This window comes from Meles meles, chromosome 11, assembly GCF_922984935.1.
Source record: "Meles meles chromosome 11, mMelMel3.1 paternal haplotype, whole genome shotgun sequence".
NCBI lineage: Eukaryota > Metazoa > Chordata > Mammalia > Carnivora > Mustelidae > Meles > Meles meles.
In genome coordinates this window covers 51,970,924-52,259,281 of record NC_060076.1, presented here as the reverse complement: position 1 = coordinate 52,259,281, position 288,358 = coordinate 51,970,924, and the positions used below count along the sequence as shown (strand labels likewise).

Genomic DNA, 288,358 nt, shown 5'->3' with positions numbered 1-288,358 from the left:
ATATTCCATTGTATAGGTACACCACATCTTCTTTAACCATTCTTCCATTGGTGGACCCTTGGGCTGCTTCCATATCTTGGCTATGTAAATAATGTGGCAATAAACCTAGGGGTGTATGTCTCTCTTTGAATTAGTGTTTTTGTATTCTCTGGGTAAATACACAGTAGTAGGATTGCTGGATTGTAGGGTAGTTCTATTTTTAAATTTTGAGGAACCTCCCTACCTTTTCCACAATGGCTGCACCAGTTAAGGAACACTTTGCAAAATATATATTTGTACAATATATTCATATTACTGGAAGGAAACACAAGAATCTGAGTAAGATTAGTTATCTCAGGAGAGAGGACTAAGGGGTCTTTGCTAAGAGACAAGACTTGGTTGTTACAATGATATCTTTTTTTTTTAAGATTTTATTTATTTATTTGACAAACAGAGATCACAAGTAGGCAGAGAGGCAGACAGAGAGAGAGAGGGAAGCAGGCTCCCTGCCAAGCAGAGAGCCCGATGCAGGGCTTGATCCCAGGACCCTGAGACCATGACCTGAGCTGAAGGCAGAGGCTTAACACACTGAGCCACCCAGGCGCCCCTACAATGATATCTTTTTATGCTGTTTCAATGTTCCCATAAACCTATATTTATCTTTCCATTTAAAGACAGTATTAAAAACTCTCTTAAACCATACCTGAAGCAAAGACAAAGAAAGTGGAAGTGGCAAATTACCTGGAAAGTAACTACAATGAGAACATTTTTCATCAAAAACCTATGGGATGGGGCGCGTGGGTGACTCAGTTGGTTAAGTGACTGCCTTCAGCTCAGGTCATGATCCTGAGTCCTGGAATCAAGCCCCGCATCAGGCTCCCCATTCAGCAGGAAGCCTGCTTCTCCCTCTCCCACTCCCCTTCTTGTGTTCCCTCTCTCGCTGTCTCTCTCTCTCTCTCTGTCAAATAAAATCTTAAAAAAAAAAAACACCCTATAGGACACAATTCAAGTTGTATTCAATTGAAAATGAATAACTCAAAAGGGGAAATGAAAATCTGGAGGTGGATAATGGGGATGGTAGCATAAGCTTTGTGAATGTACTAATTAGAGTCAAATTGTGGCCCTGTTTGACCACAGACATATGCCCAGGCTTCAGAAGTAAAGAGGTATTTCACAGAATAGCTACAGTTTCTAGCTAAAATAATATCATCAAGAATTGAAAAAACAGGGGTTTCTGGGTGGCTCAGATGTTTAAACGTCTGCCTTTGGCTCAGGTCGTGATCCTGGGATTCTGGAATTGAGCCCGATGTCAGGCTCCCAGCTCAGCAGGGAGTTCTGCTTCTCCCTCTCCCACTGCTTCTCTCCATGCTTGTTCTCTCTCTCTGTCTCTGTCTCTGTCTCTGTCTCTGTATTTCTCTCAAATGAATAAAAAAATATCTTAAAAAAAAAAAGAATTGGGAAAACAAACACATGCCTGGAAATCAATCTTGAGGGTGCTGAACAGAATATAAGGCTGGATACAGAAGAGTTCATTGATATGGGACACTGTCCTGTAACTCATCACTTAACATTCTGCCAAGGACACCTGAGATTGGTCTTAATATATTGTTGTATAAATAGAATATATATTGCTGTATAAATGGAATAATTCCTTGAATCTCAGGGGGAAAATACCCTTTTTAAATTAGGTGGAGGTGCCATAATTACTCTAGTAATTAAGGAATGGGTCAGACAGTTCAGAGTGAGCATACGAGACTCTATTTATATCACCAGCTGATTATGGTGCCCAGGAGGGCCTGGAGGACACTCTGCTGGAACAATAAGAATTCTCTAGGGAGGGGGTCACTAAGAACCTTAAGCAGCTCAGTGGTGACTGTCTCTTGTAGGCTGGGCTTGCAGCGATGGAAATGAGCTCCCTAGTGACAATTAAGATGAGAGGATCCCGAAATATCAGAAGCCAAGTGACAGCTTCCAAGACAATGAGAGGCAAGATGGATGTACTTGCCATACTGACAAACCAGAATGGAAGTGGAGGCCTTAATCCTCTAGGACCAGTAGTGAAGGCTGGCAGACCACAGTGTTCCTAAGGGTGGAATAGATGAATGGGTAGTCAAGTAGGTAGTTTTTGATCTATATAATCTAAAAAGGTCACAGGTGGGAGACGACTGATGTCATCTGTTGCAATAAAAAAAAAAAATTACAATTCCTCACACTGTTTCCAGACTTGAACCTATTCTCGGGCCTAGAGTGCATTGGCTGAAGACTTTGTTACAGAAGAACCAGGCCAACAACTGATGTGTACTGCAGGGATTTTCCCAGTTCTTTACCCCAAAGGGACCTACAGTTGCAGAGTAATTGTCTACTGTGAAAAAGGGAATACTCTTTTTTTGGATGTAGGATCTGACACTGGTCCCAGGGACCCCACTAACATGACCCCTGATTAAAGTGGATCAATCACACAGAGATCAGGTACTAAGTGGAGTTCTGGTCCAAGTCTGTGCCACAGTAGGTTCTGTGGGCCCAGGCATCTACTCTGTGGTAATTTTCCTCATTCCATTGAGGATATTATCAAAATAGATATAATTTTCAGCTGACAGAATCATGAGACTAGTTTCCTGAAATGTTATGAAAGCATCGTAATGATAGGAATGACCAAGTGAGGGCCTCTGAAATTGCCTCTTGCCTGAGCCAAGATAGCAAAGCAGAAACAGTATTGCATCTTGGATATAATAGAAGAAACTAGGCCAATCTTAAAGACTTGGAAGCTGCCAAGATGGCCAACAACCATGATTCCACTCAGCTCACCAGTCTTGACCTTGTAAAAATCCTAAAAGTTGGTGGTGGAATGTACAACTTAACTAAGTTGGAAGCTCCAGTTACAGTTCCTATACTGAACTGATGTCTTTATAAGACTGGTCAAGCAGAGCCCTAGGCAGCTCTTGATATGACAAGCTAATTCTTCTCAATCCTATTGGGAAAGAAGACCAGAGCAGTAGGCAAATACACCTTTATTTGGAACAGACAGAAAAAGGCATTCATGATTTTGCCCAGAGTTGTATATCTCCCATTCTTTCTCATATTTTTATTTTGGTCTTAATATATTGCTGGAATAATAGTCTACAGGAATCCTGACTGGACACTCTGCCAAATATCACCTGGTCTGCCACGTTAATGAGATCAGGTGGATTGGACTGGATAAGCAGGAAGGGGCAAGTACTCTGAATGCCAGACACACACACTCCAGAGGATGGAAATCAATCCCACAAAGACTTGAAGGGCTATTGCACCAGTAAAAATTTTAGATAATCTAATGGTTTGAGGATTTCCAGAACATACCCTCAAAGATGCAGAAGAAGTTCTTGCAATTTGTCCCATGTACACAAAAGCACCACACTAGGTAGGCTGTTTCAGATTTTGGAGATAGCGTATGTCTCACGTAGGAATTTTTTTTTTAAAAGAAGGATTATTTTATTTTATTTCTTTTTAGCACAATAGTATTCATTGTTTTTTCACCACAGCCAGTGCTCCATGCAGTACGTGCCCTCCCTATTACCCGCCACCTGGTTCCCCCAACCTCCCACCCCCCGCCCCTTCAAAACCCTCAGGTTGTTTTTCAGAGTCCATAGTCTCTCATGGTTCATCTCCCCTTCCAATTTCCCTCAACTCCCTTCTCCTCTCCATCTCCCCATGTCCTCCGTGTTATTTCTTATGCTCCACAAATAAGTGAAACCATATGATAATTGACTCTCTCTGCTTGACTTATTTCACTTAGCATAATCTCTTCCAGCCCCATCCATGTTGCTACAAAAGTTGGGTATTCATCCTTTCTGATGGAGGCATAATACTCCATCGTGTATATGGACCACATCTTCCTTATCCATTCATCTGTTGAAGGGCATCTTGGTTCTTTCCACAGTTTGGTGACCGTGGCCATTGCTGCTATAAACATTGGGGTACAGATGGCTCTTCTTTTCACTACATCTGTATCTTTGGGGTAAATACCCAGCAGTGCAATTGCAGGGTCATAGGGAAGCTCTATTCTTAATTTCTTGAGGAATCTCCACACTGTTCTCCAAAGTGGCTGCACCAACTTGCATTCCCACCAACAGTGTAAGAGGGTTCCCCTTTCTCCACATCCTCTCCAACACATGTTGTTTCCTGTCTTGCTAATTTTGGCCATTCTAACTCAAAATGGATTAAAGACCTCAACGTGAGACAGGAATCCATCAGAATCCTAGAGGAGAACATGGGTAGTAACCTCTTCGATATCAGCCACAGCAACTTCTTTCAAAATATGTCTCCAAGGGCAAAGGACACAAAAGCAAAAATGAACTTTTGGGACTTCATCAAGATCAAAAGCTTCTGCACAGCAAAGGAAACAGTCAACAAAACAAAAAGGCAACCCACGGAATGGGAGAAGATATTTGCAAATGACAGTACAGACAAAAGGTTGATATCCAGGATCTATAAAGAACTCCTCAAACTCAACACACACAAAACAGATAATCATATCAAAAATGGGGAGAAGATATGAACAGACACTTCTCCAATGAAGACATACAAATGGCTATCAGATACATGAAAAAATGTTCATCAGGGAGATTCAAATTAAAACCACATTGAGATACCACCTTACACCAGTTAGAATGGCCAAAATTAGGAATATTTTTCTAATCTGTTTATGGGGTGACTCAGAAGGTCTTGGAGAAAGGGAGGAGTGTGACAGATTCAGACTGGTATAAGCAATACTCCCTTCGGACCAGTGACCCAGGATATCTCATAGTGCTGGAGGTATCTGTGGTAAATAAGAGTGCTGAGAGGATTTTCTGACAAGCCCCCATAGAAGAATTACAGCACAGACCCCCAGATTTCTGGAGAAAGACTACACTGTATGTAAAAAGCAGCTTCAGGCAGACTACAGACATGATTCATCAAGGCTATGTAACTGAACAGAGCTTTCTCTAATTTGGGTATCGTCAGTCCCAGCAAGTTATATGTTAGGGTAGGATCTCATTTCACAGTAGAATCACACGTCCTTGAAGGCAAATTCATCAGTTTTTCTGGGCAATTTGACTGTTTTGTAGGTATCACAAAAGAGCAAATTAACTGTTCATTGAGTTTTCCAAACTGTGGTCCTATCCCATTTAGTTGAGTGAAATTAAATGTTTTGATGTAGCTGTTGTATGCAAATAATTCCTTAAAACTAGTCTTCCCATTTTCTGTTGTTTTTACCTTTCTCAAAAATCTCTTCCCTACCTTAAAAAATTATATATTTTTAAAATCCTCCTATATATCTTGTTAAATCCTGTTATATCCTCCTGTTAAAAAGCATTGTTCCTTACATGTTGGTTTTAATCTGTCTCTATCTTGAAATTATTTTATGTGTCATGTGATTAGGGACCTATTGTTTTTCCAAATTAAGAGTAAGTTTTTCCATCCTTTAGCATTTCCTTTTCCCCAATAATATGAAGAATTCCCTTCCTAGTATACTAATTTCTCAAGTATACATAGTTCTGTTTATGGATTCTCTATAATGTGCAATTGACTTCCTGTACTAATAGCTCTCTGTTTAATTATTGTGGTTTTACATTACTTCTTGATATGTGGTATGATATTATCTCCTCTAGTGTTCATTTGTTTGTGTGCATTGTATTTTTGGAAGCCTATTATTGTGCAGTTTCTCTTCCAAATAAAATTTTAATTGAAATGTTTATTGAGATAATTATAGATTCCAATGCAATTGTAAGAAACAAAACAGAGAAGAACTCTATGTACATTTTACCCAGTTTCCTCTAAGTAGCAACATTTTAGAAAGCATAATATATAACATCAAAACAGGGAAATTGATATTGATACAATACACTGATCTAATTCAGATCTCCCCAGCCAGTTTTACTTGTCTTCATTTATGTATTAATGTGTGTTCAGTTCCATACAATTTCATCACATGCGTAAGTTCGTGTATCCACCACCACACTCAAGACAGTGAGTAGTTCCCAGGCAATTATCTCTCATGCTGCCTTTAAAAAAAAAATAAAGATATTATTTATTTATTTATCTATTTAAGAGAGAGCACAAGCAGGAGAAGGGGCAGAGGGTGAGAGAGAGAGTGAAGCAGACTCCCTGCTCCATCCCAGGACCCTGGGATCATGACCTGAGCCCAATGCATATGCTTAACCAACTGAGCCACCAGGTGCCTCTTTTCAAAAAATTAAGTAAACTCGGAGTCAAGATGGCAGAGAAGTAGCAGGCTGAGACTACACCAGGTAGCAGGAGATCAGCTCGATAGCTTATCTAAACATTGCAAACACCTACAAATCCAACGGGAGAGCAAAGAGAAGAAGAACAGCAACTCTAGAAACAGAAAATCAACCACTTTCTGAAAGGTAGGACTGGCGGAGAAGTGAATCTAAAACGACGGGAAGATAGACCACGGGGGGAGGGGCCGGCTCCTGGCAAGTGGCGGAGCAACAGAGCACAAAATCAGGACTTTTAAAAGTCTGTTCCACTGAGGGACATTGCTCCAGAGGCTAAACCGGGGTGAAGCCCACGCAGGGTCAGCGTGCCCCAGGTCCCGCAGGGTCACAGAAGGATCGGGGGTGTCGTAGTGTGGCAGAGCTCGCAGGCGTTAGAACAGAGAAGCTGGCTACAGAGACAGAGCCGAGGACTGAACTCTCAGCTCGGGGTTACCTTGAACTGGTCGCGGGCTGGGTGAGCTCAGAGTGCTGCTGGAGGCTGGGGATACGGGACTGATTGGGTGCTGTCCTCTGGGGGCACACTAGGAGTGGGACCCCGGGCTCTCGGCTCCTCCAGGCCAGAGACTGGGAGGCCGCCATTTTCATTCCCGTCCTCTGGAACTCTACGGAAAGTGTTCAGGGAACAGAAGCTCCCAAAAGCGAACCCCAGAGGCTTACTTAGTCCGGCCCCCGGTAAGGGTGGTGCAATTCCGCCTCGGGCAAAGACACTTGAGAGTCACTACAACAGGCCCCTCCCCCAGAAGATCAACAAAATATCCAGCCAGGATGAAGTTCATCTATCAAGGAAAGCAGGTTCAATGCCTAGGACAGCAGCAGAATTCCAGAGGAGGAGAAAGCAAAGCACGGAACTCATGGCTTTCTCCCCATGATTCTTTAGTCTTGCAGTTAATTCAATTTTTTTTCAATTTCTTTCTTTCTTTTTTCTTCTTCTGCTAAATTTTTTTAAACTTTTACCCTTTTCTTTTTTAATGTTTTTTGACTAGTTTATCTAAAATATATATTTTTCTTTCTTTTTATATTTTTTCTTTATTTGTTTTATTTTTTAAATTTTTTCTTTTTTTTCTGAACCTCTTTTCATCCCCTTTCTCCCCCCCACAATTTGGGGTCTCTTCTGATTTGGTTACAGCGCATTTTTCTGGGGTCTTTGCCACCCTTTTAGTATTTTATTTGATCCTTCATATCTTCTTATCTGGACAAAATGACAAGGCGGAAAAAATTACCACAAACAAGAACAAGAGGCAGTACCAAAGGCTAGGGACCTAATCAACATGGACATTGGTAATATGTCAGATCAAGAGTTCAGAATGACGATTCTGAACGTTCTAGCTGGGCTCAGAAAAGGCATGGAAGATATTAGAGAAACCCTCTCTGGAGATACAAAAGCCCTTTCTGGAGAAATTAAAGAACTAAAATCTAACCAAGTTGAAATCAAAAAAGCTATTAATGAGGTGCAATCAAAAATGGAGGCTCTCACTGCTAGGATAAGTGAGGCAGAAGAAAGAATTAGTAATATAGAATACCAAATGACAGAATAAAGAAGCTGAGCAAAAGAGGGACAAACAGCTACTGGACCATGAGGGGGGAATTCGAGAGATAAGTGACACCATAAGACGAAACAACATTAGAATAATTGGGATTCCAGAAGAAGAAGAAACAGAGAGGGGAGCAGAAGGTCTATTGGAGAGAAGTATTGGAGAGAATTTCCCTAATATGGCAAAGGGAACAAGCATCAAAATCCAGGAGGTGCAGAGAACCCCCCTCAAAGTCAACAAGAATAGGTCCACACCCCGTCACCTAATAGTAAAATTTACAAGTCTTAGTGACAAAGAGAAAATCGTGAAAGCAGCCCGAGAAAAGAAGTCTGTAACATACAATGGTAAAAATATTAGATTGGCAGCAGACTTATCCACAGAGACCTGGCAGGCCAGAAAGAGCAGGCATGACATATTCAGAGCACTAAACGAGAAAAACATGCAGCCAAGAATACTCTATCCAGCTAGGCTATCACTGAAAATAGAAGGAGAGATCAAAAGCTTCCAGGACAAACAAAAACTGAAAGAATTTGCAAACACCAAACCAGCTCTCCAGGAAATATTGAAAGGGGTCCTCTAAGCAAAGAGAGAGCCTAAAAGTAGTAGATCAGAAAGGTACAGAGACAATATACAGTAACAGTCACCTTACAGGCTAATAATGGCACTAAATTCATATCTCTCAATAGTTACCCTGAATGTTAATGGGCTAAATGCCCCAATCAGAAGACACAGGGTATCAGAATGGATAAAAAAACCAAAACCCATCTGTATGTTGCCCACAAGAAACTCATTTTAGACACGAAGACACCTCCAGATTTAAAGTGAGGGGGTGGAAAACAATTTACCATGCTAATGGGCATCAGAAGAAAGCTGGGGTGGCAATCCTTCTATCAGATCAATTAGATTTCAAGCCAAAGACTATAATAAGATATGAGGAAGGACACTATATCCTACTCAAAGGGTCTGTCCAACAAGAAGATCTAACAATTTTAAATATCTATGCCCCTAACGTGGGAGCAGCCAACTATATCAACCAAATAATAACAAAATCAAAGAAACACATCAATAATAATACAATAATAGTAGGGGACTTTAACACTCCCCTCACTGAAATGGACAGATCATCCAAGCAAAAGATCAACAAGGAAATAAAGGCCTTAAATGACACACTGGACCAGATGGACATCACAGATCTATTCAGAACATTTCATCCCAAAGCAACAGAATACACATTCTTCTCTAGTGCACATGGAACCTTCTCCAGAATAGATCACATCCTGGGTCACAAATCAGGTCTCAACCGGTATCAAAAGATTAGGATCATTCCCTGCATATTTTCAGACCACAATGCTCTGAAGCTAGAACTCAATCACAAGAGGAAAGCTGGAAAGAACCCAAATACATGGAGACTAAACAGCATCCTTCTAAAGAATGAATGGGTCAACCAGGAAATTAAAGAAGAATTGAAAAAATTCATGGAAACAAATGATAATGAAAACACAACAGTTCAAAATCTGTGGGACACAGCAAATGCAGTCCTGAGAGGAAAATATATAATGGTACAAGCCTTTCTCTAGAAACAAGAAAGGTCTCAAGTACACAAACTAACCCTACACCTAAAGGAGCTGGAGAAAGAACAAGAAAGAAACCCTAAACCCAGCAGGAGAAGAGAAATCATAAAGATCAGAGCAGAAATCAATGAAATAGAAACCAAAAAAAAAAAAAAAAAAAAAGAAAGAAAGAAAAAAAATCAATGAAACTAGGAGCTTGTTCTTTGAAAGAATCAATAAAATTGATAAACCCCTGGCCAAACTTATCAAAAAGAAAAAAGAAAGGACCCAAATAAATAAAATCATGAATGAAAGAGGAGAGATCACAACTAACACCAACGAAATACAGACAATTGTAAGAACATATTATGAGCAACTCTACGCCAACAAATTTGACAATCTGGAAGAAATGGATGCATTCCTAGAGACATATAAACTACCACAACTGAACCAGGAATCAATAGAAAACCTGAACAGGCCCATAACCAGTAAGGAGATTGAAACAGTCATCAAAAATCTCCAAACAAACAAAAGCCCAGGGCCAGACGGCTTCCCAGGGGAATTCTACCAAACATTTAAAGAAGAACTAATTCCTATTCTCCTGAAACTGTTCCAAAAAATAGAAATGGAAGGAAAACTTCCGAACTCATTTTATGAGGCCAGCATCACCTTGATCCCCAAATCAGACAAGGATCCCACCAAAAAAGAGAACTACAGACCAATATCCTTGATGAACACAGATGCAAAAATTCTCGCCAAAATACTAGCCAATAGGATTCAACAGTACATATAATTAAAAGGATTATTCACGGGGCACCTGGGTGGCTCAGTGGGTTAAGCCACTGCCTTTGGCTCAGGTCATGATCTCAGGGTCCTGAGATCGAGTCCGGCATCGGGCTCTCTGCTCGGCAGGGAGCCTGCTTCCCTTTCTCTCTCTCTGCCTGCCTCTCTGTCTGCTTGTGATCTCTCTCTGTCAAATAATAAATAAAATAAATAATAAATAATAAATAAATAAATAAAATAAATAGATAAATAAATAAATAAATAAAATCTTAAAAAAAAAAAAAGGATTATTCACCACGATCAAGTGGGATTTATTCCAGGGCTGCAAGGTTCGTTCAACATCCGCAAATCAATCAGTGTGATAGAACACATTAATAAAAGAAAGGACAAGAACCATATGATACTCTCAATAGATACTGAAAAAGCATTTGACAAAGTACAGCATCCATTCCTGATCAAAACTCTTCACAGTGTAGGGATAGAGGGCACATACCTCAATATTATCAAAGCCATCTATGAAAAACCCACCGCAAATATCATCCTCAATAGAGAAAAACTGAAAGCTTTTCCATTAAGGTCAGGAACATGGCAGGGATTATCACCACTGCTATTCAACATAGTACTAGAAGTCCTAACCTCAGCAATCAGACAACAAAAAGAAATTAAAGGCATCCAAATTGGCAAAGTAGAAGCCAAACTATCACTCTTTACTGATGATATGATACTATATGTGGAAAACCCAAAAGACTCCACTCCAAAACTGCTAGAACTTGTACAGGAATTCAGTAAAGTGTCACGATATAAAATCAATGCACAGAAATCAGTTGCATTTCTGTACACCAACAACAAGACAGAAGAAAGAAATTAAGGAGTCAATCCCATTTACAATTGCACCCAAAACTATAAGATACCTAGGAATAAACCTAACCAAAGAGGCTAAGAATCTATATGCAGAAAACTATAAAGTACTCATGAAAGAACTTGAGGAAGACACAAAGAAATGGAAAAATGTTCCATGCTCCTGGATTGGAAGAATAAATATTGTGAAAATGTCTATGCTACCTAAAGCAATCTACACATTTAATGCAATCCCTATCAAAATACCATCCATTTTTTTTCAAAGAAATGGAACAAATAATCCTCAAATTTATATGGAACCAGAAAAGACCTTGAATAGCAAAAGGAATATTGAAAAAGAAAGCCAAAGTTGGTGGCATCACAATTCCAGACTTCGAGCTCTATTACAAAGCTGTCATCATCAAGACAGCATGGTACTGGCACAAATACAGACACATAGGTCAATGGAACAGAATAGAGAGCCCAGAAATAGACCCTCAACTCTGTGGTCAACTAATCTTCGACAAAGCAGGAAAGAATGTCCAATGGAAAAAAGACAGCCTCTTCAATAAATGGTGCTGGGAAAATTGGACAGTCACATGCAGTAAAATGAAACTAGACCATTTCCTTATACCACAAACGAAAATAGACTCAAAATGGATGAAGGACCTCAATGTGAGAAAGGAATCCATCAAAATCCTTGTGGAGAACACAGGCAGCAACCTCTTCGACCTCAGCCACAGCAACATCTTCCTAGGAACATCGGCAAAGGAAAGGGAAGCAAAGGCAAAAATGAACTATTGGGATTTCATCAAGATCAAAATCTCTTGCACAGCAAAGGAAACAGTTCACAAAACCAAAAGACAACTGACAGAATGGGAGAAGATATTTGCAAACAACATATCAGATAAAGGGCTAGTATCCAAAATCAATAAGGAACTTAGCAAACTCAACACCCAAAGAACAAACAATCGAATCAAGAAATGGGCAGAGGACATGAACAGATATTTCTGCAAAGAAGACATCCAGATGGCCAACAGACACATGAAAAAGTGCTCCACGTCACTCGGTATCAGGGAAATACAAATCAAAACCACAATGAGATATCACCTCACACCAGTCAGAATGGCTAAAATTAACAAGTCAGGAAATGACAGATGCTGGCGAGGATGCGGAGAAAGGGGAACCCTCCTACACTGTTGGTGGAAATGCAAGCTGGTGCAACCACTCTGGAAAACAGCATGGAGGTTCCTCAAAATGTTGAAAATAGAACTACCCTATGACCCAGCAATTGCACTACTGGGCATTTACCCTAAAGACACAAACGCAGTGATCCGAAGGGGCACGTGTACCTGAATGTTTATAGCAGCAATGTCTACAATAGCCAAACTATGGAAAGAACCTAGATGTCCATCAACAGATGAATGGATAAAGAAGAAGTGGTATATATACACAATGGAATACTATGCAGCCATCAAAAGAAATGAAATCTTGCCATTTGCGATGACGTGGATGGAACTAGAGGGTATCATGCTTAGTGAAATAAGTCAATCGGACAAAGACAACTATCATATGCTCTCCCTCATATGAGGACGTGGAGATGCAACATGGGGGGTTAGGGGGATAGGAGAAGAATAAATGAAACAAGATGGGATTGGGAGGGAGACAAACCATAAGTGACTCTTAATTTCACAAAACAAACTGGGGGTTGCTGGGGGGAGGGGGGGTTGGGAGTGGGGGAGGGGGGGTTGGGAGTGGGGGAGGGGGTTATGGACATTGGGGAGGGTATGTGCTATGGTGAGTGCTGTGAAGTGTGTAAACCTGGTGATTCACAGACCTGTACCCCTGGGGATAAAAATACATGTTTATTAAAAAAAAAAAAAAAAAAAGAAAGGATGAATACCCAACTTCTGTAGCAACATGGACGGGACTGGAAGTGATTATGCTGAGTGAAATAAGTCAAACAGAGAGAGTCATGTATCATATGGTTTCACTTATTTGTGGAGCATAACAAATGACATGGAGGACATTGGGAGATGGAGAGGAGAAGGAAGTTGAGGGAAACTGGAAGGGGAGGCGAACCATAAGAGACTATGGACTCTGAAAAACAACCTGAGGGTTTTGAAGGGGCGGGGGGTGGGAGGTTGGGGGAACCAGGTGGTGGGTAATAGGGAGGGCACGTATTGCCTGGAGCACTGGATGTGGTGCAAAAACAATTAATACTGTTACACTGAAAAAATAAATAAATAAAAATTAAAAAAAAAATTAAGTAAACTCTACCCCCAACATGGAGCTTGAACTCATGACCCCCAAGATCAAAAGTCACATGCTTTACTGGTCAAGCCAGCCAGGCACCTCTGGTGCTGCCTTTTTGTAAGCATACTACTTCCCTGGTCCCCCATTGTAGCTGTTAACTGCCTTCTGTTTCTAAAATGCTGTCATTTTGAAGTGCTATATCAAGGGAATTATTACAGTATGTAACTTTTGGAATTGGAATTTGTAACTTTCTTCACTCATAATAATGCCCTGTATATTTATTCAATGTCTATGTTTCAATAATTTGTTGCTCTTTATTGCTGAGTAATATACCACAACCTGAAAGTACAGAAGTCTGTTAAAAGTATTCAGCTAGCAAAAACAGCTGGAGCTACAAAAGCTAGAAACAGAAGGAAAACTTCCAGACTCTTTTTATGAAGCCAGCATTACCCTGATCTCCAATCCAGGCAAAGACTGCACTAAAAAGGAGAATTTCAGACCAATATCCCTGATGAATATGGATGCCAAGATCCTTGACAAGATCCTAGCTAATAAGATCTGACAGTATATTAAAAAGATTATCCATCATTACCAGGTGGGATATATCCCTGGGATGCAAGTGTGGTTCAATATTTGCAAATCAATCAATGTGATAGAACAAATCAGTAAGGAAGAGAGAAGAACCGCATGGTCCTCTCAGTTGATGCAGAAAAAGCAATTGACAAGATAGAGCATCCTTCCTGATTAAAATGCTTCAAAGTATAGGGATAGAGGTAACGTTCCTCAACTTCATAAAATTTATCTATGAAAACCCACAACGAATATCATTCTCAATGGGGAAAAGCTGACAGCCTTCCCTTTGATATCAGAAACATGACAAGGATGCCCACTCTCACCACTCTTGTTCAACATATTACTAGAAGTGCTAGCAACAGAAGTCAGACAACAAAAAGAAATAAAAGGTATTCAAATTGGCAATAAAGAAGTCAAACTCCTTCTTTGCAGATGACATGATACTTTTTTTTCTTATTATCTTTTTAAAAAAAATTTTTTTATTAATTTTTTATTTTTTTATAAACATATAATGTATTTTTATCCCCAGGGGTACAGGTCTGTGAATCGCCAGGTTTACACACTTCACAGCACTCACCATAGCACATACCCTCCCCAATGATTAAGAGTCACTTATGGTTTGTCTCCCTCCCAATCCCATCTTGTTTCATTTATTCTTCTCCTACCCCCCAAACCCCCATGCTGCATCTCCACGTCCTCATATCAGGGAGAGCATATGATAGTTGCCTTTCTCCGATTGATTTATTTCACTAGGCATGATACCCTCTAGTTCCATCCACGTCGTCGCAAATGGCAAGATTTCATTTCTTTTGATGGCTGCATAGTATTCCATTGTGTATATATATACCACATCTTCTTTATCCATTCATCTGTTGATGGACATTTAGGTTCTTTCCATAGTTTGGCTATTGTAGACATTGCTGCTATAAACATTCAGGTGCACATGCCCCTTTGGATCACTACGTTTGTATCTTTTTTTTTTTTTAATTTGTTTATTTTCAGCATAACAGTGTTCATTGTTTTTGCACCACACCCAGTGCTCCATGCAGTATGTGCCCTCCCTATTACCCACCACCTGGTCTCTCAACTTCCCACCCCCCACCCCTTCAAAACCCTCTGGTTGTTTTTCAGAGTCCATAGTCTCTCATGGTTCATCTCCCCTTCCAGTTTCCCTCAACTCCCTTCTCCTCTCCATTTCCCCATGTCCTCTGTGTTGCTACAAAAGTTGGGTATTCATCCTTTCTGATGGAGGCATAATACTCCATTGTGTATATGGACCACATCTTCCTTATCCATTCATCTGTTGAAGGGCATCTTGGTTCTTTCCACAGTTTGGCGACCGTGGCCATTGCTGCAATAAACATTGGGGTACAGATGGCTCTTCTTTTCACTACATCTGTATCTTTGGGGTAAATACCCAGCAGTGCAATTGCAGGGTCATAGGGAAGCTCTATTCTTAATTTCTTGAGGAATCTCCACACTGTTCTCCAAGGTGGCTGTACCAACTTGCATTCCCACCAACAGTGTAAGAGGGTTCCCCTTTCTCCACATCCTCTCCAACACACGTTGGATACTCTTGCTAATTTTGGCCATTCTAACTGGTGTCAGGTGGTATCTCAATGTGGTTTTAATTTGAATTTAATTTGAATCTCCCTGATGGCTAGTGATGATGAACATTCTTTCATGTGTCTGATAGCCATTTGTATGTCTTCATTGGAGAAGTGTCTGTTCATATCTTCTCCCCATTTTTTGATATGATTATCTGTTTTGTGTGTGTTGAGTTTGAGGAGTTCTTTATAGATCCTGGATATCAACCTTTTGTCTGTACTGTCATTTGCAAATATCTTCTCCCATTCCGTGGGTTGCCTCTTTGTTTTGTTGACTGTTTCCTTTGCTGTGCAGAAGCTTTTGATCTTGATGAAGTCCCAAAAGTTCATTTTCGCTTTTGTTTCCTTGGCCTTTGGAGACATATCTTGAAAGAAGTTGCTGTGGCTGATATCGAAGAGGTTACTGCCTATGTTCTCCTCTAGGATTCTGATGGATTCCTGTCTCACCTTGCGGTCTTTTATCCATTTCAAGTTTATCTTTGTGTACGGTGTAAGAGAATGGTCGAGTTTCATTCTTCTACATATCGCTGTCCAGTTTTCCCAGCACCATTTATTGAAGAGACTGTCTTTTTTCCATTGTATATTTTTTCCTGTTTTGTCGAAGATTATTTGACCATAGAGTTGAGGGTCCATATCTGGGCTCTCCACTCTGTTCCACTGGTCTATGTGTCTGTTTTTATGCCAGTACCATGCTGTCTTGGTGATCACAGCTTTGTAGTAAAGCTTGAAATCAGGTAACGTGATGCCACCAGTTTTGTTTTTGTTTTTCAACATTTCCTTAGCAAAACGGGGTCTCTTCTGATTCCATACAAATTTTAGGATTATTTGCTCCAGCTCCTTGAAAAATACCGGTGGAATTTTGATCGGAATGGCATTAAAAGTATAGATTGCTCTAGGCAGTATAGACATTTTAACAATGTTTATTCTTCCAATCCAAGAGTATGGAATGGTCTTCCATCTTTTTGTGTCTTCTTCAATTTCTTTCGTGAGTGTTCTGTAGTTCCTCGAGTACAGGTCCTTTACCTCTTTCGTTAGGTTTATTCCCAGATACCTTATGATTCTTGGTGCTATAGTAAATGGAATCGATTCTCTAATTCCCCTTTCTGTGTTTTCATTGTTAGTGTATAAGAAAGCCACTGATTTCTGTACATTGACTTTGTGTCCTGCCACGTTACTGAATTGGTGTATGAGTTCTAGTAGTTTAGGGGTGGAGTCATTGGGGTTTTCCATATAAAGAATCATGTCATCTGCGAAGAGAGAGAGTTTGACTTCTTCCTTGCCAATTTGGATACCTTTTATTTCTCTTTGTTGTCTGATTGCCGTTGCTAGGAATTCTAATACTATGTTGAACAAGAGTGGTGAGAGTGGGCATCCTTGTCGGGTTCCTGATCTCAACGGGAAGGCTGCAAGCTTTTTCCCATTGAGGATGATATTTGCTGTGGGTCTTTCATAGATAGATTTTATGAAGTTCAGGAATGTTCCCTCTATCCCTATACTTTGAAGCGTTTTCATCAGGAACGGATGCTGGATTTTGTCAAATGCTTTTTCTGCATCAATTGAGAGGACCATGTGGTTCTTCTCTCTTCTCTTATTGATGTGTTCTATCACACTGATTGATTTGCGAATGTTGAACCAACCTTGCAACCCAGGGATGAATCCCACCTGGTCATGGTGGATAATCTTTTGAATGTGCTGCTGGATCCTGTTTGCTAGGATCTTGTTGAGAATCTTTGCATCCATATTCATCAGTGATATTGGTCTGAAATTCTCCTTTTTGGTAGGGTCTTTGCCTGGTTTGGGGATCAGGGTAATGTTGCCTTCATAAAAAGAGTCTGGAAGTCCTTCTGCTTCAATTTTTTGGAACAGCTTCCGGAGAATTGGTGTTATTTCTTCTTTGAAAGTTTGGTAGAATTCCCCAGGGAATCCGTCAGGTCCTGGGCTCTTGTTTTTTGGGAGGTTTTTGATCACTGCTTCAATCTCGTTACTAGATATCGGTCTATTCAGGTTGTCAATTTCTTCCTGGTTCAATTTTGGGAGTTTGTAGTTTTCCAGGAATGCATCCACTTCATCTAGGTTGCTTAGCTTATTGGCATATAACTGTTGGTAATAATTTCTGATGATTGTTTCTATTTCCTTGGTGTTAGTTGTGATCTCTCCCTTTTCATTCATAATTTGATTAATTTGGGCTTTCTCTCTTTTCTTTTGGATTAGTGTGGCCAATGGTTTATCGATCTTATTGATTCTTTCAAAAAACCAGCTTCTAGTTTCATTGATGCGTTCTACTGTATCTCTCGTTTCTACCTCTTTGATCTCTGCTCTAATCTTGATTATTTCCCTTCTTGCATGTGGAGTTGGTTTGATTTGTTGTTGATTCTCCAGTTCTTTAAGGTGTAGAGACAGCTGGTGTATTCTGGACTTTTCAATGTTTTTGAGGGAGGCTTGGATGGCTATGTATTTCCCCCTTAGAACCGCCTTTGCTGTATCCCATAGGTTTTGGACTGAAGTGTCTTCATTCTCATTGGTTTCCATGAATTGTTTAAGTTCATCTTTGATCTCCTGGTTGATCCAAGCATTCTTAAGCAAGGTGGTCTTTAGCTTCCAGGTGTTTGAGTTCCTTCTGAACTTTTCCTTGTGATTGAGTTCCAGTTTCAAAGCATTGTGATCGGAGAATATGCAGGGAATAATGTCAGTCTTTTGGTATCGGTTGAGTCCTGCTTTGTGACCCAGTATGTGGTCTATTCTGGAGAAGGTTCCATGTGTACTTGAGAAGAATGAGTATTCTGTTGTTTTAGGGTGGAATGTTCTGTATATGTCTATAAGGTCCATCTGGTCCAATGTTTCATTCAATGCTCTTATTTCTTTATTAATTTTCTGCTTCAATGATCTGTCTATTTCTGAGAGAGGCATATTAAGATCTCCTACTATTATTGTATTCATATCAATATGACTCTTTATCTTGATTAATAGTTTTCTTATGTAATTGGGTGCTCCCATATTGGGGGCGTAGATATTTACAATTGTTAGATCATCGTCGTGGATAGTCCCTTTAAGAATTATTTAGTGTCCTTCTGTATCTCTGACTACAGTCTTTAGTTTGAAATCTAATTTATCTGATATGAGAATCGCTACCCCGGCCTTCTTTTGAGGCCCATTGGCATGAAAGATGCTTCTCCATCCCTTCAATTTTAATCTGGGTGTATCCTTGGGTTCAAAATGGGTCTCTTGTAGACAACATATGGATGGGTCCTGTCATTTTATCCAATCTGCAACCCTGTGTCGTTTTATGGGTGCATTTAGGCCATTCACATTGAGAGTGATTATTGAGAGATAGGTTTTTATTGACATTGTGTTACCTTTGAAGTCTTTCTGTCTGTAGATTGTTTCTATATTTCTGTTCAATGATATTCTTAGGATTTTTTCTCTTTTATAGGACCCCGCCTTAATATTTCCTGCAGTGTCGGCTTGGTGGTTGCATAGTCTTTTAAGCCTTGCCGGTCTTGGAAACTCTTTATCTCTCCATCCATTTTGAATGTCAGCCTTGCTGGATAGAGTATTCTTGGCTGCATGTTCTTCTCATTTAATACTCTGAATATATTTTGCCAGCCCTTCCTGGCTTGCCAGGTCTCTGTGGACAGGTCTGACATTATTCTAATGGCTTTCCTCTGTATGTAAGGAGCTTCTTTGTCCTAGCTGCTTTTAAGAGGGTCTGTCTTGAAACATGATTCCTCATTTTAACTATAAGGTGTCGCAGGGACTTTTGAGAATCTAAAATCTTGGGGGGAAATCTCTCTGCCTCTAGTACATGAACATTGTTTCCATTCGTGAGATTGGGAAAATTTTCATAGACAACTTCTTCCACTATATCTTCTAGACTTCTTTCTTTTTCCTCCCCTTCAGGGATTCCAATAATTCTGACGTTGGAACGTTTCATGCATCATTGATTTCCCTGATTCTGTTTTCGTGGCTTCTGAGCTGTTTGTTCCAGGCTTCCTCCTGATTCTTTCTCTCTATCTGTTTGTCCTCCAGATCACTAATTCTATCTTCTGTCTCAGTTACCCTAGCTTTTAGAGAATTTAGATTAGATTGGAACTCATTGAGAGCATTTTGAACATCATCCCTGATGGCTTTCAGTTCTGCCCTAATCAATTCTATTTGGTCATCCATGGCTTTCTCCAACCTAGCTATTGCCTGGATAATTGTTAGCCTGAATTCCTTTTCCGACATATTGTCTATGTCGATAGCCATTAGCTCTGTTGCAGAAGGTCCATCCTCTGTATTTTTCTTCTATTGGGTATTCCTCCACCTAGTCATTTTGGTGAGAGATGACTGAACAGATGCAGCTGGATTTATCGATTGTGGTGCAGTCAAGGTGCACCCTGGAACGCTTCTGTGCAATCAGGATTCCCCACCCAAATGAGAGAAAAAAGAAAAGAAAAAGAAATAGAGAAGAAAAAAGAAAAGAAAAAAGGAAAAAAAGAGAGAGAGAGAGAGACAGGAAAAAAAAGGGAAGATAAAAGAGAAGGCTCAGCCCAAATGGGCCACAAGGTAAGATTTATGAAGTATACAAACCAGAAGAGACAAACAAAAAGACTGATAAAAGTATATGACAAGAGAAAAAAATATATACATATAAGCAAAAAAGGGGAAGAACCTCATCAGAGAGAACCCCAAGTATAAGATTTATATACTATCAGGACAAACACAAATTCACAGAAACACTGGCAGAAGGAAAAATTGGGAGAGTGGTTATAAATTCTCAGTGTGGGCGAGGAAGGTTATTTTGATTCTTCCTGGATGTATCTTGATGTTTTTGTTAAGGGACTCAACTTTCCTAAGTTACAGGGGTATTAAAAACTGGTTTGCCTATAGGGGTAGCATTGATTGGGGGAAGGGGATTACCTTGAAGTTTAACTCTATATGTATATTAGAAAATAAAAATTAAAAAAGAATGAACTAGACTAAACTAAATTAAAATTAACAAAAATTAAAAAAATAGAAAAGCAAAAGAAAAACACGGGTGTATGTATCAAAAAGTTCGGGTTAGAAGGTTATTAAGGAATTTGATGTACTGGACATCTCAGTGTGATGGTAAATAGGTTAAAAAATTATCTGTATGTATTAAAAAAAAAAAGAACCAGAATATTGGTAAAGAGTTAAAAATAAAAGTTGTATTTATGAAGTAGTGGTGGTTGTTCTCTTGTAGTCTTCTTTTTTTTTTTTTTCTTCCTTCCTGGTTGGTTTTCTGGGCGAGGGGCCTGCCATGTGGGTTTTCAGACAATGATGTTCCCTGAGTTGGGTCCTCCTGCTCCCCTCAAGGGGGTGGGCTCTGAGGAAACTGTTTTTTTCAGGCTTTTGTTCTCTGGGGATTTTTATGTTCTTTCATCTGTTTTCTCTTGCCTTGACAGCTTTTGATGGTTTTTGGAGTTTTAGAGAGCAAACTTCACCCCGACCTCCCTCTCAGAGAGAAGCCTCAGAATGCTCTGCAGAGCTGCTGGCAGAGTCGGTTCTGAGTCACAGTCCCTGGGGATGCAGGAGCTCCTCGTTGTACCCAATACCAGGGCAGCAGCGGCTGTCTGGGTAGCTCCAGACCACCAGAGAGGTTCCAAGCAGAGATCGCACACTGAAATTTTCCTGCTGTCCCGGGCTGGGAATGTCTGGTTTTTCCGGATGCCAGAGCTCCAGGCTATCACTTATGAGCACCTCTCCCAGGGGAGGGTGTGGGACGTGCACATTTCAGGATTGCTGTCTGGCCAGGCTCCCAGCCCCTCACAGGAGCCAGACCCCACTCGTTCTCAGGCGCGCTGGCGGCTCGGGCACACTGGCGGCTCAGGGACTGGGAACTGATTTCTCCGCCGCACTCTCTCTGGCTCAGCGCCAGGGGAGGCTGTCCTGGGTCCGGGGACTTAGTCCCCTGTCCCTAACTGCCCCAATTTCCACAATTTCCCCCGTGTTCCTTTGCTCATTTTTTTTTTTTTTGAGTGCTTTCAACCAGACTCCAAGTTAATGCTGGTCCCCCAGATGCAGGGCACTCTCATATTGGGATATTACTTTCCAATCGGTCACCTCTGGTGGCTCCCTCCCCCTTTTGTTTATCTTCCGATATCAGTCCGACATTCCCACTCAGCTTTACCTGCCCACTGGCATCTTCTGCTCCTGTAGAGATCCAGAAGTGTATAATTCTGATCTCAGGCTGATTTCATAGGTGATCAGAGTTCTTTGGTAGGTAATCAGCTCACTTTAGGGTACAGGTTGAAACGGCGCCTCCTCCTACTTCCCCACCATCTTGACTCCCCCCAACTATGTTTGTATCTTTAGGGTAAATACCCAGTAGTGCAATTGCTGGGTCATAGGGTAGGTCTATTTTCAACATTTTGAGGAATCTCCATGCTGTTTTCCAGAGTGGTTGCACCAGCTTGCATTCCCACCAACAGTGTAGGAGGGTTCCCCTTTCTCCGCATCCTCGCCAGCAAACAGATGACATGATACTTTATGTGGAAAAACCCAAAAGACTCCACCCCTGAACTACTAGAACTCATACAGAAATTCAGTAATGGGGCAGGATACAAAATCAGTGTACAGAAATCAGTTGCTTTCTTATACACTAACAATGAAAATTAGAAATGGAAATTGGAGAATTGATTCCATTTACTATAGCACCAAGAACCATAAGATACCTGGGAACAAACCTAACCAAAGAGGTAAAGGATCTGTACTTGAGGAACTACAGAACACTCATGAAAGACATTGAAGAAGACACAAAAAGATGGAAGACCATTCCATGCTCTTGGATTGGAAGAATAAACATTGTTAAAATGTCTATACTGCCTAGAGCAATCTATACTTTCAGTGCCATCCCAATGAAAATTCCACCAGCATTTTTCAAAGAGCTAGAACAAACAATCTTAAAATTTGTATGGAACCAGAAGAGACCCCAAATTGCTAAGGAAATGTTGAAATAGAAAAAACTGGGCGCATCACGTTGCCTGATTTTAAACTTTACTGCAAAGCTGTGATCACCAAGACAGCATGGTATTGGCACAAAAACAGACACATAGACCAGTGGAACAGAGTAGAGAGCCCAGATATGGACCCTCAACAAAGCAGGAAAAAGTATACAGTGGAAAAAAGACAGTCTCTTCAGTAAATGGTGCTGGGAAAATTGGACAGCTATGTATAGAAGAATTAAACTTGACCATTCTCTTACCCCATATGCAAAGATAAACTTGAAATGGGTAAAAGATCTCAACATGGGCAGGAATCTATCAAAATCCTAGAGGAGAATATAAGCAGTAACCTCCTCGACATCGGCCACAGCAACTTCTTTCATGACATGTTACAAAAGGCAAAGGAAACAAAAGTGAAAATGAACTTTTGGGACTTCATCAAGATCCAAAGTTTCTGCACAGCAAAGAAAACAGTCAACAAAACAAAAAGGCAACCCACAGAATGGGAGAAGATATTCACAAGTGACACTACAGACAAAGGGTTGATATCCAAGATCTATAAAGAACTCCTCAAACTCAACACACACAAAACAGATAATCATATCAAAAAATGGGCAGAAGACATGAACAGATACTTCTCCAAAGAAGACATACAGATGGCTAATAGACACATGAGAAAATGTTCATCATTAGCCATCAGGGAAGTCAACTCAAAACCACATTGAGATATGACCTTACATCAGTTAGAATGGCCAAAATCATCAAGACAATAAACAAGTGTTGGAGAGGATGTGGAGAAAGGGGAACCCTTTTACATTGTTGGTGAGAATGCAAGTTGGTGCAGCCACTTTGGAAAACAGTGTGGAGATTCCTTAAGAAATTAAAAATAGGGCTCCCGGGGGCACCTGGGTGGCTCAGTGGAAGCCTCTGCCTTCGGCTCAGTTCATGATCCCAGGGTGGCCTCGGTGGCTCAGTGAGTTAAAGCCTCTGCCTTCAGCTCAGGTCATGATCCCACGGTCCTGGGATCGAGCCCCACATCGGGTTCTCTGCTCAGCAGGGAGCCTGCTTCCCTTCCTCTCTCTCTGCCTGCCTCTCTGCCTACTTGTGATCTCTGTCTGTCAAATAAATAAATAAAATCTAAAAAAAAAATAGGGTTACTGTATGACCCTTCAATTGTACTACTGGGTATTTACACCAAAGATACAGATGTAGTGAAAAGAAGGGCAACCTGTACCCCAGTGTTCACAGCAGCAATGGCCACAGTCACCAAACTGTGGAAAGAGCCAAGATGCTCTTCAACAGACGAATGGTAAAGAAGATATGGTCCATATATGCAATGGAGTATTATGCCTCCATCAGAAAGCATGAATACCCAACTTTTGTATCAATGTGGATGGGACTGGAAGAGATTATGCTGAGTGAAATAAGTCAAGCAGAGAGAGTCAATTATCATATGGTTTCACTTACTTGTGGAGCATAAGGAGTAAGATGGAGGACATGGGGAGATGGAGAGGAGAAGTGAGCTGGGGTTGGGGGAAATCAGAGGGAGAGTAACTGTAAGAGACTGTGGACTCTGAAAAACAAACTGAGGGTTTTGGAGGGGAGAGGGGTGGGGGTTGGGTGACTCTGGTGGTGGGTATTAGGAGGGTACATATTGCATGGAGCACTGGGTGTGGTGCATAAACAATAAATTTTAGAACAATGAAAAAATTAATTTAATTTAATTTAAAAAAAAAGAATACAGCTAGATCAATTCCAGTTTGGGACTATTACAGATAAAGCTACTAGGAACATTCATGTACAGGTTCTTGTGTAAACAAATTTCCATTCCTCTAGAATAAATGACCAAGTGTCTAATCTTTGGTTAGTATGGGAATTAGGTATATAAGCTTTTAAGAGATTGACAAACTGGGGTGCCTGTGTGGCTCCGTCAGTTAAATGCCAGACTCTTGATTGTGGTTCAGATCATGATCTCAGGCTTCTGAGATGGAGCCCCACCTTGGGCTCTGCGGTCAGGTGGGAATCTGCTTGTCTCTCTCTCCCTCTCCCTCTGCCCCTCTCACTCGTGCATGCATTCCCTTGCTCGCTCTCTCTTGCTCAAATAAATCAATCTTTTTTTAAAAAAGATTTTATTTATTTGACAGAGATCATAAGTAGGCAGAGAGGCAGGCAGAGAGAGTGAGAGGGAAGCAGGCTCCCTGCTGAGCAGAGAGCCCGATGCGGGACTCGATCCCAGGACCCTGAGATCATGACCTGAGCTGAAGGCAGTGGCTTAAACCACTGAGCCACCCAGGCGCCCCTCAAATAAATCAATCTTAGAAAAGAAATTAACAAACTGTTTTCCAGACAGGCTGTATCATTTCACACTCTCATCAGCAATATATAAGTGATTTCTCAGAGCAAAATCTTTTATATTTGAAGGAGTCCGATTTATCAATTTTTCTTATGCTTCATGCTTTGGATGGCAATTCTAACAAATCTTTAAATAGCTCTAGGTCCCCCCAATTTTTCCCCCATTTTTTAAAAATAGTTTTATGTTGTATCTTTAAGTCTGTGACTCTTTTGCAGGTAATTTAAAAAAAAAATTTTTTTTAATTTTTTAATTTTTTTAAAAAATTTATTTGACAGAGAGAGATCTCAAGTAGGCAGAGAGGCAGACAGAGAGAGAGGAAGGGAAGCAGGCTCCCTGTTGAGCAGAGAGCCTGATGTGGGGCTCAATCCCAGGACCCTGGGATCATGACCTGAGATGAAGGCAGAGGCTTTAACCCACTGAGCCACCCAGGCTTATTCTTAATATTTTTTAGAGAGAGGGAGAGAGGCGAGAGAGGAGCAAAGGGGAGGGAGGGAGAGAATCCCAAGCAGGCTCCACACCCAGAGTGGATCCTCTACGCTGGGCTTGATTTCACCACCCTGAAGTCATGACTTAAGCTGACATCAAGAGTTGGATGCCTAACAGACTGAGCCATCTGAGTGTACATTTTGCAGTTAATTTTTGTGTACAGTATGAAGTTTGAGTCAAGTTTCACTTTATTTTTTGCCTGGGGATGTTCAATTGCTCCATACCATTTGCTAAAAAGGCTATCATTTTTTAGTTGTTTCTGCAATTTTGTCAAAAACTAGTTGAGCACAGCAGCACCTGGGTGACTCAGTTAAGCATCTGCCTTCAGCTCAGGCCCTGATCTGAGGGTCCTGGGATTGAGCCCCACTTTAAGCTCCCTGCTCAGCCAGGAGTCTGTGTCTCCCTCTGCCCCTGCCTGTCTCTCCATCTTGTGCTCTCTCTCTCTCTGAAATAAATAAAACATTTTAAAAAATTTGTTGAGCATATTTGCACAGGTCTACTTCTGAATTCTCTATTCTGTTCCACTGATCTATGTGTCTATCCCTCTGCCAATACTATACCATGTTGATAACTCTAGCTACATATTAAGTTTAATATCATGTAGAATGGTTTCTTCCATTTTATTTTCTTAATCAAGATTAATTTGGCTATTTTTATGTTTGTGAGACTTTCTGTATAATTTCAGAATAACTTTGTTGAGATTTTCATAGGAATTACATGCAGGCTCTACAACAATTTGGAAAGGAATTATATCTTTAGTGTGTTAAGATTTATAATCCATTACAACGTATGTCTCTTCATTTATTTAGATCTTTGATTTCTTCTTTTGTCAGAATTTCATAATAATCAAATCCTACACGTGTTTTGTTAAATGTATACCTAGGTGTTTTGTTTTCTTTGAAGAAACTGAAATGGTATTGTATTTTAAATTTTGGTTTCCATGTGTTTATAATTAGTACATGGGAACATGATTGGTTTTGGTGTGTTGATCTTGTGTCCTGTAACCTTGCTGAATTCACTTATTAGTTCTTGGAGTGTTTCTTTTTGTTTTTTGTTTGTTTTTTTCATTTTTGTTTTTGTTTTTGTTTTGGTAGATGCCTTCAAATAGTCTACATGGACAATCATGCCATTTGTAAATAGAGATGGTTTTATTTCTTCTTTTCTAACAGGTATGTCTTTTATTTCCTTTTCTTACCTTATTGCACTGGCTAGAATTTCTAATACTATATTGAACAAGAGTTGTCTGAGTGAATGGACATTCCTGCTTTGTTCCTCATCTTAGGGAGAAAGCATTACATCTTTCACCATTAAATGTGGTGATAGCTGTAGGTTTTGGGTAGGCTTTCTTTATCAAGTTGGGGAATTTTTCCTCTTATCTTGGTGAAAATTTTTATATGAGTAAGTACTGGATTTGTTAAAGGCTACAGAGGGGAAGTGGCATCATCTGACATGATCATATAATTTTTCTTTTTAATTTGCTGACATGATGAGCTATACTGATTAATTTTCAAATACTTAAACAGTCTTACATACCTGAAATAAATCCCACTATGGTCATAATATATAATTCTTTTTACACATTATTGGATTTAGCTTGATAATATTTTGTTGAAGATTATTGTGTCTATGTTCATGAGAGATACTGGTTATTGTAATTTTCTCATTTTGTACCATTTTTGTCTGCTTTTGGTGTTGGAGTAATAGTGGCCTCATAGAATTCAGAAGTGCCCCCCCTTCTCTTTTCTGGAAGAAATTTTGTAAAATTGATGCTAATTCTTTAAATATTTGATAATTTTCTCCAGTGAAACCATCTGGGTCTGGGGATTTATTTTCTGGGAGCTTTGAAGTTATGAAGTCAATTTCTTCAATGGCTATTCAGATTATATATATCATCTTCATTGAATTTGGAGAGTTTCTGGGTCATGAGGAGTGAATTTATTTCTTCTAAGTTGTTGATTTGTGAATATAAAACTACTTATATTATTCCTTTATTACCATTTCAATGGCTGTAGGATCTGTAGTGCTATTCCCTACTTCATTTGTTTTTATTAAAGATTTTATTTGTTTATTTGAGAGGCAGTGAGAGAGAGCATGAGAGGGGAGAAGGTCAGAGGGAGAAGTAGACTTCCCGAGGAGCTGGGATCCTGATGTGGGACTCAATCCCAGGATTCCAGGATCATGACCTGAGCCAAAGGCAGTTGTTTAACCAACTGAGCCACCCAAGTGCTCCCCCCACTTCATTTTTTTATATTGGTGGTTTGTCTTCCTTTGATTTTTGCCATCTTACTGGAGGTATATCAATTTTATTGAAAATTTTAAAGAGTCAGTTTTTTGTTTTGTTCTCTTATTCTCTTATATTCAATTTCATTGACTTCTGCTCTGTTTCTTCCTTCCTTCTTTTGGTTTTGAGTTTATTTTGCTCTTTTTTTAGTCTCTTGAGGTAGACATTTAGTGCTATTAATCTTCCTCCTAGTACAGTTTTATTGACATTATATGTTGTATTTTCTTTTTATTCAGTTCTACATATTTTTAAATTTCTTTTGGGACTTTCTGTTTGACCCAAGGATTATTTAGAAGTGTGTGGTATAATTTTCATGGGTTTAGACATTTTCCCATTGTCTTTCTGTTACGGATTGCTAGCTTGATTCCATTATGACCACAGAACACAGTCTGTACTATTTCCAATCTTTTAAATTTATTGAGATTTGTTTTATGGCTAAAGATAGGGACTGTTTTCACTAATGTTCGATGTGCAGTTGAGACAAAAATGTGTATTACGTTGTTTGGCAGAATGTTCTATAAATATCAACTGGAACCTATTGGTTGATTGTGCTGTGTAGAGCTCATGTATCCTTGCTGATTTTTTTTTCCCAGTAGTGTTATTGGTAGCTGAGAAAGGGGTGTTGAAGTCCCTAATTATAACTTCAGATTCCCCCCAGAGAACAAGTTTTAATCCCTTAGGGAGAATATTTCCCCCAATGATCTAAAAAAGAACTTGGGGAAGACTTATGTATCCATGTTCCAGCTGTTCCTCTGGTCTCTGATAGGATTATAGTTCTCCATCCACTCTGAAACTAAGTGAGAAAACATGATTTGATTTAAACACTAGAGTGTGAAAGGAAGTGCCATGTGTCTCTTCCAGCTGGAAGCTCTAAGAGTGAGTGCACGAGTCTCTAGCTCTCTTCCTTCTGCTCCTCTAATTCTGGAAACACATGGTGCTTGGTCTCCAGTAACCAGGATGCCTGAGTGAGAACAACGGGCAGGACTTCTCTCAAAGCTCACAGTGTGCCACATTTGTTAGTGAGAAAGAAACTGCTGCTATGAAAAGCCACTGAGATTTGGTGGGGGTGGGGGCAGGGTGTTTGTTACTATGACAAAACCTACCTCATCCTGACTAATACAGTACTGGTTGGGGAAAAATGTCATAGGCATAAAATTAACTCTTCTCATCGTAATTTAAGTTTAACCTAGTCCTCACAAGGAAAAACTCCCATAAATCTTTAAAGCATAATTACAATACAACCTTTCCAAGTTTGTTGCTTAATATTTACCTCCTTACTTGTCTTATTACATATTAATTTTAAAAGGTATATAAAACAAAAGTTCACTACTCTAGAACTCTAAGTTATAAATTTAATTTAAACATAGACCAACATGGAGGTATGTTTGGGAGGAAGGGAGACCTGCCAGCATTCTCTGAAGGCTCAATACTTTTCTCCACTTTTTTCTTGGCAGGCATATGGTAATGGATATTGGATTTCATCACCAGTGAAAAAAAAAATTATGTGTTTATTGGATTCATGTGACCTTTTCCTCCAACAATCTTAGGACACTGAACTTTTAGCACATCCATTCCTTAAGTAATTTTAACATGCAGAGAAGATGAGAAGGTCAGACAATTACAAGAAGTCAGCTAGCCAATGTCAGTGGAATGCATTAAGTGTCAGTAGAGTTCCTATTTCAGATATTAAAAAACAGGACATAAGGCTACAGTGTAGCAGGGGTGAGGCAAGAGGCATGTTGGGAAATATGCTAAAGAATCCCAGGGAATCGGGCAGGGCTTTCAGCCCTCTCTGAGAGGATAGGGAAGAATCAAAGAGCCATGTTTTCTAAAATAAAAATTTAGGATTTTTATCAATAAACCTACCTAATACAGTATCTTTACTTGCATTCAAATGCTTCTGTTTCTTGTATGAGTTCAGCCATTTGTAAAAGTAGTTAAGTCTTTTCCATCTGCTCCATTAATGAGTATTGTTTTTTTCCTTTCACTGAACAAACTTTTTACAGGACATTGTGAAGTTTCTTCTCCTTTTTCTTCTTCTTCTTCTTCTTCTTTATTTTTTTTTTATTTTATTTTTTTGGTCTAATTTTCTATCCTGACCACCACTGACACAACTTTTAGTAATGAAAATGGGTTCAATCCAGAAAACAACCACTAGCAGTATTGCAGGAGTAAAGGGATTTACTATAACAAATAGGGCTTCCGTACATGTGGGACAGCTGAGGGAGGGAGGCCCTGGATACTTCAGGGAAAGATCAGAGAAATAGTACACTAAGGACTTCAGCCTGAGGATCTGGGGCAGGGCAGGGAGCTATTGTCAGCACAAAGCCCAAGAAGCCATCACCCCCAGCCACCATGTCCTGAGAAGGATGGCTTAGCTTTCTAAACCCCATGCGAGTTCCTCCCGGGGCAGAAATCTAACCCTGAACTAAACAGAGCATTCTGGGTAACACGGTGGCCAACTGTGGAAAGGAGACGGTCCTGTTGAGATGTCCAGAGCACCCACCAAGTGCACAATGAAAAAAAAAGAACTCTTTATTGAAAATAAGGCTTGCTTATTTTTTTTTTAAAGATTTTATTACTTATTTGAGAGAAGGGGAGGGGAGCACACAGGAAGAATGAGAGGAAGAAGCAGACTTCCCGCTGGCCACTGAGCAGGGAGCCCTATGTGGGATTCGATCCCAGGATCCCGGGATAATGGGGTGCTGGCTAGTGGTAGGATAAAATCAAGAGCTGAGTTTAGTACATTTTTCTTTTGTGAAGAACAAAAGAGCAGCTGATATGTTTATAATTTCTCCTGAAATTATTTCCATTAGATTTCAGAAGTGTGTTTGCAACAAAGAAAAGCCCTGATTTTCATGGTCAGGGCAGCCCCCTGGCCTTAAGGCCTTGGTGATCGAGGCCAGACAATGGCAGTTGTCTGTTTTGAGCCATCTATTGTGTAATAAGTTAATTAAAGCTGCCCTCTTCTTCTGGTTCTAAAGCATAATTTGGGTCTGAAGCATGAGAAAGTCCGTGGACTGTTATTTGCCCTAGAACTGAAAACTTGGCTTGCCATCCAAGTTTAGAAAATGAATACATGAGCCTTCAAACTATTTATCTACAAATAATATAGGGAGAGAGGCCCAAGACAGTTGTCAAAACGAAGTTTAAAACAAGCAGAAAGAAAAATTGCAAGTTTTGATTAAAGATTCTGCCAGTATTTTGGTTTGAGGGTCCCCGAAGACAGAAAAGAGGCTCCTTGTGGTCTAGAGCAGTGGGGAGAGGGAGGAGAAATGGGACACGAAGAACAGTAGGGAAGCTGTGGTGGAGAGGAGACGGCCAAGATGCTGCTAGAATGATCTGAGCTGTAAGTGAACCAGGAGAACAGCCCTGTGACTAGGTTCTGTAACTGAGCAGAACAGAAATTCGGTTTAGCTCATTCTAGGAATGAGGACAAGCAGAAGGCTTTTTCACTTGCATAATTCCTTCCCCCATGCCCCAGTTCACTCTTGAGTACGTCTGGGTGGATAATACTTGTTTAACTTAATAACCTAGCTTTTAGTCATTTTCTTATAGAGAAACCTCCTCCTCGAACAAAACCTAAACAGCATCTCTATGTGGCTTATTTCCCATTTAGGAGCCCCCTTTTCTCTCAGATGATGTGGAACTCTACTATCACCAGGTGGTAACTCACAACTTTGCAGGTGAGAGAAAGCCGAAGAAAGTCGGTTCCTTTCAAGCAGCACTGTAACCACAGTTATCTTTGACAGTAGAGCCAGAACTTCCGGGACAAAATGTATTTCAGATTTGGGCCTGCTTACACAAGTTCTGGAAGAATGATACTGATAGTTTCTTCCAAGTGTTAAAAATTGCAAATGTAGATTCACTGTACGTATAGCTCAAGATTTTATTTTCCTCTTTAAAATGCCTGTCAGGGGCGCCTGGGTGGCTCAGTGGGTTAAGCCGCTGCCTTCGGCTCAGGTCATGATCTCGGGGTCCTGGGATCGAGTCCCGCGTCGGCCTCTCTGCTCAGCGGCGAGCCTGCTTCCCTCTCTCTCTGCCTGCCTCTCTGTCTACTTGTGATCTCTCTCTGTCAAATAAAAAAAAAAAAAAATGCCTGTCAGTATGGAGAAAGCTGACTAGAACTCTGTCCATAGGACTTTCATCGTTATCACAACGTTGAATTGTGACCTGTCCGCTCAAAGAGGATTTAGCTTACAGTGAGAGGCCGACAGCCCCCGCCCCTCAGCACAGTTTCTACTCTACTTTGCTGTAATAGGGCTTCAGTTCCGGTCTCCTATGACATAGAAGAACAAGAACTGTCTCCCAGGGACGTTGTAAGGGTTCAAGGACATAACATGTGAAAATGAGTTGGGTGGTGCCTGTCACATGGTAGATGCGATTTTTTAAACATTTATTTATTTTTATTATGTTCAGTTAGCCTCTGTATAGTACAGCATTAGTTTTTGATTTAGTGTCCGATGACTCATGATTATGTGTAATATCCAATGCTCATTACAACATGTGCCCTCAATACCCATCACCCATATTATCCCATCCCCCCCCCCACCCTCCTCCCCTCTGAAACCCTCAGTTTGTTTCCCAGAGTCCAGAGTTTCTCTTGGTTCGTCCCCCTCTCTGATTTCTCCCTCTTTAGCTTTTCCTCCCTTCCCCCTGTGGTCCTCCGTGTTGTTCCTTATGTTTCACCTATGAGGTAGACGCCATTTAAATGAAAGTTGGCCTTCATAGGTGCAATTTAGGTAACAGCAGTAGGGATGGCTGCCATTTGCTGAGCATGGACTGGATGTTGTACTTACTCGTTTCATCCCTAAAACAGCCCTATAAGGAAAATGAGGCTCTTGTACTAACTTGCCCCTGATCCCACATTCAGTATGTGAGAGCACTGAATATCCAAGCTCTGGACTTGCACACTTTTACTGGCATGCCATCCTGGCCTTGATTCTTCAAGCCAGATATGAAATCCCATCATAGGTTCTGCAGCCTTGGAATTACTTGAGGGGCTGGACGCCTATGGGGGAAGAAATCCTGGGATTTCCTTGCGTTTGGTTTTTGAAGCTAGAGTGCGACACTGGTAAACCCTGAAGGTTCAGGCTGACTGGGAAGGGCAGGCTTGGGGGGCACACACTGAAAGTGGTCTGCCTTTCTCCGGAGGCACAGGGGTCGTGAGGTCATAGTATTTGTACGATACACATGAGAATACACAAATATGAAAACATTTTAAAAAGTTAATCTTGGGGCACCTGGGTGGCTCAGTGTCTCAGGGTCCTGGGATCGAGCCCCACATTGAGCTCTCTAGGAAGCCTGCTTCCCCCCTCTTTCTGCCTGCCTCTTTGCCTTCCTGTGATCTCTCTCTCTGTCAAATAAATAAATAAAATCTTTTTTAAAAAATTAATCTTATTCTGAGACTTGATGCCCAGACACATATCTGACTGGCTCTTGTCTCCCTAGATTTTCCTTTCACTTGACATCCTGGACAAAATCCTCTTTTGGTTCCTGACCATTTCTCCAAGTCCCAAAAAAATCCTGGTCCCATCTTCCAAAGTCTTCATACTGTCTGTCCATCCGTCTGTCCTTCCTTCTTGGGACATTTTGCTTAGTATCCTTGAGACTTCCAGAGCTTTTACACTTATATCTTAGGAATTGAATAGATGGTATGTTTTTATTTCTTAAGAGGGATCCCATAAGGAAGCTTGGACCTATGGCAGAGCCCTCGACTAAAGCTTGCATTAAGGAGCACTCAGCAACTGACTGTGTCCCTCCATTACAGGGTTGATGCCCCTGCAGGTACACAGAAACTTCTAGGTCAAAGATCACAAAGAACAGTTTTCCTCTTGAAAAGATCTCTTTATTCTTTCTTATGTCAAGTGTATGAAATGTTTCCCAAAATGAAAAAGGTTAAAGAAGTTGTTGTTTGTAAATGGACTTTCTGTATATGACTGATACCAGTTGATCGTACCTTGATATTTTGTATTAGTCAACACTCTCCAGAGAATCAGAACTAATAGAGAGAGAGAGAAGGAGAGAGAGAGAGAGAGAGAGAGAGAGAGAGTGTGTGTGTGTGTGTGTGTGTGTGTGTTCTGTTCAGATCCTCCATTACTGGCACAAGGCTCACCCACATCAAGGAGGACAATCTGCTTTCCTCAACCTACTGATCCAAATGTTGATCTCACCCAGAAAGCCCCTCACAGACACACCTGGAATAATGTTTGGCCAAACACGTGGGTACTTTGTGGCTCAATTAAGTTGACATAAAATTAACCATCACAATATTCCATAACCGTACACATTTAATCTGATTAAACTTCATTTGCAGCTTCTATGAAGGCTCTTAAGAGCATAGCTATTAGTTATAAATTTTAAAACCCTGTTTTTTTTATTGATTCTGATTCAGTTCTCTATCAAAACATCCTTGGCTGTGTACTTTGGGCTCTTTTCAAGGTTTGGGTCATAGACATTTCAAAGAGAGGAAAAACAGCCCTGATATCTGGGAGCTAATAAGGTCTTCTAGGCCTTATTGTGCCTATGAGCTGGATTGGCATTTTTCTATTAAACATGAACAGGCTCTCAGAATGTCAAAATCAGACCACTCTACAATCATCATGAATCAAGGCAAAAACAACAAAACCACTTTCTGGTTGTGTTTGAGAACAGAGAAAAGCATGAACTCTGTCTAAACCATAAAATGGCCAAACTATCTCCCTGTCCTGGCTAATATGAATGATTGCTTCTTTCTTAACAATTATAGATTAAGCCTAACTCTAGCCTTCCCTCTTTCTAGATAAGGCTTATTCAGAGACTCAGCCATAGAATTACCCCCATTTCCTGACAGTACTGAATCTAAAGCCACTTCCTTAAACTTTCCTCAAACCCTGTAAGTTCTTTCTGACATTTCTTCCTAAGTTGCTCCATGGTTCCCTATGTTATGTGTTGCTGCAATGAGTAATAATCCAACACATTCCATTATAGGTAGTCCTTGGTTGAAGGGCATTAACAAATTTGGAACTCTGCTGAGATTCAGCTGAACCTTCCCGGCATTTCTCCCATCATGTATATTCTCCCTCTCAGCAACCCGTAGTCATCCAATTTGTTCAGCAACATTTAGATTGCTGGTGGTCTTTGGCTGGAGGACATTGGCCAAAGCATGGTTTAATCAATGATGACTGTTAACATGTTGAAAGAGGCAAGCTTTTAATTTATGTTTTCTGAGAGTAATCCATGATTTTTTACTTATTAATTCGGTTTAAAAAAAAAAAATCACTCCAAACAGTCATTTTCATTTTATATGGTATAGATTCTCCCCAAAGACTGTTTCTCAAGTTGACCTCAAGAGGGCAGGCTTGAATAAAAGATATTTCCATTTCTAAATTCTGGGCTTCTGAAAAGTTCTCTTTGAAGTTAAAGTTACAAATGATCTTTTTCTTACCTCATATTGACTCTTTTTTTTCTTTTAATTTGTTTATTTTCAGCATAACAGTGTTCATTGTTTTTGCACCACACCCAGTGCTCCATGCAGTACGTGCCCTCCCTATTACCCACCACCTGGTTCCTCAACCTCCCACCACCGCCCCCCCCCACCCCTTCAAAACCCTCTGATTGTTTTTCAGAGTCCATAGTCTCTCATGGTTCATCTCCTCATATTGACTCTTAAAAAAATTCTGGCTTTGTTTCTTCTGTCTTTATTTTTTTCATTATTTCCTTAGGGCCTTGAGATTTTACTCTAGTTTTTTCTCAAGATAGCAAAGCCAGTTGTGAGAATCTAGAAGCCTCTTAAAATGGAGAAAAATGGAAAAAGAGATACATTTAGGCAAATATTGTAGTAGGATGGGACCAGGGAGTCGCATTCTGTGCTGCCCCTATGAGAAGGCTTAATTATTATCAGTAAGACCTTAATTCTAAGAAGCCTTAGAATATTAGGTCTAAGTTACTATCCTGTCTACGGTGATTTTTACACTGAATTTTTGGAATGAATTTATTCACTGTCCTAGTATGCCACAAAAGAGTGGAGACTAATGTAGGAATCCCAACCAGTGGTTTCATAAAATAGTATCTAAAATTCTCCCCAAAGAAGTAAAACAACGTTTTGATTCAATTTGGTCTTTAAAAATATATACTGTTTTCTCCCTTCTCCTAAGGTGACATAGCATGATAGTGAAGTACATAGGTTAGCCAGCCAAACTCAAGTTCACTGTCTGTGTGACCATGTGTGTGTTATTTAACCTCTCTGAATCTCCTCTGTAAAATGAGAATACTCACAGGGTTGATGGGAAATTCAAATCAGATCATGAATGCAAAGCACCTAGCACAGCTGAATAAATGACAGGTTTTATCATTATTTTGAGGGAAGGAGGAAGGGGGTGAGGTGAGTCGTGTTGCAAAAAACACTATGAATTGTAACAACTCCAACAAGATGAAAAAAAATGCACTGTTTTTTAAAAAATTTGTGATCAGAAGAAGACTTAGGTTTTGGCATTGACTCTTCTAATGACTTGTGAAATATGAAGCAAATTGTCTGATGACTAGAACTCACTTTCCTCACCTGTATCTGTGACCACAAATGTGGATCAAATATGAGGAAGCCTTTTCTGAATGTTCTGTTCTGCATAAGATGCCTCAGACCCTTTGATGATTCTGGGGCTAGGATGAGGGGGAAAACCCCAATAATTGGTCTGGTTGAGATCCCCATCAGCCTAACAGAATAAGGGCTTGGAAATATTAAAATTAATTTAGAACAAATATAATTATTTATACATGTGATAAATGCCAATGGCCACTCATTCATGCACACAGATGAATTTTATAGTCAGTCTACCGCCTTGTGGGCTTTCAAGGAGTAAAGAATTGGCCTGTCGAGTGTATTTGCTGACTCTGCATAGCTGAAGGAACAGGTGCAGACAAGGGAGATAATTCTAAACCTAATGTGGACATCTGGGCAGCAACTGGTAACAAAGATTTGATGTCAGAGTCATGGGAATTTAAGGAAATACCCAGATTTCACTGAGATCATCTGTTATTTTTATTTGAAGTAGGTGCTGGTAGTGAATACAGTTCACTTTCTGCTCTCACCAGACTTCTCAAAAGAGGTACTAAGTGGGGACCAATTGATGGGCTGGAGAGTACCTGTCTCTGTCTTCAGGGCAGAAAATGCTATTAGCCTAGAGTCATGGAACCAAAGGAGGAAGACAATTAGTCCTTTATTATAGAAAGCTGCCTGAGAAGTTTCAACTAGGAATTACTAGGATACTTTTTCTTTCTGAAATATTGTCAATTTTGGAGTCTTTAACAAGGTGTAATATTTACAGCAACCCCTTGAGTTACCCAGGTGTGTTTTGTTCTGTTTTTGTTTTTTGTTTTTTCTCTTCCTTGATTTGTAGACTCGCAATTCTGAATACTAAATTATCAACTCAGGAGGACAGTGAGAATTCATTGGACATTGACCAAAGCAAACCTCTTCGTCAAAATTATACTACAAGTCAGGAAGTCACCAGGAGTGCGGTTCTTTCCCAAGAAAATATATGTACCAATAACGGCAGTGGACACTGGGGGGCAGTAATACACAGCATGTGCGACTTGTTTTCTTGAACCGTACTAATTAAATCAAGTTAATTAAACGTTGGTTTTCTAAGTCTCCACTCTCGGAAGGAACTTCTCCAATACTTTCTGTTGTTCAAGAGATATACAGATATATGTGATCCAAAGCGTTGTTCATTTGGACCTTAAGTCAATCAGAGGATCTGATTCAGTTTGAGAATTCAGTTTTCACTTTGACAATTGATGGGACCTTCCAAATTACGTTGCCTTTTTACCTCTTAGAATCCAAATTAGGACAGCCTTTTTTTTTTTTTTTTTAATTGTCTTGTCTCATATTCATGGTAGAATCACCAAGAACTGTCCTTAACTACTTATCTCCGTGTTCCTAAATAAAAACATTCCCGTTTGAGAGGAGTGAGACACCCTGTGCCTGAGCAAGCTTGGGGTGGATTCTAGGCCAGCCTTGAGGGGCGGAGCTAAAGAGAGCTTGGGGGCGTGGCGCAGGGGGGAGGAGCTTTGCTCTGCAACTGCCTGAGGGCTGTTGTCTCCTTGAGACAGGGGCTGCAAAGGTACCCTGGGGAGGAACTTTGAGGTTATCTGGAGCTGCCTGTGGTTTAAGAACCACAAACCCAGAGCCTGCCTTCCTAGGCGCCTGGACAAGGTGCATGGTCCAGCTGAGCCCATTGCAGCGTTGGCTGGAGGATGGACAGTGGCATCTCCCCTCCGGTTTTGCTGTGCCTGAGAAGACCTGGGGCTTTTTCCGGGTTTCTACAATGCCCTGGCCATCTGCCCCTGGCTCAGCTCTTCTAACTCTAGGCACACGAGGCAAGGAAGATCACTAAAAATCAGTCAGAAATAGGGGAATACCAAGGTCTCAAGCCTTTGGAAAGCTACCTGGAATCTTTGTGCAGAGTGCAGAAGAAAAAGAAATCCTCACTATCTAAGATCCTGCTTGGAAATAAGTATATAAACTGAAATTTTCTCATGGAAAACAGCTATTGGTTAGTTAACTGTTTATAGTGCTTTCAGCGCGTGGGGAGTGTCTGGCACTGTTCAAACGTATTTAGTCTTTATAAGGCTCCTATAGGGTAAAGGGTCATGATTATTTTATAGATAGGGACCCGGGGTATAGAAATGTTAAATGACCCAGTCAGGACATATTAACTATTAAGTATCAGAGCAGGGATTTGAACACAAATGGCCTGGTACCAGAAGCTCTACTATTAACCATTATGCTATCACACTCTCAGAATGAAAAATGCAGTTCCCTGCTGTGAATGGAAAAAAAAAAAAAACAACTCTCATTTTAAATTTTAGTAACAAGTTATTTATTTATTTATTTATTAAGATTTTATTTATTTATTTGACAGAGAGAGATCACAAGTAGACAGAGAGGCAGGCAGAGAGAGAGAGAGGGAAGCAGGCTCCCTGCTGAGCAGAGAGCCCGATGCGGGACTCCATCCCAGGACCCTGAGATCATGACCTGAGCCGAAGGCAGCGGCTTAACCCACTGAGCCACCCAGGTGCCCAGTAACAAATTATTTAAATGCATATATCATAAATTATCAGAGTAAAAAAATACTGGTTTACAATTAATTATTTAACTATTTTTTTTTTAAATTTATAATGGGATTTTGCCTTTGATTGTTTTAATTCTACCCCCTGGATAGAGAAACTTAAAAGAAAAAAAAAATTCCCAAAACCTTTCATATGCCTCTACTAGAAATCAAACATCTGAGAAAAATCACATCTTTTTGTTATCTTTTTAGCATTTGGGATATTTCGCATGTGATCTAAACCAAGAAAAGGTATTCTAGAAGTGCTTACTGGCTGCTTCAATATTGTTGAATGTTATCTTGCTTTAGTAAATATTCATTATGGGTGAGAGGTACATCTATCAGAAATACTTGTACTATATATCATCATAGGAAAGTAATTTTATGAATTTTTTTAAGATACAGAAGAATTTACAAACTAAAATATATTTTAAACATTAATGTCTTTTTACAAAATCTCTGACAAGTTTCTTGGTAGGTTAGTGCACCTAAGAGAAAAAGAAGCAGTAATGCAATTATTAAATTGCATTAGTAACAAATTCAGGATTCTTTTGTTTTTACGATGTTATTTATTTGAGAGAGAGAGTGTGAGAGAGAACGAGAGGGGAAAGGAGGGAGGTCAGAGGGAGAAGTAGACTCCCTGCTGAGCTTACCTCCATCCTGAGACTCTGGGATCCTGACCCTAGTGAAGGCAGACATTTAACCAACTGAGCCATCCAGGCACCCCCACAAATTCAGGATTCTTAAGGGAAAAGAGCTAATACTATGTACCAGGCAATGTGCTAGGCACCTTCATAATTACCAGATTATAGCCTTCCAGAAACTCTAAGAGGCTAGTTTATTATTTCCATTTTACCGATGAAGAAACAGAGGAGGGTGAGGGAGATCAGGTAACAGACATTCCAACTCCTCAGCATTTGAATGTGTCTAATTGCAAACTCTACACCTTCTGTCAATCAAGAAATCAAGGAACGGAATTTGTCCTCGGTAGTTCATAACCGAAAGTGTTTATTTTGTCTCTTTATGCAGAAAGGCGCCTGCTTGCTGGCCTCATGGTGTGATTGTCCTGACCTTTTCCTCATGGTTGTGAGATGCAAGGAGAGAAGGGGAAGATGGATGTAGGCAACACTCGCACCCCAAATCCGAAAGCTTAGCTAGGAACCCCATCACTGACATCCACTTACATCGCGTTGGCCAGAACCGGGCTTGGGGGGCGGGGAGGATGGTGAGGAGTCAGATAAGCCAGTGAACTGTGTCTACACAATGGTGTCGTGATATTTGGTGGTAGGTTCCTGTGCACTGTGTCTGAGTCATGGGAGTTCAACGACTGAGCGGAGCTTGAGCTTATCTGGGAGTGCGGGCTGGGTTGGAACAGCTGAGTTGTCAAATGCGCCAGGCTTCCTGGTTGCCCTTGATCCTGCCAAGATAGCTCCATCCAGGTGCCCCATAGGACAAACTGGTCATTGCTGCCACGGCTTGCCCGCGTTTCCCAACAAGCTCCTGTGTGTAGCACAAGGCTCTAGGGCGGTGGGTGCTTTTTGGGTGACTGGTTTTCAAGTGGCCACAGAAAGAGCATCAGTAAGAAGTCAAAAGACCTGGAATCTAGGCCAGCTTTGCCACCCACGGAGAGATCTGGATTAAGCCCCTGAGGCCCTAAGAGCCATTATTTTGTTATCTGTCCAGGCAGGTGATAATTTTCTTGCCTATTGGTTGAGATTGTAGAGTGTGCCATAAGCGCTCTGATTATCTCCAAGGTCTTTTTTTTTTTTTAAGATTTTATTTATTTATTTGGCAGAGAGAGATCATAAGTAGGCAGAGAGGCAGGCAGAGAGAGTGAGAGGGAAGCAGGCTCCCTGCCGAGCAGAAAGCCTGATGTGGGACTTGATCCCAGGACCCTGAGATCATGACCTGAGCTGAAGGCAGCGGCTTAAACCACTGAGCCACCCAGGCGCCCTATCTCCAAGGTCTTATATGAAATAGGAAGCTGTTGCTGTTCCTGGCTGCAGAAGGGTCCTCTGGCTCCAAAGACTGTTGGGACACATCTTAGACCCTGAGGCTGTAAGGTCCCAGAGGGATCTTTTTGTCTCCCAGATCAGCCTGATACTGCGCTTAGTAGGGACTAAGTAAATGTTCATTCAATGAGCGGCTAAGTGGGTGAATGACTAGATGGAAAAAAAGGGCATGAAAGATCATCTTGCAACAACTGAATTCTGGCCTTGGCTCTGCCTTCATCCTGGCATATCTAGTATGATCTCTGATAGCCAGAGATCACTGCCTGGGTGTCCCAAGTTACTCCCAAGTCATGGTAGTTCTCTTCTTCCTCACAGAACTGGGGACTCTTCCTATTCTTGTGGACATCCCTCTCCTCCAACCATTCAGCCTGAAATTTGTCTCTTTCTCAATGTCCTACCCTTTGAAAGGTCTTTGTATGCTCCTTCTGGGAGGCTTGGGCATGAGGTATGCCTGAGGCACCACACCATTCTACAAAGAGCTGTACCTCATGAACAGACTTGATCTTCTTTCAGGAAGTATGGCTGACCAGGTGGGCAACCTTATTTCTGTTCCTGGGAGGATTTAGTCAGGATGTGGCTCTGAGGCAGAGATTGGCTAGATGTTCTCAGATAGTTCCATCCCATCATAGATGGCCCACCCACCTGACTTTGATGTTTTATAACCAACTGCCAGCAGCATGGAAGGTTTTTGTTTCCTGAACTAAAGAGCTGGTGGGTTAGGCAATGATAGCTCATTTTTAAATAAAGCACCAGAAAATTATGCACTTAGGTTGGATTGGAATTCTTTTTCACTTTTGTTATCCGTTTGCTTCTGTCTAATCCCTTCTAAAATAACATCTTAATATACAATTTCCATACTATTTAATTCCACCATTTATTTATTAGATTTATTTATTTATTTGATAGACAGAGAGCTCACATGAGCCAGGAGAGAAGCAGTGAATCTCAGGTAGACTTCCGGCTGAATGCAGAGCCTGATGTAAGACTTGATCTCACAACCCTGAGATGATAACCTGAGCCAAAACCAAGAATTAGCTGCTCATCCAACTGAGCACCCAGGTGCCTCTCAATTCCACCATTTAAAATGGACAATTTGGTGGCTGTTAGTATATTCACAGTTATGTAACTATCACTACAATCAATTTTAGGTTATTTTAACTACTCCCCCTTTAATAAAACTCTTACCCATTAGCAGTCCCTCACCTTCTCACCCCCATTTTGCTCCTCCTATCTCACCAACCACCAATCCTAGGAAAACACTAATCTACTTTCTGTCTCTGTAGATTTGTCTATTCTTAACATTTCATATAAAAGAATTCCTATAACATGTGGTCTTTTGTGACAGTATTCTTTTACTTGGCATGTTTTCAAGGTTCATCTATGTTGTAGCAAGTATTAGCAATTCATTCCTTTTTATTACTGACATCAGGTTTTACTTATCCATTCATCAGTTGGAGGACATTTGGGTTGTATCTATTTTTTTTTTTTGTCATTATGAATAATGCCACAGTGAACATTCATGTACAAGTTAGATGTGGACAAATGTTTTCATTTATCTTGAGTAGATACCTAAGAGCAAAAGTGCTGTGTCATATGACAAGTCGATGTTGAACCCTTTGATAAACTACAAGACTGTTTGGCAAAGCAGACAGGCCCTTGTAGAGTCCTTTTTAACTTGGTGACATTATTAGCATCCTAACAGAGATGGCATCCAAAGTGAGAGTGCAAAGAGGCTTGGATTTAGATGTGTCAAAAGAACACAGTATTTTGTATTTTTAAGTCCTGTGCATCTGTGGACTTATAACTTGTGTCTGAGTCACTGTCAGGAAATCTTCCAGGAGAAAGGATTACATTGTGCTATCTAGCTTGTCCACGGTGAGGGGTGAGATGCCCAGTTATATATCCTTGTATTGAAAAGCACTGTCACCACAATGTGATCTTGAGCCCGTGTCTTTTTCTGTCCCCTGCCCACCTCGAGCTCCTTGTTAGGAGAGGCAGGGACAGGGAGCCTCAGTCCTTCCCAATCATTCTTGCCCTGGAACCAGTACTGAGTGTAGCCTTATGTTCATGGATTTTTTCCATAGTGAGTAGCTATGGAAGAAAATTATGTCACGGAGACAACAGCATGGTCTCTCCACAGAATGAGGGGGGAGGGAGAGAGAGAGAGAGAGAGAGCCTTCCTGTAGTGGGAATAGGGCATTACCCCATAGTGGTTAAGGTGGGAGAAGAAAAATCCATTTTCGTGACTTTAAGATTTTAGAGTGTATGTTCTATAATTCTGAATATATAAACTATAAATGCCAGACTCTGCATTTAGTGATGTGGGCTTACTTTCATAATTTAAAAAATGGAAAGAGAAGAAAGAAAGAGATATCTCTGTCACTGTCAGTCTGAGCTTACCCTTTATTCGCACTCTATAGATCTCACCTCCAGGCCTACTGAAATTAGATGAATTTCTTATTTTAGCAAAGGGGAGACTTCTCTAATGGATCTGAACATCTTCTTAAAGTAGTATCAGCAACCCTTCCCTCTCTGTTTCATCTTTCTTTTTTTTTTTTTAAAGATTTTATTTATTTGAAAGAGAGAGAGAGCAAGACTGAAAGAGAGAGAGAGAGCACGAGTTGCAGGGGTGGGGGAGAGTGGCAGAGGGAGTGGGAGAAGCAGACTTCCTGTGAAGCAGAGAGCCCAACATGGGGTTCGATCCCAGGACCCAGTGATCATGACTCAAGCTGAAGGCAGATGCTTAACCAACTGAGCCATCCAGGTGCCCCTCTTTCCTTCCTTCTTTTCTTTCCTTCCTGGAATGAGAGAGAGCATAAGTGGGGCGGGGGGGGGGCAGGGGGGAAAAGCAGACTCCCTGTGGAGCAGGGAGCCAGATGTGGGGCTCAATCCCAGGACACAATGATCACAACCTAAGCCGAAGGCAGATGCTTAATGACTGAGCCACCCAGATACCCACTCTCTGTTTCTTCCTCTTTTTTTTTTTTTAAAGATTTTATGTATTTATTTAACAGAGAGTAAGAGATCACAAGTAGGCAGAGAGGCAGGTAGAGAGAGAGAGGGAAGCAGGCTCCCTGCTGAGCAGAAAGCCCAATGTGGGGCTCAATCCCAGGACCCTGGGATCATGACCTGAGCCAAAGGCAGAGGCTATAACCCACTGAGCCACCCAGGCACCCCTCTCTGTTTCTTCTTATGAAGAACTGGGAGTCAATAGATAGGTTTAGCTTTCTAAACATACAGATTGTTTAAACAAACATACCGATTGCTAGGAGTAGGCGTACAGCATCTAGGGAAATGGAAACCCAGAGAAGCAAGAGCATGTTGTTCAGTCTCTTGGTCAGTATAGGTCCCAGGACCATGCCAAGAGTACGCCCATCTCAGACCAGTGCCACCCCCCACCCATGAACTGCACAGCCGCTGGCTGCTCTGGTCCTCTTACCTCTGTGGAGGGGGGGCAGCAAGGACACACCACTAGCGAGGGAGTGCACCAGTTCCCAGCCTTTTGAGCTGAGTACCGCGTGGGGATCAGTGGTAGATATTTATAGTACGGGTTGTGGGGGTAGGAATTATAGGCTCTGACAACTGACCCTTCAACTTTGGGGGCTGCCACTAGCACACACAATAGCTTTGTGTGAACAAGAAGAACTCAGCATTCCTTAGGGTGGGTAAAACCCTGGGCCAGGGCTTGAGAGCCCTGCACGAGCTTATTTCAGCTGCACTGTGCTTTTGCCCAGAGCTCTCATGCAGGACCCCACCCACACATCCATACAGGACACTCGCATTAGTCTTCAAGGAAGCTTCCTTTTCTCATCAGTAAAAGGGGGACAGTATCAGCAGTGAGCCTTCTCTAATAAGAGTCTCTGGCGACTGGGTAAGACCCTGTTGGTGAAAGTGCTTCATAAACAAGAAAGGATCACCACAGGGTAATTATAAATGTTTGTGCATGTGTGCTCACATACAGCCACACACATGCACACACACACACACACACACACACACGGCTTTGGCTATCTGCGAGTATCAAGAATGGTATGTTCTGCAAGTCCTATCGCCTAGTAAATGGGCCTTTGTAACCAGTGAAATGCCCCTGGATTTTAATATCAGAGAGATTCCAAGTAGGTATCTCAGCAAACGGTAAAGAACAAAGTAAGATGTATCTCCTAACTCTGTGTTTCTCAGACCTGGCTGCATATTAGAATCATCTGGAGGATTAGAACAATACAGATTCCCAGGACTCACCCCTAGAGGGTAAGTATTGGGGTAGATAGAGGCAATCATGGGTAGTCTTTAAAACTCTGGAGTCAGGGTTAAGAAAATTGGGTCTATACCCGCTTTTCACTAGTCATCTTGATTCCTGGTTCCCTCCCAAGCTCTGGGAGGCCAGGCAGTGTTGCCATCCTCAGCCAGGCTCAAGCTTCCCCTGATGCTGCTTGAAGCCCTGTGCTCTGCTCGGCCACACTGTGACTAAGGTGCCGTTACATCGCACTTAGACCTATAATTATATAGGGGACAAGGAGCCATTTTGGATTGTAGCCCTCCTTATTTGAAGGGACCATTTAAGGGAATACTGGTTTGCTAGAACCATAACCCAGTGCCACAGGTGGGTGGCTAAAACAACGGAAGTTTATTTTCTTCTAGCCTGGAAGCTGGAAGTCTGAGATCAAGGTGTCAGGAGGGTTGGTTTCCTGAGAGGCCTGTGTCCTTGGCTGGCAGATGGCTGCTCTCTTACTGCCCCTTCACATGCTTGTCTCTCTACGCATGCACACCCCTGGTGTCTCTTTCTCTGTGTCCCAAAGGTCCTCTTATCAGGACACCAATCGGGTTGGATTAGGGCCCACCTCAAGGCCTCATTTTAACTTAATTATCCCATAAAGGTCCTGTCTCCAAATATAGTCACAGAGGTACTGGGGGTTAGGGTTCAACTTGTGAATTTGGGGGGACATAATTCAGCTTATAACAGTGACCTGAATAAAGAAATAGGCTGGTATCTGAGGGACAGGGGATCTCTATACTGGTCTCCTGTGGAATGCCAGCCTCTGATGGGACCAAAAAGGGGGTGTGCTCAGGGACCTCCTAAAAGTCTGATAAGCCATCAACGTCTTTGGGGCAGGGGGTGGGGCTAATGTTTCTTTTGGAATTAATCTCCTTTTATTTAGAAGTCTTCCATGTCCTCTTTTTAAAGTTGTAATGGTTGGAAATTTTAACTGGCAAAAGATAAAGAGTCAACTCTTAGCATCAATAGCAGAGAAAATGGGTTCAAACATGAAGATGAGAAAAAAAAAATCAAAACAGAACTTGGAGATGAGGAGCTGACGCCTATCCATTTGCAGTGAGGGTGAGCAGCCTCCTGCCTATGGGAGCTCTCATTCCTGGGTGAACTCAGTGAACTAACGACGGGAGGATACCCTGAGAGCAGGACTCACCTGGTTGCCCCCAGGCAGGTTCTCCAACGTTCTCGGAAGAGCTCCGGAGCTCACCGCCTAGGGCCAGCTGACAGTCTGGGCTTCAAATACCACAACAGTGACACCACTGGCAGGATGGGGGCCGTTGTGGGAGAGAGGGCTTTGGGGGCCAGGTCTCAACTTGGCGGGGGGCTCCCCCTCTTGAGAGCCCAGAAAGAAGCCACCGGGCAGCAAGCTGGTCTTGCTGCTCACTCTCTGCGTGGCCTCAGGCAAGTTGCTGTCCCCCTCTGTGCCTCAGTCTCCTCCTCTGTAAAATGCAGGTAATAATACTGCCTGACGGAATTGTTAGGAGGGTAATCATCATGCTTAGCACATAGGAAATGCTCCGTGGATATTTAGTATTACTTTGGTCATGAATATCCAAAATGTTTGACAATAACTGCACTCTGGTTCAGGAGTGTGGCGAAAATCCTTTAAAATCCTTTATGAGTAGGGCTGATGTCATTGAGCACACAGTATCTGTAATAGAGAGCAGAAGTTCACCTTTCTCATTTAGCTAAGACACTCAGAGAAAAGCATTCGCTGGAGTTGGGGGTTGTGATGGCCAGTGTAACCCCAGTTGTCTGTCATAATAGCTAAGAACTACCTGTCCAGGCAGGGCTTAGGGTAAGCAAAGACACATGGGGAGACACTTCAGTCAGATAAGGAAGATCATTCCCCACCCAGGTGAGAGGCTCTAACACCTGGACTGGAGAGTCAGCCCGATAGATTCTTCAGCGTGACTAGAGTCACATGACTTGCCTATCCACTGAGCAACTGTAGGGCTTTTCATCATTCTGTCTCTAAATCTTTATGGAGTACCTTCTATCCTCCAGGCCGTATGCTGGGGAGGGGATGGTGAGCCCTAACCAGGTATGGCCTTGACCCTCATGGAACAGAAGGGTCCATCCTTGGACCCTTCACCCCAAGTGAGGCAAGAAATAGGAGACTTCTCCACCTCCTTCCCTTTCCAATCACTTTGAACCCCAGGGAAATGTCTTTTTTTTTTTTTTTTTTTTTTAAATGCCCCAGGCCTTTGACTTTGTTTGTCTTTAAATACATTGGAACAAAATTTCTATTGTGGAAGAAAAGATAAGGAAACTTCATAGGATATTGAAACTAAAACCCTCAAAAGAAGTTGTTCTCAGCAGACTTTCCTTCCCTGGAACGCTTGGAGTTTGCTCCCCACTAGTCCTCTCTTCTCTGCGACCCTGCTGTTCCCACAGTTCTCTTTGTTCCTCTCCTCGCTCATCATCCTCATCTGCTTTTTCTCCAACTTGAGTGTGCGAAGCATCTGGGAGGAATGGAGGACAAACAAATGTATTCCAATTCAATATCCCACATTAACAAAACCAAATACTCAGAGCACCAAGCCCTCCCTGGCTCTCTGTATTTCTGCCTTACTTTCCTATTCTCATCCGTAATCAAATTTTCAAGAGTTGCCCGCATTTTTTAAGCAGTCACTCAATCAGTGAGAAACCTATTTCAGACTGACTTTTACCTCCCTTATGTCCACCCACTGCGTTTGCTAAAGGCATCAATTACTTCCAGGTAGTCAACTGAGGTCACATTGTAAAAAATGGTATTTTTCCTTTAAAGTGTGATGATCTATGGGTTGAATGTTTGTGTCTCCCCCCCATCCCCAAATTCATATGTGGAGTGCCAATTCTCAGTGTAATGGTGTTAGGAGGTGGGGGCCTTTGGGAGTGATTAGGTCATGAGGGTGGGGCCCTCATGAATGGGATTAGTGCCCTTATAAAAGGGACTCCAGGGCACTCTCTAGCTCCTTCTGCCATGTTGGGATATAGTGAGAAGATGGCGCTCCCTGAACCAGGAAGAGGGTTCTTGCCAGACACGGAATTTGCCAGCACCTTGCTCTCAGACTCCTAGACTCCAGAACTATGAGGAAAAGGTGTTTGTTTTGACGTTGCCTAATCTGTGGTATTTTCATTACGGCAACCCATACTGGCTTAGACAAATGAACACACAGAGAAGTATAAAATGCATCTGTGTAAAGCTTGGTGACGTTTTTGAAAGTGATCACATCCAATTTATCATCCCTGAGGCTGAGAAACAGTATATTTTCAACACTTGAGAATCCTCCTTATGTCCCTCCCTAAGGCCACAGCTGTTCTGATCCATCAAAAGATGATTGCCTACTTTGGAGTTTGATATGAGAATATCTAAATTTTCAATGAGAATAATATAGTGTGTGTTTTTGTGTGCGTGTTTGGCTTCTTAGTCTCAACATTATGTTTGTGAGATTCAAATATTTGTGAAACTGAGGTATGAATATTTATCCTATTCTTGATAAATTGGGTTGTTTTCCAGTTCGGGCTATTGTCAATTGCTGTTGGTCTAAATGTCCTTGTCTAGGTTTTTAATGTACATATGTTTGTGGGTTTTTAAAAAAAGATGTTTATTTATTTGTCAGAGAGAGAGCACAAGCAGGGGGAACAGCAGGCAGAGGGAGAAGCAGGCTCCCCGTTGGGCAGGGAGCTCAATGCGGGACTCGATCTCAGGACACTGGGATCATAACCTGAGCTGAAGGCAGACACTTAACGACTGAGCCACCCAGGTGTCCCTTAATGTATGTTTCTCTGTTAGTTATACACTGCAGGGTAGAACTGATGGGCTATAAGTGGACTTTACCACCGGCCAGTAGCACCTCTAATAAAATGTTGAATAAATATAGTGGTAGCAGTAATTCTTGTTGCATTCTTGATCTCAAGAGAGATAATTTCAAGATATCCCCATCAAGAATGATATTTGTTCCATAAGTTCTATAGGTATATTTTTTCAGATTAACAAGTTGCTTCCTAGTCATAGTTTGTGAATAATTTCTTAGCATAGAATATTAAACTCTATTTTCTCTGCATTCATTGAAGTGATTGTATGGACCTTACTCTCATGAGACAGGCTTCCCATCTCCCCTTCTCTTTCAACACATCCTTTCCGTCAGTACCTGGGCCCCATTCATGACTTGTAGGGTTACAGGGCTGATGGCCATTGGGAACAAGTTGAGGTAGAAGGTGTGACTTGAAAGTTCCTCCCATAATTATCCAGGGGAGGAGGGGAAAGAAGAAAACAAGATTCAGAAAGCAAAGCTAAGAATAGACAGAATGGGCTAATAGTCGAGTCCAGAGAAAAGACAACACAGGGGATGAGGAAATACAATGAGCTGTGTTAGGACTGAGGAAAAGACATTTGAAATTTAATCTGTCAGTGCCAGACAGCTATGTAGATTACCTTTGTACACGGGCCTTATCTTGTCCCAGGCGTGGATTATTTAGAGAGCCCTGACAAGCCACACAGTCCCACACCCAGGATCTGCCTTTGTCAGGGTAAAATCTGGTATCTCACATTATCTTCCCTTTTCCCAAGGCCTTAATGCTGTCTAACCCTTCTTGTCTTACCCTTCTTTCCTAGTTGGTTGCTAGTGACTTATTATTAAATAAAATACAGTCTCTACTCTTAAAGTGCTAAAATTCTGATGGGTAGGGGCACCTGGGTGGCTCAGTCAGTTAAGCGCCTGCCTTCGGCTTGGGTCATGATCTCAGGGTCCTGGGATCAAGCCCCACATCAGGCTCTCTGCTCAGCGAAGAGTCAGCTTCTCCTTCTCCCTCTGCCACTGACCCCGGCTTATGCTCTTTCTCTCTGTGTCAAGTAAATAAATAAAATTCTGATGGGTAGAGGAAGTCTATAAACAGATGATGTCAAACTATTTATGTTAATTAGGGAAGTCCAGACCACAGTGGGGGAGGTTCCGGTACATGTGGCAGGGCAACTGAGATATTTTGGAAAAGGGGGCTTTCCTGTGGTTTTCCCACACGGACACGCACCCTTACCGTAGCACAGAAACACCAGCAAACTTTTCTTTCACACAAGACGTACACAATTAGCCTAATGAAGAATGTGTTCATATGCAGCCCAGGTATTAACATTGTCCTTGGCAAGCAAAGCAGACCTTGGGTTTTTTTCGAAACACTTCATCTGTTAAGCATCAACAAAATACAGCTGAGGTTGCAATGTGTCAGCAAAGACATCCAGGAGGAAGTTGTCAGTGGTCGTTCAGTGCAGCAGCTTGGAGAACCATTCAGGTTCAGCATTCCAAGTGTGCAGGACAGGAAGAAGGCAACAAATTATTGGAGAACCACTTACTAATACATTCTAGAAGTCCCAATTCAGATAACTAGAATTCTGGAAACTTCTCTGTGCATCCATTCCCATCGGCTCTTGTCCAGTTTTTTGTTTTTGTTTTTTTAAAGGATCTCTCTGGTGTTTCTCAAATGTCTTGTTGCCCATGAATCACCTGGTGCTGGTTCAAGTGAGCATTCCTGGGCCCTGCTCACAGGAACTTACGCACGAGACTCTGGGATTGGGCCCAGATACCTGTGGCATCCTTGCAGGGATTCTAGAATCAGACAGTCTGTGTACCACACCATCAGAAAAGCTGCCTTAAAGCCTTCCCAGCAATCAAACCCCTGTATGAGGGGCCACACTCCTAGCTGTTTCCAAAGGAAGGGGTCTGGAAGTAGTTTTTCTTTCTCCTCCTACATTCAATCTGTCACCCCCTTCTGCTGCTCTGTTCTCACATTTTCTTTATGTGTGTACCCTCTTCTCAAGCTCGTCATCCTGAATCCTTCCAAGTGCGTGGCTTCTATGAGAGCCACGACTCCAGTTAAGTCAGTGCCCCCCCCCACCCCAGGCATACGTCTGGGGGTGCAGCTGAATAATTGGGGCAACAGTCTTCCTTGTATCTCAGTTACTGCCTCACTCCAGCTCCAGTCTTGCCAGTGTGACGACCAAAGGCTGAGTCTGACAGAGGGTTTTTAAAAAAATTCTTTAATTTTAAAATTTTTAAAAATGTTCTTGTCAATACTTAAAAATGGGGGAAATTTCCCACAAAATTCCAGATTTCTGGCTATTCTTGGAATATCAGAAGGCCATTTTCCCCTACAGGGAACCATCACCAGGGACTGAGGAGAGCCTGCGCTCTTGAGACACACAACCGAGGTACCTGTATTTTAAAGATAAGGAATCTCAAGAGGCAGGACGCTGGCGCTCAAAGGCCCTCTCCTTAATATTGGTTCATCATTTTGTATTTTTTCTTTTCTTTTTTTTAAAGATTATTTATTTATTTGATAGAGAGAGATAGGGAACTCAAGCAGGGGAAGAAGCAGGCAGAGGGAGAAGCAGACTCCCTGCTGAGCAAGGAGTCCAAGGCGGGACTTGATCCCAAGACCCTGGAATCATGAGGGAGCTAAAGGCAGAGGCTTAACTGACTAAGTCACACATCCCACTTTTGCATTTTTTTCTTAAAGAGGGCTCCGTAATTGTTTCCGTTTTAGATTCCATGAACCCTGGATCCGCCCCAGTTGCTCTGCTCTCTGTACTTCCCACACTGCGGCTTGATTACCATTTATTATCAGACTTGCCAGTAGCCTTTCTTATGTAGAGAAATGTTTTTCTTTTTTTTTTTTTTAAGATTTTATTTATTTATTTGATAGACAGAGGTCACAAGTAGGCGGAGAAGTAGGCAGAGAGAGGAGGAAGCAGGCTTCCCACTGAGCAGAGAACCCGATGCAGGGCTGGATCCCAGGACCCTGGGATCATGACCTGAGCCGAAGGCAGAGGCTTTAACCCACTGAGCCACCCAGGTGCCCCGAGAAATGTTTTTCTGAACTCGTGGGTCTCTAAAAATAAAAGATAATCGGAGAGGGTCTTGTCCTTCAGGAAGAGAGGGAAAGCGCCTATCTGCTCATAGATGTGACTGGGCCTGCCTCCTGGGTTCTGATTTCGTGGACCCAGGTTGCACGTGGATCTTGTTCTGCAGCAATGTCTTCACAATTCCATTTAGTTGGAACATCTTTGTACACAGTCCTTGAGCTGGCTTTCTTCCCCATTTCTGCAAAAACACATTTAAATCCCATCCATTTAATCTTCATTTAGAGGTAGATGCTAAGAATCCCCATGTTGGGGAAAGAAAAATAAAAGTGATGTCTGCCTGCAGAAAGAGAACATACATCTTCCTCTTTTCCAATGGAATGTCCTGGGGGAAAGGACTGAATCGTCTCCGTCTTTTTTTACCACAAGCGTTTGCACGCACGGCTAAACGCTTTCTGAGAACTCCGTAAATGTTCACTGACACTGATGATAAAACACGAGGGAAGAGATTAATGCCTACGCTCCCCCAACTACCTCTTAAGATATGATTTGTCTGTGTTGGTCCCTGCGTGGAACAGATCTTTGTATCCCTAGTGTTAGACCTCTGTGGAAATGCAAACGCGGTTGTTGTCACTGGGAGGGCCTAATTAGCCAGAGCGATTCCATCTCGGATTAGAAAGCCATTTTGTTGTTTATGAAGTAAAATATGGTCGACCAGTCCCTGATAACAGAGCCCAAATACAAGGGCGGGTCAGGTCAGGTGGAGATAACAGAGCCCGAATGCAAGGATGAGTCAGGCCAGGTGGAGACATCCAATCACTATCTGCCTCAAGAATGTGGGCCCTGCCTTTTGGGCACCTTTTGGGTGCCAATTCTGACCAAGATGATAGGCTAGTTCAAATAGCTACTGTAGGGTGAATTGTAATTCAGTTGGCCACCCTGTGTGACCTAGCATGACTTGGCAACTTTCTCTGTGTGTTACAATCTCATTGGCCACCTGTGTGTGGGGCCAGGCTCCACCCTATGGCCTTTGCTCTATAAAAGTTAGTCTGTGAGGCTGGGAGGGGTCGCTCTGTCTGTAAGAGGCTGCCCGGACCAGTCGGTTTGATTCTCGATGCTTGGTGCCAAATAAAGCTTTGCTTGACCTTCGCTTTGTATCAGTCTCCCTCCTTTGATCATGGACCCCATCAGTCACAACCTGAGGCAACAGGGGGAGGTCAGTCATCGTGTTGCTCTCTTCCAAGATACTGTGTGCTTTGTTTCCTTACTTCCTGTGTCGTTCATAATATTGTTTTAAAGCCTCGTTTTTGACTCTTGAGATTGGGAAGGGTTTGGTGATGTTTTCTACGAATGTATTTATTACGCTGCGACAACCTTGTCTCTCTGCTCCTCCGCAGCAACGGAGGCGAATCTCGTCCAGTGTAGACGCCAGTCAGGGAGTCTTCCCACGCGATTTCTTGGAAGCTTATTTTCACACTCTGCATTTGCACACGGACTGGTAGTTGTCTCCTCTTTTTAGAGAACATCTTCTTAAAAGGAAACACCTGTCTGGAGTTGCAGAAGTAAGTACATTAAGAAATAAATACATCCAAACAAAAGGGCATTTCATTGCAGGTGGTTATTTGCCAGCTCTATTCTCTATTTTTTCCTGGCTGAGAATGAGGTAGGGGATGTTCTTACTCTGAGTCGGATCCGTTAACTTTTTTTTTTTTTTAAACAAAAGAGTGGGTTGAGAGCCAGTGTCCACCAGGCTAATGTGGACACATTAAGGGATTGATTATTTTAATGATAGTATTAATGGTAGTAAGCTTAATCATTCAATCCCATTGTAGTTACGTTGTGCCTACATCAATGTCAATCCAATGTCTTTTTTAAAAAAAATTCTAAATCTTTAATGTTGTCTCTAGGTGCTATTAACACACACACTTCCTGACTCTTCTTCAGTAGTGAAGAAACTGATTTATCCATTAAGAAAACTGCTTCATGAATAAAATTATTCTGTAGAGAACTTAAATTCTTTTTCAGTCCTATAGTCAATGACATTTTATTTTTTTTTAAACTTTGCTTTGAATCTGACTTCCTCTTGCATTATGCAAGAGAAAAGCACTTCTTTCTTTGTGAAGTGACCATTTTGGTGACCACCAGTAAATCTTAGAACCTTATTTGTATTCAATCACTGAATTACTTAAAAACAGCCTGGGGCATTTGATTCCAGTGATGATGCACAAAAAAATTGGGTCAAACATTTGCTAAAGCAAGCTCAACTAGTATTACTGAACAAAATTTTTTTTAAAATCCAAGTATAATTAATATGCAGTGCTATATTGGTTTCATGTGTCCAATATAATGATTCAATAATTCTATACATTACACAGTGCTCATCATGATAAATTGATCAAGATATTTTTATGAATCCTCCTCAAGGTGATGGAGACTCAAGGCAATGAAAAATTGCCAAACTATAATCCTGGGAAATGATGGAAATCTGGAGAGGTGAACATGGTTTTGGGAGCTGCTTTTCCTTGGGGAGCTTTGCAAATTTTAGAAAAGGTGGCTAATAGGCTGAGAGCTAAGTAATACTTTTTAAAGCTTCCAAAGCTGAGGAAGACGAAGGCTGAAGGCTTGCCAGAGTGATGGTCGTGGGTAAATCCATGTTTTGGGTTGATGTTTAGAAGGTCACCACCTAGAAATAGGGACAAAAAGGGATCAGCCTGGTGCCCTCAGGAAATGCAGTCAGTTTGGAATCATCCCTAGTCCTGAAATTGGGCCAAGATGATTCTAGAATGTTATGCCTTTGAATGTCTGAAGGAATCAAATAAAAATCCTGGGAAGGATATTACGAGAAAGGAAAATGATAGGCCAGTTACTCTTAGGAAAAAGGATGCAAAAATCCAAAATAAAATATTAGTAAATCTAATCCATCAATACGCAGAAAATATATACACAATATGACCAAGTTGTTTGTTTCCCAGGAATGGAAGTTTATTTAGATATTTGAAAATCAGTCACCTCAGAATAAAGGAAAAAATGATTGTTTCAATAGATGTTAGTCAAAATATTTTGATAGAATTCAATCATGTTCATAATAAACTCTTAACAAACTGGCAAAAGATGGGAATTTTAAAAATAGAATAAAAGTTACCGGGGTGCCTGAGTGGCTCCGTGGGTTAAATCCTCTGCCTTAGACTCAGGTCATGATCTCAGGGCCCTGGGATCAAGCCCTGCCTTGTCTGGCTCTCTGCTCAGCAGGGAGCCTGCTTTCCTTCCTCTCTCTCTGCCTACCTCTCTGCCTGCTTGTGATCTCTGTCTGTCAAATGAATAAATAAAAAAAATCTTAAGGGGCGCCTGGGTGGCTCAGTGGGTTAAAGCCTCTGCTTTCAGCTCGGGTCATGATCCCAGGGTCCTGGGATGGAGCCCCACGTCGGGCTCTCTGCCCAACAGGGAGCCTGCTTGCCTCCTCTCTCTCTACCTGCCTCTCTGTCTACTTGTGAGCTCTCTCTGTCAAATAAATAAATAAAATCTTTAAAAAAAATCTTAAAAAAAGTTACCTACAAAGTAAGAATAAGAAAATATAATACTTCATGAGGAAATATTACAAATTTTCCCCTAAGATTAGGGGAAAAAAAAGGATGCCTCCACTTACCATCACCAATTCACTGAATGTTCTGGTCAAGGCAGTTAAATCAAGAAAAAGAAATAAAACATTGGAAAGGGAGAAGTAACCACCAGTTACACACTGTATGTTTGCATTCTTGAAGAAAATCCAAAAGAATCTTTAGGTAAATTATTATAATTAATAAATAAATGTATTAAGGTCATTGAATAAAAGCTCAGTACACAGAAAGTCAATTATATTTTTATATACTAGCTCAAACAACTAAAAAATGAAAATTAGAGCACATGGCTACTGAAAGACAAACAAAAATGAAGCACAGAAAGACAAAAGTAAGAAAAATATGAAGAAAATAAAATACATAGAGAATACAGTGAAAAGTTCTAAGATACTAGTAAGTGTGGTTCCCGAAAGAATGTCATAGAAGGAATAATTGAAGACGTAATGACTAAGAAATTTATAACACTGGTGAAAATATCAAGGCACAGATTAGGAAGTCCTACAAACTATAAATATGATAAATAAAAGGAACTTCTTACCTATGCTCATCGCAGTTAAACTGCTGAAAAGAAATGACAAAGAGAAAAATCTTAAAAGCAGCCAGGGGTGGGGATGATGAAGATATATTACCTTACATTACACAAATTAGACTGTGGGCTGACTTTATATAAGAAATAAAGGGAGCCAGAGGAAAATGAAAAACTGTAATAAAGTAGTGAAAGAAGATAACTGCCAACTTAAAATTCTATTTTCATCCTTAGAGAATGTAAGTGAAATGAACATTTTCGGATGAACAAAACATAGAGAATTTATCACCACTATACCTAATCATAAGAAAATTCCAAAGGATATTTTTTAGGCAGAATAAAAATGTTCCCAGATGGAGGGCAGGAGAAGCAGGGAGAAAGGAAGAGCAATAGAGAGGGACTTTATGAATAAATCTGAATGAATACCAGCTGTATAAAACAATAATAAAAATGTCTTCTAGACCTAAGTCTGGAGGCTGGTAGATGGCATTGAAGTATTCTAGTTGTTGCTTTGTCCAAGAGGAAGGCAATAGTGCTGATGAATATTGCATGCTAGTAAGTCAAGAAAGCATGTTTTAAACTTACAGGTAACCATTAAAAAGAATAGTAAAAAGGCTTATAACCTTGAAACTTATAGGCAAAAATGTAATAACAAATACCAAGTCAATTGAATCGAGTTAAGAAAATCAGAAAAGAGGAAGATAAAGCAGGTGGAACAAATAGAGGACATAGAGTAAAATTATAGTTTTAAACCAGATACAACAGAAATTACATACATGTAAATAGACTGTGATCAAATTAAGATAAAAGAAATTTCAGACTAGATTAAAAATATATAAGCTTTATAAAAGATACACCCAAAACATGAGATGACAAAAAGGTTGAAGTTCAAAGACTAACCAGAAGAAAGCTAATGTAGAATAGTCATTTTTTCTATTTTAATATCAGATAAAGCATTTTTCATTTAAAAAAGCATTAAAGAATTTAAAATAAAGGACATAATTAATGGAATAAAGGATTTTACTCATAAGAAGTATATAATAAAGCTAAATTATATGCCCCTAATAATATAGCCTTAAATAAAGTGCTAAAGAAATAGATATTCATATTCATAATAGGAAGTTTTAATACAACATTTTCAGTTATTGGTAAGGGAGACAAAAATCAAAAAGGACGCAGAAGATTTAGCAGCCTAGTTAGCAAACAACTAGTAGACATACACGGAGGATGTATGTATGTATGTAGCAGAATGTACAATAATTTTCAAAACCACATAGCACATTTACAAAAATTGACTGTATTCTGAAACCTGACGTAGATGAACAATTTCAAAAGACTCCAATGAAACAAAGTCTGTTTTGAGTCTGCCATGGAATTAAGCTAGAAATCAATTATAAAGAGAGATTTATAAAATGGTGCCATACATTTCTAAATCACCCATGGGTCAAGGCAGAAATTATAACAGGAATTAGAAAATAGTTTGGACAGAATAATTAGTACATATTGAAATCTGTGGGATACAGTTAAAACCATACTTAAAGGGAAATTTGTAATTCTGTAAATGAGGATAGCTGGATATCAAAGAGCTAGCCATTTACGACATGAAGTTAGAAAACAATTACCACCTTAAAATAGAAGGAAGGAAAGAATAAGGATAAGATTAAATAAAATTAATGTAATAGAACAAATCAATAAGCCAAAAATTGTTTCTTTGGAGAAACTCTGGAAAACTACTGCTCAGATTAAGGGGGAAAAAAAAGAGGGGGGTGAGAGAGAAAAGATGACCAAAACCAATGTCAGGAATGAAGAAAGCAACATCATTACAGAATTTACTGGGGCACCTGGGTGGCTCAGTCGGTTGGGCCGCTGCCTTTGGCTCTGGTCATGACCTCTGGTGTCTTGGAATCAAGACCCCATGGGGCTTCCTGCTTAGCAGGGAGCCTTCTTCTGCCTCTCCACTCCTGCTTGTGCTCTCTCTCTCTCTGTCAAATAAATAAATAAAATCTTAAAAAGAAATCTTATCAACATTAAATATATGGAATATAGGGACCCACATGATGTCAGTATATTTAAATATGTAGATAAAATTGGGGCACCTGGGTGGCTCAGTGGGTTAAAGCCTCTGCCTTCAGCTCAGGTCATGATCCCAGGGTCCTGGGATCGAGCCCTGCATCGAGCCCCGCATCGGGCTCTCTGCTCAGCAGGGAGCCTGCTTCCCCTCCTCTCTCTCTGCCTGTCTCTCTGCCTACTTGTGATCTCTGTCTGTCAAATAAATAAATGAAATGTTTAAAAAAAAATTGGGGCACCTGGGTGGCTCAGTTAAGCATCTGACTCTTGATTTTTAGCTCAGTCATGATCTTAGGGTCATGATTTCATGGTCATGAGATCAAGCCCCGTTTTGGGCTCCATACCGAGTGCAGAGTGTGCTTGTCCCTCTCCCTCCCCGCACTTGCATTCTCTCTCTCTCTCAAAAGATAAATAAATAAAATTTTTATAAAAATGGAGATGAAATTTACAAATTCTGAAGAAAACAGTAAATCTGATATAAAAGAAATCGTTCTGTAAATATTGGATATACCAACTCTATCATTTAAAACTTCCCAGAAAGGGGGGCACCTGGGTGGCTCAGTGGGTTGAGCCACTGCCTTCGGCTCAGGTCATGATCTCAGGGTCCTGGGATCGAGCCCCACATCGGGCTCTCTCTCAGCAGAGAGCCTGCTTCCTTTCCTCTCTCTCTGCCTGCCTCTCTTGTGATTTCTCTCTGTCAAATAAATAAATAAAATCTTTAAAAAAAACAAAAAAACAAAAAAAAAAAAACAAAAAAACCCAAAACTTCCCAGAAGGAAAACTTTGGGCCTTGTGACCCTAGTATGATTCCACCAATCATTTAAGAAAGAATGATCACTAATATTATATAAACTCTTTCAGAGGTGAGGACAAAGGGGAACATACTGAACATCATTTATGATAGTAGTGTAACCCTGATACCCATACCTGACAAGGACACTATGAAAAAGGACAGTTTCAGGCCAATCTAATTTTTGAACAAAGACAAATAGACTAATGGAACAGAGAAAAATTACCTGTGACATACACAACTGACAAAAGGATTGATTCTAGAACATATTAAGATTGTCTGTAAATCAATAAAAATAAGACAATCCATCATGGGCAATAGATCTAGACAATATTTCATGAAAGAGAATATTCCAGTGACCAATAAAAATATAAAAAGATGCTCACAACTTCATTAATAATACAGGGAATGCAAATTAAAATCATGAGATGCCCCTATGTATTGACCAGGACAGCTAGTTAAAAGGATTAACCATAGTAAGTTCCAGTGAGGATGTGGAACAGAGGAAGCTATCAAATGCCACTGGTAAATGCATAAATTGGTACAACCATTTGGTAAAACGATCTGGCATTATTTAATAAAATTGAGCATACCCTATGTGTATGAGCAATTCTACTGTGATTGAACAATTCTATTTCTGGGCAAATACTCAACAGGTATGTTTGTACAGGAGTGCCAGGAGCGCCACAGACAAGAATGTTCTCAGTGGCATTAGGCATAATAGCTCTAAACTGAAAGCAGCCCAAATGTTCAGAAAAGAAAAATAAATTACTACTGGAGAATCATCTATAACAGGGACCAAGGAATGTGGGCTGGAAAAAGATGACATCTGGAAATGGTCCCTGCTATGGCCTAGACAAACTTGGGTGGGGGGGAATCGAATCCGTATGGAGAGGATGGCTCAGTCCACATCAGCAACTGTCTGCTCTTCGCAAAAGCCTATCTTTAAGAAAGGTCAAGTGAAAATCTCCTAAAGGACATATGGGGCTACCCAACTTGACCTTCCTCAGATTCTAATCTTCATCATCCAAAGCACAAGAGAGCTTCATTCTTGTACTTTATCTGTTTAGCCCCTGAAAACATTGCATTTTCCAGTTGCTTCGTGTCCTGGACATTGGTCTGGAAGTCAAGCCTGTGTTCTGGGGCAGAAGCAAAGTTGGTGGAAGAAGAGCCCTCAGAGACACACAGAGCTAGACACACATTGTTGACGTAGGTTTGAATTCTTCCTCTTCTTTCCAAATTGCAACCTTGGGCAAAATTATTGGCTCTGTTCAAATTGCCGTGTCCTCTTCCATAAAATGGGCCTAAGAATCCCTACAGCATACAGGTGTATGAAGCTTCAATGAGGTAATGTCTATAAAATGTCATACACAGAAAGATGCTCAAATGGTAGCTATTAATATTTTATGTTGATTGATTCTTACTAGCTGCTGCTTTAGAATGTGTGTTTTGACCTTGACTCATACCTTGCCCTGCCTTCCTACTGGCTGCCCTAAGAACGCTGAGAGTGGCTGGGCATGAGAAGTTGGACTCTTCCCCCACTAAGCTGATATGGGAAGGCATTCGTGTATATCGCCTGAAGGCAGGCTGATTTCAATGGACAGGAGCTAGAAGGGGAAGAGAGACAAGAAGAGGGCAGGAAGGGTACCCAGACTAAAAGAATGATATGAACCTCCTGACTCTCTTTTGGAAACTGGACTCTACATTAAATCATGTTGAGTGCTTATAGCCTTCCTGGACCTTGCTAGCTTGTGGGGATTTTCTTTGCTGGCTTTTTTCCATCCTCTTTAAGGGGAGTTCTGTCTGCACTTGCTCAGTTCCTAGGTCTCTATGCTCAGGTACTGGGAATCCACAAACTGGATTCTGGGAATGACAAAAGAATAGGGGAGAGGGAAAAGAACCACGAAAGGAGACAGCAGGCTGGGTGTTGAGAATTTTATTTGGAGATGAGAACTGGAGAGGGAATGGGGTTGGGAGGAAGCAATCCAGGACCATTTCAGAGAACATTGTGAGTGGGAGAGCTAATCCTATAACCACAAAATGGCAAATCCAGGACTTAGACCCAGTTGTGTATCCTTCACCAGTTTTCTTTAGAGCTTTTTTATTACCTCTAAACGAAACCCTTCTCTTTAGCCATCAGTCCCAATTCCTCTATCTGCCTCCCACCTCCAGCCCAAGGAAACCAGTAATCCACTCTGTCTCCAAACAGTTGCTTGTGTCTTTTGATAATGGCCATACTAGTGGGTTTGAAGTGTTATTATATTATTGATTTGCATTTTCCCAGTGGCTAATTGCCCGAGTTTCTATTTAAGTAAGATGCTTTTTGGATATAAAGTTAAGGGTACAATTTATAAGTTAGTAAGTTGACATAAGGAAGTGTATAGGACATTTGTTTCACAATGTCTTCATCAAAGTAAATAATATTTAAAAAATCTTGGCCAATGTAGTGAAATTGGAATTATTTTAATACCATTTCTTGTGAAACTGTTTTTTTTTAATTTTTAAAAAAGATTTTATTTATTTATTTGACAAAGAGAGAGAGATCACAAGCAGGCAGAGAGGCAGGCAGAGAGAGAGGGGGAAGCAGGCTCCCTGCTGAGCAGAGAGCCCGATGCGGGGCTCGATCTCAGGACCCTGAGATCATGATCTGAGCTGAAGGCAGAGCCACCAAGGTGCCCCAGAAACTGTTTTTTTTTTTTTTTTCATACACACAAGGATTCTTTATATAACTTCAGTGAGCTCACATTCTTTGTACATTTTCCTTTTGGGTCTTGGGTTTGTTTTGGAAATGTTTCTTTTTTTTTTTTTTTTTTTTTTTTTAAGATTTCATTTATTTACTTGACAGAGAGAGATACAAGCAGGCAGAGAGGCTGAGAGGGAAGCAGGCTCCCCGCCGAGCAGAGAGCCCGACGCGGGACCCGATCCCAGGACCCCGAGATCACGACCCGAGCCGAAGGCAGCGGCCCAAACCACTGAGCCACCCAGGCGCCCTTAAATAGCTAACATTCATCTTGAATAGTTTATGCCAGATAAAGAGTTTTTAAATAACTTGTCTCTATAAAGTATGGTGAGATAAATTAATCTTTTAGCATCCTTGTAATAACCAACCAGAATGATCATTTTCAAAGTATTAAAAGAGGTTTGAAAAGTTTTGAAAGTTCATATTTGGTTGTTTACATAATACAAAATATTAGACAAATGGAAGCTAAATGACAGAGAATGATTTGATTACGGGAGACATATCAATGCCTCTCCCTGAATCTAACTGAAAATTTGATGATTGTTTATGTTCAATGGAATGGAAGAAATTAGAAGTGATAATTATTTGGGGGTTGATCTTCTCATTTAGCTTCTTCAGCATTTTAATTGAATTCGTGAAAATATCTGGAGCTTTAAAATATTGTCCAGTGTAGCTCTCTCAATGTTTACTTGTGCTTAAAAGACTTTCAAGATAAAATATAGATCTGAATCCTCCATCATTTTTTGGCTATCACAATTCCTTTTTATTTATTTATTTATTTGAGAGAGAGGAGAGAGAATGAGAGGGAGGGAGAGGCAGAGGGAGAGGGAGACAAGCAGACTCCCAGCTAAGCAGGGAGCCCAGTGTGGGGCTCCATCCCAGGACCCTGAGATCATGACCCGAGCCTAAACCAAGAGTTGGATACTGAACAGGTTGAGCCACCCAAATGCCCCTTGGCTAGCACAATTCTTTTTTTTTTTTTTTTAATTATGTTCAATTAGCCAACATATAGTACATTACTAGTTTTTGATGTAGTGTTCAGTGATTCATTAATTGCATTTAATTGCCAGTGCTCATCACCACATGAGCCCTCTTAATGCCAGCACCTTGATACCCCATCCCTCCACCTTCTTAAACAGACATCGCTGAAGTACAAGGTGCACCTCTGGCTAAGAGAGCTTCCAGAAGGCCGGTAAGCTAGCAGGTACTGAGTCACAAACTCCATCTCCCTTCCTGTTTGGTTAATGCCTAAAGGTCTGAGTTGCCCGTAAGTGGACGACAAACAGCTCCAGATTTTGGGGGGCAGAGGGGGGACATCTGTGAGAACAAAAGGCTTATTCAGAACTCCAGCGTGGTTCTGAATTTATAGTCTTCTAAATTTAGAATTCCTGCCTCTAGGTCTGAAGAGTCTCCCCTGCTACCTGGCTTGGTTGTTTTACACACTACAGCCAGAAAGAGCACAGAGCCATGTGGGATGGATGATGGATATTATGTCCTCTTTAAGCTCTGTCTTTAAATAGGTAGATATTAATCCAAGGGAAAGGAGGAAACTGTTGTGTTTACGTGTACCAGATATGGAATGGGAAAGAAGGGTCCAAAAAATACCTTGTTGTTGTTTGGAAACATCACTGTGTTGGGGACACACTCTGTGAGGGGAGTAAGGGAGCCCACTCCGTGAGTTCCTCTGCCAGTGGCATTACATGAGGAAATCTGCCAAGTTCCCCTGTTCCTGCCACAGGGGAAGGGAAGAATGCTGAGGATGGAGGAGTGTTTTCACGATGATTCCTGAGTCGGGGGGGGGGGGGTCCCTCCACACTGTGGAAATCCTGACCCTCCAGTACCTCACAATGTGTCTTTACTTAGAAATAGGTTTGTTGCAGATGCAATGAGCTCAATTAAATGAGACCCTACAGGAATAGAGTGGGAGCGTAACAATATGACTGGTGTCCTTATCAGGGCAAAATTTCGACACAGACTCACACAGTCTGGAAAACACTGTGGGAGGCATGAACCACTAGAGGCCAAGGATTGCTGGCTGTCACCAGCAGTCGATGGTGGTCCCAGAGCAGATTCTCCCTCCCAGCCCTCAGGAGGACCAAACCCTGCTGACTCCTTGAGTCAGGCTGCCAAGCCTCTAGAACTGAGAAAGAGTAGATTTCTGTTGTTTCAAGCTACCCACTTGGGAGTCATTTGTTATAGCAGCCCTAGCAAACTTGTAAAGGCCCCAAATCTCTACCAAACTGCTTAATAACTTTGCCTCCATTGTTTTCCTTATAGAATCGAAGTGAAAATAACCTGCCCATTGGGAGGACGCAATGCGCTTCTAAAAGGGGAAATTTCTGGGTGGTTGTCCGTGCCTCCTGGCCTAAGGGGAATTCCCAAGACTCCCAGCCCTCTCCACACTCCCACTGCAGCTGGAGGGAAGCCAGCGCTCCACCTGGAGCATGGCAACAACCGGGAGGGCTGGTTAACCAGAGAGGCTCAACCAGCAGGTCAGAGATAGGGTGTTGATAAATTGCTGATCCAACAAATTCTCAGGCGTTGCTGCTAGTTGGGAGGCTACATTTTGGGGAAGATCTGCAGGGGGGAAAAGTAATAGGGGCACCCTCAGAAGAAGTCTTGAGAGGGTGGGGGCTTTGTGTCATGTGCAGATGACCGTAGGTTGTACTATCATAAATGTCCTTCCCGCATGCTGGAACACCTGAAAGTCCTGTCATGTCTTACTGGTTTTAGGTTCTTTTCTCATTTTCATTCTGCATTTGAAAGTTTTTTTCTTCTGTGTCTGGGCTCGGGCTTTAATGTTCACCTGTTGTTCTATCCTGAGATGCCCTGAGTGATGAGATTTGAGACGGACTGAAAGTTAATTTTAGGATACTTGTCTCACCCTACCCTCACCCCCATGAAGACTTTTCATCAGGATTCCTCTCTTCCTTGGGTTCCTAACACATGTCCACCTAAAAGAAGAGGTAAACCGAGGCAAGCTCAAAATTGTCAAAGAGATGAATTATTCAGAAATAGGAGAGGAATTACAATTCCCAACCCATAGACTGTAGCCAATTACAGGCAAGTCCGTTGAGGGTTTGGGATAGGCTGCATTTATGGACAGAGGATGTAAAGATGGGTGAGTTCAGTTAGTCTATCAAAATAAAAAACAAATGGAGACTAGCTCTGAAAAATTCTCCAACCAGACAAAACCAAGCCAGGCATGCAGGGAAAATTCAATTCATCCAGTTTTGTGAGACCAGACTGCCCTGGGTGATTGCTTGTTCATGCCTCTGGAAACCATAAACAAAACTTCCCAAGGTCGATACGAGGCAATTCCCCAAGCAACTCCCTACCATTTCAGAACATTCCAACATGATCAATTTTCCATAAATCAGACTTTTATGGGAAATCAGTCTCTCAGTCCTTAAATTTTCTTTCCCTAACACATGGATGAGATTTTCCATTTTATATCCTCTGGTTCCATTTTTAAGGTTTTTTTTTTTGTTGTTGTTGTTTTTTTTTAAGATTTTGTTTATTTATTTGACACAGAGAGAGACTACAAGTAGGCAAAGAGGCAGGCAGAGGGACCGGGGGCAGGAAGCAGGCTCCCTGCCCAGCAGAGAGCCTGATGTGGGGGCTCTCTCCATCCCAGGACCCTGACCTGAGCCTAAGGCAGAGCTTAACCCACTGAGCCACCCAGGCGCCCCCCTCTGCTCCATTTTAGATTGAAATTCTCTCACACACATTTTCTTTTTTATTGTGTGCGTACTCACACGTTCATCAGGCTTCACGGGCTGGCCATGAAGCCGCCTTCTTGTTGATATATGGGACCCACCTCATGTTTAGTGGGGCGCACGGAACCAGGCCATCCCTGTTCCTCAGAAACACATTAATTTTTTTTTCGTCTTACCAAATTTCCCAAAACTTCTCTACCCAGTCATCATTCATTCATTCATTTGCTCATTCATTCACTCATGAAATGCCCTGTGGAGAGCCTCATATATGCTAGGCCCTCAGTAATATGCTGGACACGCAGTGGTGCCCAGTCCAGACAGAGATGCCCTCCTGGGGTTTGCAGATTAGTGTGGGAAGGGAGGAGACAGACACAAAGATCACACAAATACGTGCAAATCACAGCCATATGAGGTGTGTCTGAGGAGAGGGGTACTTAGTTCTAAAGATCTGGGCCTGCTGGGAGGTCAGGGAAGTCTTTTCATTTGATATCTGAATGATGTGCACTCCTGGGACAGAGAAGAGTGCATGCAAAGAACTGGTCAGAGGCAGGAACATACAGGGCACTGACTTGGAGCACAGAGAATGAGGGTATCAGGGTACTGCAAGGGCTGCTGGGGAACCCAGGCTGGACAAGTGGTGAAATAGCCAGATGGGGTGAGGCTCTCAATGCTGTGTGCTCACAGTCCGAGGATATGGCCATCAGGCATCTCCCTCGCTTCCACTGCTGCCAGAACTTCCCCTCCTCATTGATCATGGCTTCATGCCTCCACACTTTCCCACCACTACTTTATCTAGGGGAGGAGACCTCGTCTCTTACCAGCTGACTTCTCCATTTGGCCTTTCTTCCCTTCCTCCTGCATCCTTCAGTGACAGGGCTCAGTGAGTCTTTAAATGCCCATGATGACTCATCAGCCATTTAAGTGGCTCCTTCCCCTTTTTTCTTGGATGTATCTGGATCTCCCTGGCCAAAAAAAAAAAAAAAAAAAAGGGCTAATCAGGGGCACCTGGGTAGCTCAGTCATTAAGCGTCTGCCTTTGGCTCAGGTCCTGATCCCAGGGTCCTGGGTTCGAGCCCTGCATCGGCCTCCCCACTGGGGCTTCTCCTTCTCCCTCTGCCTGCTGCTGTCTGTACTTGTGCTCTCTGTCTCTCTCACTTTAATAAATAAATAAAATCTTTAAAAAAATTTGATCAGATACCTTGCTGTCCCTTGACCTAATAACAGATTCTTCCTTCATCTCAAGATTTCTCATGGTAGATATGTGTGTGTAGCGGGGGCAAGGGGACAGAAGGAGTGCAAGGGGACATCTGTCTTTGGTCCTCCCATGACCTCTCTACAGTCAGTTCTGCATTGACAGAGCAAAGAGTTTCCTTACTATTACTTGTGTTCAGTGATCTTATGCTTGGGGGCTGTGATGGGATTTCCTCCCCTGTGTAGTTCACCTTCAGAATTAAGGACACCTTAAAAGTTGCTGCTAACAACCCCTTCCACCATTTAACTCAACTCTATTTACAGGAAACTAAAAACATATTCAAGATCTTTGTTCTAAGGAATTCCATGTTTGGCAAACTTTCTGTGAATGGATCTTGAGAGAAAATCAGTATTCTTGAGGTGGTGGTGTTTTACTGTTAACTTAAATGTTTGAAATGAAATGGTGCTTTCTATCTGACCTGTCACTGAGGTCAAGTTTACATGTGTGGGCTGGAGACAATATAAGTTGTGCACATTTAATAAAATCACCAACAAGTTTTTATTTTTTTTTTTATTTTTTTTTTTAAAGATTTTATTTATTTATTTGACAGAGAGAGATCACAAGTAGGCAGAGAGGCATGCAGAGACAGAGAGAGAGAGGGAAGCAGGCTCCCTGCTGGGCAGAGAGCCCGATGCGGGACTCGATCCCAGGACCCCGAGATCATGACCTGAGCCGAAGGCAGCGGCTTAAACCACTGAGCCACCCAGGCGCCCCACCAACAAGTTTTTAAAAGGCCAAAAAAAAAAAAAGTCTCCAAAGGTAGATGATTTACTTAAATGTGTAAATTATCTATCCTTTTTAAAGTATACTTTTGTCTTATTAAGATATATATAATACAATAAATACTAAATAATAGAAAATATATTAAAAATAGAAAGAATACGTTTTCTCATATGCAAAGCTGATGCTGACAGAACTTTGGAAGCCTGTACTCCGAGTTCTTCATATTTTTAAAATTTACTTCTAAAGTTTTTTATTTATTTATCTGATGGAGAAAGAGAGAGCATAAGCAGAAGGAGCAGCAGGCAGAGGGAGAGGGAGAAGCAGGCTCCCCGCTGAGCAGAGAGCCTGATGCGGGACTCGATCCCAGGACCCCGGGATCATGACCTGAGCCGAAAGCAGAAGCTTAATCGACTGAACCACTCAGGCATCCTGTTCTTCATATTTTTGATACGTGTTTGCTGAATGAAATTAATGTATTCTTGAGATGACAGAGTGGGACGGATCCTGTGACTAAGGAGCAGCTTTTGTCCGCATGGTCAACCAGCTACTAAAATAGCACCTCGCCTCTTTAACACAAACCTTTAACTGGCTGACTACCCAGATCCCACGTTCAGGGTTAACGGCATGCCTTGGGGATCTCTAATGCTAATATCCATCCAGGGAGAGAAAAAAAAAAAGCCAATGGTAAGGATGCCCTCACAATGTGCACTTAATTAAGGTTGTTCTCATTCAGGAGTGGGCACTGCTGTCTCAGAGTCTAGTTGCTTGGCATTTATTTACCAGCATTTAGTTGCCAGTTCCCAAGGGCCCAAGAGGTTCAGGCCCTGGCACAATCCTGACACATACTGTCAGGGAAACCGAAGGTCTGATTTGTAAATCAGAATGTCAATGTCTTACAGGGAGAATTGACACTTGTTAAAGGACTAAATTCCTTGCCACTCAATCTGCCCACTCTTGTCGGAGAAGGAAGGCCAATGCAGAGCTTAGCAGGAACTGCAGTTGCTTAATTGCTGTGTTTGAGTTGCTAGATCTGAACAAGAAATGGAACTGGATCAGAATATTATTATAGGGCTTTGGGGGGAGTGGGGAGGGGATAGATCACTTAGGGTAGCAATAGCGGCTGAATGAACAAAGGGGCATTTATGGGAAGGCCTTCAGGGACTCTCAGAATTGACAGCAACCTGGAGATGCAGGCTGGGATACAGCAGGGGGGTAGCAATGATAACCACCGGACAGTGCACAGATGGAGAGAAGTTCAGCCAGTTCCAGGCTTCTTGGCATTCCACTGGATCTAGTTTTTAAAATTTCATCAGGCTTTCAGAATTTCATTGGCTCATATCTAGTGGATGGCTAGCTTATCTGCTGAGTTGTAAAAACAAAGATAAGACCCTGTATTCAATGACTTAGGAATCTTATATTTCAATCCCTATAATTCATGTTAGACCAAGTTCATGCAGAGGCACACAGTTATTCCGGATTCCACCAATGAAGAGAGGCCGTCCTTCATGGACAATGAAGGTGTCCAAAGTTTGGGGAGAGGCTTCAAAGGACTGACACTGGACTTGGCAGAATTTTTCGAGGGAAATTGGAAGCATTTCCAGCTGGGATGTAAATGACAAAAAAGGGGGCCCAGTGGAAGAAAGGAAGGTGAGTCATCTACCTGATAAATCCCCTCCTCCTTTTCTTAAGTTGGGTTAACAGGGTTTAGCCAAATGAAGGTTTCGCAGGGAGAGGCCCCTGTGCTTTGAAGAGGGCTAAGGAAAGGGGGCCGGGGCGGTGGGGGGGGGGGAAGGGGGGTGGAGAAAGGCCTTTGCATTCCACCTCCAAGAGACCAAAAAAAGAAGAGCGAGAGAGAGACAGTGCTTCTTTCCGTCCATTGATGTAGTGTGGGTGTAGGTGACAAACTGGGAAGCCAGGCCATGAAGGTGCCCTCTCTTGATTTCCCAGCTCCAGGAAAGGGCTTGTTAGTCCCAGCTAGGCTGATGGGGGGGCGGGTGCGTAATGCTACTGGCAGCCTCCAAAGGCCCAAAATCTTACGCTAAGTGCTATTCACACCAAGACAGCTGTCCAGTTCCTGCACAATCCATGCTGTTCCACAGGGTTTTCCCATGAAGTCTCTTGAACATCAGACCCGACGTGGCAAGGATACAGCATTGGTGACAGTGATACAGTGTTCTATTTTTCATTCTTATCAGTATTTATTAACACTGACTGGAGGCTCTGCCCTGAATTAAGGCTGGAGGCTGGAGTTGAAAAGTGACTGATGGACGAGGAAGTCACTTCTTTTCATTGCTTCTGTTTTCTCATCTGTAAAATAAAACAGGGCAGGATTTAATGCCTTTGATTTGTTATGCGCGTTGCACTCAGTGAGCTTACACATAAAATCAGGAGCAGTTTGCCCTTGTGTGGGCGGGACGGGAGGTGTCAGGGGCTGAAGAGAAAAAGAGGAGAGCTTTGGCTTATGCCTTGCCATCTTGGAAGGAGGGGCCCGCTGTAAGGCGCCTGGGATGCAGCAGCTCTGTGCAAACTAGAGGTCTGGTATTTGCCAGAAGCTTTGGCATAATGCAAGGAGAAGTAGTGCATAAATGATGTGATGGAATTATTGCTGACCATGAACTTCCTGTCCAATTAGTGAGGTGCTGTGGGGGTTTCATTTAATTGGACCTTTCCCGAGCCATCTAGGTTTATTTACCATTTTACATTGATTTGATCTCAGGGGAGGAGAGGGCAGCGGGTTGAATGATAGCAACCTTTTATGAAACAAAGTTCTTCCTTGTTGACCTTTGATTCCCCCTTTCCCTGCATTGTGCTTCTGCCTTTCTCTGGAAAGCCTGTCTCGCAGCTTCTTTGCAACCAAAGAGGGCACTCACGTTTGAGATTTTCCAATGTCTGGAGCATTCATCCCTCTGCATTCAAGCCACAGCAAATGTCTGGAATTACTCTACTGAAAGCTCCTTCCAAGATACCGTCCATATGCATCTTGGTATCTCCCCGTACCCTCCCCCAGTGCCTCCCCCCCATGCTGCCTGCTAGTAGGAGGAGCTCAACCAGTTTCTTTCAAAGGTAACATCTCAAAGGTCTTTATAGGCATACACTGTGGCTTCAACAGAAATAGTGGATTTATACAAGATCCAGGGGCTACCTGGCAGAATTAACCACAGCTTCAAAAGGATTTAAAGTCTTTTCTGCCAAGGTAGTTCCTTTGATATACAGCAGGAAAAGCGTTCTAAGCTGGTGGATGAAGGACCAGGGAAAGAGAGAGAGTTGTTTTCATTTAATTTGGTGTGTTTCAGGTAAGTATCCAGAGCCCTGAGGAGATTCTTCACACCCGCCACAGTTGAAGACAGGAACTCCTGAGCCCTAGGCCCCTTTGCTTTGGAGAGTGGTTGCTTTCTCTCTCAAGAACTTCGCCAAGGCCCAGTCTTCTATGAAAATGTTCCATTGTTCAGATCAGGGAGCACACAGGAAAAATGAGCTGTAAAATGCTTTTTTTTTTTTTATCATACAAGGAATGAGAAATCATTTTAAAACTTGGGAGGAGACAAAAGTTCATTTCTAGTGTCTCTGCTCTAGCGCCCTGGTTTTCGGTGTGATTCCCCAGAGTGGAGGGGAGCTTGTTAGAAATTAGCGAACGGGTAACTAGGAATGTGGGAATTTGTGCTTTCACAAGTCCTCCAGGGGATTCTGATCTGCGTTGAAGTTCGAGAACTGCTCCACCAGCACAACCATTAGCATTTTATGCATTCTTTTCATGAGTGTGTGTGTGTGTGTGTGTGTGTGTGTGTCTGTGTGCAGGCGCGCATGTGTGGTGGGGGCAGGCAGGCTTCACTGAACTGGTAGAGCACAAAAGCAGTCATTGTAACAAACCCCAAGTTTCTCTTATCTAAAACCCCACCTCCATATGTAGGAAGTGCAAACAATTGTAGAATTTCCTAAAGTCAAGAATCTGGGAATCCCCATGGTGGGCCTTGTAGGTGTGAGTAAATGTGCTGCCTGACAGGGCCTCAGTAAAGTCACCTTAAAGGTTTTCCTGAACTCTGATGCATCAGGAGTCCCACCTCTTTTTTGGCAGGACTTTTGTCTTTTCCTGTCTGATGTCTGTCTGGCATTCTGTTAGAATCTCGTAGGCATCCCCAGAGCTTACTCTTCAGCCTCTCTAGCTGGTAAGAAATATGCAGGTGAAGAGGCTTGGGTAAGTATGGTCCCTCTGTGGAGCCACCATCTCCCCCATTGTCCATCCCCCCCCCCCCATTGTCAGGCTTGGGGTGAGTCTGCTCACTGCTTCTGTGAGACTTCCCAAACTTCAGTTAGGCTTTTTGTAAGAATGAAACAGGCAACTTACTTCATGGACATTTAATGACAAAAAATTAAATATACGTCAGCCATGGAGTCTGGGGTAGCAGGGAGCAGGGGTTGTGGAAGTAATGAAAGGTATTGCCAGCACTCCTATTCTGCCGTGGGTTCTCTTATTCATCCACTTATCCTGGCTTGTCACTCTGCCTTCTCCTCACAGCTTCCGTCCCCGTGTGGGGACAGCCTTATAAGTTCTTTCTTTATGGGCTTCTCAGTCCAAGAAAAACCAGGAGAAGTGGCTAATCACCAAGAACACAGAAGCCATGCGGTGCTGCTCTCCTACAAATTAATCTAATTGCATCAGTATTTGGCTTTAGCCGAGCCTATATATACATTGTTACTTATGTAGTACTTTCATGATTTAGTATGCTTTTTCATACATAATGCTTAGATTGAAAATCCTAAAACCACTATCGTAAGTGAATGCCGAGTTCATATTCCGGCTTTTCCGTATGTGTAATCAGAGGATTAAAATGCTATTACTGTAGTAAAATCGCACATTCAATTCTATTTACCTGGCCAGCTTTAAGGTTTAAAATTTCTTCTTCTTCTTAAATCGTCATGAGGCCAAATAAAATAAAATTATAAAATATAAATTTAAAGGAAAAAATAAAAAAGAGTGCGCGTTGTTGGTTTTCCCTAACGTTGTGGAGGCTTAAGAGATACTGAAACCAGGAACCAGGGCAGAAAATGTTTTCTGTGACCAAGTGGGCGCAAGGCGAGAAGGAGCTATGACTTATTCATTACCCCAGACAAAACGCCTCCTTTCCAGGCTGCAGAGAGGCCAGGCTCAAAGGGCCGACGGGCCAGCTTCAGGCAGTGCCACTGCGGCTACCTGGAAGCCCAGCGAGTCACCTGAGCTGTGCCCATGCCTGGGCTGCCAAGCTGCAGCGACCTGTCCGCAGTCCGCGGGGGCACAAACCGCACTGCCGGGGCGAGGGAACGCCCTTGGCGCTCCAAGCGGGCGGCGGGTCCACGCGGGCGCCGCTGAGCCTGACCTCCGCGGTAGGTGCACAGGTAGCGCTTGCCGCAGCACCTGGCCCGCCGGCCCCGCGCTCGGGGCGGGGCGTCCCGCGTCCCCTTTAAGAGGCCGCATCACCCGCCCCTGACGTCAGGGTGTCTCTCCGCACGAGCCCGCGTCCCGCGCCGCTCCGCGCCCCCGCGCCCACAGCCCCGGCGGCGCCAAGACTAGCGGCGGCCCGGCGAGCGCGCCGCCCTGCTCGGCCCTCCTGTCCGGCTCCGCCGCCGCCTCTTTCCGACACCCGCACCCGCAGCCGCAGCCGCCCGCCCGTCCCCCCGCACCATGTCGGTGGCCGGGCTCAAGAAGCAATTCCACAAAGCCACTCAGGTAAGGCGCCTGACAGGTGCGCCGCGGGGCGGTCCCGGACGGAGCCGCGAGGGGCGCGCTCGCAGCCTGCGGCCGGCGGGGAGCGCGGGGACCCCGGCCTGTGCCCAGCTCGCCGTCGCCGCGCTCCGCGTCGCCCGCCCCGCCCGCCGCGGCTGCGGCGGCGCGGGGCGTCCGGGGGCTGGGAGCCCGCCCTCCGTCCCCCACCCCGGGCTGGGTGAGGCGCTGCGGACGCCCGCGAGTCCCTGGCGTCCTGCCTTGTCGCCCCGCGCGCCGTCCCCGCACCGCCCCCGCACCGCCCCGGGTGGGAGCGACTGGGAGGGGACCGCGACTGCACTGTCGCCCCGGCGTGCAGGTGCCCCAGCGGCGCGGCGGGAGATTATGTAAAGTCGTCTCTTACCCGGTGACCTTGCGGTGTTGGTGGCCCCAGCTGTCCCGGGATGTGCTGGCATGAGCGGTGGCCCGCACTGGGGGTGACTGCGGTGATGTCCGCGGTCTGCGCTCTTCCACTGTGGTTTCTGAATCTCTCCTTCCATGTTGTCCCCAGGCTCCAGAGCAGTGGGAGGATGGGGCGTCCTTCTGGGAACCTCATGCATTAACTTTTCCTTGGAGAACTTGGGGGTGAAACTCCTTTGAGACCGAAGCTTGACCGTCAGTTCCTGTGTCTTTAAGCATTTCCCATGGGATTTATAACCTTAACATCAAATCATTTATTTCTAAGTATTATTTTTAGTGAGTCTTTTACAGCTAGAATGTGCCCATATTTCTCCGTGGGGTTAATAAGCTGTGATTACAACTTACTTAATTCAGATTCTAATACTCGAAATCTCCTTGGTCTCTGTTGAAGAATTTTACGTAGGGAAAGATAAATGCATACTTGTAATGTGACCTATTTCTTAAGTAATGAGGATGGCTACTATTTTTTTTTTTTTTTTTTTACCCTTCTGAAACATTTCTAGTTCAGGGGAACTTTAGCTAAGGACTTTGTTGATTTCATTAACTATTTCTCATCATTTAGCTTTAAATATTGTTTTTCATAGATGAGTCTTCATTAATAGTGAGTTTTCTCATAACTTCTCAGAAGTAGTGAGGTGTTCCCCAGGCTACCACAGTAACAACCCTATTTTAAACCACATTCGGAAGAGGTGAGGGTTATGTTTTACAGAATCTTGGATAAGTTAGGGGGACAGATGCACCATGAAATTTATCTCACATACATGAACATGTTATCTGTATCACCATAGACTTGCTTTGTAGAATCAGTTTATTTGTTAGTTTGGGAGATTCAGAAAACTAAGATGATTTCAGGAAAAATATGCACTAATGTAATTATTTTTGCTTTTTCACTTGGGTCTTTCTGAGTCCTCTAGAACAGACGTTTGTAAATATATTTGTAAAAATATTGTTGGTATAACATGGAAGGCCTCTAATAACTTGATAGTTTGAATTCCTTCAGGTTTATAGTACCAGCACATGTACTGCCATAAATTCTCAGGCAGGACTCCTTTGAAGTCACTGACCTTTTTAATTTCAGGTACCTTTCACTTCTCTAAAGCAGACCTCAGCACTAAATTTACCAACACCACATCCCTTCTTCACTTTGATTCTGAAGACTTCGTTTGCAAATCCTGGTGCCCCAAAAGGCAGTTACGAACCTTGGCAAAGGATAAAGCTTGACCCCACCTCTGCTGTCAGTGATGTTGAGCAAGTTACTTAACTTTTGAATGTGTCCTTGCTAAATGGGGTTAATATCCATTTCCTAGAATTGATGTGAGTATAAATGAGTTTGTAGAACACACATAGAAACTGTTCAATAAATGCTATTAATGTTAAGGATAATTTCACTAGTATAAAATACTGTCCCTTATATTAGTAATGATGACACATGAGGAAATTATGGAAGCTAGACTTTTTAGTTTTGCTACCCTAACAAAAACAAATCAGATGGCTACATTTCAGCCAAATCCTGAAGTTGTATGTAACAATGAAGTTTAGAATTGAATCTAGAAACTAGAATTGTGGTATGAAAGGACTTCTTAGATTGTTGGAGGAGGTCTGCTTGTGACAAGATTAGTATTTATCACACCTGATTCGAATGCAGAATCACTGAGTCATTTTCTTTTTACTGAGAAGCCTTTCATTTTAGAAGTGAAATAACACACAATATCTTAACCATAACTTAATGGAGCATAATCTTAGAAAGTCCCAGGCAAAGGTTATACTTCCCATGAATGTATGTGTATTTGAAGGGTGTGTAAAGCCAGTCCTAATGTTTGCCTGTGACAGGTATTAGAGGACATAGCCATGTCTATTTTTTTAAGCCATTTTCCCATTCCCAGCTCCATGAACCTGATCTTATCTATAAAGTAAGCTTTGCACCTAGAATTGTTTCCTTTTGAGAACAGATATGCTAGATTATATGGTCAACGTTCTTAAATGGAAGGCCCCTCTTCAGGTAAACATTTATTTCTGTGAAATTGAGTGTTTTGCCTAGGATAGTTCAGAATGGTATTTGTATTGATAAAGCACTATACCTTTGGTGTTTGCCCACTAATTTGAAATCTCGGATGAGATGTTCAGGACTGTTCTCTTGGTTTAGAACTGATTATTTCTACCTTGTTGCTGACAGTTATTTTTAACATCTTTGATATTTGGAGGTGAAAAAAAATGCTTTTGCTAAGGATAAATTATTAGAGTGGAAAGGTCTTTCAGCTTGAGAATATATGAACAGAGTAAAAAATTGATCTTCATTTTACTTTAATAAACCTTGTTACTTTATTGCTTATAGATATAATTTATTAGGCAATTGCAATAAATAGGGTACTCTTTTTTACTGTAAAGTCGGGCAAATGAACATGTATTATTCTACTTTTAGTGAATTTTACTCACATTGAGGTTTCATTTTGGCATGAATAATGTCAAGTTTTTTCACTTGGTTTAAACTGGCAGCATATCAGTTAAAAATAGCTGTCTGGTTCCAATTATCATGCCGTTTTTATAAAATCAATACTTTTTTTTTTTTTTTTTACTTTATCAAGCATTTATAGTGAACATACCTTGCTTTATAGTAATAGGGGAAAGTTTGTTACAGAGTAAAATTTATTAGGTCATTGTGTTAGTTCTTTAGAGCTGCTGTAACAAGGTATCAATTTGACTGCCTTAAACAACAGAAATGTATTGTCTCACCCTTTTGGAGTCTTGATGAAGGTGACAGAAATGCCGTGTTCCCTCTGAAGGCCCAAGGCAGGAGTCTGTGTCAGGCTTCCTTCCTAACTTCTGGTAGTTTGTTGGCAATCTTTGGCTTTTCTTGGTTTCTTTACACATCACATTGATCTCTGTTTTCCAGTTGGCATGGTTTTCTCTCTGTGTCCAAATTTCTTTCCACTTTCTTGAAGGACTAGCCGTATTGGATTGAAGGCCCACCCTACACCAGTATGATCTCATCTTAGCTCAAGTAATTACACGGGCAATGACCCTATTTCCAAATAAGGTCACATTCTGAGGTATTGGGGATTATGATTTAAATATATGAAGTGTTTGGAAGCGGAGGGAATATAGTACAACCCATTAATAGCCATTATTTGCATGAAAGGATTCACTACGGTGTTTTTCTAAATATTGTCTTTAACATTAAAAGGACAATTCAGTCTATAAATAATAACTTTATTTTACATTGAATGAGATATGCTTTCTTCCTTTCAATGAGTTTGGTTAGGATATATACCTATTATAGACTATATATCTTCTATTTTTTCTTTCTATCAAGATTTATTTATTTTAGAGCTCGCACAAATAGTGGGGAGGGCCAGAGGGAGAGAATCTTCAAGAAGACTCCCCACTCACTGTGGAGCCTGACATGGGGCTTAATTCCTTCACCAATCAGATCATGACCTGAACTGAAACCAAGAGTGGTGCGCTTAACCAACTGACCCATCCCGGTGCCCCTTTCTGTTTTTTTAATGATATAACTCCTATTTGGTTAGGCTCTGTGTTATGATACAGTCTGGTGCATGATTATTGTCCCACTTAGATTCATCAACTGGAAAATTTTAATTACATTGGTATTTTAAGCCTTTCTGTTTAATTTTTTCACGCTTTCTTCACATTTAAAATGCTGTATTTTATATAGGTGCTTTGCTCTGGAGAATGTTGCATAAATCTGTTTATGCATTTATTGATTTGATGAGACTTCAAACTTGTTAAGATATTTAATTGCATATTTAATATATAATTTTTAATATATTTAATATATATCTTATATGTTAGTTTTAATATATATTTAATTAAATATATAATTAGCTATAACTTTGTCAGTGGTTGTCAGTGCCTTAACTGCCTGTGTTAAGCAGTAAAGTCTCTGCCGCCTTCAAACTCTCAAGTAGGACTTACTGGTTGACACAGGGTTTCTATACCTGCACTCTTCATCAGGTTCTTAGTCTCATGCCCATAATAGCCTGCAGAGGGCCTGTGTATTCTCTAAAGTTATATGCCCCTTTTTGTATGTGCATTTTTTTCCTAGGGAGAGGGCTTTTAGCCTATCATCAACTTCTTAAAGGACTTCCTAATTCTTATCCCACCCTTTCCTCCACCAAAGTAAAAATGCTTTGTAATAAATTGACCCTGTCATGAGGAGAGAATGGGGGCAGTTCTTACAATAACAGTCACTGCATCCATTCTATTACTGGTCTTTAGAATACCTGTTCAAAATGCAGTCTTCTCTGAACTAATTTTAGGGGCAATCAAATGTAAAAAAAACCTTTCCAGAGGATTGAATGAGATAATGTCTGTGAGAGCTTGCATAATAAGGATAACTTGAACCATGTTAAAAAAAAAAAAGCAGTCAATGAGCTCTAACTTACTGATACACTTGGCAGATGGACATGTGGTAGGACTTGAAATGAAAGTGGCTGCTGAAAGTAATTTCCCTTGAGAATGAGATTCTTCTTGGTCAAGTTTTTGTTGTTGACACAGTTACATTTTTTTGCAAGCCTTTTTCCACACAGTGATTCTTTAATGTTTTTGTCTTTTTTTTTTTTTAAGATTTATTTGTTTACTTGAGAGAGAGAAAGCACACGAGTGTGTGCCTGTGTGCATGCGAAGGGGTGGGACAGAGGGAGAGAGAGAATCCCCAAGCAGACTCCTCACTGAGCTCAGAGCCCAACCTTGGGCTCCATCCCAGAACCCCAAGATCAGGACTTGAGCCAAAATCGAGAGCTGGCCACTTAAACGACTGAGCCACCCAAGTGCTCCATTCTTTAATGTTTTAAATTGAATTTATGTGAGTTTTGGTTTCAGTCTACTTGAAAAATTTTTGGGTACCTCCCAGATTAATTAGAAATACCCTTGACTTGGTTGGGGAAAATAGTTAATGTTTTAAGGAGAAATATCATGTGGGAGGTAGGGACTTAATGTTGGGGCATGAGGTTGGGGACTTAAGCTTGCAAAGCAGAGTCCATTGTGCCAAGCATGTTGTGCTGCGTTCATACTCCCAGGGCTTCACGCCACCCCAAGGCTTTCACTGGAGTCGGTACCTTGAGGAAGTGAGAGAGGAAGGAAGGACTCCTTGAGAAGTGAATAAGGAGAATTGGGGGAGGTGGAGTTTAAGAACAGCTCCAGAGTTTAAAGGAGTGGGGCTTTCCTTCGGAAGTTAGGGCCAGGTGGGCAAGATTCTGGAGGATAAGAAATCAGAAGATTTCCTTGACTTCTCTTTTTTTCCTTTCTATTCTTTTGATCCTTTGTACCCTTGTTTTGTTCTGTGTGTGACGCCAAGAGAGGACACAGGAGAGGCTCAGGATAATGAAGTTTATTAAACTCACAGGTTTTAGGGAGACAGAATTCCTCTATACTGAGGGGGCCACATAGGAGGAGGGCCAAGGGAGTGGACTCAGTCAACCAGGTGGGGAGCAAAGAGAGAGTGTGAAGACCAGTGGGGTAAGTGGTTTTATTGGAGTCAGGGTAGAGTACAGAAGAGAAGGTAGAGGGGATTTCCTTGGTGCATTTGAATGTTACTAGGTCTTAGGGGCAGGCAGAGAAAGGAACTTGTGTTGAGGCCCACCTTATCACAGTGGTAGACTTGGTCACCTGGGCGGGTTGCTCACAGCTTGTGTATGTGGGGATGTTAGGGCAGCAAGAAACAAAATATGAACAATTATAATTTTACAGGACAACGTTTCTCAGGTTTATTTTCTTTTTTGGTTTAGATTTTCTTTATTGCCCTAATCCCTTTGGAGTTCAAATGTTTAAAAGTGATTTATGTAGTATATAATGGATAATGAAGACTAAGAAGAGAGCTATAGTTGTACCTATTAAAATGTCATGCTTGTACGGCCCTGTCAAGTATTCTTGCAGACTAGCGATAAAATATTTTCAAATGACACTAAATCATCAGCAGAGTCTGATGCTTCAGGAAATAAATTTACTTTTTAGGAAGATTTTACATTTAGTACAACTTCTAAATTTGGGTATGATAGTCTGGTTGCTTTGCTCTCACCTCCTTCTCCCCAGCCCCAGGTCAGATTATATATGATATGGATGACTGTGGAGGAGCTTTCTATAATTTGTGAGAACCGCTCACTCCTAGGAGGTTTACTTAGATGCTCAGGTCTCTGGAGGACCACTAGGCAGTGTTTTGTGGCCTCTTCTGAATAATGATATCTGAAAGAAATATACATGTCCTTCTTATAATTCAAACTGAACTTTCCCCATAGATCTTAACTGGAGCAGTTCCAGTTAGAAACTGGAACAGCTAAGAAATATCTCAGTATCAAAGCACAATACTTGCTGGGCACATGTGGCTAGTCTGCTGTGCTTTTTAATGTTCAGGAAATATCGTCCATAGCGAACACTCCCATTTGGGGAGGGGGAGAATGGCGTCCTGGCAGGTATTGTCCATATGGTGAGATCACATGGCTAAGCATTGTGAATCCCCAACCCCTAGAGTAGAGGGAGTTCCTTGGTTTTACCCTGGTTCTGCAGTCAGGAAGAACTCTTTTGTTCTTTCTTCTGTCTGGCCAAATCTAAAGAGGGTGCCAAGGAGTGTGGCCTCTGTGGGAGTGGCAGAGCTTCTTTAGTGGGCTTCCTTTTTATTTCATATTTGTGGGTGGTTTTACAGTTACAGGCTTTTCAGTACTCCCCCAGCTCATGGCTGATTTGGGCCATAGAATTCCTGCAGAAACTTAGGAGACTTCTCATCTGTTTTCCTCTTGTCAGTCCCATCTGCTGGTTACCACAATGGAATGTTTTTGGTTTCCATTGATCCAATAGATCTTTTTTCTATGTTTTTTCATCCGCTGAATTTGGTCATGTTCATCTGAACTTTGCAAGAGTGCCTTGTGCTTTGGTTTAACCAAGAAGTCTTAAGGGATGTGTATTGCTCAGAGCTCTTTTTGTTTTGTTTTTTACTCATTTGCTTCAGGGATCCAGGATGACTGGCGTTGGCAGGGGGCCAGTGTCCTTCCATCTTTAACCACGGTTTTCAACATAGCCAAAGGGAGAGACTATGTTGGAAGGAGCATGGGAGATCCTCTGGGCCAGGGTGGAAGGGGAGTGTGGTAGGCAGGCTGCCAAGATCCTCAGTGACCTTCCCTCGTGTATTGTCACCTCCTCTTTGAGTGCGAGTCATCCTTTCATTTTGTAAAGATGTCCCTCCTGAAATTGTGACTGTAGTATGGGAAAAGGGAGAATATCCTAGGATTAATCCAATCACCTGAACCCATTAAAAGCAGAACATTTTCTCTGGCTGATAGTGGAAGGGGAAGTCCACAAGATTGGGAGCAGGAGAAGGACGCCAGACGTGCTGTTGCCGTTAAAGGTGGAGCCCCATGTGAGAAGGAATATACTCAACCTCCAGGAGTAGAGAGCAGCTTTTATTTATTTATTTAATTTAATTTAATTTTATAAAAGATTTTATTTATTTGCCAGAGAGAGAGAGTGAAAGAAAGCATAAGCAGGGGGAGCGCAGGCATAGGGAGAAGCAGACTCCCCACTGAGCAGGATCCCAATGCGGGACTTGATCTCAAGACTCTGGGATCATGACCTGAGCCAAAGGGAGACGCTTAACACCCTGAGCCATCCAGAAGCCCCAAGATAGCAACCAGCAAGGAAACAGAGACCTTAGACCCACAGTCTTAAGGAACTGGATTCTGCCAGCAGCCTGAATTCTTTCCCAATGTCTGGGGATAGGAGCCTGATCTTACTGTCACCTTGATTTTGGCCTTGTGAGACCCTGAGAGGAGAACCCAATGATGCTGGCCCCGACTTTTGACCTGTAGAACTATGAGCTAATAAATGGCTATAGTTTTTAAGCTGCTAAGTGTGTAATAATTTGTTATGCAACAACAGAAAGTTAATAGGAAAAAACAGTCACTCCTGTTTATGTTCAGTTTTCTGGAACTTATAACATAGCCAAACTCTGGAACCCCTAAGTGCAAGCAAGGAGGGAATGAGGCTGGGAACTGTAGTCAAACTGTGTACCCAGAATGTAGAAGTGAGTGTTGGTAAAAAGCTAGAAGGCTTTGCTGTCTCTTGTGCCTATAATACACTTGTTTGTGTGTGTGTGTGTATACACATATACATATACAAAACACACACACAATTTAAGTATGATTTTCTGAATCAACTTATTACATAAGTTTCAGTGTTTCATATGCATTTTAAAATACATTTTATATTTAATAGATTTCCCCCCTTCAGTGTTTATAGGTTTTTTGATATGTAGATGTTTTCCTCTGATGAAACACATGCTTCCTTTTTGTTTCCTCATCAATTGTAAACAGTGAGGCTGTTAACTACTTTCTGAGTAGCCCCTTAGCCTGGTAGTACAGTGACAGCTTCACTGACCTTGGAGTGGAGAGATTGTGGAACATGGAGGAGCTTTTGGAATTATTAGTCTCCATCAAAGCATCAGGGATTTTTTAGTGAGAGTAGAGAAGTTGGCTGTTCATCCTACATCTGTTTCTGTGCTTGAGGAAGGCCTGTGGCGACAGACACAAATGAAATGCCCTTATTGAGTATGGGCATATGAAACAGCTCCATGGTAATGAGAAGCTGTTCGTTAAGTGATTGAGGATTGCAGGTGCATGTGGCACACTTTGTGTTCTTTGTCTGTGGTATGTTATTTCCATGCTATTGGACATGGTTTGCAGATCCCTAGCCCTGAATGATTTTCTCAGTGCAGCTGGTGGACAGTGCCAGGCGTGTTTTAGAAAGGATGAGGTCTGGCACCTTCAGATGTCCTGTAAGGATGTGGTGTCAGTTGAGTAGCTTGGCTAGGGAGAGAATAGTCAGGCTTGCTCTTGTGATGAAGTAACCTGAAGGTGAAGCATCTTGTTGGAATTGATTACAGAGTGGGTACAGCTCTCACCCCCATTCTCTGCATTTGCTGCCTCCTGAAGTGACCCTGGTGTACTGCTTTGAGTGAATGCTGCATATGGTGGCTTGTTGGACACATTTTTTGTTATTTATTGAACTGCTTAAGTGGCTACTTCTAGGCAAGACCTACAAACCCAACTCTGCTTGCTGTGGCTTTCCTCCATCCTGTTTGTAGACTGACTAACGTAAGTTCTTTCTGGAGATACTCCTCACTAATACCGTCACCAGGATTTTATTCATGAAAGGTGATATCCTATTATCTAGGGATTCTGCTCTGCTTCTTATGTTCAGCCTTGCACCTGAATTGTGTCTCTTGTTCCCCTTTAGATTAAGTTTAACAAACATAATTGTTTTTCATGAAGCTCTTTCCTGGTCATCTCATCCACCACTCTCTGTTCATCTTCAGTCTCTTTGAAACTCACAAATCCAAAATCTTCATTTTCAACCGTTTTTGGTCATTACCTTCACCTTAAACCCAATCCAGATTTTTCAGAGAGATACCACAGTGCTCGTCATTCATCTCTTCTCTAAATTTCTGTATGTAGACATGGACATCAGCTTTTTCCTATCTGCAACAGAAGCAGGGAAAGCTTGTCATTATTTACAAAAGTTACATGATCACAAAATACTTGAACGATTTAGTTGCATTTTATTCATTCTTTACAAGCTCTTTCAACATTTTATGTCTCACATGTACACACTTAAAGAATTTTGATCCATTTTTACCATAAACTTCCTTACGTCAAGGATGTGTCTCAAACAGCTTATCATAAGATCGATCAGTACCTTTGTCTAAATTTGGTGATTGTTACTCTACTTTTATGAGGCAATGAATTATGCTGATATCTTGTGGTATGTGTTGGTTTGCCTTTTATAATCTAAATTCTTGGTGTCTGATGTCACTGTGTCTGCTGGTTGCTGCCATGAATTATTCCAGTGAATTTAGGCAGTCAACTTTTGTAGACTCTTTTATTATGGTTAGGGTGAAGTAATTTGTCCCCCAAATTTGTTACTCAGTTTTATCTTCATGAATTTTGGGCATCTATAGTCATCTTTACATTATTGACTTTACTTTAAAAATGAATCATTGTATCAATTTCATAAATAGAAAAACCACTATCACTTTTCATAAATAGAACTATAGGAGTTATCATACAAAAAATGTTAAACCCTAGATACTTTTGCTGGAGTAAATCTGTGAGCCTGAAGTTTATTCTGCTTTTACTAAAAAAAAAAAAAAAAAGATTAACACAGATAAGACAAGCAGCACGTATCCTAACAGTACACTGAGACTTTGTCCCTCGCTAAGTCAGAATAAATGAAAAAAGAATAAAGTGAATTGAGGGAGTGAGAGTTATTAAGGATATAAGTCTGTACCAACTGTATTGTTCAAAACATGCCCCCTCCCGCAATTTGACTATTTAAGAGGTTGGCTATTTTTGCCTATCAAGGAGTTTTCTGCCCATGACAGAGGATTTGATTATGGATTCTAAAAAGTCACTTGCTTAGAGCAGCACTGAGTCACCTGTTCTGTGCCTAATGCTCGGAAGGGAGGCAGAGGTGCTTCAAGAGAAGATCTTGAAATCCTTTAGGAAATGGTGAAAGGCCACTCACTGTGAAGCTGTATAGAACGTGGTCAGCTGGAGCCCAGGCTTGAAAGCTCAGAGACTTCAGATCTTACTATTTTCCCATTCTAAGGACCCATGAGACCTCAGACAAGTCACCGGTCACTTGATGGCAACTTGTAGCCATTGCTGAGTTCCACAGCTGAGGTAATTTGGTCTTGAGCATGAGTTTAGTTCTGACATTTTATGCTTTGGTCTTGTTCTTTGATTCATTATCTAAGTGTCTCTAACACTTCTAACATTTCTAAAGAGAAAATCCAATGTTGCTCCTCTGCTTAAAATTCTTCAGTGACTTCTTATGGCTTCTAGCGCAAAACGTGAGTACGATTAAGGAGTGTGGAGTATGACTTGACCCCTGTTAACCAGTCTAGTCTCTTTGCTCACAGCTCTGTGTGTGCTTAGCTTTTACAGCTTTGTTCCACACAAGCTTCTCTTGCTTTTGAGCCTTTAGACCATGCTGACTCTTCTTAGAAATCCCTTTTCCTTCTTTTCCACTTTGTGCTTGACTAATCGCTACTCCTCGTTAAGAGTCTCAGCTTGCCGTTCCCTCGGAGATTTGTCTTTGCCTCCTTTGGTGTGGCTCACACGACCTTCCATGTGTAGTAAAAATTGCCCATTATACTTCTTTCAAGTGTAGTGCTTGGCTGTTGCACTGCAAGCACCTCTTATTTTCTTGTTGGTATCCCCCAGGGTGGATATAGAGAAGGGGACTCTGTCTTTGCTGTTCTTCACTGTGTCCCCAATGCCTGGGGTACCATAGTGAGCATTCAGATTGTTTTTTGTTTTCTATTTATCCGTGCTTATATGTATTTTAGAAGGGGTTATCCTATGCATCTATTTTTCATCTGCTTATTTCTGCTTTAAAATGCATCATATATTTTTAAGAGTTAATTTAAAAGTTAAATTAAGACATATTCTCATAAAATTGTAGGTTTAAAATAAACTTTCCTAACTGTAAATATGGCTAGCATGGCTAGGTAATACTTTAACTCATCAACTACTTATACATAGCAGCCCTAAGAGGTTGCCATGTTATTATTCCCATTTTATAGATGAGAAAACTGAAGCTCAGAGAGGGGAAGTTACCCAATGTTATAAAGCTTCAGTGGCAGAGCCAGGATTTAATCTAGACCAGCTGGTTTCAGAGCCAGTAATTGCCAGTAATTCCCAACTCTGAGTCCTATTCCAGTCTTACGTGTCAAACTAAGGAATATCTAAAAGCACTGAGTAAACAGTAAGATAAATACCTTAGTAGAAAAATTAGAAAACAACATGGAAAGGCAATACATGAGAGAATTACAGGTAGCCAGGATAAAAACATAAAAATCAAAGAGGCAACCCATGAAATAAGAGAAGATATTTGCAAATGACCACTATAGACAAAAGGCTGATATCCAAGATCTATAAAGAACTCCTCAAATTCAACACCCCCCAAAAAACAGATAATCACGTCAAAAAAATGGGCAGAAGACATGAACAGACAGTTCTCCAAAGAAGACATACAAATGGCTAACAGATACATGAAAAAATGTTCATCATCATTAGCCATCAGGGAAATTCAATCAAAACCACTTTGAAATACGACCTTACACCAGTTAGAGTGGCAAAAATTAATAAGACATCTGTTACACTGTTGGTGGGAATGCAAGTTGGTGCAGCCACTTTGGAAAACAGTGTGGAGATTCCTTAACAACTTAAAAATAGAGCTGTCTTATGACCCTGCAATTGCACTACTGGGTATTTACACCAAGGATACAGATGCAGTGAAAAGAAGGGCCATCTGTACCCCAGTGTTCATAGCAGCAATGGCCATAGTTGCCAAACTGTGGAAAGAGCCAAGATGCCCTTCAACAGACGAATGGATAAAGAAGATATGGTCCATATATATAATGGAATATTATGCCTCCATCAGAAAGGATGGATACCCAACTTTTGTATCAACACGGATGGGACTGGAAGAGATTATGCTGAGTGCAATAAGTCAAGCATAGAAAGTCAATTATCATATGGTTTCACTTACTTGTGGAGCATTAGGAATAACATGGAGAACATTAGGAGAAGGAAGGAAAAGTCAATTGGGGAAGTCAGAGGGGGAGACGAACCATGAGAGACTGTGGACTCTGAAAAACAAACTGAGGGTTTTGAGGGAGGAGGGTGGGGGGTTGGATGAGTTTGGTGGGTATTATGGAGGGCATGGATTGCGTGGAGCACTAGGTGTGGTACATAAACAATGAATCTTGGAACACTGAAAAAATTAAGTTAAAAATCATGGAAATCAAATAGCAACATGTGACATTTTTCATTGTTTAGATCATCGTGGATGAAAAGGATGGTAACATTCTGAGTTGCCCAGGGTGTGAGAACAGGCATTCTCACTTGCTGGGGAGTGTAAACACTTCAGGGGATCAACAGGTCTCTTCTTTGTAACTCTTGTTTTAGAAATCTATCTAGAGAAAATAAATGCTTAAACATGCAAAACGTGATACACAGTTCTTCGCTTTGATAATTATCATAGTAAAAAATTGGGAAACAATGTAAATGTCAGGTGATACGAACTGGGAAAGTAAATCATGGTGTGTCTGTATTATGGAGTATCTAATGCCATTTTATCTATGGGACAGTATTTATTACTGAAGGAATGTTCATGATTATTGCTAAGTGGAAGAAACAGGCCATAAAATGAGTTTGTAATATGCCTGATACTGGAAAAGAAGAGCTAAAATCATAGCTTAAATATGCTGAGAACTATATACCAGGCACTGTGCTATGTTGCTATATTTGTGTTTCTACATTTCCTTCCTCACCTTTTTAAGTTATTATGTTTATCACTAAATTTTCTTTCTACTCCATTATCTTTACTGCTTATTCTCATCCCCACTTCCTCAGGTTAAAAGGAAAATATGGAATAGAAGAAACTTTAAGATATCAGAGAATGGGAATAAGCCCAGTTTCCAGCCAGTTCTGAAAGTATAAGCCAAGGTGTGTTTGCTCCATGAGGCATTTAGCTTGGAAGTATTAACATGCCTATCTTTCTCTTCAGAGAGCCATGAGTTAATTGTGCTGCCTGGGTTTCTTCTGAATGCATGGCTGCTTTTCTTGTTTCTCTAAGAAGTGTAGGAATCTCATAAATAAGAATGTTGCTAATGACTTTGCTGGCATTTGTTTTAAATAAAGCTACTCTCTCCTCACCCAGATCCCTAGTCTTATCCTTAGGAAAGAGTGTGTCATGGCTTTGTATTTTGCATAAAGAAGGGCGGTAGGTCATGTATACTATAGTATTGCCGAGTATTTCGGCAAGATATTCTCAGTAATTTGGTGCAAGATGTTCAGTCTCATTCTCCAGCCCTTACATACCAGAAGTCTCCTGTCAGTTCTTAGCTTCTTGGGAAAAGGCCTGTAGACAATACCATGCCAGCAAAGAAGAACGAGGTGAGGTGGAGACACCCTAAGAGGATAGGAGACATTCTGAGTGATACCCTTTGAACTTGGATGCAGAACTCTGCTACCAGCCTCTGGTGGGCTTCTTTTTTGAGGACAGAAAATGCGAAGTTTAAGAATCCATGAAGTTTAAGAATCCTTCCTTCCACCCTGGACAAAACAGAACAGAATGGAATGACCACAACCATGAAGCACAGTCTCAGTAGTGAGATGGGCAGGTCACTTTCAGCTTCTTCCCAGAGACGACACATCTGGCAAGATCAACGGGAGCACCGAGGGTGGCTGCTGGTTGGGCACAAGTGTGCCTTTATGGATGGTCTGGCTTTCTCTGGGGCCTGGCACTCTTTAATAGCTTTGATGAAAAGTGCTTCAAGCGCTGAGACAAATAGGCTGTGAAGTCATTTCTGGAGTAAAGCTTGTTTTTCCAGTCTCTGCAGAATCTCTTCAGATTTCTGGAGCCAACACTAACTTGGAAGTTGAGAAACGGAGTCGAAGACTGTCTCAAGAAATTTGTTTTCTTGCCTAGTGATCTGACAGAAGCCTATGCTAAACTGATGTTTCTATCTGCAAAACTTCAGGTTTGGTCCCCTGAAGTTTTTATAGATTTCAGCATTTAAAAAGATGACCATATAAGAGTGATTTTTGAGGTAAGGTCGAGGTAACATAATGGAACTCTGTTACCTGTGCATTTCTGTACTGTGTCCTCACGTGCCTCTCTTAAGAGTAGACGAGTTTTGCAGAAAACTTGTCTCATAATTGGGCATTACTGGTGGCAGATGAGGTGTGTTTCTGATGTATAAATTTTAAAATGCAGGTTATTAAAATGGGTTTAAGAAGCTACTCAATAAATTATTTTGATTTAAAAACTCTCTTAATACAAGATTTTTTTTTTTTTTTTTTTAAGTATGCTCCATGCCTAGCCTGGAGCCCCACCCGGAGCTTAAACTCATGATCTTGAGATCAAGGCAGAGCTGAGGTCAAGATCAGACCCTCAGACATCAGGTGTCCCCAAGATAGATTCTTTTTTGTCATCAGTGCATTAGTCTCCTCTTGCTCCTGAGTGGCCTGTTGGAACCATGAAGTCCTAAGTTACAGAGCACCGAGGGGCTGGAAAAGGGTGTGAACCTCTACTTCTGTAGACTCGATGACTTCACTTTTGCTGTATCATCACTTTGAAGATGCTCAGCCTTTGCCTCCTGCTTCATTTGGTGGTGGTTCTGACCCAGCCTAGCATCTCTGCACGTGACGTGGTTCCCCAGCCTGGCTGTACATCTCACTGGGTTTCTGCGATGGAGACTCTGAATTAGATTTGAGGAGGGCCACACACATTACTTAAAAAGAAGCCCAAACAACTCCTCAGCTTTAGAGACTGCTATCCAAAGAGTCTTCTATGAAATATTCTATTAGGTAGAACACGAGGCGAGGGGAGAGAATCATACCAAGCCCATGTAAGTTTGCAAAGTATTGGGTCAGACAAACGTAAGCATGTTTCTGTGCTTCAGGACTTTCCAGAGCCTGAACATCATCAAATGTTTAGAATTCTTGAAGCAGGGTATGGTTATGTAGTTTCCCAAACTTAATTGATTAGTGCAGTCTCCGCCTATCCCCCTACTTCTTTCTTTTTCTTCCCCCTTCATGCATCCTCAACAAAAAAATTAAAAAAAGGTTTGTTCTATATTACTTGTATATCAAATAAATAATAGTTTTCTTTTATAAGTTCTTAAAGTTTGATTTTGATATGTGTTTCTCTATAGCACTACTTCTATTTTGAAAGAAGCATTAAGGTCTTTTGAATACTTTCTCCTGCCAAATAAAAGTTTTTTATTCATTATGTTAAATAATTAGATCATTATGATTTGACTCTTTAAAAAATTAACTATATGTATTAATATATTATTATATTAATATACTAACATAAATTCTATCTTAAGCTGTATGTTATGGCTCCATGACCTATTTATTTTATAACTGAAAGTTTGTACCTTTTGACTTCTCTTACCTGTTTTGCCTGTCTCCCACTTCTGACAACTACCAGTCTATTCTGTGTTTCAGTGAGCTTGGTTTTTTGCTTTTGTTCCAGATTCCACATGTAAGTGAGTCATATGGTATTTGTCTTTCTCTGACTTACTTCATTTAGCATAATGCCCTCAGTCTGTCCATGTTGTTGCAAATGGCAAAATTTCAGTCTTTTTTATGGCTGAGTAATATTCTGGCGTGCGCGTGTGTGTGTGTGTGTGTGTGTGTGTGTGTGTGTGTGTGTGTATGCATGCCACATTTTCTTTATCTGTTGATGGAAACTTAGGTTGTTTCCATATCTTGACCATTATAAATAATGCCGCAATGAACGTGGGGGTACATAGGCCTTTTTGAGTTAGTGTTTTTATTTCTTCATATGCCAAAGTGGAATTGCTGAATTATATGGTGTTCTGTTTTTAACATTTTGAGGAACCTTCATATTGTTTTCCACAGTGGCCACAGCAGTTTGCCTTTGCAAAACCAGTAGTGCAGGGGTGCCTGGGTGGCTCAGTGGTTAAGCCGCTGCCTTCGGCTCAGGTCATGATCTCAGGGTCCTGGGATCCAGCCCCGCGTCGGGCTCTCTGTTCAGCAGGGAGCCTGCTTCCTTCCCCTCTCTCTGCCTGCCTCTCTGCCTACTTGTGATCTCTCTCTCTCTGTCAAATAAATAAATAAATAAATCTTAAAAAAAAAACAAAAACCAGTAGTGCATGAGGATTCCCCTTTCTCCACACCTTTGCCTTCATTTATTTCTTGTCTTATTTGATAATAGCCATTTTGACAGTTGTGAGGTGATACCTCACTTGGCTTTGATTTGCATTTCCCTTATAGTTAACGATGCTGAACCATCTTTTCATGTATCTCTGTTGGCCCTCTGTGTATCTACTCTGGGAAAATAATTGATTTGACTCTGTAAGTAGTAACTACTTAGATAATAGCTTCACTAATGTTCATCTCAAACTGGAAACTCAACAGTAACTTTTCCTTCTTTGTTGTTGAATGTGGAGTGACACCTTAGCATTTTATAGCGTGGACGTGCATTAACATCTCTTCATGGAGAAGGCATATCGATGCTGACCACTTAACGTATGGGAAAATGGAGGCTTAGTAACTTGTGTGGTGTGGTGTTTCTGCAGCAGTGATGGTGATTATCACAAGACTCTCTCTGGCTAAGCCACTGCTCGAGGTTCCATTGTGCTGGTTGCAGCTGGGAGGAGCAGTGCAAGGACATCGGAGGGACTTTGGATGACATTTCCCAAATGCTTCAAGCAGCAATGGATATAGATGGCCTTCCCCGGCCTAAAATACCATTAAAAATACAGAACCCAATTCCCTTCTCTCACTAGAAAGAACTTCAAGATATGCAAGAAGTAAGTATTCAGAGGTTGCCTTTTAGTAACTTTGGGGAAAAAAGCTTTACGATGTATTATTACTACTTCTTTATTAGAGAGTAATTAACAGTGATGTTATTGAGTTACAAATAGGTCAGTGCAAAGCCTTTAGTCACTGTGCCTTGTAATATTGTTTATAGAGTTGATGTATCTAATACGTGGGATCTTTGTTTTCACTGTTGTTAGTTAATGTGCCCTGCTCCTGTGCGGGGAATAGGCTCTATTCTAATTTATACTCTCATTTTGACTTTCTGGTTTCCCTAATTATAATGACTCATTTCTACTCGGTACAGTCTCATATTTTGTATTGAGGTTATTGGTCATGTAGAAGTTTCCGAGGCTAATCTATCCCTGTGAAATATTAGAACTTGTCATGTTGGTTTTTGGAATGGCTTGGGAGTTCCCCAGGCAGTCCCTGGCTTACCACCACCAGCACCCACCCTAGTCTAACCTCTGACCATCTGTCTCCTATCATTCCCTCCGGCCTCCTCTCAGGTCACATTTTAGCCAGCACGATTTTTTCAAGACCTAAATATATCCTTGCTGCCTCTGTATATTGAAAATTTTCATTGGCTTCTGGTTGCAAAGACCATAAGTGAGCCTCAAGGGCCTACCTGAGCTGACCCTTCCTTCCCCAACCTGACCCAGTGCCAGTTTTCCCCCTCACGCTGTGCTCTAGGCATCCATGTGTCTTACAAATAGTAGGCTTTACATCGATTACCTGCCAGGCACTGTGCTATGTTCTGAGTGCAGAGAGGGGAATAAAATACTCATTCCCTGTCCTCATGGAACTGGCAGTGTAGTCATAAGACAGACCAGTAATCATGAAAATATATAGTTAGACATTGTTACAAGAGCAACATGGAAATAATAGGGTCGTGTCTGACATTGTGCTGTGGAGAAAGATGACATCTTCAGCATGTAGAAAGGTTTAGAGTTGTTTATTAGGTACAACCCTGGAAGCTCTTACCAGCAGAGACCATTCCAAATGTGAGAAAGGTACTGTTATTTGCACATAAAAAAGAACCTTTGATGGCTTTACAGGAACTTGCATATTTTAATTCGGAGAGGAGAGTCTTGAGGATAAAGAACTCCTTCTTGGATTTCACTGAAGCTATTTATCTTGGGACATCTCCAGTTTGAATAGTTTCTGTTGAAAGAAGATGATTGTGTGATGGTTTATATCCTTATCTTTTTTTTATCAAAGGTCTTGTGTCTGGTGTTTTAGAAGTGGGTGGTCATGGAGTGTCTCCCTGAGGATGCGAATTTAAACTGAGAAGTTGAAGGTGAGAAGAAACCAGTGCTTTGCGAATTTATTAGCTAAGGGTGCGGTGTGCAGGAGCATGCTGGGAAGAGGCAGACTTAGGCTTCTGTGGTCAGGCCCCTGTGGCAGGATTGCATGCCCACTCTCCCAGTACCTTGGGGCTAGTTCACACCTACTCCTCCTTTAGCCTTTAATTCAAATGCTACCTTTTGGAAGCCCTTTCTCTAATCTGCTAGATTGGATGAGGTTCCCCTTAATCCATTTCCTGTTGTTTTTTGCTGTGCATTAATTTTGTGGCCATTTGATTAAATATTTATCTCCTTCACTGATCTCGAAATTCCTGAAGGCAGGGATCAACTTTCTCTTTGCTTACTTTTGGGGATGATGATAAGGATAAGTAACATACATATGGTGCTTATCATTTAGCTTAGCCCCATAAAAAATCCTGTGGTGTGGGTACTCTTATACCATGAGGAAACTAAGACACCAAGAGGTTAAGTGCCTTATCTAAAGTAGCAATAGGCTTTAGTTACTGGTGGAGGCAGAATTTGACAGTGGCAGTGGCAGTCCGTCCTTTGAATCCTGGAGTAGATTTTAAATCCATCCCTTAATAATTCATTTATTCCGTCAAGAGAACAGAATAGAAGATCTAGTAATAACTAGCACAGCTATTTTGTGGTAATTTGGTTTATGGTAAAGACAGCATTTCAAATCAGTGGAAAGAAGAAGGGATTATTCATAAATAATGTTTGGATAGTTATCTATCCATTTGGAAAATAAACAGGATCCTTTTATTACACTTTATACTCAAATAAATTGTAGGTGGTTAGAAATGTATGAAGGTAAAAGAATGTAAGTAGTGAAAGGAAAATATGGATTCTCTTGAGGCAGAGAAACACTTTCTGAACATGATAGGTAAGCTGCACAGACTGTAGAATAAAGTGGGGTGATTTTTGCTACACAAAAGTAGCGAGCTTCTGAGTAGGAAAAGCATCCTAAATACGATTTGAAATGACCAGTGGGCTTAAGACGTGCAGTGCACAACTATAAAATAATATGGACCAAACCCAGCTTGGGCAAGGATGTGGTACCAAGGATTACTGTCATGTCCTGCAGGTTCTTTGTTTCTGGAAGGCATTTAGGCAACTTGTGTCAAAGTATAGATTCCCTTGGATTAAGGCACTTCTCGGAATTTATCGCAAGCAGGAAAATGGGAGACCTGTGCAAAGACAGATGTTCACAGTCCGTCACTGTGTTAGTGGTGCAGGCACATAGTGGAGTTCTCTGTGGAGAGTAAAAATGCTGCAGCTGTTCACATGGGCACCTTGCCTTTGATATACTCAGGGCCATGTGGCGCATGAACCTGTATGTGAAATTGTGGGCATGACCTGTTCTGAACATGTGACTGGATGTACGTTCAGTACAAGGTTCACAGTGTTATTAGTTATCTCTAGATGTGGGCTTTTGAAAGTTTTTTTTTTCTTTAATTTTGTGGGTGTTGTTTCTTTAAAACATATCTTTTGATAATAAGAAAACTATTCAGAAAATGAGAATAATTATCTAAGACTGTGTATCTTTTAATTTTTTTCTGTTCTCAACAGTTTTCTAGCTTATGAAATGAAAAAGGAAGACATTTTCTTATCTCTTCATAAGTTTTTAAGTTATTATAACACTTGTTTTTTGGCTCCTATAAATGCTATTCCCATAGTTGGCCTTCCTAGACACTGTGTTAGAAATGTGTGAAATATTCAGGGTATTGAGCAGAAAGTCAAACACAAAGAAGGAAATGGGGTTCAGAAGCGTTTTCATTAAAGTTGCATGAATACTGGAGTTTATTCTACAATACAAGCCTTCCTGGAAAAACTGGATCAATGTTTAATAGAAACACTGCCTTTTAGGCATCACTATTCTTAAAGTCTTCTGTTTTTAATTAAATGTCCTATGTTTTTTAACCTTGCAAGATAAAGGAAGGCAACAGAGGGAAAAACAAAACAAAACAAAACATCCACATCAAAGACAGGAGTTTAAGGTTGAAGGGAGAATTTTAAATAACCTCCCTATACATACTCTCTCGCTCTCTTATTCTCTCTCTCATTCCCTCTCCCTCTTCCTTGGGAGATGATATTAAACAGTACAGCTGGTTCAGATTATGATCTTTTCTCAGTCACATCTTCAGAGAACAGTTTAATAAAGCATTAATTATGTAGCAGCTCCCCAAACACTGTAGACCTGGATAATCTAGCTGAGTAATGTTGCTAAGGACATACCTATAGAATGCTATTTCTATCCTATTGTAAGGTATCCATTTTTAGTTACTAGGGGTATGCTGATTTCTCAACTACAAGCAGCATTTGATATTCAACACTGTATCTGGTTTAATGAGTGTTACCACTATTTTGGATTTTGAAGGCAATGGACTGTAAAGATAGGTTTCATGATATTCCACAGTGTAGGGACACATTTGGAATTAAAAAAAAAAAAAATCTCTACCCATTGTCCTAGGTGAGGGATTGTTGGAAAGCAGAGGGAAGAAAGAGATAAATTGTCTATGTCATACGAATTTAAGGGTCGGGGTTTAGGATACAGAGATTTTAACACATTGTTGAAGTGGCAATAGATAGCATATTTCTATAAATTTTGTTTATTTTGTTTGTTTGCATGCATGCTTTTTCTCCAGCTTTATCATACCACCTGGCATCTTCAGCGGATGACACAGGCCCAGGTGGGGATGGGGATGGATGTGTTTGTCATGCACACGTTTGTCTCCTTTCGGTTGTTGAAGCTCATGTGATATCATATTCTTTACGCCGAACCAGTCTGTTACCAAAGGACATTTAGCAAAGTGGGTAAAAGGTGGAAAAACTAAATGCCGGGCTTAATGTTCAGAGGCTATTTTTAGACTTAGAAACAGCTTGCTGCTTTTTATGAAATGGTCAAGTATAATTAATGGTTCATGTTTTCCTCTTTGTTCATGTTTTTCTTTAAAAGATGAAATGCTGGTTTTAATTCTGTGTGTGTGTGTGTGTGTGTGTATTTGGTTCTCTAGTTCTAGAAATGTGGTTATTTTGTCTATTGACTATATGGATAATATTTCCTTTTATCCTTTCTAAAACATCTTTCTTAGTTGTTACAGAAATCAAATCTTCACATAAACTTCAGAGAAGTTGAAGTTATATATTAAACCATGATAGCAGTTAAATAATTTTTTAATTGCTAGAAATAAAGGAAACCAGTGAGTGGTTAATTGCCATTGGTAATTTTCAGGTCCTCTTGAATGCTTAAACAGAGCCAGAAGTAATTTTTCTTTTTTAGATCAGTTTGAGTGGTACAGGTTATTTGACCACTTACTGAGTCCTCCCCTCAAAACTTGGGATATGGCCTTTGGGGGAGTGAGTCTCACTGCAGGGAATTATCTGTCTGTATTGGATTTGATTCTGTCAAATAGTTACAATTAATTCTAGTTCTAGTAGTTACAAAAGAGAAATGGCCTAGCTTGTGAGTCACGAATTGTTATTTTTGGGCTGGAGATCTTACAGATCATTTCATGCAAGGGAAACTGGGACCTCACCATTTTAAGTACCCCGCAGAAAGCCTTCTGGTTTAACTTGAGGTAACCCAGTTATTCCTTCCAAGACTCTCTACTGACCTTTGAAAACCAAATTGGCATTCTTTATATAAAGTGTTGAAAAATGATGAGCTATATTTTTGGATGGTATGACTTAAAAGAGGAAGAGACTGCAGACATCCTTGACATTCTCCTCCAAACTCAGGCAGGATGCTCTTGGCACCCCAGCACCCTTCCTCAAGATCAGGCTTGCCAGAGACAGAAGTGATCTTAACTCATGAGATCGTGACTTGGAATGGGGGTTTGGACTCCCATGGTTTTAGTGAAGTTGCTTGCACTAATCTTTGTATTTGTCCTTAGTGCACTATCTCAATAAACTGGGTCTGTCCTGCTGCTCTTCTGCCTTAAGGTGTGGCTTCTTATATACTATTTCAGCCCACTAGTTCTGTTAGAAATATTCCTCTATCTCTATGGCCCTGCTTCTTCCAAGATGCCGCATCACATGCAGGAACATTTCTTTTCTTTAGCTCACTGACCTCAAAACCCAGTCGGGACACGTCAGTTTGATGGTTATTCGCAGCTCTTTTGTTTTCCTTCAGGAGTCCATGGTAGGTCTCAGTTGCAGTCAGTTTTATTGGCCAGATTATGATGGAGCATAGAAAACTATCTCTGATTTGGTACATTTTAGCCAAAACATTTTTGTATGGCTTTAGCTTTTCTCTTACCAAGTGTTTTGTAGTATATACTGTTCTTGAGGCAGGGAGCTGCCTCCTTCCTTTCACCCTTGCCTCCCGGGGATTGGCAGGCCTGGTGACTTGAAAAGGTGGATCTTGCATTCCAGGTGAGACTTGACCCCTCATATGGGGAGGGACCTGGTCCCATAGAGATCTAGAAGTATAAAAAACAAATATTATTGATTTGTGAAAGAAGAATTAGTATAATGGTAACAAGATTGTCATATTTTCCTCTTTATTCCTTCTTTTTTTTTTTTTTTTTTTTTAAATAGAATGGGGACAGGTAGGAAACATGTGAACCAGAATGAAACAATTTCTTTTTCTTTTTTTTCTTTCTTTTTTAAAAAAGATTTTATTTATTTGACAGAAAGAAACACAGTGAGAGAGAGAGAGCATAGCAGGGGGAGTGGGAGAGGGAAGAAGCAGGCTTCCAGCCAGGCAGGGAGCCTGATGTGGGGCTCCATCTGAGGACCCTGGGATCATGACCTGAGGCAAAGGCAGACATTTAAGGACTGAGCTACCCAGGCGCCCCTGAAACAATTTCTTGTTAGAATAACAAATGACTTCTATTGCTGAATCATTTGTCTGTTTGAACTAATTGCAGGGTGATTAAAAGAAATCCTACAGTTATTCTAAAAACTAATGTGCTGTCAAGAACACTCCACCTTAAATCCCCTGCAAAGTGTATTCAGATCTTTCTCATTATGATACTTTTTTGGGAGATTATTTTCTTTAGGCAGCATGTGTTCATTTTATTCTTCCATCGTAGGCAGAGAGCCATGTTTGCCATGAGAGCCTGGGCCACATGAGGGAGCAGTGTCGTGGTGTCTGATTTCCAGGACATGGTACTCAGTGTCTGGGCCTGTGCTTGGAGAGCTGGGCTCAGTCAGGAAGGTGGAGAGTTCTGATTGCTTATGAGAAATCTCCTGATATGTTAAGTATTTTTAACATAAATTGAATGCATTTTGTCTCCTTAAAAACCCAGTTTATATACCCATGCTAATAGCAGTGTAGCCACAGTAGGGAAAGGGTGGAAGGAGGCTATGTATCCATCAACAGATGAATGGATGAACAAATCTGTGGCCTATCCCTACAGTGGAATATTATTTGGTCTTAATAGGAAGATTCCTGTCATATGCTACACAGTTAACTTCATTAACATTATGCTAAGTGAAACAGCCAGTTACAAAGACAATTACTGTTTGATCCCACTCATAGGAGGTACCTGGACTGGTCTAATTCATTGAAGCCAAAGGTAGAATGGTGGTTGCCAGGCTAGGGGAAAGGGGAGTGGAAAGTTAGTGTTCAGTGGGTACGGAATGGTGGAGACGCATGGTGATGATGATTATACAACACTGGGAGGGTACTTAATGCCACTGAATGCTTCTCTTAAAATGGTCAGTGTGGAAAATTTAACGTTATGTATATTTTATCACAGTTAACAACAACAGCAACCCAGAATGAAACACCCTGTTTTTTTTTTGGTGGGGGGCTTCTGGCCACAGTGGGATGTGTTTCTCCTGGTCCTGTAATTGGTACCGGGCATGACACAGCGAGCAGAACTCTGGGTCGGAAGGGACCCTACAAGTCATCTGCTCTGGCACTTGTGTTCGGGAGGTGAGAAGCCAGGTCCCCAGGGAGGTGATTTGCCCACTTCGTTGGTGGCTGTAGTGTGCGTGCATGTGTGTGTGTGCGCGCGCATTTGGTTGTCTAGGTTCATAGAAGTGTGGTTATTTTGTCTAATGACTATATGGATAGTATTTTATCCCTTCTAAAACATCTTTTTTTAAATTCTTTTTTAAAAATTTAATTTAATTTGCTTTGATTTTCAGTGTTCAGTGACGGCCTCTGGCTCCCTCAGTCTTTGGTGGAGGCTGGGTAGGGAACAGTAAGAAGTAGGACGTAGAGTCATACTGCCTGGGTTCTGCTCTTGTACCCAGATTCACAGAGGGTTAAATTCTCCAATCCTGTTTCTGAGTCTATAAAATGGGAATCATACCAGTATTCCTTGAGGGTGTTATGTGAATTAATTGAGTTGACCCCTATTAGGCACTTAGTTTAGTGTTCTTGTACAAAAATAAGTAACAGATGAGTGTTAGCGGTTGATCACTATTGTCTTGTTCTTGTATTGTTGTTTTGTTGTTGCTATTACCAGCTTCTGCTGCAAGAAGGATGGGGGACAGAGGCCTTGGGAATGAGGCTCAGTGGTAATCACCTGTTGGCTCCCTCTTTTTAGCCAAACTGCTGTCCGTGTTAACCAGTGTGAAACAGGGGGATGAAATGCTCATCTTGCTGCGGTGATTGTGAAGGGAGGGACTGACCGCATGCTTGGCTAATGCTAGTAATCTCATCAGTCTTCGTGCTGAGGGCAGGTCACTGCAGGCAGGATCCCTGGGCTTTGTCAGGTCATGGTCTTCAAGGGCGTGCTAAGAGCAGACATGCTAATCTCTGATCTCTGGCTGAGGGTGCAGGTGTGTTCTCTTGGGTCCGCTTTCCAGGCCCTCTTGAGGGAAGGTCTCCTGACTCCTTTGGGTCAGTCGTCCCCAGAAATGGTCAGCCTGCAGGTGGAGTTTGGCTGAGTTTGAAGCATGGAAGGAGGTATTAGTGTCATTGTGCAAGTACTTATGTTTCTGACCCTGGATGAAAAGCATCCCCTCACTACTGACTCATGTCTTTTTAGCTCTTTTTTTTACTTATCAGTTCTACCAGCTTGTGGGGGAAGACTTCATCCAGATTTGAGATTACCAAGGAGGTCATTTGTGCTCAGGGAAGATTTCTTCAACAAATGAGTATTGAGCATCTGTGTGCCTAGTAGGGGGTAGGTGGCTGGAGATGGAAGGGAATTAAGCGACCTTGCCCTGGGGTAGTTCAGCAGTCTGTGGTCAGCCTACAGTCCTAGCTCTTGAGAACTGCGAAAGAACCAGGCAGAGATGATTTTCTTAGGCCAGGCAGCTCCTGGGTGAGGAGGACTAGAGCCGGTGTTGCAGTCGTAGCATGTGTTATTTCAATGTGTGCGTGTTTGTGTTGAGTGTATGTGTAAGTGTTCACACATAAGTGAAATATATATGATAGACTGCTTGTCAAAAAATGCATGACATGCTATCTGTCATAGTCTGTGACATCCCTAAAGAACCTCTCAGTATTGCTTACCTCCAAACTGGGTGAATCCAGAGTGACTTGAAACCTGGTGCCAGAATGGGCAGAGGACACGGCTTCTGTCTGGGTCTGTGCATACCCACCCATATCAGGCCCCGGGCACTGAGTAGACTTGGAGTTTCATCAAAGTCAAAAAATAATTTTATCTGCTCTAGAAGGGAGGAGTTAAGATGGCAGAGAAGTAGCAGCCTGAGACTACATCAGGTAACAGGAGATCAGCTCGATAGCTTATCTAAACATTGCAAACACCTACAAATCCAACGGGAGAGCGAAGAGAAGAAGAACAGCAACTCTAGAAACAGAAAATCAACCACTTTCTGAAAGAACCTGTTTTTATCCCCTTTCTCCCCCCCACAATTTGGGGTCTCTTCTGATTTGGTTACAGCGCATTTTTCCGGGGTCTTTGCCACCCTTTTAGTAGTTTATTTGCTCCTTCATACCCTCTTATCTGGACAAAATGACAAGGCGGAAAAAATCACCACAAACAAAAGAACAAGACACAGTACCAAAGGCTAGGGACCTAATCAACACAGACATTGGTAATATGTCAGATCAAGAGTTCAGAATGACGATTCTGAACATTCTAGCCGGGCTCGAAAAAGGCATGGAAGATATTAGAGAAACCCTCTCTGGAGATATTAAAGCCCTTTCTGGAGAAATTAAAGAACTAAAATCTAACCAAGTTGAAATCAAAAAAGCTATTAATGAGGTGCAATCAAAAATGGAGGCTCTCACTGCTAGGATAAATGAGGCAGAAGAAAGAATTAGTGATATCGAAGACCAAATGACAGAGAATAAAGAAGCCGAGCAAAAGAGGGACAAACAGCTACTGGACCATGAGGGGAGAATTCGAGAGATAAGTGACACCATAAGACGAAACAACATTAGAATAATTGGGATTCCAGAAGAAGAAGAAACAGAGAGGGGAGCAGAAGGTCTATTGGAGAGAATCATTGGAGAGAATTTCCCTAATATGGCAAAGGGAACAAGCATTAAAATCCAGGAGATGCAGAGAACCCCCCTCAAAGTCAACAAGAATAGGTCCACACCCCGTCACCTAATAGTAAAATTTACAAGTCTTAGTGACAAAGAGAAAATCCTGAAAGCAGCCCGAGAAAAGAAGTCTGTAACATACAATGGTAAAAATATTAGATTGGCGGCAGACTTATCCACAGAGACCTGGCAGGCCAGAAAGAGCTGGCATGATATATTCAGAGCACTAAACGAGAAAAACATGCAGCCAAGAATACTCTATCCAGCTAGGCTATCTTTGAAAATAGAAGGAGAGATAAAAAGCTTCCAGGACAAACAAAAACTGAAAGAATTTGCAAACACCAAACCAGCTCTACAGGAAATATTGAAAGGGGTCCTCTAAGCAAAGAGAGAGCCTAAAAGTAGTAGATCAGAAAGGTACAGAGACAATATACAGTAACAGTCACCTTACAGGCTAATAATGGCACTAAATTCATATCTCTCAATAGTTACCCTGAATGTTAATGGGCTAAATGCCCCAATCAGAAGACACAGGGTATCAGAATGGATAAAAAAACAAAACCCTTCAGTATGTTGCCTACAAGAAACTCATTTTAGACACGAAGACACCTCCAGATTTAAAGTGAGGGGGTGGAAAACAATTTACCATGCTAATGGGCATCAGAAGAAAGCTGGGGTGGCAATCCTTATATCAGATCAATTAGATTTTAAGCCAAAGACTATAATAAGAGATGAGGAAGGACACTATATCCTACTCAAAGGGTCTGTCCAACAAGAAGATCTAACAATTTTAAATATCTATGCCCCTAACGTGGGAGCAGCCAACTATATCAACCAATTAATAACAAAATCAAAGAAACACATCAATAATAATACAATAATAGTAGGGGACTTGAACACTCCCCTCACTGAAATGGACAGATCATCCAAGCAAAAGATCAACAAGGAAATAAAGGCCTTAAATGACACACTGGACCAGATGGACATCACAGATCTATTCAGAACATTTCATCCCAAAGCAACAGAATACACATTCTTCTCTAGTGCACATGGAACCTTCTCCAGAATAGATCACATCCTGGGTCACAAATCAGGTCTCAACCGGTATCAAAAGATTAGGATTATTCCCTGCATATTTTCAGACCACAATGCTCTGAAGCTAGAACTCAATCACAAGAGGAAAGCTGGAAAGAACCCAAATACATGGAGACTAAACAGCATCCTTCTAAAGAATGAATGGGCTAACCAGGAAATTAAAGAAGAATTGAAAAAATTCATGGAAACAAATGATAATGAAAACACAACAGTTCAAAATCTGTGGGACACAGCAAAGGCAGTCCTGAGAGGAAAATATATAGCGGTACAAGGCTTTCTCAAGAAACAAGAAAGGTCCCAAGTACACAACCTAACCCTACGCGTAAAGGAGCTGGAGAAAGAACAAGAAAGAAACCCTAAACCCAGCAGGAGAAGAGAAATCATAAAGATCAGAGCAGAAATCAATGAAATAGAAACCAAAAAAAACAATAGAAAAAATCAATGAAACTAGGAGCTTGTTCTTTGAAAGAATCAATAAGATTGATAAACCCCTGGCCAGACTCATCAAAAAGAAAAGAGAAAGGACCCAAATAAATAAAATCATGAATGAAAGAGGAGAGATCACAACTAACACCAAAGAAATACAGACAATTATAAGAACATACTATGAGCAACTCTACGCCAACAAATTGGACAATCTGGAAGAAATGGATGCATTCCTAGAGACATATAAACTACCACAACTGAACCAGGAAGAAATAGAAAACCTGAACAGGCCCATAACCAGTAAGGAGATTGAAACAGTCATCAAAAATCTCCAAAGAAACAAAAGCCCAGGGCCAGACGGCTTCCCAGGGGAATTCTACCAAACATTTAAAGAAGAACTCATTCCTATTCTCCTGAAACTGTTCCAAAAAATAGAAATGGAAGGAAAACTTCCAAACTCATTTTATGAGGCCAGCATCACCTTGATCCCCAAACCAGACAAGGATCCCACCAAAAAAGAGAACTACAGACCAATATCCTTGATGAACACAGACGCAAAAATTCTCGCCAAAATACTAGCCAATAGGATTCAACAGTACATTAAAAGGATTATTCACCACGATCAAGTGGGATTTATTCCAGGGCTGCAGGGTTGGTTCAACATCCGCAAATCAATCAATGTGATAGAACACATTAACAAAAGAAAGAACAAGAACCATATGATACTCTCAATAGATGCTGAAAAAGCATTTGACAAAGTACAGCATCCCTTCCTGATCAAAACTCTTCAAAATGTGGGGATAGAGGGCACATACCTCAATATTATCAAAGCCATCTATGAAAAACCCACTGCAAATATCATTCTCAATGGAGAAAAACTGAAAGCTTTTCCATTAAGGTCAGGAACACGGCAGGGATGTCCATTATCACCACTGCTATTCAACATAGTATTAGAAGTCCTAGCCTCAGCAATCAGACAACAAAAAGAAATTAAAGGCATCCAAATTGGTAAAGAAGAAGTCAAACTATCACTCTTCGCAGATGATATGATACTATATGTGGAAAACCCAAAAGACTCCACTCCAAAACTGCTAGAACTTGTACAGGAATTCAGTAAAGTGTCACGATATAAAATCAATGCACAGAAATCAGTTGCATTTCTGTACACCAACAACAAGACAGAAGAAAGAGAAATTAAGGAGTCAATCCCATTCACAATTGTACCCAAAACTATAAGATACCTAGGAATAAACCTAACCAAAGAGACTAAGAATCTATACACAGAAAATTATAAAGTACTCATGAAAGAACTTGAGGAAGACACAAAAAAATGGAAAAATGTTCCATGCTCCTGGATTGGAAGAATAAATATTGTGAAAATGTCTATGCTACCTAAAGCAATCTACACATTTAATGCAATCCCTATCAAAATACCATCCATTTTTTTCAAAGAAATGGAACAAATAATCCTCAAATTTATATGGAACCAGAAAAGACCTCGAATAGCCAAAGGAATATTGAAGAACAAAGCCAAAGTTGGTGGCATCACAATTCCGGACTTCAAGCTCTATTACAAAGCTGTCATCATCAAGACAGCATGGTACTGGCACAAAAACAGACACATAGATCAGTGGAACAGAATAGAGAGCCCAGAAATCGACCCTCAACTCTATGGTCAACTAATCTTCGACAAAGCAGGAAAGAATGTCCAATGGAAAAAAGACAGCCTCTTCAATAAATGGTGCTAGGAAAATTGGACAGCCACATGCAGAAAAATGAAATTGGACCACTTCCTTACACCACACACGAAAATAGATTCCAAATGGATGAAGGACCTCAATGTGAGAAAGGAATCCATCAAAATCCTTGAGGAGAATGCAGGCAGCAACCTCTTCGACCTCAGCCGTAGCAACATCTTCCTAGGAACATCGGCAAAGGAAAGGGAAGCAAAGGCAAAAATGAACTATTGGGATTTCATCAAGATCAAAATCTCTTGCACAGCAAAGGAAACAGTTAACAAAACCAAAAGACAACTGACAGAATGGGAGAAGATATTTGCAAACGACATATCAGATAAAGGGCTAGTATCCAAAATCTATAAGGAACTTAGCAAACTCAACACCCAAAGAACAAACAGTCCAATCAAGAAATGGGCAGAGGACATGAACAGACATTTCTGCAAAGAAGACATCCAGATGGCCAACAGACACATGAAAAAGTGCTCCACGTCACTCGGCATCAGGGAAATACAAATCAAAACCACAATGAGATATCACCTCACACCAGTCAGAATGGCTAAAATTAACAAGTCAGGAAATGACAGATGCTGGAGAGGATGTGGAGAAAGGGGAACCCTCCTCCACTGTTGGTGGGAATGCAAGCTGGTGCAACCACTCTGGAAAACAACATGGAGGTTCCTCAAAATGTTGAAAATAGAACTACCCTATGACCCAGCAATTGCACTACTGGGTATTTACCCTAAAGATACAAACATAGTGATCCGAAGGGGCACGTGTACCCGAATGTTTATAGCAGCAATGTCTACAATAGCCAGACTATGGAAAGAACCTAGATGTCCATCAACAGATGAATGGATAAAGAAGAGGTGGTATATATACACAATGGAATACTATGCAGCCATCAAAAGAAATGAAATCTTGCCATTTGCGACGACGTGGATGGAACTAGAGCGTATCATGCTTAGTGAAATAAGTCAATCGGAGAAAGACAACTATCATATGATCTCCCTGATATGAGGACATGGAGAAGCAACATGGGGGGGTAGGGGGATAGGAGAAGAATAAATGAAACAAGATGGGATTGGGAGGGAGACAAACCATAAATGACTCTTAATCTCACAAAACAAACTGGGGGTTCCTGGGGGGAGGTGTGATTGGGAGAGGGGGAGCGGGCTATGGACATTGGGGAGGGGAGGCGAACCATAAGAGACTATGGACTCTGAAAAACAATCTGAGGGTTTTGAAGGGTCAGGGGTGGGAGGTTGGGGCAACCTGAGGGTTTTGAAGGGTCAAGGGTGGGAGGTTGGGGGAACAGGTGGTGGGTAATGGGGAGGGCACGTTTTGCATGGAGCACTGGGTGTTGTGCAAAAAGAATGAATACTGTTACGCTGAAAAAATAAATAAAATGGAAAAAAAAATTTTATCTGCTCTAAAGTTTCGACTCTTGACTCCATGATTGCTTTCACTAATGGCTTATTCTTTTTTCAAGTAGTCTGATCCAGTGGTTCTCAGCCCTCACTGCTGAGTTAGCATATCTTTGGTGAACTTAAAAAAAAAAAAAAATTCATACCCCATGCCTCTCCAGACTAGATGAAGGAGAAGCTTCCCAAATGATATCAACACGCAGCCTGAGCTGAGCACCATTAGCCCATCCTTTGCTTAAATAGCATCCGTTCTCCCTTTGGATTGATGTGAACTATGATAGTCTTCTTGGCTTAATGGCCCATCGCTGTAGCAGTTGGGCTTCTTCTTGTTAGCCATCCCGAGAGGTTTGAACTAGTAGACAAAAAGCTAAAATCAGTTTAGGAAGTTTATTATCAGATTTAATTGATGTCTTTGGTGAAACGATAGCTCAGTATTCTCCCAGGGTCTGTGCCACTGGACATTTTCTCTCGGACATTTTCCTTTTTCTCCATGAGGTAGGTAAAGGAGGGTTCAGTGTTAGGTGTTCTGTGTCCCATGGTGCTGATAACTACCACCACACGTGAATAAAATCGTGAAGTTCAAAGTGTGTCTTGAATAGCTTCACTTCTTACCTGGACAGCTCATTTCTGGCAGTGAAATGGCCGTTCAGAGCTGGAGCATCAGCAGCCATGACCTTCCCTGAGTTCCTGTGAGAGGTGGAAGCACCCCCGCCCCAAACAGTGCTCCCAGAGGTGTGTGCTCCCTAGCTGATGCCCTTTTGTCCTCATCCTTGTGTAGGGGCTACTACGGGGTAAGGGAAGTTGTGGCTCCTGGCAAACGGCTATTTTACTGGGCTTCTTTAAAACTCATTGAACTGAACTGTGAAGTCAAATAAATCCTATTAAGGCCCCTCACAGAGTATTTTTTGTATAGGCTCTCTATTCACAGTCCATATATTTACATCGTATTAGAGAATGTGCAGGTAGCTATTTGACTTGTTTCTTCAGAATTGGAACGGCTGAAACTTCAGCTTGCTCTGAGAGCTTGCCTCTTGTGATTGTGTTTGTGTCCGTCCCCAGCAGAATTGCCTCTCTTGAGATTACGTGAAAAATAAATTTGTGTAACTTGGTCCCATCACAAGCTGATCCTGCAGAGTCATGGATTAAACACAGGTCATTTAATACTATATTGAATACTTTTTGTCCCAAACACTTGGGCTCAGTGCTGGATATATTGATGATATGAATTTTTTTTTACCCTGAAGAAATTAAGGATTTTTCTTTCCCTTGAGCCCATCTGTTGAATTTAAAATGGAATCCTTGTGTTTGCTGGCCTGACTTGCACTTGTAGGTAAACAGCTGAAGAAGTTAGGTATTTAGAAATATATATATTATATATACATATCATATATATATATAGAAGAAGAAGATGTATAAATATATATATAATATATAAAATACATATATTTGGATTTGAAATTTGGAAGCAGCCCTCTTCATGGTCAAACCTTATTGTAGAAACTGGCAAAGGACACTTTGATAAACAGGTTTGACTCTCCCCCACCCAGATAGGCTGGAAGCAACAAGTATTTTCATTTTGAGTCATACTTTCTCAAGTGAGGTGACAATCTGTTGATGGGTGAAGCACAGTGATATTTTAAGCTGCTTTGACATTCCCTAGGAAAGCATGTCAGGAACAGAGCCCTGATGTTTGAGAGTTCGACATGCTTTCGTGATTCTTCACTGTTTCTCCTGACATAGGCATTTCAAGGAAGCAGATAAAATTATTCCAGGTTCCAGGCAAAGGAGCTGTCATCTGGATTTGAGGTTGAAATTAGGTTGAAAACGAATTGTTCTCAGTTGCATACAAACAGAAATGCAATTTATCTCAGCCTTTTTAGTGCTGCTAGTCATGTAAGACACCTAAAGTTCCTATGGAGGTGGCCTCCTTGCTCTTAATTCATCGTAATGTAAAAAATGACGAATTTTTAGTAATGCAGCTCTTTTTGGTGGATGGTGATCTACGAGACCCACTGACACATAAAGATGCTCTGCTCTTCCACTGTCTTCATCCATGCAGCTCCGCTGCTTCGGCGTCGCCCTGCTGGGGCCCTGGGGGAGCGGAGCTGAAGAAGGCACCATCCTGGCCCTGAGTGGGCTTCCATCTGTCAAGTGCTCGGCATTACTGAGCGTTTCATGAACAATCATCTCCACGGGCCTGTGATGTTAGGGGTGGCACCCCCATGTACACACACACCAGCAGAAGTGCAGAGAGGTAAGAGCTTCCTCAAGATCACAGTCTCTAAGAAGGAGAATTAGGATCCGAACCCAGGCTGTCCAGTCTGAGCATCAAGTAGTTTAGATCAAAGTTTTCTGGGATTTTGTGAGGGAGGGTTGAGACCGAAGTGAAGGCGCAAAGATGTTTAGCCTTGTGTTAAAGCACTTCCACTGAGGCACTCTTTTTGGGTCATGGTCTTTACCCATAACAGTCTGACAGGTATGAAGGTGGCAAATCAAATGCCCGAGGAAGCCAGGCAGGCAGAGGAGTGAAGTCTGCAGGGGCACAGGGGCGAGCTGGGGAGACCCCCTATGGGGCAGCCTCTGCAGCAGTAGCCCTAGGAAGGTGAGCCCAGCATGGCTGATCTTGAGTAGGGCAATTGATTAAAGGTTTAAAAAACATCCCTTGGTCTTGAAAATAGGTCTTTGGGTTGTATCAAGTTTGTAAGTCTCTAATGTGCAACCCCGGGCATGTACTTAAAAGCATTTGGAGGAGAATTATTAAGCATGTGGAAAAAATAGCTACAGATCCTGTTACAGAACTCTGGCTGAGCTCTGTAAGGCTGCCCCCCCGAGAAGGGCATGCACACCCCTGCTTGGGCTGCCCTTGGTGGGTGGGAGACTCCTAGAAACCACAGCAACGACCGCCGCAAGATGGGCTACACCAGCGCTTCTCCCTGAGGCATTTTGCTATTTCTGGACATGCCGGGCTCCTAACAACCATACTTTGTGAGGCAGGGGACTGCACAAGTGTTTATTTGTAATTAGGGTGGAACCCTTGGTACTACTAAATTGGATTTTTTTTTTTTATACTGTTTTTGTCTATTTCTCTATGTAAGTTACCTTTGCCTTCTTTTTTGTGCAAAAAGAATGAATACTGTTACGCTGAAAAAAATAAATAAAATGAGAACTGTATATCTAGCAAACACTGCCCTTTAAAAAAAAAAAATTGGATTTTTTTTAAGTTGATGGCTCTGTTATACTATTACCTGTATGCTGTTTTTTAGGGAGGGGGGGAAAGGGAGAGGGAAAGAGAGAATCTTAAGCAGGTTCCATGCCCAGTGTGGAGCCTGACCCAGGCTCCATCTCAAAACCTGAGATCATGACTTGACCCAAAATTAAGAGTCAGATGCTTAACCCACTGAGCCACCCAGGCGCCAATTAAAATTGTCTGCACTTCTAATTCCACAGGTGTGGATTTGGTATGAGGCCCCACCTTATTCTCACTGTGCAACTGTGGGAAAGTTCTACCTTTTCAAAATTCAGCTTCCTCAGGTATTGAAAGGATTCAGTGTCTAAATGCCCATAAGGGGTTGGCATATGGCAAATGGTAGTTTCCTTTCTTTTCACCCTTTTAATTGATTTCTTGATTAATAGAAGTAACAAAAGAATTTTCTGATCAATACTGTGTGTGAGCACAGGGCTTTAATTCTGTTTCCAGTATGTTCTGGCCAACACGTACCTGCCAGGGCATTAGAGGAATAAAAGACGGGAGTTAAAGACTTCTTCTTCTTCTCAAGGAGTTTGATTTACGCTGAGAGACACATAAAAGCGTTTGTTTGACTGTGGGATTAGTTTAAGTGGTTAATGTATTTGGAATAGCTATGGTGACTTTAACAGGGGTGAAAGCAACCTGAAATGGGAACTGAGAACTTTGGGGAAACCTTCACACTGTTCAAGCGTATACTTTAGGAACTGGGGTGTAAGCATTGTGATGGTTGAATAATGTCTGGATTTTGTCAGCAGGTGGCAGGGGTTTGAGCAGTGGGAGGGTAGGTCAGGGAGAGGAGGATAAATGTCACATGAAGTTTTTAAGCAAGGCCATTCTAGAGTAAATTTTCTAAAGTTTTGTTTTAAGTTCTCTTCTATAAAATAGCTTGCTGACTCAGAGGTAGAATTGTGATAAAAATAGGGTGGTGCCTTCTCAAAAGGAGGCCTTCTCTTACGTTACACAAACCCTTTTTCAAATGAATACATTATAGGGGCACCTGGGTGGCTCAGTTGTTAAGTAAGTATCTGCCTTCAGCTCAGGTCGTGACCCCAGGGTCATGGAATCGAGCCCCACATCAGGCTCCCTGTCAGGTGGGAAGCCTGCTTCTTCCTCTCCCACTCCCCTGCTTGTGTTCCCTCTCTTGCTCTCTCTATCTCTCTCTGTGTGTCAAATAAATAAATAAAATCTTTAAACAAACAAAAAACCAGTTCCTTAAAAAAACCATTATAATTCGTTACCTTTTTCTTTAGGTTGTGGGCTCCTTGGACTGAAGTTAATATAGTTGAAAAATTACTGTGTGAATAGAGAGAGGATGTAAATAATACCAGTGTACTAAATAAGGCTTTCATTTCTTTGCAGTAAAGATTATTTTCTTAAATTGGCAATTAACTGTTTTTCCTGTTTCCCTGACTGTGCTTGTTCATTATGACAAATATCATTTCATAAAAAATGAAAACAACTTTTAAATTAGTTTGTGGTGCTCACAGTGTAGACCTTATATAATTAATATAACCTTGCAAATAGAAGATATGCTTTATCAGTCTTATTTCATAAAGTTTGATTATTTTGTTGTAAGGAAATGCACAAGTAGAGTAACTCCATATGATTTTGACTGTCTTATAATAACTAAGTGAATAGCTTTTTAAAATCTTCTAAACTTGTTTTTGAAGCTGTTTTTAGAGAAATAGATAATAAATTCTGTATTTCTTGAATATTTTCATTATTATGAAAGTAACTTCTGAAGTTAATTTTTATGGTATAAGTATGGGTTCATGATATATATAGTATATTTTGGTTTCTTTTTGCTTTTGGTTGGAATTGTTCATGAAAACTAAAATATATTCTATGGCAAAATAAGCTTTCTCTTATCCTCTGGACACTACAATTTAATAGAAAAGAAAGCTCATTTAGAACTCTGCTGACTCAGGTTCCTTCTGGCTAGAGCATAATCAGGGACCTTGATGTTCAGGTCATCGCAGTCATATATGTGAGATGTGTGTGCAGTGAGTTTGGGACATCATATCTGAGACTCCATGACCACTAACCAGAGCTCCCTGTTATGAAGCTCAAGATCTCATTCTGACATTCTCATAGGAAGCTGGTGGATCCCTAAGACATGCCTGAAGCACTTACTGTCTCTCAGAACATGTCGAGTTAACCTTGACCACTGAAGTCTTCCTTCTCTAGGAACTGGCCATGCCATCACTAAACCGTATTAGACGAGGATGAGAAGGGGGCCTTGCCTTGACTTCTCTCTGCCCACAGAAGGAGTAGCGGGAATTGCCAGCTCCCTGGATCTTGTCTTCTCTCTGTGGTTCTGTGACTGGTAGGACAGGGAGGAAAAGCCCTTCCTGGGATACTCTTGTGGCTGGACTTGTGACAGTAGCTTTTGCCAGTGCTTTAGGATATGTCAGGGGTCCATATATGTGGTATAATATCTGTAGGGTGTGAAGGACACAAAACCCCTTTAGCCTTACCAGACCTGGGAACTTGCCATAAATGCAGAATCTCAGGCTCCACCCCAGACAAAGGAATCCTAATTTGCACTTCAATAAGGCCTTCAGGTGATGTTTCTGTATACCAAGTTTGGGAAGCACCAGCCCTAGAATACAGAGGATAAGAGATCCTACAGTTGAAAATAAGGTCGGGGTATGTGTGCATGTGTATGTCTGAGGATGCATTTCATTTTGTGTATGTAAATGCGTGTGTGTTCATTTCATTGTATTTTTGTAAAAATAACAGATTTTGAAATATAGTTCACAAACCATATAATTTACTCATTTCAAGTATACAATGGGGGACACGTGGGTGGCTCATTCAGTTAAGTATCTGCCTTTGGATCAGGTCATGATCTCAGTGTCCTGGGAGTAAGTCTAGCATGAGGCTCCCTGCTCAGTGGTTGAGTCTGCTTCCTCCTCTCTCTCTGGCCCTCCCCCTGCTCTTGTTCTCTCTTTTTCTCTCTGTGTCAAATAAATAAATCTTAAAAAAATAAAGTTTACAATGGAATGGTTTTTAGTATATTCACAAGACTTGTACAACCATGAACATAGTCAATTTCAGTACATTTTTGTCACCCCAAAGAGAAAACCTATACGCACTAGCACACACTGACCATTCCTCCCAAAGCCTACCCCTTTTCCTGAAAGTCCCTGGCAATTACTCATGCACTTCAGCCTTTATGGACTGGATTTGCCTCTTCTCTACCTTTCGTATATGAAAGAAATCTTGCAATATGTGGTCTTGTGTGTCTGAATTCTCTCAGCATAATGTATTCAAGCTCCATCCATGTTGTGGCATGTATCAGTACTTCTGTTGTTGTGATTTTATCCACCTTAAGTTTTACTCTGAGCAGGAGTAAAGAGATGCTGCCTTTTTTCTTATCCTTGATGAGGTTAAGACAGTCTTGTCGTTGTAGGGTTAGAGTTGACCAGAGTGACTTCTTAGTGGAACCATTGCTTTTCTAAAGTCACAAGTTCTAGGATCTGAGAACTATGTGACAGTGAAATACTAGGAGCATTGTTACATGCTTTCAATTGAAGAAATAAGATATTAGTGTTTTTCCATTTTCCTTCCAAGTGAAGTTTTAATTCCTTAATTTTCAACAGCTATTTCCATAAAAGCAGTGGTATGCCATCCATGCTCTGCTGAAAACTATGCTTGTCTTTACAAAATATCCAGCTGATGTTGGTGAAAATTAAAATGACAAAATATTGTGTTCAGATAAATAGCAACAATGGCTATATTCTTGGCAAGAAACCACACGATTGTCCCTCCCCCAAGCTGTCTGTTCCCTTTCGTTCTGAATGTTTGGAAATTTTCAGCGTCCCGGAGGAAGACAGCATTTTTTCCTTTGTTGTCTGTGCTAAGCTCTGAAAATTTTATTTGTCAAATAGAGGACAAATTTGTTTTCCTTTAAATATCTCAAGACCTTTTAAGGAATCTGTCATACAAAATATCTTACCAATTTGGGGAAAATCTTTGCTTGACTCTTGGGTCTTCCAACGATCATTTCATAATGCACTCAGAGTGTGGTGACCAGGAAAAGAATGGCAGAAAAATGTTTTTATATCTATAGAGAAGTTTTAGCATTTCACTGCCCTGTTGATTGTTGATCCAGCATTTGGAAATGCTTATTTTGGTTTTTAGCAACATGAAAAGCTTTCCCTTTCCTTCTTCTCTCCTCCCTAAGCTCATGTTACTGCCACTAAATAACCAGTGTCGTATTTGGCTGGCTGCCTGGTAAACCAAATGACTGACAACAATACTGGAGATCTTGTGTGGTCACTTTCTAAAGGGTTTTGTGCTTCTTTTATACTCTTGTCTCCCTCTCCTTCTTTGGTGGGTAGACTCAATTATTCGGCTCTGTTTGAGAAGGCTCTGGGCAAAATGCCACTCATCTATCTTTTCAACTTTTGGAGAAACGCTTTCTTAACAGATTTCTTTGGGATATAAGTTTCTTTCTTTAAACTGACTACTCCTTTTCTAAGTACTCTAAAATGCTGATCGTTCTCAGCAAATCACAAATATGCAGGTATTTTTCAGTGACTTGACAAAGTTGCTGTGGTGTGTATGTACATTTTTGTATAAAAGGCTGCGAGTGCATGGTTTCCAAGAAGAGAAAAAAGATGAAAACCCTTGCCCCCTTTTGACTTGGAAATTAACAGGACCACATTAGCCAGATCCCTCTGTTGGGGGAAATAGGAAAGATTGGATAGATTCCTATGTCAAGGAAATTGACTTGGCTGGATTTCAGGTAGCAGGATGGGCTGGCCCACTAAAGATCTGTGTCAGTATCTTTAGTGGCTCTGGAATTGGGACAGGGTAACTATTTTTTGTAGTAGGTCAAGCTCTAGGGAAAAAGGACAGGAAACCAACATTCAGTGTATCTATCGGAATCTATGTATCAAGGAGTGTTGTATAAACACTATACATGTTCTTGTATAAAAACAACCCTGTGAGCTATGTATTGCTATTTTTCTATTATTATTATCATCACCATCACTTTTTTATGAATAGGGAAACTGAGGCCCAGAGAAGTTAAGTTTGTTTAAGTTCTGTGCCTGGGCAGTGGGTGATAGAGGTTGCTGCCTCCAAAGCTAGTGTCTTTCTCTCCCCGGTGAGATTCGTCTTTGCTCTTCTCTGCTCATGCTCTTTATTTTATTTATTTATGTATTTATTTGTTTTTAAAGATTTTTATTTATTTATTTGACAGACAGAGATCACAAGTAGGCAGAGAGGCAGGCAGAGAGAGAGGAGGAAGCAGGCTCCCTGGTGAGCAGAGAGCCCTATGCGGGACTCAATCCCAGGACCCTGGGATCATGACCTGAGCCGAAGGCAGAGGTTTTAACCCACTGAGCCACCCAGGTGCCCCTGCTCGTGCTCTTTAAAAGGTATAGTTATGATGATCACAGGTTGATGAAAAAACAACCAGATATGGGACAAAAATACAAGATCCCTTAACAAATTCAAATTTTTCTACACCCACATCACTACACAGTAGCATTTCAAGGTATAGGAGCAGTCTTCCCTGACCTCCAGGGACTAGTGGTGCCAAGTTGCCCATGACATACCTTGATTAGGGAGAGTATCCCATCAGATTCATCTGAGAATGCCCTCCTCTCCCTGCTGCGAAGGTCCTTTGTTGCTGTGGCCCTTTCTAACTCCTCTAGCTGTGTGGTGCCTGCTCACAGTTCTATGTGACTGGTAGTGACGCTCCTGAGTGTCTCTTGCCCAATTTGGAGAATCAAAGGTTGACATCCTGATGAGCACCGTCCTGTGGGCGGAGGCATTGGATCTGCCCAACGTCTGTTTTGCAAGCAGTGTTTTCTGATGCCTTTTAGCAGTTCTCAAACCATGTAATTTATCAGCTAGATTTTCTATGAATAAATTGGGCCTTAAAAAAAAAAAAAACCTGTGTAAGCTTTCTGTCTGTAGCATTTCCCCTTACATCACCTTGGTTTTTTTATTCCTCCTGTGAATACATGCTCATTGTGAACAATTTAGAACAAAAGTTACATGGAAAAAGGCCACTACCCCGTTATGAAGAGACCCTTATTAAAATAATTCTATATTTCTTTTCTATGGAAAATTTTAATGCTAATCTTGTAGTCAGTCAGTCAAATAACATTGTAATCTTTTCAATTAGTTGACATTTTACTCTAGTAGTTCAAAAAATAGTTCTCCCCAATTTTGCTTTCTTCAGTGCTTGGTACGTTGTAGTCCTGTGAATAAGAAGGTTAAAACTTATGCTCAGTGGCAGGACCCCAGGGAGAATCAGGATTATGAGGCGATCCGCATTCTGCCTTCTGCAGTTCTCTCTCATTAATGCGGCAGTGGAGAGCTACCTACCCATTATTCTATTTATCCCACATCTATTTTAATGTTTTGAGGAAAATTCATTTACTAAGCTGTTGTGTATATACCTGTATCACACAGAGGATGAAGGTCTTAGGTTCCTAGAAAAAATATAAACTAGGAAGCTTTAGGGTTTTTAAAAAAAGAAATACAACATTGGCAAAGAGGCTTGATAGCTTTCTGTGATATCCACAATGAATCAGTGACCCATTTTTCAGGAAGGTGGCAGCTGCCTTTTGTTCCATTGGAGGGGAAACATATATGGGTACAACTTCAACTGTAGCTAATTGGTTGTAGTGATGCTTTTTAAAAATTGAAATCAACAAGGAGAAATCTGCCCGAATGACTTCTCTGTGCTCTAGACTAATAAAAGAAGCTGGTTTTTTGTTTGTTTGTTTCTTATTGTGGAGGTGTGTTTTTATTTTTGCTAAGTGATGGAGGGAGGGAAGAGCCTGAGGGTCTGGGAGTTCAAGGAGACTACAAATGGAGAGCAAAGCAAATAGGTAGATTTTGATTATATATGAAATCATGAGGGGGAGAATAAAATATTGTTACTGTTCATCAGAATTATTTTTCCCATTTAGAAAACAAACTATCACTTTCAGCATCATATCACTGAGACAGTAAGCTCCTTGTATTGCCTCTTCATTAATAGAGCTTGCTGTTTTATTAGATTATTGCATATTTAATTTTTGTTCTAAAGAGACTGGTAAAACTAGTTCATGTACTTATTTTTTACTTTAATTTTCTTTCTAAAAATTAAGCATAGTGTAAAAGGTTAGATACTGTTGTATCTATTCTGTTCCGCCTGGCTGGTCTTCAGCAGAGGCAAACAGTGTTATGTTATCCCGTGTTTCCATCCAAAGATAGTCCATGCATATGTTGGCAAATGTGTATGTTTTCTTCCCCTCCCTTCCTTCCTTTCTTATACAAATGCTGGCATGCAAAATATAATACTCTGTATCTGTTTATTTTTACTTCATGTACCTTGTAGATTACTCTGTATCAGTACATTGAGAGTTCCCTCATTGTTTCATGGTTGGGTAATAATCTATTCTATTATTATGCCATAATTTACTTAACCACTGCACCACTGGCAGATGTTTAAGATGTTACAGTTTGCTGTTTTATACAATGCTGCAGCTTATAAAATTGGGTACATAGGTAGATTTGTTTAGAAAGAAGTAGAAACTAAGAGCTGAAAGATGGTTTTAAGATTGTCCCTGGATGTTAGATCTCTGTCATTGTTTCACAACCAGTGCTCCTTGGAACACTCGTCAGGAAGGCCGATGTTATTGGAGCAGAAAGAAAACAGGATTTAATAGCCAAATAAGCTAGGGAAATGTGGTATTTCCTTTTTTCTCTTGGAGTTTCATAAAAGAATTAGCATATTAAAGTTTTAAAATACTTATGTGGTTCTAACAAGAGCAACAGAAAACCATCAAAGATAATTTTTCAGACTTATTTGAGCATCACATATTTCAAGATGCTTATTAACATGTGTCAAGACAGTTTGAGGGAAAAACCAGTTTGGGGAATGTCGACCTATGTGATTCCTCCCTGTCTTCCAGTTTACACAGATAGCAAAAACTAGCTAAACATTTTTTTTTTTCAGCTGACAAATTGCTTGCCTTTGGAGTCCCATTTCTTGACACCTGTAGCTTGCTTACCTGTCTGATCCTAATGCTTAATGTGAGAAATGCTTTGTTTGGAAAGTTGTATGTCAGGACCTTCTTGTGTTGGGTAGCATGAAGGCAGGTGGCATCAGATATTCTGGTTGGACCCGGTGTGATCTGAAGCTGGGAGTAGTGAGACCATGTACTTGGGGACAAAAGCAAGAAGCTCATTTTGTCTGGGGCTTGGGGTTTAGTAGGAGATAGAGGAGAGTGGTCAGGCTTTATAAAGTAAGCAGCATTCTAGCAGAAGTTACAATTGGGAGTTCTGGTGTGGAATATAGAGTGGAAAGCCATACATATTCTTTTGATCTAGTGTACTGGCTCTTAGCCAGGTTCTCCACAATCTCCCTCCCATCCAGGGACATTTGACAGTGTCTAGAGATGTTTTTGGTTATCATGATCGGAAAGGTGCTATTTGCATTTGGTAGAGATAAAGGATACTGCTAAACATTCCACGGTTATATAGGGCAAAACATTGAGAATTATGCAGTCCAAAATGTCAGCAACATTCCATTGATAAACCTGCTCTGGTGGGATCCTGCCAGAGTTGGGGACTTAGTAAATTATCAGCATTTCTTCGTCCAAACATCTGAAGTGGCATAAAATGACCATGTATCATTTTGGACTGCTGCTGCTGTGATGCTCGTGTTTGCTATTGTAGATTCAGGACTCCTTATTCACAGTTCTGCAGTTTAAAAAGCTCTGGAACGGGGAAGTTAATTCATAATTTATCGCTAAAACCTTACCTGCTTTGACTCCCCTGATGAGGGTTCCAGGGAGTCTTGATTTACTTCATTTTGTGTGAATGTGTTTGTAGGCTGTTAGCCCAGATCTGGCTTGAGGTTTTATATAGAATTGTGGTGCAGTGTATTATCTTTCTAAAATGTGAGAAATTCTGTATTTGAAAACATTTTGAGCCACAAGCTTCCATATAAGGGATTGTGAATTTATATATTAAACTAAATTTTTGCCTAATTTGGTTTCTTTTAAGAAATTAGTTATTTAGTGATATTTACTGATTTTTTACTCCAAAAATGATACAGGATCACTGTGAAGAATTTGATGAGTACAAAAGGAAAGATATTAACAGCCATCTGTGCAGTGCCTGCAGTGTGTCCGGAGCTGTTCTCTGTGCTTTACACGTATTAACTGAGTCCATTTTCAGAATTCTCTTGTTCTTACAACTGAGGAAACTGTGACAGAGTGACTTGCCCAAGATCCCATATCTAGTAAATATCAGAGCTGAGCTTTAAATTCTGGTACAAAAAGGAAAATCATCTATCATCTCAACAGCTAGAGAGGTTAATTTCTTAAACAGTTAAGGGAGTAGTTGAGTGAACTGTAATTTACTTAAATGATTTTCTGTTGTTGGACATTTGGCCTGTTTCCAGTTTTTCACAATAGAACATTGGCATGAACACATTTGTGTATAAATATTTGTCCATATCTCTGATTGTTTCTTTAGGGAATATTTCTAAAGGGAATTGCTTAGTCAGAGTGCATAATTTCTTATGAATTCTTCATATACGTTGCAAAACATGCCAGTTTTATACTCCCACCAGCACTGCACCCGCATCAGCACTGAATGTTAACATTTCTTCCCCTGACTTCTGATTCTGAGATGTGGTATCTTGGTGTTTTCTGAGATGAGACAGATGGATGGACAGTTTTTCTATTTGTCACGATACTAGGGTTAAAAAAAAAAAATCCCAGGAAGACACCCAAATTAAGTAAAAACAACTGATTTTTAAAACTTCATATTTTATTTTATTTTATTTTTAATTAACATATAATGTGTCACATTATAACATAACATATAATGTAACATATAATGTTTCAGGGGTATAGGTCTGTGATTCATCAGTCTTACACAATCCACAGCACTCACCATAGCACGTGCCCTCCCCAGTGTCCATCCCCCAGCCACCCCATCCCTCCCCACTCACCCCATAACAACCCTCAGTTTGTTTCCTGAGATTAAGAGTCTCTTATGGTTTGTCTTCCTCTCTGGTTTCATCTTGTAAAGCTTTACATTTTAAAAAATTAGATTCTGTAGCCGGTTTCTTTTCAGATTGATCCATACAGTTAAATTGAGGCTCCATTTTAAGTTATCATGAAGAGTTGGCAGAAATAAGAATGTCCAGCATTGGGGACGTTCAGGTCAGAATCTTATTGGCATGTGATCATTGTCTGACTGAAATGGCCTTTGAATAAATACTTACACAGTACTTATCATGTGCCACACACTGTACTTTGTGTTGATGATACAGCAAGGAATATGTTTATAATAAAAATAATAGCAGAAGCTGGTGGCTTCTCAGGTGTCAGGCACTGTTCTGATACACTGCTTAGTGTATTAACTCGCTCACAGGAAGCCTGTAAGGTCAGGACTATTATTATGTCCAGGCGACTGATAACACTGAACTGAAGCACAGGGAGCATAAATCACGTGGTTATAGACATACAGCTACTAAGTGGCAGAATCAGGTTCTGAACCCAGGCAAAGCCTGACTATTCTGGTTGAGAGGCAGACATTAGGGGACTGGTGCAGGAATGGGTATGATAGAAAATACTGACTTTGGCTGGCAATCCAGGAATGGAGTTACAGAGAAATGGAAAGATCAGACAGGTTTTTTTAAAGATGGAATTCATCAGATTGGATGTGAAGAAGGGGAACTAGTGTAGGCTTTCTGGCCTGAGTAACTTGTTTGAAGGTGATACCATCTGTTGGGTGGGGAAGATCAGGGAAGAGAAAGGAGCATGTCTTTGAGGAAAGCAGAGATGATTTTAGTTTTGGATTGGTTAGCTCAGAGGGATCTGAAAGATGGAGATGCCAATGGAGATGTCATTATATCTGAAATAGTTACGAGTTACTAGCTTGGAATTTGTCTTGGTAGTTTATGAGAAAATTATTTTCTTTAAATATTTGCAGTGTGTAACTTATGAGAAGGTTTTGCAGCTTTTAAAGATATTGACAAAGTGTCATTTGATGGCTGTGGTTTTCATATATCAAACACGTAAAAATTTGTGTCATTTTACTACCCTTTTAAACACTTATATTATTGCCTATAAGTAACTTTATAATGTTGTTTTACTATTTCCATAATCAACAATGTGAATGAGTAGATTATTACCATTTTTCTTTATTGTAGATAATTTTACAGCAGATGCCTTTGTGCATAAAACACTTCCAGCACCTGGGATTATTTCTTTGGAGGTAGATTAGAACTAGAATTATTGGATCTTAGTACCTATTGCAGAATTACTTTTTTTGCTAATTTATGTTCACCAAATAAGTGCAAGACTTACCTCTTACTCAGCCTGTGAGTTGAATGATCTTTGTGACACCATTATTCACTCTCTACTTTTTTATAACATATTCTGTAATTACAATCATATGATAGCTTTGTATACTGTATCTTCATTTCACTTTGATCAGTACCTGATTGGCACAGAATATTGCCAAGTATTTTTACAAAACTAATCAGATAAGAATGTGGAAATCGTGATCACTGTTCTTTAACTCTGTCTGAAGTGTTGATGCCAGGGTACTTAAAATCGCTCAAGATTCAGTCTGCCAGGGTCTGGGCTAATGACAGCAGAAATACCTGGAATTATATAAAAGATGCCTCTTCTTCGATGTGCATTTTTCCTGTCTCTGTGTGAAAAGTGGCAGAGATTTAAAGCTATTATGTGTGTAACTCAGGACAGTTCTTTGGTTATTTGGGGCAAAATTAGAATGTCTTTTAGACTAGAATTACGCCAGTGATTTTGTCAGTTTTTGACTTTGTTTTCTACTTTTTCCCTGTAAAAATTTTACTCTCCAACTTTTAATTTCTAGTTTTTCCTCCTTGGGTTTTTACAGCCAGTGTCCATATTCTGTGTAATTTTCTCAGAGTTACTAATTCCTGCCTCCAGAGTCATGGTCTCTGTTGTTTTTTGATTATTCCCAAAAGAAATTTTGGGAAAACTAGGATCAAGCTATTTGTCATTCTGGAATTTTCTGCATTCATAAACTGGTCTTTTTCTTGTGACCTTTTAATAGGAATTTGCATTATGAGTTGTTATGAAAGGTTATTACTTAGGGATTACATATTAATCTGGTTACTTGCCAGAGTGACACATTAAAAAAAAAAAGTTTGTCCACCCATCTGGTTCTTCCCATATCCTCCCAAAGCATCATCAACCAGGAGAATTATAATATGCAAATAAGCCATCTGCAATGTCCAAATGGGAGGATAGTTTTAATTCTTTGTCAGAGTTCTGCCAGGGGCTGAGTAGTAATTTCAGTAGCTTTCTTAAGATGGAGAGGATCTCTTAAAAGGTACCTTGGTTAAGAATGTTCCCATAATAATAGGGACATTTGGAATTGGTTGCCCAGGTCAATTAATCAGTAGAAAATTTCCTGTTTCCAGATTCAGCCTCTAACTGTGGGATGTCTGTGTTCCATCATAGATGTCCTCAACTTTTTTTGTTTTAAATCCCTCTACAAAGAAGAAAAAAGTTAATATCAACTAAAAAAATATGAGAGAATATTAATTTGGATTGAATAATACTTGTGGGCCTGTCTTGTTCCCTGAGAAAATAGGTATCCATGGTGTCCTGATTTTCAAAATGAGGAAAGTAAGAGACAGCAGTGGTGGGCCAAAAATGATGGATCCTGAGCCTGACCTGTAGGTCCCTCATTTATCAGGGTATGTGCTTAGGACATTGAGGACAGACTGAAAGTTGTGACATCTGTTGCAGCAGGGTTGTGTTTTTGGTTGTTGTTTTTTTTTTTTTTAATTTTCCTTTGTAGCTTATTTATTTTAATGAAGTACATATTTTTCAGAAGCATTCCTGATAGACAATAATCAAAAGTATTTGTTGTTGTTGCTGGTTTTTTGTTTTTGTTTTTGTTTGTTTTTACCAATATATGAGGTATCATTTGGCTGTTTTGCTGTAGTTTTTGAGGACTGCACTTGCTATCATGTTGCAGAGTAAAAGTACACCTACACTTTTCTCAGTTCTTCCTTTCTCTTGAGGTTTGGATGACCATTCTTCTTTACCTGCTATTGTTTGGAAGCATGAACCAAAGCATTGGTTCTTTTCTTTCTTTTTTTCCCCCCTTCTATTTTAGTGGGCCCCTTACTGGCAAGTAAGAGTGAGGAATAAGAGGTTGGTGTCTGGGTGTTGCTTTTATCCGGCCTCAAGCTATGCCAGAATGTCCCCAGATCTAGAAGCTCTGTCATGTCAGTGTAGAGTAGTGTTTGAAGAACTAGTGGGAATCGGGTGTAGCAGTCTAGTAAGTAGAGTGGTTGGTAATACGGACTTAAGTGGTGGTGTGTCCATATGTAGTTCAAACCTGAGATGTGAATGAGATTTTATATAAGCTAATGTATAGACTGAGAACTTGAGACCCACCGATTTTAGGGGATTAATTCAAAACTTGCCTGGGAGGGAGAAATGAGAGAGGAAGTAGGTTATCATGAAAGTAATGATGTTCTGGAAATTAGGACATGGCAGTGTTTCAAGAGGAATGTAATCAGGTAATGTGGGCACATGTGTTTTTGTTTGTTTTTACTTTTTTTTTTTTTGGAAATACTTTAAAACTTACAGGGAAAAAAAAAGTACAAAGAATGCCTGTGTACCCTTTACCAAGATTTACCTGCTGTTAAAATTTAACCCTATTTGCTTTATTATTTGCTATATACAAACACACACACTTTTTCTGAGTCATTTTGAGGATATGTTATGTACATCACAGTCTTTTACCTCTAAATACCTAAATATTAATTTCTTAAGAATTGAGATAGTCTCTTAGGTAGCCACAGTGCAGTTATCAACCCAAGTAAATTTAACATTGATAAAATTTTTAAAAATCACCTTTAGGGGCACCTGGGTGGCTCAGTGGGTTAAGCCTTTGCCTTCAGCTTGGGTCATGATCTCGGGGTCCTGGGATCAAGCCCCGGGTCGGGCTCTCTGCTCTGCAGGGAACCTGGTTCCCCCTCTCTCTCTGCCTGCTTCTCTGCCTACTTGTGATCTCTCTCTGTCAAATAAATAAAGAAAGAAAAGAAGAAAGAAAGAATCCTTCACAAAGAATCCTATGGTTTGTGGGATCAAGACAATCAGGAGAAATTAAAAAAAAATCACCTTCAATATTTGTATTCTAACTTGGCCAGTTAACTCAGTGAATCTTTTATAGTATTTTCCCCTTCCAGTATAAGATGTAGTCTAGGCTCAGGTATTTTCTTTTATTTCACCCATTGGCTTTCTTTAGTCTGAAAGTCTTCTACAACCTTGTTTTATTTTTTACAGTATTGACAATTTTTTTTAAAAAGATTTCTTTTATTTACTTGACAGACAGAAATCACAAATAGGCAGAGAGGCAAGCAGAGAGAGAGAGAAGCGGAAGCAGGCTCCCTGTGGAGCAGACAGCCCGAGGCGGGGCAGCCCGATGCGGGGCAGCCCGATGCGGGGCAGCCCGGTGCAGAGCTCGATCCCAGGACTCTGGGATCACGACCTGAGCTGAAGGCAGAGACTTTAACCCACTGAGCCACCCAGGCGCCCAAGTATTGACAATTTTTAAGAATACATCCTTCTCCCTTAAAAACAAAATAGAATGATTTATGGTTGTTTGATGTTTCCACATGATCCCGTTCTCTGTCAAACACAACATCCTTCCCAGGATGTCACATTTAAAGCAATTAATGTCCATTGGTGGTGATAACTTTGATCACGTCAAGGTGGTGTCCTGTTTCTTGAATGTAAAAGTACTATTTTCTTCTTAATCTCTTGCAGCTAGTAAGCAATCTGTGAGAACACAATGTAAGATTGTGCAAATATCCCGCTTCTCATCAAAATGGATGCAAAAATTTAGCATCCATTGGTGACGTCTGTCAGATCCACTGTTTACTGATAGGTGCCCAGTCATGAGTTTTGAACTCACTACTTCCATGTTTACCAGTCATCCTTCAGCATTCTTCTGTAAGCAAGAACCCTCTCTTCATTCCTGTCTGTTATTGCTAAGGGATTGTTATGAAATCCTGTTTTCCAATGGATTTTAAGTCACTACTGAACTCAACTATTTTGATGCTCGAATTGTCACAGAGTTGGCCAGTGGAAGCCCCTTCGAGCTGGCTCATGTCCATGTTGTATTTCCCCATGATTTTATTACTTTCTGTCATAATGAGATATTCCAGGCTCATCTCATACCTACTCTGACTCAGCCCTGGATTCAGCCATTTCTTGGAGGAGCTCAGTTCCCTTTGGTGGTGAAAGGTTATAGTCTTTACAGGTGCATATTTTCAGTGATCCTTTCTACTTTATGAAATATTGGGCCCAGACTTAGAAAACTGTCGATTTCTTGGTTGGTGAATTTCAGATCAGGTAGAAATGTTGGGTAATGAGGAAGGGCAGTTTTGGTCTGCAGTTGTTAAATGAAGAATATGTATTCAGAGCATGCCCGAGATGAAGATTGTTCTTGTATTCATTTGTAATCCTTGGCTACAGCTAGCCTGACAGATGGTGGTGTCCTTTTCCCTCAAGCCATACTTTTGTTGGGAGGGGTCTGGCCTGCATTTAATGAACATGAATATTCTGGTCCTCTCTCACGCCTGGATTTTTAATTCTGTGGTCAAGCTTGGTAGGTTCTCCCTTAATATTAGATTATTGCATGTGAATGGGCAGGTGGAGGAGGGGAGGAAGGGAGTGTGTTCTAGCTTCCTCACGGAACCAGCCTGAAGATGCCATTCAGTCTAGGTCTGTTGTTGGCCACATCCTTGTCTGGGAGCCCCACCTTGAATATTGTGTGGGATAAGGGGAATCACAACTGCAGGGCTGTGGTTCCTTGTTTTCACAAGCCACCTTTCTTCACTGTGGTTTCTGACATTTTCATACTGTGTGGGACCATTTAAGAAATTTTCCTACATGCCCTGTGCACAGTGGCCTGCTTGGTAATGGGGGAGAGATTAATGCTGTTTCATAGGCGAGGAAGCTGGGCAAAGACAGCAGCTTTCCAAAGGGGAGATAGCTAGTCAAATGACAGAACCAGGACTTCAACCCAGTGTTTCTGCCTCTCAATTCCATGCCCCTTCACCTTGGTCATGGAAATTCAAAGACTGAGGAAGGTATGGAAGTCCTCTAGAAGTGACCTAGGTTTGGAACTTGGTTCTTAATCAGTTTCCTGTGTGGGGGTTCACATATCAAGGGTATTTTTCTGTGTGAGAAGAGAAGCTGAGGTCACTGTGTAACCTCATGGAAAACCAGACCTAGGAGTATGTCCAAACCCCAGGGTTACCCAAAGGTAATTAGGGAAAACTGTACAAATCAGTCTCACTGTTTTCTGGTTGATGAAGCAGAGCAGAAAAGCTGTTCTTTTCTCCTTGTCTTTGTTTTGGACTTTATCACCTAACCTCCCTTATCTGATCTGATGAGTCTCTTGCTGGGGTGAGAGAGGGATCCTCTTATTTTTCTGGTTGTGGTTCACAGGAGGAGGCTCTGGCCACAGCACACAGCAGATGGAGCCTGCAGGAGGCCATATTTGTATGCCTCGGCAGGTGCAGGTCTGGGATAGGTTCTGACCTCTATCTGGCACCTGTTCCTTTTATTGCCTCCATATGTCAGGAGAATCTCACCTCATATGAGTATTTCCAATTTCCTCTGGTGTGAGGCCAGGTTTGGAGGCACCAGCAGTGATGTTGAGGGGACCTTTGTGAGGGGTAGTTGAGGAGTTGGCTTGAGGTTGGAGAACAATATACACCTGCCTCTTCTAGAAGCTTCACTGGGCCCGAGGCATCTTCAGAAAAGCCATAGTTGGGCTGCATCTTTTATATTTCCTGCTTCAGTTTTTTTGTTATTTTTGTTACAGACTTCATGTGCTTGGATGTTTAAAATGGGGTGATATTTTTGTTGTTGTAGCTGTTGTTTTGAACAATAAAGCAGTGGTAATCCAGTACAGTTACTTCAAGACATATCAGCAATCCTTCACCAATAAATTGAAGGCCATTAAGTCAGTAGTTCTTAGGGAGTCTGTAGGTCCCCTGAAATGAAATGCAAAATGTATGTGTGTCAATATGTTTTCTGAGGAGAAGCTTCCAGAGCTTTCTGCAGATTCCTATAGGTATTTGAGAGCTCTTATCCGAAGGACATCCTCTAATGTGTCTTTTCCTTTCTCTTTCAGAGGACTGGCTTTGCTGGCTGTGTCCCTCGTAGCTTTATAAATCCTTAAAATTGTGAGAGAGTCCAGGCAAGAGAAGGCCTTGAAAAAGGACCCTCTTTACTGCAACATTTTGGGTCCTGCCCTCCCGCCTTCCTCATGGTTCCCTGGGCAGGGCTCTGAGCTGGGATGATTTTCATTCTCCTTAACTCTGTGTCAGGCACATGCTGTGTGACCTCCCGTCATTTAAATCTCGTGACTACTCAGTAAGGTAAGTGCTAAACATGAAATACCACATTCAAGCTGTTAAATAGAGGAAGTGGGACTACCAGTAAACTCTGCCAGATTCCAAGGCCACTGTTCTTTCAGTACACTCGAGGAACAAAACACCAGCTGCTGTTTTCCTTAGCACCCACCAGGACGCCCTCCAGTTCTGCTCCTTCTTATTCATCCTGTAGGACTCCCTGAAGCATGGCTATGCCCAGGGGCTGCCTTCAGCACATCTGCCTGTAAGAGGCAGAGATCTCGGCTTGCTCTTTGCAGAGTAATAACAGAACTTCCAGAAGGTTCTTGATCCCCAGCCACTTTGCTGGACTCTTCACTCTTAGCCTGGCTGAGGGCTCTTCTAAAAGTGAAGGCTGGAAACTACATCCTTCTCGCCTCCTGTAGCTCAGCTGGAGAAAAAAGTCATAAAAATGAAGTGTTAGCAAGCAGACTCCATCTGTTATCTGGCTTTTAAAATTAGAAATAATAATTAAAGTAATCATAATTACAAGGTGGTTTTAATGTAGTCACATTGGCATGAAAAATATAAACCTTGGAGCTCAGGAATTTTAATTCTGGGAGTGTAATTTGTATGAAATGCTATGAATACCATCAATTAAAATAATAAATTGCTGTGGCTGTGTGCTGATGGCATTCTGAGAAGGTAAAGGTATTTATTACCCTACTGTATTCCTTCATCTTTCTGTGACAACTGTGTAAGCAGACGATAATACCCAGGTAATTCTGTCATAGAGGTTCCCAATGACCTGGGCTGAAAAGACACTTAGCATCTAGAGTGGCATTGGGGCTCTTTGTATGTGAAACACGGGGATGGTTTCTTTTCACTGCTCTAGAGGCTCACCTCTGCGATATTTTAACCTCTTCATGCTCACATTTCTTTTTTCCAGCCATCCCATTGGCTGGTTGTGAAGATGAGTGCCCAAGACATGTGAGAGCTCTGAGCCCTTTTGGGTCTCAGGACCGATGCCCCTCTGAGGAAGTATCTTTGCAGCCCACAGCAAGTCACTGAGTATCAGAGACATGAATGTGAGACCCTGGGAAAGTTACTTCAGCTCCCTTGAGTTTCAGTTTCTTCTCCTGCACATGATGACATCATTCAGGATCATGGGTTGTTGAAGTGTGAGTGAGCTAGAGTAGATCAAGCACCGAGCATTGTTAACGGCACATGGGCATTCAAGAGGTCTGTGACTCTTCCCCTGCTCTCACCTCCTGACGTGCTCCCACCCCAAATAGAGACTCTGATTGGCTGGAAGTAGAGGAGGAACATTAATCTGTTTCTCAAATAAGGTGCTAAGCTTAAAAATACATCTCTAGTTCTGGAGATAGCCAGATAATTTTTATTTTGGTGTGTATGTATGTGTGTTGGTCTATGTGTACAAATATACATAAGTCTGGGTCCTGCCTAATGATGTGAAAGGGTGCCTTTGTGACTTCAAACATTTGACTCAGATTGGAAAATCTCAGGGTGAAAAAGTAGAATAACAGCATAATATTCAAAGCTCGAAGTCTCAGCAGCTTGTTTGGAGTTTGTTTTTTTGTTTTTTGTTTTGAATGGGTAGCTTTAATTTTCAGCAAAAAGTCTGGGTAGTTTTTATCTAGCTAAAGAGAGAATTGCATATTGGGCACTAACTATTAATGGATGAAATCCTGCCAGCTACCCTTTTATAGATCTTCTGTGTGAAACAAGGCTTCATATGGGTTGCCAGCTAGGAATTGATCTCTGATCCAATTCCATCAGAGAAGCTTTATTATTTTTAGAAGTAACACTCACCCTAGCACAGCATACAGTGATATGTAATACCAGCTGTTTATATAAATCTGTGTTTTAATTAATTTCTAGAAAATTAAATTGCTTCTTTCTCCCATGAAGCCTTCTGTGTAAACTGTATAAAACTGAACCAGAGTTCAGGATGCGGCCTCTGCAGAAGACATGGTGATGAGTTGGGATGTTGACTTGAGAGTATGAGATTCTCATGGTGTTGGGATGCCTGGCTGCCAGGAGACCTGGGTTCCAGCCACAGTCCTGTCTTTCATGAAATGTGTCATGTGGACCTAGTGAGAAGGCCATTCTGTGCAGTTGTCAAATAAGGGGGCTGTATGGTCTTTAAAATCCCATCATGTTTTAATTTCCATAAATTGTTATTTTAGCTTCATGATAGAGATGAAATTTAATGTTTGAAAGTCTCTCTAGTTGTGATATTCTATCCTTTAGAACCATGCAGCCTTGGGTAGTTTCCAAGAACCGTTTGGGGAAAATGAGATTTAAAGAACCCAGGTATTGATTTTTGGGACTCTGGCACAACATTCTCATTGTATTAAGTGGATTCCCTTGTTAAATATTCAAAGAGCAGGATGCCTGGGTGGCTCAGTGGGTTAAGCCGCTGCCTTTGGCTCAGGTCATGATCCCAGGTTCCTGGAATCAAGTCCCGCATCAGGCTCCTTGCTGGGCAGGGAGCCTGCTTCTCTCTCTGCCTCTGTCTGCTGCTCTGCCTGCTTGTGCTCGCCCTCTCTTTCTCTCTTTCTCTGAAAATAAATAAATAAATAAAATCTTAAAAAAATATTCAAAGAGCATTTTTAGGTTGCCTTAAACCTGTTGTTTTGTTTTGTTTTTGCTTAAATCTGTTTCTTTCCCATTTATTCAGGTTTCACTTTTTGTGACTGTTCACTGGGAGACCCACCTCCATGTATTTGTGACCAGGTTTCTCAGTTCAGCAAAGTCCTATAGTCCTGTTCATTGACATGGTTTGGGGCTTTCACATGCTTCCTCGAGTACTACTTTCTGTATATTCCGACTTGTCTTCAACCAGTGACTTCAACTAGAAGCTTGCCAAAGAGCACATGTACAAAGGTGCAGTTTTAGGAGAACCATGAGGTGGACTGACTGGGAGGGATAGAATGTGGTGGGTGGGTGAAAAGCAAAAGGCACATGCTCTGGCTCCTTGCTTTTTGTTGTTTTAAGAGCCTGGTGGTGGTTACATTACATCAGTAGAACTAGAGAGTAAGCAGGCCAAAGATGTACTAATAAAAGAAATTACTGCTAATTAGCAATTAATCTGGAAATCAGAAATTTCCTTTGTTAGCTGTTTAATTAAGATGATGTTGCCTGAGGAGCATCCTAATCCTGTTTGGGAGATGGGAGATGGAGCTTGGCTTTGAGGCCCAGTGTCTGCCTGCCCTTTATGGTCAGGACAAGGCTAGACCCATGGTGAGTTCCTCAGTCATGACCCCTCTTTTCCCATAATGACTGTGGAGGATTAAGACCCTCTAATTGTTTAAGAACATGAGTATTCAGCAAGTAAATCTAATCAGAACAGTGGAAAAGAGAGGTAGCATTTGATTTAATTTGTCACCATTGATAGCATTAAAAAGGTACCAAAGAACCTATACATGCTAAGATTGCTTGATAGTCTAGTTTTAATCTGAATTCTAGCATAGAGATAGTGATTCTATAGAGGAGAGGATGAGAGGAAGAATTGAACTGATCTTTAGCCTTAGTCTTAGAAGCTGTTCTGTTAATAAAATAATCCTAAAAAGGTAAACTGTACAAACTTAATAGCTAATGATGTACACATAACAGATTCTTGACACATTTCTTCTAAGTAATTCTGTTTTGGCAGTACATTTTGTTTTTACAAATAAAGCAAAAATTAGCAATTAACTTTTCAAAGAGCAAGATGGATACTGTCTATCTTTATCCCTCCAGAATTTGCAATAACTCCCTCATACAATCTATGTTTATGATATTCCTAATATAAAGTATTTTTCTAGTCTTCTAGGTCTCAGTTTCTCATGTTTAAAATGAGAATTTTGTAGCACAACTTAATATTTTAGACCTCTAAATATGAGACCTTTCAACTCTTAGATTCTAGATAGGAGACTGTTTTCAAAATTGATAATCAGTTTAATTAAGATAATGCTTATTTTCAATATTTTATAACTTTTTACCTCTGTAATATTTCTCAGTATCTTTTTAAAAAAGATTTTATTTAATTATTAGAGAGAGAGAGCATGGGGGTGCAGAGGGAGAAGGAGATGCAGACTCCCCGGTGAACAGGGAGATGTGGGGGTTGATCCCATGACCCTGAGATCATGACCTGAGCCAAAGATAGACAGTTACTCACTGAGCTACCCAGGTGCTCCCTCAATATCTTTTCTTAAAAAAAATTCTTTTACTGCCTCCATCCCCCCACCCTCTTTCCTAGATTTGTTCAAAATGTATTCTGTAGTTTGAATTGCTATAGGAAGGCTCTGGATGTCAGGTTGACTTAAGGCTGTCTTTGCCAGTCTACCTAAAAATCTAAGAAGGAAGTACACAGCAGCAATACAAGCCTTTCTCAAGAAACTAGAAAAGTCTCAAATACACAAGCTAAACTTACACCTAAAGGAACTAGACAAAGAAGAGCAAATAAAGGTTAAACCAAGCAGGAGAAGAGAAATAATAAAGATCAGAGCAGAAATCAATGAACTAGAAACCAAAAGAACAGCAGAACAGATCAATGAAACTAGAAGCTCGTTCTTTGAAAGAATTAATAAGATTGATAAACCCCTAGGCAGACTTATCAAAAAGAAAAGAGAAAGTATCCAAATTAATAAAATCATTAATGAAAGAGGAGAGATCATGACCAACACCAAGGAAATACAAACAGTTTTAAGAACGCATTATGAGCAACTGTATGCCAAGAAGTTGGGCAATCTGGAAGGAATGTATGCATTCCTAGAAACTTACAAACTACCAAAATTGAAACAAGAAGCAATAGAAAACGTGAACAGACCCATAACCAGCAAGGAAATTGAAGCAGTAATCAAAAATCTCCCAACAAACAAGAGTCCAGAACTGGACGGCTTCCCAGGGGAATTCTACCAAACATTTAAAGAACTAATACCTGTTTTTCTGAAGCTGTTTCAAAAAATAGAAATGGAAGGAAAACTTCCAAACTCGTTCTATGAAGCCAGCATTACCTTGATCCCAAAACCAGGCAAAGACCGCATCAAAAAGGAGAATTACATACCAATATCCTTGATGAACATGGATTCCAAAATTCTTACCAAGATACTAGCCAGTAGGATTCAATAGTACATTAAAAGGATTATTCACCATGACAAAGTGGAATTTATTCCTGGGCTGCAAGAGTGGTTCAGCATTCACAAATCAATCAATGTGATACATCACATTAATAAAAGAAAGGACAAGAACCATATGCTCCTCTCAGTTGATGCAGAAAAAACATTTGACAAAGTACAACAACAGTTCTTGATTAAAACTCTTCACAGTGTAGGGATAGAGGGAACATACCTCAATATCATAAAAGCCATCTACAAAAAGCCCACCGTGAGTATCATTCTCAATAGGGATAAAACTGAGCTTTTCCCCTAAAGTCAGGAACACCACAGGGGTGCCCATTCTCACCACTGTTGTTCAGCATCATACTAGAAGTTTTAGGCTCAGGAATCAGACGACAAAAAGAAATAAAAAACATCCAAATTGGCAATGAAGAATTCAAACTCTCACTCTTAACAGATGACATGATACTTTATATGGAAAGCCCAAAAGACCCTGTTCCCAAATTGCTTGAAATCATACAGGAATTCAACAACATGGCAGGATATAAAATCAGTGCATCAATCAGTTGCATTTCTATACACTAACAATGAGACAGAAGAAAAATTAAGGAATCAATCCCATTTACAATTGCACCAAATACCATAAGATACTTAGGAATAAACCTGACCAAAGAGATGAAGGATCTGTACTCTAAAAACTGTAGAACACTTATGAAAGAAATTGAGGAAGACACAAAGAAATGGAAAAACATGCCATGCTCATGGTTTGGAAGAATAAATATTATTAAAATATGTATGCTGGAGGGAGGAAGCAAGATGGTGGAGAAGTAGCTGATTGAAATAGCATTAGGTCCCAGAAGTTCAGCTAAATCGCTATCAAACCTTCTAAACACCTACAAACTCAACAGGAGAGTTTTCACCCCCTGGTTTTGGGTCTTTTCTGATTTGGTTAGCATATATTTTTCTGGGGTCTTTGCCACCCTTTTAGTATTCTCTTGTTCATATATTCATATCTGGCTAAGATGACAAGGTGGAAAAACTCACTACAAAAAAAAAGAACAAGAGGCGATACCGATAGCTAAGGACCTAATCAATACAGACATTGGAACTATGTCAGAACTAGAGTTCAGAACGACGATTATAAAGGTGCTAGCTGGGCTCGATAAAGGCATGGAAGTTATTAGAGAAACACTTTCTGGAGAAATAAAATTGCTTTCTGGAGAAATAAAAGAATTAAAATCTAACCAAGTTAAAATTTTAAAAAGCTATTAATGAGGTGCAATCAATAATGGATGATCTTACTGCTAGGATAAATGATACAGAAGAATTAGTAATATAGAAGACCAAATGACAGAGAATAAAGAAACTGAGCAAAAGAGAGAAAAACAACTACTGGACCACGAGGGGAGAATTCGAGAGATAAGTGATAGCATAAGATGAAACAATATTAGAATAATTGGAATCCAGAAGAAGAAGAAAGAGAGAGGGGGGCAGAAAGTATATAGGAGAAAATTATAGTAGAGAATTTCCCTAATATGGCAAAAGGAAAAAAAATCAAAATCCAGGAGGCAGAGAGAACCCCCCTCAAAGTCACTAAAAATAGGCCCATATCCCATCATCTAATAATAAAACTTATAGATCTTAATGACAAAGAGAAAATCCTGAAAGCAGCTCGGGACAAGAAGTCTGTAACATACAATGGTAGAAATATTAGATTGGCAGTAGACTTATCCACGGAGACCTATCAGGTCAGAAAAAACTGGCATGATATATTCAGAGCACTAAATGAGAAAAATATGCAGCCAAGAATACGATATACAGCTAGGCTGTCATTGAAAATAGAAGGAGAGATAAAAAGCTTCCAGGACAAACAAAAATTAAAAGAATTTGCAAATTCCAAACCAGCCCTATAGGAAATATTGAAAGGGGTCCTCTGAGCAAAGAGAGAGCCTAGAAGTAGTAAACCAGAAAGGAACAGAGACAATATATAGTTACAGTCAACTTACAGCCAATACAATGGCACTATATTCATATCTTTCAATAATTACCCTGAATGTAAATGGGCTAAATGCCCCAATCAAAAGACACAGGGTATCAGAATGGATAAAAAAACAAGACCCATTGATATGCAGTCTACAAGAAACTCATTTTAGTGAGTTTAAAGTGATTTAAAGTCATTTAATGATTTAGAGTGAGGGGTGGAAAACAACTTACCATGCTAATGGACATCAAAAGAGGGCTAGGGTGGCAATCCTTATATCAGATAAATTAGATTTTAAGCCAAAGAATATAATAAGAGATGAGGAAGGACACTATATCATACTCAAAGGGTCTGTCCAACAAGAATATCTAACAGTTTTAATTATCTATGCCCCTAACATGGGAGCAGCCAAGTATATAAACCAATTAATAACAGAATCAAAGAAACACATTGACAATAATACAATAAGAGTAGGGAATTTTAACACCGCCCTCATTGAAATGGACAGACCATCCAGGCAAAAGATCAACAAGGAAATAAAGGCTTTAAATGACACACTGGACCAGATGGACATCACAGGTATATTCAGAACATTCCATCCCAAAGCAACAGAATACACATTCTTCTCTAGTGCATATAGAACATTCTCCAGAAGAGATCACATCACAAATCAGGTCTCAGCTATACCAAAAGATTGGGATTATTCCCTGCATGTTTTCAGACCACAATGCTCTGAAGCCAGAACTCAGTCACAAGAGGAAAGCTGGAAAGAACTCAAAAAATGGAGGCTAAACAGCATCCTACTAAAGAATGAATGGGTCAACCAGAAAATTAAATAAGAATTGAAAAAATTCTTGGAAACAAATGAAAATGAAAACACAACTGTTCAAAATCTTTGGGACACAGCAAAGGCGGTCCTAAGAGTAAATTATATAGTGACACAAGCCTTTCTCAAGAAACAAGAAAGGTCTCAAGTACACAACCTAACTCTACACCTAAAGGAGCTGGAGAAGAACATCAAAGAAAGCCTAAACCCAGCTGGAGAAGAGAAATAATAAAGATCAGAGCAGAAATCAATGAAATAGAAACCAAAGAACAGTAGAACAAATCAGTGAAACTAGGACCTGGGTCTTTGAAAGAATTAATAAGATTGATAAACCCCTGGTCAGACTTATCAAAAAGAAAAGAGAAAGTACCCAAATAAATAAAATCATGAATGAAAGAGGAGAGATCATAAAACACCAAAGAAATACAAAAAGTTGTAAGAACATATTATGAACAACTATGTGCTAGCAAATTTGACAATCTGGAAGAAATGGATGCATTCCTAGAGACATATAAACTACCAAAACTGAACCAGGAAGCAATAGAAAACCTGAACAGACCCATAACCAGTTAGGAGATTGAAGCAGTCATCAAAACTCTCCCAAAAAACAAGAGCCCAGGTCCAGATGGTTTCCCAGGGGAATTCTATGAAACATTTAAAGAAGAATTAATACCTATTCTTCCAAAACTGTTCCGAAAAATAGAAATGGAAGGGAAACTTCTGAACTCATTTTATGAGGCCAGTATTACCTTGATCCCAAAACCAGACAAAGACCCTACGGAACAGGAGAATTACAGATCAGTGTCCTTGATGAACATGGAAGCAAAAATTCTCACCAAAATACTAGCCAGTAGGATCCAGCAGCACATTAAAAGGATTATTCAGCATGGCCAAGTGGGTTTTATTCCTGGGCTGCAAATCAATCAGTCTGATACAATACATTAATAAAAGAAAGAACGAGAACCATATGATACTCTCAGTAGATGCTGAAAAAGCATTTGACAAAGTACAGCATCCTTTCTTGGTCAAAACTCTTCAAAGTGTAGGGATAGAGGATACATACCTCAATATTATCAAAGCCATCTATGAAAAACCCACAGTGACTATCATCGTCAAGGAGGACAAATGAGAGCTTTTCACCTAAGGTCAGGAACACAGCAGGGATGTCCACTATCACTGCTGCTATTCCACATAGTACTAGAAGTCCTGGCCTAAGCAATCGGACAACAAAAAGAAATAAAAGGCAACCAAATCAGCAAAGAAGAAGTCAAACTCTCACTCTTTGCAGATGATATGATACTTTATGTGGGAAAATCCAAAAGACTCCACTCCAAAACTGCTAGAACAAATACAGGAATTCAGAAATGTGTCAAAATATAAATTCAATGCACAGAAATCAGTTGCATTTCTATACACCAACAGTAAGACAGAAGAAAGAGAAATTAAAGCATTGATCCCCCTTAAAATTGCTCCCAGAAACTTAAGATACCTAGGAATAAACCTAACCAAAAAGGCAAAGAATCTATACTCAGAAAACTATAAAGTACTCATGAAAGAAATTGAGGAAGACACAAAAAAATGGAAAAACATTCCACGCTCATGGATTGGAAGAATAAATATTGTGAAAATGTCTATGCAACCTAAAGCAATCTACATATTTAATGCAATCCCTATAAAAATACCATCCATTTTTTTCAAAGAAATGAAACAAATAATCCTAAAATTTATAAGGAACCAAGAAAGACCTCGAATTGCCAGAGGAATGTTGAAAAAGAAAGCCAAAGTTGGTGGCATCACAATTCCAGACTTCAAGCTCTATTACAAAGCTGTAATCATCAAGACAGTATCTTACTGGCACAAAAACAGACACAGAGATCAATGGAACAGAATAGGGAGCCCAGAAATAGACCCTCAACTCGTGGTCAGCTAATTTTTGACAAAGCAGGAAAGAATGTGCAATGGGAAAAATACAGTCTCTTCAACAAATGGTGTTGGAAAAATTGGACAGCCACATGCAGAAGAATGAAACTGGACCATTTCCTTATACCACACACGAAAATAGACTCAAAATGGATGAAAGACCTCAATGTGAGACAGGAATCCATCAAAATCCTTGAAGAGAACACAGGCAGCAACCTCTTCGATCTCAGCGGCAGCAATTTCTTCCTAGAAACATCACCAAAGGCAAGGGAAGCAAGGGCAAAAATGAACTATTGGGACTTTATCACCATCAGAAGCTTTTGCACTAAAAAGGACACCGTCAACAAAACAAAAGACAACTGACAGAATGGGAGAAGATAATTGCAAACGACATATCAGCTAAAGGGCTAGTATCCAGAATCTATAAAGAACTTATCAAACTCAACACCCAAAGAAGAAATAATCCAATCAATAAATGGGCAGAAAACATGAACAGACATTTCTGCAAAGAAGACACCCAGACACAGACACATGAAAAAGTGCTCCACATCACTTGGCATCAGGGAAATACAAATAAAAACCACAATAAGATACCACCTCACAATAGTCAGAGTGGCTAAAACTAACAAGTCAGGAAATGATAGATATTGGCAAGGATGCAGAGAAAGGGGAACCCTCCTACACCATTGGTGGGAATGCAAGTTGGTGCAGCCACTCTGGAAAACAGCATGGAGGTTCCTCCAAAAGTTGAAAATAGAGCTACTCTACAACCCAGCAATCACACTGCTGGGTATTTACCCCAAAGATACAAATGTAGGGATCCGAAGGGGCACGTGTACCTGAATTTTTAAAGCAGCAGTGTGCACAGAAGACTTTCAGTGATTCTAGGGGTAACTAATGTGTCTTCTGAGTTGTCAAGTAAGTTATACTATCTACAGTTTGAATATAACACAAACTAATATTCTAATTCACTAAATATCAGTAATTTAAATATGGAATTGAATGGGGGATTGCATACTGGGTGTGTAAGATCGTGAGTGTAGATGTAGGAAAAAATACTAGAAATTAGTATTTGTATATACTTCTCAAACTTAAGATACTTAGAAACTTAATGTTTTGATCTCATGTAGTAGGATGCATACAGTTTACTAATAAAACTACCAGAGACTTGCATGAAATTTCTTATTGGTTAGGGTTTGTATTCAGAGTCAGAAAACAAGTGGAATTGATCGTATTACTTTTTTGCCCTAAAGACTGTATTTCATTAGGACATTCCAGTTCCTGATTATTAAGCAACAGGATCTTTTGCCTTGTAAAAGGTAGATAAAAGGGGCACCTGGGTGGCTAAGTGGGTTAAGCCTCTGCCTTCAGCTCAGGTCTTGGTCTCGGGGTCCTGGGATCGAGCCCCACATCGTGCTCTCTGCTCAGCAGGGAGCCTGCGTTCCCCTCTCTCTCTGCCTGCCTCTCTGCCTACTTGTGATCTCTCTTTCTGTGTCAAATAAATAAATAAAATCTTTTTTAAAAAAAGGTAGATGAAAGATTATGATACAGGATAATTGTTTGAATGTGTCCTATTCAACAAACCTTTATTGATTAACATGTATCTTGGGGTGTGCTGAGAGGGGAGTAGGTTTTAAGGATGGTATCTTTGACTTTACAGCATATAGTTAAAGTATAAATAACAGCTTTTGTATTCTAACACCCTCTCTTGTTCAAGTCTTCGTGTTCAAATTATCTTGTGATGTGTTTGGTGAATCTTGGTCATTCCAGTTGTTCACGTTTCTATCTCTCTTCCTAGCCTTTTCTGGGGTTTATTGTATTGTAAGCCCACCAAACAAGACTGCTGGCAACTCTGTAGATGAAAATATAAAGGCTTAACTTGATATCCTAAAGAAAATAAATCCTAGTCATACTGGATGTTCATGTAAACTGGGCTGGCTTACACTGTTGCTAAGTCCGTTCTTTGGAGGCACTAAGGTTAAGTGTTTTGAATACCACATTAAACCTAGAACTTGGGTTGGGTTCTGTGGAACTTAAAACAACGCTTATTCTTTTTTAACTGACCTCTTTATATTTTTCACTGACCTCTGTAAACATGTTACCAGTTTTCTACTCTTTTTACTGAAAATGAGCTTTCTAATTTCCCAATATGTACCTGGAGGAGACTTAATCTGAAAGAGTTTGGCTTGTGATAGTTTTAGAGCTGCTCCTATTGACATGTTCATGTTTACGATTTGAAATTGACCATAAGATTCTCAATATGTTGTTTTAGTTTAGAAATGTATCAGGTGATTCCTTTCTGAGCATATTAAAATACTATTTTGGGGGGGGGGGGCAAAGGCATTTTCTTTTTAGCTTGTTTTAGAAAAGATTTTTGTAGAGCTTAAGGACTTTCTTCTCTCCCTACAATATTGTTTCCTCTATTTCCTCTGTGTATAGGAAAAAGGAACAATGAAGAGTTAATATAACACTAAAGACATTCATTATCATTTGTCATTTTCTCTAATGACATTGTCATTTTCTCTAATGCTGACCTAAAATTATCTTATTTTAGGAAAGAGCTTTAAAATTGATCAAAACTTCATGAGCAACATGGAAGCATTAAAAAAAAATGGACAGATGTTCTATGTCATGAGCAACCTGCCTTATCTGTCTGGAATTCCCAACATTTTGTCCCACACTAAAACTCCTTCCATCTTTGCAAACAGTGTTCCTTCTTCCTTTCAGCTAGACTATTTGTGTAAGAAAATGTTATGATCACAACAGTGTGGTGTAGCCCAGATGCATCATTCCATTTTCCATGTTAACTGTAACCCTGGAAAATGACCTTCACTACTGGATTCATGCCACGGTACAACTTCCAGCAGTTTAGCTCTTCTTACAGTGTTAAAGGAAATGCAGTATTTCCCTTTGGTCCAAGAAGATTATTTTCCTGCTGTGCAATATTACTACACAAAGAGTATGTAACCCTTATATCAAGTCAAATATTTACTCCATACTGGAAAACAGTTCAAAGTTATCATTAATTCAAATATTGTTTCTCTTGTGTCTACTGAACTGTCCTAGTTACCTTATGTTCGGCATAGTCTCTAAAGCCAGAACTAAAATTAAAGCCAACTGTGTCTGTGGTTTACAGTTGGTTGCACTGTTTCCTGTGTGATTTTCTTTCTGGATTTTTTTTTTCTTTTTGAATTTAAATTCATGAGATCTATTCTAGAGTCTTGGGCAGTAGAGCAAAAAGGGCGTCTTCTGTCACTTCATACATATGAATGTGTTGTTATTGCTCAGTTTCTTCTCCTGTTTTGCTTATAGTAGAAAACCTGCTCTAACTTGCTGATTGCCTGGAAGGAAAAAGAATTCAAAAGATGGACAGTTAAGGCCATATTACAGCTTTGACACATATTTTATTAATGAAGATTACTGCTTGATTAAGCATTGCTAGTAAATGGAGAATGATTAGGATATGGCCATCAGATTCAGGCTCAAACAGATAATTCTCAAATTTGCAGTCTTGCATAAGAGATGCTTTGCAGCCCCAGGAGACCCCCTCCAGCTCCCATAACCTCTCCTTATAGCTCCCCTATAATGCTGGTTACAGTGTTTATTATCTGTGGATATGTCTGTGTACTTCACTCAGTTGTGAACTTCTCAAGTTAAGTTCTGTTAAGAGAATGAATTCATTTAAAACACAGCATTCCACACTGGCCTTCCTATGGATAGAGAAATAGTGGAAACAGTGGAATCTTTGGATACAGAAGTATGGATTGAGTCCTGCCTTAACTGTTTACAAACTGTGCATCTTTAGACAAATGTCTTCTCTTTTTTGAGCCTCAGCTTCTTGATCAACTAAGCTGGAAAAATAACCCCAGAAGTCATTGTCAGTGTCTTGAGAACCACCTCAGTGGATGTTTTGAGGGAGCTGGAGGATGTTACGAAATGCCTCGCACAGGGTGGTCCTGTTACTCATGCCATCACTCAACTTCCATTCCTCCCTAAAGCTCTCCTTTTAATCTTAAAACACTGATTTCATAGGACTGATGTTTTTCAAGATTCCCAGAGAAGCTCTTGTTACTTTCTCAATTCCCCGCACATTTTTTGAAGTCAGGATCAAAAAAGTCATTATGCTCTTGGAAGTTCACTTATTTATTCATCCACTATACAAATATTTTATTGAGTCTTTGCTATATTTTAGAACTACAGATATGAAAATGAACAAAACAGATCAGTTCCCTGTTCTAATGGTGCCTCTTAGTAATCATAAAGATAGACAAAGGGTCAGCAAGTAAATGAGAGCAATTGGTTCTAAAAAATGCCATGCAGAATACCAAATTTTGAAGTGGAGAATAGTTGGGGTAATGGAAACCTATTTTGAACAAGGTGGCGAGAATGATCCTTTGAGATGGTGACATGTGACAGTGTCACCACATTCCTCTTTTTCTCTGGCTCTGGGAGACCTGCAGAATAAGAGCCTCTGCCTTGTGGTCACCTGGCTCTTTGAACCAACTTCAGCACATAGATGGGCTTCCCTTCAGCCAGGCTTCCACTTTCTCTCCACTGGAGTGGTCCTGCCAACCCTTTTACCCCATCAACCAATGGGTTCACCTCTCCAGACAGTGCAGTGTGGCTTCCTTAATTTCCTTGGCTCTCAGATTTCATGGATGTCAGCATCACCGGGGGTTTCTCAGAACCATATTGCTGGGCTCCACCTCTAGAGTTTCTGATTCATTTAGGCCTGAGAATTTTCATTTCTAGCAGGTGTTGGTTTGCAAGCTCCTCAGGAGATTCCGGGGTATGATCTGAATCGGGCCCCTATATGTGGAGAAAAGGGAGAGACTGAAGAAAGAGTAGGCCACTCCAGAGTGGTAAGTGGCAGGTTTAACAAGCAGGGGATCTTGCATATGAGACTTGTCTTGGGCAGCCACAGGATAAGTAGCTCTCTGCACCTGCCCCCCAAATTCTGAAAGCTTATGTAGAGGTCTTAACTGGGTTCAGTCATTTTGTACCATCCAAATGGTCTCCATACCACATCACTGTCTCAAGATTTCATCCTTGGAACAGTTTCCAAGGGTACAAGGAAGTCAAGTTGAATGCAAATTCCAAGGACAGGGGAGGAGGTGAGAGCCTCCAATTGCTGGGGTCCAGCTCATGGGTCTATCAGCAGTCATGACCTCTCAGTGACCTTCAATGGTAAGTTCTCAGGTGAGGTTGATGCCACTGATCTAAGGATCATAGTTTGAGAGCCACTAACTGTTTTTGCCCTCAGACAGGTAAGTTCATATATTGTGTCCATTTGATCTATTTATAAAATAAATACACACAGGCAGCGCTTACACAGTGCCTATAAAATGCTGGGCACTGTGCTAAGTGATCAGCACACGTTATGTTAATTAAGATTTATAATGATCCTTTGGGGTAGGTATTATCCTTTTTCTCCATGCTACAGATGAGGAAATGAGGGCACAGAGAGGTTAGGTTGTTTCCAGGTCACTTAGCCAGAAAATAATGGAGCTAGTGTTTGATTCTGGCTCCACAGTCCATGCTCTTAACTACTAGGTGAAAACAGGTGGTGGGTGTTGTCTAACCCCTTGGATTTTCTGTGATGTTACATGACATAAGCTGTAGGGTGGGCTGACTGTGTATGTGTGTTGAAAGTCTCCTTCCCTTATCTTTATTCCTTATGTAAAAAGGAAGGCTAATTGACCAGTTGTTGAGTCATGCAAAGTGTTAAAATACTGACAAGAAAGTGACTTTTTGGTAGGAATGGCTACTAGCCCAGGGTAGTGATGGAACAGTGGTTCTAGAAAGATGAGTTGAATAAACGTGTGAATTCTGAATGGTGGGAATTAAAATGAACCCAGTGGCGTTTTCTCTTGTGTTATTGGATTAGATTTCAAATCTGAGATTTTCTGCACAGGTCACAAAAATATGAACTACAAAAGAAAAAAGTGGTGAAATGGACTTTGTCAAAATTCATAACTTTTGTATCTTTCAAAGAACATCTAGGGAAGCAAGCCATGGACTTGGAGAAAATATCTGTAAAACATAAATCTGATAAAGGGTTTGTGTTCAGAACATATAAAAATGTTTTTTTGTATAATAATAATAAGAGCAACAACAACACAGTAATAAGAAGATAGGTTCCCCAATTAAAATTTGGGAGAAGATTTAGAGAGGCATGCATAAAAAAAGATACACAGATAACCAGTGAACATATGAAAAGATGTATATCATCACTAGTTGTCAGAAAAATGCATAGTAAACCCACAGTGGGATAGGCCTGCGTACCCACTAGAATGGCCAAGGTCCAAAAGATTAACAATACCAAGTGTTGGTGAGGATGTGGAGCAACTTACATGTTGCTGGTGGGAGGACAAATTGGAAAACAGTAGGGTACTATCAATATTATAACATTAGACATATATTTGCGATATAACTCAGCAGTCTGACTCCTTGGTGTTTGTCAAAGAGAAATGAAAACTTGTCCATACAGACTTTTGTATGAATGTGCATGGTAGCATTACTCAGACTAGTACCTGGACACAAGCTAAATGTTGTAAGTCTGTATCATGGAAGCTACTCAAAGATAAAAAAGAACAAAATATTATTATATTCCAGATACATGCCAGATTTTAATGACCCTTAAAAATTATTCTAAGTGAAAGAGGTCAAAGTCAAAAGAATGATCTGATTCCTTCTCTATGAAATTCTGAAATTGGCAAAACTAGCAATAGGAAGCAGACCCATGGTTGCATGTGCCAGAATTTGGGGAGGTCTTATCGACTGCACACGAGTATAGAGAACCTTCCAGGGTGGCAGTATGGTTATAACTTGGATGTTCTTGTGCTTACAGGGTTGTGTACAATGATAAGTTCTGTCACACTGTACAATTAAAATTTTATTGTAATTATTTTAATTGTAATTAACTTGCAAAATTATAAATTGTACCTCAAGAAGGTGAAAACATTTAAAAAATACATATACACTCTCCTCCAACTTCTCTATTTGCTTCTACCTGTGAAGCATTCTGCCATGTTTCTTAATTAAATGTGGTAATAAAGGATTATTCTTCCAGCAATTTATATTCTTACTCTTTTACTAGTCGTTATGTGAGTAGAGAACTTGCAAAAAGCTTACTTTTTCTTATTTATTATTTAAAAAACATATTAATCCAATTTGCTGGCCCTTTATTATTTTTTTTTCAAGAGCGTTATTGCCACTCACTATTAAAAAGGACTGGTTTAAGAGGAAGGGGGGAACAACAACAAAAGGAGAGGTTTATGGTATACATTTTCTGTTTGAAACCATAACTTGTACTTCACAATATTAAAGAACACTGCAGCATTTGTATTTCCTTAGAAAGGCCTCCCTCATCCGGTTTTCTCATTTGTGAAACAGGCCTAGCAGCGCCCGCCTTGCAGTACTCCTAGGAACATTCTGCAGAAGTAGAGGTCCCCTATGCGGACATGGCTCTCTGCTGGGCTGGTGGCTCTCCTGGGTTTCTGCACAACGTTTCTTACAGTTTCCCTAGAGCTGAGGTCTGAGAATGTTTTGAAATGTTTACTTGAAATGTTTATTTACTTGAAATGTTTATTTTATTTAGTCATTTACTGGGTCCTTGAAATGAAGATGAAATTATACAAAGATTCCGATCAGTTTTAACATATCAGAGAGGCCTCATAGAATTTTTTTTTTTCTTTCAGCATGTTGTCTAATGTAGAATAACAGTTAATGACATAGGATTTCAACTTTTTCACTTAAATTCTAGGGAAGAATGTAAGTATAAAAAGCTTGCCTTTAGAATTGCCCAAATTTATGCATACATTTTAAGTGAAATAGTGGAATTGAATTTAGATATACAATTATATGATCCTTTTTATGATAAAATGAAAGTTTCTGTTTGGTTTTTACCTGTATGAGTTCTTTTTTTTTTTTTTTAAATTCTTAAGCTTTTATAACGGAGCCTTTTAAGGAGTAGATGCTGATTCTTTGATCAGTTTTCTAATATTATAGTCTGTGTGCTGTGCCAAATATTACAATTTCACCTCCTAGCAGCCCCGTGGCGTTTGCAGGCAAAGAGCTTTTCCAGCCCCTCTGAGATTAAGTTTGGTCACCATCTCCCCATTGCTCCTGAAGTGCAGATGGGAGGAGAGATATGTCTATGAGATCAAATCCATAAATGTTTCAAATTCAGATTCCCGTTTTATTACGATCTGAAGTTATCAGGGCACAAAGCTGCTTTCTGAATTGACCTGTGAAATAAATTTATTTTGAGAAAAGATGGAATACTTTTTAATCACTAATAGTGAATGTGTTTGTTTTTCCAGTGTGCAAAAACACTATGGAAGAAACTGTGGGGAAAGACTAAAAGGAATAATAGCTAACACTCAGCAAGTTCTCATTGTGTGCCAGATGCGATGCTAGATGCTTTACGTGGGTGATTCCGTTAGTGTTTACAACAGCTCTTTGAAAGAGCTCTTGTTAGTTACACACACACACAAACACACACACGCTTTATCATTTGAGGAAAGTGCTGCAAATGGTGGAACTGGGATTCAAATTCACACCACAAGCTGGTGTTCTTCACTCTCACCTTCTTCATCTGTAGGATGAGGATAACAATCGAACATGTTGTGAGAGTTCAGTAAGTGCTAAAAACTCTTGGTATTGTGGTATCTTGGTATTACTTACCAGTAGCAGCTGTTAACAGCGACCACTGGAATGGGATTGTGAAGATTAAATAAGTCATGTGTATAAAGCACTTGGTACTCATTGTGACATGTAGGCACTCAAAGAGACACCTGTTAAATTGGACCTTGAAAATTAACAAGGTTTTTTTATATGGAGATCAGTGCTTGGGGGAACGAACATGATCAAGATTAGGGACATGCATGTACAAAGATACTGAAGTGGGATTGAGGACTGTTAAGTGTTTAGTTTATTTACATTAAGGTACCCAGGAAGAATAGGAAGCTGGATAGCAAAGGTAACTTGGGGCCAGATCATTAAAGATGAATGTCAGGCAAATAAGTGTGCCTCTATCCTTCTTTAGGAAGGGCAGTGTGCCTATTTAACTTGTTCAAAAATACACAATATTTATTTCTTGGCATTGGTAAATTAATTATTTAGACACTTGAGAAGGAGAATTCCCTTGGACTATTTTCTTTTTGGTGTTATTTAATACATTCGTTTTCCAAAATGTACTAAGATAGAGTCTTGATAGAATCAAAGCTGCTCTGAAAATGAACTGTTGGCTTCTTTTAAGTAGCTTCTTAGGGTTCTAAATGATGGTGTTAGTGGATCTCGGATACTGTCTCGGTCTATCTTTTGGTGTAGCCATTGTGTTCAAAAGAGCTTCCTGTGATAGTTTAGTTTCATTCAGGTTGAAGTGATGCTAACTCCTAGAAAAAGGTGACAATTTAGGTTACAAATGAGGACCCAGAAGCAAAGTATTGTGAACTCTTCATTGCATAATCAGTCAACCCTTTTTCAGTTATTACAAGAACATCTGGATACAAAAAGGATGACTTCATCAAAGATTTTCTTTTATTCTGAGTATAATTGTGTTTCCTGTGTTATATGGTATGAAAGTGCATGTTTAAAAATAGATCTGTCAGTGTGGGCTTTTATGCTCTTTTCTCTTAATTCAAACATTCATTATAGCGTTCTGTAGTATACATTTTTAAAGGCAAAGTTACAACCGTATTTTGAATTTAACAACTTATTTTACCTCACAAATACTGCATTCTAGTTTGGTCAAAAGGTCTCTGTTTTCAGTATGATTTAAATGAGACAATAATTAGAAGTATGATAAAGCTGAATATGTAAGTCACCAAATGTGTGATTTTTTTTTTTTATTTTTCCAAATGTGTGATATTTAAGAAGACACTGGGGAATGCCATAAAACGTACTTTTCCTACTTCAAACGGAAAGTAAATTAGTTTTCTATGTGCTTTTTGAACTCACATAAGTGAGTTTGGCTCATTAGACTTAGCTCAAATGAGGCAGCCCAATTTTCTTGTAATAAAACTATATATAAGGCATCATTTCAGGCAAAAGGAAAATAATGAATGTTTCCAGTTGTTTTGAATAAAAAATGCATAATACTGTTTTTCCTGGAAAAGCTGAGCTACTTTTTTGCTATGCTGGAATTCTGAGCAGATAAACATTTCAAACCAATTTGTTATACATCTCTTGTAAGAGAGACAAATGGGAAAGAGGAATCACAGTTAACAGTTTGACAAGTTTGTACTAAAATTGTATTTAAAACATCCAGTGTTCTATGCAGAAAAAAAATGTAGAATGACTCATACTTCAAGTTAATCAAAAAGAAAAGCCTTCATATCCACTAGTTTTTATTTAGTGTCCCACACGTTTCTAATATATTGGCAACAACATCTTCCTTGGAGAGAGTAATGTCGACTTCGTAACAGCTCTGTCTAGAACTTTGACTAAAAATGAGTTGGGATGATGTTTGTTTTATTCAGATTTTCAGTATCAGTTAAGGAATAAAATATTGCACATGTATGTTGATATAAAATAAGTAAAGCATGGTTACTATTAGGATTTGTACTTAAACTAGAAATAAATGACATCCTTATAACAATTTGAAGTACACAAAAGAGCATGAAATCTAGCCTATTTGAGGTGGTAATCTACTTGATCTTTTCATGGTTAACTAACAGTTACATTTTCGTAAAATCCTAGGTAAATGTTAATATAAAGGATAAAGCAGACCTTAATACATCTGGTCCTATTTGGAATATATTAATACATGAGATTGCTTGTGATGATTCTTTATTTTAAAGCCTTTATTTAGACTTTCCTCTATTCCTTGCCCTTACGCGTTGGGTTACCCTGATGTCCTAATTATAGAACGATGATAAATCCTCCAGACCTGAATTCTGACACCCTATCACTGACCCCAGACCTTTTCTCTGATCTCCTCTTTCCCCTATTTGTGTGTGTGTGTGTTCGTGTGTGTGTGTGTGTGAGAGAGAGAGAGAGAGATAGAACTTGTATTGTTTCTTGACTTTGCTTCTTGATTTTTTTCTGTTTTTTTACTGTTCTTGCTTTCCATATACATAACTTATTTTAATTGCCTTTCTTTATTTTCTTCCCCCCAAATTTCTTTTTCTTTTGTATGTATTTTTAGAATAGTTGTCAAGCTCCCTCAAATTCCTTTTTTTAAAAGAAGATTTTATTTATTTATTTGACAGAGAAACATGCAGGAGAGGGAGAAACAGGCTTCCTGCTGAGCGGGGAGCCAGATGCCGGGCTCGATTCCAGGGTGCTGGGAAGACAAAGGCAGATGCTTAACGACTGAGTCTCCAGGGCACCCCAAGCTCCCTCAAATTCCTGATAAGATTTTTTAAGAATTGCACTGATGTTATAAATTAATTATAGAGAAACTTGACATCTTCAAAATGGCAACTCATCCCTTGCCATGAGCATCTTTTCTCTCCCATTTATTCACACTTTGAGACTCTTGCACAACCTGTGTTAGGTTAATTACTAGATAGATATATTGTCTTTGTTGCTGTTATAATTAGTACTTTGTTTTCCTATTTTGAAATTGATGAATGCAGTGCAGAGGAGTACTATTGATGTATATATACTGGTTTTATACCTGACAGTCTTACAGAGCTCTGCCATTAGTTCTCCATTACCTTGTTATTCCCCGTTGCTTTATTTTTAGTGGTCTGTGGGTGACGTGTTCTTTTGGCATTGGTCTCCAAAGAAGTCTTTATATCACAAGATATTTTTTGCTGGGTAAAAGAAGTTTTAACTTGATGATTTTTCCTTTTAACACTTTAATGATGTCCTTTTCATATTTCTTATATTTTCTCACCTTTAATATTGATATTAGTTATTTAAATTCTTATTCCCCCTACTCCCTCACTTAGTGGCTCAGTAGTTATTTTTCCTCTTATTCTGTCTTCACCTGGGTTTTACCTTTTCTGATGGTGTGAGGCAGGGATCTTTGCCATTTTTTTGCCTTCTCTTTCTTATCAATCTTGCCTGAAAGAATTCTAAATCATTATGCTTTAAACACTACTTGGTAGTTGACTAATCAGCTCTGTTTGTTTGTTTTTTCCAATTCATTGATTTCTGCTCATATCTTCATTGCCTGTCTTCTCCTTTCTGGCTTTATTTTCTTGTTGTTTTTTTTTCCCCTCCTTAATGAATTAAATTATTGGCTTCCTTTAAAATCTTGATTATTTTCTATGAAAGGTATTTAAAGCTCAGAATTTCCTGCTATTATTGTTTTAGGTGCTAAAGTTCTGGCATGAGTTCTTCCCTTGTTGTGTCCTAAGGATTTTTAGTTCCCTTTAATTTATCTTCCTGATATCACATTATCATTCGTTATTATTTTTACATGTGTTATATTTTGGATATGTGAGATATCTTCTAGTTATCCTTTATTATTTGTATCTACCTTTATCATATTGAGGCAAGGTTTAATTTGATGTTTTTTAGGTAATTTTTTGAGGATTCCATTATGGACTTTGAGTGATCAAGTTCTATGAATATTACATGAGTGCTTAAGAAAAACAAATAGTCTGTGTTTCCAAAGATTATGTGTTATTAATTGGTATATTTACATTTTTCTATCATCTCTGAGAGCAAAGTGTTAATATTATATTATCATTTAATCATTTATTTATATCTTCTATTTGCTTCTTTTGGGGAGCATACTAAATTAGCCAATGAAAATAGTTTATTTATCACAGTACCTCAGTCACTTATATCCTTAAATATTTTGTGGTCATACTTTTATGTACATAGATCGCTGTAATTGTTATGTTTTGTTCTGCACCCGTCCTTTGATAAGTAGGTAAATTCTATCCTTTGTCCTTCATGATGTTATTGGCTTTATATTCTATTGTATCTGATAGTAAAATGCTCCCCTGGTTTCTTACATTTTATGCTTCTCTAACATGTATTTTGTATACCTTAATGTTGACTGTTTGAGTCATGATTTTTTAAAAGCCCAATCTGAGAGTCTATCTTTTGGTATTCAGTCTTATCAGCTTGTTTTTATTATGGTTACATTTCTATTAGGCTTATTTTTGCCATCTTCTTTTGTGTTTTCTCTTTCTCAGGCCTGTTTTCTTTCTTGCTTACTTACTTTCTTGCATTGCTTTCTACTTTTCTGTCTTCCACTGGCAACACTTTTGAGCCGTGTATTATTTATAACCTGAGTTCTTGGAAATTCTTGACTCTTATTTTTTAGTTATTTCTTCCATCTGTTCACTCTTTTGCATTCTTCAGAGACTCCTAAATTTCTACCTCTGCCCTTTAAATTTCTTATATTTGATTCTTCCTCTTCTTCCTCCCTTCTAGATGTCATCTGGAGAGTTCTTTGACCTGGTCTTCTCAGATACTGTATTGGTTGCTTAGGCTTTTGTCTTTCAGTCTCAGTGCTTATGTTCCTTAGATGCCTTATAGTTTTCTCTGAACACAGTTTTAGTTACTCTGGAATTGTTATCTGCCTCGGTAATGATGTCTACCTGAAACTAGAAAACTGGGATGGAAAAAAGGGAAGAAAATACAAGAAAAGGTAATTAGACAAGTGAACAGAGATATAGAAAATCTATGCATGATGTTAGCTAACAGAATTTAACTGTGTTTCAAATACTAAAACCAATAATATATTGGTAGAGTATAAGTAGAGTCTCAGGGCGTGCTGCCACACAGTGTTCTCTTATTAATATTTTCACCGACAACATAGATCGAGAACTACTTAGCCTTTCTCTGCGTGAAAAATGAAAGCCCTCTCTGAAGCAGAAGTTGTGTGACTCTGTGGGAAAACTTGTGTGGAGTTAGGTTTGTCCAGTAGGAGGAAAAAGGAAAAAAAAAATTCTCACGAATTGAGTTCTTTCTGTGTGGTAAAGGCACCATCCCACAGTTTTCTCTTTTAATTCCCACAGAAGTCCTCTGAGGGGTAAGTAGCTACCACTCCCATTTTACAAATAGTCCTAGGGAGAGTGACGTGAGGAAGGTGCTAAATAGCAGACTTGGAAGCAGAATCTGAAGCAGAGTCACCGGCTTTATATACTCCTGAAAAGAGAACCATGTGAAAGTTGTAGTGCTGGAGATCATGCATTTACTGTGTGTGATGTGTGGGCAGGGATAAAAAAAGACCAATATGTTGAAGTGATTTGCTGCTCAAAGGAACTTAACTTATACAAGGAAGCCTGAAGGATGAGCGTGGCTTCATTCGAGGGCAGTGAATTGGGCTAGTCATACAAAACAATACATACTGCTTTGGTGAACATTCATGGGGACCTTCACAAGAGGCCGACATGGGGTGTACAGGATAACACAGCCTCAAGTAGGTAGTCATAAAAGAAGTGACTAAGAAGATTTTTTTTTAACCCCGAGAAAAGTAGCTGTGCCATTTATTTAGATAGCCAGGCTTCTGCCATTATTCGTTCTGCATATTAAGCTTTGACTTTTCCTTGACTCTCATTAACAATTTGTCCTGAGAAGGTGTTAAGCTGAGGAGAGAGCCAGCAGGCTGTGGGATGGCAAGAAATCCAGAGAATCCTTTTCCCCATCAGAAGAAAACCAGGCTGGAAAAACTAATCCTTCTCTGGCTGCTCCTTTCTGCTGACCCCCAACCTCTGCTGCCCTGGTGAAGAATTAATCGTCCTTTCTCTATGTCTTTGTTCATGTATCTTCATAATCTGTCTTCACTGTGGTGATTGTAATGTATTTCTCTTGTGGGTTTCTGCACTATTTCTCCTAAAAAACTTTAAAAGAGAATGAGGATTGCTTTTTGTTTTTTTTTCTCCTCTGTGTTCAGTGAAGTTTTGTGTTATCCAAATGAGTGGATAAGCAGTAACTGAAAATGCAGTAATAGATAGGAACTTTGCTTTTTGGCTACACAGTGGAGATTTTGGAGGCTTTTAATTTGTTTATAAATGAGTTCTGTCCTTGAGCCAGTAGCCTCTCTGTAAGGCCTCTCTGTTCAGAATGAGTAGAATTTAATGGCGACAGTAATATATAATATATAATGATGAAAGTAATCTCATAAGAAAAAATAAGAAAACTTTCAGAAAAAGATTTGTGAAAATGAAGTTGGAGGTACACAGGACTTCAATCACCACCTACTGCTCTAACCAGCAGCGCGTGTGAATGAGAAATGGTACGCCGAAGAGTATGAGAACACATTGTTTTGTGACAAAAGTATAATTCCCTCTCATAATAAGGAGAGAAAAATGAAGTTCTAGTAAAAAAGAAAAATAATAGGGTGTGGTAATGTGGACATTTTCCATCAGAATTGTTACTTTTACTGACAAAGACAGGCTGCTCCTACAGGATGTGATAGGAGCTCTGCAGTGAGAGGGATTAGGTCCTGGAAGAAGTGGTGGTTCAGTGCTCTGCTCATGTTCATAGATCAAAGAGTTTTTTGCCTTTCTGTAAAAAAAAAACCCCTTAGGAGAGGGAGGTGATGAAGAGGAATTAAATCAGCATGCACTATCCATTTTCTCTGGAAATGCTTTGGACACCTAAGAGGCTTTAAGCCAGGGTCCATGAGTGGAAAGCTGTAAAGGGTAAAAGAAAAATCACAGTCCAGTGGGTCAGAAGACTAGTTTATTTAAAAGTAAATATCTAGATGTTGTTTCATTGTCTTGTCTTTCAGAATGCATGTGGTGCTTCTTTTCTCCAATCACTTGTAGTAGGAGGACAGCAAGGAGCACATGTTCAGGCTTTCTTCACTCCCCCTCTCCTAGCCCCCCTGCTGTGGGGATATTGGGTGTTTTACTACATCTCTGGCTCTGCCTCCCTGGTCATACCGCTTGAGAAGCAGTGATAGGAACTGAGTCTAATACAACATACAACGGCATGACTTGGCTTTTCAAAATATGTACTGTATGATGGATTGACTTATATACCCTGTAAGTTCAGTTTGAATATGTAATTTTCAAAAGGGATTTGAGGAAAATTTGTTCTGCATTGTACCCTAATTCCCTAAAACCATAAAAAAACCCCAAGTAGTGCTTATTTAAACATACCACTTACAAATTAAATGTTTTATATTTATACGGCCAAAGTGAGGAGCAAATGAAATGGTTTCAGATGGTGGTTGAGACATTTTTCTTTATTTTTCACATCAGTTGACCTAGTTGCTTGGTTCATAGTCTGGGTCTTGCTCCTCTGGACTTCTAGCCCCATGCACAGCTTTTGAACACATAGGATATAACTGGCCCACGTGGTCTGAACTGATGCTCTGAGGGCCACTATCCCACAGTGACTATCTATAGCCAGCGTCCCTGCCTGCTCTGTCTCACAAAGAGGGTAAAGGGGTTCTGGGTTGCTCTACACAGAGACCTGCATTTTTTTTGACTTGCAGAAAAACTACTGTTAAAAAAGATCAACCTGGCATATTTTCATTTGGGATTGCATTTGAAGTGTCTCATTTCTTCAGTTCTCTGTTTTAGTGTCCTAAAGTCCTTTAGGGAGTAAAGTATGGCTATGTATAAGCTACGTGTAAGCTTCTAGTAATAGACTTTTATTCTGATAAAGTTTTTGGTTTAAGTGCCACATAAAAATGTATGCATGCTCTGACTAGGACTAAGAGTGTCCAAATTCAACACATATAATTTTAAACTGGTTTGAAGTGTCTGCAGATATTCTTTTAGTTATAAGCTGAGCTTAATTTCAAAAGCAATAAAAATACTACGAAAGCAATTCTTTAAACTTTGGCGTGGCTTTGAGGTAACATTAGTCTTAATTTCATGGGCTGATGAACTGCTCAGTACAAAGGAAAGGAGTTCTAATGATGCTCATTTTATGGTAATTTGTTCTCTGTGTGAAGTATATCATAATTATATCATACTTTGAGAGGAGAAGATGGACTAGAGAAAATTTGTGATCACTTTCTAGCTTCTGATTTAAAAAAAAAGTTGAAAATCCCTCAAAGGTAAGTTTAAAACTCCTGTTCTTTGGCCTTGTGTTCCACCCAGAAGCTTCAGTCACATGACTTTCACGGTCATTAATGGAGTTTGCTTTTAAGAGGTGGTCCCTGCTGGTAGTGCAGTGTGAACGGATATCAAAGTCGCTGGGATTTGTATTTGTTCAAATATAGGACACATGATAAAAGCTCAACCCGATGATATTTGAAAGAGAAAATTTGAGGCGTTCAAATGAAAAAGTGGGATGAGGGGTTGGAGAAGAAATGTAGGCTAGGATGCAAAGCCACCCTTCCTTTATCCCCCATGGCACTTTAAACAAAGTGACTTGACTACTTTACTGAGAAGCAGTCTTTCATTTCGGGGGTGGGGTGTGAAAGAGCTAGACTAGTTTAGAATTCAGTCTTCACATGGATTTCTTTCTTTTTTTTATTCAAGATTTTTATATATCGGAGAGAGAAGCGCATGAGCTGGGGGAGGGGCAGTGGGAGAAGCAGACTACCTGCTGAGCAGGGAGCCTGATATGGGGCTCCGTCCCAAGACCCTGAGATCATGACCTGAGCCGAAGGCAGATATTCAACCAGCTGAGCTACCTAGCTGCCCCTTCAGATTGGTTTTCTAAAAATTGTCACTAAATAGACAATATTAAATTTCATTATTTTCTACCTAAATTGTGTTGGTAGATCATGTACAGTATTGTCTCATTGATCATTTCTATTCGGGTGTTTTTAATTTTAATTATTATTTTTAAAAATATTTTATTTGTTTATTTGACAGAGATCACAAGTAGGCAGAGAGGCAGGCAGAGAGAGAGGGGGAAACAGGCTCTCCGCTGAGCAGAGAGCTGGATGCGGGGCTCGATCCCAGGACCCTGAGATCATGACCTGAGCTGAAGGCAGAGGTTTAACCCACTGAGCCACCCAGGTGCCCCTAATTTTAATTATTTTGATGGAAAGATTTGCATTAAGAACGTTATCCATAAATAGGGGAAGTGTTAATATTCTTTAATATGTCGTATTTTTCAGATTAGTTAACTGATCAATATCAAAAAGTCAGTAGAGTGGTCTTAGAAAAGAGCCAGTTTGTTGAAAGTTGAATTTTTTTGCCTAGATCAGGATATTAGATAATAATTTAGATATTGGACCATAACTTAGAAAAATAATTTTGTGCCACTGCTTTGTGGATTGTAAGTACGTATAGACTTGCCTTTGGTACATTGGTGAATATTTCGTTGTGCTTGGAATATCATAGATTTTCAGTAATAAATAATAAATTGTTAAAGTATATGCCTATGATTACCATCTTTTAACTTAATTCTCTTCATACTTTTAGTCATGCAAAGAAGAAATAACTGCCAGGAGTAGCTATTTAAATTGCATTCTGATCTCTTGAGGAACTTGTTTGAATATTTTTCATGCTTATCAAAAAAGGCTTTTCAGTGGGTATTCTCTTGTTTGCTTAAAACATGAATGTGATTGACAAGTTAAAGAGACACAATTTAGGCTAGGAAAAGAGGATTAAAAAGGTAAAATAGCTTTTAAAAAGAATTTATAGTGAAGATTGAAAACTGACTTCATTGAGTGGTACTTAACTGCTTGAAGTGTAGGTTAACAGAAGTACTCCCTGATACTATAAAAGTATGAAAATTCTTTTTTCTTTTTTTTTTTCTTTTTTACAGAGAGAGAGAGAGATTACAAGTAGGCAGAGCAGCAGCCAGAGAGGGGAGGAAGCAGGCTCCCCGCCAAGCAGAGAGCCCGATATGGGGCTCGATCCCAGGACCCTGAGATCATGACCTGAGCCGAAGGCAGAGGCTTAACCCACTGAGCCACCCAGGTGCCCCGAAAATTCTTAAATTATAAACAAAATGTGACTGTTCTTAGGGAATGATCATGAAATACTGTTTAAACCTCAGAGAAGAATGTAACTGAATAATAAACTTACGCACACTGAATTAGTATTTTAGTTCAACTTTTTTTTTCTTTCTTTTTTTAGTTCCTACTAGTTGCTAGGTACTTTATTTTGAGACTTAGTGGTTTAGGTGATGCATAACACATAATCCTGCCTTCCAGGAGCTTCTGGTCTAGTCAGAAAAAGAGAAGCATAGATAGGTCATTTTAATATACTGCAGTAAACACTGTGGTAAAGCTGTACAATGAGCGGGTGTAAGATTTGGGGCAAGAAAAGAGCAAGATTTTGAGAGCAGGCTGTCTTCTCATCTGCCTCATGTCACACCATGTAGAGATGAGAGGACTGGTCTTGGTAGGAGGAGGTCCCCCAACCCACAAGACGGCAGGCTGTTGTGGCTGACTTGGATTCTGATGTCTGATGTAATTACTTGTGCCTTTAGGGAAGATACTTACCTCTCCATTTCTTCCTTTGTGAATTAGGGATAGAAGTAAAAATACCTGCCTTACCAGGCGGTTATGCAGACCAGAAAGGATAATTGTGCCTGAATCCCCTTTGCAAGCAGGGAAACAGCATATGCGTGTTAATTGCTAATACTCTTAGTGCTCACTTTCTGACTTTTGGCTCTTTAACCCTTCCGTGCACTGGATTTATCACATCTAAAGAGGCATAAAAATAGTTTCTTGGACATTGGATAATTGTAAGGATTAAGTGAATTAAAATTTGTGAAGCCCTTATAACAGTGTCTAGCACACAGAAGAATTGGTCACTATTTTAATTATTCTTGCAGCAGAAGAGGGTAACTGTTTCTGTGATTCTGGTGGAAGATTTTCAGCATACTTTTTGTGTGTGTGTACACATTTAGTTTTATTGTAACAAAGCTACTTATACACTTTTAACATTTAAAACTGAGCATCATCTTTCCAGTGAAACAAAAAGAAAATTTAAAAATAAACAGGAACAAAATTACAATAGAGAATGTCAATTCCAAATAAGATCCTACAAGTTCTGCTGATTCTCCCATCGAGTGGCAGGGCTCAAGTCATCATTAGGAGAGTTTTATTTTAAAAGTGTCATCTTAAACTGCAAGGATGTCCATTAAACATCACAATTAAACATACCAAAAGAGAAGCCATGTTGTCAAAATGCCCACTTAACCCACCCAAACATCTCAAACCCACCCTTTGCTGACCTTCTATAACCCCATTTTTAAAGGATTTTTTTCTTTTTTTTAAACAAGAGAAAGTAGACAGGTACATGTTGGTAAGTGCTAAATGTCCATATTCACATAGAGACACAGTGTAATCTCTGAGCCCAATATACAGAGAAAGGAGGAAAAAAGCTAGAATTCTATGCACTACTACACAGGGGCCTAGCACCCTCCAGCTTCCAGCAGAGCTAAGGGAGCAGAAGGTTTTTCTTTTTTCCCAGAGAGCACGGTGATGTTGATTCCATAAAGTTTTTGTTTTTGTTGAGACAGGAAGGGACAAAAATGAATTTGGAACAAAAAGGGGTAGAGATTCTTTTCCCACTGTATTCTGCTCAAGGTATTTCCCCCCAAAATAAGCTGAGAACCATGGTATAAAGGGAGAGAAAAAGGAGACTTCAAAAAACAGGGTGAATGAGCATGAGAGGAGAAAAGAAAAAGAAAAAGGAAAAAAAAAAAAAAGACGGCAACTTGCTCCCAGGGACTGAAGAAAATTAAAAAAGGAAGGTTGGAATCCATCCGTTTTCCATTAGTCATCTTCTCCTTCATCCTCCTCTCCTTCCTGCCCCTCATCATCATCTTCATCTTCTTCACCTTCATCCTCATCTCCTTCTTCATCAATATCTTCCAATCCTTCTTCTTCATCATCATCTTCTTCTCCTTCCCCTTCTTTGTCATCCATATCGGGAACCAAGTAGTACTGTAATGGATTTGGCCAAATATCATCTTTGATGACCTCTCCTCACTCATCTGCGCCTGCATCAGAATGGTCAGTAAACCAGGTGAAGAAGCTCTCTGGTTCCTCATGCTGTCTCTTCCTGCTGGCTTTATTCTGTGTTTGACTTGAACGTTTCGTCAAATCCTTTCCAGATTTCCATTTGATTTCAGTGGACTTTGAAGATGGATCACCACTCTCATTCAGATGAAATTCTTTGGAGAGAACTTTATTTTCGAAGTAAGGGTTTTCATTAAAATAAAAATCTATTCTGTAACCTGATTTAATATCTTCAAATTCTGTCACTTCAACTCTTGTCAAATAATGCAGCGTCTCTTCATCCTCCTCCCCAAGCAGTGCAGACACTTGTGGATGGTTGACAAATGTTGTTACCCCAAAATTGGGGATTTTGGTGATCAGTTCCGACCTCTTCTGAAAAAACGGTTGGCGGAGTTTGTTATACTTCTGTTCTACTTTCAAAATCTCCTCACTGGCTTGTTCATTAAGTCTGTCTATTTCATTTTGTACTTCATCAATATGTTCAATTGCTTCTTGCTGTTCTTTTTCTCCCTTATGCAAGTGCTGAGATGTTGATGTCTACCCTGGCTTGGGGGCAGGAGGCAGTCTCGGTTTCTTCGTTTGAGGCGGGAGTGAAGACTGGCGTTTGGGGGCCATGCTGCAAGGAAACTCCAGGAAACCAGGAGAGACGCACGTCTGGAAGCTCTGATTGCTCCAGCATACTGTTTACAGTGCTCTTGACATTAAGATCCCATGCAGTTTTAATGGCTTAGGGAAAAATGGTATGATTTTGGATGGCTATTATAAATAAGCTTCCAGAATTGAATTAACTAATGGTAGGGGCATAAGAAGTGAGCCACTGCTCTGTGTTAATTCATATTGAATTGTTTGAAAATACCACATTCTGGTATTCAGATCATACTCTGTATTGGCTGCAGGAAGTTGGTTTAATGAATAGTAATTAAGATGTTGCCCTTTTGACAGTTATTAATAAATCATTAATTAAAAACCCCAGTCTGGAGTATCTGTTGCTGTTCCTCAGATGAATGGCTACTTACAAGAGAAAACACTTTAATTTTCTTACGGGAGCTATATAGTATCAGTGTCAATTTCCTCGGGGTACTGTTTCCAAAGGAAAATAAAATCTGGATATATTTTGTGTAGACAACTAGCAAGCTTAGTGGCCATTTCTGATACTCTTTTTTAAGTGAATTATAATTCCTCCTCTTTGTTTGATTTCTCCTAGTGGCATATTTTAGTTCCCCTCCCCTTTGGGATGTCTGACAAAAAGCTTTATTTCATCTGAATTTCACTGGATTATCACATTGGATGTGTGAAGGAAAATAGTTTTATCATAACAATAAAAAACAGTAACAAATAATATTGCTTATATTTACTAAATATTCCAGCCACAGTTCTAGACCTTTTTAAAAAATTTTTATTTATTTGCCCGAGAGAGGGAGAGAGAGAGAGAGAGCAAGTGAGCACAGAAGCAGGGGGAGTGGCAGGCAGTGGGAGAAGTAGTCTCCCTAATGAGCAAAGAGCCCATGTGGGACTTGATCCCAGAATTCTGGGATCATGACATGAGCTGAAGACAGATGCTTAACTGACCCACCCAAACATCCCATTTTTAATGCATTATCTCATTTAAGTCACTTAGGAACATTGTGACATTTCCCCATACAATTTTTTATTTAAACTTGATGTTTTGGGGTTACCTGGCTGGCTCAGTTGATAGAGTTTGTGATTCTTGATCTTGGTGTCTTGAGTTTAAGCCCCACATTGGGTGTAGCACTTACTTAAAAAACAAACAAAAAAATCTGAATGTTTTTTCGAAGGTGGTATTAAGGTGTGTTTGCATAGTAAGAATTCTGTCCCGTGTTTATTGGGAAGCGAGCTTGGAAATTATGGGGAGGGTTGTGGCTAAAGTCCTCCAAGCTCTCCCTCTAGATCAACAACCCTGTCCTTATCAGGGTACCAGAAAATCTGTATGAGAAAAGAGTCCTTAGATTAAATCTTTGTGTTTTGGGGAGCACCTGCTTAAAATGCAAATGTCCATGGAGGAGTAACTGATTCAATAGGAACTCAGTTTGTAATGGTCCTCTTCTCATCAAGAATAGAACTGGGGGGCACCTGGGTGGCTCAGTGGGTTAAAGCCTCTGCCTTCAGCTCAGGTCATGATCCCAGGGTCTCGGGATCGAGCCCCGCATCGGGCTCTCTGCTTGGCTGGGAGCCTGCTTCCTCCTCTCTCTCTCTCTGCCTGCCTCTCTGCCTACTTGTGATCTCTATCTGTCGAATAAATAAATCTTTAAAAAAAAAAAAAAAAAGAATAGAACTGCATGAAAGTTCAAGTGACTTCTAATGGGAGAAAGAAAAAAAAAAGAGCGATGAAAGGTTTCTTCCGAGAGAATTAACTGGAATTAGAACTGGGAACCCAGAGAGGGAATATAGAATGGGGAGAGAGAATGGAAAAGAGGGGAATGGGGATGAGGTAAATGACTACCGATGTCCCTCGTATTTACATTGGGATCCCAAATTTTGAAGAAAAATCCCTTTTTGGCTATGATCACTCCCTCAAAGCTTTGTTTCTCTTTGATCGTCTACTGTGTGTTCCTGGGAGAACTCCTCAGCCCCATCCAGCCTCAGCAAAGATGCTGTAGCTCTAGGAAAGCAGCCAGCAAAGCCATTCCTGAGTTACCTTGTAGGTTTGGGAAACATAGGTCTGAGTTATCTTGTGGGTATGGGACACAGACGTCATCCTGGGAGTGTCATCATTTGAAGCAGGTTGGGGGTGTGTGTGTGTGTGTGTATTTTCGTAGTTTGGAAACTACTGGACTGGAAGCTCTGTTTGTTGAGAGGTAACCTAGCATAATGGGAAATAGAGACCTGGGAGTCAGATATTCCTGAATGAAAATTTTGGCTTTAAACTTAAATGCTTATGACTTTGCATAGGTAACCACTTCTTTGAGTATCACTTTTTCATTAAGTGTAAGATGTGTTAGAATACTTCTCTCAAAAGTACAGTTGGAAAAGTTAGAATGAGATGATTTTCCTGTCGTTTTTCAGTTGTTGATTTCTAGTTTGATACAATTATAGTCAGAATATACTCTTTGGTGTAATTTCAGTTCTTTTAAATTTTGTGGTGCTGTGAGAGTATGTTTATGATGAGTCTGGGTGAATGTCTGTGGGCACTTGGTGACTGTGTGTTCTGCTCTTGTGTTAGGTATGTTCAATGTCAGTTAGATCTGTTGGTCTATGTATTGTTAGTTCTTCTGTTTCTCTGTTAATTTTCAGTCTAATGGTCTGTCAGTTGCTGTGTGTGGGAGAGTGTAGTTCCCATGATGAGATGACTTTACAGTGTGCCTGGCCTGGTGTGCCCAGAGTAATGAGCACGATATAACTTAGAGCAGGGAAGAGTTAATGCATGTGTGCTATTAGGTGTCCATATATTTGCAGAGCTGCTTAATGGAAAACAGTTTCATGTCAGAAGATTGAACAAATGCAAAGAAACTGTATGGGAAGACTATTTGGCTCTATAAAAGGGAAGTGTTCTTATCCTAGAACTTTCCATGAATTTAATATCTGAGTCTGTCACCATTAGCTCTCTGGGGTTTATAGAAATACTATTATGCCTTTGTTGCTCTCATGGTTATTAAGCAAATTTGAATACCAGAACCCTCCAACTCTTTCTTTATAAGATGAATTGGATAGATTAGGCTTCTAGTTTTTAGTGACTTTCAGTCAGATACAGACTCGGTATTTGGCCCTCTCTTTTGGTTTGAGAGCACATAGAATGAACATGTTTTCACATTTCATAGCAGCACATGTGAAATTATATGCTTTCTGTTCTTTGGCCAAATCCTTTCTTAATAAACCTCTTGGGGAGGATATAGCCTAATCAAAAGCAAGAAGTTTCATGTTAAGTGACAAAAAAAAAGCCTCAGGCATTGTGCCTTAACAAATCAGTCATTCTTAAAAATCACATTTTATTTCTTTATGCCTCATTTTCTGGAGAAGACTGTCAACTTGTTTGGGCTCTTTCTTTTTCCCCCAGGGGTTAAGAGAAATGAAAGCAGCTAAGTATCTGTTGGTGTCAGAAAGATAAATATCTTCTTTGAAACACCAACATTTAGTAATAACCATAGCAGGGCCACATCATTGTGTTTTAGATGTGTTTCTTTCAAATAACATTGTTGGAATTAAACAAACAAACAAACAAACCTGACTGAATATTGATATTTAGCTGGTGATTTTTATAAAGAGCAGTTACACTGACTGTGATGACTTTTATACTGAGATTCATTTTCCTTATAGGTTTTTCTTCCCTGTTCTCAATTTGCTTTTTTTTTCTTTTTTGCTTTCCCCCTATTATATGGATTAGATTTATTTTTTTCATTATTTTCTTTCCATTGGTTTGGACTGCATGCATTTTATTTCTGTTAGACTTAAATTTTAACATATGTATTCTGATTCATTTTACAAAAGATGAATCTAGCTTCTGGCAAAGCTTGTGAATCAAAGAACTAGGAATTTATTTTGGTTTCAAAAAATGTGACCGCCCAGGGGTTTGAAATACAGGTTTGTTGTTGCTTTGTGACTGTCACCTGACGTTTCATAGTTACTTGTTAATTCTTACTGATGGTTCTGGGGAATGATCCATCCTAGAGATGTGAAGGCTGGCGTAAATCTACTGTGGTAGGATTTAATGCATGTCTCAGCCTTACAGACGTTCTGTTAATGGAGCTGTAATGTTTTTTTTTAAAGATTTTATTTATTTATTTGACAGACAGAGATCACAAGTAGGCAGAGAGGCAGGCAGAGAGAGGAGGAGGCTCCCTGCCGAGCAGAGAGCCCGATGCGGGGCTCGATCCCAGGACCCTAGGATCATGACCTGAGCCTAAGGCAGAGACTTTAACCCACTGAGCCACCCAGGTGCCCTGGAGCTGTAATTAAAGTGAAGTTGCTGCCAGTGACTGAACTTGGGTTGGAAAATGAAAAACAACAGCAAACAATCAAAAGCAAAAATAGACCTTTTTTATGGAACCAGAGTAGCTATTGGAATAGCATAAATTAATGACTTGCCATTTCATTAGTGAACTGAATTTATTTTCCCCCCAGAAGAGATACTCCTCCAGCACCATGTCTTGGTCGTCACCACCAGTGACAGTTTTAAATGAAAGAATGCTGAGGAGGAAAAATACTGAAATAGAGAAATGTCATTTTTAAAAACTATATTTGCCCTTTGGAAATGGTCTTTGGTTTTAGCTTTACTGTATTTATGTTCAAAAGCTTTCATTTAGTATGACCAAATGAAGTTGCTAGCAGCTAAAGGAACAGCTGTTGGAGTGCTATTAGGCTTAAATCTCTGATTAAAACATTGGAATTGTTTTTCTAATCTCCTTTGGGTAAAAACAAATTCCCATGAATATGTTCACAAAGTGGGCTTCCTGTTACTATTTCTCTTACCATATGTGGTATCCAGAAATGTGTTGATGAAAAACAAAATCAAATCAAGGCAATTGTGATGTGGAAATTGGATCAGGCTTCTGGAATTTTCAGTTCTTGGCTTGCTTTGTGTTGCTGACTCTGAGATGCATGTGCAACTCTATATGGATTTGCTTTAGTTTGTTCTTTAAAGATGAAAATTATGATGAGCTTGATCTCGTGATTGTGAGACAGTTGAGAGCTTTGAAGAAGACAGAGTTCTACATTTGAATGAATTGTGTATGTCAACTAATATCAAATTGATATTAGTTGTACTTTATGATACAAACTTATTTCACAAAGAGGAAAATGACATAGATTCTATGATTGTATAGAAATTCAGAAGTGTTTTTTTGGAAAGAGTTAGGAAATATTTTCCAACTACTTCCACATAAAATCTTTGTTCCTAACCCTTCTTCTTCTTTTCCCTTTAATTACTTCAACTGTCCTGGAAAACACGACATTTCAGGGGGAGATTCATTCAAAACACAGAAGAGAGTTAAGATTTTCTTTGCTTGAAAAAAAAATTATATTTTTTGCTTTGATTTTATTTTAAATAAATTGATTATTTTAAGTAATTTTTTTATTTTAGAATGATGTCAAACTTAGAGAAAAGTTCCATGGTTAGCAAAAATACTGCCACATATATACTTCACCCAGATTTGTCAGGGTTTAACTGTTTGCTCCGTTGGTTTTATCATTAGCTTCTTCCCTTTTGTATGCTATTGTTTTTTGAACTATTTGAAAGTTTGTTGTAGACTAATCCTTAAATATCTAAATATATATGTTCTAAGAGTAAGGACATTTTCTTACATAATCTTAGTACCGTGATAAAAGTCAATATATTTTATATGTAGTCCACAGTCTGATTTTCAATTTTGTCAGTTGTCCCAGTAATGACATTTATAGCATTTTCCCACAACCTGGGTCCAAGATCTCTTTGTATGGGTAGTATTTAGTTTTCCTGTCTCTTTGGTTTCTTTTAATTTGGAACCATTCCTCATTCTTACTTGTTATTTCATGACCTTGATAATTGTGGAGAGTACAAGCAAATTATTTCATGGAATATATCTTAACCAAGATTGATCTGTTTCTCTGTGTTGTATTCTAGCACTTGCTCCCTTATTTACTCGTTTATTTACATTCATCATGCACTTATTCAGTGGTTTATAAACTATTACTAAACAGTTTTAATTTTGTCCCACATTTGGTCAGTGGATACTCCTTCAGACTGGCTCCTTAACCATCATAATCTGAGTATTTCCTTACTTTAAGGCACAGCGTGATGGTCCAGCCTTTTTGTACTTTCTCTGCTTCAGTACTGGAGTCAGCCAGCCCAGCAAGGAACCCTAGGTTCTCCTAGTGGAGAGTGGTGTTTAGATCCTGGTGCTAGGTGTGTGTTCATTGCTACTACAGTATCGTAACTTTTAGGCCTTCTTGGAGGTCAAAGCTGGAAAGAAAAGAAAGAAAAAAAAAAGTATCTATATATATACACACTGTATATAATAAGTGCGTATACATGTGTACATGTAACCCATGTCTATACATCTGTCTACCTATCCATCCATCCGTTAGAAGCCATGAATTCACATTGATACTTTCAGTTTGAGTCCAGTACCACAGAGTTCATTCTAGCATTTTTCCTGTCTGTATCTGTAACTCATTTCACCAACTGCAAAAAACCGGGTATCCATTTTTCTCAGTATACCTATTCAATCCAAAAAAAAAAAAAAAAAGTTTTAGAATTTCTTCTCTTTTCTTTCTTTACTGAGATAGCGAGAGAGAACAGGAGCAGGGAGGAAAGGGAGAAGCAGGCTCCTCGCTTAGCTGGGAGGCCCACACAGGGCTCTATCCCAGGACCCTAGGATCATGATCTGAGCCAAAAGTTCTCAATTTAACTCAATTGCTTAACTGACTGAGCCACCCAGGTGCCCCCAAAGTAGTTTTAGAATTTCTAACCTATATTACCATGAAAAAGAAGTCTGATCTTTAGAGTTCAGTATTTGTTTATGGTTCATTCTGTCTTTCAGCTGAGGCTATAAAGTCAAAGTAGTGCATTCCAAAGAGATGTGGGCTGTGTGCCTTCAGCTCAGGTCATGGTCTCAGGGTCTTGGGATCGAGTTCCCCATCCGGCTCTCTGCTTAGCAGGGAGCCTGCTTCTTCCTTCCCCTCTGCCTGCTGCTCTGCCTACTTGTGACCTCTTTCTGTCAAATAAATAAATAAAATCTTAAAAACAAAAGATAGGTGGGCTAGTTCCTTCTTTCTTCAATATGACTATGTTCTTTATTTGATGTAGAGTTGGTTCATGTTTCTGTTGTATTCCATCTTAGGATCCCTCTATTCATGGTTGTTGGTGTTATTTATTTGAATATATAAAACATTACTATGGATTTGAAAGTTTAAGATGTACTCAGAAATGTTGTAACTCTAATTCTTTTCAGGCTATTCCCATCCTGGTTCCTAGTACCTATAGGTAACTTAGTGTCATTAGTTTCTGGCTTATCCTTCCCTTATTTCTTTTGCAAAACTATGCAGGTACATGTATATTTTCTTTTCCCATTCTTCCATGTGCGTAAAGTAACATACATTATATATTTTTTCAGCTTTTCTTTTTTCATTTAGCAGTATATTCTGGATGTCACTTTATATTAGTTCCATAGAGATTATCCTCATTCTTCTTTATAGTAATATAGTATCCTTTGTCTGGATAGGAATAGTTTATTCAGCTAGTTTTCTAACATTGATATTTAAGTTGTTTCTGATATTTCACAATCAGGAACAATGCAGAAAATAGATATCCTAATGCATATATATTTTCATAATGTTGGAGATAAATATTTAGGATAGATTCTTAGAAGTAATGTTGCAAGGACAAAGGGTGAACATATATATATATATGATTTTGTTAGATTGTCAAATTCCCCTCCAGAAGAACTGTAGCAGTTTTTTTCCCTACCTCCCCACTTCCCCCAAGCTGGGGGAGGGCCTTTCCTCACAGCCTTAGCAACGCCCCATGCTAACTTCTCTTTTTCAGTGTTCTTCTAGTATGGATGGGGAGAAACAATTCTATTATATCTATTATGTCATTCCATTATGTCATTGTCTATATGTAATTGGCATGTCTTCTATAATTTATTGAATTGCAGATGGGTCATCAAATGGTGCTTCCCCTGTTTTCCCAAGTTCAACTCTGTGTTCCAGTTTAATTTGAAAAGTGAAGTTATGGAATCAGATTTTATTTCTTTTTTATCGACTCAAAACAAGGGGATTTCTATACATATCAGAGCTTATTAAACTTTAGTGAGCCTCAGCATCACCTGGAGGATTTGTTAAATAAGGATTGGAGGGCCTGGGTGGCTCAGTTGGTTAAGTGTCTGCTTTTGGCTCAGGTCATGATCCCAGGGTCCTGGAATGAAGCTATGTATTGGACTCCCTGCTCGGCAGGGTGTCTGATTGTCCCTCTCCCTCTACCCCTTCCCCCACTTGTGCTATATTGCTCTCTCTCTTTCTCAAATAAATAAAAAAAAAAAATCTTAAAAACAAGCCACAAAGAATAATGAGACTCACCAGCAGAGATTCTGATTCAGCAGGTCTCGGATAAGGCCAGGTTATTTGCATTTCTACAATCCTAGGTGATGCTAACACTGCTGGTGTGGGGTCCCACACTTTGAGGACCACCAGTCTGTATTAGTGGAATGGGTTAGGGAATATCTCAGGGAAGTTGTTAGGTCTTATGACTGACACTGTATTTGAGAAATCATATAGGACAGATATCATCATGTCTGTACTTCCAAAGAGACAAGTTATCTTATAGGCTTTTAAATGTTAGTACTAGAAGGAGATAGAATAGTCTAGCTTTAAGTCATTCATTTATTTATTTTTTTTTTAAAGATTTTATTTATTTATTTGACACAGAGAGATCACAAGTAGGCAGAGAGGCAGGCAGAGAGAGTGAGAGGGAAGCAGGCTCCCTGCCAAGCAGAGAGCCCGATGCGGGACTCGATCCCAGGACCCGGAGATCGTGACCTGAGCCGAAGGCAGCGGCTTAAACCACTGAGCCACCCAGGCGCCCAAGTCATTCATTTATTGAATCATTCATTTATTCATCATATTTCTTGGCTTTCAGCTACATTTGTCAGGCAGTGCAAGGGCTTCTATTTTACATACTGAGGAATTTCACAAGACAAGTTGAGTATGTTTTCTGAGGCCCTGCATTTTAAAAACAAAAGCTCTTGACTTCAGGATGCTTTGAATAGCCTTGGCAGTTCTTTGTTCCTTTCTGCACATAATTGACTTTTACTGTAGTGGAACAGAAAGTTAAAGCTGAAATTTAATTTCACAAACTTAATAATGACCTTTATAACTGATAATGACATCTGGGTTGCCTTGAGATAACAAGGCCTTCGGTTGAAACACTTTTCTTGAGGTATTTATCTTGTCTCATAAAAACTGTGGTACTTCATCAATGATAGATAATCCCATTTAGGTCAGGGTTGAATTGACGGAGCTACCTACCGACTAATGTCAGAGTGTGGTATGTCACAAGAGACCTAATACGAAAAGTGACCTCCACAACCTGATGTCTTATTTTGCCCTAAATTTGCTCTGGCATGTGAAATAGTTATTTAAAGATCCTTAAAATGCAGATACTGAATGTACTTATTTTGTTGTTAAGGAGATACATAGACATTCTGGCTTTGCAATAGTTAAAATTGGGAGCAGAAAAGGAAAATTTGAGAAATCTTGGTTTCTAAGCAACTGAATGCATAATATCAGACCCTTGTACTACTTGCCTAATGTTGAGATGACTGAAGTGTAAATAATTGATTGAATGGAGACTAAAACAGCCATTATAGTCAACTGAATTCTAAGCTATTTGACATGAGCTCATTACGGCCAGGTTAGAGAATAGGATGGCTAACTCTTCAAGAGAAGGAGCTGAGATACAATCTCTGGCATGTCCATGGATCTTGAAAATTAAATGGACTTAAATAACCATTTAATTTTCAAACTTTGATTTAGGGAATGTGGGAATCTTGAGTGATGACCCATCAGGACATGAATGAGCTATAACAGTGCTTTGGATTCTCTCCTTTTACCTCCTCCAGTAGAGAGAACATAAAAAATTATTATTCTTTTATTCAATTAATTAACATATAATGTATTATTAGTTTCAGGGTGGAGGTCATTGATTCATCAGTCTTTTTTTTTTAAGATTTTTAAAATTTATTTGACAAAGAGAGAGCGAGAGACAGGAGAGAATACAAACAGGGGAAGCGGGAGAGGGAGAAGCAGGCTTCCCTCTGAGCAGGGAGCCAGATGTGGGGTTCCATCCCAGGATGCTGGGATCATGACCTGAGCTGAAGGCAGACACTTAATGACTGAGCCACCCAGGCGCCCCTCCTGAGTCTTATATAATACCCAGTACTCATTACATCACATGCCCTCCTTAATGTCCATCACCCAATTACCTCGTCCCTTCCAGCAACTCTCAGTTTATTTCTTATGATTAAGAATCTCTTATGGTTTGTCTTCTTCTCTGATTTCATCTTGTTTTATTTTTTTCCTCTCTTCCCCTATGATCCTGTTTTGTTTCTTAAATTCCACATATGAGTGAGATCATGTGATAGTTCTCTTTCTCTGATTGACTTATTTCACTTAGCATAATATCCTCTAGTTCTATCTATGTCATTGCAAATGGCAAAAAAAAAAAAATTCATTTTTTGATGGCTGAGTAGTATTCCATTGTGTGTGTGTGCACACACACACACATATACACACCACATCTTCTTTTTTTTTTTTAAGATTTTATTCATTTATTTGACAGAGAGAGAGAGAGATCACAAGTAGGCAGAGAGGCAGGCAGAGAGAGAGGAGGAAGCAGGTTCCCTGCGGAGCAGAGAGCCCGATGCGGGGCTCAATCCCAGGACCCTGAGATCATGACCTGAGCCGAAGGCAGCGGCTTAATCCACTGAGCCACCCAGGCGCCCCCACACCACATCTTCTTTATCCATTCATCTGTCAGTGGTCATTTGGGCTCTTTCCATAGTTTGGCTATTGTGGACATTGCTGCTATAGACTTTGGGGTGCAGGTGCCCCTTCAGATCACCACATTTTTAATCTTTGGGTTAAACACTTAGTAGTACAATTGCTGCATCTTACTTAGGGTAGCTCTATTTTCAACTTTTTGAGGAAAATTCATACTGTTTTCCAGAGTGGCTGCACCAGCTTACAAGGAATAATTCTCTACACATATTTTAAAATACAGTTGTTTGAAACCTTTCGGTTCCATAAAGACCCCATGATGTTTCGTGCATCCTCCTTTTGATTTTGCTAGTCTTTCATACTGACCTTGGTGTCCCCTTTTAATTCTTTTGCTTTAAGGACTTTGCTGTGGCTTCTCTAAGATGTCTTTCTTGATTTCCCTTGCTCACCTACCTACTACCATCCCAAATTTATGACTGTTGACCTTTCTTTATGGTCTCCATAGTGCACCCTATGTATGTCTCTATGGTAAAATCTTGTCTACTCTATTGAAATCGTTTTTAAGTTCTTTGAGTAGAAGGTCTCTGTTTTATTTCTCCTTATATTCCTCTTGCTTAGTATGGCTCTTGAAATCAATATGAATTGATCTATGTATTTGCCTTATGAAGATATGCAAAATTAACTAGATAATAGTAGCAAGGACTGTCTTTGCCTTTTCTTTTCGCTGCCAGTGAGAGGTGGGGACATATTTTTGTATTTACCTTGGATGTATATTGCTGCATAACAAAACACCCCCAAATTTTGTGCTTAAATCAACAAACATTTCATGTGATCACTGTTTTGTTAGAAAAATCATGGAATCCTAACTGTGCTGGGCTCAGCTCGATGTTTCTTCTTTTGATCTTGTCTGGGGTCAGTCATATGTGTTCATTCATCTGGTGGCTTATCTGGAGATGGATGGCCTACCATGACCTCACTCACAAGTCTGGTAGTTTGTTGTTGGCCCTCAGCTCTGCCCTTCCCTCATCCTCAAGGGAACTGGCCCAGGCTTCTTTACATGGCAGTCTCAGGGCTGCAAGAAAGCGAGGGCAGAAGCTGCAGGCCCAAATATCACATGGTGGCAATTCTTTCACATACTAGGTCAAAGCAAGTCAGTAGGTCAACCCAGATTCAGGTGTGGGAGAAGAGATTCTCTTGATGGAAACAGCAGCTATGTCACATTGCAAAGGAATGTACACACAAGGGTGGAGGAATTTGTGACTTCTTTAAACATCAGCACAGTATTCCTTGTTAGAATGGATGGACTATTTTTTTAGTTCTTTTTGGACATTGTATTACTGCTATGGTTTAACACACTTTACATTGTGTATGTCTTCCTTCTTTAGAAAGTTGTCTCTCTCTTTCTCTCTCTCTCTCTTTTTTTTTTTTTTTGCATTTAAGAAGACCATGATAAACTTTTGTATCCCCCAATAGTGCATACCAGATTTTTTTTTAAATTTGTCAGGGATTCAATAAATATTTATGGAGTGAATTATCTGTTTTTGGTTAAGAAATATTTCAAATGTAGTTGGCTCTTGAACAATGTGGAAATTAGGGGTAGTGACCCCTCATGCAGCCAAAAACCCATGTATAACTTTTGACTTCCCCAAAACCTAACTGCTAATAACCTACTGTTGACCAATAACCTAAACAATTAACATGTATTTGCATATGATATGTATTATATGCTGTATTCTTAAATTAAGCTAGAGAAAAGAAACATGATTAAGGAAATCATAAGAAAGTGAAAATACATTTACAGTATTGTACTGTATTAAACAAATCTGTAAGTGGACCTGTGTCCAGTTTAAATCCACTGTTCAAGGGTCAACTGTATACAAAAAAGTAAGAAAATAAAATAAACATCTACATATCATCTGAACATCTTTCCTGAGATAGACATAGTGCCATGAACTGATAATTAAAATAACACTGCATTCTCAGTTACATTGTGAGTTGTAAGCTGTGTTGGCTGACTTGAGCTTTTAACAACTATTTACAACCTTGTTTTAAAAGGAGAATGAATTCTAAATTTCAAGCACTCTGCCTTGCAAATTTAGTTGAGTCATAATTTGGGGATTGCTTTTAAAGCCAAGGAAATATCCCTACATGTGAATATTATAAGCATCTGGGTAATGCTAGTATCTATTTGGGAAGAATGAGCTAATGACAGAGTTCTTTAAGTTGTATACATGTTATTTTTTTCCTGGAACTTCAAAATTACTTGTCATAAGACAGGGAAGAGTAGGTAAAGGTGCTTTAAAGATGTAGACATGTTTTCTGGTACTGTTATTTGTTGTCAGTCATATTCTGCTAAAAATCCCAAAGCTTTTACTTGCATATTGGATTTGCTTCATGGATGACCAGTAAAACCCAGTAAAAATCCTAAAGCTTATATTTGCATATTGGATGTGTTTCATGGATGGCTTTTCCCAGAGTACTTAGAAGCTGTGTGTGTACTCAAGGGAACTGTAGAGCGAGAAAAGGCAAAAGGTTTAGTTAGAAGAACAGGGAGAATTGGATTTCAGTTTACTTTGCCCTGTGTTCTATCTGAAAAGCATAAACCCTGCTGTTAATCTTAATTCCTGTTCTTAGTCTTTGGTGACCCACCCCCGCCTTCTTTGCCTCCTTTTGCCAGACTTTGCTATAGAAATACACCTCCTGAATGGGGAGAGTTTTTTTGTTGTTGTTGCCAAAAATTTGAAAACTGTATTACAGATCTCATTACATTTTCTTTCTTAATACATAATTGTGTCTCTCTCAAAGTGATACTTGCCCACATCATCTCAGTATAGGTTTCACAGCTCAGGTTTGTCCTCTGAAATGGTACCACTTTCATTGAATCAATACGGTGTGGAAGGGCTGAGACCTAACAGACGCTTCCCTAATTGATTTTTCAATCTTTCTTGGTTTCCTTTCTGTCCCTCTTAATTTTTCCTATTCCTTTTCTTTTTTCCATACTTTTGCCTCCCTGTTTCTTCTCTTATTGGCATTTCCACCCTATGTGCCAAATATCTTAACTCTCATGTCTTGGTTCCCAAAGAGATTGATGGGGGCCCCTGTGGCTCCAGCGCTGTCCAGAGAGATTACAGGCCAGGCCCCCAATGGAAGCATTCAGAAGGGCCTCCTTCTTCCTTGTTCGTTTTCTGTCATTCTGTGGACATACAGGTTTCTGCCAGGGTGAACACGGACTTCTGTCTAAAAAGATCCCGCATTTACACTCTGACTTATTCTGTGTGCAGATTTAAAAAAAAAACTTTTTATTTTCTGAAAAGATTCATCTGTGTGCATTTGTGCAAATGCTGGAATCTGTTCGTTGTTATCTTGTTTTAATCATTCCTTTGTTCATATTTACTGAATTATCTTGTTTTTGGCTTTTGTTTGACCTTTATACATATAACATGGATTAGATAATTTTCCAGTGATGCAGTGCTACAATGTTGTGAAGCTGATATTTCAATATTGATTGTTCTAGTGAATGCTTTGAAATATGATCAGTTGGAAGCTTTTAGCAGTTCATAACTCTCCACCAGGTATTTATTTGGGGGTCTACAGTGCTTTCCTTAATGTGTCAAAGGAACGAGTTATTATTTCACATAAGTCACACCAAATCTCTTAGCCATTCTTCCACAAACTTGTGTCTTCCACAAATTTTGAAGAAATCTAAAAGTGACAGTACTAGGGAAAAATAGTAAAATAAGGAAAAATAGGTAAAGACTTATGATGGAGAGTACCACAAATCATTTTTAGGCTATGTTGTATTCTTCTTAAACTAGAACCACTGAGGGAATTAAGTGCCAAAAACAATGTTCTAGTATAATTAGTAAAGAATTGGAAGCCTGTACTATAGGAATGGTGAGTGGTATCCTTGTAACATTACTCATTCTTGTCTTTTTTTTTTTTTCTGTTTTTCTTGGTTCCCATTGTGTTGTCCTCTTCCAACTTATTGGAAAAAATACAACCACATTTCTATACCTGCTTTAGGTTTTCCTACGATGCAACTGTGTGTCTCTAGGAGGTCTGTTGACTCTGAAATGAGAAACTTGGTATCAAATGTGAGATGTTTCTCCTTTGCAAAACTCATTTGACTAAGATGAGTTCTAAGAGGTAGCATTTTAACTGAGTCCCAAGTACTTTTCAACATAATTCTAGTTAGCAAGTTGACATGATGTATGTGCATATGTGTGTAGAAGTGCCAAAAACTTCCCTGTCAATAAAAACCAAAACTCCTAAGAACAGGGTTCTTCTATGATGTAGGAAGCTGAAAAGAGTATTACCCTTGTGCTTACAACAATGAAAAGCCAGGTAGTCCACAAAATTATAACTGTTTTTTTTTTTTAAATATTTTATTTATTTATTTGACAGAGAGGTCACAAGTAGGCAGAGAGGCAGGCAGAGAGAGAGGGAGAAACAGACTCGCCACTGAGCAGAGAGCCCGATGCGGGGCTCGATCCCAGGACCCTGAGATCATGACCTGAGCTGAAGGCAGAGGCTTAAACCACTGAGCCACCCAGGCTCCCCATAACTGTTTTTTAAATCCATCAGGGAATTTAAGTCACAACTAGCCTGAAATCTAAGGAAAGTCATGCTTCTCTAAATATAGATGGGACAAGATGGTTCTTTATCTATGGAAATACTGGATACCATATAAATTGGTGAGAAGAATTACGCTCAAATTTTCTTCAAAAAGTGCTAAAGGATGAATGGGTGCTAGCATGGGAGTGGCAGCTAAGAAGAGAATTTGCATTCCCTTATAGGCTTTTCTCCACAGACATCACCAGGTGCTCATGGGAAAAGCTGGGGGCAGGACAAGTGACTGAAAAACGCCTCCATTGTGGATCCATCAGCCCTGGAGGTGGTGAATAGCAACCAAATGCAAGAAAGGCAGGAAACTCTTCTCCATTATCTCTACCCTTACGATGGAACAAAAGCCTTAAGCTCCTGGGGAAGGGTAGTGAAATTTGTAGCCTCAGGGAACAGGTGAAGATCAGTTTTAGCTGGGGCACTAGAACAGGAAAAGCCCCGCACCCCGAGAGGAGGTACAGGAAAATATTCTCCAGTTGGACCATTAGAACCCCTAAAATTGGGGGAAGAACAAGATTACTACAAAGACCCTAGCACCAGACATACACATCCTGCCTGAGACTGAGGCTGAACTAGAACAAAACAATGTTGTCTTAAACACACACATGCACACACGCATATACCAGTTTCACAAGAACTGAGTGACTGACAGTAGTCTACTTCTGGGAAAGGGGAAGAATGTGGGGAAAGACCCTCTCTGAGGTGCAGGCACAAAGGGAAGATCAAAAGCTGGGGTAGAGCAGGTAGTTAAAAAAAAAAAATTATCTGGCCAACCAGCCCCACCTTAAGTATGAGATAACAGTAAAGCCATATGAAGCCTATAATGCACAGAGGGTAACCATAGTTAACCGTAAAACCCATACTCAGTCTCAACTCCTGTGTCAACTGAATCATTTCCCCATACTTAAGGTTAATAGAGCAGAGACATGATCATTTCCAGGCATAAATACTATATTTGCCTCTGTCTCTCCTGTTCTACATAGGATGCCTGGCTTTCATCCAGCAATTACTGAGACACACAAGCCAGGAAAAGCAAAGAAACAAAGCAATCAATAGAACCAGACACAGATTTGACCCAGATGTTATAACATCAGAGAGTTTAAAATAACTGTCATCATTAAATGTAAGCCTCATGGTAACCACAATGGAAAAACTTATACTAGAAGCACAAAAGGTAATGAGAAAGGAATCTAAGCATAGCACTAAAGAAAGTTATCAAACCACAAAAGAGAAGGCAAGACAATAAGCCACAGAAGATACAAACAGCCAGGAAACAATTAACATAATGGCAATAAATACATTCTTATTAGTATTTACTTTAAATGTAAATGGACTAAATTTTCCAATCAAAAAGACAGGGTAGCTGAATGCATGAAAAAACAAGACCCAACTGTGTGCTGCTTCCAAGAAACTCAGTTCAGGTATAAGGGTATACACAGTCTGAAAGTGAAGGATGGAAAAAGATGTTCCATACAAATGAAAGCAAAAAAAAAAAAAAAAAAAAACAAAAAAAAAACTGGGATAACTCTACTGATATCAGATAAAATAGACTTTAAAACAAGGACTGTAGTAAGAGACAAAGAAGGACTACTGATAAAAGGGTTAATCCAAAAGAGAATATAAAACATTTATAATTATTTTTGCACCTAACATAGGAGCACCTAAATATATGAAGCAAATATTAACAGGCCTAATGGGAAACAGACAGCAATGCAATAACAGGAGAATTTATTTATTTATTTATTTTTAAAAGATTTTATTTATTTATTTGACAGACAGAGATCACAATTAGGCAGAGAAGCAGGCAGAGAGAGAGAGGAGGAAGCAGGCTCCCCGCGGAGCAGAGAGCCCGATGTGGGACTCGATCCCAGGACCCTGGGATCATGACCCAAGCCGAAGGCAGAGGCTTTAACCCACTGAGCCACCCAGGCGCCCCATAACAGGAGAATTTAATACACACTTACATCAATGGGTAGATCATCCAGACCAAAAATAAATAAGGAAACATTAGTTAAAAAAATTTTTTTTAAGTTTTCATTTAAATTAGTTAGTTAACATACAGTGCTGTATTAGTTTCAGGTGTACAAAAAGTGATTCAGCACTTTATTCATCACCCAGTGCTCATCACAACCATTGTATTCCTTAATCCATTACCCCCACTTACCTCACTTCTGTTGACCGTGTTCTCTAGTTAAAAGACTGTTTTTTGATTTGCTTCTCTTTTTCTTTTTTTTCCCCCATTTGCTCATTTGTTTTGTTTCTTAAACTCCACGTGTGAGTGAAATCATACTCTAGCTCCACCCATATTGCAAATAGCAAGATTTTAAACTTTTTTATGGCTGAGTAATATTTCATGGTATGTATATATGTGTGTGTGTATACATACACCACATCTTCTTTATCCATTTATCTGTCGATAGATTTTGGGCCGCTTCCATAATTTAGCTATTGTAAATAATGCTGCTATAAACACTGGAGGGAATGTATCCTTTTGAATTACTATTTTTGTATTCTTTGGGTAGATACCCAGTAGTGCCATTGCTGGACCCTTAGGGTAGTTCTGTTTTTAATTTTTTGAGGAACTTCATATTGTTTTTCTGAGTGGCTATACCAGTTTGCTTTCCCACCAGTAGAGCACAGTGCTCTTTTTTCTCCATTCTTGCCAACACCTGTTGTTTCTTGTGTTGTTGATTTTAGCCATTCTGACAGGTGTGAGGTGTTATCTCATTATAGTTTTGATTTGCATTTCCCTGATAGTAAGTGAGGCTGAGCATCTTTTCATGTGTCTGTTGGCCATCTATATGCCTTCTTTGGAAGATTGTCTATTCATGTCTTCTGCACACTTTAAATTAAATTTGCTTTTTGGGGTGATGAGTTTTTAAAATTATATATTTTTGATACTAACCCTTTATCAGATATGTCACTTGCAAATATCTTGTCCCATTCTGTAGGTTGTCTTTTAGTTTTGCTGATTGTTTCCTTTGCTATGCAGAAACTTTTTATTTTGATGTAGTCCCAATAGTTTACTTTTGCTTTTATTTTCCTTGCCTCAGGAGACATATCTGGAAAACTGTTGCTATGGCTGATGTCAGAGTGATTACAACCTATTGTCTTCTAGGATTTCTGTGGTTTCAGGTCTCATATTTAGGTCCTTGTTTCATTTTGAATTTATTTTTGTGCATGGTATAGAAAGTGGTCCAGTTTCATTCTTTTGCATGTAGCTGTCCAGTTTTTCCCAATACCATTTGTTGAAGAGACTATCTTTTTCCCATTGTATATTCTTGCCTCCTTTATCAAATATTAATTGATTATATAATTGTGGGTTTATTTCTGGGATTTCTTTGCTGTTCTACTGACCAATGTGTTCATTTCTGTGCTAATACCATACTGTTCTTATTACTACAGCTTTGTTCTATAACTTGAAGTCTGGAATTGTGATACCTTCAATTTTGTTTTTCTTTTTCAAGATTTCTGCAACTCTTCAGGGTCTTCTGTGGTTCCATGCAGATTTTAGGATTGTTTGTTCTAGTTCTGTGAAAAATACCATTAGTATTTTGATAGAAATTACATTTAATGTGTTGATTACTTTGGGTAATATAGACATTTTAACAATAAATATTACTCTAATCCATGAGTGTGGAATGTCTTTTTTCTTTTTTATGTCCTCTTTCATTAGTGTTTTATAGGTTTCAGAGTACTGGTCTTCCACCTCTTTGGATTAAGTTTATTCTTATGTATCTTATTTTTTGGGGTACAATTGTAAATGGGATTCTTTTCTTACTTTCTCTTTCTGCTGCTTATTGATATATAGAAATGCAACAGATTTATGTACATTGACTTTGTATCCTGCGACTTTACTGAATTTGTGTATCACTTCTAGCAGTGTTTTGATGGCATCTTTCAGATTTTCTATACATACTATCATGTAATTTACGAATAGTGAAAATCTGACTTCTTCCTAGGTGCTTTGGATACTTTTTATTTCTTTTTCTTGTCGGATTGCTGTGGCTAGGACTTCCAGTGCTATGTTGAATAAAAGTAGTGAGGGTGGACATCCATCTTATTCCTGACCATATAGGAAAAGGTCTCAGTTTTTTCCCACTGAGGACAATACTAGCTGTGCATTTTTCATACATGGGCTTTATTATGTTCAGGTTTGTTCCCTCTACACCTACTTTGTTGAGGGTTTTTTTTTTTTTTTTTTAAGATTTATTCGTTTACTTGACAGAGAGATCACAAGTAGGCAGAGAGGCAGGCAGAGAGAGAGGGGGAAGCAGGCTCCCTGCTCAGCAGAGAGCCTGATGTGGGCCTCAATCCCAGGACCCTGACATCATGACCTGAGCTGAAGGCAAGGTTTAATCCACTGAGCTACCCAGGCACCCCCATTGAGGGTTTTTGTCATGGATGGACATTGTACTTTGTCAAATGCTTTTTCTTCATCTTTTGAAATGTACATATGGTTATTTTCCCTTTTTAAATTAATGTACTCTATCATGTTGTTTGATTTCTGAATATTGAACCACCCTTGGAACCCAGGAACAAATCCCACTTGATCATGGTGAATGATTTTTTTAATGTATTGTCAGATTTGATTTCCTAGTATTTTATTGAGAAGTTTTATATCTGTGTTCATCAGATAGTCTTTTTTTTTTTTAAAGGTTTTATTTATTTATTTGACAGACAGGAATCACAAGCAGGCAGAGAGGCAGGCAGAGAGAGAGGAAGAAGCAGGCTCCTTGCTTCCAGGACCCTGGGATCATGACCTGAGCCAAAGGCAGAGGCTTTAACCCACTGAGCCACCCAGGTGCCCCAGATAGTCTTTTTTATAGTCATCTTTTTTAGTGGCATCTTTATCTTGTTTTGGTATGAAGGTAAGGCTGGCCTCATATAATGAATTTGGTAGTGTTCCTTCCTTTTCTATTTTGCGGAATAGTTTGAAAAGAATAGGTATCATCTCTTTTTTAAATGTTTGGTGGAATTTGCCTATAAAGCCATCTAGTGCTGCACTTTTGTTTGTTGGGAGTTTTTTGATTACTGCCAGAAACATCAGTTTTAAATGACACATTAGGCCAGATGAACTTATATATACAGAACATTTTGTCCAAAAGTGGCAGAATACACATTCTTCTGAAGTGCACATGGAACATTCTCCAGTGCAGATCATATTTTAGGCCACAAAACAAGTCTTAGTAAATTTAAGAAGGTTGAAATTCTATCAGGTGTCTTTTCCAACTACAGTGGAATGAAACTAGTTATCAATTAAAAGAAGAAAACTGGAAAATTTGCAAATATGTAGAGATTAAGCATATTACTGAACAGTGAGTCAATGAAAAAAATCAAAGAAGAAATAAAATACCTTGAGACAAATGAAAATGGACACAACCTACAAAAACTTATGGGTTGCAACAAAAGCAGTTCTAAGAGGAAAGTTCACAGTGATACATGCCGACCTCAAGAAGTAAAAGAAAAAAAATCTCAAGTGAACAACCAAACTTTATATCTCAAGGAGCTAGAGAAAGAAGAAAGAATGAAGCCCAGAGTTAGTAGAAGGAAGGGAAATAACAAAGATCAAAGCTGAAATAAATGAAATAGAGACTAAGAAAACAATAGAAAAAAATCAATGAAAGTAAGTGCTAGTTCTTTGAAAGGATAAACAGAACTGACAAATCTTTAGCTAAACATGGTAAGAAAAAGAGAGGATGCAAGTAAATAAAATAAAAAATGAAAGAGAGGATACAAATGATGCCATAGAAATACAAAAGATTACCAGAGACTACTATGAACAATTAATTGTATGCCAATGAATTCAGCAACTTAGAGGAAATGAGAAATTTCCTGGAAGCATACAACATATACAACCTTCAAAGACCAAATCATGAAGAAACAGAAAATCCCAGACATACAGATGACCAACAGACACATGAAAATCCCAGACATACGGATGACCAACAGACACAATTAATATCATTAATCATCAGGTAAATGCAAATCAGAACTATAGTGAAATGCCAGAAGGGCCAAAATAAAAAACACAAGAAATAACAAGTGTTGGTGAGGATATGGAGAAAAAAGAACCGTTGGGCACTGTTGGTGGGAATGCAAATTGTTGCAGCCACTGTGGAAAATAGTATGGAGATTCCTCAAAAAATTGACAATATAATTATCATATGATCCAGTAATTCCACTGCTGAATATTTATTTATTTATTTAAAGATTTTATTTTTATTTATTTATTTGATAGAGATCACAAATAGGCAGAGACAGAGAGAGAGAGGAGGAACCAGGCTCCCTGCCGAGCAGAGCGCTGATGCAGGACGAGATCCCGAGATTCTGAGATCATGACCTGAGCCAAAGGCAGAGGCTTAATCCACTGAGCCACACAGGCGCCCCCACTGCTGAATATTTATCCAAAGAAAATGGAAACACTATTTCAAAAAATTATGTACATCTCTATGTTTATTGCAACATTATTTGTAATAGCCAAGACAATAGCCAAGAAGCAACTTAAGTGACTATTGATAGATGAATGTATAAAGTTGTCACACACACACACACACACACACACACACACACACACACACACAGAGGAATATTATTTAGCCATAAAAATAATGAAATTTTGTCATTTGCCACAACATAGATGGAGTTAGAGAGTATAATGCTAAGTCAGTCAGATAAAGACAAATATCATATGATTTCACTCATACATGGAGTTTAAGAAACAAAACATGAACAAAGGATAAAAAGAGCAAGGACAACCAAGAAACAGACTCTTAACTATGCAGAACAAACTGATGGTTACCAGAAGGAAGGTGAGTGGAGGGATGGGTGAAACAGGTGTGGGGATTAAAAAGTAAATTTATTATGATGAGCACTGAGTAATGTATAAATTGTTGAATCATAGTATTTTACAACCAAAACAAATATAACACTGTATATTAACTACACTGGAATTAAAATAAAAAACTTAATAAAATTAAAGAACAGTAAAATTAAAAAATGGACAAATCCCATGGATCCGCCTTGAGGGACATTATTCTAAGTGAGATAGGTCAGAGAGAGAAAGACAAATACTGTTTGATCCATTTATATGTGGAATTTTAAAAAAAAGTAACAAACCAAGTTCATAGATACAGAGAACAGATTGATGGTTGCCAGAGGCAGTGAGTGGGTAGATGGGAGAAATGGTTGAATGAGAACAAAAGGTACAAACTTCCAGCTATAAAATATTTTTTTTTAAAGATTTATTTATTTGACAGATAGAGATTACAAGTAGGCAGAGAGGCAGGCAGAGAGAGAGAGAGGAGGAAGCAGGCTCTGCGCTAAGCAGAGAGCCCGATGCGGGGCCTGATCCCAGGACCCTGGGACCATGACCTGAGCCGAAGGCAGAGGCTTCAACCCGCTGAGCCACCCAGGCGCCCCATAGCTATAAAATATTAAATGATGGAGATATAATATACAGCATGATGACTACCGTTAATCATACTGTGTCCCATATTTAAAAATTACTAAGAGAGATCTTGAAAGTCCTCATCACTAGAAAAATTTCTAACTATGGTGGTAGATGTTAATTAGTCTTATTATGGTGATCATTCACGGTATATGCAAATATCAAATCCTTATGTTTTGCACCTGAAACTAATGTTATACCTCAATTAAAAAATTTGTGAGCCTATATGTCTAAAAGTAAGGAAAGCAATAAAAAATTTAGACATTAAGAGTCATTTATGGTTTGTCTCCCTCCCAATCCCATCTTGTTTCATTTATTCTTCTCCTATCCCCCTACTCTTAATCTCACAAAACAAACTGGGGGTTGCTGGGGGGAGGTGGGATTGGGAGAGGGGGAGCGGGCTATGGACATTGGGGAGGGGAGGCGAACCATAAGAGACTATGGACTCTGAAAAACAACCTGAGGGTTTTGAAGGGTCAGGGGTGGGAGGTTGGGGGAACAGGTGGTGGGTAATGGGGAGGGCACGTTTTGCATGGAGCACTGGGTGTTGTGCAAAAAGAATGAATACTGTTACGCTGAAAAAAATAAATAAAATGGAAAAAATAAAAAAAAATAAATTTAGACATGATGTAAGTTGGAAACAAAAATAAAAAGTAAAGTAGCAGTGTTCAATATATTATAGGTTCTCATGAAGAAAGTAAACGATATACATGAACAGATGAGGAATTTTAGTATAGGGGTAGAAATGATAAGAAAAAATAAAAGGAAAACACTTACGGGCACCTGGGTGGCTCAGTCTTTAAGCGCCTGCCTTTGGCTCAGGTCATGATCCCAGGGTCCTGGGATCGAGACCTTCATTGGGCTCCCTGTTCAGCGGGGGGCCTGCTTCTCCCTCTCCCATTACCCCTGATTATGTTCCCTCTCTCACTGTCTCTCTCTGTCTGTCAAATAAATAGATAAAATCTTTAAAAGGAAAACACTAGAGTGGCAAACATAGTGAATGGGGTGAAAAGTGCCTTTGAGAGTTCATTGACAGAGTTGATACAGTTGAAGAAATAATCACTGAACTTGAATAGAGCTCAAGACAAATTTCCTAGACTGCAACACAGAGAGAAAGAAGGAAGAACAAAAACAATAGCATTGGGCCTCCAAAGAGCTTTCCGACAGTATTAAGCTTTACAACATATATGTGATTAGAATCCCAGGATGAGAAGACAGTAAACTAGACAGAAAAACAATATTTGAAAAGATAATGGCAAACAATTTTCTAATATTAATGATAGATACCAAATGACAGTTCTAAAAATCTCAGTAAAGAGAAAACAAGAAAAATATAATACACACACACACACACACCATAGTCAAATGTCAAAAACAAAGCAAAACAAAACAAAAAATCTCCAGAATTGCTAGAGAAAAGAGGCACATTTATATATAGAAGAACCAAAGAATCAAAGCAGATTTGATCAAAATGAGGCAAGACAGAAGTGCTAAAAGAATGATTGTCAATCCCGCATCTCATATACAATAAGAGTATCTTTCAAATGAAAGAGAAGGGGGCACCTGTGTGGCTCAGTGTGTTAAGCCTCTGCCTTCATTCAGCACAGGTCATGATCTCAGGATCCTGAGATCGAGCCCCGCATCAGGCTCTCTGGTCAGCAGGGAGCCTGCTTCCCCCCCCCCCTGCCTGCCTCTCTGCCTACTTGTGACCTCTCTCTCTCTCTCTCTGTTAAATAAATAAATAAATAAATAAATAAAAATCTTTAAAAATGAAAGAGAAAGAAAACAAATCTATCAATAGCATTATTACTCCTTTCCCTGCCAGCTTTTTAATGTCTATGGAGAGGAAGATAAGCATCGGTTTCAGCCACTTTGAAATGAACTGACGGTTGTGACTCAGATTATGCTGTGAATATATCTTATAATTACACTTATTAAACTAGAGAGAAATTATGACATAAATCTTAAGGGTTTATAAGAAAATGGTCATAAAGATTACTTATTATCTAAGACCAATAATTTAGAAAGTAGCATTCATAGATAAGACTATGACAATTAGGATTAAAGGAAGATTCCTGCCTAAAGCCATTTCTGTTATGTAATGAAATTCATTAAGTGATGGCTGATTGTGTGTTTTTATAGTTCTGTAGTATTTGAAAGATAGGGACAGAAATTGCATTGCACAATTCAACATGGTTATGGCAGCTTTTCTAGTGTATTAACTTTCTGCTTTCTGTGCTCACTGAAATTCCTCTGTTCCAGTCTCAGTCTACTTGGAAGATTCAGATACCTCTGAACTAGTTTTGAGCTTGTTACATTAGTGAGATATAAAGTGGTACCAAGATTATCCAGTTCTGTCCATTGAGTCCAGTTTTATAGGGAGACTCAACACAACATGGTAGCATTTTTGGCCCAGTTTTGTAATCAATGGATAGTGATTTTTTTTTCTTGTTGTGTATAGTATTTGATATAGCTTGTTTTGGTCAGCAATTGAAAAAAATGCAGTTTGGGGTGGAAATTGGGCGAAAGGAGAATCAATAATATATTGGATATTAGAAGAAAAGCAGCATATTCTTCAACAGGTGAAATATTAGATAAATTATTTATAAGCAGAGGGAAAAGGAAGATATGGTGTTAAAATATAGTAGAGATCATGAGCACATCAAGTGCCCAGATCTGATTTCTAATACCATTCTCCAAAAAGAGGAACAGGGACACTTGGGAGAAATGGCTGATTCTAGGCCTGGATCAGGAAACATACAAAATGAGCCTGGAGTGTTGTGTAGTGCCAGGAGTAAAAAGTTGCACCTCCTTCCCCATCCTCACAAAGCAAACAGACTGACAATTGATGAGTCTATGTCATAAGGGCATTAGGAACCTACTCAAAGAGCTCCTGAATGCCATAACCCAAGTTAAATAAATATTCATGATCCATATTGACTAAGTAAATGATTGAATAAATTAATAAATGGTGGAGAAGAGACAAATATTCTATCCAGGAGAATTCAAAAAAATTTATGTATTCCACCCTAAAGGAGAGGACATGTAATTCCTCATTCAAGAGTGGGCTGCTCATGGAGCATCCCTCCAACGACTACAGTATGGGAAAGGGGTTCTGGGGTAAAGAGTAACTTTATATGGGGGAAGCCTGGCAGACACTACTTGAGCCTGGTGGTCAAGGTCAACATCAGCTGTAATAAGTCATACTGATAACATGTACCCTTGATATGATATGATGAAAATGGCACTTTACCTCTGTGTTAAGTCCACAAACTCCGTCTAATCATGAGAAAACATCAGAAAAATTTCAGTAGAGGAGCACCCTACAATAGTCCTGGCCAGTAATCCTTAAAACAGTCCATGGCATCAAAGCCAAAGAAAAGCCTGAGAAACTGTCATAGCCAAGAGGAGCCTAAGAGGGACATGTGATACCTGGATTGGCTCCTGGAACAGAAAAGGCTCAATAGGCTAAAAAGGGAAGAAAACCTGAATAAACTTTGCACTTAAGGTAATATATTAATATTGGCTCGTGAATTTTAATAGATATACTATCCTCAGATAACAGGAGTTGATAACAGGAGACAGGAACATTTTGAAGTCCTGCATACGTGGTCCCTGTTGTGGAGTACCCTCACCACAGTCTCCAAGGCCCAACGTGACCTGGCCCCATCTCCAGTTCCATGTCTCAGCACTCCCCCCCGCCTATTGGTCTTCCTTGAACATGTTAAGACTTTCTGCCATAGAGGAAGTCACTGGCTATTTTTTGGCCAGTTCCTTCTGGATCTTCATGTGTACTGTTCATTCATTCTGGTCTTTTGGCAATACTGCCTTGTTAGGCCTTTCCTGACCATCCAGTTTAAAATTGTATCAACTGTGGTCTATAACCACAAAATCTGCTTCGTTTTCCTCAAGGTATTTCCTGAATTTATTTATTTATTTATTTCTAAACTTTCTATCCAGCGCACTACAACTTAGGTTCAGGTCAGGGACTTAGTTGGTCCTGTTTCCTCCTGCATCTATGACAACTAGATCAGCCATTGGTACGTAGTAGGTAGGCACCAAGTGAATACAGGGTGAATGAAAGAATTCTCAAATTCTCCTTCCTTTGAATGCTTACATCAACTTCTCTGTGCTTCTCATAAAAATTTTTCTGTTCTGTGCATTATGGTTTTGTATGAATGAAACATTTTTTCTCTTTTGGGTTGGTACACCAAAGCAATTGTTGTCTCTGATTTATCTCCTTACTCTGGCAGAATCTAGCTCTGTGCCTGGCAGGAAATCACTGCTCAAGAGTCATTTATGGGATGAATGACTTCCCCATGCTTCAGCTCCCTTGATTTTGACGTTTGACTTTGGTCTAAGTTTTCCTTACATCATATATACTCTTTAAAATTGGAGATATCGCTCATAATATTTTACCAAGGACCTGGTGTAGAAATCTTGTAGAATGCATCACATCTTGCCCAATAATTGTGGTTATGAAGATCTGGTGTGAGGTAAAGCCCAAGACAGGTGTTATGGCACCTATCTGGGGAGGAAGCTCAACATTATGGAAGTATGCTGTGGCTCGCATCGAGGCATTCTGCCTAAAGGGGGATTGATTCCCTCCCCCTTCTTTCCCAGCCCCTCACGTTTATTAAGAATGACAAGCAAAATTCCAGGTACTGGGAGTACCTCGATGAATAAAATACAAAGACATCAGAGAACTTACAGTGCAAGCAAACAGCCTTCATATAATGTGAATCATTATACCTATGGAAAGCAGGGCATTTATTCATGAAACTTAACCTGGAGTCCACCTGGCAGAGCTTTTATGAGTGAATTGCAGTCATAGTGATTAGTTAGAAGTAAAGAGACTTGTGTGTCATAGCCTCCAAAGACTTGCTCTCAAAGCAGTGGCAAATATACTTTCCAATAAGCTCCTTCTTTGAAGAAAGGGGCTTGTTTAACATAGTGGGACTTGTGCATAACCAGAGTCTTAGCATACTCCTTTACAGTTAATGATGGATCTTCTGTGGGGGTGCCACATGCTAGATTTTCTGTCACTTACATTTCTAATGTTTGTATTTTTGTTTTCACCTTACTCTGCCAAGAAGAGACTAGTTATTTTTTAGGTTTCCAAAGGAATAAGGACCAAATGATTTAAGATTTCTATGCATTTATCTTGTCTACTTTGGAAGACTTTCTGGAGGAGCCTCATTTAAGGGTTTCAGTAACCCTACATACTATGTTTTCCATAATCTTAGGATCCGGGAATTTTAAAGAATGATTCCTTAAGTGATCCTTTAAAAGAATCTGTAGTTAAAGCAATTCCTGTGCTTTAAGACTATTTTTATGACTGCTATGTGCCAAGGTTCCTTTAGAATAATTTTGCAGTTGTGAAAAGCTGGTTCATTTGCACTTAACTGCATTTGTTAAATCAGGGGATTATGCTTGGGGCAAGGCCCTAGATTCTGTTCAGCTAATTCCTTCCCCAGATGATTTTCTTATGGTATCAATTCTTTTTTTTTTAATTTATTTATTTGACAGAGAGAAATCACAACTAGGCAGAGAGGCAGGCAGAGAGAGAGGAGGAAGCAGGCTCCCCGCGGAGCAGAGAGCCTGACGCGGGGCTCGATCCCAGGACCCTGGAATCATGACCTGAGCCGAAGGCAGAGGCTTTAACCCACTGAGCCACCCAGGCACCCCTTGGTATCAATTCTTAATTTCTCACAGACCAGATTCTTTTTATGTATGTAGACAGAAAATTTGACCTTTAAAAAAAAGTAATTTCTCCTCTTCTCATACCTTTACCCAAAGAGCCAAATTCCATTTCCTTCTGCCACACCTCTCATTTCTTCTTTTCTTATTTAATTAATGATAAAGTGTCTCCTGGCCACTTATGGTGAAATAGATCTAGAGCTTAAAGAGTCTGTTTACAACCCATTTTCTTTAAGACAAATTTAAGGCATGCCAAAATAGGCCTTTTCTGTCCCACCAACCGCAGTTTCCTCCTAAGTACTCGAAATACCAGCTTTTGTATTTTATATTTAGGTTTTGTGAATATCCTTATTTGTGAATGTAAGGACAAGACTTTGCTGGTAGTCCTTTGCATTTTAGTATAAATTGTTTAGATTTACTGTTTGCATTGAGTGGGCAATGGTTACGATAAAGTTCTGGTGAAGAAGAACACAAAAGTATAATTTGGGGCTGTGGAAGAATGCTTATGGTCAGAGATCTTCTAGGGTGCTCTATTGGGCAACTTCAGTATTCTAAGAAGACTCAGTGTGTTTTATTCAGCATTTATGTCTGGATTACTGGCTGTGTACAGGTAAACGTTCTGGTCGCTGAGCACAGCCATGAAGAAAACAAAACCCTTAGACCTCATGAGACTTACTCTTCCCCAGTAATTTTACACCCTGACAGTAATTGTTCTGCTGCACACACTTCCTTTAGTAGAGCAGTGAACCACAATGCTCTTTGCCGGTGACACTGTATCCAAATCCTTCTTTGGCTGTTCTTCATTCCCTGTTCTAGCTGTTGCTTTATAGCATTGTGCCGGTTGTGACTCTTCCTTTGGCACCTCAATTGCCCTTTTGATTCCTTCCTAACCCTAAGTCAATTTGTATTTTTACCTTGTTAATGAGGATAAAATTACCACTCTTCTCAATAAAAACATTAGAAATATAAGTTTTGTTTACCTCTTTGACGGATAATAAAAACTGGTTATTAACACATTACTTAGAAAAATGTGAGTAAGTACTTAGTACACTTCTCATGACTTTTCTTCTGCGGAGGTGATCTACAATTGAGTCCTTGTAGAAATGAGTTCCTATTAACTGGTTTTCATCAGAGTTTATAGCATGTTAAGCCTGGTCCTCAGTTTGCTTATAATTCCTGCATGTAAAACACAAAGCACTGAGTTGAACATACAAAACATGACTGGATTCTTAAACAATCTACAAGTAAAGTGGAGTAGCTTTCTCTAATTTGCTGCTCTTGCTTTCAGATAAAATTGAGGGGAATTGAGTTACAGAAGATTTTATACCAACTTAATTGGTAATTGATTAAATACACAAACTTGTACTTTTCCAGTAATAGTAAGGATTGTGGATTTCCTCATTCTTGACTGCGAGTTACACTCTTTTTTCCCTGCACTATTGTTCTTCATCTTGTCAGTATTCGATTTTGACCTTAAAATTAATGACTGGATGCTTTTGACAATTATTGCAAAGTACTATATACCCCATGTAACTTGCCCAATAGTCTTTGAGGGTCTGTACTAAAGAGTTGCTTATTTTAGCCATCAAAAGAAATGCCCTAATTGAACATATCTGTCAAAATTGTAAGTGTAGCCAATTTCTGAGATTATATTTCTGGTACATACTTATTTATATGTGAAATATGATGTGAAATGTTACATTTTTGAAATGGCAAAGTGTTGGAAAGAAATCATATAAATGTATATATTAATAGTGGATACATTAATGGATGGTACATCTATAGTGGAATAATGGGCAGGTGTTAAAAATGTAGAGGGGGCTTGTTGTGTATTGATATGGAGGAAAGCAAGGTGCAGAACACTCATTATGACGTTATGTAAGCAGTGGAAGTAGTATATGCTGAGCGGTGGGAGTAGCATATGCTGATTCTTATTTGCTTATTTTGCTTAAGGACAGCCTGGACAGGGAGCTCCTGGGTGGCTCAGTCAATTAGCATCCAACTCTTGAGCTCAGCTCTGGTCTCGATCTCAGGCTCTTGAATTCAAGCTCCATGTTGGGCTCCGCACTAGGTATGGAACCTACTTTAAAAAAAAAAAAAGGAAAAAGGAAAATTATAGATAAAGATAGATATCCAAAAAACAAATAAAGTCATATATCTAAAAAACAAATGTGATAGCTCGTAACTGTTAGGTGGGGGAAACAAGGACAGTTGGAGGCAGAGATGGACAGGAAATAGTTCACTGTATGCTTTGGGGCATTTTTTCCCTTTTAAATAGATGATTTTTTAGAGTGGATTTAGGTTCACAAAAGAATTCAGCAGAAAGTCCAGAGTTCACATACATCCCCATCCTCATACACTCACAGACTACCCACTATCATCCCCCATCACAGTGGTACCCCTGTTACAATTGACGAATCTACCTTGACACATCATAATCACCCCAAAACCATAGCTTACATTATGGTTTACTCTTGGTGCTTTATATTCTGTGGGTTTGGACAAGTGTATAATTAGATGTATTCATCATTATGGTATAATCTAGAGTATTTCCATTGCACTAAAAGTTCTCTGCTCCACCTCTTCATGACTCCTCCCCCATCCCAACCTCTAACAACCAATGATTTTTTTCTTTTTAAGAGCAAGAGAGTGAGTGTGAGAGTGGGGTATGGAGGTGGGGGAGGGGCAGAAGGAGAGAGAAAATCTTAAACAGGTTCCATGCCCAGTATAGAGCCTGACATGGGCTCAATCTCATGATCCTGAGATCTCTGACCTGAGCCCAAATCAAGAGTCTAATGCTGAACTAACTGAGCTACTCAGGCACCCTATAACCACTGATCTTTTTATTGTCTCTGTAGCTTTGCCTTTTCCAGAATGTCATATCATTGGGATCAGGCAGTATTTAGCCTGCTCCGATTGGCTTCTTTCACTTGATAATGTGCATTTAAGGTTCCTCTTTTCATGGCTTGATAGCTCCATTCCATTTATCGCTGAATAATATTCCATATGTACCATGGTTTTTATTCATTCACCTACTGAAGGACACCTTGGTTGCTTCCAGGTCTGGGCAATTATAAATAAAGGTGCCATAAATGTACTTGTGCAAGTTTTTGTGTGGATGTCGGTTATCAGCTCCCTTGGGTAGATACCAAGAAGTGCAGTTGCTGAATCACATGGTAAGAGTGTGGTTAGCATTACAAGAAGCTGCCAAACTGTCTTCTGCAGTGTGCCACTTTGCGTTCTCACCAACAGTGGATGAGATTCTTGGCACATTCTTGCCAGATTTTGATGTCATCAGCATTTCCTATTTTGGTCACTCTTAATAGGTGTGTATTAGTATCTTGTTTTAATTTGCATTTTTCTGATGACATTTAACGTGAGGCATCTTTTCAAATGCTTATTTGCCATCTATATATCTTCTTTAGTGAGGTATCTGTTAAGGTCTTTGGGCCATTTTAAAATCAAGTTTCTAGTTTTCTTATTGTTGAATTTTGAGAGTTCTTTGTATGTTTTGGATGACAGTTATTTATCAGATGTGTCCTTTGCAATATTTCCTCCCAGTATGTGGCTTCTCTTTTCATTTTCTTGACAGTGTCTTTCACAGAGCAGAATTTAAAAATTTTATTGAGATCCAGTTATCGATGATTTCTTTCATGGATCTTACCTTTAGTGTTGTATCTTAAAAAAAAAAATCATTGCCATTCTCACAGTTATCTAGATTTTCTCCTATGGTATCTTCGAAGAATTTTATGGTTTTGCGTTTTACATTCAGGTCTGTGATTCATTTTGAATTAGTTTTTGTGAAGGGTGTAAAGTTTGTATCTGGTTTCTTTGCTTTTCCTTTCCCCCTTTCCTTCCTTCCTCCTTCCCTCCCTTCCTTTTCGTTTCCTCTCTTCTTTCTCCTTCCTTCCTTCCTTCCTTTTCTTTCTTTTTTTCTTTCACATGTAGATGTCCAGTTGTTCCATCAGCATCTGTTGGCTTTCTCCTTTGTGACAGATTAGTTGACTCTATTTATGTAGGTCTATTTCTGGGTACTCTATTCTGTTCCATTGATCTATTCTTTATTTCACTCTACCACACTGCTGATAATTGTAACTTTATAATAAGTCTTGAAGTTGAGTGGGTATTAGTCCTCTGACTTTGTTCTTCTTCAATGTTTTGTTAGCTATTCTCGGTCTTTTGCCTCTTCATATAAGCTTTAGAATATCCACAAAATAACTTGCTGGAATATTGACTGGATTTTGTGGAATCTATACATCAAATTGGGAATAACTGACATTTTGGTCATGCTGAGTTTTCCTGTCCATAGACATGGAATATCTTCATGTGTTTAGTTCTTCTTTGGTTTCTTTCTCAGAGTTTTATAGTTTTCCTCATACAGATCTTGTACCATTTTTTTTTTAAACATTTATACCTATTTCATTTTGGGGGGGTGCTAACATAATTGGTATTGTGTTTTTAATTTCAAATTCCATTTATTTGTTGCTAGTATACAGGAGAGTGATTGATTTTTGTGCATTAACCTTGTATCCTGCAATCTTCCTATAATTACTTATTAAATCCAGGAGTGTTTTGTTGATTCTTTAAGATTTTCTATATAGACAATCATGTCATCTGCAAAGATAGTTTAATTTTTTTCTTCTCAATCTCTATACTTTTTCTTTTCTTATTTTATTAGCTAGGACTTCCTTTGCAGTGTTGAAAAGGAGTAGTGAGTGAGAACATCTTGCTTTGTACCTAATCTTAATGAGAAAGTTTCTAGTTTCTAATCATTAAGTATGATATTAACTGTAGATTTTTTGTATATATGAGCTTTATCCAGTTGAGGGAATTTTCCTCTACTGCTAGTCTGCTGAGAGTTTTCATTGTGTGTAGGTGTATCATTTTGTCATATGCCTCTTTCTGCATCGACTGATATGATCAAGTAGATATTTTTACTTTAGTCTGTTAATGTGATGGATTGCATGAATTGATTTTTGAATGTTGAATCAACCTTACATATCTAAGATAAATCACACTTTGTCATGGTATATAAGTTCTTTTATACATTGGTGGATTTAATTTGTTGATAGAGTGAGATTTTTCCATTGATGTTCATGAGCACTGTATATTAACATTCTTTTTTTAAACCATGCCAGTATATTGCTCATTAAAAACGAAACTTTTTTTCTTCTTTTTTTTAAAGACTTTATTTGATAGAGAGAGAGAATGAGAGAGAGAGAGAGAGCACGAGCAGGGGGAGTGTTAGAAATTTCCTAAAAAGTTACTTTTTATTCTGCCATTTTATATAAGAGTCAGTCTTTGCATACATATAAAAGGACAACATAATTGCCACCTGAAAATTTATGATTTTCTCTCTAAATATTGAAGTTATGTGAGCTAAATTGAAGTTGCTGAAGACTTAATGCATTCCCATCTGGAGGAATCCAGCACACAATGAATAAATTGCATGGAAAGGTCACTGGTGGAAGAAGGTCTCATTTTGCTCTCAGGATAGACACTGAACATTATTAATATATTTGGAATAATATTAGCTACCTGTGTCTTGGTTGGAATTATGGTCATAACTTAATTTCTGTTGACAGAGGGTTTATTATTGAGTATATAATGGAAATTTAAGAAGCTTATTAATGGTCTGGATTTATATAAAGTAGATGCTGGATTTTATTTTACTATTTTTACTACTTCTATATCACTTTTCAAGATTTTCCTTGGTGATAGTACTTTCTTTTTGTTAGTTGGAAACCTTCAGGAAGGAAAAATCCTGGTAAAGAAATTGGAGACAGAAGTAGATCTTGGAATGTACCAAGAGTCTGATATTGATTGCCCATTTTTTATGCTAATAAGAAAACATTAGTTCCTTTTCTCTGGGGAATTTCTTAACTGTTTTATTCTAAAAGCAACTGTTGCTTTTTTATATCACAGTCCTGGATTTGCTGTATATTAAGCATGGCATGTCTGTACTAGCTCCATGGTATTGACTACCATTTAATCTTCAGAATTCAATTTATAAAATATCACCTTTATTTTTCTTTCTGTCAACTGAGAGAGTAGAGCTGAAGCCAAGAGAGGAAAAAACAAATATTTGAGGGTGTGACTGTTATAAGTGTGTGACAGATAGAAATGAAAATATCCACCTCTAGATAAAGTGAGTGTTCTTTCTAGATTTTTGTGTGCCAGAGAAATGGGATAATGATTTCCCTGAGGTGTTGCTCAGAGGTATTAAAATAACTAGGTTAAATGCCAAATTACATATTCATCGAGCCTACTACAATTTTTACAAATGGGGGTTAAAGACTGAAGTGGGTTTTGGTTTTTTTTGTCTGTTTGTTTGTTTTGGTAAACAGTGCATTGGTAACATCTGTGATGGCAGTCATGATGTCGAATTTCAAGAAAATCTAGTAAAAATTCAAAAACGCTGTACACTGAATAAATAGGAAAAGATTAAAAAATTGGAGATCGCTATAGGGGAAACAGGCACTGCAAAGATTACCAGAGGGAATATAAAAGGATAAAAATAATTAGAAAACATAGAGTTAATAAGAAATGTCTTCCTGTTCTCTCCCCAGGCTTTATTCAGTGGGTGAAAATACTGGAATGTTAAATAGCATCTCTTAGCTCAACATCTTACCAAGATTTTTCCATTTTTTTCAGAATGAAATATACTTCCTCTGCCTTCTTAGGATGACAGGCACAAGATGAAGGATGGGAGAAGAATTCAGGGATCCCATGAGCTTGTTTTCGCTTGATGCACAGTGGATTAGATGCCTGAGGTGTCAGCAAATAGCGGAGCTTTTTGTTTCCAGAAGGTTGGAAACTTTACCTAGCTCCTCTCCTCTGAACACACAAGAAGTAATTGGATGATTATCACTGAGTCAGTAAGGATTTTGGTATCACATAACCTCAGTGAAACAAATGCGATTGCTTGAGTCTCCATGTACTCGTGCAGATGGAAACTTTCTGTAACCAGGAGGTATCTGAGCTCTCTGCGTGCTCCCCTGGAGCCTTCTGACCTTCTCTGTGAAAAACCTTCTCTGTGGGCTCCAGGGGGTGGCTGCGGGGCAAATGGCAGTTACAGAATCACAGTTTCTCTTTCAGTCAGGTTGCCTCGGTGCAGAGAGCTAGGACTGGATTTCTTCTTGGCAGGAACAAGCAAAGAAAACTCTCCACAGATTTTTTTTTTTTTTTTTTTAAAGGAGAACATTATGGAAAAAACAAAACAAAACACAAAATTAAAGGCTCTGAAATTGGAGAATAGGTATATTTTCTGAAGTAATTGGTAGGGAATGCTGGGGTCATTTCTTAGATCTGATCTTAGTAAGTAATAGAGGACTTCTGTATTGATGTTACATTTTTAAAAGGCATCTTGACAGATTGTGGGGTGGAAATCACTAGACCAGGGGTGGGCAGGCCTGTTAATTGGAATCCAGGCTGCGTTAGTTACTGTCTCCGTTGTTCTGAAGTCTGATATGAATCCCATGACTCCTTCCTCTTCAGGGAAGGTCCTCTGTAACCCCTGAATCCCTGGCCCAGTTCCTGGAATTAAGAAGATACCTTTTTCCCCCCAAATAAATAGATGGCCTCATTTAAATATCTGGCTTTGTAACTCAAAGCATATTTTAACTACAAATTGCTGTTACATTTGTGTTTTCTAATGATGATTTCAGATGAATATTTAACTGGCTCTGATTAAAGCAGTTCTATAAACAAAACCAAAGAGAAAGGCTACTTGTAAAGGGTGGGTGCTGGCCTCTCAAGGATGTGGGTCCTAGTCTGCTCTTTTTGGTGCTTCTTGCTCCTCACATCTTTGGTGTGGAGGCTGAAACTCAAACTGACCTCCATGCATCCTTGCCCAGTGTCACCATGACCCTCTTCCTTAGCTCTCTTGGACTTGTGCTCATTGTAGGGGGATTTTAGCAGACTGAACACAGAAGACTCAGTGTCTCTTACAGGTAGAACGGTCAGTGAATCCCCATCATTGCCTCCCAAAGAGCTTTTTAGACTACTGAACTTGGAATGGACCGAGGAGGTTGTTCAATATCCCACAGTTTTGTAGATACAGAAACTCCCGGAAGTGTAACCCAGGTCTCCTGATTGTGTGACCTGGGTTGCTTCTCCTACATTTTTTCTTGTTTCTTCATTTGCTCGGTGGTCATGGTATTACCTAAAAGGAAGAAGTTATACAGAGTTGGCATTGAATCTCCACATCTGGAAATGGGCCATTAGTATTTGAAAGGCATATCCAGAGGTGCATGTGTGGCTCAGTTGGTTAAGCTTCTGCCTCTGGCTTAGGTCATGATCCTGGAGTCCTGAGATCAAATCTCCAGTCAGGCTTCCAGTGCAGTAGGGAGCTGCTTCTCCCTCTGCCCTTCACCCAGCTCTCTCTCTCTCTCTCTCTCAAATAAATAAATAAAGTCTTTAAAAAAATGAAAGCCATATCCACCCTGCTTTCTCTTTGTCCATGTGCTTACTGTTACTGAACTCTAATCTCATCTCATAGGTACTCTTGTAGGATTCTGTTGTCAGCCTTAAATATATTTGGCTAGGTACCTTGTAGAAGACCCTGGAAGAATTAAAAAATGAATATTGTATACTCTAATAGAATCTTGGATAGGAAGACGTGGAGACCTGGACTCAGTTCCACGTACAGCAGCTCACTGCTGGATTTGCTTAAACTCTCTGGATTTCTGTTGTCTTGTCTAAAACAGGGTGCCTTCTGACCCTGGGGGTGCCTGGGTGGTCTAGTCAGTTAAGCATCTGACTCCTGGTTTTGACTCAGGTCATGATCTCTGGGTTTTGGGATGGAGCCCTGTGCCAGGCTCTGTGCTCAGTGGGGAATGTCTTGCTCCCTCTCTCTTACAAAAATAAAACAGGGAGCCTTCTGACTCTGAATTTCTGGCTCATAAAACAATCCAAGTCATATTGACGTAGTTATTACTCTTAACATCAGCTTTTGGGGTAGAGAGCTTTCCAGATCTGCTCTGAGTTCTGAATTATGTAAATACATGAACTTCTCTATATTCAGTAGCTCCTAAAAAGTAAAATGCAGCTGGTTGCATTTTTGAATTTTGTTTAAACCAGCCCCTTTTTGGTCCATACAGAAATGGAATTAGTGGGGCACCTGGGTGGCTCAGTTGGGTTAAGCCTCTGCCTTCACCTCAGGTCATGATCTCAGGGTCCTGGGATCAAGCCCCACATGGGGCTCTCTGCTCAGTGGGGAGCCTGCTTCCCCCTCTCTCTCTGCCTGCCTCTCTGCCTACTTGTGATCTCTCTCTCTGTGTCAAATAAAATAAAATAAAATAAAATCTTTAAAAAATAGGGAGAGAAATGGAATTAGATTGAAAGGCAACCTCATCCTTTTGCTCTATATCCCTTTACCTTTTATGAGAAACCAAGGTCTTGTGGTCATTAACCCTTAAGTTAGAACATTGGCCAGTATTTATGGGGTAATGTGGGGGAAGCCGTGTAGTTATTGAAGAACCTTTATGGTTTATAGTTCTAGGAGAATAAAAAAAGAAAAAAAACCTTAAGTTTACATTCATGAGTGAGAAAGAGGGAGAGGGAAAAGAAGCAAAGAGAGATCTGGAGAGTCTTGATGAATGGGTGAGAACCAGGGAAAAGTCCTTGGGAAATTTTTTTATTATTTAAAAAAAAACTCTGTGAATTTGTTTGTATTGGAATGGTTATGAATCCTAGACCTAGAAAAACTAAGGAAATAGGACATAGTATCAAGAAGTAAAATTTCATCAAAGTTGATACATAACATATAACTGAGAGAGAAGAAAAGGAAATGAAAGGTTAAACTAGATGAATAAAATTAAAGTTGGCAGGTTATTTAATAGACTCCTTGGCTTTGTTTCCACATATGTAGAGGAGTTAGACTAAATTGTACTTTAAGTTCCTGTTTTGTGTAGGTCAAAATTTTAGTGAAAGATGTTTTTGACCTTGAAGGGAAGCTAGATGTTTCATCATTTTTTCCTTTTAGTTTTTAGTTTTTGTTCGTTTCCTAAAGGTATAGTGTACTCAAATTGTCTTGAAAGAAAGAGAAAATACAGAAGGGCATGGAGGAAAAAAGCAAAAATTCACCGAAATATTTCCATATAAATAACTATGATTGATTCACTGTCAGTCAATTGGTGAAGACATTATTAAACTTCTGTGCAACCAGCACAAACTGTTTGATAACATTCAAGGTGAGGAAAGCAAGTGGTCACATTTCTCCAGACTAAATAAAAACCAACTGAAATACATACTTTCCAGACTGAAAGAAACTTCAGTATCACCCTCCAGGGATATCCTCCTGTATCCCTTACTCCACAGTCCCCAGTTCAAAGAGGAAATTCACTGAGATCAGCTCTCAGTCATGGAAGAGCTTGGTATCCATACGTCTCCTGCTGCTGTCCCTGCCCCATGGCATCCTGCCATATTAAACACTAGCCCCACTTGGCTGCCCAGCAGTGCTTGCTTGAGTTACTCTGAAGCCTCATGACCTTAAGCTCCCAGTGAAGACCATGGGACCCTTTGAATAAGGGCACCCCTGCTGGGTCAGTGCTTCATCCATTTTATGAGTTACATAGAATTTCATTGATGACATGTGGCATCATTTATTTAGTCATTCCTTTAATGGTAAGCATTTAGGTCATTTTTGATATTTGCTTTAATTATTTCATGATGAATACTCAATTCTGTTGGTTTTTTAGACTTCATACCCAGGTGTCGCTGGGTCATAATGTGTACCTGTTCAATTTCCACACATCTTGGAAATGAACATTCCAGAATAGATGCACCAGTTTATTCTCCCATGAGAGGACAGGAGAGTGTCCTGCGTCATGCTTGCTGGTGATCTCTGTGAAAGAAGAAAATCGTTCTGGCTACCACAGTCTCTGAAGAAGAACATATGGCCACACACTGAGGAAAAATTATCTCAAAAGAACTCGAGTTCTTCTGTGTGTACAGGATCCATCTGCTAGGGATTTATTGTTTTTTCTTTAAAAAAAAAACAAATTTGGGGCACCTGGGTGGCTCAGTGGGTTAAGCCTCTGCCTTCAGCTCCGGTCATGATCTCAGGGTCCTGGGATCGAGTTCCACATCGGACTTTCTGCTTGGTGGGAAGCCTGCTTCCTCCTCTCTCTCTCTCTCTCTGCCTACTTGTGATCTCTCTGTGTCAAATAAATAAATACTAAAAAAAATAAATAAAACAAATTTGTTTTGAATTGGTCATGTCAGCCCATTTGGATTCAGAGGATGGTCTATTTTCTTCACATTCTCTCACTGCTTTTGAAGAAAAGGCTGGATCTCTCTCAGCCTCTTGAGCATGTTGACCCTTTTATTGTTTTTCTATATACATATGATTTACCAGTTGAATACATTTAATTCAGAAACTCCAAGTTAAAATTTCCTAGAGCAGTGTCCTAAAACCTAACGGTAAGCTGAAAACTCAACGGACCCCTGAAGGAGTTGAAGCTCTCTCTCGGCCCCCTTTTTCTGTGGTTTCCTGATGGTCGGGTTAGGTTAGGTTAGCCAGTACTGATATCTGAGTCTGTTTTTTTGAGGGTAACCAATTATTTTCTACCCTTTGTTCTTCAGCCAGATTTAACTTGCCTTTCCAAAAATTTTTGTGTTTTCCGTTTATTTTATCCTTCTTTTTTGGAATATTTCCTATATTCTATGCTTGTGATTAATCTGAAGGGTCTCCTAAATATTACAAAGGCCCATGTTAAAATCTTGCCAACAACAAGGCCATATGGTTTCCTAGATGTTCTGTAGACTAAAGAGAACACTTACTCTGATATTTTGAATCAAGCTCTAAGGACTTAAACATGTGGTATAAAGATGCTACACACATGGTTTTTAATATTAGAACTACATCAAGCAGAGTGGCAGATGAACTCATCTCCTCCACCCTAAAGAGGTGGATGGAGCTTTTGGTGGTGTCTCATTATGCTAATGTGGAGTATGCTTGACCTTGAACAGGTCATTTCAGATTGGACCTTCTTGCCTTGTCGGTAAAATGAGGTGTAACCTTCCATCGTTCCATAACCTCTCACTTTGAAGGGGGCTCACAGAAGCAGAGTGAAAGACAGTGAAAATGAGGTCACCAATCCAGAAGGGAATACTCCCTCAGGGGTGTGAATGAACATGGTCTCTACATTGAAGTCTGCATAGAATCTTCCCAGAGGAATAAGACAGGTTAGAAAATTTGAAAAAAAAAATCTTGCTACAAAATATCTAGAAATGCTGGGTAAAATATAACAGGTATATGTTTTAGTGAATAGGCAAATAGCTAACCAGACAGTAAAGGAAATATCAGGGGCCTAAAATGAAGAGGGAGCAAAAGACCTCAGCAGTCCAGGGAGAAGTGGGGGTAGGGGGGATGGTAGGAAGTGGGGAGTGAAAGTAGGGCTTGACTTTTATCTGCTCTTTGAGAGGAGAAGTTGGAAGTGAGTCACCATTTCCTAAATACAGAACTCAAATAATAACCTTTAAAATTACACACATGCATGTCCTGACAATGTGAAGGAAACGAGCCAAATGGTTAAACACACACACACACACACACACACACACACACACACACACACACACACCAAAAAACAAAGTAAAAGCTTAAAAGCAAAATATTACCTACAATGTGAGAGAATTAAGACCAAACCCATGTAAGTGGCTTAAAACAAATTTATTCTTTTATAGTTCTGGAGGGCGGAAGTCCAAAATTAAGGTGTTGGAAAGGTCATGCTCTTTTGAAGGCTCTAAGGGGATCTTTATGTTTCTCCTAACTTCCTGTGTTGCTGCCAGTCCATGGTATGTCTCATTTTATTGACACTTCATTCTCTACCTCTATCATCATGTGGAATTTTACCTTTGGTCTGTCTCTGTGTCTTTTCTTCTTAAAAGAACAGCAGTCATATTAGATTATCCTCATGTAGGATGACTTCATCTTAACCTGATTACATTTGCAATAGTATACCAAGTAGAGGCAGACCAGAACGAACAAACAAGCAACAACAAAAAACCCCCAAACCCAAAAACAAACAAAACACAGAGATTTGAACCTACTATCAGACAAATTTAAATTGAGGGTAAAAATCAATAAATGAAACAAATAATGACTGGGATTTTTTTGTTTGTTTTTATTTCTTAAGGAAGGATGATATCCAGTAAATGTATAAGGAATGATAGAAAAAAAATCAGTTTTTTAGCCTCCAGTGAGAAAAAAAATTGGTTCTGAGAATGGCTGCTAAAGGATGCTAAAGCAAGGGGCACCTGAGTGGCTCAGTCGGTTAAGCATTTGCCTTCCGCTCAGGTCATGATCCTGGGGTCCTGGGATCGAGTCCCACATTGAGCCCCTCATCCGCTCCCTGCTCAAAGGGGAGCCTGCTGCTCTCTCTCCCCTTGTCATTCCCTCTGCATGTGTGCTTTCTCTCTGTCAAATAAATAAAATCTTTTAAAAAAAGGATTCTAAAGCCATTAGTACATTTTCATGTGCCAGGGTGTTAGGCCACGCAATTCTTGTTAATTGAAAAGGTAGAAATGTATCTCCACAGTGGAGGCCACCACCTTAGCCAAACTAACCATCAGCAATAGTGTGACAACCTGACCTCGTATGCCTCCTGATGTGATGTAATACGAGGCCTGCATAACCGCCTAGGAAGCAGTCTTCAGAAAAACAGTTAACCTAGATCTACTTAAGCCTTTGTGTCTAACTTTGAGGTTTCAGCAGTATAGAGTATGAGTCGAATAGCATTACCAATAAACAGTTAGATGAATTTGAAGTGTGGGACATTCTCAAACAATTGGTCTGGTCTATTAAAAAAAAAATTAGGGGCACCTGGGTGACTCAGTTGGTTAAGCAACTGCCTTCGGCTCAGGTCATGATCCTGGAGTCCCAGGATCGAGTCCCACATCAGGCTCCCTGCTCAGTGGGGAATCTGCTTCTCCCTCTGACCTCTCCCCTCTCATGGTCTCTCTCTCTCAAATAAATCAATAAAAATCTTAAAAAAAAAATCAGTGTCATGGAGATAGGTTGGGGAAATATTTCAGAAATAGAAGACTACTTAGTTAACAACAAAATGTCATGCTTTCACCTTGATTGGATCCTGGAATGATGAGTTTAAAAGATGTTTTAAGGATAATTAAGCAAATCACTTTGGGATAAAATATTAGATGATATCAGGAAATTGTGTTTTTTTTTGTAATTTGCTTTTACAAAGTTAAGTAAAAATATATGTGTGAGAGATTGTGTGTGTGTATGTGTGTATGGAACATAGGGAAATTGTTAATTTAAATATCAAGATGATAAGTATATGGATAATTTGTATATTTCAAGTTTTCAACAAAATGTTGGGAGGTAGAGTAGGAAATCAAGTTAGGCTTATTCCAGATCAGCAACGATGGCTTAGTATCTGGAAAGTTGCCAATACATTTAAACATATCAGGTCTAAGGAGGTGTATACTATTATCTCCATAAGTGCTAAAGGCATTTGATATAATTCTGTATTCACTGATTACAGTAATTCTTAATAGGAATAGAGTAATGTGTTCTTAATCTGCCTCAGCACCACAAATTAGCATCATTGCCAAAACATTAAAATATTCCCATTACAGTCCAGAACAAGACTATCACTTAACTTTATTCTGGAGATACTTCATCACCAATACAGTTCAATAAGGAAAAAGGGTAGTCTGTCATTTTGGAAGAGACAGTAAAATCCTGATTCTTATCAGGTATGATGATACCTAGAAAATTTATGCGATCAATTTGAAAAATATGACAAACAATTAGCACATTCATTTGAACATACAGAAATAGCTTCCATAAATTTAACTTACATTGATACAAACAAGTACCGGTTAGAAGATACAGTAGAAGAAAACACCTTATTTGCAGTAGATTAAAAAAAAAAAAAAAGAACACAATGCCTAGGAATAACATTTCTTATTAAAAAAAAAAAACAACTGTCAAATTCTTCCCAGAAGACGAAAAGAACTTTTCATGTTCTTTCTTAGGTGAGAAGACTAGACCTCGTAAAGGTATCAGTTTTTACCAAAATTAAGCTATAAAAGCAGTATAATAATTAGAAAAAATACTGTTTTTTAACAAAATAAGGCTTTCACAGATTATATGGAGGTTTAACCAGTATACCAGGGAATATATAAGGAAGAATCACAAGGAAGAACTAGGCCTGACAGAGATTAAACACATTAAAAAGTCTTCAGTATTTAAAACAGTGTTACTGATTCATGAAGATACAGATCAATAGACAAGATTAATGAATCCAGAGACATAATACGTGTGGAAATTTAATACGAGATACAGGTGGCATTTCAAAACAGTGAAGACAAGATATATAATTCAATAATTGATGTTGGGACAAATGGGTAGCCCCCTTAGAAAAAGTTTGGACCCATAGAGCATATCTTACACCATGATAAATTACAATTAGAGTAAAGACTTAAATACTAATAAATGAAACCGTAAAAACACTAGAGGAAGTCATGGAAGGATTTTAAAAATAATCTGCTTTTGATGAAACTTCTAATTATGACTCCAAACCCAGAATGTATAGAAGAATCAACATATGTACCTACATCAAAAGAAATCATGGTACATGGCAATAAAAAAAACACTGTAAGCAGAGTCATGGAAAAACTTAAAAGAGGTAGAAAGTAAAGAAAAAAACCCAGTGAATTCTCATTTGCCTATCCTCTCGTTTCAAGCATTATTAACTCATGACTAATCTTACTTATTTTGAAGATAGTTTTGCTATCATACTCTCTTACCCAAAAAAAATCTGTGTATGTGTAAAAGACCATTAAGAAAAACACATTAAAATACCATTATCACAACTAAAAAATTAATTCTTTAATATCCATAATCATGTTTAAAACATAGGAAAATGAATCTTCTGGTAAATAATACCAACATAAATATAAATACATATGCATATATATGTATATATATATTTGTATATGGCACATTCTATGAATTTAGAAATATTAAGAAAAAGTAAATTAAAAAAGGAAGGAACGTGCAGCAGAAATTCCTATTAAACTAAATTTAGACACTTCCCCCTTGCAGTGTCCCAAATGCTCTGAATCTGTTAATGCCTTGCAGTCAGCTGGTTATGTCACTTGATTATCCTTTTGTTAATCCTGGATCTTGCTCTGACCTGAATGAAGCGGGTGGCTTTATCCTGCCTTTAGAAATTGCTTAGGACTATGACAGATGACAGCCTCGCTGTCTCTGATAAATTCTGCAAGGTGTATATACCTCAGACATTACCAGACGCCTCCTACTCTTGAAAGAAGACTCAACACAGTTGAAATGTAGAGATTGCCTGAATGCCTCCAAAGTTTCCAGTCTGTCACCAAATTAAAATATGGTAGTGCAATATTTTAAGGATTTTGTGGCTCAGGAGAAAAGAGCAATAAAAATATTTTTTAACACAATTAGACTACGTGAACCTCTTCATGAAGATTTTTTAAAATGCTTTCAAGACCAAATGATTGTGAAATTGATAAAGGTCATGTTTTAATAGCATAAATTATCTTTTTAAATGAGGGTGGTTATTTAGAATAATGTGACTATTTCATCCAGTTTGTTTTACTAAGAGTAACTAATGATTTTTTTGAGAATTAGAGCTGAAGACTGATCAAAATAATAGATGACAGATTTTAAGTAATACTTAGAATTGTATTATCTGAGACTATACCCCCTTTTATTCTAGAGTAGCTGAACGACTTGCTCAGTGATGCTCTGGAGGTCCTGGACCCCAGGTCTCTAGATCCCCAGACCCATGGTCTTTCTACAGGATCATACCTCTTTGTGCACCATTAGATCAGTTATCTTCATTCCATGAGAATGTGTGTTGAAATTTTTAGTAGGGCATCCTAAGCCTGGATATATTTTTATGCTCTTTTTATTTTTATGCTCTTTTAATTTAAAACCTTCCTCCACATTGCGTATGATTCTAGCACCTTTTCAGGAACTTTCCTGTCCTCCAAGTTTCACGAGCCTCTCGGTTCTGCCAAATTCAGCAGGAACAACTGCTATTCCTAAAGAAATGCTTAGTTCACTTTATTTTCCTTTTCTCTTTCCTTAGCCTGGTAAGCTTTCATGGTCATTTATCTCTGTCATAAAATGATTGCAGTGCATTTAATCTCTCCTGTGTTAAATTACATAGGACATGCTGTTTATGTCTTCATTCTGGTTTGTTTCATGTGTAATGGAAAGTTCTGTTTATGGAGGAAGATTTTCATCTTTTTATTTTCCTCCCAGCTTCAGACATCTCATAGGTGGATAGTTCACGTTCCTTGGATCTTCCTCATTAGTCTCTCTCTTCCTGCTATCTAATACTAATCTCACACCATTAAGATGAGTAATGACAAGAAAAAAAAAATAGAGTCCTGCTTCCCATATTAGAAGGCCTTAATTAAGAGCTAGAGAAGGCTAAGGAAAACTGCTGAAGGGTTTTGCTTCAACAAAATGGTAAGTGCTGAAAGGAAATGAAAGCAGTGTGCTTTGTTAAGAGAATTGCAGTATCTCCGGGTAAAAAGGAATCTTTAGGCAATGTCTGCATCTCACCACTTATATACGAAGTCCCTACACTGCTAACCAGTGGTCAGCTAACTCATGCTTGGTCCACCCAGAAGACTGGAAATCTGTTAGAGCGGCCTAGAGTGAGAGAAAGAACTTGGGCTTTTGAATCCCGTAGATCTCTGGATCTTGACTGCAACATGTGTGTTCTGTGACCTTGGGCAAGACCCTTAACTCTCTGCTCCTCAATTTCCTTATTGTAATTTCATTAGACTGTTGTGAGAATTAAATTAAATAGTACTGCTCTTCTCAGCTAGTCTGTCACAGCATCCAGGACCGTGAAGCTGAGTTGAAATAGATCTGGATCTCATCTCTTGGTTCTGAGCCTGCCTTTTGGGGCTACGAAGAATGTGCGGGTAATCTGAATAGGTATCCTCTAGGGGCATTCAATCTCAGATTCAACTCTTTCTTCAGTTTCTTGTCCTTCATGTATTTGAAAGCTGTGTCATCAGAGGACAGTTGCAGATGAAGCATCAGCAAGCTGGCTGCACCTTATAGCATTCTCTGTGATCACTTGCACCTTCTGTATTTTGCTGAGTTTGTGCTGAGCACTCTCATTAGTGACCTTGGTGTATTTAGGAATGGAAGCTCAAATTAAATTTAAATGTTTCATTTCAGTCACCAACTATGTGGGCAATTCTTCACTTTCTGGAGACATATATACATATGTTTCAGCAAAAGAGAAGAGACTTGTACTGGCACCAGACATTTATTTTACAGCTGTTAGTGTTTACCTGTAAGTCCCTGCCTCTAAGATAGAAAGGACAGCCCATCCATTGGTCTGTTCCATTTACTGCTGAAGGCACAATGTTGTCCGTTCAACATAAACAAATAAGCAACTTCAGAGGGATATACTATCTCACATACCCTCATCACACGCATTCCCCCCCAGATGCAAGGTGAGACCTGGAGAGGTGTATTTTCACGGCTGTCCTCTTAGAAGCTTGTAGATATCATGTATGATGTTCCCATTATATTAGAGTATACACAGAGAATTCAGCATCTCTGGGCATGCCCATTAGGAATTCCCTATGATTCTGTGCTGCCTTCAGGACACCTAAGATGGGCAGGGAATGCTGTGTACCTAGATTCAGGACTGGTCTTTACTTCCCCTGCAGTCATCTTTGCTCTCCTCACTTGAGATGCTGCTTCTTGACATTCTTATCACATGTCTACTCCTTTCTTCTTTTTACTGGTTTTTCTCATTTTTCTACAATTTCACGTGTAGTTGAGTTTGGCTTTTATAGTCAGTGTGCTGAATTTTGCTTCAGTTTAATGGATTGTTGTGTTTCATATGTTTTGAGTTTGACTCTTCTCGGCCCTCTTTTATGTCAGATGTTTCTTCCTGGAAAATCTCTACCTTGAGTAATTTTTTTAAAGAACCTTAGAAGATAACATTTCCAGTTTGAGATATTCTAATATTCTAACCTGGGCTTTTAAGCATGTAAAATTTGTGGATGGGAACCTCAGATCTTGGCTTTCTTAGAAATTTATTCAAGTCTATAGGTAATAATATATATGATTATGTTACATGATTCTCCTAGATTAAATGAGCACACAGTCTGGTGTTCCCATTGGCTTTCAAAGGCTGCTTTCCTTATCCTCATGTAGCTCAGATAAAAAATGCCCTTTATTGTACTACAAACCTCCTGTGTCAAAGAGGTCCACTTCTGAGATCAGTTTAGAAGCGTTATTTAAAAGGCTGTTTGCATGGCCCCGTTTAAGAAATTAGGCTATGCAATAGAGCTGAGAGTTCGATATCACCTCACACCAGTCAGAATGGCTAAAATTAACAAGTCAGGAAATGACAGATGCTGGAGAGGATGTGGAGAAAGGGGAACCCTCCTCCACTGTTGGTGGGAATGCAAGCTGGTCCAACCACTCTGGAAAACAGCATGGAGGTTCCTCAAAATGTTGAAAATAGAACTACCCTATGACCCAGCAATTGCACTACTGGGTATTTACCCTAAAGATACAAACATAGTGATCCGAAGGGGCACGTGTACCCGAATGTTTATAGCAGCAATGTCTACAATAGCCAGACTATGGAAAGAACCTAGATGTCCATCAACAGATGAATGGATCAAGAAGATGTGGTATATATACACAATGGAATACTATGCAGCCATCAAAAGAAATGAAATCTTGCCATTTGCGACGACGTGGATGGAACTAGAACGTATCATGCTTAGTGAAATAAGTCAATCGGAGAAAGACAACTATCATATGATCTCCCTGATATGAGGACATGGAGAAGCAACATGGGGGGGTAGGGGGATAGGAGAAGAATAAATGAAACAAGATGGGATTGGGAGGGAGACAAACCATAAATGACTCTTAATCTCACAAAACAAACTGGGGGTTGCTGGGGGGAGGTGGGATTGGGAGAGGGGGAGCGGGCTATGGACATTGGGGAGGGGAGGCGAACCATAAGAGACTATGGACTCTGAAAAACAACCTGAGGGTTTTGAAGGGTCAGGGGTGGGAGGTTGGGGGAACAGGTGGTGGGTGATGGGGAGGGCACGTTTTGCATGGAGCCCTGGGTGTTGTGCAAAAAGAATGAATACTGTTACGCTGAAAAAAAAAATAAATAAATAAAAAAAAAAGGAAAAAAAAAAAAAAGAAATTAGGCTATGCAAATCCAACCTGATTACAAGATTCAGGCTTAAGGAAATTTTGAAGTGTTTGAGGTTCTTTGTTACCATAAATCTTAGATTTTAGTGGAACAAAAAACCCCTGAATTTCAGGCTTCTAAATTTTTATGTGAGCAGATTCCAGCACCACTGTATTATCTTTAATTCTGGGTCCTAAGGCTATAAATGTTCTCCATGTTCAGAAATTGATTCTGTAGCCTTGGTGTATTTCTGTTTATCAGTTTCCTGCTGCCACGATTCTTACACCTAACAAAACATCTTATTTATTTCTAGTGTGGGCAAAGTGTTTAGCCCAGAGGTTCTGCTGATCAGTGGTGATCTGGATCGAGCAAGTTGAAATGTTTTCCAGAGCTTATTCATTGAGGCCCCACGAAGAAGCTTGTTTTGTTTATTTGCATCTTACTTGCAAAAGAGGTCACTCCTTTACCTTATCTGGCATGGACCAAGGCCATCACCTCTTTGAGTACCAGCTCATGAACAGAAAGTCCAGTGATGTGGTCTATAACCTTTTTTTTTTTTCCTGCAGCAGTGCAGACTGGAAAACTAGAAACATTTTGGAAAATCTGACATTTTTCTTTACCAGAAATTTGACAGTTAAAAAAAAATCAGCTATCATCTAACATGCACAGTTAGAACAGTTATTAATTTTAGTGTGAAGTGCTGTTTTCAGAACAACCATTATCTACATCCTTCTTCAGGTATAGCTGCATGGTGATACCTAATATCTTACTAGACAAGCCATTTTTGATCTGTGTATGAGTATAAAACAGAAGCTTATTAAAAATTTAACCAAGAAGTCATACTAGATTCCTAGTCCCAGATGCAAGAGCACATTTCATGTGTGATTTGTTCATAAAATCGGAGGCCTGATCTGTGTACAGATAGAGAGAGGTACAGAGAGAGGTGCCCCAGATAGTACCCTGTTTCTAGTATCATATCTGCCATGCAAATGGGCTTTGTATCATTGGCCTCTTTTCCTTTCCTCTGCTTGGAGGGGGAGGGGAGGGCGAGCTGCATCTGGTAGTGCATCCTAAGGAGTTTAAGACTGAAAAAGATTAACATATGAATACCACATACTACATGTGAATAAAAGTTTTGTCATTATGTATATGTATGTGAGTATAACCTGTGTGTGTAATGCACATGTTTAACCTATATTCTATCTCCACTGTTACTTTGCTTACTTAATGGTATAGCAATATTTTTATTCTTTGGACAGCTAAGCTGACATTTATTCATTTAACAAATATGTATCAAGTGTCTGCTACATTCTGTGCACTATGGTGCAGTATTGGGGACGGGAAGAGGACCAAAACTGTGAATCTTGTTATTAAGTGTTTTGCAGCCGAATGATGGAGATAGAAATGTGTAAACCATTAAGAATAGAGAGAGGGGCATTTTCCGGGGGGAGTGGAGTTGTCTGGGAAGGATGTGCTGTGTTGAGGAATCTGAATTTAACCTCAAGTCAGTGAAGGAACTGTTAGGGAATTTTAAAGCCTGGGAGAGACATGGGTCAGATTTACCTTCTAGGCAGTTCAGTTTGTGGACTGCCATACAGAAATGAGAGGGTAAGGCTATTTCCCAAAATATTAAGCATGAAATACGATGTGATCCAGCGTTTCCATTTCTGGGTATACACCTAAAAGAACTGAAAGCCAGAACTTGAACCGATACTTATAAATTCATGTTCACAAGCAGTATAATCACAATAGCCAAAAATGTGGAAACCACCCAAACGTCTATCCACAGATGAATAGATAAACAAAATGTGATAAACATAGAATATTTTTCAGTCTTAAAAAGGAAGGCAATAGTGATACATGCTATAGCATGGATGAGCCTTGAGGACATTATGCTAAGTGGAATAAGCCAGTCATCATTTGAGAAGTGTATTACTTGTACCTGCTTTGTAGAACAACAGGGTAATCCTAAGTAATAACTGCGTTAATTTATGTAAAGCGCGCCAGAGGATGCCTGATGCACAGTAACTGCTCAGTAAACATTAGCTGCTGCTCCTACTGCCAGTATTTCTTTATTTGAAGTAACAACTTGTGAATTTGGCCCTTTCACCTTGCTACCTTGTCTTCAAAGGAATGTCTTATTTTTAACAGCTTAATTGAGGTATTGATGATATAAAGTAGCTGTACCTATTTAAAGTGTACAGTTTGGTAAGTTTCTACTTCTATATATCCATCGACCACCATTAAAATCCAGAAAGTGTACATATCCATTATACCCCCAAAAGCTTTCTTATGCCCCTTGGTAATCTCTCCCTCCCACTCCTGACTGCCTCCCTAGGCCACCACTAATATTCTTTCTCTTACCATAAATTAGTTTGCATATTCTGGAGTTTTATATAAATGGAATCATATGGTCATATCTAAAAAATCTTTGCCCTATAATCTTTGCCAAGGTTACAAAGATTTTGTCCTGTTTTCTTTCAGAGTTTTAGGTGATAGAATTAGATCTGTGATTGGGATAATTTTTGTGTACAGTAGAATGCATGGAATGAAGTTTTTAGCATGTTTTTGTATATGGATATTCAATTGTTCTTGCATCATTGGTTGTAAACTGTTCTTTCATCCCTGAATTGTCTCTTCACCTCTGTAAAAAAAGTTTTCCTATATATCTGGATTTATTTCTGGACTCTTATTCTGTTATACTGATCTCTTTGTCTGTCTTGATGCGAATACCAGACTGTTGTGATTATTGCAGCTTTATAGTAAGTCTTGAAATCAGATAATGTTAGCTTTCCAACTTTGTTCTTTTTCTATGTCATTCTGATTGTTTATGTGCTTCATGTTTCTGGGTGGATTTTAGAATCTGCCAGTTTCTACACATACATGAAAAGACTGCTAAGATTTGATTGGAATTGCATTGAATCTATATATCAACTTGTGGAAAGTGAGATCTTAACAACATGGAGTTCTCTGACTCATGAATGAATATATTTATTTAGATCTTTAAAGTTTTTTCTTAGCAATGTTATAGTTTTCAGTGTACAGGCCTTGTACATCTTTTTGTCAGATTTGTCTCCAAATAATTTACATTATTGATGCTATTTTATTTTATTTTTAAAGATTTCATTTATTTATTTGAGGAAGAGAGAGAGAGAGAGAGAGCTTCAGCACTGAGCAGGTAGCCTGACATGGGGCTTAATCCAGGACCCTGGGATCATGACCTGAACTGAAAGCAGATGCTTAACTGACTGAGCCACCCAATGCCCCTTTGATGCCATTTTATTTTATTTTTTTAATTTAAATTCAATTAGCTAATGTAGAGTATATCATTAGTTTAAGAAATAGTGTTCACTAATTTATCATTGTGTATAACAGCCAGTGCTAATCACATCACATGCCCTCCTTAATATCCATCACTAGTTACCCCATCCCCCACCCACCTCTCCTCCAGCAAGCCTCAGTTTATTTTCTATAGTTAAGAGTTTCATGGTTTGTCTCCCTTTCTGATGACTTCCCACTCAGTTTTCTCTCCCTTCCCCTATGATCCTCTGTGCTGTTTCTTACAGTCCACATACGAGTGAAACCATATGATAACTGTCTTTCTCTGACTGACTTATTTCATTTAGCATATCCCTTCAGTTCCATGCATATTGATATAAATGATAAGTATTCATCCTTTCTGATGGCTGAGTAATACTCCATTGTGTATATATACCATACCTTTGATGCCATTTTAAATGGTATCATTTCAGCTTCTGATTGTTCATTTCTAGTTTATAAAAACATTGATTTTTGTATATTGACCTTATAACCTGCAATAAATTGCTAAATTCACTTATTAGTGCCAATGTTGTTTGTTTTGTTTTTATAAATAACATTGGATTTTCTATACAATCATGTCATCTATTTTCTTTCTTCATAATTTGGATTATTTTTATTTCCTTTTCTGGCTTTATTGTATGATAATATCTCATCAGCTAGTAACTCTAGTATGGTGTTGAGTAGAAATGGTAAGCATCAACATCCTTGTGAACATTCTGTCTTTGTTCCTGATCATTGTGGGTGCGTGGGGGGTGGGGGGTGATGGGAAAGCATTCAGTTTTTCACCATTGAGTACAATATTACCTGTAGATGCCCTTTTTCATTTTGAAGGCATTCTTTATAGTCATATTTTCTTGAGATTTTTTATGAGAAGTAGATACTGGGTTTTGTCAAATGATTGTTTGGCAACGAATGAGATGACCATATGGTTTCCCTTTTTTAGTTTCTTAATATGGTGATTGCTTTTTGGAATGTTGATCTAACCCTTTGTGCTTGGGATAAACTTCACTTATTATTCCTTTAAAATTTGTAGAATCTGTAGTCATGTTGCCTCCTATTCCTAATATTAGTGATCTGTGTCATCTTTCTTTTCTTCCTGATAAGCCTGCCTAGAGTTTATCAGTTTTGTCGATCTTTTCAAAGAGTCAGCTTTTGGTTTTATTGACTTTTCACTATTGTTTTTCTGTCCTTTATTTTGTTGATTTTTGCTTGGAACTTTACTATTTTCTTCCTTCTGCTTACTCTGGGTTTAATTTGAACTATTTGTAGTTTCTCAAGATGGAGTCCAAAGTTATTATGGAGAACTTTTTTCTTTTTTAATGTAATTGTTTAATACTATAGATTTTTCAGGGTGCTTGGCTGGCTCAGTCATTAAACCTCTGCCTTCAGCTGAGGTCATGATTCCAGGGTCCTGGGATTGAACCCCACATCAGGCTTCCTGCTCAGTGGGAAGCCTGCTTCTCTCTCTCTCCCACTCCCCTGCTTGTGTTCCCTCTTTTACTGCCTCTCTCTCTGTCAAATAAATAGGTAAAATCTATTTAAAAATACTATAAATTTTTTCTTAAATACCACTTTAGTACCATCCTACAAATTTTGATATGTTATTGTCATTCGGTTCAAAATATTTTCTAATTTCTCTGGGATTTCTTTATTAATCAATTATTATTTAGAAGTGAAATATTTATTTATACATATTTGGGGATTTTCCAGAGACCTTTCTGTTATCGATTTCTAATTTAATTCCAATTTGGTTAGAATATATACTAATGGTTAGAATATATACTAATATAACTAATATATACTTCAGTCATTTTAAATGTACTGAGAATTGTTTTATGGCCTACAGTATTGTTTGTCTTGCTAAGTATTACATGTATACTTGAGAAGAATGTGTATTTTGTTGTTGGGTGGAGTATATAAAGGTTAACCAGGCCAGGTTGGTTATAGGGTAGTTAAAATCTACTATACACCTAGTGATGGTCTCTGTATCTATTCTAATTACTGAGAAAGGGGTATCGAAATCTCCAACTTTAATTGGATTTATCAATTTTTAATGTTTTTATATGTATTTTTGCTTCATTCATCTGAAGATCTAATATTGGGGCAAGCATATTTAGGAATATTATATCCTTTTGATTAATTGATTCTTTTATTATTATGAAATAACCTTCTTTGTCCCTGGTAATATTCTTTGCTCTGAAATCTGTGTTTTCTAATATCACAGATATTATTTGGTGTCACCATGGTGTATCTTCTTGACTTATTTACCATGTGTATCTTTTTTTGTCCTTTTATTTTTAACTTATTCGTGTCCTTATGTTTAAAGTGTGTTTCTCATAAGCAAAGATTATTGTGCTTTATTCTTTTATCCCATCTGACCATCTCTGCCTTTTAATTAAAGGTATTTAACCATTTACATTTAATGTGTTGTTGCTATCTTTAGGTTTAAGTACATCATCTTGTTACTTTCTATTCATTCCATCTGCCTTTCTTCTCTTTTCCTTTTTTTCCTACCTGTTTTGGATTATTTTTATGATTTGAATTTCACTCCCTTGTTTTTTTGGCCGTTTGTGTTTGTTTTATTTTACTGGTTGCTTTAGGTGGTATACCATATCTATCTTTAACTTATGGTCTACCTTCAAGTGATATTTACTACTTTATGTATAGTATACAAGAATCTTATGCAGTATACTTCCTTTCTTCCCATCTTGGACTTTATATTATTATTATTATCATATATTTTACTTTTAGTTGTATTATAATCCTCATAGCATGTAGTTATTATTTTTGTTTAAACAACCAATTATCTTTTAAATACATTTTAATAAGGACAAAAATCATATATTTAACCCTGTAGCATTTTTTTTTGTGGTCTTCATTTTTTGTGTAGATTCAGATTTGATTCTGGTATCAGTTTGTTTTTCCCTGAATCTCCTTTAACATTTCTTCTAGTGTGGTTCTTGTGGTAATAAATTATTTCAGTTTTCATATGTCTGAAAACATCTTTATGTTGTCTTTGCTTTGAAAGTTGTTTTCACTGGGTATATAATTTTTGGTTGACAGTGTTTTTTCTTTTAATACTTTAAAGATGCTGCTCCACATTCTTTTGCTTTCTGTTGATTATGTTGTCATTCAGAAATTTTATCCCTTCATATTCTGTATGTCACATGACATTTTTTCCTCTTTTGACTACTCATTTTGAGCAATTTGATTATGATTTACTTTGGCCCATGTTTCTTTATATTCTTATATTTAAGGTTCACTGAACTTCTTGGATTTATGGGTTTATAGTTTTCCTAAAGTTTAGAAAAATTTTAGCTGTTCTTCAGACCTTATCTCTACCACCACCGAACTTTCCTCTCCTTCATGAACTAAAATCACTCTGCAACATTGTGAACTTATACTCACTGGAAATTGTCACACAGCTCATTGATACTCCTTTTGCTTTTTTTTTTTAAGACTCATTTTTTTTTCTCTGTGTTTTATTTTCATTTGCTATGCTTTCAATTCCACAAAATTTTCCCCCTGCATTATCTCCTATTGTAAATTTTTCATCTCAGACATTATAGCTTTCATCACTAGGAATTTGATCTGCATATATATGTCTTTATTTAACTTTTGAACATATGGAATATAGTTATAATTTCTTTAATGGCTTTGTCAACTAACTTTATCATCTCTGTTAGTTTGGATTTAATTGGTTGGTTTTTCTTATTATGAATAATTTTTTTTTATTTTGCTTCTTTGCATGCTTGATAATCTTTGGTTGTGTGGCATTGTGAATTTTACCATATTGAATGCTGAATATTTTTATTCTATAAGAATTCTTCAACTTGGTTCTGAGGTGTAGCTTAATTATATGGAAATGGTTTTATCCTTTTGCGTATTGCCTTTAAGACTTGCTGGGGAGGAGCAGTGCAATGTTTAGTTTATAACTAAAGCATCTTACTTCACACTACTGAGATGACTCACTCACCTTTCTGAATACTACACAATGGGTTACTTACGATTTTCCAGTGTGTCTAATGAGAATAGGAGGCAGTATTCCTGGCTTTTTGGCTTTGTGTGAATGTTGGGTGCTATTCCTTCTAATATCCTTAGGTAGATAGATATCTTAGAAAAGATAATCTTTTCATACTGTTGGTTAGTATCCTCATCTGTGTGTGTTGATCAGTATTCTGCTGACTAGTCAAGAGGTCTCTCTGCAGACCTGTGAGGTGTTTTCCCTGTGTATCTGTGAAGTTCTTTCCATTCTGGTACTTTGTCTTACAAATTCTAGCCATCTTTATCTATCCTTAGACACTAATCTCTGAAGCTTCACCTGTGTGGTCCTTCTTTGCATTGTGGTCTAGAAAAATCTCTCAAGGCAGCAATTGAGGACAACTATAGGGCCCTTCTCACTTGTTTCCTACCAGTGAGGGATGACTGTCTTTCATTTCCTGATGCCCAGTCTTAAAAACTGTTGTTCCTCACATGCACATGCACCCACACAGACACATGCACACATACATATTATATGGTTGGTTGTTTGGTTGGTTGATTTCAGACAGGAAGATAAATCAGCCCTTTCTGACTCTTTCTTGGTATGGAATTAGTCTGATGGGATGATTTTTGAGTTATCAGAACCTATGAGGTGAATGATCTTTAAAGGCATCCAATGGGAGTAGTGATAGAATGCTGAAGGCCTCATCCTCTTTCTGTCCATAACCAGCCTATGTAAGCTGTCTCAAGATAGAGTCATGGAGTCTGCTAGTTTAAAGTTCCAAAAATGGAACTTTACAAGTTTTTGTGGCTGATCGTCTAACTGATGCTTAAAACCCTTTTTGTGCAGTCTTTCCTATACTTTCACATTTTGCAGCTCTCATTTTTGAGGAATATATTTTCTACTTTAGATGTTTTTCATGGTTAGAAACTTTTAATATGAGCTGGAATCTGTCTCCTGCTAACCCCCATCTAAATTTATCTGGTGATGTCATGTGAAATTAGTCTAATCCCTTCTCCGCACAGTAATCCCACTCATGTTTGAGGACTTCTTGCTTGCTTCCTTCCTCAGTCATCTCTCCAGGATAAATATCTATTGATCTCCGTCAGCCTCAGTTTTCTCATTTCCAGAATTTAGTATTTGTTTAAAAACAACAAAAAAAAGGATACTTGTGTCTGTGAGTGCCTTCTTTAATGAGTCAGATACCATGCTAGATGCTAAGGATGCAGAAGAGAATATGCTGTCTCTGCCTTCCAGAAATTTCGTGGGGGAAGGGAATTCAAATGAGGCAACACAGAGATAAAAGTGCCTATAAATGGAAGTATGCAGTGTATGCTGGGCCTGGCCCAGGGTTTTAGGGAAGATCAAATTAATTAAGATATTTGAAGTATTGTCTATACACTATAAAGAACTGTAAATGTGTTTGGTGTTATCATTATTAGCAGTAAGCAAAGATGTATCAACAGCTAATCTGTCACCATTATTTTTTCCCTGAAGTATGTCACTGACCTTTTCAATTTTGAAGTTCTGTTTGAAATCTCTGGGTTCTATATAATTAATGAGTTTTGATACATGATGGTACCCACAGGAGGTAAACCCTGCCAATAAGTTCATTACTCCTCCTGCTACTGCAGGTTATTTGGGCTCAACTCTCATAAAAGTCAGGCTGTACCCAGAGAATTTTTATGTGAATTCAGATCTTGTAAGCTAGGGGCACTGCAAATCCCTACTGCTGCTTTACTATCTCACCCTTCAAAACTCTAGATGGCAATGGTAATACTTAAGCGCTTAACATAGGGAGAAACAGAAAACCAGTTGCAGAAGAAAGTGTTGGCAAAATTCAGATATCATGATTCTGTAGCACTAAGTCACTCAGTGCCTCCCTCACAGGGTGTTAGAGCTACTCCTCCTGATTTTTTCAAGCGTCTTATTATATTGCCAACAATGTGAGTAAGAGGAAGAGCTGTATATTAATTCTGCTGAGGTTGGGGTCTAGGAGGACATACAATGTGGCAGCATTTCTTACACTTGGGGAGAATGTTAAAAATGCAGATTCCTAAGACCCCATATCCAAATATTCTAATTTAGTCATTTGGTGGGGGGTTGGGGGTTCATGGGCTGCAGCTGTATTCAAATTTCTGGAAATTCTAGTGCAGGTGGGACCTGCTTTGAAAAATATTGGTGGGGGAGTGAGCCTGTGAAATGAGGGCAGTATGTCTTATCTTGCTTCCTTTTTTTTTTTTAAGAGATTATTTATTGATAGAAAGAGCAAGCATGAGGGGAAGGGTAGGGAGGGCAGAGGGAGAGAGAGAGAAGCAAGCTTCCCACTGAGCAGGGAGCCTGGTAAAATGCAGGGCTTGATCCCAGGACCCTGAGATCATGACCTGAGCCAAAGGCAGAAGCTTAACCAGCTGAGCCCCACAGGTACCCCATCTTCTCTTGCTTCTTACACTATATTTGTTCTTCCATATTTTCCTCCACCAACTCTGAGGGTCTACTCATTATCAGGAATTTATATCCTGAGGAGTCAAAAAGATGAGTTGGACAATTTTTTTTCTCAAAGAATCTTCAGTGTAGCCTGAAGATACCTGTGTACCCTGGTTTAGTGAGAGTAGTTATAAGACTTTGAGTAGGTTGCTTTTAAACTTCCTGAGTAAAATCTGGATGATACAATCTACCTATTCTTCAGAGCTGTTGGGAAAACTAATGGAAAATCAAGTATCTTCTCTTAGTCATAGCAAATGTTGCTTAGTCCTGTCTTAGTGTTAAATATGCTGCATGTTACTTACTTTGCAGAGTGGCTCAGCTAACCAAATAGATTCCAAACTCTAAAGTTTCTAGCATTGTAAATGTGAGTTAACTATTTCTAGACAGTAGGAACTGTTTCCAAGCCTCTTTCAATTAAAGTTTTCATGATCTTCCAAATTTAGGGCAAATTATAAATATGAAGAGAGGACAGATCTTACCTGGAATGTAAAGTTAAGCTTCTGGAATCAGACACGTCTTCCCCCATGCGGTGGAAAGTTTGAATGCTCTTGTACGTATCAATATTTAAATATGGTACTATGTAAAGAATCTTTTCTGCACTTCATTTCTTACTCTACCTGTGCTAATAAGCTATATATTACATGTCTTTTTGATAAGTAGAAGTTTTTTGTTTCTATTATTTATTTACAGAAACTCCCATCTATTTTTTGATATGTTGAATATCCTATTTACAAAGTTATAGTTGAGCCAAACAAACAAAATCATCATTGACAAGGTAGATATGAATTTAGAATTTATCCATAGAATGAAAGATGTTTTAATTTATTCTGCTTGGTTTTAAAATGATAATTTTGGTATCATCTTTTCTCACCAAAAATATTAACTTTTTCTTTGATACATGACACAACAGAGATTCACCTGAAAATGAACTAATTGCATGATCTTCTGACTCTGTGGAGTGAAGACAAATCAAACGTGAAATTTACTTCTTAGCATTTTTTTGATGTCTATAGGTGTTTTTCACCTAAAATATAAGAAAAAGTGAGAAATAAAGATAAAGGATTTAATACTCAGTTTTTGAAGTTTTACTTTTTAAAAAGCCCCGTAGCCTGAGGAATTAAATATGTGCAGCAATCCAAACTGGTAGTTCTAAATGTATGAGCCATGATGCCCATTTGTACCATGACCCCTTCATGGGTAAGCTACCAAAATGTGTTCAATGTATACAGTTAATGTTTGCTACAGTAGTTATTACGTTGTCTTCAAGAAGAAACATTTTGATGAGATTGAATGGCAATGTGTTGGTCAGCGAATAACCAAGACAAATCAGAGGTAAGAAGTTTTATTGGAAGATCAGACTGGTAACCAAATGAGGTCTGTGTGTTAGGCTGCATTGGTCACTTCTTTATGAGTCTTCTAGCACTTTCTTTCTTGCTAATTTGCTTGGGTTCTGCATCTCTGTTTAGCCCCTGAGATTGGTGGCTTGGATTGACTTGCCTGGATTTTGGCCCCTAAATGCCGCCCCACCTGACTCCTTTTCTGACTTGAGAAATTCACAATGAAATGGCCTCATCCAGTGGCTTCCATGGAACTTAATTATTTCAGAGTTTCTTTTAGGATTACAAAATAATCTACATTCATTATGAAAAGCATAAACAAACAGGAAAAAAATAATTTATAATTCCCTCACCAGAAATAGTTTTGATAATTTGAGGACTTAGTCTTCTCTTTTAGGTTTTCTATATGTATATATTTTTAACAGGATCCTACGTTTTAAGCCTGACATATTTTCACTTTACAACATGTAATGAATATCTTTTCCTTTATTTTAAGTAGCTGTGTGTTCCTTAAATGAAGATTCTGAATTTTGCTTAACCAGCCTGTAGTCTGTTTCTTACATTCTTGGGAAAGTTTCTCTTAAATTTCCTACTCCTTTTTTAGCTGATGTAAGGAAAAACATGTATTTTCACATGTGCTCACTTATATCCTTGTTCCTCAGTAGTACACATTTGTAGTTTTGGGAAAATAAAGACCATAAAAAGACAGTGATGTCAAAAGTAATGCCCAGTCATCTTACCTCTGTCGTCCCAGATGATCTCTTAGCACAGAGATATTGAGGCAGAATTAGAGCCAGACACTCTCTACCTTGCCCATCTGCATTAACAATAAAATGGTTATAATAATATATAATAATCAAATAATAATGATTAATATCATAACCAACACTTAAAGCACTCACTGAGTATTAGGCACTGTTCAAAATGCTTTCACACCTTTTAGCCAATTTTCATAACCACTCTGGAGGGCATGGACCCTCAAACACAACAATATAAAGCATATTTCAAATTACTAAGCCATAATTCAGACTTAAGTGGGACAAAGACAAAACAGATTTCTACCTATGTTGGAAGTCTACAATAAGAAGATTGAAGGTCTCTTGAATAAAGATAGTGAACAGCAGTCCAAAAGTTAGCAGACCTTTTCTCCATGGATCTATCTCTGATGCATTAATCATTGTTGTAATGAATATACCAAAAGATGAAATCAGTAGAGGCAGCAACCAGAAAAAGTACTGGAAAATATAAATACTTCATTGGTATTTACTTTTATTTACTTATTTATAAAGATTTTATTTATGTATTTGACAGCATAAGCAAGAGAGTACAAGCAGGGGGAGGTGTAGCAGGAGAGGGAAAAACCAGCTCCCGGAAGAGCAGGGAACTGGATATCGGTCTTGATCCCAGGACCCAGGGATCATGACCTGAACCAAAGGCAGACCCTTAACTGACTGAGCCACCCAGGCACTCTCATTGGTAATAACTTTAAAATGCTCTGCTTAAGTTGGGTCAGATTTTCTGACCATTTTAAGAGGAGAATCAGTTCTTATAAAGTGACAGTCTGCCTAGGGTTTTTAGTGACACTCTTAATCCTAGCCAAATGTAATGTAGCCCAAATGTAATGTAGCCAAATGTAATGTAGCCAAATGTAATGTAGCCCAGGATGGCTCAGCTATAATAATAGCTAAGGATTCATTCCTCCTTTGCCCAGTTCCATACCCTCTTGGAAGTACAATCTCTAGACTTTTTTTATTGAGGAATCAGAGGGTATTGAGAAAGTGAAACAGCTGCCCAAGATGACATAACCAGGAAGTGAGAGGATTAGACCCCAGAAGTTTCCCAGAAGTTTCAGGTTTCCTCTGTTTATCTAAGTTAACCTCAGAGCTTATCATAGTGATTATGAAAATCTCCTATTGAGTGAACTTTCTTAGTCTCTACTCTTGGACAGTTGCATTTTCAACTTACAGCTTCTCATAGGTATGTAGCTTTATCTTCTTACTGGACGAGATCTTCTTGAATACAGTTAATATCCATTATTCAGGAGAAAACAGTTTCTCTGTGCCATCACGAACATTCATTTCCTTTTGGAAATATTCATTTTGTTTTCTATTTGTAATTTAAATCTGTGGCTTTTGAATGTGCAGCAAAATGTTGGTTTACAAAAATTCCTTCTGTTCTCAAATGGCTCATAAGATTTAGACAATTACAGGTCACCTCCTTTCCCTGTCCTATGGGACTACTACTATCACTTCTTATTGTCTTTTAAATTGGCCAATTTATTTTGTGTAATTTATGTCCATATATGATTATAACAACTAGGCTTCCAGGAGGAACTAGTAGATGTAGCTGAGAGATGCATACCCAGGGCACGCTAAACACAATTAACAGGTTCTTCGAGTTAGCTCATTATCTCAACCTTACTAATGCCCATGCTCTCCTTCTCTCACAGATGTCTTTTACCAAAATCACCAGTCCTTGATTGGTAAATTTGCTTTTATTGTAAAAGATAAATAGCATTCAGCAATAAAAACTCATTTTGAGGGGCGCCTGGGTGGCTCAGTGGGTTAAAGCCTCTGCCTTCAGCTCAGGTCATGATCCCAGGGTCCTGGGATCGAGCCCTGCATTGGGCTCTCTGCTCCACAGGGAGCCTGCTTCCTCCTCTCTCTCTGCCTGCCTCTCTGCCTAGTTGTGATTTCTCTCTGTCAAAACAAATAAAATATTAAAAAAAAAACACCTCATTTTGAACACTCAGGAGACAATTTAAAAATGTATTGTTTACTGAGAGCCAAAGCAAGCTTATTGCAGTGGTATAAATAAATGGTCTTTGTGGGTTTCATTTGTGTTATTTCTGTACCAAAGTTTTTGTAATGTATCTTCAAATTCTCACCTTATATATTTCTTCTCTTCTTTTGTAGCACCAATCATCAGTGTTTAGGAAGCCTTACAGCATTTCTTCTGACTGCACCTATTATTTTTACAAACCTTGAAATCTTGTATTTCCTTAAAAAATATGAATAGGGGCACCTGGCTGGCTCAGTCAGTCAAGCATCCAACTCTTGGTTTCAGCTCAGGTCATGATCAAGCCCTGGGATCAAGCCCTGTGTCAGGCTCCATGTGCTGGGTATGGAGCCTGCTTGATATTCTCTCTCTTTTATACCTCAACTTAAATACAGATGGCTCAGTGACAGATCTAGTTGAGAAATGTCTCAACAGTCTTTTGAGATGAAAGAGCTATTGACTTCTCATAAACATTCAAACCATGTTCTTGAGAGATTTTCTCTAACTTGAATAAAAAGTCACCTTTCAGGTAAAATCATTTAACAACTGAGATCTGTATTTTCCTTCATATTTTCTCACCATGACTTTGCTGAGGTAACTCTTCCACATTCTTCCTTGATTTGCCTGAGAATTCCTAATACCCATGAATACCATTTCCAAGTATGTTTTTTTTTGGGGGGGGTGGTCTTTCTTGTACATGTCTTTTCCTGATTTTTCTTCCAGCACTCTGGCCCCCATTGTTTTGGATGAGAAGTAAGCTATTAATCTTACTGTGGTTCCATTGAACAAGTTATTTTTCTCTTATTGATTTGAGCAATTTACCTTTGGCTTTCAACATTTTGAGGAGTTTGAATACAGTTCTCTTTGCATTTACCCTACTTGGAGTTCATTGAGCTTCGTAGAAGGGTAGATTAATGTTTTTCATCAGATCCAGGAAGTTTCTGTTCCTGTCTCTCTCTTTTCCTGGTATTTTCATTATGAGTGTGTTGTACACTTAATCTTGTTCCACCTTTCTGAGGCTGTGTTTATTTATTTACTTTTGCTCATTGTTTTTTCCCTTCTGTCCTGTGGATTGGGTAGTCTCTGTTCATCTGTTATACCATGTCTGCGGATTGCTCCTTCTGCCACTTCAAATCTACTACGTAGCCACTCTTGTGAATTCTTCATTTCAATTACTGCTTTTTTTTTTTTTAACTCCAGAATGTCCATTTGGTTCTTTTCCATAATTTCTATCTTTTTGTTGATATTCTTTATTTGATGAGACATTGCCACCATAGCTTCCTTCACTTTGTAAGTATGGTTTCCTTTAATTTTTCAAATATATTTATAAAGCCTGCTTTTAAGTCTCTGTAATTCCAACTTCTGGGCCCCTGTAAGCTTTTGTTGCCTGTTTTTTTTTCCCACTTTGTGAATGGATCATACTTTTCTGTTCCTCTGTTTTTGTTTTTGCATGTCTCATAATTTTTTGTTGAAAATTGCATGTTAGATAATATAATATCTCTAAATACTGACTCCCCCCCTCTTTGGAGAAAGCTGGGTGAAGTTCCTTGTTTGGTTACTTGTTTATCCATTTAGTGATTTGGTTGAACTAATTCTGTGAAGTGTATTTTCTCCACAGTATGTTTGTGACTTACCTGCTCAGATTTGTTCCCCCTGTTTTCATCTTTAGCCTGTCTTTCTAGGGGTTTTCCTTGGGTTGACATACAACAGTCTATCTATCTATCTATTTAGTTAGTTATTTTAAGCAGGGTTCATGCACAGTGTGGATCTTGAACTCCTGCCCCAAGATCAAGAGTTGCATGCTGAGCCAACAAGGCATCTCTACATACATCATTTATTGATCTAAGTTTGTGTTTAATCTGTGTTCGCCATTTGAGTGTGTGTATGGCTTGTACACTGCTCTCACAGTTCAGGGAATTCACAGTTTCCTCCTGCTTTAAGTCTGGTAGTTCAGAGGACTTTCCTCCAGTCTCTCCTGAGTGGGTCCGAGCTGGAAAAGACCATGAGGGATGAATGTACTTTTATTACATTGGACTCCCTGACTTCCTTCTAGAGTAGAGTGATTTATTACTCAGCCAGTGTTGGCTTTAGTCCCTTCAGTCAGTAAGACTTCCACATTCACTGGTATAACCTGGGGAATTTTTTTTTATGTCTACTCTATATCCCACTGCGGTTACTCTTGAGGGGGTGCAGCCTAGGATGTGTTCTTGACCTTCTGGCCCCCCAGGGGTGTGTGTGACCTCAAGAGCACTCTACTTGGATGTCTTTCAGGCACTCTCTTTGGAATTTATGGCTGGTTCATTTTGTTCTACTAATATTAGGATGCTACTAGCCCCCATGTAATTAACTGCTTGCCATCAGAATCTTCATTGTTTTCGACAGTGTCCTTAGGCATGAATAAATTCAGACTCTTTAGACAGTGTGGTAGAGCCCTCTGTCATTAGGGCCAGCCTTTTCTCCAGAGCAGGACATCTGTGTGGCAGAGGCAGTAGCCTGCTTCCCCCAGAGGGGCAGCCTTCTCTATAAGCAGAGTCTGGGTGGCCCCTGGTCTTCTAGCTTGCTTCTCTCAGTGTGCAATCTCTATATTCTAGAGTGAGCTAGAATTGTGGTAATTGGGGCCCCATTATTCTCAACTTGTTGCTCTTAAAGCAGAGCCCTGCCCTACAAATGTGAGCTGAGGTGGGGAGGGGAGATGTAACTGTCTTAGCAGCCCCTGCCCAGCTCTGTGTTTCTGCAGTGGGGCAGGTTGGGGCCTGGGGGTGGAGGAATGAGAGGCACTGGCAGCCAGCCCCTGTCACCTGAAGCCGTTTTCCTAGATTAGCTGCTGGGAAGAGAAGGAATCCCCATGTTCTTGACCATATCCACCTAGAGTAGAGTTCTCATCACATGCTCTCTTTAAAAAATTTTCAAGGCTGTGCTCCATGTTAAATGACATTTAGTTCTTCTGATGACTAATCCTTCACTGTAGTTGAATATGCTCATGATTTTATGCCTTCTTATATCTCTATGTTCCCTGTTAGTACTGGAATGCCACTTCATAACAAATACTCAATGTCTGCAAATGAGTGAGTGGATGAGTGAATGGATGGATACCATACTTTTCCAGTGATACGTTTATATTTACTCAAAGGGAATGATACATGTAATGGGGATTTCAGTACTTTGGGACTTGCTGAGTGTGGAAGTACGTTTAGACTCTCTTGACCCAGGCCAGTAACAGCCAGCCAGAACTTTTAAAAATAAAAGGGTATGAGGAACCACGACATAACATGTGTAAGAAAAGAGAACCCCATAATAGAGCCAAACTCACAAGAAAAAAAAATTTTTTAGGAAAAGAATCACAGAAGATCAGTTAGTGTGAAAGGAAAGGTAACTTCTCTAGTAATCAGGAATATGGTAATTAAAACAATGATGTGATATAAATTAATATAAATATTATTTATATTAATATATATTAATATAAAATCAATAAATTAATATGAATTTATTATATATTAAATACTATCAATTAAATATTAAATTAAAATTAAATAATATTAATTAAAATTTAAATTAAATGATATTAATATACATAAATAAATATAAATTAATAACCATAATAACCAGGCTTACAAAAATTAAGAAATCTGTCAAACAATATTGAAGAAGATGTGGAGAAATGGGAATTTCACTACACTGCAGGTGGGGCTGTAAATTGATACACCTGCTTTGGAAAGTAACCAAAGTTGAAGATTCACATACTCACATACTTTATGACATAGTAATTTTAATCCGAGGCATTTATCTTATTAAAGAAAACTCTTGCTGGTGTAGCAGGAGGTACTCACAGAGGGAGGCTTATTGCTGCATTGTTTGTAATATTGAAAAAAGTAAAACAACCCAAATACACATCTCTAAGGAAATGTGTAAACAAATTTTTTATATATTCTTGCAGTAGAACATAATATAGCGGTTAAAGCAAATGGTTTACATACAGCATATTGTATAAGTTCCATGTGTAAGGAAATATGGAAGGATATGGACAGTAATATACTATTTATAAATGGCAAAAAAAAAGAAAATATGTCTTTATATTGTTAATGGAAACTACACAACACGTATCAGCAAACTGTGGCTTGTGGGCCAAATCTGACCCATGGCCTGTGATTGAACAACTCACAAGCTGAGAATAATTTTTATATTTTCAAAGTGTTGTAAATATAAAAAAGGGAGGGAGGACAATCCAATTATGACTTTTCTCCATTGCAGGTCAGACCTTCAAGGGAAGCTTTGAATTCTGAAAGAAAATTTGCTATATAAAAGAAGAATGTTTTAATTAAAGAATATGTCATAGAATATATCTGATTTCCTTAGCACATTGAGTAGCTATAACAAAATGCCATAGACTGGTGGGTTTATACACAGCCAAAATTTATTTCCTATAGTTGTGGAAGCTGGAAGCCCAAGATTTGGTGTCTAGTGAGGATTTTCTTTCTAGTTTATAGAACTCATGTTCTTACTGTGTCCCTGTGTTTGTAGAAGGGGCAAAGGAGCTCTCTTGGGTGTTTCTTTTAACAAGGGCCCCAACTCAATTCATGAAGGCTCCATCCTCATGATCTAATCACCTCCCCGAGGCCCCACCTTCTAATACTGACCACATAGTGGGGTTAGGATTTCAACATGAATTTTTTGGTTGGGGAAGACAGTCTGTAGCAATGACTTCCAAGTGCTATTTTTACTTTCTACTTTCCTTAAACTTTTACTGGCTCCTGCTCTACACATGCTCTGTGTGAAGAGAGTCACATCACCTCAGCCTAGCCTGGGCGGACAGATTCAGTATCCCACCTCCAGCGTGCCCTAGAACTTTCTTGTCAGTCTTAGAATTTTCAGCTTTTCTTGTGTGTTGCCTGACATATCTGTTAAAGCACCTGCAGGCAGCCTTCAACCAATGGGAACATGAGTCATAGGATTGCCTGAGCTTCCTTCCTGTTCCTCCAGGGGGCAATACTGAGAGGTATTCTGCACGGCCCCTCACAGGGGTACTACATGATCAAGCCACGTTGCTAAGCTCCTGCTCAGAACACACCTTTGGCCTTGCCTTTCTCTGCCCCTTCCCACTCCCCATCTCTGCTTGGTGATGCAGACTGTGTAAGACTGTGTAAAGACTGCCCCTTTATCTGTGTCCCAGCTGCTGCTTTGGAGATCTCCAAATAAAGACAGATGCTTAGGCCATAGATGAACAAAACTGTCATTGGGAAGAACAGCAATATCTTGGGGGGCACAGAGCATAAAAGGAGCTTAAATTATATTTGTTAAATTTTATTTATTTAAAAGTGTTCATAACAAATAGGGCAAAAAATACTAGCTTTTTTTCTTTTTAAAATTTTATTTATTTATTTGACAGAGATCACAAGTAGGCAGAGAGGCAGACAGAGAGAGAGGGAAGCAGGCTCCCCACTGAGCAGAGAGCCCGATGCGGGCTCGATCCCAGGACGCTGAGATCATGAGATCCCAGGACGCTGCAATCATGACCTGTGCCAAAGGCAGAGGCTTAACCCACTGAGCCACCTAGGCGTCCCCCAAAATGCTAGCTTTTTAAAGGTCAAGTGCCTTTTATTTGGGTGCTTACATTTTGGAGAGTGAAATAAGGTGCTTGATTGCTCTGTGAAACTAGTCTTCCTCTTTGACTTTTAATATTTCTTTGGGATCCTATTCCTTGTGATCCTTAAAATCCAGTTTCTATCTAGGCATGTTTGTCATACCTATTTGAGTGGAATTAATTCATTTTAAGAATAAAAGAGAGGTGCCTGGATTTAACTACTGGAGAAGATGTACCATAATAATTAAATTGCAAGATACTTTCTTTCCATTTCTTTTTCTTTCTTTTTTTTGTACTTCACAATATAACTTTCTCCTTGAGCAGTCGTGTGGTAATCTAAGACCTTCTGCTTTGCTAAAGATATTCTCCTAAGCTTTAAAGGACAGACTGATACATACTCTAAGTTAGGAAATATTATGTAAGAGTAGATGGTAATTCACTCAAGAGCAACACGGATTCATTGAAACATTTCTTCTGGGTTTCAGAAAATTAAGTCCTGATGTGGGTTTTCAGTGCTGTGAAGGGAGGGGAACGAAAACCCAAACAAAAGAACAGCAACAAACAAAAATCTATGTTTTGTTTTTGTTTTTTTTTTCTCTAAGCCTACTTAGAGAACAGGATGTTTTCATTAGCAAATTTGGGACTTGATGCATGCAGGACTCCTTCCAGAGAGAAGCCGTATGTTCTCTTGTGCACGCCGAACTTGTGACAGTCACGATTCTGTGGTCCTGCAAACGAAAGCAAAATGTTGTAGAGCCCTAACAGCAGGAATCAGACCTCTCCTAAAGTAGCATCCTTTGTGATGCCAAGCTCTCATGTGACTGAGTAACTTTGTGGAAAGTATATCAAGTGTGATGCTGTAAAATCATAAATCCTCTCATGTTTTGCCCCTATTGCTCTAAGGATGAAGGCCTTCATTTAGTCCAAAAGGGTCTGCAGGGTGTGGATCTGGCTGGCATCTCTCTAGCTTCATCTTGGATGCTTTCTCCTTCCCTCTCCAACCTTTATTCATGCCGGCCTCTTGGAAGAGCTAACCTTATCCCGATATTCCTCAGGGCCTTTGCACATTCCCTCACTGTATCTTCAGTGCCTGACACATAAAAGACATCCGATAAATATTTTTCAAATGAATAAATGACAGAATAAATGATATTAGAAAGTAGCCAAATTCTCTTATGCCAGCCATGGTGGAAAGCAAGCACATAAAAGGCTGCCTTTGTCTGATTTCTACTGTTGTTGTTGTTTTTTTCTTGCCTTTATCATTTATCATTATTACTATTATTATGTTCAGTAAGTCACTGTATGATACATCATTAGTTTCAGATGTAGAGTTCAGTGATTCATTGATTGCATATAACACCCAGTGCTCATCACCACACATGTCCTCCTTAAAGCCCATCACCCTGTCTTAAGTGGGTGTTGAGTAGGTCAGCTCTTGCTTTTACTCTGCTTTCTCTAACTTTTCATTAGATTTTTATCAATAAATAAAATTTTTATCAATAAAATGCCAACATAAAAACGTAGATTTTTATCAATAAATAAAATTTTTATCAATAAAATGCCAACATAAAAACGAACAACAACAACAAAAAACCAACCCTCTTTAAGATAGTACTGTTAGAGAATGTGTCCAGAGCTACTGCTGATGACCCTGTCTTCTGTATCTACCTTTGCCTTCAAGCTTTGTCACTGGCAGAGGGGGAAGAAGACAAGGCAACGACAAGGCAATTATTCACGGGAATATCAGCAAATAGAATTGAATAGAAAAAGGATGTTAAAGGAAAAAAATAAGCAGACCAGATGAGTGTAGAGGCTGGTGTCTGCTCCTACGTTGCACAACGACCAGCTATGTGCCAGGCATGCGTTAGGCACTGTGAAATAGAGATGAAGAAGAAGACTGAAATCACGCCTTCTAGAACTCTGAAGAGTTGGAGAAGCATTCAACTAGATGACAATGGTACAAAATGCAGTCTAACAAGTGCTGGCTAGAGTGAGGCCCAGGGACTGTGGGAGCCCTGAGCTGTTTGGACATCTTTACATGGGAGAGTACAGTTGGGTTTATAATTGAAGGGCAGGAAAATGGAATTGATTTTAAAAAACTCTTGTGACCAAGAAAAATTTAGTGAGCATTTTTAGCCATATAAAGTTATTGAAAACAAGTTTGATGTTTTAAAATATTTTTACACATTAAAGTGTCCTCTGATCCTGCAGCCTTCTATTGATTACAGCCAACCCAAGTGGACTCTTTCCTGGGGAACAGGTTCTACTGGGTCCAGGAATTGGGACCTGGGTTTCAGTCCTGTCTCTGGTACTGACTGGCTTTCTGACCCTAGCATGTCTCTTCATCTTGACCCCACATCCTCATGGTTCCCATCCCTGCCCTTCCCTGTTTTCTAGCACACAGAAGGACCTATGAGATGGTGTATTCCCTTCGGCGCTCCAGGTTTCCTCCTGTAGTGATTCTCTTCTTTTTTTTTTTTTAAAGATTTTATTTATTTATTTGACAGAGAGAGACCACAAGTAGATAGAGAGGCAGGCAGAGAGAGAGAGAGAGGGAAGCAGGCTCGCCACTGAGCAGAAAGCCCGATGTGGGACTCGATCCCAGGATCCTGAGATCATGACCTGAGCCGAAGGCAGCGGCCTAACCCACTGAGCCACCCAGGTGCCCCAGTGATTCTCTTCTGATGGGTGACCAGACCTCCCCTTCCCTCCAGCTCTCATCCAAAGTCATAATTGGAATTCCTCATTTTGTAATAAAAAGCAAACTATACTCTATAGGCTTCTGAATTTGTGCACTTTCCTTTCATTTTCTCCTACTTACATTCTTGCTAACTCTGTGAACCAGTATAGCACAGAACTTTGGTAAAATGAGTTGATTTGCCAAGAAGAGGTCACTTCTGAAAAATGCATTCTCAGTGTAGCATTACATTCATAAATGTAAATTATAAATTCATCTTTAGTAACAAGCATCCACGGGTATACCATTTTGCTCTTAAAGAGCCTCCTCTAGAACAATGCCATATATGGAATTGGCTTTCAAACCTTTAACTGGCCTGTATTTTGGAATATGTTCATGTTTCTTCTTTCCACCACAAGTTCATTCTAGGTGGAAGACTTCTGGAAATCTCTGCCTTGCTGTCACCATGTCCATGAAACTCCATCTGATGTCACCTTGTGGCTCTTAGGGAAGTACACTCAGTGGTGCTTGTAGCTCAATGACATGGATCCTTTGCATTGGTAAAGTGGACAAAACCCTTAGTCAGTTACCATGATCTCCATAACTGCCCTGTGAGGTAGCTTTATGCCTCTGTACAGTGGGATGGTATTAACCGGTAAAAAGGAATGAACTACTGACACGTGCTGCAACAGGGGAGAATCTTGCAAACACTGTGCTAAGTGAAAGCAGCCAGACACAAGACTACATAATTAGATGATTTCATTTCGGTAAAATGTGCAAAATAGATAAATCTGCAGAGGCAGAGATTTGAGTAATGCTTATCAAGAGATGGGACATGGAGTGAAATTGGCAGAGGAGCCCAGGGAGTGATGCTAATGGGTACAAGGTTTCCTTTTGGTATAATCAAACTGTTAAAAAGTTAGATTATAGTGATCATACAACTCTACAAATACATTTAAAAATCACTTAATTGTATACTGTAAATAAGTCAACTGTGTAGCATATAAATGACATTGCAATAAATTTAAATTTTTAACTCATTCTTTCTTTCCCTGCCTCCCATACCATAAGGACAGGAGACTTCAAAACAGACACTGAGCTCCCTTGTTAGTATCCATTTGGCTTCACCTTCCCCCCAGGTACCCAGCCTCCTCTTCATAGTCTATACCTTCTAAATATCCCTCTGTCCCTTCCTCTCATGTCCAACGTGAACAAATAAGAGAACAGCTTCTGAGAGTCCCTGAACTCACCACCTGCTACTGGTGCTGCCATCAGCACATTACTAAGCTTCAGCAGAATTAAAAAGAGAATATTCTAGCCTGTGGCCTTTCCATTTTACTTTTTGGCATACTTTTTATTAGAGCTCAGCAAGCAGTCATCTCATTTAAGAGCAAGTCTCCCACGTGACTGAAATGCACTGGGCTGAAACTTGAAAGAAAAGGAAACCATTAGTTTAGTTTGGAATGCCTAAATAGTGTTTAGAGCCTGTCCCCAAATTAATACACAACTTTGAGCAACTGTAAACCTGTAGAAAAGCCAAGTATTTTCCTGTTGCTTATCAAGTGCTATATATATAAATATAAATACATACATATATGTATGGTATATACATACATATATGTAATTATAAAGAGTATGAAATATGACTCTCGGTACATAGTGGGTTGAGGCAGTAGGAAATGGGACAATCAAGTCAGTAGCTTCTTTCCACACCTTGAAAGCATATTGGGAAAAAGGAATCAAGTTAACTCTTAGATGATGGGGGGTGCAGTGACATTACTCTGAAGAGATGCTCCAGCTGTTGTCGCTGTCTTTCCTGTTAGGTTGTGGGTAAAAAGGCAGAGCAGGAATGTGTATGTGATGGGGGGACCCTCCCCCACAGCTCTTCTGACTTGAGCATGGAGCCTGCGCGCTGTGAGTCTCCAGAGAGCTAGCAGCAGAACAGGCAGCAGACCTTGCAGCTGGGGGTAGAAGCCGATGGGTGGAGCCATCAGTGCCCAGCCTTCATGGTTGGGGCTGGGCTGATTAGTATTGAGGAAGTTCTGTCCAGCATCATAAATGAAATCTCTATCTATATATCTGTCCTGTCATTAAGGTGCTTTTTAAAGTTTTGGGTTCAGATGATGGAATTTCTGCATATGGGAATTATCAATTTGATATGTCAGACAGGGATCTGTCTTTCTGTCTCATGTGGTTCTTCTTTGTTGCCAGTTTAATTCCTTTGTTAGTAGGTCAGTGATTTTCCGTATAAAATAGTGGGTCTGGTATCTCTTCATTGAACCACTTCCATGATCGTCTCTGGAATCTCTTTGTAACTTTTCCCTATTGTTATTTAAAGTTAAGCTTATGATTTGTTATTGCTGTTATGAGCATGGTGCTAACTTCCTTTGGTTTAGGAAGGGAAGAGCATTTTCCCCAGAATAGAGCTTGGCTGCCACATTTGATGACATAAAATGCTCTATGGAGAGCTGATTATATTGATGTGCGAAATACTTGTAGGAAATCTCTCCCAGGTCATCAGATCCCCCTTGGCTTGCAGGTTGTCCCTGATGTTTTCTCTCTGCAAAGCTGAGGTACGTCCCTGGGATGTGGGGACAATGTGAAATAGGTCCCTGCGATGTGTCCAGACGCGGTGATGAAAATGGAGCTTCTCTGGAGCTGCTGGCTCTGCCCCGTAGCTGGGACTCAGCACCGTCAGCCACTCTGCTTTGCATGAGCATTTCCTGTGCCTCCAAATGATATTTCTACAGGCATAAAGTAAGATGGAAGAAATACTAGACACAAAATTAAGAGGATGTAGTTCCTGTTGTCTGATCCCTGGTATCCTTTGGATCACATGTGTTTTGCCCTTGAGCCCATTGCACAAACCCAGATCACATAACTACCAGTTTGCATGGTTGCAGAGCTATCAGACTCAGAAAGTCTAATGGTTCTTGGAATGATTTTAACCACCACCCCACTCTCCGCTTCCATCCTCCTGGTTTGCTTACACTCATTTAAGAAACTAATTCCTTGGTTTCTTTGATCTTTCTCCTTCCTGATTCTCCATCCAGTTTTTGACTCTTTTTTTTTTCATGGTCCTTTTTGTTGGTTTCTCTACCTGGTAGCCCTTAATTATTGGTGTTACTCAGGGTTTCCTTCTTTTTTTTTTTTTTTAGATTTTTTTTTAATTTATTTATTTGACAGAGAGAGATCACAAGTAGATAGAGAGGCAGGCAGAGAGAGAGAGAGAGAGAGGGAAGCAGGCTCCCTGCTGAGCAGAGAGCCCGATGCGGGACTTGATCCCAGGACCCCGAGATCATGACCTGAGCCGAAGGCAGCAGCTTAACCCACTGAGCCACCCAGGCACCCGCAGGGTTTCCTTCTTGACCTATAACTGCTTCCTAGTGCGTGTTCTACCGAGTAATCTCATCTGCTGGTTTGCTAGTTTTACAAATTAAATATAAAGTGCTGATTCCACATATCTCTCTCTTGCCCTGACCTCTCCCTACAGACTCAAACTCATATATCCAGTTGCCTGCTGGACATACTTTTCTTGGACTTCAAACCCAGTGAATCTGTACCTGAGTTCTGTTCATTTGTGTTCATCCATCCGTTTGCCGAAAGTCTGAGCCTAAGAGTCATCCTAGAGTTCTCTGCTTCTCTCTTATATCAAATTAGTCACAAAGTCTTGCTTTCTTTATACCCTAAATATTTACTGAGTCCATCCTTACTCCCAGAGTTCTTGGTTCAAGCCCTCATCTTCCACCTGGATGATTGTAGGATTGTAGTAGTATTCTGACTGGTGTCTTTGTCTCCAATCCCCCTTTTTTCCAAGTCAGTCTTCACTTTGTAATCCAGTGATTTCAAAATTAATTTAGCTATGTTATTCCTCAGCTTAAAAGCTGCTAATGGCTTTCCATCAATGCTGAGCTAAGGTCTTATGGTAAATCACTTTGGAAAATATTTTGGCAATTTCTTAAAAAGTTAAATATATGTTTACCACTCGACCCAGTGCAGTGATTCCACTCCAGGGTTTCTACTCAAAGGAAATGAAGAAAATATCCACAGAGATATGTATGCAAATATTAATAGCAACACTATTCATAATAACCCCAAACTGGAAGCAATTCAAATGTTCACAACAGGGGAATGGATAAAGAAATTGTGGTAAAACCAAGCAGTAGAATATTACTCAGCTGTAAAAAGGAACTGAACTACTGATACAGGGAACAACTCAAATAGGTGTGCTAAGTGAAAGAAGCCAGATATTTAAAACTACCTATTGTATGACTTCATATATATGACATTTATAAAAATGGTAAAGTTATGGAGATGAAAAACAGATCAGTGGTTGCTTAAAGGTGGCTGTGAGGATTGACTGAAAATGGGCACATGGGGTGATAGGATTATTTAAAATGGGATTGTAGTGGTGCTTGAACAGCTACCTAAATTCACCAACACTCAGAACAAAACTAAGGTCTTTGGTGTGGCCTAGGAGCCCCACTACGACTTGATCTCTTCTTTGTCCTACTGCTTCAGTTCTTGCCATTTCCTGCTTTATATTCTGATATCTCGTGACACTGAAATATTTGTACTTTCCTGCAAATACTGTGTTTATGTTTGTTGGCTTTTTGTCACGTGGTCACTTCTACAGGAGAAAGTTTCTGCCTGTTTTCCATGTCTACTCTTCTGTCTCACACCCATTTGAGAATCAGCTCAGGGATCAGCTTTCAGAAGTTTTCCTCAGTCTTGTCTTCTTAGCCAGCTAAGGCCAAACTGACCATCCTAGACTCTGATGGTAGTCTGTCTTTCTTTTCTCTTCTTGCTTTTTTTTTTTTAAAGATTTATTTATTTGAGAGGGAGAGACCACAAGCAGAGGGAGGAACAGAGGGACTCTCAAGCAGACTCCCGACTGAGCACAGAGCCCAACACAGAGCTCAAGTCTGCCACCCATGAGATCACAACCTCAGCCGAAACCAAGAGTCAGATGTTCAACCGATTGAGCCATCCAGGTGCCCTGGTATTCTACTTAAAAAAAAAAAAAAATATATATATATATATATATATATATACACACACACACACACACACACACACACACACACGCACGCACAGATATATATATCCCCACTATATGGAAGTGATTTGTTTATATATCCATCTACCCACCAAACTGTAAGTTTTCAGAGAGCATATGCCATGTCTTATTTGCGTAGGAAAGCTCCAGTGTTAGCAAAAATCCCTGGTACATAGTAGGTATTCACATTGAGTTCTGTTGCACTCATTTCATTTGATGAATTAATGTAAAGATGATTTGTTTTTATTTTTGTTTTTGTCACAATGAGATTTTCATTGAAGTAACCCTGATTGCAGTTGGGGGGGTGGATACCATAGCATTTTCTTTTCAAACACTTTGAGTGGTATTTTCTGTTTTCTTCCTTTCCCTGATTTATTATCCACATTTGGTGTACTATAAGTAGCACTCTAGCTGGTAGAAATTGTGTCTTTTAGTGTTCTCCAGAGAAAAAGAGCCAATGAGATATGTAGACAGAATTTCGTCTTTCTCAGGGTCACCTCTGCTTTGTTCTAAAGAGCTTCAGTTGATTGGATGAGGTTCACCTACGTTTTCAAGGATAGCTTCCTTTACTTAAAGTCAACTGATTGTGATTGTTAACCTCATCCATAGAATAACCTCCCAGCAATACCTAGATGAGTGTTTGACTGAAAAACTGCACACTATAGCTTACTGAAATTGACAATCAAATTAACCATCACAGAAAAGACATCAAATTTTTAATTGTAAGGGGTCTTAGAACCCTCCTGGTTATCTGAGCACACCTTGTGCCTGCCCCATTTTGTGAATGAGGAAACAGAGGCTCAGCAAGTTTGTGGTTTCATTTCACAAAACAGAAAATGACTTTTCAGCAGTTTCTCTTAACAAGTGGAAGCCTAGGGCTACTCCATCTTACCTTACCAACTGAGTCATCAGACATTAGGTTCTACATCATTCATTAACCAGGACTGAAACCTCAAATAAATTACTGGTACCTTTTATTTCTCTTTGTGAGTTCTCTTTTTCTCTCAAGAGAATTTATGGCTAAGCTTTAAGTAGACTTTTAAAAATACCACATGACATAATTCTGGCCCCAAGTCTATTTTTAGCACACACTGTCCTTTTTTATTTTGTTCAATTTCAGTGACTTATTGCAGTGGACTGTGAAAATGTATAAGTTTCTTTCTATTGTCAGAGATGGGAAGCTTTATGGAAATATTCATTCCCTCTGACGAGCCTCCCTCCTAAATGATCTTTAATCTGATAAGGTGTTGGCTGATTTGAGAAGTCAAAAAATAGAGAAATGCTGGTTGTCTTTTATTCTGTACATTTTCGTACTTTTTAAAATTTTCTAGAAGATAAAAATAGGACCATTTGCAAATGAAACTATGGGTGATAATATAAACTGTCTTTCTGGGGAGGGACTGAAGTTCTGCATGATACTTCAATAATAAGCCATATCAACTCCCTTTGAGTTGGGTACATAAGTAATCAGCTACATAGTCTATGGGAAATTCTCACTTTGGGGAAATGGGTCTTAGAAAGTTATTCCTTTTAACTCCAGTGAATCACACCAGAAATAGTTATAACATGGTGCAAATCAGTTACTGCTTTTTCTATATAGCATTTGACCAGAAACAAGATAGGGAGAGATTGGAAGCTGGGAAAAGGGTGAAGTGCTTAGCCTGCCCAAGCACATTTTAAAGTTTTTAGCTCCAGATATTTAAAGAAAATCAGTTTTCATACTATTGAATTTTTGGGGGAAAGGGGAGTCACAAGTTTTTATATCATGGAAAAGGAATCTTTCCACTTTCCACTCTTCAATATACAAATTCTACTTGAGAGTAAGGAGTAGAATTAGCCTAATTTAGGGAGCTAAAAATGCCTTTAATCATTCTCTAAGAAAATGGAAGTTTCTGGTTGGGAAAAAAATATATATATATATTTTTGAAATCCACTTTCAAAACATCATGGCATTTAAGCATTCCAGCTTAATGACAGCTGAGAAAAACTGGTGTGAAACTTATATTCCATGAAATGAATCCACCCTGCCTTTCAAACATGGGAATACCACCATCTGGAAAAACAAGATCTACTTGTATTTAGCCAAGGAAGCACTGCTGTAATTTTGACTCCCCTGTTTCCTTCTGAATGTTTGATATGTCATCAAGCTATTAGAATTTTTAATTTTTGGTACCTTCTTAATAAATAATGATTAAAGAACTTCCATGGAGAATTAGAATATGGGCTTCTTTTATTATCATAAGTGATGCCTTTCTACAAGTACTGGGAAAACAGTACTGTGTTTCACAGAGGTAGTTATCATAACTTCTTTTTAAAGAACTTGTGCATTAAGTAATGTTGTTCTTTAATGCATTTAAATTACTTAGCATTTTTTTTTTGGCCAAATATAAGAAACCAACTTAAAATTCTGACTTTCATATGTGTAAGACCACTTGTTAGGACATAAGAAGCCCTTATTTTAATAATGATTTTTGATAGTTTATAATATGCTCTTTATATGTACATTCCAGTTTAATTCTTTAAAAAATCCAGTGTTCGATGTTGTTTTTCATTTCTTAAGTGAAGAAATTGAGGCACTAAGAAGTTATGCATCTTCTCTTTCACACAGCTGCTGTCATTGTCAGGGCTAAATTCATGTCTTTTGACTCTAAATCCAATTTGTTCTAAAATCTTAATTCATGTGGCTCTCATTGACTTACTTGTCAATGAGATTTCATGTTATGTATATTAAATTTTGTGTGCTGTTTCATAGTGCAGATGGGCAGAATTGTGTATGAATACCATTCTTCTTCCTGCTTTGAACAAACTAGGTATGATCAACTTATGGAATGTTAAAGTAATTCTGTTTTAATATGAGTAAACACAGTGCAGCACTTCATGAATTATTTTTTGATTTTTTAAAAAAACACTTGGGAAACGCATTATATTTACTTTCTTTCATGTGTGGTGTCATATGTGTGTGTATACACACATATATGTGTGTATCATACATATATGATACACATATATATATAAAAACATAAACATGTTTGCCTATCTGTGTTTATACACACATATGTGATATGCATGTAAACTAAAATACATATATACTTAGAGTCAGGATTAATGAGAAGAATATATATTATTAATACTAATTATAATTGTCCTAAAAGGAATTTGGTGGGTAAATGTTGAATGGTTATAATGAAAGAGAAATTTCTTTAACCTTGGCTATAAATAAAATATATATCATAGATTGTTGAATTTCCTAAATTTTTGCCTATTACTGATAGAGCAAAAGGTATTACATTTTAGAGGAAAGATTAAACTCTGGGAAAGGAGATACAAAACAAGTACTAACCCATAGTTAAGGGTCTTCCTTTAATTTATGTATGATTTTTGGCCTTAGAGTAATTCATTGAGATCATTTTTTTTTGACTGATAACTGAATGTCTACTTTGTTAGGTACTACAGACTTAGACATTTTAAAACAAAGATGCATGAGATATGATTCCCGCCTTTAGCATCTTAAAATTCAGAGGAGCAAAGATCTCAGCAATTTTATTCATGAAGTGGCTAGTTCCAGGTAATCTAACAGATGATACGCTAAGAATTCAAATGAAGTCTAATAACTTCCAGCTGGGGGGATCAGTCAGGATGATCTAGAAGGTGAGGTCTGGGTAAGCATGTTAGATAATCAGTAGGAGTGAAAAAATAGAAAAAGGAAAGAGGTCCAAGAATAAGACAGTGGGAATAAACACCAGCACATTTTGGTGGATGGTAAAGAAACCTAGCTTTGTATGATGTATAATAAGAGATAGAGCTAAGCAAAAACAGAGAAATAGGAGGTAAACCACTTTGCATGAATGAATTTCGTAGCCAAGTCTACTCAATTTCACTGACGTGATTTTTTCAAGGAGACCTCTGTAAAGGCAGTCGGAAACATGGTAGTTTGGTCTTCACTGTTAAGTAAATGAAATGCAATGCAGGGAAAAATCAGAGCTGGAACCAGAGGAGGTAGTGTCTTTTTCCCAGAGATGCCAGTTAATGCGGGGGAGGATGAGTCATTTTTGGAAAGCAGTGCAGCATCCTCTGGGCCGTGAACAGCGGTCATTTATTTAAGCTGTCTTTTGTTACTGGTTCCCTTTGACGTTTTTCTTATTTGGTGTGTGGAGAAAAACAGCATGACACAATGCTACTGCAGACTCAGAATTAAGACTTTTAATTTAAAACGTGATTTGATTGTCTTATTTTTTTTTCTTTTTTGGAAAGTTGTTCCTTTGAAAGACGTTCTTACAGTGAGTTGATCAGTCTTATTTTGCCCCACTTTGTGTTTTCTCTCATCTACCTAACATTAATATTTCCAAAAGGACATTGTAGTTCAGTTCCACAAATCTTAACCAAGTACCTGTTGTAAGGAATACAATGAAGAGTAAGATAGAAGAAGGAGAAATTGTTGGTTTGATTGGAATACAGAGTATATGTAGAGTATGATAGTAGATAGGATTAGAAGCAAAAGCTCTCAATATTGTGTTAAGTGTGTACAGAGTTTTGAACAAAGTTGTTTTTTGATATTTTGGATTTTTTGTTTCAGTTTGGGTGGTACAGGGAGTATATTGGCTTTATTGTACTGTTTCATGTAATCCAAATACCTTTTGCTGATGTTCATGTAAATAGGTAATCAATTAAAAATTTATAGGTGATCATTTTCTCAAGTGGCAAGCATATTAGCCAAAGTATATTAAACAGCATCTGAAAATATTCAATACTATGAAATCTTGGTTTTCGGAACTATCTCACTGGAAAATAGTAGGGCAAAACTATTCTTAAACAATTGGTATTAAGTAAGGAAAACAAAACTCATTTTTGGCCGAATAGAATCAGGGAGCCTATATTCCTCACCTTGACCCTTATTCATAAAAAGATAGAAGTTTTAGTAATGACATTTAAAGGTCAGGAGGGAAAAATATTTGCTATACTCCTAAAGAATGAGTCAGTGTTATGTAGCCCACTGTTTAATTCAATGTCTTGATATATTTAGATCCTTTATGACCTGAAAAAATAATAGCCCCAAGAACAATGCAGATGTCATTTTGAATATTGTTTATTTTCCCAAGAATCTTAGATAAGAAATTTTTATATCAACCAACCAATCAGATCAGTACCAGTATCTAACTGTTAGCCTCATTAATATGGTAATTTGGTGAACTGTTTCTCTCAAAGCAGCTCAAAGGTCAAGTTTTGTAGAAACAAGAAAGAGCCTATTATCTCTCAAACTTTGTCTTTTTTTTTAACCTCCCTCCCACATCCACCCACCCACACTAAATAACTTAAACCAAACATGTAAAGCCAGTAGACTACTATGTTGGCCTTGGTGTGAGTTATAGGCTAGTTCTGAATTACTAATGGCCATTGTGATTCCATTTGGTATTCTGTTTGATACAGTGAGCCAGCTATTGTGATGTTATCTGTTTTTAAGTGCAAAAAGGGGGGAAATTAAAATCATTCCCAGTTGAACAGTTTGGGATTGAAAGTGTGGTACAGGGTTTGTGCTTTTGATGAGGACCACATTTTATTCCCCAGAAATGATCAAAATGTAGTTACGCAAGGTTACCAAGATTCTCTAATATTACTATAAATGGAAACATTATTCATCTATTTTTGGTGATAATTTTGTGAATAAAAATTAAATGTCTCCTTCATAGATCATAGGAGGGTCTCTTTTTTTACCAAAATGGGATGTTGGGATATAGTGAGTTCCCTGACATTGGAGATAGTCAGGTAGAACTGAGAGACAGTTGATTGGAAGTTGTGTAGTAAATATTTCTTGATTTTGTAAGACTCACGACGTTAGAGTTTCCCAGTCCAAATTTAAATGAAAACCATGTATTGCAAGAATAATAAGACACAAAAGAGGCTGAAATATGAGCTGGAACTGTCATCAGCTGAGCAAAATGAAAGGCATTGAATCTGTAAAAATCACATAAAAATTTGTTTGGTAATAGCAGAAGTTGATATTAATAACCTATAAGGCTCCTTCTGTTTCTGATTTTCTATAACTTAATCCCAAATATACAGGTCAAATCACTGCACTTGGATCCCACTAGGAGATTCTAAATTGAATTCTAGGACCTTCCTTACCCTCATTTCTGGTTTGGTAAAAATCTTTAAGAAATAGGCAAAGAAGCTGACTTCAGTTCCATATTATAGTCAGGCTTTACAGTAGGTGCTACTGATGCTAGGCAAATCCTGAATCTGTACAGACTGCTGAAATAGTTGATAACTAGCATCATTCGGGACACAGGTTAAGTGAGAGGGCTGATGTGAAGGATCAAGGGTTAAGGCAGAAACTCTAAGGGAACTTCAGGCAGAGAAGGCCAGCACCACGGACAGCTCCCCCCTCCCCACCCCAAACTAGGCTAGAGCTACAAAGAAGCCTAGGGTTTAGCTTGGAAAAACTGCATCCAGGTCTTCGTTCCACCTCATCCTAGCTAAATATCACTAACTTGGACAGGCAGTTTAACTTTTGCAACCCTCAGTTTTCACATCTGCAACTTGGGAATAATAAGTGCTCTACATAGTTCTTGTGATACACACCTTAAATGATAAATTGCACGTGAAAATGTGTCAGCTATACAAATGAAAGATGTTAATACTGTTTTTATTAGTGTTACACTTTTAATAATTAATTGACCTTTATGTATCCAACGTTTTATTTTATTAATGAAAATTGCTAGATTCTTCTCAAGATTTGACACAACAGTTAAAAAAAGAGAACTGATAGGGAAACCAGGATACTATAAGCACATATATACTCTATTGGTAAGAGAAGGGAACTAGGATTTACTGCCTATCTCATGGGTTCAATCATGGGTTCTTATACTATACTATTTAATTTTCATAACCACTCTGTGCATCTGGCAAAGAGTAGAGGAGTCTATCTCTGCTGTGGTCTTTCATCACAGCACATTTCTTCTGTTAGTGCTGCTGGGGTGAAATGGGTGGCATCTGGTATACAGGGCCAAAGTGATGATAGAATTGATACTCTCAGTTTTTCCAGTAGTGATCTCCTTTGAAATTTTTCCTGATGACAGAAAGCAGGAGTGGAGAGAGTGAGAGAGGGTAAGGAATACATGAAAGCCCCCAACAAGAGAATATCACAGCTCCCATTGCCAGGAGACAGCACCATGTCTTCAAGGACTCCTTTAGAAGGAGATAGAATAAACTTACTGGGATGACCCATGTTGTTACTGAGATTGCTGCAGGTCTGGACTTGGTGGTAGCCTTCCCTGCAGAGTCCTTCAATCCAGTGATTATTGAAGGAAATGAAAATCATACTTCAATATGAGTGTGTGATAACTTTATCTAATACTGTGACATCTTAGTGAAAAGCATCTAACTACCTTTATAATTAGTGTATCTTAAGAGAAGATCTCATGTCATTAGCATTTAATATCCCTGCCTTTGATGAAACCACGGTATTTTTCTTGTGATCAATTCATACATTTTTATTAGATTTAATTTAAATCTTTATTTCAGAATAGAATAGGACATTTAACTTTTTAATGAACGTAAATTCTACATGTGGAAAATGATCATTTGCATATGTGAATTGATGAATATAAAATGGATCATAATGGGAATTGATTAGGTAGCAAAGAAATACCCTCAACTTCTTTCCATATGCTTTATTTCATGTTTGTAAGGATATGGACAGCTACAGGATGCTTTATAAGATGCTAATCAAGTCCTTTTATCTGAGGATCAGCTGGGCTGATTTTTTTCTTACCAGCTTGATGGATGCTTGTGAGTATCTGTTCAATAGCCGATTGAGAAATAGGTTGAAGAATTAGCAATTTCATACCTTCAGATCCCTTATCAGAGGGAAATAATAATTGTATGATGCTGTTGTCCTTCAGAACTTTCAGAAGGAAATTATTAGTGATTAGGTAGTTATATAATGATGCACATAATAAAGACCACTGGGGTTGAAAACAGAAGAAATAACTTCAGACTCTTGCTTCAATACCTACTGAGTGCTTGGTCTTTGGCAGGTTGTTTAAACCTGAGCCACAGTTTCCTCCTATGAAAATGGAACTGCCCCCCTGTGTCAGAGAATGGTTGTGAGATTATATTAGATGATGTTTCTGAAAGGGCTTGAAACTTCTAACCAAACTTTAAAAAGAAACTTTATCATTCTCCTTTTTGTTTGTTTTCTTTAGAAAGTGAGTGAGAAGGTTGGAGGAGCTGAAGGAACCAAGCTAGATGATGACTTCAAAGAAATGGAGCGGGTAAGTTTTCACCACTCAGAGCTCCCTTTGATGTGTAGTTGTCTAACATATTGAGAGGGGAAGGGGAAACTGCTCTCCTCTGGTACCTGAAAATGCATTTTGTTATTTTAAAAGATACTCTCCTTTTAGTGTCTATTTTAAAAAAGAAGATGCAAAGTATCCAGTCTTCCCTTTGCACTACCCTGAGAACAAAGCCTCTGCAAAGGAGAAATATTGTAACATAATTTCCTGGTGGATTTTATCATTACTTTCCCAAACAGGGATAACACGGAGTTGTGTTTGTGTTCGAATCCGGGGTGAGGTGGGAAGGAAATCAGCGAAGGCAGGGAATAGTGTCCCAAGTGTCTGGGGAGAGTCTTAATCATTGCCTGGCTTGGGGAATGATTGGGCAATGTTCAGATGTTTGTATGAAGAGCCAAACAAAGAAAATTCCTAGGTACTTTGTGCCTTGTCTTTTTCAGTTTTTTTTTCTTTCGAGTTTATTGAGGAATTCAACAAATTCTTGTTTTATGCCTCCTATAAGCCAAGCATGTAGGATACAGTAGTGAACTGATAAACAAGGTTCCTGACTGCCTCAAGTTCATAGTCTAGAAGGGAAGGTGACTTTGGGCAAATGCTGACCAGTGTGGCTAGTGTAACAAAATATGGTGCTGGAGAAGCTTGAAAAAGAGGAAGCACACTCACACAGGGTGATTATAGAAAGCCTTTCTGCTATTCCAATGATGATGTGGAGGGTGAGTAAGAGTTACTAGAGACTCATATGTTTCTGGTAGAAGGTCACATTTGAGTTCCTGGGGCAGGGGCGGGGGGGGGGGGGCGGGAAGAGTCACCAAGGAAGGAGGGTCTTGTGAAATGAGGCTGTGCAGTTTTTACCTAATTGGTCATCTGGGCTAAGTTTTTGACGTGGACCTCCCTGAGAGCATAGGTACCCATGAGAGAGGAGATTTAATACAAGAGTCCAACCAAAAGTGTGGGAAGCCAGCTTCTTACACCTAATGCCTGACAGCTGTTTGCCCCCAGTGGGGTTATTGAAGTATGCATTGCTCCTTATTTCTCATCTCTGGACAGTTCTAAGTACCACCTGATCTTTAGCCAAAGCTAGTAGCCTCTGCTCTTCATAGTTCCAGAAATGGTATTTTACCATCCGTCTTCTGCAGCATCTGAGATCAGACACTGACTCACTTGCCTAGAGTGACTTGCCTCCTCTGCTCCCTGTAATATTTGAATTCCTCACGCCTCATAAGGCTTGTGGTTCTGCTAATTTGCACCAACCTCTATCTCTACCCATTATTTCTTGATCCCCTTAGCCTTTTGAATCCTCCCTCTTCCCTAAGGAAGGAATTTATAGCATGCCTCCCCACTGCCATGTTGTTAATGACAGATTAGTCAGGCATTTAGGAATTAGAACAAGAAGTCAGAATTTGAGTTCAGCTTTCAACATCTGCCAGGACTACAGATAATAAGGTAGGTAGCTCACTGACTAAGTGAAGACAGTTTTTCCATTTTTAAAAAAGATTTTATTTATTTATGTGACAGAGAAAGACATAGCAAGAGAGGAAATACAAACGGGGGTAATGGGAGAGGGAGAAGCAGGCTTCCCACTGAGCAGGGAGCCCAATGCAGGGTTCGATCCCAGGACCCTGGGATCCTGACCTGAACCGAAGGCAGACACTTAACGACTGAGCCACCCAGATGCCCCAAATTTTCCATTTTTTAGAGGAAACTAAAAAGAATAGAAAATTAAGAGAATGGAGAAGAATTTGTCACTGAGCAACTAATTAAACATTTGAATCCATGACAGTCTTGCAAACTAATTGAAAGAGGATCTTTTAAATGTTTTACTTAAGGTTAAGATCCAAAAGTATTCCTCTGGTTCTGACGGTAAGATTTATTTCTCCTGTTTCCTAGAAAATAATTGGCTTCTGGAGTTTTTGTTTCAAAAAATAAATTCTTGGAATTTAAAAAAAAAACAACAAACTTCTGCTGATTAAGGAACACACCTACGGTTTTGTATTTGGGTTTATACATAGTAAATTGAGAGATCTATGTTTCAGAACAGTGTGGAGATTCTTTTATTTCATTTCAGTTTCATTTCATTTTATTTCATTTCAGTATACATATATATACATAATATATATTATCTGTGCCTCTGTGCAAATTTTACAATCTCTATCCATGCTGAATTTGCATAAAGGTAAAGGTTTTTGTAGTAATTGGAAAGACTGTGTCTTGGATTTGGAATCCAAAATCTTTTCTGTCCTGTTAATTTGTTGATTACTCACAAAGACATTTTAGCTCAGTGTTCCCAAGCCTACAAGAGAATCACCTGTCCACAGTCAGTTTTCTGATCATCAAGCATTTGGTGTAGAGAGACCTTTTTGTTCGGTTGTGTTCCTAGAGGTGCAATTAGACAACAAAATGAAGTAAATTAGAGGTTTGCATCAAGCAGCACTACTGGGAGAGAGAATTGGGTATTCCTAGAGGTTGTTTCTCTAATCAGCCACCCCAACGCCTCTCCTGCAGAGATGCAGTAAAATCCCACATGTGTCTTTTAGCCCTCACAGCTCCCAGAGCTGACTGGGTAGAATCCTGCAGCTCTGTTGTCTCTGCAGGAGCCCTGCCCCTAGCCATTTCTTTCCTCCTCTTAAGTGCCTTGCGTAGAATTTTTTATGTTAGTTTTAAATGGTATCTGTTGCTTACAAGATTTGTTAAGTACAGACTAAATTTCTTACTGTGGTGTAGACACTGTGTAAGATTTGTTTATCAAGAAACTACAGATTTTTTGTCAAGAGGAAGTTCTAGAATTTGAGGGATTTCTAACTCCTTCTCAAATTTCCATCTGTTGCTGCAGTTCTGTATGTATGTGTGGCCATGTGCATGTGTGTGTGATCGTATTCATTCACGTGGGGTATCTGTAAATGTGTCCTCTATGTGCGAATTGTTGTGCTAGGTACCAAGAATATGAAGATGATTAAGTCACAGGGCCTGCCTTCAAGGGGTTTCCAGTTTTGAAGGAAAAAATGGACACATAAATCATGTGGCTTACGGGACATGGTGCTTGGTGACCTGTGGAGGATTTCCATGAAAGACAGGTTGATTTCATGGAAGAAAGACAGGTGGAACCTTTCTAGAGAAGAGGATATCTGAGCTAAACCCTGCAATATTCTTTTCCCTCTGCATGTGTGGTAATACAGAAGTCCAAACCATGGGGGATAGTACCTCTTTTTGCAGCCTGAAAAGTGTCCTGGGAAATCCCTTTTGTTGAAGCCAGAAGAGGTCCTAGGGTTGGAAATGTGGCTATGTACCATTTCAGCGAGAATGGAATTCTTCTGAAGGGTAGCCTCAAGTTTTAAGATATGCATGCAGGATGTTGGGAAAGAATGGGAAGAATGCCATTCCATATGAGAGTGAGGAAGAGTGGGTTATTTGCAGAGTGGGCTGTGGGGAAAATGCTGATAGGAGAATGTCCATGGTCATTATCTTCATACATTTAATTAGTCATTGGGTACATCTTTCTATCTAGCTCCAAGTGGTAAAAATAGAATTAATGACTAGAAACTCTAGAGATAGAGAGTTAGGCTCAGTGTAAGAAAGAACTTTTGACTGTCAGAGCTGCTTTAAAAAAAAGCCATGGCTATAACTGAATTCCCTATCACTGCCCATGTTTAAAGAGTGGCTAAAACCACAGTGTGACAGTGGCGTGAGACACACCAGTCACCACCTTTTTTGAGTTTTGTGGCAAGTAATTTGTTACTAATAATATCACATTTTTAATAATACTTCGTTGAATTCTGGTGGTTTATCTCAAATAAAGGAGAAAGGTATAAAGTCCCAGCCAGCAAGCTCAGAGTACGACCTACCTGGGTGCACCTGTGGGTGTCTGCATGGATTAGGTGGTGGAACAGAAGGTGGGATTGGCTGTACTAAGACCCTCACTCACTGGCATAGACTTGTAAGGTGGATGAGAGCCCAGACAAGACGAGCTTTAAAGACACCTTTCTGCTGATCCTGAAATTCAGGGGAAGTCAAGTTTCCTCTCAGTGATGTGTTTACAATACACTTCCACACTAATATTCATTAAAGGTAATGCCTAAGAAGATTAGCAAAAAAAAAAAAAAAAAAAAAAATACACTGGGGAAATTTTGGCCTAATGTCTTGTTTATTTTTATTTTTCAACACACTATTAATCAGGCTTTCTGAATACCAGATAACTGCTATACACAGAGCAATTTGGGAACAGGTACATTAATTCTTCCAAGTCAGCAGGGAACTATTAAAACATCCTTATTGGGCCAGTGTATCTTACTGCCAAACAAACTTTCCCAGGGAGCTGTTTCACTATGTCTCTGTGACTTGTTTAATTAGGTGTCTCATTCAGGGTTCTCATTACTTCAAGTGGATTGTGTACATTTTTAATAGGTTCATTTTCTTCAGTTGTAGAAAAATGAAGAATTTGAAAAGATTTTAGTGTTTCGTAGGACACATTAACATTTCTTTTTGTGAGACCACTCTGAGTTACCTCATGTCCAAGTGGATGTTTAATTCATCTATTTATTATTCACCACCAAACCCAAAAACTGTCCTCCATTTTCAGAGACCTGTTTTTTCTTAAACTCTGCTGCTGGATCCCTGTGACAGCATCAGGGATGATGAGGTATATGCTGGTGTAAAGTCCTACCTTTAATCCTCTTGGTGCCCCACAAAGAACGCTGTGTAGTTCATGTGTGTGGTCACCTAGGTTCAGGATGCAGTGACTACTTTTCCACTCATGGAAAAGATAATATTCAGATATCTCAGAACAAAAGTGCCATTCTAGTCATTCCAGTGCCTTTGGGTTCTCTTGTGTCTTGTCTCTAGAGGCTGAAGCAGCTGGTGAAATCATCAGCAGCCATAGGTTCAGTGTGACACACATTGGTAAAAAATAGCGCCTTAGCAAGGGATTGGCAGACTCTTTCTGAAAACATAGCAGGCTTTGAGGGTCAGAGGGCCTCTGCTGTAACTTCTCACTCCTGCTGAAGAGGAACAGCAACTACTGATGACCTGAAAGGAAGGAGCATTGCTGTGTTCCAATCAGAAGACACAGAAATTTGAATCTCCTGTAATTATTACGTGCAATGAATTTTTCCAACTATTTTAAAAATATAAAAACAGCTAGTGGTCCAGATTTGGCCTAATGACCCCAATTCTTGAGGAAAAATGGTCTAGTGAGTAGACCTGGTTAAGAGAGCTACTTTTCTCTCTACTCAAAGTTCAGATCACAAGACTGGAGAGTGGAGGAAGAACCTCCTGACTCCAAAGTGTGACAGTTGCTAAAATCCTGGTATTGGGAAAACCGAAAAAAGACCAGAAGGAGATATGTCTATGCTTTTACCTTCAGAAAAAAAAAAAAAAACTTACATTGAATTTTTATGTCCTGAAAACATACCTATTTTTATATATATTTACAGTTTCACCTCTAAACAGCCTTTGCCAGTGGCACCCTACACCTGTCCAGACAAGGCTAGTTACAGAAATGGCGTCTTAGCAGCTCACAGCAATGGGAGTTGTGATTTAGGATGCATCAAAATTTATTTTCAAGTAATGGGAAAATTTGGTCATTGAGGAAATCACGAGCTGTATGTTCTAAGTTCAGAGCCTAACTGCTGTTCTCAAATGGGAATGAACTCTTGCAAGTTAGGATAAATTATTTAAGTGGAAATCTTTGTTCATATTAATTATATCAGACCTATTAATAAGAGAATATGTGCTTGGACATTGCCAGTTTAAGTATATAAATAGCTTCCTGGCAAGTACCCAATGAGGCACACTCAGGGTACTCACAGGGTAATAACCCTCAGCCTGTCCATGACTGACACAGTACAGTTTAGCAAAAAGACTCCTAGAGGTTATTACCAAGGACAGAGATGGAGCGAAGTTAGAATCTGGTCAGCCTCCCACCTGCAGATGGCCCTTGGACTGTTTGGTTCCTTCAGTGGTCTTTCTTAGAAAACCTCTGACCCACGGCCTTTGAACTACTTTTCTTCCCCTCATAGCCATAGTGGATGTGTGACACCAGACAGTTCATTTGCCTTCTCTAGGTTCGAACTTGCACATTCAAAACATGAAGGTTTTGGATTAGATGTAACACTGGGTGGTCTCTATTATGTTCTTTATCAAGTGCTATCTGTCACCATAAAATCAAGAGCCAGATTCCTGTGGGTGAATTTGCTAATCATCTGTTCCCTGTTTGAGGTACGTCTTGATAACACAATACACAAATGATTATATTGGATGAAGCTGTTTTCAGAAGTGGATTTCAAGCGAATTTTATTTAACACTCTGATCAAAAAGGTTTGGCTAGAGCTGTTTTTTTGGTGATGTCTAGCTTAGGTAACTAAAAGTGTCAAAGGAGTCTGCTTCTTTGGACACAAAGTCTATAAAGATCTGAGGGTGGTATGGGCTCCTTCCTGGAAGATTTTGGTCAAACCACAGGAGACACTGGATAGCTTTTATTCCTACTTCCCTTTGAAGATCGAATCCCACCTGGGAACCAGACTTCATGCTCTAATATTGGCATCTCTGTTGTCTCAGTGCCCTTCCCTGAGACCACTGGCTTTAGCCAAACTAGTGGCTTGTATTAATAGAGCCCAAGTAGTTGAGCACTCTATTTAAGGAGCCCAGAAGGGAGGGGGGTTCCATGCCCCAAATGAGAACCCTTTTTCATTTCTTCCCTGCTGACCCTTCTGTGGACCACTCCAAATATATGCTTCTAGAACCCAGCCTCTGTAGAGAAGTCCGTGTAACTGAGGGCGTGTGGTCAAACAACTGTGTGGGAGTCTCCCTTTTGTGGAGGCCCAAAATACCCATGGTAGAATAGTCTTTGTGGATAAACTTTCCACAGATTTTGAGGACTTTAAGAAAAAATACCCAGAAGATGGGATGGGACGTGTTTTCGCCCTGGTCCTGTGTTGTTGGCCACCGCCAGATCCCCAGCCCCCATCTGGAAGATGTCACAAAGAGCCTTGCAGCTCTAACTTGGACTCTGTCTTCATTTGGGAGGTGTCCCTTTTGCCCATCTTTCTATGAGGAGCTTATGCTTTCAAGGAGTTATAGGGTAATAGTGAAGAACACAGACACTGGAGCCAGAGTCAGGTCAGTTGCTTAAGCTCTGTATATCTATTTCACAGGGTTTCTGATGATTAAATGAGTTCAGATATTTAAAACCCGTTAGAATGACTTTTGACAAACAGAAAACACTTTATGGTGGTGGTGGGAGTAATTATTACTGAGGGCTGGAGTGGGAGAAAGTTAGAAATTAGTTAACAGCCTAGTAGCAGATGACGTTGGAATATCAGGGCCAGTGGAGAGTTCAGTTCCTCCTCTGGCTCACTGTCTTAGAAACCTTGAACTTTGGGATGGTTTCTTCCTATCACAGCCACACAGGACTGTTGGATACACATTTGACCTCCAGTTCCTTCATCCCTATCATATAGTCTTAAGGAGATCTATGTTTCCCTCCTATCATGCATGTAATGTGGACTTTTCAGCATGTTTGTTGTGTACACAACCTTTTATTCACTTCCATGACTCCCGTGAGTGTGTAGTGCGTGGTTGGTATTCTGCTAATACTGCCAGTACCTCCACTTATGGCCACACAAGCCCTGTACTGCACAACTCCAGGGAACCCTAGTTCACATCTGTACTAAACATGTCTTGGTACATGCTCAAATCTAAGACCTCCCACAAACTCAGGTCAACCAGAAGGACCTGGTACAGGGTTATGTAGGCTGGCACCTCTTGAATAGAGTGCTTCTTAAGGTAATTTTATACCATGATGATCACACGAGAAAAGTGGTTTCTTCTGTTAATTGCAGTAAGAAGAAACTCCTTACACAAAAATATGACTGCCATGAAATGGGATATTATTAAGTATTGAAAAACCAAACTGAAAATATGCTGATGGAATTTGGTTTTGTTTCTGATTATGAAAGACACTTATACCATCCATAAAAGGCTGATTTTATATGCAGGTGCAGTATGTTTCTGGAAGATTTCTTAGAATTGAGGGAGGAGCCCTTGAACTTCAGTTAAAACAAAACAATGAAGTCCCCATGGACTTGAGAGCTGAAATTCTACCATCAATGATTTTTTTTACTCATTCGTATCTATATCATATATCCCATCACATACCTTGGGTAGGAGGATGTAATTGTTTTTATTAGTTAGATACCCTGTCAAGTGGAGTGAGTGAGTGGGCCACACATGTGGATATGGAAAGGATTTTATTAGAGAACATAGAGTGGGCTATTACAGACTCTCCATTAGGGAGGAGGGCTCGAAAGAGAGAGGGCATGTTGGCCTGCTGAACACAAATTCTGACCGTTCAAAATTTTGCAGAGATGGACTGAAGATTGAGATTTTTACTTGGAATTAACCAGAAGTTTAAGGATTGATTAGAAGTGTTTTTTTAAGGGTCGCCTGGGTGGCTGTGGGTTAAAGCCTCTGCCTTTGGCTCAGGTCATGATCTCGGGGTCCTGGGATTGAGCCCCGCATCGGGCTCTCTGCTCACCAGGGAGCCTGCTTCCCTCTCTCTCTCTGCCTGCCTCTCTGCCTGCTTGTGATCTCTGTCTGTCAAATGGATAAATAAAATCTTTAAAAAAAAGAGAATTGTTTGCTTAAGAATTTTATATACTTAGGATATTCTGAGAAGTTAAAATGTTCCATCCATAAACAGAGTTGATGTTGCATTTTTCTTTTTTTCTGTCCCCGAAACCTGCCACCATTCCTGGCCCACTGCAGACAACCCATAAATGCCTCTGGGGCAAAATATGATTCATGATCTCCACGTTCTTTTTCTTTTTCTTTTAAACTTCTACTTGTGTTTATTTTATGCGAAATGTATTCATGGGCCGTATGTTTTTATTCCTTTGGTTTTTACTTGAGGTGTGTGTGTGTGCATGCATGTGTACATGCAGCCTCCTCTTCTGGTTTGGGAACAGTTCTTTTCAGCAAGAATCATCTCAGGGCAGCAGAGTGAGCTTATGTAGGGCTTAATCTATGAGCTCTTTGAACCTGGGATTCACCTTAGGGGTCTTGCTCACATGGACGTGCTCAATGACTAGAGAATCTACATCAAGAACCTTGAGTTCAGTGTTATTCCCTGCATTTTTAAGCACGTACAACAAAAATGCAGTATCTTATTGGGCATGGAACCTATGTCCAGTCCCACTGTTTGGCCTGGGCACATCTGCCATCTCCAGTAACATATCTCCCATCTGGTAACAATGGGATAGCACATATTAATTCTATAAAGTGACATAATTTTGGTGGCTTTGGGGGTATGTGTACCTTCTATGGCTTGGGCAGTTTCCAGGGTATTCTTAAAGTGAACATAGAGATTTGAACCTCTTGATTTGCATGATTGTTGTGTGTGGGGTGAGGGGTTGGGTGAAGTTAAAATGAACCGCTTTCAGAGACCACCTCAGGCCACACAGGGGAAGAGGAAACTATCTCCCCCTTATTTTGCCTGAAGATAGTAAAGTATATTTTGAAACTGATTTTAGGAAATTCCTGGTTCCTCTTTCAGTAACTAGGGTTTCCAGCCTTGATGGAGCCTAGCTGAATGTGAAACGATTCTTCCTTCCAGAGCCTCTCCAGCTCCTCCTGCCCCCTGCCCGCACCCCCGCTCTGTTTTAGCACCCGTGGTGGTTATTCAAGCAAAATTTGGGTGCTACAGCTAGTAGTTCTTGTCACTTAGAACGTATCTTTTCTCATTGCAGAAAGTGGATGTCACCAGCAGGGCTGTAATGGAAATAATGACCAAAACAATTGAATACCTTCAACCCAATCCAGGTAAGGGATTGTTTATGCTTTCAGGATGTCCCTCCACGTAACTTGTAGTTTCTCTTCGATCGACATTTAGGTTTGGTGTGCTTCTCCTTCCTCAGCGCTCCTTTCTGGAGCTTCAGTGACTTTCCTTTATAGCACCTTAACCAAGGAGGGAGGACCTCTTAAGGCTGACATTGAAGTAACTGGAGCATTCTGGGATATTTTGTCTGACCCTAGTGTATTTAACAAATAGCAAAGCATGGACATCTTGGGTGGCACATCATGTCAGGGTAGCTGCAAGCTGTTAGCCATCAAACTTAAATTTTCAAGGGATGGTAAGAAAGAATTGGGATAGTTTTAAGATAAGATCTAGTAATTTCCAGAAGGCATGAAAGAGTAGGAAATTCTTGTGAATTACAGAGGGTTTTTGTTCATACAGCATCACTAGAGTTTTTGGAGAGTTGTTCTTAATTCCGATGCTTCTCTAAGTATATGGCTGGTTAGCATTTGTTCCCACTAACTTACTATGCTCCCAGAGACGGAAGTTGTAATAGAGATAATGGATCTACCCCTTGAAAGGAGAACCAGGCAGAACTGAGCAGTGTCTGTAGACACTGTTAAGGTATAACACTGTTAAGGTATACTGTTAAGGTATAACAAAGCAGAATGGTCTATGTCATCAACCTCCTCACTCCTCTTCCTGACATCAGTTCCTAACACAGAGTATAGAAAGGATGGAAGAAAGCCTTGAGGCAAGGCTGAATGTATTTACGTGAAAAGTATGAATATTTAGAAAACTGCTCACTTTTAGGACTAGGTTCTTTGGGAGTTTCAGGTTGGGAGTCTAGTGTCTTTGTCTAGAGTCTAGTGGGGAAGGTAGTCTAGACACTGTGTCAGCCCCAGTGTGTTTGGACACAGAGCACTAGTGGCAAGAGATGAGAAAAGGAGAAGGTGTGGGGTAAGAGGTGAAGAGTGAAACAGGAAGTATTGACTCGCTCTCTACTGCCTCCTGCTGCTGGCCGAGCTCTCAACCAACCTTTATTTACCTGTGAGAGCACAGCTGCTGTTTCAAAGATGAACAAACTTTATAGGAATAACATTCTTGATTTTTTTTTCTTTTTAAAATACATAAGAAATGGGATTACATAAGGAAGGAAAATACAGAAGTAAGTATAGTAAGGTATAGGAACTAGGAATGTAGCTGATTGTGAACCAAATGATTAGCAAATTAGACAAAGAATACCAAAAATGAAGTTCCTAATTTTTATCAGAGTCACATTTATGGCCTTTATATTCATTCCACAGAGATGCATGGAACTCTTAGGTGGTCATTTTTTTCTTAGCATTCCTATCACAACTGTGATAGGTCAGGTTCTGAAGAGAGATGCTCACCCTGTCTCACCATAAGAAATCATTGAATAAGGGCAAAAAATTTGTATTTTCATCTTTGCATAAAACTTTGAAGTGCTCTCTGATCTCCTGGGATTTATACATGTATTGTGCTGGTAACTCATTGTTGTAGGGTGAAGATAATTATAGAGTAAGGAGGGAAAATAGACTATTTATTAAGCACTAATGCATTTTTAGGATGGTGCTAATTATGTATACCATCTCAACTCTGAAAATAACCATTTTTTCTGATTGGAAAAATAACACACAGTTGAACAATTCATAATTATGGAAAAGCGACTAAAAATCCATCGTAAAACACATCCTTTATACTTAATACTGATGGAAACCATCAGTATTCTTGAGTATAATGGAAGTGTGTTGTAGATAGCTATAGTATGTTGAATGGTATGCTCCCTCAAAATTCAGGCCACCCAGAATCTCAGAATATGGCCCTATTTGGAAATAGAGTCTTTACAGATGCAAATAGTTAGTGATCTTGAGATGAACTCATTCTGGAGTTAGTGTGGGCCCTAAAGCAATGATTGGTATCTTTGTAAAAAAGGAAAACAGAGAGACATAGGGAAGAAAACCATGTGAAGTGGAGGCTGAGATGGGAGTGATGTGGCCACAAACCAAGGAAATCCAAGAGCCACCAGAAGCTGGAAGAGGCATCTGGACATCTGTCACCAAGGAAAGGATTCTCCCAGAGAGCCTCTGGAAAGAACCAACCGTGCAGACACCTTGAATTGTGAGAGAGTAAATTCCTGTTGCACTAACTCACACAGTCTGTGGCAATTTGTTGTGGTTGTCCTAGAAAACTAGCACAGTGGGCTAACCTTGTTTTCTGCAGAAAGAAACATGGGTCCGAAAAGTTAAGAAACATTCCCAAAGTCACACATCTTGGAGGGGATGAGGTCAGAATTGGAACCCAAGTTAGAGAGGGTACAACAGAAATTCAGAAAGGAAACAAATTGTGGGATTGAGACTTAATTTTATTTTAATAAAAAAAGATTACAGAAGGAGGTCATGGGGGAGATAAGAATTTTCAGAAATGACATTTTTAATAAAATGTTTAATGTGCTTACTAGCTGCCAACATGTTCGTTTGTTTTATGGCTGTTTAAAAATTGAATGGACATCTGTCACCAAGAAGAACAATTAAGGCCACCACCAGGCAATCCCAGTTTGACTTCAGAAAAGCAGTTATATATGGGCAGGCCACATGTACACATGTACAAGCTAGGTCCAGAACAAAACAAAATTTTGTAGACTTATTCTATAGAATTCAGACGATCTATATCTAATTGGTCTATGATGGATATGATTTAGTCCTTCCATCACTTTCTCACACTGAGAGCAGACACTTCCCTATAGCACTTCTGCAAAGCAGCTGGTTAAGTACTTGTTCACTATTCAAGTGTCCTTGACAAGGGTATGCAGGAGTCTAGCAAACACTCAGAGACACCGGTCTTTGGGTACAGAAAAGCAGAAAGAATATTCTCAAACTCATACTTGGTAAATACTTTGAGCCTCTCAGTGACACCAGGAACTGTATCAACCAACATGTTTCCCTAGACGCTGGTCCTGAATGAATGAGATCTAGCCTGGGTCAGAACAGAGCCTGAAGCCAACCAACAGGTTTACATGGATAGGCTGGTAGGTTCAGTGGAAATTCATGCTTTGAAGGTACTTTGAGAATGAATATCTTGCATTAGATTAGTATTCTGGGATGTGTTCTGGCTTTCAGATCTTGTGGCTTTCATATCTTTTATATTCTTAAAACCCAGTTCCTATTGGAGTGATGACCAAAGAGAGTTTGATTAATTTTCATGAATCTGTAGATATGCTCTACACTGTGCAGGCCCCTTATCCACTCTCGCCTGCTTCCAGAGTGAGGTTTTTAAAAGGAAAATCTGATCATATCATTATCTTGCATAAAACCTTTCAATGGCTTTTCATTGCTTTTATGATTAGGTTTTAAATTTTCAACATGGCTTAAAGGACCCTCCTCGCGTGTTTAGTTTGCTCTTTCCCCTCTACCTTGGCAGGCACTTAGTACCCTCTGGTGCAGCATAAAGTTCATTTAAAAGCCTTCCTTGACCCCTGATTAGTGAGGTTCCCCTGTCAAGTTTCCTGTCACGATTCCAGCTGCCTTCTCCTGGTGGCACATGCCACACTTACTGTAAACGTGTGTGATGTGTGTGCTTTTGTTTGTCTTCCTCTGTAAGGACAGAACCGTGCCTGCCGTATCCACATGCCCAGTCCCCAGGTCAGGTCGAGGCAACTGGTGGCATTTGGGTATTTGAACAAACGAGTTATGAAACACCATTGACAGTCATTGGCTAAAGTGACAAAGCTGCTATAATATAAAGAGGAAAAGGAGAAACTCTTGCTTTTTCCTAAACCATCAGCTCTACCCATATAACTTTTATCAAATGCATTTATTTTTATGCAAAGACCAACTTTAGATGTTTTAGGGGTAAAAACAAGACCAAGATTGGGCTTCCAACCTCTGGTACTTCACAGCCGAGTAGCATAAGATATATACATAATGAGGAGACCTGGAGGGCTTCACAGCTAATTCCTCCTGGAAGTTCCAGTTCACTAATGAAGTGAGCAAGGGTGAATGGGGTCACAGGTTTACAGGTGTATGCTGGGAAGCAGGGCTTTCAAGAATGTAGACCAGAGAGCTGTAAAGTCTTCTACCACGGATTGTGAAATATTCTGAATAGAACAGCATAAACCAGTACAAATTTGCAACCTACTGAGAAATAATTCAGACATGAAAAGTACTGTACTGATTGACAGTCCTTATATTCTTATGGCATAAAAACAAAGACCATTCCAAAAGATAGAAATCAGTTTTCTTATACAAGAAGTCTGATGCCTTATGGAGAAAAAAGTACTAAATCAACAATGTTGAATAGAAATAAGTTGCAAGCCGCATGTGTAATTCTGAATTTTCTAGTAGTCACATTAAAGAGTAAAAAGAAAGGGAAAAATGATTTTAATAATATGTTTTAACCCAGTGTATCCAGAATTTAACCAATATTAAAATATTGAGAAATTTTACATTCCTTTTTATTCTTGTGCTGTTTTTGAAATTCAGTGTGTTATTTCGCACGTACAGCACAACTCAGTTTGGATTAGCTGCATTTCAAATGATTGATAGCCTGTGGCCGGTGGTTCCCATAATGGGCAGCTCAGGATAATTTGCCATTCAAGCTATCTATTATATTTTGATATATGTTTGATGTTTAGCTCCTTGGTTTATGTATATTGGTGGTGGTTTGTTTATTTGTTTGTTTTTTCAGTAGAGAAATGAACCCTTGATTTTAGACTTAGGATATCTTTATTTTTTTTTAACTTTTTTAACCTTTTGCAACCTTCTGCAAATCTATTACATGTACATTATGGCATTGTACTAGAGATCTTCCCCTGAATTAGAATGATGGACATGGCCAGCTTGGGCTCTGTTTCCTTCCCAGTCTTAGCTTAGTGATTGTGACAGAGGTTTTTTCAGTTTGCAGTGAAAAGTTGTTCTGACCCTGAGAAGTTGCATAAACCTATGCCAATTTCCAAGATGTGTAGATAAAAAGCAGTTTGGACATGAGAAATTACTGTGCATGGTCAAGGTTTGGTTCTGTACAGAAATGCTCTTTCCTTGAATGCCCACATGAGTTAGCTTTCTCTAACATGCCTCAAATTGGGGTATTAAATTAGGATCATTTTGTGTCTATTCATAATTTTTTAATAATAATTTAAAATCTCATTTGTGGAATGTTGCCTGTGGAAGTAAAAGCTGTATTAATTTTGAAATAGCTCATTAGTCCCTGAAAAAGATACTACATCAAAATTGCCATACTTCTTTCCCACAGGCTCCTTTCAGAGATGAAAATGTACTGATTATAGGACATTTGGTGACAGCGGGACTGAAATCAATACATGTCTCATTTGGCATTTGTGTATTCAAATCCTTGGCTCCACAACATCCCGAAATTGCTGTGTTTCCTGGAGGGCACGTCCTCAGCGGTATTCATCTTGTTTTTCAGGGCTCTTAGCATTGTGCCTGGTTCATTGTTTGCCTGCAGTAGGTCTTCTGATTAGATGCATGAATGAATGTATCTATTTTTCTCTTAAAGAATAGGGGATGTGTTTGGAGTCTGGTAGCCAGAGGTTTTACTTTTCTAAATCCTGACGCTGAAGAGTAAGGAAAATGCATGAAGGACAGATAACAAAAGTAATTGTGAGGAAAATGTTGCTGCACTTGAAAGGAATCAGGTCTTTCAGGGATGAACATATCAAAGAGGAAAATAAGGCGAGTGGTATGTGGTGTCATCTGTATACTATATGTACTGAACTGGCTGTGGGGTTTTCCTGTTTTCACTGCATCTTTGGGAAAAATACTGAAAATGAATAGTTTCCTAGTATATTTGGTTTCCCTTAAATGATCCGTTTTTTTTTTTTTTTAAGATTTTATTTATTTATTTGACAGACAGAAATTACAAGTAGGCAGAGAGGCAGGCAGAGAGAGAGGAGGAAGCAGGCTCCCTTCCTGAGCAGAGAGCCCGATGCGGGGCTCGATCCCAGGACTCTGGGATCATGATCTGAGCTGAAGGCAGAGGCTTTAACTCACTGAGCCACCCAGGCGCCCCTAAATGATCCGGTTTTAAGTCAGTGGGCACTGGCAGATTACTGATCTTCACTTCTGTGTCTCTAAAGACTGGTAAGCCAGACCTTATTTAAAATGTACTTAATCATAACAGATATCAGACAATTAACATATGCATATATGTAGAAAATTAAGCTAATGGAGTCTCACTCTAATAGCCTTGAGTCACTTCTCTCCTGCCTGCATCTGGTGGTCCCGCTCTCAGTCCCTCCAGGTCTTGCACCCCTGCAGGCTTCCTGGCCTTGTAGTCTCTCTGCGGCTTCACACTCTTTCCTGCTGTGGGACTTGGCACTTGGCTGTTCCCATCTCCTGAAATGCCCACCAGCCCCTTACCTGACATCTATCCTGTTACTCATCCTTCCTGCTTTGTCTTAAATATCACCTCCCCCGAGAGCCATTCCCTGAGCCTCCCCTGAAGCAGCTCCTCTCCACTGTTGCATTCTCATGAGGCCCACACGTGAGTCCCCTCCACAGATCTCTCCACTGCTTCCCGTTTAGAATAACATTGAAAGTTGTTATTGGGATAACAGGGTCGACAGTCTGACTTCATCTCCCATATTCCTGCCCGTCTCCCTCGGCTCCCTGGGCACCAGCGTCGCCAGCCTCCCCGCCGTTCCTCAGACACAAGCTCCCCCACTCATCCGGACAGTCCAGCCCTGCCGGCATCACCTGCTCGCCCACCTTCTCAACGTCCCCCTCAGGTCTCTGCTCCTGTGTCGTCATATTTGCGTGGCTTCCCTGACCATCTCGTTTAAAACATCATTGCTCCTCATTCTTGAAACACTTTCTGTATTATTTTTCTTCATGGCATTTATCGCTGCTTAGACTTTTGTTGGATGTTTACTGGTTAAGATATGACTGTAATGCACGTGGCCCAAGTGCAGGGTTGTTGTTCATACGCTGCAGTCAAAGAGCCCTGCTCTTATCTTTTCTTGCATTTCTCAGTTTGTACTTTCACATGTTGTTTTTATGTGTTCAGTATCCTGCCTTCCTCCCTTCCTACTCCCCTGCTTTACGTTCTCCACGTAGCAGCCAGGTCATTCCATTGAAGATGTGACTCATATGTCGTCATTCTTCTGCTTATTGTTCTCCGGTGGCTTCGCACCGAACTGAGGGCACACTTCCTGGCTGCGAGTCCCTCCGTGACTGGGCTCTTGCCCTGCCGCTGAGCTTCTGCAGCTCTCCATCCACTCTCACCGACTTCTTCTGACCCTCAGCCATGCTCAGCTTGTTCCCGCCTCAGTCTTCTTGCACATGAAGTTTCTCTGCTTGGGACTCTTCTCCTGGCTCCCTTGTGGCTGCACCTTCCTCTCATGCCATCTCTCTGTGCGGTCCTTCCTGGACGCTCTGTCTGAAGTAGCTTCTTCTCACTCCTCTTATAGCCCTTCTAGTCTATCACTGTTTGAAATTATCCTGTATTTTATCTTTTTTTAATTTAAATCTTTTTTAAAAAAGATTTTATTTATTTCTTAGAAAGAGAATGAAAGAGAGAGAGGTAAGCGGGAGAAGCAGATTCCCTGCTGAGCAGGGAACCTGGTGTGGGACTTGATCCTGGGACTCCAGGATCATGACCTGAGCCAAAGGCAGTTGCTTAACCAATTGAGCCATCCAGGCGCCCCTCTGTATTTTATCTTTTTAAAATCATCTGCTAATTACCCACATTCCCCATCTAGAATGTAATCTCCCCCAGGGTAGGGACCCTGTCCTGTTTACTATCTCTAATATAAAAATAGTGCCCTCGGTATTAAATCAGTGCTATTTATCCCTCCCACTGTGTCATAAACTCAGCAGAGACCAGACATTTCTGTATACCCAGTACCTAGCACAGTGGTGCTTAGTAGCTGTTTAATTTGCTGAATGAATGACTCAAATCATGTTAAGCATATTTAAACTCCGTCTATAGGAGTAGCTGACCTCCCAGATAGAATCTGATCTGCAGACTTGAATATGCCAGGATCAGAGCTGTTACTTTGTCTATGTTATATCTACTTGGTGTCATGTACAATTAATACATTTCACGGTTGCTTTGGGAAAAGTATGGCCGTGTATAATCTCATGTTTAACCTCATTGGGCTGGAGCTATTGACAGAACATCCATATTTACACACACAGATAACTCTTCCCATTTTCACATTTCTGAAAACTGAAGTTTCAGAAGAGATTAAGAAATTTCTCCAAGGTCATGCAACAAAAGAACCAGAGTTTATGTTCAGATATGACTGTCTCCGTAGTCCATTTTGTTTTCACTGTCATATTCTACAAAATGTGGAGATACCTTTAGTCTTGGGGTATGTGGTGAATTCAGTCTGAGTGACCTCTAATGATCCATGCCCTTGCCCAGTCCCTTCCTTTTGAGTGTAGGTGGATTCTGTGCCTTGCTTCTAATCAAAAGAATATGGCAAAGTTAATGGGATCAGCACTCGTGTTGCCTTGATTAGGTTACAGTGTATGGAAAAGTGCATGGGATGTTCCCTTGTGATCACATTGCTTTGTATAAATCTTTCTGAGCAGACCAGAGTGAGAGAGATTCTCCTACCGGCCTGGAAGAAGGAAATGATCATGTTAGGACGGCTGAGGGAGCAGGCTGAGTGTCAGGAGTTGAGGGTAGCCTCTGGACTATAAGGGTGTCCAAAGCTGAGAGGCAGTAGGAAGCTAGGGCCTTTAGTGATACTACCACAAGGAACTGAAGTTTTGTCTACAACCTATGTGAACTGGGAAGGAGATTGTTTTCCCATACAAGCTTCCTGATACCAAGATGGCCTGGCTGATACCTTGACTATAGCCTGGGAGACCAAGAACAGAGGACTCAGTAAATTGCACCTGAGACTGTGAGATAAGGTGTAGCTTGAAGCTACTAAGTTTGTGGAACTTTCTTATGCAGCATGAAAAACCAGTATAATATGGCTGTTTGTTCCCAAGTAGAGCTCCTGTTTCAGGCATATCACCGTCGGCTGGGGTCATCTGGCCATTTGCCCTGTTGGCTCCCTGAATACCTTCGATGGGAGCAGAAAGTAGATTAGGAGAACCTGTCTGCATCTTTTCAGCTTAAGAGAGTCTCCTGAATTCCCTAGGGAGTGGTAGGACAGGTCCACCCTCTGCTAAGACTGAAGATACTTTGAAACATGAGACAGTGAAAAGCACGGGCACACCGCCTGACACTTTGTAGGGGCTCAAGAAACATCCCTCACCCTCCCGTAGCCAACAGGGCCTGCCTAGCTGAGGATATCTCAGGGGCTTACCTAGCAACGCCTCCACAGTGAGACGCACGGTAGGATGAGGCCTCCACAAATACAGCCCCCAGGGAGAAGTCCCACTGCAGGTCCCTCCCCTCACACAGGGCAAGTGTCCACCCTCTGACTGCTTCCTGAACCGGAAGAAGTAAAGGCTCAGGGTATTAGTACTCAGAGAGTTGTGTATTTTTTCAAACTGCAGGAGCCATTTTATGCTCCTGTGCGGTAATCACCTGCTTTCCCAGGACTCCCTATACGTCCTGTATTGGCACCTAGCAGTGCTCCTTGTGGAGGGGGGAGATGTTCGCTGTCCCATGTTATGGATTCTTAGGGCTGCTGTGGACCACCCCTCAGTCCCCTCAGTGTCTTAAAATACTTCTCCTCTGCTTCCCACTCAGCAGGGCATAAGAGAGCTCTGGTGCCTTGGAGAGAAGTGTTACATAATTACCATTATTTGGGTTGAGAGTAGCATAATCCAGTGCTAGAGTTAGAGTGGGCAGATCTTCCTCTTCCCTTTCTTCAGTCTCTAGAAGAATATTTATAGAATATTTAACTTCAAAAGAAACTGCATAGCTTTGAGGAAATTTACCACGTCCTTGCTATCATGTGTATCTTTTGTGACTTTAATAATTGTCAGTGTACAAGGCCAGGGAGCGTATTGCTTACAGTATGGGGAGCATCAGGGGCTCATTTCAGATTTATAAATCCTTTTGAGATCTCACCTGGGAGAGTTAGGCCAGGACACATTCGTCAGAGGTTGCCGATGTGAAATATATGCTAAAGTGTTATTTATTACATACAGTTTGTTGCTAATGGTAAGCTTCAAATCTAATTTAGTGTGATTTGGGGATTTATGCTCACATTTCAGTTGTAATATCTGCACTAGGCTTTACAGACTTATTAAAAATAATTCAGAATTAATTTATTGCAACAACTAAAGACATCACTGAGCCTTGATAGGTAATGAAGAGGTAAACAGACTTTTAGCTTTTGGTGGCCATTTTGGTGAAATGGCTATCAGTCACAGTTTTCTCCAGCCAAAAAAGGGAAAAGAACTCACATTTATTTAGCACCTGCTTTGAGTACATGCATCACAATTGTTGTGATTTTACCATCACAACAATACTATCACTAAGTATTGTCATCCCCCACTTACAACCAGGATCAGTGAGACTGGGGGGCGATAAGCTCCTGTCTTCCCTGCAGAGCTGGTGAATGGCAGAGCTGCAATTTGAACCCTGTCCTGTGTTATTTCTTTGATAGCATGTGTCCTCACGTTAATTAGTAGGAAATGGAAATAGATTCTGTCACACGGAAGAATGCAGTTCTTAAAAAAGAGGCTGTATGAACACATTTATATATCCTTTTGTCCTCTAAACTTTAACCTACTTGTTCATAGTGTTTGCTGAATTAAGTAATTGATTACTACTAATGAAATGTAATAATTTCTACAAGAAGGGAAAATAAATCACCTGTTTTCCTTGAAATATCTATTTTATCTTTAAAAAATTCTTATTTTTGTAAAGAACCATAAACAGAAACCAGATCATTAGGAAATATTCTGGCAGTAGTGTTCCTTCTTGTAGAAATAAAAACAAAAACAAAAAAGAAAGGCGTAAAAAAAGGAATAAAGCTCAGATCTTTACATTGGAGTTTTAAAAGTAAGACCTTTTGGTTTTGAACTCAGCAATGGTTTTGCAAATGATGAGTTTCATTGATTTTGAAAATTAACAGTAGGTTGTATACGCTAAGACCTCTTCATTTGTAAATGACCTAGTCCACTTATCCTAGTGAGTTCTAGTGTATATATATAGGTTCTTGCATTTGAAAGATTGCAGAATTCAGGTAAGCCAGTCCTCTTATGTTGACGTGAGGAAGCAGAGGTCTGGGGGGGGTTAGGTAGCTCTGCAAGGTCACGTAGATGGAAAGCCATCTCCAATCCCCTGACTGATGGTGTGGTACTCATCCTGCTTCCCAAATCACAGTGTCTATCACACTTCCTCACCTCTGCATTTTTAATCACCTAACAAGAGTAAATATAGCTAAAGCTGACAAGTCCTGATTTGACCTATTTTAACAAAGACGTTAATAAAACAACAAGAGCCAGAGTGGCATTCTGGGACGAGACCGGGCTTTGGAGACAGAGCTAAGATTGAATTTTGGCACCACTTGTTGCTACGTGTCCTTGGGCAAGTTGCACCGTTTCTCTGTGTTTTACTCTCCTTATATACAAGATGGAGAAACTAAATCTGGCCCTCACGTTATCAGGAGGTCTGAAGAAATGATGCATGTGAATTACACACAGCAGATACTTCAGAGATGTTAGCTGTAGGGTCAACCGTGGCCCTGATCTTTACTTTTTCAAAAATATATCCAGGGGGCGCCTGGGTGGCTCAGTGGTTTAAGCCTCTGCCTTCGGCTCAGGTCATGATCTCAGGGTCCTGGGATCGAGCCCCGCATCAGGCTCTCTGCTCAGTGAGGAGCCTGTTTCTCCCTCTCTCTCTGCCTGCCTCTCTGCCTACTTGTGACCTCTCTCTCTGTCAAATAAATAAATAAAATATTTTAAAAAAATATATCCAGGTTCTTTCTAAATTTTCAAACCAAACACTTATGAATACTAGTAGGAATCATTAAGTGTTTGTCCTCAACAGATCTCTGTTCCTTTGGGCAACTAGGTTTGGTTTCCGTGAGGTGGGTAGAGAGGTAGAAAGGAATTAAGTCATTTCATTAAATCTGGAAAATTTATTCCATGTCTTTGGTCTCCCCTATTGAATGCTACATTCATTAGGTTAGAACATGAAAACGTGACTTGGAATACCATGACCGCCCCTTCCAATTGTCATATGTGTTCATCAACACAAGCCAGAACTAGGGGTTGACTTTTCTTCTTCCCTGTGGCGACAGACAGGTGCCCCATCACTGTGTTTTCTTACTTGAAATTTCACAGTTAAAGAGCAAAAGAAGCCACTTGGAGAACATAATACAGCAGTTTAAAGCAGGTTGTAATTTTGTTTTTATTTATGGAGGGTCTCTCCCCAAATGCTCCTGTCATCGTTGAGGGTGGGGAGGAAGATGAAGTGCAAAAGGGCAGACTCACCACCCATCCTTGTCCTCCCCCACTTCAGGGAACATCCACATTCATCACCCTGTCCCCCTGATCCCCTACTCTGTGCTCACATTTGTGCTAGCCTCTTCATTCCAGATTTCTGTGTTCCACAAAGACTACTGATTTCTAGATCTAGAGACATTCCATTTGCTATAGACCTTGATTTTGAATTACAGTGAATGAAACTTAAAAAAACATTAGGACCCCCTGCCCCCTTTTTTCCCCCGAGGAAAGAGAACACTCCATCCTCTGCTATTGCTGTCTTTGGGACCAAACCTCCTTAGAAAATACCACATTTGTCTTGGCCTCAGAGGCTTGGGATCCATACATCTTCACATTTCACAGAAGCTTTCTAGAAAAACCTCGTTTTCCAACAAATATCTGTCAAAACCTCAACACCCACTCAACTGAGTGTGCTACATCCTGTTTTAGAGATAGAAATGGAAAACGGTTTCTCTCCGCACTTTACCCACAGAACTCTTGACACCAGACTCCGGGGTTTGTCTCATGCTGACCAGTTTTCCAACTCCGTTTGGTGTCCTGCAGTTTACTTCTGACACCACCTTCCTGGAGGTAGTGTCAGTTCTCACAGGGTAAGGGCTCAGTACCACAGATGGCCCCCACTTTGGATACCAATGCCAATTCTGAGCCTCTGGTGCTTCTGACCCTCCCCTCCCCACCATAGGTTTGGTAATTTGCTTGAGTGGATCACAGAGCTCAGAGAAATACTTATTTAATGTTTACTGGTTTATTACAAAGGCTATGACTCAGGCTATGCAGAAAGGATGCATAGGGTGAGATATAGGAAAGGGGCCTCCAGAATGAATTTCTATTGTTTCAAGCAGCCCAGTTTATGATACTTTGTTACAGCAGCCCTTAGGAAACTAATACAAAAAGTAATAAACTGTTTATTTCAGATTGCTCCTAAGTCTCTGCAACACTCACTTTGGGTGTCTTCATAGTTTCAAATAGACCTTTTATCCCACATGACTCTGTTAGCCTTCCTTGGTGTAATGCTCACTTGGAAGAACGTTCTGACTGGAAGCAAGCAGGGCAATGCCGGGCGTTTTCTTCAAGGGGCTTCTATCGGTAGTCCACACAGCAGCCAACGGCTATCTCCTGGCTTTCCAAGGGACAGCTTGGGTACTAGAGAATGAGAAGACAACAGGTGCAGAGGGAGAAGGGGCTTAGAGATTCCATGTCCTGAATAGGAGTCACTATCACGAGTATCATTTGTCCCTTCTCAGGTCCCAGTAAGGGATATGGCCAGTTACAGGATTCGCTGTACTTAGAAAAGCCTAGAACTAAGGCTTGCCACCTTGCCACCTTGACCAGGCCCTGATCATTCATTCCTAATCCTCCCAGTGTATCAACCAGCAGTGAAATTTACCAAAAGCCGTATTACCTGGTTATACGTGATATTACACCTTTATCAGGTCTCCAGGACAGCAGAGCAAGAGAGTTAACTCAGTCATTTTTATTCACAGGGAAGGAGAAAGGATTTTAATATTTTATTTATTGTCTTTTACCCATCAAAGTAAACCTAGACTAGAGACTTCCATGTTATAGCTCCTTTAGATTTAATCCACAGACATAGAGGTAGTGGGGCAGAGAGGAGGGAGGTGATAACGTAGAATTTTCTGAATATCCTCTTGTGCTTTCTTTTCCTCTCTTACCAACTCTTACCAACTCTCTTACCAACCTAGATGGGGCTGTCTTGTCCCTGTGCTTAGTGTCATACTAGAGACAGCATTAGATTTTATATCTAAATCTGCAAACTCTAAAAACTTTAATCTTGTCCATGATAATCTGGGAATACTATATTTGTTTAGTTCAATATAACTCTTGGTTAACCCACTTTCCACACAAAAACCATTTTTCATGTTAGTGATAGCTTCAGTTTTACTCAATATTTCCTCAAATGCCAAGCACAGTGCCCGATACTTTAAAAACATAATTTCTAATCCTCACAACCTAGCAAGGTAGCTTTAATTTTCTGCATTCTATAGAAGAGGAAAATATTTTTTTAAATTATGTGTCACATTTACTCTAGTATTCTAAGCCCTGGGCACATATCAGTAAAAGAAGCAGAACAAGACCCTGACCTCACAGAGCCTCCATTCTAGTGAAAGGAGATTGACAGAGAGTAAATATCCAGTGTCGGGCAGTGGTACAAGTACATAGGACTGTGTCTCCTATTTTGAATGACCTGGGAACCCATTAAAGGGTTTTGAGAAGAGTGACCTGATCTAATTTACACTGAAAGGGATTCATAGACAGAATAGATTATGAGTGAAAGCAGGGAGACCAGTAGGCGCTTTTTTAGACAAACCTAGTGACAGATGACAGGGCTTCTGACCAGAGGGACAAGTGCTCTGATTCTGGGTATGTTTTGAATGCAGAGTTGACAGAATTTACTGGCAGCGTAGATGTGTGGTATGGGACAGAGGGAGACATCAAAGATGACTATAAGATTTTGGGCCTGAGCAGGTAGAAAAATGGGTGGAATTAGATTAACTCATACAGGGAATACTGTAGAGTTTAGCTTGAGCATGTTAAATTTGAAATGTGTAAAAATCCTCATGATGTTAAGTAGATACTAGATCTATGAGTCTGTAACACAGTAGAGAGGTGTGGACTGGAAAGAAAAATTCCAGAATCATAAGCCTGCAAAGTTAGCAAATTGATTGTCTAGTCCAACAAGAGGTGGACTCCTTTGCCCAAATGTGCTTATTCACATCTCCAGAGTACCCTTAGGGAAATGTTTTATGGTCTGACATCCTAGATATTCTAAATCAGTAAGACAGAGGTGGAGTCTTCAAATCTGGTTTTAAAATGTTTTCTAAGACATATAGATCAATGGAACAGAATAGAGAGCCCAGGAATAAACCCATACAAGTATGTTCAATTTATCTATGACAAAGGGGGCAAGAATAATCAATGGGAGAAAGATGGTCTCTTCGACAAATGGTGCTGGGAAAATGGGACAGCCAATTGCAAAAGAATGAAATTGGACTACTTTCTTATATCACACACAAAAATAAACTCAAAATGGATTAAAGACCTAAATGTGAGACCTGAAACCATAAAACTAGAAGAAAGCATAGGCAGGCAGTAATTTCTTTGACATTGGGAAGACCCCTTCCCACTTCATACTTTCCCTAATTGATGTTAAGAATCTTTTTTTCCCCAAACCAAAATCTGATTTAATCTGAATTGAAGCTCTTTTAAAGGTCTGTATCTGAAATAACCCTCTGTCAGAAACCTTTGAACAGGAATCATTGTCTACAAAATAAAATCAAAGTTCCTTAGCATAAAACTCATGCCTTTACCATCTGGTTCCAACTTTGTGGCCTCTTCACCTAAGCCGCAGCCTTTCTCAAGTTTCCAGATACACCAGGTACTTTCATGTACCTTTGCTCATAGTCTCCAGGGGGTTAGAAAAGCCTTTCCCACCGCTCTGCCCGTACAGCTTACTTTTTGAAAAAGCCCAGCTCAGGTGTCACCTTGTTTCATGAGCCTTCCTAGCTTTACTATTCTAAATGGAATTCACTGTTCCTCTCTGTGATATGAATACATTAGGACCTTACCCACAGTATGGGGTCTGCTTTGTGTCAAGGTGAGTGGAATGACCTCTGACTCTCCAAATAGACAAGAAGCTCATTGAGGGCAGTGGCTGTCCCTTGCTTCTCTTCTCGTAGAGTCTCACTAGCATAATTCCTTCCACACAGTAGGTGCTTAATAAATATTTGCTATGTTCCTTTTATAATGGAAGAGCTTAAAAGATTTTTGATAAATACTAATTCAGTCAGGGAGTACAAATCCAGAATTTTCATGTATCAGAGAATACATAATTTTTTCTGGTGTAAACTGTTTGTTGACTTTCACTAAATTAATTTGTATCCCCTTAGATAGGGTTTGCAGATTAGCTTAGGAACCCTCTTTTGTCAGGGAAGAGAGACCCCGTATTCTGGGCTCACACAATTGGGAGATTGTGTGATCAATTTCTTGTCATTTCATAAAACCAGTTTTTCATGACATAATTTAGAGGTGAATTGCTACCCAAGAGCCAGCTTCAGTGAGAGTAAATGGGAAGCAGGAGTCCTCCCTTCTGCACGTTGAGAAACGGAGGCAAGAGAAATGAAAAGCCTTGGAAGCCTCAGAAATCTTAAAATCTAGTCTGTGTAAGGGGAATGCCAGCCAGATTGCCATCAGCGTGACTCGCTCTCCCAAATCATCCCATCAGATCACAAAGTTAGCATGTCATTAGATCTTATCAGCACGCTCTAGCTCCGTTTCAGAGCACACTAGGAGGTTATGATGACTTTGAATAGGGAGGTCTTTCCTAAAGATTGGAAAAAATAACATATGCAAAAGAATTGAATTCAAAAATAAAAACTTTTAAATAAAGACATTTGGCCCACAGTTAATAAGTAAGCACATGCCCTATGGTCGGCCACATGCTAGAATTCAGTAGGATATGTAATCAGGAAACGGACATTCAGCAAATAGAGAAAGTATCATGAGATCTGATCAGTGTTTATACAGGGCAGGATGGAGACATAAAATGAGGGGAAGGATCACCTATACTTGGGAGGCAGTACAGGTAAAGGGTGACTGAGCAAGACTTGGTTAAAAAAAGTGGTGGGAGTGGAGGAAGCATGCTTGGTATTATGTTGGGCAGGTGGACTGAGAGAGGGAAGTCCATTCCAAGAGGAGCAGTTCTAGTAACTTGAAGAAACTGCTGCAAGTTTATGTCTGATGGTCAGGGTGTACTTTCCCTGAGCTCAGAGCTTTTTATCTAATAACAATCACCTTAAGTATGGGAACTTGAAAGAGTTTATAGGATATCTAGATGTCTCCCCCCACCCCAACTTTTTATGGATGAACCTGAGACTTAGAGAGGTTAGGTAATTCATAACATAATCACACAGCAAACTCCAGGGCATAAGTGGCACTCAGAAATAGCCCACATTTGTTGAATGTTTATCTTGTGCCAGCATTGTGACATATATTATGTCATTTAATCCTTATGTCAACCTAGACCAGTGTTGGGGGAGGTACCATTTTACAGATGAGACACTGGTCTAGGCCTGAAGGCCAAAATTGCCCAACATAAAATAGAACCAGTATTTGTACTCAGTCTAACTCCAAAGTCCTGGTCTTAATCCTACTTTGTTAAACTGGCTCCCTTTCCTGGTGTTCCTCCGCAATTAGCAGCTCACTCCTACCTAGTTATTCTTTTAAGTCTGATTCTGAAAACACAGTTTTGCAGAATTGAAATATTTACAGCCAGTTTTGTTGACTTATTTTCAGAGTTCCGTTCAGGGTAGATAATGATTTTTTGAGTTGAAATATGAGGTTCACTATATGAATCAGGATTCAGTCAGGGAAGTAAAGTCATTGTGGATGTCATGGAATAAAAGATTTATCATAAGAGAGCTTGTACAGTTATGGGAAGATCTGAGTAAATAAAAGTCAAAAAAGTAGAGTTAATGAACGAGAGAAAAAGGTCACTTACCAACCCTGACCCAGGTGAATGAACTTAGAAAGGAATCTGAAGTGTAGGTAGGTCCAGCTGCTAATGCAGAGCTGCAAAATCTATAGAATCCAGTAGAATGTTGTTGGCTCTTCAAGGTTGCTGCCTCTGCATTTGCAACAGAACATCTTTGGTGGGCCTAGGGTCACTGTTGATGAGCAGAGTCAGTATTCAAGAAGAGCTGGACACAGAATAGGGGAAGGGGGGAACAGAGTGGAGTCCATTTGTAGCCCTGCATCAGTTTGTTACCCCCCTATACAGTGACAGCTTCCAGAATGTTATGACTACTGCTTCCCCTTCACCTCCCAAGTCTTGCACAGCCTTGCATCCTACCAGTTCTAACTGTGAAGCATGTGGGAAAGGGATTCTGGGAAATGGAGTTCCCCAAACACTCAAGCAGGCAGTAAAGCACTCCAGCGCCCATACTCAGAAAAGAGAACGGGGAAAGGGAATAAAGGAGTGCTTTCCCCCATCTCCAGTGCCTGTTGTGTGTCTAAGCTAGTTACTCTTTTTGTTGTTTTTCATTGAATACAGAAAACAACATATGAATGATTATTGTTCAGGAATATACTAGCCAGCAAGATTTTGAGCCTGGATTTTTACCTATGTTTGTCTGAACCAAAGCCAGTGTTTATTTTAATACACTATGCTGATTTCTCTGAGACATAAGACCTAATGGCTTTCTTGTTTGTTCATTTGGATTAAGAAATAAAAAATTTAAAAACCAGGAAGTGAAAGTTGTGAATTTTCTGAGTTTTCACAGTAGTTATGACACTAGGACAAAAAATAAACTGCCTTTTTATGGAGCACAAAACAATGGAACCCCCCTCCCACCCCTTTTATTTTGGAAAGGTTAATCTAATCTCACTTCTTGCTGTTGAAGTTGACTAGATACATTTGCTTCCAGAAATCAACTGGCTGTGGACTCATCAAGCCCTTTTCTTTGATAGTTTTCTGATGGCATTTTACTTTTTAATCTATATTTTTTCTTTTCATGGCCAGTTCTCCTTAAACCAGCTAAGGTATAAAACTTTTTGGTTGAAAGATCCATGAGGTTGGAACAGTCCCCAGTTGTCAAAATACTATGAATCTTGCTTATCCAGTTCAGCCAGTTTTAAGTGTTCTCTGTTTGATTCCCAGTTTGGAAGATGAGAATTGTTTGCTCTTCTCTTATTTTCTCATTCTCCCACATCCTTTCCTTTCCTTATTATTTATGTTTATGGCATAATTTTGTAAGATTAGTATTCAGTATTTACATTTTATGCCCTTGTAAACTTATACAGAGCTGATACATATAGTATGACTGTATTTCCTTTCTTTTACAATATTTTTGTTTTTCCTGGAGTTACTAATTGCTTTATTTTTCATTTTCTTTTAAAAAAGATTTTGTTTATTCGAGAGAGAGACAGAGATAGTAAGAGAACATGAGTGGGGGAAGGGGCAGAGGGAGAAGCAGACTCCCTGCTGAGCAGAGAGCCCCCATGGAGCTTGATCCCAGGACCCTGAGGTCATGAACTGAGCCAAAGGCAGATACTTTATTGACTGAGCCACCCAGATGCCCCTGTTTTCCATTTTCTTCACTTTTTGTGTACCATTCATTACTTCTTTCCCAAACACTTTGCTATGCACGTGGATTTTCTCCCATTATATTGAAACAGGTCACATGCTCATTATCTTTGAGATATCTGGTGCTGCATTCTAGATTGGTGATTGTCTTAGTTTGAGTTCTCCCAGAAAGACTCCGTGAGGCAAGGATTTAGCACAAATGGTTTATTTGGGAAGTGATTCCAGGAAATGTCAAGGGAAGTAGGTTAGAGGGGAAGCCAATTAAGGGTGCATTATAAAGCAAGCTATAGTGGTTGATAAGTGTAGCTTGATCTCATGCGGCTCGTGGTGAGACTGTAGCTCCTCTGTACACATGGCTTCCTGCGCTACACGTACCCTGGTTATGATGTGTAGTATCAGCTACCGTTGCCCCTCAGTGTATGATGCACAGTGGCAATCTTGAAATCAACTTTTGTCATCATTTTTACATCTTTCCTTACACTGTGTCTCTTTTTAGATTCTATACCTGTCCCTTTTCTTGATTTATACCTTCATTTTGGTAGAATCCCCCTTCCATTCACTTGGAAATAAAAATGATCAGAAACCTTCCTTGTGTGTTTGAAAATGTCATCATTCTACCTTCATGCTTCATTGATAATTTGAATATAGAGTTATATATTATTTTTTTAAGAAAGTTGGAGTCATTGCTCCATGGTTTTCTGAGGAAATGTCTCATGTTCGTGGTATTCTCATGTTCAGTGATCTTCTAATTCTTGATATTTATATATAACCTATTTTTTTCCTTCTGAAAGGTTTTAGGAACTTTTCTTTGTTCCCAGTGAAATTTCATATTAGTGGTCCTTTTTGTAGACCCGTTTAACCATGTACTGGGCATTCAGTGGATCCTTTCAATCTGGAAACATACATATACCAGTTCTGAGAATTTTTCTTTAAAATTAAAAATAAATTTCTTCCCCTTCTAGTGTTTTCTTTTGGGAACTTTCATTATTTAACCATAAGACCTCCTGGACTAATCCTGATTTTAAGCTTTCTTCTGATTTTCCATCTCTTTTTAAAATTTTGTCCTCCTTTTAGGGAGATCTGCCTCAACTCTGTGCTTCTAATGATTTTTTAATTTTATATTTTAATTAAATTCACATATACAGTTAAATAGATTACATTAATTTCTAAGAGTTCTTCTCTGTTTCTTTTTTTATTTCACAGGTGAAGTATCTTTTTAGACACCTGAGAACATTAATGATAGTTATTATAGGAAATTGCCTATTTGTTTCGGCTCTGTGATGTTAGAAGCCCTTTTCAAAATCTAGTGACAGTGTCTGTCTTTTTCCACTTAGCTGTAGGGCAGTAAAGCTGTGTGGTGGTCAGTGGAGGCTTACAAACTGTAATGGGCTCTTTCTAGGGTTATCAGCCTAGAGTTGTATTGGGTGCTTACAACTATCAGTGTCTTTAGGTCTCTTCTGGATTGGTTGTATTCCCCAGAGAAGAATCTTTTAGTCCCCCACCCAGTAGGTACTAACCTGGCTGCCAGTTCTCTGGGGGACAAGATGGGGAGGTGTGTGAGGAATCTCACAGTTCAGTATGTGGGCTGGCCCTAGTGCCCTGTTTTTAATATGGAATCCCACCCTAAGCAGGGTTGGTTATCTTCTCTTCTCTCCTAAAAAAATATTTTATTTTTCAACAAAAGGAAACAAGTTTTCCAGTTCCCATTCTCTGTTATGCCTCAAAAGTCTCTTAGGCACATGAGTCAGAGGATGGGGGTGTCACCTGAGAGACTGTAAAAATTTCTGAGAAAAGTAAAGTGGTAGAAAGGAAAAAACAATAGTTTGAAGGAGAAGAGACCATATTATAGTAATTCTAATGTCTAAAATTTATATTTTCCAGGCGTATTCTCTATCTCTTAAAAGATAGCTTTTAAAAAATCATTTTAAAACAATTAGGTTACATTTGAAGATGATGAATTCAGAGATCTGAAGATTTCTTTTAAGAATACAGAAGTTTGGGCGCCTGGGTGGCTCAGTGGGTTAAAGCCTCTGCCTTCGGCTCAGGTCATGATCCCAGGGTTCTGGGATCGAGCCTCACATCGGGCTCTCTGCTCAGCAGGGAGCCTGCTTCCCCCTCTCTCTCTGCCTGCCTCTCTGCCTACTTGTGATCTCTGTCTGTCAAATAAATAAATAAAATCTTAAAAAAAAAAGAATACAGAAGTTTTACTCATCTAAGATTCTTGAGAAATATTTAATGAGTTTGTGAATGAATTTAAGTTAACCTCTTCATAATATGAATAATAATAAATGGATTAATAGATATTTTAGATTATTTGAAGAAATAAACTAATAGATAGGGTTTTCTTCCTCTTTCTCATGAAAATGTAGAATAGATCCAAGATCTTCTTAAATGATTAGAAGAATAAAACTTTTTATAATTAACCAACATTGAAAATGATGACTTTGAAATTTGGCCACAGTATATTAAACCATTTCAGTGACTTCTGGTAATTACTCATGGCAAGATGATGTTTTACAGAATCAAGATATAAGCACTAATCAATACCAACTTTCTTTTTGTAGAGAAGTAAGTCCTTAGAGTGTAAGGTGGTCAAAACACTATTGAAAGGGGTTAACCACCATGTATGTTTTCAGTACTCTGTTTTTTTTGGTCTCCATTTATCTTCTTTCCTTCTATTAATTCTATAATTCTTACTGTCTAGTGTTTGCTTATTTCACTTTTTTAAAAAAAAATTTTATTTATTTATTTGACACAGAGAGAGGTCACAAGTAGGCAGACAGAGATAGAGAGGGGGAAGCAGGCTCCCTGCTGAGCAGAGAGCCCGATGATCCCAGGACCCTGAGATCATGACCTGAGCTGAAGGCAGAGGCTTAACCCACTGAGCCACCCAGGCGCCCTGCTTATTTCACTTTTATTTGTGCTTATTAGTTCTTCTCTGTGTTCCCCCAGTTCCTTGTGCAAATTCGCTATCATTCCATTTATGCTGGTTGCCATTGTCTATTTATCTGACCTCTCACTATACTATGAACACACCGAGGGCAGGGACTGTGTCTTTTCTGGATGTCTGATAGGACTTATTTTAGAAGAGGCTTTGAAAATATATTTTATTAACACTGTTCCCTTGAAAATGTGTGACGATGTGGAATTTTCAGTTTTTGAAATTTAACGTGTATTATATATATTTTTCTCTGAAAAGCAAAGAATATGTGAGTTATATATATTTTTTCAGTTACCACCAGGCTTTACATATTAGCCCAGCTAACTGGTAACTGCTACTCACAATGTGATTCTAAACTTGAAGATACTGCCCTCCAGAATCCTTCTTTGCAGTGTCTCACCCCCACAGACTGGGGTGATGCTATCCTTCTGTAACTTGCTATAATTCCCCAGCATGGCACTAAGTATATACACTTCACTCTAATTGCTTTTAAGATGGATGCCACCCTTAGTTCACTGTGAACTTCCTATAAGCAGGCAGCATGGCTGCCTTGTTCATTATAATATCCCCGGGGCAGGGCCAGGAGGGACCCTCTCATGATTACTCTCCTCATCTCCAGTTTTGGCCTTGGAAGCCCAAATTTAAATAAAAGTCTATTTATGACATACTGAAGTGTAAATTACTACATTGTACACCTGAAACTGATATAACACTGTGTGTCAGCTAACTGGAATTAAAATAAAAACTTTAAAAAACCAAAGAATATTTGGAGCCCACAATCCCAGCTTGCCTTAGCTCGATGACTGGCTGCCATGTTTACTTTCACCCTAGCATAAATCTGGGGGTTAATTCTCTTGTGAGATCTCTGAACTGTAGGATATCAGACACATACCCAAGCCCTAACCCTAATCCCAGCTCCTAAACCCTAACATTAATCCTCTGAAGGATCCGGAACTGCAGGATACCAGGCACATATCATCACCCTGTCCCTAACCCTAACCCAAGATCTGAGGGAAAAGAAAAAAGATGGGTGTGCATGTGTGTGTGTGTGTGTGTGTGTGTGTGTAATGAAATATTACTCAGCCATAAAAAGGAATGAAATCTTGCCATTTACAATGACATGGATAGAGCTAGAGAGTATAATGCTAAGTGAAATAGAAGACAAATACCATATGTTTTCACTCATACGTGGAATTTTAAGAAACAAAACAAGTGAGCAAATGGGGAAAAAAGAGGGAGGCAAACAAAGAAACAGACTCTCTCTCTCTTTTTTTTTTTTTTTTTTTTTTTTAAGAAACAGACTCTTAACTATGATTAAGAGTTAACTGATGGTTATGGGGTGGGGGGAGAGGATGGGTGAGATAGGTGATGGGGATTAAAGGGTGCAGTTGTGATGGGCACCAGGTGTTAAAGGGAACTGTTGAATCACTATATTGTACACCTGAAACTAATATAACACAATGTCAAGTGACTGGAATTTAAATAAAAACTTAAAGACTCTTAATCTCACAAAACAAACTGAGGGTTGGGGGGGGAAGGACATAGGGAAAGGGTGGTTGGGTTATGGACACTGGGGAGGGTATGTGCTATGGTGAGTGCTGTGAAGTGTGTAAGACTGATGAATCACAGACCTGTACCCCTTGGACAAATAATACATTATATATATTAAAAAAATTAAATAAAAACTTTTTAAAAAAAGTCCTATTTGAAACAAATGTTTCAAGATTAACTATTAGCCACTGAATGCCCGAAGTGCCTTTGGTTGTGATTCTATCAGGGTTTCCATGCCAGTGGGATCCTGGGCACAGTCCTAGGCTAATGTACAGCCTCAACTCTAATAATGAACCTGAGGAAACCCGGTATCCGAGCATCAGGAAAATCTCCTTCACCGGGTGTTAGCAAAACTACTTCTTCCATGAAAACTGGAATTGCTTTCTAGGCATCTCCTTTTGTCAAAACAAAAGCAAAAAAGAAATTGAAGTGCTGTCTTTGTGGCATAAAACTAATTCTCAGAAGCCCATTATGTGCTGGGGAAGTGATTAAGCCTTTTTAATGGACGCAATATTTCTGTTCTTCATGAGTCTGTTTACGATCAGAATCTCAGTTGAGCAGTGATTTTGAAAATGAGAGTGTAAGTGAAACTTAGCATAAGGCTTAACTCACACTGCAAGAATTAACAGTTTCATACTTTTGTCATAGATTCCTAGAATTGAAATATAAAACTAGAATCCTAAAACAAAGAATACCTAATTCAGGGGTTTTCAAAAAGCTTTCTGGGGGGCCTCCCAGCTCCATAGAGGGGCTGCCTCAATGAAGAGAGGATCGGAAAGGTGCACAGGAAATTGGGAAAGAGAGCGTGATGGCGGGTGGGATCTCCCCCCAGAAGAGCTTTGCTTTTTCTGTTAAGTTCCTCATAAGATACTGAGAGAAAGGGAAATTTCAGGGATGAAAGAAAAAATGCCTGTCTGTATCTATCTGTGGGCCAACCTGCCTGTACCAGAGAAGGTGAAGATGTATTTGTCTGTCACTGAGCTGGTTTATGGACCAGTTAGGGCCCGATTCTCGTCCAGCTCTGTCTCCACTGTATCACCTTGCCTACAGTGAAACTATTTGCTCTCTCTGCCTGCAGCTTCCAGAGCTAAACTCAGCATGATCAACACCATGTCAAAAATCCGCGGCCAGGAGAAGGGGCCAGGCTATCCGCAGGCAGAGGCGCTGCTAGCGGAGGCCATGCTCAAGTTCGGGAGAGAGCTGGGAGACGACTGCAACTTTGGTAATGACTGCTTTCCACACTTCAGTTCTTTCATGTGTCCATGGGGATTTCATGCCAGTAAGACAGTCTGCAGGAGATGATTCCAACCTTTTTATATTTTAGTTCCCAGTTTTATGTCTGAGAGACAGAGGCCAAAAGTTTACCTTCAGGATCATTTTGTCATTTTTAGTGTGATTTGTCAGTTTTGTAGACTTTCTTTTTCCCTGATGAGATCCCAGTCTTCATGGTAGCCTATGAACATATCCAGATGCCTGGAAACTGACTGTGCAGTGTGCCAGCATGACTGAGTGTTGAGGCAGAGGGAGCAGTCAGCATGGTGTAACACCCCGCCCCATGAGCTTTCCCTTCAGTCTCTGCTCTTGTGTACATGGTACCTAATTCTACAGCCCCGGGTGAATTCCTTCACCCCTCTCTCCTCCACCCTTAGTCACCATACAGAACTTCTCTTTCACTTCTTCATGATAGTGGTCTCAGCTAATGACTCTCCTTCCTGTTTGAACCCTGCCCTCTGTTCCTGGTATCTCCTTCCACATGCATTGGCCTTAAATGGGTTCCCTACTAGCCCAGTACTGACAAGGGAGGGCAGGGAGCTTCCCCAATGACTTCTTAAAGGACAAACAGAATTTCATGTTCTTCATAATAAGGAATACCATCCCCTTGGTAACGTTGACTCTGTTGTACTATATGAACCGTCTCAGGCAGAAAATACACTGTTCTCTGGAAAGCATTATACAGTTCCTGTATCTTGGCTGTCTTCACAAGACAGGCAGTAGTCCTTGGGTTTTCGCCTGTGGTGGTCCTCTTACTGCATGTACATTTCACCTTTGTCCTTTAACATCCAAGAGAGTCATTCTCCCCTTGCAGGCCCAGCACTTGGTGAGGTGGGGGAGGCCATGAGGGAACTCTCAGAAGTGAAGGACTCTCTGGACATGGAGGTGAAGCAGAACTTCATTGACCCCCTTCAGAACCTTCATGACAAAGATCTAAGAGAAATTCAGGTATCTGCAACTGATCTTTGGGAAGTGTCTGGTTTGAACGTACAAATGTAGGTGCCCGTTTCCCCTCAGAAAACATTTTTTCAAGCTTGTCATGTGTGGTGAGGTTTGGATTACAAAATAACTCATCAAGCTACATTGAGAGAAATCAGAAATGCAATACTTTATTCCACTACTATGACTGTGCCACTTAATACATTCGACTTCTCCGCATTGAGTTTTCAGGTTATCAACCTTTTTTTTTCCTCCAGAGGAATAATATCCTTCCCTGATACTACCCACTTTTACTAATTATGGATTTCTAGGCTGATTTCATCCTCTGAAAGGCTAGCTGTATCAGTTGTTAGCTCAGGTAAATTGTTATACTATCACTGCATAAACACATGTTTCCATATTTTCATAGTGATTATTAGGACTGAGGAAAAAAAATCCTCCTCTTTATAAAACACATAGAACTGTTCCAAAGAAATAAAGTTCAACTGGCTTAACCTCCAGCTAGGTGTGTAATGTTTTCTCACTCATTCCTTCAACAAATATTTGTGAAACCTCTCTGAAATTAACTTCACTGTAACATGGCAATCCACAACTTGAAGTCCCCGAGATCTCTTTATTCTAGACTGAGTCTCCTTCATCCTATCACTTGCTCAAAATTACAGTAGTAAGTGGCAGACTCACTCTTAATCTACAATATTAACCCTGACCCCAATACTCCACCCTACAGTTGACTACAAGTTCACATGTGTTACAAGAATATCCCTTCCAAAGGAACAAACATTTAACTTGGCTCAGGGCATGGATGGGAGACAGGTTGTACAGTGGAAGGGAAAGTCTAGGATATTTTTCTTCCTCTTTTCCTTCTTATTTCTTCACCACTCCCAACTCTCTTTTCATCTCCCTCCCTTTCTTGCCATACACACCCAGGATCAAGGAAATCTAGTGTTTTCTCCCACCCATTAGTAATGAAATACTACATCCCTTAGAATAAGCAAAGGTAATTTTTCACTTTGGGAAACAACTTTCCCACTTTGTTGCTAGAGGGTTGGGCAGAGGTTGGGTAGCCAGACAGTGGGGAGGATGCAAGGAGGGACTGAAGAATGCTGTGGGTCATTAGAACCCATCTAGCATCCCTTCCAAGTTAGACTTTTTCTGCTAAGTTTCATCATCTACCAAATGGGAGACTTAAACTTATCTGTGATTCCCTAAAGCCACATCAGTCAACAAGGATAAGAATTAAGATATAGATTCCTAGGGGCGGTTGGGTAGTGCAGTCTGTTAAGTGTCTGCCTCCACTCAGATCATGATCCCAGGGTCCTGGAACTGAGCCGGGCAACCGGCTTCCTGCTCAGCAGGGAGTCTGCCTCTCCCTCTGCTTGCCACTCCCCCTGCTTGTGCTCTTGCTCTCTCTCTTTCTCTCTCTCTCTGACCAATCAATCAATCTTAAAAAAAGAAGATATAGATTCCTAGATCCTGGCCCTGGATATTTTAATGCAGGTGGTCAGTAATCCATATTTCTGTAAGCAACTTAGGTGATTCTCACAGACTGGTTTCCTCAAAGATAAGCCCTTTCTAGGGTTAGTGTGCTAGGACTGAAAAAGCAAGAATGAGTCTTTCCCACTTCTCTTCAAGGAAATTATTTTTCCTCTACCTTCTCACGAGACACCATTTCTCTTGAAGATGGGATTGTGTGGGTTCTGTGTAGCAGTGTTTTGCACGTGGATGGCCATATGCACACATTCCCAGCTCTTGTCATGGGTTGGAAAGACATATTCCAGCTTGGCTTTGGCACAGCAAGGGGAGAAAATAAAGGGCACGGTAATTCCCCAAGTTTCTTTCTTGCCCTTAATTATTTTTAAAGATGCTTCTCCACAATTAGCCTTTGGAAGCATTTGCCCCACTGATGCAGTTTTCTTTATTCTTCTGGTGACGTGATATTTTAGAACTTAGCCTGTCTTATTTTGGAAGCTAATAGGCATGATGGAGAAGTAAGCTGTAAATAGACCTTTTCCATGAGCCCTTTCAAAACATATTCCTGCCCTTGACTTTTTCAGCATCATCTAAAGAAGTTGGAGGGTCGACGCCTAGACTTTGATTATAAGAAGAAACGACAAGGCAAGATTCCAGATGAAGAACTCCGTCAGGCTCTGGAGAAATTCGATGAATCTAAAGAAATTGCTGAGTCCAGCATGTTCAATCTCTTGGAGATGGATGTGAGTGCTTCTCCTGTGGTTTCTAATTTAATCTTGCCATTGAGGCTCAAGATTATATTAAAAGGTTATATAATTTAAACTGTTCATATCTAAATATACTATGTGGTAAGAACTTTGGTAGATAGATATTTCTTTAAAATAATTTGAAATAATAGTAGATCAAGAAATGGTGAGAGGTTCCCCCCCACATATTTCCATGGTTTAATTTAGTGAGATGTTTGTCTATTCATGATCTTAAGGAATTACCAGTCATGAGAAGATGAAGAATGTTTCTGATGATCCAAGTAAAAGTCTAGTAGCTTGAAATACTTTGTCAAAATACAGGGCAGAATGACTTCAAATTATAAAGGATTTAGCATTGAGGGTTCAGTATAGGTTAAGGTGTCCTGTATTTTGAGGTGAAGGTGATATTTTCTTTCAAAACCTAATTTCAATTGAGATTGATGATTGTAGCATAGATACTGTATTTGGGGCAATGTAGTTTAAAAGCTCCTTTTACATTTCTAGTGCACCAAATTATTATTATTGCTTATTTTTTATTTTAGAGAAGGGGAGAGAGAGACAGAGAAGAGGGGGAAGGAAGAGAGGGAGAAAGAGAATCTTCAGCAGGCTCCGTGCCCAGTGTGGAGCCCAACATGAGGCTCAGTCCCACGATCCTGAGATGGCATGAACCAAAATCAAAAGCTAGATTCTTAACTAACTGAGCCACCCAGACACCACGTGCAGTGTGCTAAATTATTACTCATGACTTTAGAAGTTATATTCTGTTGAATTCTTTCAGTCCTATTGTTACGAGGACTTCTGGCCACCCCTGTAATCAAGCCAGCTAAGCAGGTTTCAAGTTCTTGTTCACGCCCATGTCTGGCCTTATCAGTTGTTGACCAGTTTTTCCCAAGGTGTTTACAGAGCCTCTGTGTGTTGATCACTTCACTGCTTTGCCCTGACTGGTGACAGGGTGGGCAGGTTGAACATATCTGGACTTCCCCACCACTCAGAGACAGTACAAGTTGGTGTTTATGTAGAACAGCTGGTGTCCCATCTACCTACTGAAGAGGAATGCTGTAGGCATGGAGGTGACCTGAAGTACAGTGCTCCTTCCCTGTACCCAGTGCCCCATTCCACTCTCAAAACTCTTGGGACAGCTGCATTTGCTGACTTGGAGGACAATATTCAGCCAGATCCCAACCCAAGACACAAAATGAAGAGTAACTAAGGATGCCTAGAGTGCTGGAGCTGAAATGAACCCGAGATGTCACTTGACCCAACCCCTTTATGTTACAGATGAGGCCAAAAGAGGAATAGGATTTTCCATCCTGCCAAACTGCCTCCATGCTGCCACACGTGAAAAATCAATATTCATATTTTTGTTAACACTAATAGCATGAAAAGCATAGGGAGCAAAGTCTCCTTTGGTCAATGTCTCTTTTCCTATAAGAAATCAATAAAATTAGCCAAATCCTACCTGGAAGTTGGTAGCTAACAATGAGATTGTTCAGTGAGAGGTGTGGGATCTTTCAAAGGATTCCTGATAATGTGGCTTCTCCCCATGGTACTGACGTTTCCAAGCATACAGATGCTTCTTAACCTTACCTGATGTGGAACCTACAGAATCTTCAAGTGCTGGGCTGTGCATCGGGACAGTAGGAGTTGCTTAAGGGTGGTGACCTGGTAACTGAGTCATGGCCCCCATTGGTCTGCAGATCGAACAGGTGAGCCAGCTGTCTGCGCTTGTCCAAGCCCAGCTGGAGTACCACAAGCAGGCCGTCCAGATCCTGCAGCAAGTCACTGTCAGACTGGAAGAAAGGTATCTCACAGTTCCTGAATTTTATATTCTCATTTTCTTCCTCTGAAACGGTGGGTAAAGAAATGGAAATAATAGAATATATCTGAAGAAAAACTTCTGCCAAAATTCCTGCTGATCCTACCTTGTGAATCATTCGTTTCGATTTTCTTGTGTCTCGTGCTTTGTTTTACTTTATTCCATTGAGTCTAATCTTGTGTTGATGAGAGGTCCGTTCTGGGTTGTATGTTGGCTGCCACAGGTGGGAAGCCAGGATGCTCCCAGTGATAATGATGTGAATTGCTGAGCACATATTCTGGGTGGGTGCTGAAGGCATATCATCATTAGTCTTCCCAAAGCCCTGGAGACGATGTGTGATTAGCCTCACCTACAGGTGGAAAGCCCAGGCAGATAAAGTAATTTGCCCCAGGTTGCCCAGTGGTGCAGCATCACGTATTTGAAAGGCTGAGTCTTGTTGCAGCATTTCTCTGAATGGGGAGCAAGTCCTCTGCCATCAGAGAGACAGCTTTCGTATGCCTGTTTCTCCTCCTCAGATGCGCCCCGCGGCTGGGCAGGGCTTATTTTCTTTGTGACTAGATCTCCCTGGACTTGCAGGGCACAGCCTGACAGCTGTAGGCAGACGCCCCATACTGTCCTATGTGTCACTTTGTCCATCTTTCCTCAGTGTACCCTTGTGGGAATGTGTGTCACACTCTGAAGCCTCTCGAAAGATTCAAAACCATGCACTTCAACATACTAAAGAAGCACCGGATGTCTTTGTGACATCCACTGAGCACAAAGAGCCATTTTCCTTTTTTCCTCTGACATATGTTCAAAGTCAGTATCGTTCTATAATCATCATACCTTGAACCCTCCCCTTCTTTGCAAATCTGCTGTACGCTTTGCTTCATGAACACCTGAGGCTGTGGAAAATACTTAGAGGTTTGGGGAAGACATTAATTAGTCATACCTTTCCACTTTGCTCCTGTCTTCCCTCATTTCTTTCCTGTTTCTTAAATCTCAAACCACTCACTGTTCCCAGGGCACACAGTATTTCCTCGCTCCAGGCCTTCTCCAGCTCTTAAACCCTTTCTTCTGGAAAGGACTGTTTATCTGGAAATGACCCTTAGCTATCTTTTCTCCCTCTCCATAAGCCTTCCTGTGGACGGGGAGACTCCTCCCCACTCCCACCCCTGTGTTCCTATAGCATTCTGTGTCTTGCTGTAACAACATCAACATTCACTGTGGTTTCTGGTCCTCAGGGGTTTACATTCAGTCTCCCTTACTGACCGTAAGCTGCTTGAGGGCAGGAACTGTGTCCTGTTCCTCTTTGTGTTCTCAACGCCTACCAGTCTGCACATTTGCAAAGTGAGCGCTGAATAAGTGAAGGAGAGACAGAATGAGATGGTGAGGGCCAGACCACAGAGGGGCATCACGGAAAGCAGAGACAGAAACAGAGAAGGCAGCTATGGGTGGTTTTTTTGTTTGTTTTTGTTTTGTTTTGTTTTTAAATTTTCCTTGCTCCATGTTAGTAGCCTTCCTGGATGTTACTGCTTTTCTTTTTGCTTCTTAATTGGCTCCATAATCTTATCCCCCCCCCCCTTTTTCTTTTTAACACAGAATAAGACAAGCTTCATCTCAGCCTAGAAGGGAATATCAGCCTAAGCCACGAATGAGCCTGGAGTTTACAACTGGAGACAGTACTCAGCCCAACGGGGGCCTCTCCCACACGGGTACACCCAAACCTGCAGGTAAGGAGCTGAGACCTGCAGACCCCATGACACAGGCCATGGCACACCCCACTGACACTGTCCCAGAAATTCTAGGCGCAGCCCATTCTGGCTACACAGGAGCTCTACAGTGATCCATTTCTTGCAGGACGGTTTTGTCAGGTGGAAACTCTTCTAAAGCCCCCCTACTTCCTATTGATTGTTTCTTTCCCTCCTTTTCCCTCTTCTCTCCTCTGGAAAACTTTATTTGTATGTCCCTCTTTCTCTCACCCTCCATCATCAATATGCATTAACCTCCTAAGTAACACATTTGATTTTGACCTTCCTTTGTGGTGTTAGGTAACCCTAACGTGTCAGTTGGGTGCCTGGGGCGCCATCTTTGTTTCCTGTTTTTCCGTCTGCGGTCCAGCACGCATGAGTGCGAAGGCCCCGGCAGGGCATGCCCACAGACACTCACTTATATAACCCACGGACTGCAGCTCCAGCAGCATGTCTAACTGGAAATCTCAAGTCACCGGAGCATGTGGGTGAATGTATTTGTAGGTGAACGTATTTCAAATCTCAGCATTGGCTGGCTTTCCCTCCTTTCTCCACCTTCATCCAACTCATTGTACCCTGGTAACTGAGGTTGGTGTATAGTAAAAGCTGAAATTTATTTTCTATCAGGAATATTCACGAATACCCAATAATATGTTCTTTTAGTTGGCACCCTTGCTCTCCAACCCCCCCCCCCCCCCGAAATACACAGATTAGGTAAAAGCCTGTGCTAGAAACATTCTCAACCTTAACAATTCACTTGGGTGAAGAAGTGGAAACCATCTTACACTGGACATGGGCTTCAAGAAATGCAGTATCTCCTCTTTTCCCTGGAGCCCAGGGCTTGATGTTCTGTAGTAGGAAATGTTTTATGAGGTGCTCTCTGGAGACCATGAAGGGAAAAAGTGAGGTCTGTGGTGACAGTTGGTGCCCTCTGTCCTTTGTGTTTGCCTCCCTGTGGGGAGCCCCCAGGGTCGGTTAAACAGAGCAGTGGCTCTTAGAAGTTCTCTGGCTGCAAGGACTAGTCATGTAAGTCGTGATGAGTTTGCTTCTCCCTATTCAGAAACCAACCACATATTTCACTCTTCTTTTGGAGACTTGTTCATTTTCTGCTTTTATTAAGTGAAAAGGCAGATGACATTGTTTCCCTTTAAAGTCATCTAGGTGAAAAGAAAAGTCATCTAGGTGACGAGAGCAGTATGCACATGTCTGAGTTTACGTGCCCGTGTGGATGCATGTGATATTAAATATAGATGGTCATTTAAAGTAGATCACTTTTAAGATATGGTTCCATTCTTCATTATTTTACTCAAGGTAGAGTATGTTACTTTTTGTATGCCAGAACTCCCATGTACTCACCCTTATATATGCGACGGTTTACCCAAAGTCAGTTATATAATTTTTACCTAGTCTCACTTAATAGCCACAATAGTAGTGTGGAGTAAGTTCTGTTAGTTCTAATGCTAGACAAGGGAATTGAAAGGGAAGTGCCTCGTACAAGGTCACTCAGAGTATGAACTTGAACCCAGGGTCTTACATTGTTTTGTTCTCACCATGTTACAGCCGTTTTCCAGAGACTGGAGTCTTTACCTTTAAAAAATTAGAACTGCACTGTTATTCTGACATTGTCAAGCATTGTCCATGTAATGAACTCAACTCTTTCACATGTACAGAGATTTTAAAATGCCAACATGCAAAGGATCTGGCCATATTCCATTAACCTAAATCTCATTAAAACTCCTTAAGTCACTGGGTCTCCCATCTCTGGACATTGTCAGGAAGGCAAACCTCGGTGGACCGTGTTGCATGTGTCACAGGCATAGATGAGGCCATTTTTCATACTGGAAATGGAAGCAGGCATCCAGCAACTTCCAGGGATATGAGAAAACTTTTGAAGACTGGTGAAGGGCATTTGCCATGCTGCGGACTGGGGACTAGCCGCAGGAGGAAGCTTCAGCAGGGAAGAGGAGTGAGGGGGGAAACAAGGGGAATAGCAGGCCAGGCAGGTGAAGCAGGCGGTAGAAATGTGAGTTAAATACCCCTTGTCTCTGTGTTCTTCTCTCCTGCTTTCACTTCCAGGTGCCCCAATGGATCAGCCTTGCTGCCGAGCTCTGTACGACTTTGAACCTGAAAATGAAGGGGAGTTGGGTTTTAAAGAGGGTGATATCATCACACTCACTAACCAAATTGATGAGAACTGGTATGAGGGGATGCTTCATGGCCAGTCAGGCTTCTTCCCCATCAACTATGTGGAGATTCTGGTTGCCCTGCCTCATTAGAATGTTAGGCTGGCAGGCTTACCTCCTCTTGACCCAGATAGTTAAGTTTAACCACTGCTTTGGTAATGCTGCTTACAACACATCCCAAATGCAGGCCGCAGTGGTCCAGGTCATCAAGCCCCACCGAGTATCTTTGGTTGACTTGTGTGATCCCACAAGAGTCATGGTGATGGGTGGTATCTTCTGAGGCTGGCAGGCATGGCATGTGCTTTTTAAACACCATCTGAGACCAGCCAGCAGTCACTGAACTGCTGTTTACATGGTTCTCAGGAGGCTGTGGCTTCTTAGAATATGACCATGAGCCACATTACAGTAAAACCATCCTGCAGAAGATATTATCTATCACCCAGGGGCCATCTCGAGGTCTCAGGTTCTCCATTTCAATAGGAGAAAGGTCTTGCTTTCCCATTGTCCCCTCCCAAATATGTGAGTCACAGAATTGTGAAAGAAATCCTCCCTCACCAGCAACTTGTCTTCTGGTCTGAATGAGTTGGTCCCTTGATGCTATTGGTAAGAAAGTGTTGAATGTGAGTTAAAAATCTTTTCTGAAACAGTCACTTTTGTTCCTCCCAATTATGCCTATTTCTGAGGGACAGCCAGTTTTCTTCCCTCCCTGCTAGTAAAGGCAGAGGGGACTCCCGCTGTATTTCTAAGCAAGACAGTTAGCAGTCAGTACACGGTAGGTGGGGCTGAAGAGAAGAGATTCTCCATTATGAGGAAATGGGAAAACATCTGGTTTCCAAGGTTAAATTTCTTGCTGCAGAGAAACCACATATGTATTTAGGCCATTTCTGAAGGTACAGGGAAGAGGGAACAAATATCTTCACTTCAGTTTTATTTGTGAATTACGTGCTTCATGAGTCCATTTGCACAGAGACACAAGGAGAAGAACACAAGAAACCATTTTTCCGCTAGTTCCTAGACGAAGAAACAGTAGCTGTCTTTCCTTTCCGCTTCCACCTTGTATTCTTTGAACATCATTTGTGCAGATTCTGCCCTCAATGAGGACCAAATAAAGATGATGTTTGTGCTTAGCAGTTTAAGATGTATGGCTGCACATACAGAAGTTTTTCCCACCTCAGTCATTACTTTTATATCAGTCCCTTCTATTCCATCTTCATGTCGTGTGTACAGTGCTGTGTGTACGCTTATGAGTGGCTTTGGTTTTTTTGTACCAGTTATGAGGTCCTGTCAGGTGTCCAGAGTTCTATTTATCTAGCTGTACAGACTCCTTCAGAGGTTGAACGTGCTGCTTCGGATGTGCCGCCTGCGGTAGTGGGTCACGTGGAGTGAAAGGCAAATCTTACTGCTTAATGTATAAACCTCTTATCACAGGAAGCATCGCCGTTTCCAATAAATATTGCTGAAGACACAACCGAAGGCTCTGGTCCGTTATTTCGTGTCAGTTTTGGGGGGAGGGGTCTCCTTTCAATCTCCATTACCTTCTGATGCAGCCAAATCAGACCTGGCTCTGAACTCAGATGTCCCCCTCTGGCAGCAAGGCAAGTTTCGTTAGCAAGAAGTCAACTAGCCTGGACATAGGCAACTTCCTGGTAATCCTAGGAAGAAGGTGATTTGGGAGAGAAGATTAGAAAGTGGGGAGAGGTAGTCTTCTAGAAGTTATAAGAGGTACCATCAATGGTGATATCAAAAAGATAGAATGTTCAGAGACATAAACAAAATATGCCATTTCAACCAGTCTTTTGTTGTCTTTCATGCTTAAAGAGAAAGAAATAGGGAAAAATAGACTGACCAAAGCCAAGCATTCTTTTCTCCACACATGCGTGGAGGTGGGGGAGGGGAGCTGTGCCTACAGCATATGTATTTCCTGACCTTCTGAGAAAATAAACATGTTTTTTATATATTGGGTGCCCTTTGTGTTCTTCCATGCTGAGGCTAATAATCCAAATATTCTGATATAACGTGAACAGTTTTAACCTAATATATGAAGTTCTGTATATGAGCTGCTCTAACATGAAAGTAATATTTTTGCCAGCTACGTGAGTTAGGGTATTACAGATCAATTCTTAAAACTAATTTTAAAAAGAAATTACCAGTGATCTCATGAATGGCGAAAATACAGAAAAATCATAGGTAAACTATTAGGATCAATAGTTACAGAGTTAATGAATATAATATCAATATTCAAAAGTTACTTTATTTCTATATACCAGTAACAATCAATTAGAAAAAAAGTGATTTGAAAAAAATCACAAAAATTCAAATCCATACGTATAAGTCTAATAAGAATTATATAAGAAGTGTCCACAGAAAATTATGACACATGTTTGAGGAAAAATGAAGACCTTAATAAGTAAAGAGACTCTCTATATTTATGGATTGGAAAACTCAGCATTGTAAAGATGTTATTTCTCTCTAAATGGATCTATAGATTTAGTACAATTTCAACCAAAATCTCAGGAAGCTTTTCTTGTAATGTGCGAAAATAGGCAAACATAAAATATACAGGGAAATGGAAAGGGATATTTCTTCTTAAAGACTGACAAAGTTGGAAGACTTACTCTTTCTAGACATAAAGTTACAGTGATTGAAATAGTGTGATATTGAAGCCATGATAAGAAAAAAAGATCTGTCCAGAACAGAGAGTCCAGAAAGAGAGATGCAAGCATTCAACCATATTTGAATCACTGCTTTGTTTCTAATGTTACACAGCCAGGTAGGACTGTACCTGTGGAAAAGTCATTTTATAAATTCAAAGGGAAACCAATAGCAAGACCCTGCACCAAATAGAGTAATCTCGTTATGAGTCAACATCAAGTGAAGCAAAAGTACCATGACCATGGTTTCCAAGAAGAACTTAGTTTATTTGAGGGAGTCTTAGAGAACATGAATAAGACACCAGAATCAGTACCCCTGAATTCTGTATTTTTACTGAAGGACGGTAATGGCTTTTTACAGAAGTTTGAATACTGAAATGAGCAGTCAGTTCGGTGGCCCACCACTGGGGAAGTTGAATCCAGCCTAAACACTTGTTCTAAGACTAATCGCAGAATAAACTGTCTGAAGTGGAAATAGAAGCAGAACTAAACTAAACTAAACTGAACTAAACTAAGTGAACTAAACTAGGTAACTAAACTAAGTAAATAAAC

At 39.7% G+C, this 288,358-nt stretch overlaps 1 protein-coding gene and 1 pseudogene across 1 annotated transcript; one reads left to right on the top strand and one right to left on the bottom strand.

Annotated features, from left to right (window-relative positions):
* The first annotated feature begins 72,378 nt into the window (after nt 1-72,378).
* On the top strand, nt 72,379-286,623 carry SH3GL2 (SH3 domain containing GRB2 like 2, endophilin A1). Its single transcript, XM_046023343.1, has 9 exons — nt 72,379-72,776; nt 241,128-241,196; nt 250,955-251,027; nt 276,078-276,221; nt 277,086-277,219; nt 279,265-279,423; nt 281,124-281,227; nt 282,824-282,954; nt 285,049-286,623. Exons 1-9 carry the CDS (start codon nt 72,732-72,734, stop codon nt 285,246-285,248), a joined length of 1,059 nt encoding a protein of 352 aa, XP_045879299.1. The 5' UTR covers nt 72,379-72,731; the 3' UTR covers nt 285,249-286,623.
* On the bottom strand, nt 155,572-156,927 carry LOC123953264 (annotated as a pseudogene).
* Nucleotides 286,624-288,358: the final 1,735 nt, after the last annotated feature.

Bases quoted from the DNA above. Each gene is read 5' to 3' on its own strand.
- SH3GL2 (XM_046023343.1), top strand. From the start codon at position 72,732: ATGTCGGTGGCCGGGCTCAAGAAGCAATTCCACAAAGCCACTCAG. The intron at 241,197-250,954 runs GTAAGTTTTCAC...TTCTCATTGCAG, and splicing joins ACTTCAAAGAAATGGAGCGG to AAAGTGGATGTCACCAGCAG. The intron at 282,955-285,048 runs GTAAGGAGCTGA...TTTCACTTCCAG, and splicing joins GGGTACACCCAAACCTGCAG to GTGCCCCAATGGATCAGCCT.